This window comes from Nomascus leucogenys, chromosome 13, assembly GCF_006542625.1.
Source record: "Nomascus leucogenys isolate Asia chromosome 13, Asia_NLE_v1, whole genome shotgun sequence".
NCBI classification, from domain to species: domain Eukaryota; kingdom Metazoa; phylum Chordata; class Mammalia; order Primates; family Hylobatidae; genus Nomascus; species Nomascus leucogenys.
Window position 1 is genome coordinate 14,076,953 of NC_044393.1, and position 286,320 is coordinate 14,363,272.

General features: G+C 47.7%; 4 protein-coding genes, 1 long non-coding RNA gene, 4 other non-coding genes and 2 pseudogenes across 15 annotated transcripts; 2 read left to right on the forward strand and 9 right to left on the reverse strand.

The window, feature by feature from the left end:
• Positions 1-44,341: 44,341 nt before the first annotated feature.
• Positions 44,342-50,232, reverse strand: SNAI1 (snail family transcriptional repressor 1). The gene is made up of 3 exons (XM_003252924.4): positions 50,077-50,232; positions 48,864-49,391; positions 44,342-45,357 (listed from the first exon to the last, which is right to left on the reverse strand). Exons 1-3 carry the CDS (start codon positions 50,156-50,158, stop codon positions 45,173-45,175), a joined length of 795 nt encoding a protein of 264 aa, XP_003252972.1. The 5' UTR covers positions 50,159-50,232; the 3' UTR covers positions 44,342-45,172.
• A 10,791-nt stretch (positions 50,233-61,023) lies between these two features.
• Positions 61,024-61,130, reverse strand: LOC115838064. The gene has a single exon (XR_004033121.1). It is a non-coding gene; the product is annotated as a U6 spliceosomal RNA (small nuclear RNA).
• Positions 61,131-75,585: 14,455 nt separating this feature from the next.
• Positions 75,586-76,982, reverse strand: LOC100594275 (annotated as a pseudogene).
• A 4,257-nt stretch (positions 76,983-81,239) lies between these two features.
• RNF114 (ring finger protein 114) lies at positions 81,240-98,526 on the reverse strand. The gene is made up of 6 exons (XM_003252923.4): positions 98,328-98,526; positions 93,467-93,617; positions 89,733-89,839; positions 88,963-89,077; positions 85,774-85,881; positions 81,240-83,052 (listed from the first exon to the last, which is right to left on the reverse strand). The coding sequence occupies exons 1-6, from the start codon at positions 98,465-98,467 to the stop codon at positions 82,987-82,989; spliced, it is 687 nt and encodes a 228-aa protein (XP_003252971.1). The 5' UTR covers positions 98,468-98,526; the 3' UTR covers positions 81,240-82,986.
• LOC115838150 lies at positions 94,487-94,591 on the forward strand. Its single transcript, XR_004033191.1, has one exon. It is a non-coding gene; the product is annotated as a small nucleolar RNA U13 (small nucleolar RNA).
• A 7,873-nt stretch (positions 98,527-106,399) lies between the features above and the next one.
• Positions 106,400-118,139, reverse strand: LOC115837908. Its single transcript, XR_004032900.1, has 3 exons — positions 117,876-118,139; positions 112,859-113,070; positions 106,400-106,496 (listed from the first exon to the last, which is right to left on the reverse strand). It is a non-coding gene; the product is annotated as an uncharacterized LOC115837908 (long non-coding RNA).
• A 73-nt stretch (positions 118,140-118,212) lies between these two features.
• Positions 118,213-130,514, forward strand: SPATA2 (spermatogenesis associated 2). Of its 4 annotated transcripts, none has more exons than XM_030825241.1 (3): positions 118,213-118,581; positions 125,342-125,779; positions 127,089-130,514. In XM_030825241.1, exons 2-3 carry the CDS (start codon positions 125,444-125,446, stop codon positions 128,313-128,315), a joined length of 1,563 nt encoding a protein of 520 aa, XP_030681101.1. In that variant the 5' UTR covers positions 118,213-118,581; positions 125,342-125,443; the 3' UTR covers positions 128,316-130,514. The 4 variants fall into 4 exon arrangements, with proteins under 4 accessions (XP_030681101.1, XP_030681103.1, XP_030681102.1 ...); XM_030825243.1 differs by having other exon boundaries at positions 118,431-118,706; XM_030825242.1 differs by lacking the exon at positions 118,213-118,581 and adding an exon at positions 118,916-120,463.
• An 11,170-nt stretch (positions 130,515-141,684) lies between these two features.
• Positions 141,685-218,993, reverse strand: SLC9A8 (solute carrier family 9 member A8). 4 transcript variants are annotated; one of them, XM_003252921.2, is made up of 16 exons: positions 218,878-218,993; positions 216,633-216,814; positions 210,454-210,534; positions 194,027-194,085; positions 188,189-188,272; positions 183,656-183,757; positions 182,478-182,512; positions 177,744-177,887; positions 170,261-170,399; positions 168,485-168,590; positions 158,563-158,679; positions 155,643-155,725; positions 152,673-152,784; positions 149,669-149,889; positions 146,998-147,144; positions 141,685-146,084 (listed from the first exon to the last, which is right to left on the reverse strand). In XM_003252921.2, the coding sequence occupies exons 1-16, from the start codon at positions 218,901-218,903 to the stop codon at positions 145,977-145,979; spliced, it is 1,746 nt and encodes a 581-aa protein (XP_003252969.1). In that variant the 5' UTR covers positions 218,904-218,993; the 3' UTR covers positions 141,685-145,976. The 4 variants fall into 4 exon arrangements, with proteins under 4 accessions (XP_003252969.1, XP_004090129.1, XP_030681099.1 ...); XM_004090081.2 differs by having other exon boundaries at positions 182,478-182,559; positions 183,655-183,757; XM_030825239.1 differs by having other exon boundaries at positions 145,997-147,144.
• LOC100593241 lies at positions 202,117-204,242 on the reverse strand (annotated as a pseudogene).
• LOC115838110 lies at positions 205,240-205,301 on the reverse strand. Its single transcript, XR_004033156.1, has one exon. It is a non-coding gene; the product is annotated as a U7 small nuclear RNA (small nuclear RNA).
• Positions 218,994-236,226: 17,233 nt separating the features above from the next.
• LOC115838073 lies at positions 236,227-236,330 on the reverse strand. Its single transcript, XR_004033128.1, has one exon. It is a non-coding gene; the product is annotated as a U6 spliceosomal RNA (small nuclear RNA).
• Between the last annotated feature and the right edge of the window lie 49,990 nt (positions 236,331-286,320).

Here is a 286,320-nt window from a genome sequence, read left to right on the forward strand (position 1 = left end):
AGTACCTGCCTAGCATCTGCAGGCATTGGAATCATCTGACCCTTGCTTAAAGCAAGGAAAAGAAGAAGAAATGGAATTTTAGGCAGAGGTTAGAGTAGGAAGAATCTAGGCTCCCGAAAGCAATCGCTGGAGGTTCTGGAATCTGCAAGCCCTGGCTGGGAGGGAACATTCCCACTGACCATTCCAGTCTCTGCTGACCCCAGGGCCTTTCTGCAGCCACGGTCCTGGCTGTAAGTGCATGCACAGTCCTGGGTACCCTTCCAAGCGGATGTGTGGGCCCTGTGTGTGTATTTCTGGGCACAGAAGACTTTCAGGGGACTCGAATCTTGAATCTGCCATTTCCTGGCTGCGCGGTCCCAGGCAAGGACTTTACTCTCTCTGGGCCCGGTTTTGTTTGTTTGTTTGTTTGTTTGTTTGTTTTGAAACAGGATCTCCCTCTGTTGCCCAGATTGGAGTGCAGTGGCATGACCATAGCTCACTACAGCCTCAACCTCCCAGGCTCAAGTGATACTCCCACCTCGGCCTCCCGAATAGCTGAGACTACAGGCACACACCACTGTGCCCGGCTAATTTTTTTTTAAATTTTTCGTAGAAATGGGGTCTTGCTATGTTGCCCAGACTAGTTTTGAACTCCTGGGCTCAAGTGACCCTCTCGCCTTGGCCTCCCAAAGTGCTGGGATTATAGGCATGAGCCACTGCCCCAGGCCTCTTATCTGTAATATGAGCCTAGGCTGGCACCAGACAGGAGTAAGAGTAACTTTTACTATTTGATGTAAAGCCAAGCACTTGGCATGGGTTAACAGCTTCAGTGCTCACTAAGGAATGAGGAGACCAAGGTACAGAAAGAAAAGCGCACAGTACAGGACCCAACCACGAAGGCCAAAAGGCAGCCAGGCCTGGCTCCCAGGGCCATGTGCTGGCTCCCCACACAGAGAATGTCAGCCGTGTGTGCTCTCAGCACTCTCCTGATACTGAGGGTGAGAGGCACACATTACATTTGGGTGACAGAGTGAGACTCCATCTCAAAAAAAAAAAAAAAAAAAAAAAAGACTATCATCTTGCCAGTGAGGCTGCAGCTGCTCCTGACCCTGCTCCCCCGACTGTGAATGCAGCCTGCACCTCGCTCCCTGTGTGGCTCTCTGCTTTGACGCTGCTGCTGCTGTTCTCAGCTCTTACCACTACCTGATATTTATCAGTTGCTGGTCTCCCCATGAATGCCCCGGGGCAGAGGTCTCATTTCATCCAAAGTTGTAACTCCATGCAGTGAGCCGAGATCGTGCCACTGCACTCCAGCCTAGGGAATAGAGTGAGTGAGATTCTGTCACAAAATAAATAAATAAATAAACAAACAAAGTTGTGACTCAAACATCTAGAAGACTGCCTGGCACATAGGGGTGGTCAGTAAATATCTGCTGAATGAATAAACACAATAGAATAGAAAGGATTGGAAGGCTCTAGAACAGACCAGAACACACAATAGAACAGAAACAACACAATGGAATAGACAAGATACACCACAACAGCCCAGTATAACCCATCAAAGCCAAGCTGATGCTCAGGGCTTCAACAGAATTGGGCAGAACAGCCACGAACCCACTCCTAAAACCACGATCTGGACCTCAGCAGACACCATCGGGGCGGGTGGCCACGAACTGCATCTGGACAGGGGTCTTCCCACGCCCCTCTCCCCTGGCTATCCTGGGCTGAGAGCTTTTCCGCCTACTCTGTCCCTGTTCCTGCCCAGCCGGACAGGTCAGGGGTGGCTTCTGGTCTGGACACCAGGGCTCTGGCTCCTGTCTGGGGTGATTCCTGCTGAGTCACTGGCCACAGTTCTGGCCAGGCTCCCACGGGCCTGATTATGTTGGAGGTTGGGGGACCATGGCCAAGGGATGAGGCACTCAGCCTACGGGTGCGTGGGGTGAGGGTGGTGCTGGGCTGGCCACAGGTTGCTTCTCTCCGTCACTGGTGGCTTTTACTTCACCTTTCCCATGGCCAGATGATGACAGAGAACACTCTCTCCACCAGCCACCTCCCAGGCCTGATCAAAGGTCTGGCTAGGCTGATGGTTACGAAAGAGAGGGAGAAAGAGAAGAAGAGACTTAGGGGACCCCTCCCCCCAAGCAACCCTCCACGGGGAAGATTGCCCGTGGGAAGCTGTCCCTGCCCAGTGCAGACTGGAGTCTGGCTTGGGAGCCCTGGCCCACCTCTGGACAAGGTCTTGATCCAAGGCTGGCGCTTCATCTCAGGGCAGGGGCAAGGTGGGGGGACCCTGCCTGTCTGCCTGGAAGGTCAGTTCTCGCCCTAACCCTACCTGGAACCTGACCATGTCTCCACAGCCCCTCTGCTCAGGACCCTCCAGGGGCTCAAGGCAAAAGCCACATCCTCCCCATTGCCTGCCTCACCTGCCCGCCCCGTCCCCTTGCCGGCCTCACCTCCTCGCCTCGCCCACTCTGCTCCCGCCCAGCTGGCCTCCTGCCTGCTCCTTGACTCTGCCAGCCACACCCCTGCCTCAGGGCCTTCGCACTGGCTGTTCCCTTTGCCTGGAACTCTCTCTCTGCAGATACCCACATGGCTCCCTTCGATTCGTCCTGCAGATCTCCCTGGAATCACTTTCCGAGACACTGTACTCAACCCCCTCCAACAGGGACAGCCCCTGCGCTGTGTTCTGACTCCCCCAGCTGCGCCTGGCTCCTCCAGAGGCACCTGTTCCAGCACAGTGTGCAGTGTGCTCATTGTGCCATCTCCCTGGGTGGAGTGATGGCTCCATGAGGGCAGGCAGGTTGTCTACTCTGTTCGCTATTTAAAGCAGGGCCCAGCCCAAAGGAGGTGCACAATACCTTCTGGGCAAATAAATGAATGAATGGATGAACTAAAGGAATTGGGAGGGGGAGTAGGAAGAGCACACTTAAAGCTCAGGCAGGCGCCAGGCGTGGTGGCTCACGCCTGTAATCCCAGCACTTTGGGAGGCTGAGGCGGGTGGATCACGAGGTCAGGAGATGGAGACCATCCTGGCTAACACAGTGAAACCCCGTCTCTACTAAAAAAATACAAAAAATTAGCCAGACATGGTGGGGGGCGCCTATAGTACCAGCTACTTGGGAGGCTGAGGCAGGAGAATGGCGTGAACCCGGGAGGCGGAGCTTGTAGTGAGCCGAGATTGCGCCACTGCACTCTGGCCTGGGCGACAAAGCTAGACTCTGTCTCAAAAAAAAAAAGAAAGCTCAGGCAGGCCCCAGTGTGGTGGCTCACACCTGCAATCCCAGCACTTTGGGAGGCCAAGGCTGGTGGATCACTTGAGCTCAGGAGTTCGAGACCAGCCTGGGCAACACGGCAAAACCCCATCTCTACAGAAAAATACAAAAATTAGCAGGGCGTGATGGTGCACGCCTGCGGTCCCAGCTACTCGAGGGGCTGAGGTGGGAGGATCACTAGAGCCCGGGGAGGTCGAGGCTGCAGTGAGCCATGATGGCACCACTGCACTCCAGCCTGGAGAGCTTCACTGAGAGGTGACATTTAAGCTGAAGCCTGAGATTTGAGAAAGAACCTTGAAGTGTTCCAGGCAGAAAACATAGCCAGTGCAAAGGCCCTGAGGCGGCTAGAACCTGGTCAACACACTCAAGAAAGAGAAGGAAAGCTGTGAAGCTGAGTGCAGTGTGTGTGTGTGTGTGTGTGTGTGTGTGTGTGTGTGTCTTTGGTGGCGGGGGAGGAGTTTGCAGCCTGTAATCCAGGGAAGTGCAAGGACCCCACTCTGACACCCCAGAATCTCCTTGCCCTCTGACGAGTCCCTGGCAGGTGGCTTTCTGTCTGTCCCACCCAACAATGGTTACAACTGGTGTCTTACTCTCCACTCCCTCCCTCCCCCAAATTATTCCCTCCCCCTCCCTCCACCCCGCTCCCCCTTTTCCCGCCTGGCCTGGCAGAGCCGGGAAACAGTGACTCAGGAGTCTGGCCGACTCAGGCCTCCCTCCCCTTCGTGTCAGGCTGCTGGGCTGGAGCCAGCTTTGGTCTGACATCCAACCTCAGGCCTGACGTCCACCTGGGCTCCGGCCAGGGGTGCCCTCTCCTCGGCATGGCAGACACTCCACGTGGCTTCTTACTGGTGGTAGGAATAAGAGTAACAGCCCAGATCATGTAAATATAACCTTCCCCACTACGTGCCGTGGCTGTCCCCATTTTCCAGGGGAGGAAACTGAGGCTCGGTGAGGCTGTGACACTTGTTACACACCCTGGGGATGTGGTGCTGACAGTGGCGGTGCCCAGTTGGCAAGTGCAGGGCAGGGGGCTGGTTGGGGCTGAGGCTTCACCAGTGTAGACAGGCTGCAGACTTCCCCAGGTACCTCCCAGGCAGGAGGGACCCAGGGCTGCAGGCCTGGCCTTGGATCCTAACACTCCCGCAACACCAGAGCTGGGGTCTCCCTTTCTCACTAACCCCACCCCACATACACTCACCAAGAAAGAACCAGGCCAAGAGTCGGGGAAGGAAAATACCCAGCAAAGGAGACGGGGTACTTCCTGGGGGTCCTGGGCCCTCTCCCCACTTCCTCCATCAGTGACCCCCACCATCAGTCAGTGACCTCAGTTGAACATAGTTACTTCATTGTGCAGAACACTAAACCACATTTTTCCAGCCTTCCCTGAGAAAGACACACGTGGTTCAGAGTTTGGGCTCCAGTCAGATCCTGACTGTCTGGGTTCAAGCCCCAGCTCAGCCGCTTCTTAGCTGTTCAACTCTGGGCAACTGTCTCCGCCTCTCTGGGCCTCAGTTTCCCATCTGAACAATGGGACTTCTAACAGTACAGCCTCCCAGGGTTGTTTTGTGCCTTGGCACACAGAAAGTGCTCAAAGAATGTCCCCGTTGTTCTCCACAAGCCCTGAATCTGTGCAAAGCCTCCGCAGAGAGGCTCAGGGACCCCCACCCTGTGTCCATGTTGAAAACTCGCCTGTGGAATTCTCGGTCACCCCATTCCTTCTGACAGAGTTACAAATTCAGATTAGATTTTTATTCTCTGACATCCACTTAACAGGCCACAGTTATTATTGTTTCTGGCCTAAAATACAATGTGGTTCTGGTGAATTAATGGGTCCAGGCTACTCTCTCTCCTGAGGAGATAAGGTCTCAGCATTTCTGGAAAACTATGTGCTGTTTTCTGATCTGGAACATTCAGTTCTAGCAAGGACATGGGACTTTTGAAGTAGACACTACTTTTACTTCTGGGCCACCCAACATTTCCAACCCTGGGGAGAAGATTCTGGGGGTCCCTGACTCCCTTGTGCCCCAGAGCTGCACCCGAAACAAGAGCATGGGATTCTGGGGCTGGGGGGACCCTTGTGTAGAAAAGGATAATAACAACATTGATAACCATAGCAGCAGGCCAGCCTTATTGAATTTTTTTTTTTTTTGAGATGGAGTCTTGTTCTGCCTCTCAGGCTGGAGTGCAGCAGCTATGATCTTGGCTCACTGCAACCTCCGCCTCCAGGTTCAAGTGATTCTCCTGTCTCAGCCTCCCAAGTAGCTGGGATTACAGGTACCTGCCACCATGCCCAGCTAATTTTTGTATTTTTAGTAGACACAGAGTTTCATCATGTTGGCCAGGCTCGCCTTGAACTCCTCAAGTGATCCGTCCGCCTCGGCCTCCCAAAGTGCTGGGATTACAGGCATGAGCCACCACGCCTGGCCTTATTACTTTCTTATCCTCACCGTTTGAGGGAGTTTTTCTCCTTAGCACCATTCACTGGGGAAACGGAGGCACAGAGAGGTGAACCAGCTTGCCCACCCTCGCTCAGCCAGGATGGGACAGGAGGGGGTTGGAATCCAAGCAAGTTTGATAGAGAAACACTGACTTTTACCTCTTTCCTCACCTTTTCCACAGATGGCAACTCAAGAGGCTAAGCGTGGACCGAAGTCACCCTTGTTACTGCTCTCACAATCTCTCTTTTTTCTCACACTCTTCCTTCTCAACTTTAGGTTCAAGTTGGTTTGGAATCCAACAGGCCTGACATCATCATTTCTCACCAGTGTAACCTTGGCTCATGAATTCTGCTTTCTGAGCCTCAGTTTCCTCATCTGCAGAATGGGGGCAGCACAGAGCCTCCCTCATTGCCTTGTTGTGAGCATTCCCCAAGATCATGAGTGCTTTAAAAGTGCCTTGGTCAGCTGAGCGCAATGGTTCACACCTGTAATCCCAGCACTTTGAAGGCTGAGATGGGAGGAAGATCGCTTGAGCCCAGGAGTTCAAGACCAGCCTGAGCAACATCGTGAGCTCCCATCTCTATTTATATATTTAAAGTGCTTAGGAGGTAGTTCCTCAATAAATTAAACATAGAATTACCATATGACCCATTAATTCCACTCCTGGGTATATCTCCAAAGAACTGAAGATAGATATTCAAACAAAAACTTATACACAGGCCGGGCACGGTGGGTCACGCCTGTAATCCTGGCACTTTGGGAGGCCGAGGCGGGTGGATCACCTGAGGTCAGGTGTTTGAGACCAGCCTGGCCAACATGGTGAAACCCTGTTCCTACTAAAACTATGAAAATTAGCCAGCCATGGTGGTGCACACTTGTAATCCTAGCTACTTGGGAGGCTGAAGTGGGAGGATTGCTAGAACCTGGGAGGTGGAGGCTGCAGTGAAACCCTGTCTCTACTAAAAATTCAAAAATTGTTTTTTGTATTAAAATTAGCCAGGCATGGTGGCACACACCTGTAATCCCAGCTACTCCGGAGGGTGAGGCACAAGAATCACTTGAACTCAGGAGGCAGAGGTTGCAGTGAGCCAAGATCCCGCCACCGCACTCCAGCCTGGGCAACAGAGCAAGACTCCATCTCAAAAAAAAACAACAAAAGACTCGTACACAGATGTTCATTGCAGCACTATTCACAATAGCCAGAAAGTGGAGGCAACTGAAACTGAACTGGCCATCAACTGATGCAGAAATAAAATGTGTACCTACATGCTACATACCATATACGCACTACAACATGGGTGAACATGTGAAAGGCCACATAGTACATGATTCCATTAATATGGAAAGGCAAATTCACGCAGATGGAAACTAAGTGAGTGGTTTCTAGGGGCTGGGGTGTTGGAGGGATGGGAAGCGATGGCTCGTGAGTCCAGGGTTTCCTTTCGGGGTGGTGGAAATGTCCTGGATCTAGGCAGTGGTGGTGGTTGCACAATACTGCAGATGTACTAAATACCAGTGAATTGCACATGTTGAAAGGTTGCGTAGCAGTGCGTGCCATGCAGCAAGCATCCAGTGAAAGTTAGTCATGATTGTCATTGTGATTTTGGGGGAATCTTTTGGGGCTCAAGGCTTGGGTTCCAGAGTTGGCTTCTGAGGCTTAAGTTGAGTCAAAACTGCAATCCACAAAACAAGACACTGATTTTCCCTGCCATCCATCAACAGCACCCATGCTGGGATCCTTGTGGCCACATTTTCTGCACCACGAGGGAGTCAATAGGCATCTCATGATAACTCTACACAGCTGGCCTTGTAACTGTGGAGGAAGGAAGACAAGATATCCCCACACACCCAATAAACAGAGACTATGATGCCATGTACAGATAAGGGTAAGGGGTAAAGAAGGGCCTGGTTTAGCCAGGGTCATCAGGGAAGGCTCCTCAGAGGAGGTGACACAGTCTGAACAAAGCAAAGGAGGAGCCAAGTGGATCTCTAACTGCGACCTTAGAAGCTCCAGGTGATGCACCCCCGCCCTCCTCTCCCACCTCAGCCCCACCAAGCTCACTTTCTATGCATCCCCTGGAAAGGCGCCTTCTTTTTTTTTTTTTTTTTTGAGACAGAGTCTCGCTCTGTCGCCAGGTTGGAGTGCAATGGCACAATCTCAGCTCATTGCAACCTCTGCCTCCTGGGTTCATGCGATTCTCCTGCCTCAGCCTCCTGAGAGCTGGGATTACAGGCACCTGCCAGCATGCCCAGCTAATTTTTGTATTTTTAGTAGAGACGGGGTTTCACTGTGTTGGCCAGCCTGGTCTTGAACTCCTGACCTCGTAATCTGCCCACCCCAGCCTTCCAAAGTGCTGGGGTTACAAGCAACAGCCACCACGCCCAGCCAGGCTTCTTACCATCTGGGTCTCTGCTCAAATGTCACCTCCTCAGGGATGCCCTCCCAGACTGCCTGGTCTCAGTCACACTCCATCACCTTCCTCTGCCTTGTTTCCATCTTAGCACTTTTCCTACCCACAATTATCTTCCTTATGTATCTATGATCTGTCTCCCCCATCAGACCATCAGCTCTATGAGAGCAAGGCTTTCAGTCTGTCTCATTTTCTGGCATATCCCCATGCCTCATGCCTAGAACCCAACACATAACAGGTGCTCAAGAAATATCTGTAGAAGTAAAGCACAAATACATGAGTGAACAAATGTGTGAATAAGTGAATGAATGAATGCTTCTTTGTAGACAGGTGGAGGCTCAGGCCCTGAGAGGGGCCAAGACTTCCCCCAGCGACACACAGGTGGGGAGAGGGGTGACTCCAGGGGCCCTCTCTCTGCCCAGGCCCCACCTGGAGTATCAGCAAGGCCAATTATTGACCAGGGGCTGTGGGGCAGGCAGGAAGCTATGCGGCCAAAGTAGGTTTGGGGACCACTGCCCCATCTATCTCCTTCCCTCTGATGCCCCCTCTGCCCCACAGCTTAGGAGTTCTGCCCGCTCCACTCCCTAGCCTGCATCCTGGCTATACCAGCCTCCAGCTGTGGGTGACCCATAGGGACTTTCCCCAACAAGTGAGGGCTGGGGCAGGGGAAAGTGCCAGGTGGCTGCCAAGACAGCTCTCTGTTCCCGAAACTGCCATCCAGGAAGTGAGCAGGGGTGACAGAGTGTCCATGACACTGGGACTCTACCGAAGCCCCCGGCTGAGCCAGAATGCCCGTCCGCATGAGCCTGAGCAGGAGGACACGTGTCTCTGAGCCTCCATTTCCTCATGGGGAATAATTCTCGCCTCTCAGGGCTACGTGAGCAAGAAATGGGGTTGCACAGGCAAAACACCTCCCACGGGCTTGCCCAAGTGTTGCACAGGACACACTTTCACTAAGAGATAGAGTATGGGACATATCTCTACCAAAAAAGTGTTTGTTGTTTATCTGAAATTCAAATTTAACTAGGCATTCTGGGGTTTGTTGTTGTTGATCTTGTTGGGTTTTGTTTTGTTTTGACACTGAATCTTGCTCTGTTACCCAGGCTGGAGTACAATGGTGCAATCATGGCTCACTGCAGCCTCTATCTTCTAGGCTCAAGCGATCCTCCAACTTCAGCCTCCCGAGTAGCTGGAACTACACCAGCTACAAATCACCACGCCCGGTTAATTTTTGTATTTTTTTTTTTGTAGAGATGGAGTTCCGCCATGTTCCCCAGGCTGATAGGATGGACTTGAACTCCTGGGCTCTAGTGATCTGACCGCCTCAGCCTCTCAAAATGCTGACATAAGCGTGAGCCACTATGCTTCGCCAGATCTTCTTGTTTTTGTTTTTGCTAAATCTTTTTTTTTTTTTTTTGAGATGGAGTCTTGCTCTGTCGCCCAGGCTGGAGTGCTGTGACACCATCTCAGCTCAATGCAACCTCCACCTCCCAGGCTCGAGCAATTCTCTTGCCTCAGCCTCCCGAGTAGCTGGGATTACAGGCACGTGCCACCACGCCCGGCTAATTTTTGTATTTCTAATAGAGACGGGCTTCTGCCATGTTGGCAAGACTGATCTCGAATTCCTGACCTCAGGTGATCCATCTGCCTTAGCCTTCCAAAGTGCCGGGATTACAGACATGAGCCACGGCACCTGGCTAATTTTTGTATTTTTAGTAGAAATGGGGTTTCACCATGTTGGCCAGGCTGGTCTCAAACTCCTGACCTCAAATGATCTGCCCGCCTCGGCCTCCCAGAGTGTTGGGATTACAGGTGTGAGACACTGTGCCCAGCCTGTTTTTGCTAAATCTGACTATCCCAGTCTGGCAGGAAATAAATGTTTGATAATGTTCTCTAAATGAATGAATGAATGAAGCTAAAGTGTATTAGCTGAAAGAATACAAAAATGAATGAGTGACTGAAGAAATGGCAGTTATCTCCTTCCTTCCCTATTGTAAACTCTAATATGGTCTACTAGGTCCAAAATACTGGACACTGATACCATATAATTGAGATATGTAAGGTTTTTTACTTTGAGATAAGTAAAATTTGATAATTAGTTTTATTTTTAATAAATGAGAATTTTAGGGAAACTTACAATTTTTTTTTAATGAGGGAAAACTGGTTTCTCACCCAAACCACACAAGTCAAAGAATTCTTCACTATAAAATGAACTTTGTTTCATAAAATATGTATGAAAGCAAGTTACTAATATTCCAAACCATTTAAAAACTGCATACAAAGTTAATACATCAATATTTTCTACAAAACAAAAGAGCATTTAATTCCAAATGGCCTAACCACATCCTAGTTACAGAACTTCAGGGTCTACTCTAGGGGACATAAGTCTAAGTATTGTTGGAATTCAGAGATCCTGCAGACTTCAGGATGTATCAGTGACAAGTGAGAAGCTCATCCCATCCCAAATAGAGAGTATAAGTTCAAAATCATGATACATTAAACAAAACATTTTAGTGAATATATTAAAAAATTAAACCCACATATGCCAAAGAACGGAAGCGTAACAGATGAGAAAACTCAAAAATACTCTAACATATGTTTTGGTCCTCTGGCACTTTAATCAATTGAATCAACATAAATTTTAAGATTCCTAATATTTCTTTGTGAATCTGACACCAAAAGGCAGCTGGAGAAACAGCATCAAGTGACAATATGGAGAACATAAAAATGGACTCTCATGGGCCAGGTGCGGTGGCTCACACCTGTAATCTCGGCATTTTGGGAGGCCGAGGCAGGCGGATCACCTGAGCTCAGGAGTTTGAGACCAGCCTGGCCAACATGGTGAAAGCCCATCTCTACTAAAAATACAAAAATTAGCTGGCTGCGGTGGTGCACACCTGTAGTCCCGGCTGCTTGGGAGGCTGAGGCAGGAGAATTGCTTGAACTCATGAGGTGGAAGTTGCGGTGAGCCAAGATTGCGCCACCGTGCTCCAGCCTGGGCGACAGAGTGAGACTCTGTCTCACAAAAACAACAACAAAAAAAACAAAAATGAATGAGTGATTGAAAGCCCTTTTTTATAGGCATTATTACTATGGTTATTACTCTTTTCTCACTTATGGTTCAAAAGTTCCTGCTTTTGAGAACCATCTTTCTCCTTTCTTGGGCTCATGACTGCGGGCTGGGGGAAGCCAAGGCTTGCAGAGGGAAATGACTCACCCAAGGCCCTCCAGGCCTGTCTGCATCTGAGGCCGAGGCCTTTTCACACTTCCAGGCAGCTCCTGCCCTCCACACAATCATAACACCTGTCCCAGCCTCACACACAGGACCCCTTCAAATCTCACACAGCCCCATAGAGCTGGGGCAACTGTCAACCAAGAAACTGAGGCTCAGAGAAGTGATGCGACCCCTCCGAGCTCATGGTGGCATCTCTGGGATGCTGCTGTCATCCAGGGGCCCTAGAGCTGTGGCTGGCAGAACTCCAGGCTTGGCTATCAACTGGTGACTCCTGCAGCCCCACACCTACCTGCCCTGGCTGCCGCTGGACCAAGACCCAGTGAGCAATTACTCAGCCCAGGCTGAACTCCGTGGAGAAAAATCCTCCTTTGCAGCTTTGCTCCCTCGGGCTCCACAGCCGGAAACTACCTCCCCCAAGGCCAGTTCATCTCCTGGCAGCGCTGGCAGATGTAGAAACCCAGGCTTGTCTGTGAGCTGGCAGCAGATAGGAGGCTGGCAGAGCTTGTGCCAGGCACCCCGCCAACGCAGCCAGCGCTGTTTCATTCAGTCACTCAACAAACATTTATGGAGGGTCTGCTGGGCCAAACACTGGGTCCGTTCCTTGTTGGCTGTTGGAAGAAGTAGATCAGATGATGAGTGTTTAAAAAGAGCCTAGTACACAGCAAGCGCTCATGTAGCTATCCTTCTTCCCTGAGCACCTACTGTGTGCCTGGCACCATGTGTGGCCCTGTTTGGCCTGAGAGGGAGATAGGATCAGACAAGGAAATCAGAGTAAAGAAGAGCCTGGGAAACTGATCAAACCTGTTATGGCTCATGGAGCATATACTCCTGTGCTGGGCACAGCCCTGGCACTGTCTCACTTAAGTCATGACAGCCCTGAGCAGTGGGACTGCTACTATCCCTGCTACACAGAGTGGAAAGAGAAGGCCAGGACTCTGCCACAGGATTAGCACTGCTCTAAGATCTCCCAGCCAGGTGCAGTGGCTCACGCCTGTAATCCCAGCACTCTGGGAGGTCAAGGTGAGTGGATGGCTTGAGGTCAGGAGTTCAAGACCAGCCTAGACAACACATTTAGGAGAGAAAGAGCAATTGCAGAATACCTACTAATTGGGTCAACTCCCTTCAATGAGCAATCTCTCCATCCATCCATCCATCCATTCATTCAACAAATCTTTATTAAGACCCAGCACAAGGCAGGCACTGGAGATGCAGCAGTGAATAAAATAAGCAAAACTAAAGCTTCCTACAGTACCAGTAAGAGCACAGAGTCTGGAGCCAGATGCCTGGGTTTAAGTCCCAGCTCTGCCACCCACCAGCTGTGTGGTCTTGGGCAAGCAGCTTGACCACTCTGAAACTCAGTTTCTTTTTTTTTCTGAGACGAAGTTTTGCTCTTGTTGCCCAGGGTGGAGTGCAGTGGCACAACCTCGGCTCACTGCAACCTCCGCCTCCCGGGTTCAAGCAATTCTCCTGCCTCAGCCTCCCAAGTTCAAACAATTCTCCTGCCTCAGCCTCCCAAGTAGCTGGGATTACAGAGATCTGCCACCACGCCCAGCTAATTTTTTGTATTTTTAGTAGAGATGGGATTTTACCATGTTGGCCAGGCTGGCCTTTTTTTTTTTTTTTTTTTGAGATGGAGTCTCGCTCTGTCACCCAGGCTGGAGTGCAGTGGCACGATCTCGGCTCACTGCAAGCTCCGCCTCCCGGGTTCACGCCATTCTCCTGCCTCAGCTTCTCCGAGTAGCTGGGACTACAGGCGCCCACCACCAGGCTCGGCTAATTTTTTGTCTTTTTAGTAGAGACGGGGTTTCACCGTGGTCTCGATCTCCTGATCTCCTGACCTCATGATCCGCCCGCCTCAGCCTCCCAAAGTGCTGGGATTACAAGCGTGAGCCACCGCGCCCGGCCAGCCAGGCTGGTCTTGAACTCCTGACCTCAGGTGATCCACCTGCCTCAGCCTCCCAAAGTGCTGGGATTACAGGCGTGAGCCACCATGCCCGGCCTGAAACTCAGTTTTATCTTCTGAAAAATTAGCAATAATAATAATACCCACCTCATGGAGCTATGAAAATTCAATAGACTTTTCCAAGCAAAGGGCTGAGCACAGAGCCTGACAGACAGGAAAGCTCAACATATACTGGGTGTTTTTCTGTCTTTTTTTCCCCTTTTTGTAGAGAATGGGGTCTTGCTATGTTGCCCAGGCAAGTCTTGAATCCTGGGCTCAAGCAATCCTCCTGCCTCTGCCTCCCTAAGTGCTGGGATTATAGGCATGAGCCACCACACCCAGCCAGTATTTTTCTTTTTAATTGCCATGTCTCAGATAAGTAAAGCAAGCCTCAGAATTTATGGCACATGCCCAAGGTAAAAAGCTAGTTGAGTTGGAACTTGAATCTAAATGTCTAAACGATTGAGAGGACCCCTCTGTAGGGCTCCCATTCTCAGCCCATTCTAGCTCAGAGGGGCCCAGTTCCCCGGACCCCTCTACCTAAACATAACTTTTTTTTTGAGACAGAGTCTTGCTCTATGGCCCAGGCTGGAGTGCAGTGCCACAATCTTGGCTCACTGCAACCTCTGCTTCCTGGGCTTAAGTGATCTTCCTGCCTCAGCCTCCTGACTAGTTGGGACTACAGGCACATGCCACCATGCCCAGATAATTTTTGTATTTTTTATAGAGACGGGGTTTGTTTTTTTTTTTTTTTTTTTTTTTGAGACGGAGTCTCGCTCTGTCGCCCAGGCTGGAGTGCAGTGGCGCAATCTCGGCTCACTGCAAGCTCTGCTTGCCGGGTTCACGCCATTCTCCTGCCTCAGCCTCCCGAGTAGTTGGGACTACAGGCGCCCGCCACGACACCCGGCTAATTTTTTGTATTTTTAGTAGAGACAGGGTTTCACCATGTTAGCCAGGATGGTCTCGATCTCCTGACCTCGTGATCCGCCCGTCTTGGCCTCCCAAAGTGCTGGGATTACAGGCATGAGCCACCGCGCCCAGCCAGAGACAGGGTTTCGCCATGTTGCTTAGGGTGGTCTCAAATTCCTTGGCTCAAGCAATCTACCTGCCTCGACCTCCCAAAGTGCTGGGATTACAGACATGAACCATCATGGCTGGCCCCTAAGCACAACCTTTAACCTTGGTCTTCCAGGCCCTACAAGACCCTAGACACCCAGTGTCCCAAGAACCACCTGCATCTGAATGTCCACTGTGTGTTCATCTCCTCTGCCTTTGCCCCAGATGCACAAATATGCATCTGCTGGTGTGGGGCCCCAGGATCTGCATTTTATTTATTTTTTTGAGACGGAGTTTTGCTCTTGTTGCCCAGGCTGGAGTGCAATGGCATGATCTCGGCTCACTGCAACCTTTGCCTCCCGGATTCAAGCAATTCTCCTGCCTCAGCCTACCAAGTAGCTGGGATCACAGGCATGTGCCACCACACCCAGCTAATTTTTGGTATTTCTAGTAGAGATGGGGTTTCACCATGTTGGCCAGGCTAGTCTCAAACTCCTAACCTCAGGTGATGCATCCACCTCGGCCTCCCAAAGTGCTGGGGTTACAGACATGTGCCACTGCACCCTGCCAGGGATCTGCATTTTAATAGGTGTCACTGGTGATGGCTGTACTGGGGCCCAACATGGCCAACTAGGCTTGGAATTGGGCAGAGATGCAAGTCATCCAGGCAGAGGTGAGAGCAGGACCCAGGATGTGAGATGGGCTGGAGTAAGCTCTGGTTTATTTCAGACAGGAAGGAGAGTGAGGAAGGGGTTAGGAGGAAGGATGGAGGGAAGGAGTAGGAATGGAGGGAGGGAGGGAGGGAAGGAAGGAGGGAGAAGGGAAGGAAGAGATAGGAAGGAAGGGATGGATGGAGGAAGAGAGGAAGGAAAGGAGGCAGGGAGGGGGAGAAAGAAAGAGGAGAAAGAGGAAGAACGAAAGCAGGAAAGAATTTTCATTTGTCCCAAGCTTGCCCAAATTGAGTTTGCAGCCAGACCACAGGGCTTTCATTTTCTCCCGATTTTTCTGCCAGAGGCAGAAAACATTCTCCCTTGGGAAGCTCAGAAATAGCTGAGCTCAAAAACTAGGCTGGGTGAGGATTTCGGGCTACAGGGAGGGATTTATACCAAAGGCCTCTGTAGAGTCTGGAGGTTAAGGACACAGCCACTGGCGCCAGTCGGCCTGGGTTCAAATCCCAGTTCTGCCCCCTTCCTGGCTCTGTGACCTTGGATTTGGCCTCAGTTTCTCTCCCACAAAAGCAGGAATCAACAACAGTCCCAGGCATGTTTGCATCTGGGCATTCACATTTCATCCATGGGACTTGCCTCCTCTCCATCTTTGCAGCCTCCACTCAGCCAAGCCTCGACAAGGCAGGATGAACCCCCAAGTCCAGGCTTCCACCCAGCCCATTTAGCAACCCCAGTAGAAACAAAGTGCCTCTTTCCCCATGGGTCCAGCAAAAATCCCAGGCCTGTCTCTCATTCGCTGAGAGGATGCAGTGTCCTGATTGGTCAGTACTGAGTGCATGCCCCACCCAAAACCCTTGGACTGAGGCACAGAGAAGGGAGAGTCCATGCTGGGTGGGAACTTAAAACAGATGTCCCTACAAGGGCCCACAAGGGACAAGCATAGGAGAGAAGCCATCGGCTGGGCACAGTGGCTCAGGCCTGTAATCTCAGGACTTTGGGAGGTGGAGGTGGGTGGATCACTTGAGGTCAGGAGTTCCAGACCAGCCTGGACAACATGGCGAAACCCTGTCTCTACTAAAAATACAAAAATTAGCCAAGCATGGTGGCGGGGCGGCTGTAGTCCCAGCTACTTGGGAGGCTGAGGCAGGAGAATTGCTTGAACCAGGGAGGTGGAGGTTGCAGTGAGCTGAGATTGTGCCACTATACTCCACCTTGAGCGACAGAGCGAGACTCTGTCTCCAAAACATAAAATAAAATAAAAATACAAAAATTAGCTGGGCGTGGTGGCCCATGCCTGTAATCTCAGCTACTCAGGAGACTGAGGCAGGAGGATCCCTTGAACCCGGGAGGTGGGGGTTGCAGTGAGCTATGATCGCACCATTGCACTCCAGCCTGGGTGACAGTGTGAGACCCTGTCTCAATTAAAAAAAAAAAAAAGAGAGAGAGAGAGAGAAGCCAAACAGCACTGGTTGAGCACCTAGTATGTGCCAAGTGCTTTCACGTGATCCTGTTAAGCCTCCCGACAAACCTGCCTGATGATATTGCTTTGGGAAACAGGAAAGGGAGCCTTGGAGGAGGTGAACAGACCAGGCCAAGGCCACCCAGAGCAAGCTCTGCTTCTGAGCCCTTCCCTCCACCCCGGCCCTGCCTGATCTCGAGGGGGGAACTAACAGGGGCCGTTCTTAAGACACTTGCTGCACGAACAGTCACTGCCGTTTCCCCATGGCTGAGTCCCTGCTGAGCCTGTCCCTGGATACCCCTGAGGCTCTGAGTGCTCCAGGCACTTGCCCTGGGTCACACAGCAGGGAGAGGGAAGCCAGGGTCTGCACCCAGAGCTGCCTAAATCTAATTAGGGCCTGAAAGGCAGGGCTGGCTCCCACCGTCGGGGCCAGGGTTACAGTGGGAGGAGCCGGCCGCCTTTCCAGCGACCTCCTGGACCTTGTCTCAGCTGTAAGAGGGCCCCAGCCTCTGCTCTCATCTGGATGTGACAAGAAACAGCCCAGCAGCTCACCCTAGACAGGGCAGGGGCGGAGCTGGAGAGGGTGGGAAGGGAGGCGCCAGCCATGCTCCCTGAGGAGTGGTGAGGAGAGTAGGCGCCAGGGATGGAAGGCCTGGGTTTGAACCCAGCTCTGCCCCGTAAATCCTGTGTGAACCGGCGAGTACCTGACCTCTCTGGTCTCCTCTGCAAAGTACGTCCAGGCAACCTGCTGGGGGTGTGGGAAGCCCCCCAGGAGCTGGTGCTTGTAGCTAACATTTACGAAGCCCCAAGCCTGGCCAAAACCTGGGATTGGCCTAGGATGAGCAAGCACTTCCTTCATCACCACCTGCGGAGAGGGAGGTGCTTTTATTATTACCTCCACTTTACAAAGAAACTGAGACACAGAGGAGGTGACTTGCCAGACGATAGTTACACAGTCAGGAAGTGTCAGAGCAGGGACTGGAACCTAGGCAGACCTGGCTCCAGAGCCCACCTCTTTGCCACTCCCCAGCGCTGGAATGCAGTCAAGTTCCAGGTTAGCAGCTCCTTACCCTGTTGCTGTTGACATCTACCAGGGTTTCTGGAGTTAGGGTCCTACCCTGAGTCTGGAAACGGAGGCGGAGGGGGGGGGGGGCGGGGAGGGAGGGGACGAGGGGGCGCGGTGGAGGGTGGGGGCAACTTCCCTATATTCCCTCCCAAACAGCCACCCTGCTGAGGAAATGGGCCTGGAGGGGGTATGTGCGGCGCCCAAAGTTGCACAGCCATGGGGTCAGGTGTGGCTTATCAGGGCAGCGTCTTCCCCGCCGGCATCTCCTGGATCCCCCTCATTTATAGTCTTTCTCTCTACCCCCCGCTGTGGGGCGGGGGCTGCCTCCATGCCGGCTCCACGCTGACTCCACGCTGGCTACAGGACATTTGTTACTGTGTCAGTTCTAGCTCCCACCCCGGTTGGGGGGCCGGTAGGCAGGGGGCTTCCTGGCGGCCCTGCGAGGGAGGAATGCGCCCCCACCCCCAGGCCATATGGCCTCCTTCCTGGCCCATCTGCTTCCCATTGCCCTACGCGGCTGCTGCGGGGCTGCTGGAGCCCGCCCGCAGGGGTGTGAAGTTTATGTGGCTGGGCCTGGAGCCGGCGGTGACAGGGCCACACACGTTCACACAGACACACACTGGACACCCCCCACCAACCCTGCTGCATGTGTGCGCACACACACATATCAGTCCACCCCCCACGTCCCCAAATACTCCCACAGTCTCACATTCACTCCCATCAACTAACACCAGAGACTTTCAACTCACACACACACACCAGTGAACGCCATACCAAACCCTGACACACACATGTACACAACAACCTACTCTCAGAACGGACCCCTGCTCACAAACACACACAGACACACACAGATTCGTACATGCTGATTCACACCGCCCGATACCCTTCCCAGATGTGCCCCTACACTCACACCTGCGTACACACACACACACATCCACCCCAACACACAAAGACACACCAGCTTACCTAGATGACACAAACACAAAACGGTGACTTCCACACAGGCCCAGACCTCGGAGAGGCCATTGGATGGGGAAGGGGCCCCCTCTAAGGCACAGGATGGCCTCTCCCCCAACCCCTCTATCAAGAGCCCAGACCCCTGTGTCAACACAGGCCACATGCTGTCCCACCTCCTCCTTATTCACCCCTAGAGGCTGAAGAGGCCATTCCTCAGAGGAGGCCTGGAGACCAGCAGCCACTGGCCGAGGTCTCCAGGGAGTGTGGGCAGAGACTGATTCCAACCCAGGCCACCTGCACTGGGCACTCAGCATTCCAGCTCAAACCCCTGAGGGAGCCCCCATCTGATTCCCCTCCTTCTGGGCACCTGCACCATCCCCAGTGAGATCCTATCACTCACCACCACCTCCAGGGCCCTCGAAGATAATTCAGGGATCTGTGAACTTGGACTAGGGGAAAAAAAGGGATGTCCTGATTTTCACTAACTGCCAACTGGAATTTGGCATTTCCTTCCCTTACGAGCAGACATGGGAAACCACAGTGGCAGTAGCTGGACAGTGGCTTTGTCACTCAGAAATCCCTTGCCCATGCCTCTTTACAGTGTCACAGAAAGAGCATTCGTCCTCTTCCTGATTTCAAAATTACCATAGTTGGCTGGGTGCGGTGGCCCAAGCCTGGAATCCCAGCACTTTGGGAGGCCGAGGAGTTTGAGACCAGCCTGGGCAACATGGCGAAACCCTGTCTCTACCAAAAATATGAAAAATTATCTGGGTGTGGTGGTGTGGGCCTCTGGTCCCAGCTACTCAGGGAGCTGAGGTGGGAGGATTGCTTGGGCCTGGGTGGTGGAGGCTGCAGTGAGCCATAATCATGCCACTGCACTCCAGCCTGGGCAACAGATTAAGTGCTTGTTTCAAAAATAGCTAAATAAATAAATAAATAAATAAAACAAAAAAGCACAGCTGTCACCATATCAAACATTCAGCTATTAAATATTTTAATGACTTTAGTTTAATATGCTTTATTTTAATGCTATACAATTTCATTTATAAAGGTAAATCCAAGGCTGGGCGTGGTGGCTCATGCCTATAATCCCAGCACTTTGGGAGGCTGAGGCAGGCGGATCACGAGGTCAGGAGTTTGAGACTAGCCTGGCCAACATGGTGAAACTCCATCTCTACTAAAATTTAGCCAGGCATGGTGGCATGTGCCTGTAGTTCCAGCTACTCAGGAGGCTGAGGCAGCAGAATTGCTTGAACCCGGGAGGTGGAGGTTGTGGTGAGCTGAGATTGCACCACTGCACTCCAGCCTGGGCAACAGAGTGAGACTCTGTCTCAAAAAAAAAAAAAAAAAATATATATATATATATATATGTATATACACACACACATAAATCTAAATGTATAATAAAAAAGGGATCTATAGCACAGGAGCTGATCAGAGCCCTGAACTAGGCCCCGGTACTATATTCTTACACACTTCTACTATTATAGCTTTTTACACTGAGGACCCCAGTACAGTTGGAATAGCTTGCCCAATTCTAAATGGCTGAGCCAGGATTTGAACCTAGGCAGCTGGCTCACCCTTGAGCTCTAAGGTATTCTATCTGTGGGAACCCAGTACCCAAGCTCCGCCCCCAGGAAGAGGATCCTGGGGTCAGGGAGGCCCCATCACACACACCATCCATCCTGGGGACCTGGAAACCTCCTGTCCAGCCCAGGGCAGGTCCGCCTGGCTGCCCCAGCCAGAAGGGAGCCAGGGTGGCGTTTACAATGTGTGAGAATTCTCACCACGCGGCAGTGGCAGTCAGAGCAGGCTCCCAGCTCCCAGGCCGCGGCTCTGCTGGAGGTTCTGCAGTAAGCTGAAAATGAGCTTCCTCTGTGGGGCCTCAGGAGGCAGGAATAGCCTGTGGGTCCTGGAGCCTTATCATCCTTATCATCCCTTATCGTTGATTCACCTGACCTTCTGCTTATCTGTAACTCAGGAAACCTGTCCTCTGCTAGCCAGAAACCAAGTCACCAGAAAGAAAGCTGAGGCTTTCTTTGTCTTCCACGGCCTGGCTTCATCCATTCATTCATTCACTGCTTGAGCATTTCTTGAGCACCTATTGTGTGCTGGGTTAGGGGCAGAGGCTATAGCTGTGAACAAAGTCCCACCCTCACTGAGCTCACAGGCAGGTGGAGGAGACAGACAAGAAACAAGTGAACCAAAGGCATGCAAGATAATAAAAAGAAATAAGTATCTTTGCTGGGGGCAAAGAGAAGGGCCAAGGCAGCAGGGCTTAGACACATGGTCTGAGAAGCCTTCTTTAAAGAGGCGATCTTCAAGCCCCAGCCTAGCGGAAGTGAGGGAAACAGCTGCAGAGACAACAGGGGTAAGAAACAGTGTTCCAGGAAGAGGGAACGGCAAATGCAAAGATCAACACCTGGCTACCCTGAGCTTCACTTCTGCCTTCTCTGAGTCTGAAATTGGTCCTTTGGGCCAGGTGTGATGGCTCATGCCTATGATCCCAACAGTTTGGGATGCCAAGGTGGGAGGATCACCTGAGATCACGAGTTCGAGATCAGCCTGGCTGAACATGGTGAAACCCCCGTATCTACTAAAAATACAAAAATTAACCAGGCATGGTTGGGGGTCCTTGTAGTCCCAGCTACTTGGGAGGCTGAGGCAAGAGAATCACTTGAACCCAGGAGGCCGAGGCTGCAGTGAGCCGAGATTGTGCCACTGCACTCCAGCCTGGGCAACAGACCAAGACACCATCTAAAAAAATAAAATAAAAAAGAAAAGGAAAAAAAAGAAATTAGGGGTCTGCCCCTCCCCCAAGTCCCATATCCTGGAGGGTCACCTGCCTTCCCCTTCCTCCAGTCATCCTCTCATGCCTCCTCTCTCCTTCCAATCCAAGGCCCCAGGGTGTTAATTACATAGGCAACCTGTGCAGCTTTTCCCTTCCCTACCCTTCCCTTCCCTTCCCTTCCCTTCCCTCCCCTCCCCTCCCCCACTCCCTTCCTCGCTCCTCTCTCTCTCTCTTTTTTTTTTTTTTGTTTTGAGACAGAGCCTCGCTGTATCACCCAGGCTGGAGTGCAGTGGCACGATCTCGGCTCACTGCAACCTTTGCCTTCTGGGTTCAAGCAATTCTCCTGCCTCAGCCTCCCGAGTAGCTCGAACTACAGGTGCCTGCCACCACGCCCGGCTAATTTTTGTATTTTTAATAGAGACGGGGTTTCACCATATTGGCCAGGCTGGTCTCGAACTCCTGACCTGGTGATCTGCCCGCCTTGGCCTCCCAAAGTGCTAGGATTACAGGTGTAAGCCACTGTGCCCGGCTCTTTCTTTCTTTCTTTCTTTCTTGAGACAGAATCTCGCTCTGTCGCCCAGGCTGGAGTGCAGTGGCGTGATCTCGGCTTACTGCAACCTCTGCCTTCTGGGTTCAAGCGATTCTCCTGTCTCAGCCTCCTGAGTGACTGGGATTACAGGTGCACATCACCATGCCCGGATAATTTTTTGTATTTTTAGTACAGACAGGGTTTCGCCATGTTGGGCAGGCTGGTCTCAAACTCCTGACCTCAGGTGATCCACCCACCTCGGCCTCCCAAAGTGTTGGGATTACAGGCGTGAGCCACTGTACCCGGCCCTTTCTTTTTTGAAGCAGGGTCTCGCTCTGTCTCCCAGGCTGGAATACAGTGGCATGATCACAGCTCATTGCAGCCTCAACCTCCCAAACTTGAGCAGTCCTCCCACTTCAGTCTCCTGAGTAGGTGGGACTACAGATGCGTGCCACCATGCCCAGCTAATTTTTAAATGTCTTGTAGAGACAGGATCTCGCTATGTTGCCCAGGCTGGTCTTGAACTCCTGGGCTCAAGCAATCCTCCTGCATCGGCCTCCTAAAGTGCTGGGATTACAGGCACGAGCCACCAGGCCCGGCTTGACTTTTTGTTTCTATGTCCCTCTGCCAGGGGCATCTGTCTGTTGCCTTGCCTGGGATGGAAACCCAGGAGTCAAGAAGCTAGTGGCTCCTGCCCTCTGTTCTTCCTTGGGCTTCTGACACAGTGCCTGGCTCATCCGCACTTGACAGATGAGAAAACTGAGGTTCAGAGAGGTACCTCGGGGTGGCTCCAGCCCCACCATGGCAGCTCCGGGCTGGGCACCTGCAGGTCCTGGGCCCTTAACTTTGATCTTATTAATGGCCTCCACTTTCAGGGGCCGCTCCAATTTCTAGTGTGGTTCAGGTGTCTCCTTAGGCCGTGGGGCACGGCCCTGGCATCTGAGTGTGCCACCATCTCCTGAGTGTCTCAGCCTCAACTTGTGGTCCATGGGGTGGACCATCGTGTTAACAGCATCCGTAAGTGACTGGTGTCGCTGGTTGCTCCGGTGTCCTGGGCCCCAGGCCGCGATTTAGTCCTGCCGCCCCAAAAGGGAAGGGCCTATTCAGCGGAGGGGGTCAACGAGGCCAGGAGAGCTTGGCCCTGAAGGCGTCCTCCCAGGGCGGGGACGGTGAGGGCGCCTCCTGCTCCTCCACCTGCCGGCCGTGGCGCGCAGTGGTCCCGGGAGGGCCGGGGAACGCGCAGGGGTGGTCGTCGCCCCCAGCCCGGCTCACGTTTCCGGCCCAGGCCGCACAGCCCCCGCCGCCCCCTCGCCGCCGCCGCCGCTGCTGGCGGCCCCCTCATTAAGGCGCCTCGCCTTCCACCTCCGAATTTTCCACGCAGGGTTAGCCTGGCGACGCGCTGTCTGCGGGCCCCATAAAGGCGGCCGTGTGCTGCATTCGTCTCGCCGGGGGCCGCGGCCTGGAGGGGCGCCCAGGCTGCGAGGGGCCTCCGCCTGCGGCTGCAGAAAGGGCCCCCTCCTCGGCCCGGGAGGCGCAGCCTCCAGAACTCCAAGTTCAGAAACACCACAAAGACAAAGAGCAAACATCGCAGCCGGCCTGTGCTGGGCCCTGCTAAGGGTGTAGAGGGGCGTCAGAACCCATGGCACCCTCCTAGCTGACCTGGGTGGCAAAGGCTTCTCTGAGCCTTTGCAGGAGGGTAGAGGAGGCTCAGGGGTTGGAAGAAGTTGTCCAAGGTTGTGCAGGAGGAATGAGGCAACTACAATGAGTCGGGCTCCCAGCCCAGCTTCGTTGTGGAGCCTCTGCTTCGTGCCAGGCACTGCTCTAGGGCTTGGAGTATTGCAGTGAACAGACGCAAACCTCCCTGCCCTCCTGGGGCTGACATTCCATCGGGGGAACCAGACATTGGCAAAGAAACCGCTGAAATAAAGTGTCAGGTGCCAGTGAGTGCAGGGGCAGGTGGAATAACGCAGGGAAGGGGGTTGGGAAGTGACGGTGGTGGGCATGAAATGGCTCCTGGGATGGTCAGGGAAGGTCTTTTGTTTTTGTTTCTGTTATTTTTCGTTTTATTTTATTTTATTTTTGGAGCCAGAGTTTTGCTCTGCCCACCAGGCTGGAATGCAGTGGCACCATCTCAGCTCACTGCAACCTCCACCTCCCAGGCTCAAGCCATTCTCCTGTCTCAGCTTCCTGAGTAGCTGGGGACTGCAGGCATGCGCCACCTGGCTATTTTTTTTTTTTTTTTTTTTTTTTTTTTGAGATGGAGTCTCACTCTGTCGCCCAAGCTGGAGTGCAGTGGCACGATCTCGGCTCACTGCAACCTCCAATCCCCGAGGTCAAGTGATTCTCCTGCCTCAGCCTACCGAGTAGTTGGGATTACAGGTGCCTGCCACCGCGCCCAGCTAATTTTTGTATTTTGTATTTTTTAGTACAGACGGTGTTTCACCATCTTGGCCAGGTTGGTCTTAAACTCCTGACCTCGTGATCCACCCGCTTCAGCCTCCCAAAGTGCTGGGATTACAGGCATGAGCTACCGTGCTCAGCCTTTTTTTTTTTTTTTTAGATGGAGTCTTGCTTTGTCACCCAGGCTGGAGTGCAGTGGTGGGATCTCGGCTCACTGCAACCTCCGCCTCCTAGGTTCAAGCGATTCTCCTACCCCAGCCACTCGAGTAGCTGGGATTACAGGCACCTGCCACCATGCCCAGCTAATTTTTGTATTTTTAGTAGAGACGGGGTTTTTCTGTGTTGGCCAAGCTGGTCTCAAACTCCTGATCTCAAGTGATCCACCCACCTTGGCTTCCCAAAGTGCTGGGATTACAGGTGTGAGCCACCGCATCCGGCCTGTTTTTGTTTCTTTTAAATAAAGACGGGTTTCACTATGTTGCCAAGGCTGGTCTCGAACTCCTGACCTCAAGCGATTCTCCTGTCTTGGCCTCCCAAGGTGCTGGGATTACAGGCATTGGCCACCATGCCTGGCCAGAAGGTCTTTTTGAGGGATGGAGTCCTGTGGACATCTAGGCCCTGCCCGCCAGGCCCTGCTGTCCTGTTGCCACTGGTGACGCTGCTGGAAGTCCCCTCATTAAAGCATCTTCCTGGAAGAGTGTTCCAGGAAGCAGATATAGAATGCACAAAGGCCCTATGGAAAGACCATGCTTAGCTATCATTCCTTCATCATTTACTGTAGGTACCTCTCATGCTTTCTTTCTTTCTATTCCTTTCAACCACTCTGCCAGTCCAGGAATCTGTGGAATGTTCCTTTTCCAGCTGAGGGCACTGACACTCAAAGAGGTTAAGAGAGTGAACCAAGAGATTAAGAGACCCCCTAGCAGGTCAGTAGTTGAACTAGGGTCTCTCCCACTGGTACATGGATGTGACCGGGCAAGGTCAGGTCTGATTCACCTCTGATCCCCTATCTTTTAGCACAGGGACTGTCCGGGGCAGCAAAGGAGGGACAAAAGAGAGGAAGAGTTTGAGAACAATGCCCACCTCCACACCCACTGGTAGGATTCTTCCTGGTGGCTCATCTCTATGGGAAGATACATACAATAAAAATATCCTTTTCTTGGCTGGGCACGGTGGCTCACGCCTGTAATCCCGGTACTTTGGGAGGGTGAGATGGGAGGATCATTTGAGGTCAGGAGTTCAAGACCAGCCTGACTAACATGTTGAAACCTTGTCTTTACTAAAAATACAAAATTTAGCCAGGTGTGGTGGCACACGCCTGTAATCCCAGCTACTCAGGAGGCTGAGGCAGGAGAATCACTTGAACCTGGGGGAGGCAGAGGTTGCAGTAAGCTGAGATCGCGCCATTGCACTCCAGCCTGGGCAATGAGTGAGACTCTGTCTCAAAAACACAAAACAAAACAAAACAAAACAAAACCCTTTTCTGAGCCTTTACTCTGTACCAGGGACTTGCTGTGCATTCATGTAAGTCATGTATTCAAGCCTCATATCTACCACATTACAGATGGGGAAACCGGGACACGGGACAGTCTCTTGCCCAAAGTCATGCAGCCAGGGAGCGGCAGAGCTGGGATTTGAGCCCTAACACTTGCACTGTAAGCCGCATATAGACACCTACAGTGGTGAAAATGACAGTAATAAAACTGCCAGCCAGTGTTTCCAGCATATTCCATGCGGAAACTCACATAAGAGGTGAGGCTACTTTATTTATCCCCATTATGTGAATGAGCAAACTGAGGCTGTGTGAGGTGCAGTGAAGGGCAGAGATAGAATTTGTTCCTGGATTACACAATGTTTCTCTTTCCACACCCCCAACTCAACCTCCTGAGTGAGGGAGGTGGAGTTTGTAGCTGGAAATTGAAGATTGAAAGAAATACAGGCCGGGTGCGGTGGCTCACGCCTGTAATCCTAGCACTTTGGGAGGCCGAGGCGGGTGGATCACAAGGTCAGGAGATGGAGACCATCCTGGCTAACATGGTGAAATCCCGTCTCCACTAAAAATACAAAAAAAAAAAATTAGCCGGGCGTGGTGGCGGGCGCCTGTAGTCCCAGCTACTCGGGAGGCTGAGGCAGGAGAATGGCGTGAACCCGGGAGGTGGAGCTTGATGTGAGCCAAGATTGCACCACTGCACTCCAGCCTGGGCAACAGAGCAAGACCCTGTCTCTAAAAAAATCAAAAATCAAAATAAATAATAATAATTAAAAAGAAGCTAATTTGTGTGGGACTGAAATGTTTTGTTTCTTGATCTAGGTGCTGGTCACACAGATGGGTTCATGTTGAAAACAGGCATTGAGATGAACACTTCCGGTCTTTTTTGTTTTTTGGGATGGACACTTCTGATCTGTGCATCTTTTATATCATCATGCTTTCATTAAAGTTTTTTTTTTTAATCCAGACAGTTCAAGAAAGAAAAATATGTAACAAGTCAGTCTCCTTCCCACCCTGAAACAAACCCCAAGTTTCCTCCACGGAAGCCACCAGACACAGGTGCTAACACATCTGTATTTATGCTTAAAAATACTCTAAGCCAGGCACAGTGGCTAGGGCCTATAATCCCAGCTACTTGGGAGGCTGAGGCAGGAGGATCACTTGAGGCTAGGAGTTCAAGACCAACCTGGGCAACATACCAAGACCCCATTTCTAAAATACAATTTAAAAAAATTAGCCAGGGGTGGTGGCACATGCCTCTAGTCTCAGGAGGCTGAGGCAGGAAGATAGCTTAAGCCCAGAAGTTTGAGGCTGCAGTGAGCCATGATTGTGCCACTGTACTCCAGCCTGGATAACAGGGTAAGATCCCATTTCTAAAAAAAAAAAAAAATAGATAGATAGATTGATTGATAGATTGTGGAAGACCCTGTACTTAGAGGAATTCTTTCTTGTCCCTTAGGCCCCTATGTTTTTATTTTTCTAAAAAGCCTTTGCTGGACACGGTGGCTCACGCCTGTAATCCCAGCACTTTGGGAGGCTGAGGTGGGTGGATCACTTGAGGTAAAAGGAGTTCAAGACCAGCCCCCGTCTCTACCAAAAATACAAAAATTAGCCAGGTAGGGTGAGGCACACCTGTCATCCTAGCTACTTGGGAGGCTGAGTCAGGAGAATCGCCTGAACCCAGGAGGTGGAGGTTGCACTGAGCTGAGATTGCGTCACTGCACTCCAGCCTGGGCGACAGAGCAAAACTCTGTCTCAAAAAAAGAAAGAAATGCAGCTAGACGCAGTGGCTCACGCCTGTAATCCCACCACTTTGGGAGGCTGAGGTGGGTGGATCACCTGAGGTCGGGAGTTTGAGACCAGCCTGGCCAACATGGTGAAATCTTGTCTCTACTAAAATACAAAAATTAGCTGGTTAAGGTGGTGGGCACCTGTAATCTCAGCTACTCTGGATGCTGAGGCAGGAGAATCACTTGAACCCAGGAGGCAGAGGTTGCAGTGAGCTGTGATCGTGCCATTGCACTCCAGCCTGGGCTATAGAGCGAGACTCTGTCTCAAAAAAAAAAAGAAAGAAAGAAAGAAATGCATTTCTACATTTTCCTCCCTGTCTCTTCCCCTGGGCACCCAGTCTTGGTGCCACCATCCCCCGACCCTTTCATGAGGGCTGCAACCCTTCTCCAGGCTGGTCCTTACAGTCACTCACTCTCCAACCCCACCCAGCCCATCCACAAAGACAGCTCCCACCCCTTCTTCCTCTCGCTGACCTGCCAGGGAAAGCCATAAGCTGCAGGTGCCTCCTCCCTGGCCTCCCACTTCCTTCAGTCCCCACAGCCTATTTCCCACATGCAGCCAGAGGGAAGTCACTCCTCTGCATAAAATCCCCTGGTGGCTTCCCACAGCTTAGAATAAAACCCAAACGCCTGGCCCTTGGCTGTGGCCTATGAGGCCCGGGAGATGCCAGCCCCTGCCCGCCTTCCTGTTACCCCTCTCCCCCAGCCACACTGACCTCTTGCCATTTCTTGAACACCCCAAGTATTTCCCCACCCCAGGACCTTGGCACTTGTCATGCTCTCTGCCTGCAACTTCCTCCCCCTCTTCCAGTTATCTTTGCCTGGGTAACTCCTACTTCTTCCATCTCTGGGAAGGCTCCGCCTAATATCCCCAAGTCCCTGACTAAGCTGGTGCCCCCTATGGCTCTCCCATAGCCCCCTGCACTCTTCCTGGGCAACATCACTCCCTTCCCTGAGAAATGTGTTCGAATCCCTGCTCAGCCATTATCACCTGGAATGACCTTGGGCAAATCCCTCATTCCTCTGGGACTTGGGCCTCCTCATGTGTCTGAATGGAGGTGTGATAGTAACAGCGCTGTGCTTCTCTGGAGGGCTGCAGGGAGAACCTGTTCCTGGGCTCCAGAACCAGTTGCTTTGCCTCAGCCAGGACCCCGGACAGACTGTATCCTTCTCAAACAGCACAATTTTCTTGTTTTTAAGACAGAGTCTCGCTCTGTTGCCCAGGCTGGAGTACAGTGGCCTGATCTCGGCTCACTACAACCTCTGCCTCCCGGGTTCAAGCAATTCTCCTGCCTCAGCCTCCCGAGTAGCTGGGACTACAGGCGCACGCCACCACGCCTGGCTAATTTTTCTATTTTTAGTAGAGACGGGGTTTCACCATGTTGGCCAGGCTGGTCTTGATCTCCTGACCTCATGATCCACCCACCTTGGCCTCCCAAAATGCTGGCATTACAGGCGTGAGCCACCGCGCCTGGCCCAAGGCTGTGTCCTTCTCAAGCCAAGGTGAGTTGTCAGCATCCTGAGAACAGGGACTTGTCTGTTCCCTGTTGTGTCACTCCTGGCCTGGCGACCTTAGGACTGAGTGCACATGTGGTGAATGCAGGAAGGACTGAGCTATGATTGCAGGGGCTCAGAGCTGGATCCTCGAACCTTCTGCAGACTTGTCCCCTTCCCAGAGAAGACAGTCGGGATGAGAGCCAGGGCTCAGCTTCTCCTTCCCAAGGCAGTGGACTCTGCCAGCAGAAGTGACCCTGGACCTGCCACAGGACAGATCCCATTCAAATTTTGGTGCCTAAAGAGAGTTACTATGTGACCCACAAATGCCACTCCTTTATTTCCCAAGATAAAAAAAAAGTTATCAAATTTTGTACTTTATATATGGCACTTTACTATTTGTCAATTACATCTTGCGAAAACTGTTACGCACACACAGCTACTAAGATGGCTAAAATAAAAGATAAAAACAGGCCAGGTGTGGTGACTCATCCCTGTAATCCCAGCACTTTGGGAGGCTGAGGCGGGAGGCTCACTTGAGCCCAGGGGATTGAAACCAGCCTGGGCAGCATAGCAAGACCCTCATCTTTACAAAAAATTAAAAAATTACCCGGGCATGGTGGTGCACACCTGTGGTCCCAGCTACTCAGGAGGATGAGGTGGGAGGATCATTTGAGCCCGGGAGGTCGAGTCTGCAGTGAGCTATGATCATGCCACTGCACTTCAGCCTGGGTGACAGAGCGAGACCTTGTCCCCAAAAAACAAAAACAAAACATTAAAACTGGGCTGGGTGCAGTGTCTCATGCCTGTAATCCCAGCACTTTGGGAGGCTGAAGCGGGTGGATCGCCTGAGGTCAGGAGTTTGAGACTAGCTTGGCCAACATGGCGAAACCCCGTCTCTACTAAAAATACAGAAATTAGCCAGGAGTGGTGGCACGTGCCTGTAATCCCAGCCACTTGGGAGGCTGAGGTGGGAGAATCGCTTGAACCCAGGAGACAGACGTTGTAGTCAGCCGAGGTCGCACCATTGCACTCCAGCCTGAGTGACAAATCAGATTTCATCTCAAAAGAATAAATAAATAAATAAATAAAACTGATAATGACAAGTGCTGAGAAGGATGCAGAACAACTTCAGCTCTCTCATATGTTGCTTGTAGTCCACACACAAACCTGGACAGGAATGTTCACAGCTGCATTCTTCATAATAGCCCCAAAGTGTTTCCACTTATGAACCCAAATGTCCATCAGTTGATGAATGAACAAATAGAATGTGCTGTATTCATCCAGACACAAAAATAATGAAGTTCTGTTATGCACTGCAACATGGATGAACCTCAAAAACATTACGCTACATGAGAGAAGCCAGACACTAAAGACCACGTGATGACTTGTATGATCCATTACTATGATGCCATTTCTATGAAATGTCTAGGATAGGCAAAGCCATAGAAACAGAAAGCTGATTAGTTGTTGCCAGGAGCTGAGAGGAGGAGGAAATGGGGAGTGACTGCTCTTGGCTATGGGGTTTCCTCTTCAGGTGATGCAATGTTCTAGAATTAGATATGGATGATGGTTGCACAACCTTGTGAAGATACTAAAGCCTACTGAATATCCTTTAAGTGGATGTAGCCTTTAAGTGGATGAATTGTGTGGTATGTGAGTTATATCTCAACACAGCCATTTTTAAAAATCCTGGTGCGGGGCCGGGTGCAATGGCTCATGCTTATAATCCCAGCACTTTGGGAGGCCGAGGTCGGTGGATCATGAGGTCAGGCGATTGAGACCAGCCTGGCTAACGCAGTGAAATTCTGTCTCTACTAAAAATACAAAAAATAAAAATAAAAAAAATAACCAGTTGTAGTGGTATGTGCCTGTAGTCCCAGCTACTTGGGAGGCTGAGGCAGGACAATCACTTGAACCCGGGAGGTGGAGGTTGTAGTGAGCCGAGATTGCACCACTGCACTCCAGCCTGGGTGACAGAGTGAGACTCTATCTCAAAAAAAAAAAAAAAATCCGGGTGCCAGCTGGGCGCAGTGGCTCACGCCTGTAATCCCAGCACTTTGGGAGGCCGAGACGGGCAGGTCACCTGAGGTCGGGAGTTCAGACCAACCTGACGAACATTGAGAAACCCTGTCTCTTTTTATTATTATTGTTATTATTTTCGAGACAGAGTCTCTCTCTTGTTGCCCAGGCTAGAGTGCAGTGGCGTGATCTCAGCTCACCACAACCTCTGCCTCCTGGGTTCAAGCTATTCTCCTGCCTCAGCCTCCCAAGTAGCTGGGATTACAGGCATGCACCACCACGCCTGGCTAATTTTGTATTTTTAGTAGAGACAGGGTTTTCCATGTTGGTCAGGCTGGTCTTGAACTCCCGACCTCAGGTGATCCGCCTGTCTAAGCCTCCCAAAGTGCTGGGATTACAGGTGTGAGCCACTGCACCCGGCCTGAGAAACCCTGTCTCTACTAAAAATACAAAAATTAGCCAGGCATAGTGGCACATGCCTGTAATCCTAGCTACTTGAGAGGCTGAGGCAGGAGAATCGCTTGAACCCAGGGGGCGGAGGTTGTGGTGAGCCAAGATCGCGCCACTGTACTGCAGCCTGGGCGACAAGAGCAAAACTCCATCTCAAAAAAAAAAAAAGAAAGAAAGGAAAAAAAAAAAAAAAACCCTGGTGCCACCACTTATCTAATGGCTGTGCATTCTTGGACAAGTCCTTTGTCTTTTCTGAGCTCAGCCCCTGACTCTCTCGAAGGGGCTGTCACCCCACGCAGCTCATTCCCTGGAATGATTGAGTCATAGCAGTGAGTGCCTGCAAGGTGAAGATTTGTGGTCTTGGTGAAGATTAGTAGTCTGGGTGAATATTCGTGGTCTTGGTGAATATCGGTCTTGGTGAATATCGGCCTCCCAGGGTTGAAGAATGAGCTGTCCATAGATACCGAGGTGGAGGATGAATTCAGTTCACTGGCAGTGCTCAGGGTGGGCACCAAAGGGCACCCAAATGTCACTCCATGGCCCTCAAGATTGACAGAGTGGCCATGACTGCAGAGTGCCAGACCCCCTACGTCCCAGGACATTGCCAAGTGTTGCACGTGTTTCTTCTGTGTGCGTGTTGCTGTTTAAAAAGAAAAATACATACTCCTTACTATTACTATTTTTTGTAGAGGCGGGGTCCCGTTATGTTGCCCAGGCTGGCCTTGAACTCCTAGCCTTAAGGGATCCTCCTTGCCTCAGCCTCCCAAAGTGCTGGAATTAAAGGTGTGAGCCTGTAAAAACCCAAAACCCATGCCTGGTGCATGCTCATTACAGAAATTCGGAGACCTATAAAAAAGAAAACTTAACCCCAGCCACCCCACTATCCAGACAGAACCACTGTTGACCCCCAGGGTGGACAGGCGCTTCCCTCTGTGTGAAAGCAAGGATGGATAAAGCTAGAGGTAAAATTTTACAGAAATGGGGCCTTGGCCAAGCGCAGTGGCTCACGCCTGCAATCCCAGCACTTTAGGAAGCTGAGGTATGTGGATCGCCTGAGCTCAGGAGTTCAAGACCAGCTGAGCACCATAGTGAAACCTCATCTCTACCAAACATTAGCCAGGTGTAGTGGCATGCACCTGTGGTTCCAGCTACTCAGGAGGCTAAGGTGGGAGAATTGCTTGAACCCAGAAGGCGGAGGTTGCAGTGAGCCGAGATGGTGCCATTGCACTCCAGCCTGGGCGATGGAGGGAGACTCTCTCAGAAAAAGAAATGGGGCCATATCATTTTTTCAGGCTGCTTGGCAAACTGCTTTTTCTGCCTGTCAGCACCTTCTCAAGGCAACATGTGACAATGGAGTTTGTCCGTGGGACTATTGACTGCTTGCTTGTGAACTAAAAGATGCTCCCTGTGGGGAAGCTATCATAATACAAACGCAGAAGAGGTTAAAAATTATCTAACAGGAAATGCCCTCCTCCTCGGCATTGCCTCAGCCTCCTCTCCCAGAAAATCACAGTGACTGTGGGTACAAACCTTCCAGATCCTTCCTTTTTTCCTTTCTTTTTCTCCTTCCCTTTCTGTCAACAAATATTCACTGAGTACTGAGCGCTCATTCGTTCATTCATTTAATTGTTCAAGAAATATTTTGGGGCCGGGCGCTGTGGCTCATGCCTGTAATCCCAGCACTTTGGGAAGCCAAGGCAGGCGGATCATGAGGTCAGGAGTTCGAGGCCAGCCTGGCCAACATAGTGAAACCCCGTCTGTACTAAAAATACAAAAATTAGCTGGGCATGGTGGCGCGTGCCTGTAGTCCCAGCTACTGGGGAGGCTGAGGCAGGAGAATCGCTTGAATCTGGGAGGTGGAGGTTGTGGCGAGGTCAGATTGTACCATTGCACTCTAGCCTGGGCAACAGAGCAAGATTCCGTCTCAAAAAAAAAAAAATTAGTTGGGTGTGGTGGTGCATGCTTGTAATCCCAGCTACTCGGGAAGCTGAGGCAGGAGAATTGCCTGAACCTGGGAGGTGGAGATTGCAGTGAGCCAAGATTGCGCCATTGCACTCCAGCCTGGACGACAGAAGGAGACTCCATCTTGAGAAGAAAAAAAAGAAAAAGAAAAAGCATTTTGGGCTGCTAATCATGTGCCAGGCTTATTCTTTCTCTGTTCATATGAGATACATATAATGGGCCGGGCGTGGTGGCTCACACCTGTAATCCCAGCACTTTGGGAGGCTGAGGCAGGAGGACTGCTTGAGCTCTGGAGTTTGAGACCAGCCTGGGCAATGTGGCAAGACCCCGTCTCTACAAAAAAATCATCATAATAATAATACAAAAATTAGTCAGGCGTGGTGGCATGAACCTGTAGTCCCAGCTACTAAGGAGGCTGAGATGGGAGGGTCACTTGAGCCCGAGAGGTCAAGGTTGCAGTGAGCCGAGATCTCACCATTGCACTCCATCCTGCGTGACAGAGCAAGACCCTGTCTCAAAAAAAAAAAAAAATAGAGAAAAATATACATACCATGTATATTTTAGGGATTGTATAATCATGTATAATTGCAAAGTTTTCAGAACACACCAGGACTCCAGGTAACATATACAATCCACTTGTGCTGGGCATGTAGATCGTTGATGCTGTTTGCTCTACTGAAACGTGCTGGGTAAAATGTGTGTGTTAATGTGCTTTTTATTTTGCTATTGGGTCAAAGGTTGAGCACATTTTGGTGACCTGCAAAGTGAAGCTGGAGAAGGCAAGGACTCATCCAGGGTCACGAAGTGAGGCATTGGTGGCATTTGTACCTGCAAGCAGAAGATTGACAGCCTTGGGAAATCCCCCTGCCCAGCGCTGGGTCTTTCCCTGGGGTAAAGATGGGTTTCTCTGAGGGATCCCCGTCCTGAGGGCCCCCATGAGTGACACATGGGTTTCATTTCTCCTTGCTGCTACCTTTTCAGCCCCATTAAAGCTTTTATTTCAGGCCATAGCTCCAGCTAAATAGAATTGAGTTTGGTGCCCTGGGTCCCCTAGCCTGAGGACCTTTCAGGTTGTACCCAGAGAGGAAGTGTGCACGGCAAGTGTCCCGGCTCCTCCAGGTCCGGGCTGCCCAGCCCTGGCACTCAGGATTCCAGGGGATGACACAGGATGCCGGACCCTGGGATCTGCAGGCCAACTTAGGTCCCCAGCCTTTGGAGAGAGATGCAGAGTGCCTGAAACTGTAGGATTATCCTCTAGATGAACTTGGAAAGCTTCACTACTCTCCCTTTCTTCATATCCGTAAAATGGGCACAGTTACAGCCACTGTTTACTGAAGCTTACTCTTCCAGGCCCGAGGCCAAGCAATTTACAAGTTTTTTTTTTTCTTTTTTTTCTTTCTTTTTTTTTTTTTTTTTTTTTTGAGACGGAGTTTCTGTCTTGTTGCCCAGGCTGGATTGCAAATGGCACGATCTCAGCTCACCGCAACCTCCGCCTCCTGAGTTCAAGCGATTCTCCTGCCTCAGCCTCCCGAACAGCTGAGATTACAGGCATGTGCCACCACGCCCAGCTAATTTTGTAATTTTAGTAGAGACGGGGTTTCTCCATGTTGGTCAGGCTGATCTCCAACTCCTGACCTCAGGTAATCCGCCCACCTCGGCCTCCCAAAGTGCTGGGATTACAGGCGTGAGCCACCGTGCTGGCCAATTTATAAGGATTTACTCACTGAATCTGTACAACAACCCCAGGAAGGAGGGGCTGCTTGTCAGATAAGAAAACGGACACTCACAGAGGTTGAACAACTTGCTCTCGGTCACACAGCAGGTAGGCAATGGAGCAGAGACTGAACCCAGGAAGTTTGACTCTAGAGCCCCTAACCTCTATGGGACCTTCTCTTATACCCATATTGCCTCAGGCTGTTGTGATGATTAAATTAAATAATCTGTGCAAAACAGGTAGTGAACTGGAATGAAGTGTTTCTGTTACCATCATCGTCATTATTATTTGCCTAAGTGTTTGCTCTTTGCCTCCCTGGGTCCTTATTTCCCTCACTTGGTGAAAAATCCTGTCCCGGCATCATCCTTGTCTCCTCCCTCAGTCTGCTCATCCATGCGTCGCCAAACAGCACCCCTGCCTTATCTGCCACCATCATGGGGCCGTGGCCACCTCCTCAACTGCTCTTCCTGCTGCCAGACCTGCTCCCATCACAGTGGCCCCAGTGATCTTTCCAAAGAGTAAACCCACTCAGTCCCCTCCCTGCCAGCCCCTCCCATGGCTCCCCAGTGCCCTCAGGATAAATCTGTAGTTCCCCCATCCAAGGCCCGCATGGCCTGCCCCTGATGCAAGCCGACCTCTCCCTCTGCAGCTGTCACCCAACCCTGGGGTGTCTGCTCATGCAGTGACCTCTGCAATCAGGGCTTGGTGGAGCTTGACCTAGGGCTCTCTCTCTCTTCCTGGAGCCATAGAGGCAAAATCCTACTCACCTCCCAAGTCTGCTTCTAAGGGTCCCCTCCTCCAGGCCACCTTCCTGACCCTCCTGCAGGGTTTGGTGAGTGAATAATAAAAAGTTCCTGGATCTGCTTAAGGCTACAGTGTGCTGTGATTGCACCACTGCACTTCCACCTGGGCGACGGCGTGAGACCCACCCCCCTGCCCCCACCTCCAAATAGATAAATAGATAAGTGCAGCTGGATTCATTCCAGGCCCTGAGAAAGACTTGCCAAGCCTTTGGTTGTAGCCACTGGTACACCTGGGGTTGAATTGTAGACCCCAGAGATATGTTCAAGTCGATTCCTAGGACTTGGGAATGTGAGCTTATCTGGAAATAGGATCTTTGTGGATGCAATCAACTAAAGATTAGATCATCCTGGATTAGGGTGGCCCCTACATCCAGTGACTGGTGTCTTAAGAAAGAGAGAGACGGCTGACCAGGCACGGTGGCTCACGCCTGTAATCCCAGCACTTTGGGAGGCTGAGGTGGGCAGATCACCTGAGGTCAGGAGTTCAAGACCAGCCTGGCCAACATGGTGAAACCCTCTCTCTACTAAAAATACAAAAATTAGGCTGGGCGCGGTGACTCAGGCTTGTAATCCCAGCACTTTGGGAGGCCGAGGCGGGCGGATCACGAGGTCAGGAGATCGAGACCACAGTGAAACCCCGTCTCTACTAAAAATACAAAAAATTAGCCGGGTGTGGTGGCGGGCGCCCGAGAGGCTGAGGCAGGAGAATGGCGTGAACCCGGGAGGCGGAGCTTGCAGTGAGCCGAGATCGCGCCACTGCACTCCAGCCTGGGCGACAGAGTGAGACTCCGTCTCAAAAAAAAACAAAAAACAAAAAACAAAAAAATTAGCCGGGCGTGGTGGCGCACACCTGTAATCCCAGCTGCTCTGTAGGCTGAGGCAGGAGAATTGCTTGAAGGAGGAGGCAGAGGTTGCAGTGAGCAGCCTGGGCGAGAGAGTGAGACTCCATCTCAAAAAAAAAAAGAAAGAGAAACAGAAACACAGAGAAGAGGCAAGGAAGGAGTCTACCCTAGAGTCTGTGGAGGAAACACAGCCCTGTGGATGCCTTGATATCCTGCTTCTGGCCTCTGGGACCATGAAGGAATAAACTTCTGCTGTTCCCACCAAGTTCATGGGAATTTGGTGGGAGCAGCCCTAGGAAACTAATATATCGCCCAACTGTGGGTTTCACAGCAGAAGGAAGTCTAGCCAAACAAACTCAAAAACAAAAATTCAAAATGAGCCAGGCGCAGTGGCTCATGCCTGTAATCCCAGCACTTTGGAAGGCTGAGGTGGGCAGATCACTTGAGGCCAGGAGTTCGAGACCAGCCTGGCCAGCATGGTGAAACCCCGTCTCTACTAAAAATACAAAAAAAATTATCTGGGCTTGGTGACACACACCTGTAATCCCACCTACTTGGGAGGCTGAGACATGAGAATCATTTGGAGCCAGGAGGCAGAGGTTGCATTGAGCTGAGATCGAGCCACTGCACTCCAGCCTGGGTGACAGTGAGACTCTGCCTCAAAAAAAAAAAAAAAAAATTGCTGGGCGCAGTGGCTCACTCCTGTAATCCCAGCACTTTGGGAGGCTGAGGCAGGTGGATTACCTGAGGTCAGGAGTTCGAGGTCACCCTGGCCAACATGGTGAAACCCCATCTCTACTAAAATGACAACAATAACAACAACAAAAGGCATGGTGGCAGGCGCCTGTAATCCCAGCTACTTGGGAGGCTGAGGCAGAATTGCTTGAACCTGGTAGACGGAGGTTGCAGTGAGCTGAGATCACACTACTGCACTCCAGCCTAGGCAACAGAGGGAGACTTCATCTCAAAAAAAAAAAAAAAAAAGAATGGTGACCACACAGTGTTTCTGAGAGGCACACAACTCATTCTCATCCTTCAGCAATGTTTCCCTGAGCATGTGCCTCCCGCATGTGAAAGGGACTCCAGGGATCACTGCACAGTGAACGAAGCAGACAAAATTTCCACCTGCATGGAGCTGACATTCTGGTGGGGGAAGACAGTCAACAGAGAAACTCTGAACAGGGAAATGAGTGTTTTGTCAGATGGAGAAAATAACAACACGGAAAGAGGTTGGAATGAAAGGGGGAGGGATGGGAGGTGAGTGGCCATGTGGCTCTCTGGGGTATGTTCCTGGCAGAGGGAGTGGCAGTGCAAAGGCCCTGAGGGGGCAGGGAGCCTGGTGTGGCTGGAAGGAGTGAGGGGGGCGGGGAAAGGGATGAGGCAGAGGTGGTGGAGGCCCTTGTGGAACCAGGTAAGTGAGATGGAGCCATGTATGCATGGAAATATATTTGCTCTTTTTTTTTTTTTTTGCTGGGTGCAGTGGCTCACACCTACAATCCCAGCACTTTGTGAGGCTGAGGCAGGTGGATCACCTGAGGTCAGGAGTTCAAGACCAGCCTGGCCAACATGGTGAAACCCCATCTCTACTAAAAATACAAAAATTAGTGGGGCATGGTGGTGGGCACCTGTAATCCCAGCTACTTGGAAGCTGAGGCAGGAGAATCACTTGAACCCAGGAGGCAGAGGTTGCAGTGAGCTGAGATCACGTCACTGCACTCCAGCCTGGGCAACAGAGCGAGGCTCTGTCTCAAAAAAAAAAAAAAAAAAAAAAAGAGAGAGAGAAAGAAAAGAAATATAGTTGCTCATTTTTTTAACTGACAAAGATGTACACCAAGATCTCCATGGCGTCATGCTGGGGACAGTAAAGGCATAAGGATAGAGAGTGTTGATGACATGCCACTTGAGCTTCACATGTCACCTTCTCACTCTTTTAAAGGAGGGAATACATTCCTGTAACATTTATGAAACCAACAGTTTGGGCCAAGTGTAGTGGCTCATGACTGTAATCCCAGCACTTTGGGAAGCTGAGGTGGGAGGATAGCTTGAGGCCGGGAGTTCAAGACCAGCCTGGGCAACATGACGAAACTACATCTCTGCAAAAAACACAAAAATTAGGCGGGTATGATGGCATGTGTGTTTAGTCCCAGCTACTCAGGAGGCTGAGCTGGGAGGATCTCTTGAGCCCAGGAGGTTGAGCCTGCAGTGAGCAGAGATTGAGCCACTGCACTCTAGCCTGGGTGACAGAGTGACACTCTGTCTCAAAAAAAAAAAAAAAAGAAAAAGAAAGAAAAGAAAAAAGAAAAAAATAAACAATTTGAACGCAAAGAAGAACAAGGACAGTCCTGATATCTGTCTACCAGGAGACCCTCGTCTCAGCTCAGAGGATACCCATAAGTAGCCAATAGGTCAGTAATGCAGCCCAGATGTGCCCAGAGATGGCCTTGGCCCCAGACCTGCCTGCCTTGACACTTGCATGGAGACTGGCTTTATAGCCAGTTTATTTCCTGGACTCGTTTTAAAGAAAGTCCCCGGGGAATATCTAATGGCCTGGCCAGATCCTGCTGCTCCCAGCCCTATTTCTCCCAACCCCACAGCTCTAAGCCGCTGCCCCGACAGAGGGGAAGTCCTGCAGGAGAAAGCCAGCCAGTAAAGTAGAAGGAATGATGAGGTTAGAAAATCACCATTTGGTAACTACCATGGTAAAATGTAATTGATTTAGGCAAAAAGAACCTGAAAGGGATGAAACTTGTGGATGGAAGTTTGAGGCATCATAGGATCACATGGTCCTTTCCGTATCTTGTGAGGAGATACTAGGAGGCATCACATGGTCTCCAAGTATCTCTTCACAAGATACAGACTGAGTGCAAAGGGAAAAAGAGGAACTTCAGCAAGGAGGGACCTGGCGGGCCCCACCTTAACCAAGCAGTCAAAGTTGATGTCAGTCTGGGATGAGCTGACCTCATGTGCTTCATGACACCTTGCACCAAACAAGACACACGCTGCCTCTGTGGTTCTGCCCAAAGTGCATATCCCAAATGTAATTATGAGGAAGCATCAGGAAAAAAACTGGAGGGCATTCAACAAAACAGCTGGCTTGTACTCTTCAAAAAACGTCGATGTCGTGAAAGACAAAGAAAGGCTGAAGGGCTGCCTTGGGGAAAAAAAGAGATTAAGTGAGCGGTGGCTCACGCCTCTAATCCCAGCACTTTGGGAGGCCAAGGCGGGTGGATCACCCGAGGTTGGGAGTTCGAGACCAGCCTGACCAACATCGAGAAACCCTGTCTCTACTAAAAATACAAAATTAGCCGGGCATGGTGGCACATGCCTGTAATCTGAGCTACTCAGGAGTCTGAGGCAGGAGAATCGCTTGAACCCAGGAGGTGGACGGTGTGGTGAGCTGAGATCATGCCATTGCACTCCAGCCTGGGCAACAAGAGCGAAACTCAAAAAAAAAAAAAAAAAAAAAAAAAAAGTCAGTTACAAGTAGCTGGGCACGTCTGTAATCCCAGCACTTTGGGAGGCTGTGGCAGGCAGATTGCTTGAACCCACAAGAGTTCGAGACCAGTCTGGGCAACAGAGTGAGACCTTGTCTCTGTCAGAAAAAAAATTTTAAATAAATAAATAAAAGAGTCAGTACAAGTGAACGCAGCGTGTGATCCTTGCATTGCACCTTGGTCATTCCCCCGCAGCTACACCCCCCAAAATGCTGTGAAAGACATCATTGGGACACCTGCAGAAATGTGATCATGACTATGGATTACAGAGTAGCATTGCACCAATGTTAAATTTCCTAATTTTGATCATGAAACTATGGGAGAATGTCCTTATCCTTAGGACACATAGCTTAAATATTTAGCAGTAAATGGGCATTGTGTCTATAACTTACTCTCATATGGTTCAGGCCGGGCGCCGTGGCTCACACCTGCAATCCCAGCACTTTGGGAGGCTGAGGTGGGCAGATCACTTGAGACCATAAGTTCGAGACCAGCCTGGCCAATATGGTGAACCCCCTTCTCTACTAAAAATACAAAAATTAGCCGAGCATGGTGGCACATGCCTGTAATTCCAGCCACTGGGGAGGCTGAGGCACAAGAATCGCTTGAACCCAGGAGGCAGAGGTTGCAGTGAGCCGGGACGTGCCATTGCATTCCAGCCTGGGTGACACAGCGAGACTCCATCTGAAAAAAAAAAAAAACAAATTCAAATGGTTCAGAACTAAATAATGTGTGTGTGTGTGTCTAGGGAGAGAGGGAAGATGTATCCATGATAAAATGTTAATGTATTGAAGAATCTGAATGTGCGATTCCAGTTTACTGTTTCTAGCAATTTCTGTCAGGCTGCAATTATTTCAAAGTAAAACGTCTTAAAAATCTTTAAAAAATGGCTCCCTTCTTCCCTCCCTCCAGTCCTTATCCACCCCAATCCTACCCCCTGCAACCCACTAGGGAACCACTTTTGTTAATATATTGTCCTAACTTCCAGAGTCTCCGTATGCAAATAAAAACAAGAATGAATCACGTGTTGATGATTTTCATCCCTCTTCCTCCCACAGAAGGGAGCACATCTGCCGGTGATTTCTTTTTCACTTAGTGATTTAGGGTTTGCTCTGGATCAGAATATAGAGGCTTTTCCCATTCTTTTTTCAGCTTCATAGTATCTACCCCCACTAGATCCAACGTCCCCTTGGTGGTTCGCTCCACCAAGCCCAGTTTTGTTTTTTTTTTGAGACGGAGTCTCACTCTGTAGCCCAGGCTGGAGTACAGTGGCATGATCTCGGCTTACTGCAACCTCTGCCTCCCGAGTTCAAGTGATTCTCACGCTCAGCCTCTCAAGTAGTTGGGATTACAGGCGTATGACACCACACCCAGCTAATTTTTGTATTTTTAGTAGAGACAGGGTTTCACCATGTTGGCCAGGCTGGTCTCGAACTCCTGGCCTCAAGTGATCTGCCCCACCTTGGCCTCCCAAAGTGCTGGGATTACAGGCGTGAGCCACCTCGCCTGGCCAATTTTTAAATTTTTTTGTAGAGACAATGTCTCGCTGTGTTGTCCAGGCTGGCCTTGGACTCCTGGGCTCCAGCGATCCTCACACTTCAGCCTCCAAATAGCTAGGACTACACAGATGTGAACCGCCATGCCCAGCTTCCCCAGATAATAATTCTAAATAACTCTTACCCACTAGGGCTCAGGTGTGCTGGGCCATGGTCTGGGTGGCCACAACTGCCACAGGTTTCTTAAATACAGGCTTCATCTCCAAGGCCACCAACACCCTGAGCCAGGCCACCATCCTCCCTCCCTTCCCTCCCTCCCCCCTCCCCTCTGGCCCTTTTTTTGTTTTGTTTTTTTGAGACAAGGTCTCATTCCGTGACCCAGGCTGGAGTGCAGTGGCGAGATCTCAGCTCCCGACCTCAAGCGATTCTCCTGCCTCAGCTTCCCAAGTAGCTGGGACTACAGGCATATGCCCCACCACATCCGGCTAATTTTTTATTTTAGTAGAGACGGGGTTTTGCCATGTTAGCCAGGCTGGTCTTGAATTCCTAGCCTCAGGTGATCTGCCTGTCTCGGCCTCCCAAATTGCTGGGATTACAGGCATGAGCCATGGTGCCTGGTTCCCTCTGGCTTTCTCATGGTCTCCCTGCCTTTGTCTTTCTCCTCCTGGACCCCTGAGATCCATTCTCCCCAGCAGCCAGGGAGATCTTTGTAGGAAAGGTACAGCAGGCCTCAGCACTCTCCTGCTTTAGAGCTCCAGTGGCTGCCCTAGGGGCTTAGACAAAATTCCCACCTGCTTAGCACCACAAGCTCTGCAGAGCTGGGCCCACTCTCCTCTCCCACCCTGTCTTCCCAGTCCCTCCGCCATCCTGGTCTTTCTCATGGGGGCAGCACATTCCAGCAGGCTTGCTATTCCTTCCCCCAGATCCTTCCCTGCTGGCATCTTTCTCCTCCTTCAGGTCCGGGCTGGAATTCAGCTCTTCCAGGGCTCTCACCGCCTTGGCCTGGGGAGCCCCACCCCGTTGTTCTCTAGTGCCTGGCACTCTTTCATTCTGTCCTGGCACCATCGCTGTAGAAAAGCGGCTTGTTTATTTAATCACTTGTTTGTTTTCTCTCTCCCCGACCAGAACGTATGTCCCATGAGTGCAGGGATGGCCTGTCTTGTTCACGGCTGTAACCCCAGGGCCTGGAACAGGGCCTGGCACACATGGTGCCCTCGAAACCCCTGAATGAATGAATGCCTCTGTACGGTCTCCGAGAGGAAGGCACTACTGTCACCCTGTTTTATAGAGGCAGAAACTGGGGCCCCCAGAGGAAGAGAGCCTTGCTCCAAGTGCCCTGAGAGTCAGGGGCGTGAGCCCAGCCTACCTAACTCCCAGGATGACCCGAGGGGCCGGGCTTGGTGACCTCAGGCAAACCCACCTCTGTGCCTCATTTTCCGGAGGCCCGACCCCCAGGGATCATGTGAAGTCACGAAATCATTCATTCAGCACCTACTGTGGGTGGATGGAGATGACCTACAGGGACCCGCAGGGACCCAGGACACAGTAGGCCTCCAGCTCATGGATGCCCAACCCCCATCCCCCCAACTCCCTAACTTCCCTTCAGGGAGGCAGGCCACAATTTGGCGATTGTTAGAGAACGTTTTTTTTTTTCCTTTTGGGAGGAAAGCTGCAAGTCATTAAGGGCTGCTCCCGGCCTGCGGGTCACCATTTCCTGTTTAGAAGAAAGAATCATCTCTCCTTTGGAACATGAAGCTCCCCCACCCCCAGCCTGACTCTGGGGCTCCGAAGCTCTGGGACGCCTCAGCTCCTCGCAGGAAACTGGCACCTCCAGCACCTTTTGTGTTCAAAAAGGACACTCATTTTCTCCTGGCCCCAGGAGGCCCCCAGTGGTGAGGTCACCACCATCGGCCGGCAGGGAATGAATTACCCTAGCCCAAGACGCAAGCTGACCGTCCCGCTGTCCTCGGAGCAGGAAGCGGAGTGACCCCTACCCTTTGGCCTGGCTTCTCACCCTACTGGCTCCAGCCAGCCAATTTCCTCGCATCAAAGGCCATTTGGTACCCAGCAGCAAGATGGAGGTGTGGGACTGACAAGGAGGCCCGAGGGGGCCTAGAGCCCTTGGAAACAGGAAGGACATCCTCTGTCTCCTTGGTCGCATTCCACTCGCATCTGGGGGAAGCGGACAATCCCACCCCAAAAGACCTGCAGTCCTGGGGCAGAGCTTTGCAGCCTGCCTAGTTGATAAGACCCAGGAAGCCAGCTTTGCACCCCGTGGGCCAGATCAGCTTCAAAATTCAAGAATGAGAAAGTAAAGAGCCACAGTGTCTAAGTGAAGAGCTCGTATGGATGCCGCTGGCTCACTCAAACACCAGCAGACGGGACACCCAGGCCAAGGGGAAAAAACCCAGTCTCCTAAGGTCCCTGACAGTGACACCCAGGACTCCAAAGCCCTATGATGTTTCCAAGGACAAGATTTAAGGCTGTGTCAGAAATATCTAAGCTTCAGGAATTCCTGTCCCCTCCTCCCTTACCAAAAAGACCTTTCAAAATACCCACTCCTCTATGACACCAAAGACTTTTTAATATATAAATTAACTGCTTTATTGAATATCAATAAACTGTACATATAACTATACAAAACGTTTCCTTGATACAAAATGTTTGAAATATAAATACCAGTGTACCTTTAAAAATGTAAACATCTTCCTCCCAGGCCCACCTGTCGGGCCCCCAAAATAGTTCTGGGAGACACATCGGTCAGACCAGAGCACCCCACTTGGGCCCCCGACAAGTGACAGCCATTACTCACAGTCCCTTTTCAGACATTGTTAAATTACCCGGGAAACAGGTGCCACCCCGCCAAACGGGAGGCTGAAATAGCTGCCTGTGCTCGGGGCATCTCAGACTCTAGTCTACCACCGCCTCCGCAGGCCCAGGGGCTGCACCTGGGGGTGGATTATTGCATAGTTAGTCACACCTCGTGGAGAGTGGCCTGAGGGTTCCTTGTGGAGGGGTGTGTGTGAGGGGAGTGGGGTCCCCTGAGTGGGGTGGGAGCTTCCCAATGAGTCTGTCAGCCTTTGTCCTGTAGCTCAAAGCAGCTGTATCCAAACAGCTCTGGATACAAAAACCCACGCAGACAGGCCAGCTCAGGAATCCCCCGGCGCTGGGGGCCAGCTGCCCTCCCTCCACAGAAATGGCCTCGGGAAGGCCTCTTCCAGAGCCCAGGGAGAGGACACAGAACCAGAAAATGGTCTTCATCAAAGTCCTGTGGGGCTGATGCAGCCAGAAGTGGGGCACTCAGGAGGGAATTCCATGGCAGTGAGAAGGATGTGGGGTCCTTCCTGCTGGAGCTGGGGAAGGCTGTCAGGCAGGGGGCAGGTATGGAGAGGAAGAGGGAGCCTCAAGGGTCAGCGGGGACATCCTGAGCAGCCGGACTCTTGGTGCTTGTGGAGCAAGGACATTCGGGAGAAGGTCCGAGCACACGCCTGGCACTGGTACTTCTTGACATCCGAGTGGGTCTGGAGGTGGGCCCGCAGGTTGGAGCGGTCAGCGAAGGCACGGCTGCAGTGGGGACAGGAGAAGGGCTTCTCGCCTGGGAAGAGAACGCCAGAAAGGCAGAGTGAGCCGTGGGACAATGGCTGGCAGTGATGGGAATCCCTCCCCGCATACCCCAAACCCTGAAAGAATCCCACGATCCCAGGAAAGCCAGGCCTCAGTCAAACAGACAGCCAGGGTCCAAAGGCCGGGAACTGACAGAGCTCTGCTGCTTCCCACTGTGCAACTCCGGGCAAGTTGTCTGGCTTCTCTGAGCCTCCATTTTCCCACCTGTAAAATGGGGCTATTCACCCCCAACTCATAGAGGTTGGTAAGTGACAGAAGACAGGGTACAGTACTCATCCACATCCCGCAGGGACGTGCGAAGTGGTCAACAATGACTGAACACCTTTACTGACTCGTCCTACTGTCACTTGATCCTACTGTGGTCCTCATTTCAGAGACAGTGAAACTGAGGCCCAGAAGTAGCATGTTCAGGGTCCCCTGGCAGGACCCCAAAGCCTCTCATTTCACCCACTGTCCTTACTGCCTTCAGTCAAGGGAGGATGTAACTGGTGTCCTTACGATCAGTCCTGGAGTCATTCCTTGATTTACTTTGTTGGGGGCCAAAGCCAGAGTCAGCCTTAAGAGGCTTCCCCACCCCCACCTCCAAGCTGGTTAGGCCACTCCTGGGGCCCGGCCAGCAGCCTGCTTTCCTCACCACCCCACCTCCTGAGCTGTAATCCCAAATCTCCTTGTCTGTTCTCCAATCAGGCTGAGTCCCATAAGGGCAGGGGCCTCCTTTGAGTCCATTCTAAGCCCCAGCCCAGGGCCTGGGCTCCTTTCTATCACCCAAGAGGCCACAGAAACCTGTGCCCCTGACACACCATCTGCCTGGCCAAGGCTTTGTTGGGAAAAGCACACGGAACTGGGTGCCCAGTAAGTCCTCAACAAGCCCTTAGACAATAAATAAGTCTGTTTCAAAAATTAAAAAGGCCTCAGAGGAGTCTGCCCCCTCACTCATGCCTTGTAACAATCCCTGCTCCAACCAAAAAGCTATAGTTCCAAAAACACCAATAATGTTGATTTGTTTTTTTCTGGGGGATGCAGCATTTTCCAAATAAAAGGTCATAACAGTAACTCATTAAACAAAAATCTATTGAGGCTGGGTGTGGTGGCTCACGCTTGTAATCCCATCACTCTGGGAGGCCGAGTGAGGCAGGATTGCTTGAAGCCAGGAGTTTGAGACAAGCGTAGGTGATAAAGCAAGACCCTGTCTATAATTCTTTTTTAATCTATTGAGCTCCTACTGTGTGCTAGACACTATTCTATAATACTGAATAGTCTTTTTTAAAAACATGCAATTCTCCAATCCCCTCACGCCCAGTCTGATGTGCCCGCAAGGCCAGGGCCCGCCCATGAAATCCCAGCGCTGGATGGAATTTAAGAGCTGAGAGTGAATTCATTCCATCACCTCCTGGGTGCCTAGGGTGCCACACTGAGCTACCAGGGTAGGAGGGAGTCCAGAGGATGGCTCCAATGGGACCTATGAATTCAATAGGGACTTGTGGAGCGCCTGAAAGCTGGACTCAGTCTCATGGGGCAGAAATGGAAACTCGCCACTCCAAAGGGTGGGGGACATAGAGGATTGGGGGAGGGGTGCCTGAGCACTACTGCACTCTGCCATTACTCAGCAGCCTCCGCACACCACGCCTGAGGGGTTTGTTGACTGCATTCTAAGTCTTCATGTGAATGAGAAGGGTAAGTTCACCCTTGTGAACTAAGGGCTGACTCTGGAGATCTGGAAAAGGGGCTGGAGTCCATTTGTAAGACTGGAGTTATGACGGCACCTCCCTTCCCTTCCCAGGGCTGTTGGTGAAGTCCTGAGCACTACACCTCCTGCACAGTAGGTGCTCAAAGTGTGATGAGACCTGAACCCCAACAAAAGGGGAAGGAGACAGTCTAGGACATGATGGGCTGGGGGCAGGGGCTGTGTGCACACGCAGGAGGCACAGACCCCCACTCCTCGGATCCCTCGGCCCCCAGACGCCTTCATGGTACTCCTGGCAAGTGTGAAATCGGCACCAGGCCGGCGGGGACAAAGGGTGCCGAGGGGGGCACTGTACATGCGATACCCCCGGATTAAAGGGGCCTGCCACGCAGTGGGCCAGCAGCTGTGACTGGAACAGGTGCTGGGCACCGCTGCCCCATGCACCTGCTCCACCCCTCCCAGCCCCCACCCACTGAGCCCACCATTAAGGCACACAATGGGAGTCAATGAGGACCGCAGTGATACATTTCAAGGGGATTTCTGTGTCTCAGCCATGACTTGACATTAAAATAATGTCCGGATGGGAGGTGAGAGAGGCGGGCAGGACGGCAGCACCCTGAGGGGTTCAACTCTCCCAAAATAGAGCCCTGTGAGCTGGGCAGGAGGCCAGGCAGCTGGACCTTTACATGTTAAAATCAGGGCTACTGGTGCACGAAGGAAGAGAAATGGGTAGTCTCAGTCGAATAAGATGCCAATAAAGCCCGCGAAATGCCAGTCCTCCCGGACACCTCACTGGCCCTCACCGCTCAGAGGTCAGGCGCCGGGCCAGGAAATGGCAGAACCTGGCCAGCTTGAACCCCGTGGAATCTTCTCCCTCAACTGTCACTCTCCAAAGAGCAGCTCCAGGCACAGTGGCTGCCACCGTTCAAGTTCTAAAAAGCTCTATCTTTTCTCCATGTCCAGAAAGTTTTCTAGACATTTAGTAAATTTTCGAAAGACGTGATTTGTTTTCTGCCCCAAAGATGCCGTTTCCTGGTCTGTGTGCTAGGATTGAGTGGGGGTGGGGAAGCCGACCTGCGAACCATTCGGGTATAATACATTACTATAAAGTGATTAGCCACCTTTACAGCCACTCTCTAAAACATATGCTATCATAGTTCTCCCCTGCGGCTCAGAGAGGTTAAGTTGCTTGCCCAAAGTCACACAGCAGGGAAGCAGAGCAAATGTCAAGGAACCATTTTTGTGAGTTTAGCAGGTACCCGGCACTTTGCCAGGTGCTTCCCATATGCATTCCCGCATTTAGCCTGTACAGAAACCCCACAAGCTGTTCTCATGCCCATCTGAAAGAAAAAATGAGGCTCACAGAAGAGAAACATCAGCCTAAGCTTTGAGAAAGTTCTCAAAGAAGGATTCAGAGCCAGGTGGGGGGTCTGACAACATCCTGTCTGGCTAGGGAGGGGGCGGACCCGGGAGAGGGTGGGGCCGGGAGGGCCCCTTCACACCTGGCCCCCACAGCAAGGTGTTGGTTGCACCTTTCCCATATCCAGCTCCAATCCATTTGGCTGAGAAACAGGCTGCAGGGGACTGGGAAGGTGTCTGCTTTGCCCACCCGCTTAGCTGATGAAGAACGCTTCTGCCAAACGTTTCCAGAGAGCCAGGCCCCGGAACTTGAGCTAGAAGTTAGAAAACTCGGGGCCTCAGTGTCCACAACTTTGGGAACGAGAACAGCAAGCCCGGATTCACAAAAGCTGCCAGAGAGAGCAACGGTGGGGGGCGCCTGGAGAGGCACTTACCAGTGTGGGTCCGGACATGGCCTTGTAGCAACCAGGGCCTAGAGAAGGCCTTCCCGCAGGTTCCGCAGACGCAGGGCAGCGTGTGGCTTCGGATGTGCATCTTGAGGGCACCCAGGCTGAGGTATTCCTTGTTGCAGTATTTGCAGTTGAAGGCCTTTCGAGACTGGAGATCCTTGGCCTCAGAGAGCTGGGCCAGCTGCTTGGGCACTTGGCCCAAGCCTGGGAAGGCAGCATAGGCCTCGGCCTCCAAGGAAGAGGCTGAAGTAGAAGAGAAGGACGAAGGAGCCGGGGAGGGTGGGCTGGGGGGCTGGGAGCCTTTCCCACTGTCCTCATCTGACAGGGAGGTCAGCTCTGCCGCCCTGGGACTCTCCTGGGGCCGAAGGGAGGCCCAGGCAATTGGCTGGGCCTGGGGCGCCAGGACAGAGTCCCAGATGAGCATTGGCAGCGAGGCGGTGGGGTTGAGGATCTCCGGAGGTGGGATGGCTGCCAGCAGGTGGGCCTGGTCGTAGGGCTGCTGGAAGGTAAACTCTGAGGGAGAAAAAGCAGAGTCAGGCGTTAATTAAATCATTCACTCAATCAACAAACATGAGCCCACCGCTGGCCAGGGGCTGGGTGGAGCTGATTCTCAATACATAATTAGATCAAAAAAATTATCCACAGGACAGAGCAGGTTCCTGTCCTCCTCACCCAGGTCACCCAATCTGAGTCTCTCACACGTAGGACCCCCAGTTGAAGGGGGTCATTTCCAGATCTCTCTCTAAGTCCCAAATCCCCAGCCTGACGCCAGAACCCCATCACCCCAGTGCCGGAGCCACCACCCTGCCCCAATCCCCCTCCTCACACACATCTCGTCTCCCCACCCCTCCCCTCAACCCTCTGGACTCCGGACTCTCCCCAGCAGCGTCCAGAGGGCCCTCCTGACACAGGCCTCCTCTCCTTCCCCTCTCGCGGAGCTCCTCCGCCTCTCGCAGGCTACAAAGGCCCCCCAAGCGCAACACCCCTGCACTCTACCCGGCACTCCCCCAACCACCCAGACAGATCCCCAGGACTGGGGACCCACCTGCCCGGTCTCCCGAGCCCGAGCCCGCAATGCTCCACAAAACATCCTGTGACTCGATCCTGGCTCAGGCAGGCCGCCTCCCTCAGGTGCCCCCCACGCAGCCTTCGCCTGTCTCCCCCAAACCTCCTGGAGCCCAGCACCCCTCAAACGCACCTGGATTAGAGTCCTGCAGCTTGCTGTAGTTAGGCTTCCGATTGGGGTCGGAGGGCTTCCTGACGAGGAAAGAGCGCGGCATGGTGGCCGAGGCACTCGGGTCGCCGAGTAGCGCAGGAGTAGCGCAGAAAAACCACTCGCTAGGCCGTGCCGCGGCGCAATAAGTGCAGCAGCGCCGCCAACTCCCTTAAATACTCCAGGGGGTGGGAGGGGAGGGGCCTTATCTGCCACGCCCCTTTGTCACCTCCGCGCCAATCGGAGGCTCGTCTCCGCCGAAGGCCACTCCCCGAGCAGGTGCGCCGGGGGCTGGCCGGGCTCGCGCCGCGTGGCGCTGGGAGCCCGGGCGGGGACTCCTTCGAGGCGGGGTTCGCTGGCGCAGCGCGGGTCGTCCCCCGTGCTGGGGCTGTCCGGGGCGGGACGTCGAGCGGAGCGAGGTCCCTGCGAGGTGGGGACCCCGGCAGGACGCCGCGCGCCCACCCGCTCAGCGCCCCGTGGTCGGAGCGCTTCTGACGCCCCCTGGCGCTGCGCGCCGGCCGGGACACCTGACCTTCCGACGCCCGCCCTCGCCTCGGGCTTGGGAGGGGGCGGAAATTTCCTCCGCCCAGCTGGCGCCTGGAGAGCGTGGCTTTGACGAGGGAAATGCACATTGCTGGGGAGGAAGCGAGGAAACGGACACCGCACGTGGCTCTTGGCGGCGCGAAATGCCACGGCCTTTTTGCAAAGCAGCCTGGCCCAGCTAGCGAAGAGCGCCCGTTCCTTCCCTTATCCAGTGTTTACGGAGCACCCAGCACGTGTGGGGCACTGTACCTGGGGCCAGGGCACAGCCCCGGACAGGACACTCAGGGCCTCTCCCGAAGGGTAACTCCTGGTCCAGTGAGGGAGACAGACGAAGTAAACAGACAATTTCAATGCAAAGGGAAGTGTGCTTTGGTGGGGGAGAGACGGGACGCGGCGACCGTTAAGAGGCGGGTCACCTGACAGGGGGTCGGGGTGACTTCCCAGAGGAAGTGAAGAATTATCAAGGGAAAAGGCCCAAGGGAAGAAGTGGCAACTGCTTCAGAGTAAACTCCTAGAGAGCAGCTTCCAGGGATGGGGTGGGGTGGGCATGCCCGGAGGGGTCAGATGTGCTGGGCCCCAGGGCCTCGTAGGAGTTTGGACTTTGCCCCAAGGGCACTGGGGAGCCACCGAAGGATTTTCAACTGAGGAGGGACCTGGTTAGAGTTTCGTTGAAAAAGATCCCTGTAGACTGGCGGGAGAAGGAAGGGATGGGCCAGGCGTGTCTCCTCACCCCGTGAAGATCCTCGATCCTGTGTCTAAAGGCTCTAACACAGCTCCACAGGGGCCCTGACTGAATGAATGTGGGGTGGGCCCAAGTGAGGGGCAGCTGCACCCCCACCCCAGCTTCCCCGGGAGGCGTACCAGGCCCGGGGGGTGGCGCTGAAATAAACCTCACAGGTCTCACCGTTCTTGTTTCCACCTGTGAAGGAAGACGATAAAAACCTATAAGCACCCCACACCAACCCCACCAACAACCTGAAGGGCAGAACTATTGTCTGTTTAGTCACTTGGTGCCGGCTGTAACAGCCGTGAACAAAATCGTCCTCCCCTGGTTCTAGCTGGAGAGTGGGGAGTAGGATGGGAGACAGAGGCAGTAAGCAGCAGTCATTAGGCGGAATACTCCCCGTCCCGTGTCAATTTAGCTCCAATCAGGATCCTCTGCTTGAAGCCAGAGTGAGGCCAGATCACCCCTCCTCTGCTCAAACCCTCCTATGCGCCTGTCGCAGAGTAAAAGCCAAAGTCCTCTCCTCGGCCAACTCGGCCCCGCTGCCCTGACCCCGGCTGACCTTGGCTTGAGCCTCTCTCCCTCCCCCATGCACAAGGATCCCGCCCCCAGCCTTCCTTCTGTTCCTCCAACATCCCAGACCTTTCCCACCTTGGCACCTGTCGCTCTTCTTCCTCTCCCCTACGTCTTTTGCTCCTAGATCTTCACACTGGCTTCCTTTCATTCTTTATTTCAGCAACAACTTCACCAACTGCTCAGCCTCGTTTAGTAAAGAGAGAAATGGCAAATTCAAGCCACAGTGAGCTGCCATTTCACACCCATCAGAAGGACAAGGAAAAATTTGGTCACTATCAAGAGTTGATGAGGACGTGAGAGCTGGCGAGAGGGTCGGTGGGCATAGTCACTTTGGAAAAGTTTGGCATCAGCCAGCAACAGGTGACTCCTCTCCCTGTCTGTCCTCAAGCCAACTGCATCCTAGGGGCTGCAGTTGACAAGTCTGCCCTCAAACCAACTGCATCCCAGGGGTTCTCAGCTCTGGCAGCACATTAGATCCCCACAGGGAAGGATTAAAACACCTAAGCCTCGGCCTGCCCCACCCCCACCCACATCTTGATTTAATTAGTCTGGGTGGGGCCTCTGGCATCAGCATTTTAAAAAACTCCCCTGGGGATTATAATGAGCAGCCAAGCAAGGTGAAGAACTGTTGTCCAGCCCAAACCCCAAAAAAACAAAAAAGGATATTCATTGCACCCTCGTTCCTAATAGCAAAAAAAGCAAAAACAAAAACAAAACTGGATACAACACAAATGTTTATAAACAGTAAACTGGATTAATGAACCCTGGTGCAATCCTGTAATAGAATACTATACAGCAATAAAAATGAACTACAACTCCATGCAGCAACAGGGATAAATCTCAAAACACAACATCGAGCAGAGGTCACAAACAAATGCACAGTTATTTGGATTTATACGAGGTTCTGAAGCAGGCAAATGAAACGCTATATTATTTAGGAATGTATGTGGGGGTTGTAGAATTAGAAAAGCAAGGAAGTGTTTTTTTGTTTTGTTTTTGAGACAGGGTCTTGCTCTGTCACCCAGGCTGGAGTGCAGTGGCACGATCACGGCTCACTGCAGCCTGGAACTCCTGAGCTCAGCCTGCCAAAGTGCTGGGATTACAGGGGTGAGCCACTATGCTGGCTGCAAGGAGATGTTTGACACAAAATTCTGAAGAGTGGCTGGTGAGGAGGGGAGGCAAGAACAGGCTGCACATGAAGCTTCTAGAATTTTGGTAATGATCTGTTTCCTAGGCAGGGAGGGATCTTTATTGTTAGTCTTTCTACTGTACATAGACTATTTATTTTACCATATCTTCATGACACTGTAGTGTACAGAGACAATTTAAACACTTTTAGGTATGAATAATATATTTAACACAAAAAATGTAAGTCACTTCCTCAGGGGAGCCTTCCCTGATCACCCTAGCCAAAGTAGGACCCACCCTTGCCCCAGCACCCACCTTCTTTTTTCCTTTTTTCCCCCTTTTTTCACTGAGATGTGCTACCATGCCTGGCTAATTTATTTTTTGTAGAGATGGGGTCCCGCTATGTTGCCCAGGCTAGTCTCAAACTCTGCGGCTCAACTGATCCTCCCACCTTAGCCTCCCAACTTGGTGGGATTACAGGAGTGAGCCACCGCGCCCAGCCCACCTTTCTCTCTCATTGCCTTATTCTGTTTTCTTCAAAGCACGTAATGGGGGCTCAATCAAGTACTTGTAGGCAGCCACTGCCTGGGCCTCCCGCTTTCCACTTTCCTTCAGCGGTCGGGCACCTGCGCGGGGCATGGGGGTGGGAGGCAACGCAGAGGCGAGGGGCCTTGTTCAGATCGGATCGAATTGTCCCCGCTACCCCCTCCAGGCCCGCCCTGGCCCCACTCCCTCCTCCTGCAGGCGTCGGAGACCATGAGGTGAGAGGAGGCTTCGGGCCAGGCCTCTCGGCCGCAGACCAGCTCCCTTTGTAGGAGAAGGCGAGGTGACACTTTTGATACTGTGGGGTCAGGTCCTCCCGGAAATGGGCGACATCTGCGGCCTAGGTGGCCTCGGACCTGGCAGGGCCAGGCCTTCCCCAGCTCCCCGCACGAGGGGTCCCGCCCCAGGCCTGGGGCGCGGTCCTCTGGCGCCCTCTGCTGGCCAAGGCGCCTCCCTGCAATCGTCGCGGGGTGCATGGGGCACGCGCCTCTCAGGGAGGTGAAGGCTGGTATAACTGTCGGGAGGGCAATCTGGGAATACCTAGTGTGCCCACGAAAGGCTTCTGGAAAGAAGGTACATTTGAATAGACGCCTGCATTTTTCTGCAGGTGCCAATCTCCCACTAGAAGTAAAACCAGTAGCTAAATAATGTGATTTACAGTTACCCAACTAAAAGAAGAGTCTCCCTCCATTCCAGACCTCCTTTTCCCTCCCCAAAGCAACCTTTTTTTTTTAAACCAGTGTCTTGTATGACCTTCCAGGGATGGCCTATGTATATATTAATATGTGCATGGGCAGTGCGTGGTGGCTCACACCTGTAATCCCGGCGCTTTGGGAGGTCAAGGTGGGAGGATCACTTGAGCCCAGAAGTTTGAGACAAGCCCGGGCAATATAGCAAGACCCTGTCTCAAACAAAACAAAACAAAACAAAACAAAAAATAGGCAGGTTACGTGCCCGTCGTCCCAGCTACTCGGGAGGCTGAGGTGGGAGGATCACTTGAGCCTGGGAGGTAGAGGTGTCCATGAGCCAAGATCACACCACTGCACTCCAGCTTGGGCAACAGAGTGAGATCCTGTCTTTAAATATATATATATATTTAGGTTAGATTGCAATTTATTGGCCACTACAAATAATGTGGCAATTTCAATGAATGCCCTCTACACACATCTTTGCACTCCAGATCAAATGGTATGTTATATAAAATGTTGATACATTTGTCCAAATGTCATCCAAAAAGATTAAACTGAATTATACTCCCACTAGCAGGGAGTTGAGGGCCCCTTTTCAAAAGTTGCCCAACACAGAGTATTGTCTTTTTGTTTTTATTTTTTGAGACAGGTTCTTGCTATGTTGCCCAGGCTGGAGTGCAGTGGCATGATCATAACTCACTGCAGCCTCCATCTCCTGGGCTCAAGTGATTCTCCTACCTCAGCCTCCTGAGCAGCTAGGACTACAGGCCTACAGGCATGAGCCACCACACCTGACCCTGTCTATTTTTTATTTTTTGAGACAGTCTCACTCTGTCACCCAGGCTGGAGTACCATGGCACAATCCCTGCTCACTGCAACCGCCGCCTCCCAGGCTCAAGTGATCCTCCCACCTCAGCCTCCAGAGTAGCTGGGAATACAGGTGCGAGGCATCACATCCGACTAATTGTCTTTTTTTTTTTTTTTTTGTAGAGCTGAGGTTTTGCCATGTTGTCTAGGCTGGTCTCAAACTCCTTGGCTTAAGTGATTCACCTGCCTCAGCCTCCCAAAATACTGGGATTACAGTCATGAGCCACCTTGCTGGCCTTTAACTTTTTTATCTTTGCCTGTCTGATAAGGGAAAATGGGATCTCCTGTTGTCATTTGCATTTCACATGACTAGGGTGGAGCTTTTTTTTTTTTTTTTTTTTTTGCGACAGAGTTTCACTGTTGTTGCCCAGGCTGGAGTGCAATGGTGTGATCTCGGCTCACCACAACCTCCACCTCCCAGGTTCAAGCGATTCTCCTGCCTCACCCTCCCATGTAGCTGGGATTACAGGCATGTGCCACCACACCCGCCTAATTTTGTATTTTTAGTAGAGATGAGGTTTCTCCATGTTGGTCAGGCTGGTCTCGAACTCCCAACCTCAGGTGATCCACCCGCCTCGGCCTCCCAAAGTGCTGGGATTACAGGCATGAGCCACCATGCTCAGCTGTGAGCCACCGTGCCCGGCAAGGTGGAGCGTTTTTTACATACACCAAAGCCATTTCTGTTTCTCTGTGTTCTGTTCATGTCCTTTGGTCGCCAAATTGATGAACTTGATTTCTTTCCTTTTTTAAAATCCTGCATGTCCTTCCAGTGAATGAACTTCTTAATTTCTAAGAGCTCTTTGTTTATTAGGCTGTTGGCCGCTGTTGATTAGATCATTATCAATGAATGAATTGATTAGGAGTTGGAAAGTTAATCTTGACCAGGAGAAAGACATTGTCTACAGAAAGTTCAATAAATGAGGCAATGCTGTACTACCATCCTCATCCTGGATTTAACCTCTTCCAATGCCTCACACTTGCCTAAAAACAAACAGTGATTCAACCGTGGGCCTTATCCAATAAGCCCTCTGTGAAGTCACCGTTTCAGAATACAAATTGCTTCTAAGGGAAGTTTCTGGGTCAAGGTCTAAGTCTGTTGGGCATGACCCACAGGTGGAGGCTCCAAGATAAGCTATACAAACCTTTTAAAAATTTTATTTATTTTTTATAATTTTAAAAATTAGAGATGGGGGTCTCGCTATGTTGCCCGGGCTCGTCTCAAACTCCTGGGCTCAAGTGAAACTCCCACCTAATCCTCCCAAAGTACTAGTATTACAGCTAGCCTTTTCATTCCTATTTACTGAGCACCTGCTGGGCGCCAGGCTCGATGTAGGAGGCTCACCTCAGGGATGTCCCTATAGCATCCCAAAGTTGTATTCTAGGCTCCTGCACACAGGCCGAAGCCACGTGGGGACCAATGAATGCATTACCCATCTGCCCTGAAAAGAAAGAAAAAGCTCTGGATGTAATGAAATCATATCAAGATATTAAGTGCTAAAAAGCAAGGTGCAATCTGGGCTCAGTGGCTCACGCCTGTAATCCCAGCACTTTGAGAGGATGAGGCAAGTGGATCACCTGAGGTCAGGCATTCAAGACCAGCCTGGCCAACATGGCAAAACCCCGTCACTACTAAAAATAGAAAAAATTACCTGGGCACGGTGGTGTGTGCCTGTAATCCCAGCTACTTGGGAGGCTGAGGCAGAATGGCTTGAATCTGTGAGGTGGAGGTTGCAGAGATTGCGCCACTGCACTCCAGCCTGGGCAACAGAGCATAACTTTGTCTCAAAAAAAAAAAAAAAAAAAAAAAAAAAAAAAAAAAAAAAAAAAAAAAAAGCAAGGTGTGAAACACCATTATACAGATATTTCTTAGGACATATAAACAATCTCTGGAGAGAGGGTAATGTGCCTGTCTCTGAGGAGTAGCTGGTAGCTGTCAGCAGGGGTGGAAGGAAGATTCTTTAATAAATATCTTTGATTTTATTTTATTTTATCTTGATTTTATTTTTTATCATTTACAAGTATTATCGGCATTATTAGTATTATTTTTTTTTAGAGACTGGGTCTCGCTATGTTGCCCAGGCTGGTCTTGAACTCCTAGGCTCAAGCAATCCTCCCTCCTCGGCCTCCCAAAGTATTGGAATTTGGGTGTGAGCCATGAATCTGGACAACTGGATTAATTTTTAATAGGGTGGGGCTGGGCGCGGTGGCTCACGCTTGTAATCCCAGCACTCTGGGAGGCCGAGGCGGGCGGATCACGAGGTCAGGAGATGAGACCACGGTGAAACCCTGTCTCTACTAAAAATACAAAAAAAATTAGCCGGGCGTGGTGGCGGGCGCCTGTAGTCCCAGCTACTCGGAGAGGCTGAGGCAGGAGAATGGCGTGAACCCGGGAGGCGGAGCTTGCAGTGAGCTGAGATCGCGCCACTGCACTCCAGCCTGGGTGACAGAGCGAGACTGCGTCTCAAAAAAACAAAAAAAAAACAACAACAAAACAAAATTTTTAATAGGGTAGCAAAAGTCGTCCATGAGGCCGGGCGCGGTGGCTCACGCCTGTAATCCCAGCACTTTGGGAGGCCAAGGCAGGCAGATCATGAGGTCAGGAGATCAAGACCATCCTGGCTAACATGGTGAAACCCCGTCTCTACTAAAAATACAAAAAATTAGCCGGGTGTGGTGGCGGGCGCCTATAGTCCCAGCTACGCGGGAGGCTGAGGCAGGAGAATGGCGTGAACCCAACAGGCGGAGCTGGCAGTGAGCCAAGATCACGCCACTGCACTCCAGCCTGGGGGACAGAGCGAGACTCCATCTCAAAAAAAAAAAAAAAAAAAAAGTCATCCATGATAAGAGGAACTGTTGAGTGTAAAACAGGCCCATCAATGGAATCTTTTACAACTGTTAAAATGTTCATGCCCGGCCGGGCGTGGTGGCTCACGCCTGTAATCCCTGCACTTTGGGAGGCCGAGGTGGATGGATCACCTGAGGTCGGGAGTTCGAGACCAGCCTGACCAACATGGAGAAACCCTGTCTCTACTAGAAATACAAAATTAGCTGGGCATGGTGGCACATGCCTGTAATCCCAGCTACTTGGGAGGCTGAGGCAGGAGAATTGCTTGAACCCAGAAGGCGGAGGTTGCAGTGAGCTGAGATCGCGCCACTGCACTCCAGCCTGGGTGACAGAGGAAGACTCCATCTCAAAAAAAAAAAAAAAAAAAAGTTGCTGCCCTTCTGTGGGTACATAAACCCTCCCCGGTCCCAGCTCTCTTGTAGGAAAAGCCAGAGCCTTCACCATGGCCCACAACAAGGCCCTACAGGATTGGCCCCTTGAGCTCCCCACCCTAGCCCCCATACTCACTATCGCCCACAAGGCTCCAGCGGCAGGGGAAACCACATCAGCCATGCTTCTGCTTTGGGGACCTTGTACCTGGTGTTCCCTGTCTCCTCCCAGCTCTTCTCCCAGATAGCCACAGGGCTCACCCCCCATCGCAGCAAAGCCTCCCAGGCCACCATTTCATCCCCCTCTCCTCCCTTTCCCTCTAGCACGCTTACTCTCTTGCTGCTTAGTTTTTCTCCACTTCGCTCACAATCTGGCGTGGTGTATGTTTCACTGATTTTGTTGATTTTCCTTTAGACCGGAGGTTGCCAAACTACAGCCCTCAGGCCAAATCTGACCAAGGTTTGTTACTTATATGGTCCTTGAGCTAAGAGTAGCTTCTACAGATGAACACTACAACCGATTTAATGATAGATAACAGTTACTTGGAACCTCAATTAAGGCAATATGTGAACCTTCAAAATTCCATGCTTGCTGGACCTCATGGTTCATGCCTGCAATCCCAGCACTTTGGAAGGTGAGGCGGGCGGATTGTTTGAGCCCAGGAATTTGAGACCAGCCGGGTAAAATGGCAAAACCTCATCTCTACAAAAAATACAAAACTTAGCCGGGCATGGTGGCATGCACCTGTAGTCCCAGCTACTTGGGAGGCTGAGGTGGGAGGATCACTTGAGCCCAGGAGGTCAAGGGTGCCGTGAGCGGTGATTGTGCCATCGAACTCCAGCCTGGACAACAGAGATTCTGTCTTGAATTAATAATAATAATAATTCATGCTTACAAAAAAAAAAAAAAAAACTGGCCAGGCGCGGTGGCTCACGCTTGTAATCCCAGCACTTTGGGAGGCCAAGGCGGGTGGATCACGAGGTCAGGAGATCGAGACCACGGTGAAACCCCGTCTCTACTAAAAATACAAAAAAAATTAGCTGGGCGCGGTGGCGGGCGCCTGTAGTCCCAGCTACTCGGAGAGGCTGAGGCAGGAGAATGGCGTGAACCCGGGAGGCGGAGCTTGCAGTGAGCCGAGATTGCGCCACTGCACTCCAGCCTGGGTGACAGAGCAAGACTCCGTCTCAAAAAAACAAAACAAAACAAAAAAAAACTGGCTGGGCCCAGTGCCTCACACCTGTAATGCCAGCACTTTGGGAGGCCAAGGCAGGAGGATCAGTTGAGTCCAGGAGTTCCAGACCAGCCTGGACAACATATCAAGACCCTATCTCTATTATTTATATTTTAAAAACAAACAGGCTGGGCACGGTGGCTCACGCCTGTAATCCCAGCACTTTGGGAGGCCAAGAAGGGTGGATCGCTTGAGTTCAGAAGTTTGAGACCAGCCTGGCCAACATGGCAAAACCCCGCCTTTACCAAAAAATATATACAAAAATTAGCTGGGTGTAGTGGTGTGTACCTATAGTCCCAGCTACTCAGGAGGCTGAGGTGGGAGGATTGCTTGAACCTGGGAAATCGAGGGTGCAGTGAGCCAATATTGCACCACTGCACTCCAGCCTGGGTGACAGTGAGAGACCCTGCCTCAAAAAAAAATTAAATTAAAAAAAAGAAAAAATTGTACTCAAATATTAATATAATTTAAATATTGTCCATAAAAATTTTGTGGGAATTTGTTTTCTCTTGCTATATGAGTACTGACATAACATCCTTGCTATTTAAGTGTTTAAAACCTAAACATTCACTCTCTGCTCTAGACAGCTCCACACAGGGAGGAACTTTGTCTTGTCTGCTACTATGACCTGAGCACCAATAACAGGGTCTGGTTCAGTAATTATTAGCTGAATGAAATGAATGAACTCATATATATATGTGTGTGTGCATATATATACATCTATATACACGTATATATATGCTTTTTTTTTTTTGGAGACAGAGTCTTGCTCTGTTGCCCAGGCTGGAGTGCAGTGGGATGATCTCAGCTCACTGCAGCCTCTGCCTCCCAGGTTCAAGCAATTCTCGTGCCTCAGCCTCCCAAGTAGCTGGGATTACAGGCACGAGCCACCATACCGGGGTAATTTTTATATTTTTAGTAGAGATGAGGTTTCACCACATTGGCCAGGCTGGTCTCAAACTTCTGACCTCAGGTGATCCACCCGCCTCAGCCTCCCAAAGTGCTGGGATTACAGGCATGAGCCACCATGCCCAGCCTGAACTCATATTTTTAACTGAAAAAAAATCAGTTGTTAAAAAAAAAAAAAAAAGAAAAAAAATTCAAGTGGGCTGGGTGCAGTGGCTTACGGCTGTAATCCCAGCATTTTGAGAGGCCAAGGCAGGAGGATCAGTTGAGCCCAGGAGTTCAAGACCAGCCTGGGCAAGATAGCAAGACTCTGTGTCAACAACAACAAAATTAATAATTAGTTGGACATAGTGGCACACACCTATAGTCCCAGCTACTTGGGAGGCTGAGGTGGGAGGATCCCTTGAGCCCAGGAGTTGAAGAGTGCAGTTAACTATGATCATGCCAGTGCACTCCAGCCTGGGTGACACAGCAAGACTCCACAGCTTTTTCTTTCTCTTTCTTTTTAATTAAAAATATACACTGCTTTATGAATTTGTGTGTCATCCTTGCACAGGGGCCACGCTAATGTTCTGTGTATCATTCCAATTTTAGTGTATGTGCTGCTGAAGCAAGCACAGGACTTCATCTCTTAAAAAAAAATCAGATGGGCCGGGTGCGGTGGCTCACGCCTGTAATCCCAGCACTTTGGGAGGCTGAGGCAGGTGGATCACAAGGTCAAGTGATCAAGACCATCCTGGCTAACATGGTGAAACCCCATCTCTACTAAAAATACAAAAAAATTAGCCAGGCGTGGTGGCCAGCGCCTGTAGTCCTAGCTACTCGGGAGGCTGAGGCAGGAGACTGGCATGAACCCGGAGGCGGAGCTTGCAGTGAGCTGAGATCACGCCACTGCACTCCAGGCTGGGCAACAGAGCAAGACTCCGTCTCAAAAAAAAAAAAAAAATCAGATGAACAGCATATGTAATAGGCTGCCTTTTGTGCAGAAGTAAATAAGATAATATCTGTCTCTGAGAGATCCAAGAAGCTGGCTGCTTCAGAGGACAGGAGCAGGGCAGGGTAGAAAGATGTCTTCTTTTACTACAAGCCTTTTTTTTTTTTTTTTTTTTTTGAGATGGAGTCTGGCCCTGTTGCCCAGGCTGCAGTACAGTGGCTTGATCTCGGCTCACTGCAACTTCCACCTCCCCGGGTTCAAGTGATTCTCCTGCGTCAGTCTCCTGAGGAGCTGGGATTACAGACACATGCCACCGCACCCAACTAATTTTTGTATTTTTTCTAGAAATGGGTTTTTGCCGTGTTGGCCGGGGTGATCTCGAACTCCTGACCTCAGGTGATCCGCCTGCCTTGGCCTCCCAAAGTGCTGGGATTACAGGCATGAGCCACCGCACCTGGCCTCTAGGAGCCTTTTTGGTTTTTTGTTTGTTTGTTTTCGTTTTAAAAAATTCATCCTTTCCAGGGAAGCAGAAGGTAGACCATTCTGCTTCACTGCTGCTTGCACTCTGCTGGGTTTTGATCCTTCTTTGGGTCATAGTCTGGATCATTTTCCTTGTTTTTTGTTTTTGAGATGGAGTCTCTCTCCATCACCCAGGCTGGACTGCAGTGGTGCAGTCTTGGCTCACTGCAACCTCTGCCTCCTGGGTTCAAGCAATTCTCCTACCTCAGCCTCCCCGAGTAGCTGGGACTACAAGTGCGCACCACCACGCCCAGCTAATTTTTTTTTTTTTTTAAATTTTTAGTAGATACAAGGTTTCACCATATTGGCCAGGCTGGTCTTGAACTCTTGACCTCAGGTGATCCACCTGCCTCAGCCTCCCAAAGTGCTGGGATTACAAGCGTGAGCCACTGCGCCCGGCCTAGAAGCCTTTTTGAAGGAATATGAATGTTTTATTTCAGATATATGTGTCACCATTTCAAATAAACTTTTCATGAAAAAAACCCAGCCCCCAAAAATGAGGCAGATACTGACAGCCTCTGAGACTCTTCTTCCTCTGTCCAATAGAGTAATATGTCTGGTGACCAACCAGCCCAGTTTGCCTGGCACTGAGGGTGTTCTGGGGCAATCCTGAACAAAGTGGGATGAGGTGGTCACCTTGGAAAAAAGAAAGTTGTGGAAGCCTTCGAGGGTGGACATGTGGGTGCTGAGCTGGGCCCTGAAGCCAGGCCTCTCTGCACCTGCCCAAGTCCGATCACACATCTGCCAGAGCCCAGCTCTACACCTGGGAGATCGATGCCTCTGGAGCTCAAGGACTGAGATAGGCCATTGGGATGTCGCTATAGTGCAAAACGCACCTTCCCCAGTGAGTCTCCAGGCACTTGTAGGGGCTCAGGGGCTCATACACGCATACTTGCTCTCATACTTTTCTCTCAGACCGTCTCGGGCATTGGCCCCTTACCCATCAGACTGCACTGATAGAGCCCTGCTCTCTCCATCTTCCTCGCAGAAGGCTGAACCTGCCTCCAGGAAAGCCCCAGGGTCTCCTGGCTCCCCTACCTGCACCTACCTTGCATACTTGTAGAGCTTTGTGCATCTTTGACCCACAGCAGGTGAGAGATATTGGCAAGAAGGGGAAAATGAGAGCAAACTCTTTTTTCTGTTTTTTTTTTTTTTTTAGGGACTTGGCTGCCGCACAGACCGCAGTGACCTGGCTCTCGCGGCTGCTCGCAGTCTCCTTTTCTCCCCCAAGGATGCCTGGAACACTCTTCCCCAGATCTTCCCAGAGCTGGCCTCAGTTCAAGTATTACCTTAGTGATGCTAATGCCATTTCCCTTTCCCATCTCTGTTACATTGGCCTTGAGTGGTAGGCAAGATGATCAGCTCCATTTTACAAATGAGGAAACTGAGGCTTAGAGAGACGCTGTACTAACTAACATGTCCAAGGTGTAGTGAGTAAGCTGTGGCGTGTACCTGGCTGAATGGGCTAGGATACTGTGAAAAACCAGCTGCGCACAGACAAGGTTCCTGCACCTGCGTAGCTCACAGGCGAGGGGGGAAGGGGGGTAACAGCTGGTTCAGTGTTCTTGCAACTCCAAGGCACCTAAGGTGACTCAGAGGAGTGAGAACCAGGCTGACTCCAGGTTGAGGTCACAGGCATGAGCAGGTGAATGAGGGGGTTGGGGGTGGGGTGGGGTAAGAGGGCATTCCAGGTGACAGTGATAAAAAAGCCCAGGGGCAGATGAGTGTTCCAGGAAATGAAAGTGTTCAGGGAGGCCCCTTAGAGTTTCTGAGACTGCCAGTTTGTTGTTGTTGTTGTTGCTTTATTTTTTTGGTGAGACAGAGTCTCATTCTGTCGCCCAGACTGGAGTGCAATGATGTGATCTCGGCTCACTGCAACCTCTGCTGCCCAGGTTCAAGCGTTGCTCCTGCCTCAGCCTCCCGAGTAGCTGGGATTACAGGCGCCTGCCACTGCATCCGGTTAATTTTTGTATTTTTAGTAGAGACGGGGTTTCACCATCTTGGCCAGGCTGGTCTTGAACTCCTGACCTCGTGATCCACCCGCCTTGGCCTCCTAAAGTGCTGGGATGACAGGCGTGAGCCACCACACCCAGCTGAGACTGCTAGTATTATTTTTTTAAATCGGAAATGTTTAAATGGAGTTTAGAAAATTGTGGTCTCTTTGTCATACTTTTATTGAAAACATTAACACTTTTAACACATATATACAAATCACTACAGAGCACGGAGCCTGAGGTGGAGCCTAGCCCTTCAACCTCTGCTTATATGAGCCCGGATCAGTCCCTTCCCTTCAACTGTAACCACACCCAGGACAGGAGCTGAAACTGACGGCCACCTCGGCAGCCCAAATACACACACACCCTCACCAAGAGCAACCCCTCTCCTGACCTCACCTGGCTTTTCTCACTTATCTTGGAGATTAATAGTTTCCAGATAAAATATACATTTGAATTTTAGATAAACAACAAATAGGTTTTTAGTGTATAAGGAAGGCTGCATGAGACATATGCTTCATTTTAAATTCAAATTTAACTGGGCCTCCTGTGGTTTTATTTGCTATTATCTGCCAACCCTACTTGGAGACGGGCTTCTATCAGCATTTCCAGCACAATCTATAACCAGTCCCCTGTTGATGGGCAATTAGGTCGTTTCCCATTTTTTGCTTTCCAGGAACAATAGCCCCATGAAGATACTTGCACAAAGGACTCTTACCTCATCTACGATTGTATCTGCCGGGTGTGTTCCTAAAAGTCACTTAGTCACTTTCCTGACTGGATTCCTGTGGCCGTGGAGACCCCATGGATCAGAGGAATTCCTTCTCAGTCTCCATCGAAAGCAACTCCCTAGCCGGGCGCGATGGCTCACGCCTGTAATCCCAGCACTTTGGGAGGCCGAGGCGGGCGGATCACGAGGTCAGGAGATCGAGACCATCCTGGCTAACACAGTGAAACCCCGTCTCTATTAAAAATACAAAAAATTAGCCGGGCGAGGTGGCGGGCGCCTGTAGCCCCAGCTACTCAGGAGGCTGAGGCAGGAGAATGGCGTGAACCCCGGGGGGCGGAGCCTGCAGTGAGCCGAGATCGCGCCATTGCACTCCAGCCTGGGCGACAGCGAGACTCTGTCTCAAAAAAAAAGAAAGCAACTCCCTGTCACCCTCCCAATCTCGCAAAAAAAAAAAAAAAAGAAAAAAAGAAAGCAACTCCCTGTCACCCTCCCAATCTCGCTCTCTCTCAACCTTGCTCTTTCTCGTCTCTCTCCATCTCTTTTTTTTTTTTTTTTTTTTTTTTTTTTTTTTTTTTTTTTTTTTTTTGCGATAGCGTCTCAGTTGGCCAGGCTAGAGTGCAGTGGCGCAATTTCGGCTCACTGCAACCTCTGCCTCCCAGGCTCAAGCGATTCTTGTGCCTCAGCCTTCTGAGTAGCTGGGACTACAGTCGTGTGCCACCAAGCCTGGCTAATTTTTGTATTTTTAGTGGAGACAGCGTTTCGCTATGTTGGCCAGGCTGGTTTCAAACTCTAGAACTCAAGTGATCTGCCCACCTCGGCCTCCTAAAGTGCTGGGATTACAGGTGTGAGCCACCGCACCCAGCCTCTGTCTCTCTCCATCTGTTTCTTTCCCCCTCTCTGCTTCTATAGATCTCTCTCTCTAACTCTCAGTCTTTCTCTCGCAATCTCCCCAGACTGTCAGCCTCTGTCCCTTCTCAGAGACTTTCTCCTTTTGACCCAGCAGCTCTGCAACAAAATAATCTGACAAGTTGGGGAAGATGTATTTTTAAGGATGCTCACTCTAGTACTGTCTGTAGGAGTCAAGCTGGAAACAACCTAAACACCTATTGATAAAGTATGCTCCATCCCTACCAGGCAGCATCATGCGGCCATTTGAAATAACACCACATTAACATGGAAAGATATTGACAGATAGCAGAGTGAAAAACACAAGTTATAGATGGAAAGTAAAGCATTCGCGCATTTTCAGTTTCAATCAAAAATATGACCCGGGCCAGGCGAGGTGGCTCATGCCTGTAATCCTAGCACTTTGGGAGGCTGAGGCGGGTGGATTGCCTGAGCTCAGGCGTTGAGACCAGCCAGGGCAACACGGTAAAACCCTGTCTCTACTAAAATACAAAAAAAATCAGCCCGGCATGGCGGCATGTGCCTGTAATCCCAGCTACTCGGGAGGCTGAGACAGGAGAATCACTTGACCCTGGGAGGTGGAGGTTGCAGTGAGCCGAGATTGTGCCATTGCCCTCCAGCCTGGGCGACAGAGCAAGACTCTGTCTCCAAAAATATATATATATAAAATATATATTATATATAATATATATTTATAAATATATATTATATATAATATATATTTATAAATATATATAAATAAATATATAAATATTATATATATAAATATATAAATAAATAAAAATATATATATATAAATAAAATGACCCAAAGACATGTCAGAGTTTCACTGCTGATTGAAATAGTCATCCTGGTTGTCTAGTGGCTGGCGGGGGGAGGCAGGGAGGGAAGGGGGGGCCGGGGGGTAGGGGGAGGAGTGGCGTCCATTTTCTTCTTTATATTTTTCTTCCCGGTTATTTTTTTTTTTTAACAAGGGGCATTATAATTTTTAACACTGTGCATTTGTGCATATTTGCTTTATTATACCCTACCTGTGTTCATGTGTGTGTGTATATATATATTTTTATATGCACATGCACTATTATTTTCTAAACCATATCAGGGCAGATTAGAGATGTCATGCCCCTTTGCCCCTATACTCTTTACTGTATGTCTGCTAAAAACAAGGACATTCTATTATGTAACTCTGATACCATTATCAAAATCAGGAAATCTAACACGGATCAATTATTTATTCCTTATTCGTTAGGCCATATTCAGTTGGCCCAATAACATCCTTTATAGCAACCCCCACACCCTCAAAGATTCATTTCAGGATCATGCAGCATTGCAGTTAGTTGTCAGGCATCTTTAGTTTCTGATCTTGACATTTTGGAAGATTTGTGGACTGTCCCTCAATTGGATTTGCCTGGTGCTTCCTTATGATGACACTCAGCTTCTATGTTTTCCTGCCTGGAACCACAGAAGTGGTGCTGCCTCTTCAGTGCATCCCATTGAGTCATCTATGGTCTGTTCCATTATCTGTGATAGTAACTTTCATCGCTTAGTTAAGATGGGACTAGCTAGGTTTCGCCACTAGCAGTGATTCTACAAAGTCACTAATTTTCCCTTTCTAAATAACGTATGTGATCATCTGAGACCATGTAAACAGACTAGATGATTTTTTTTTTTTTTTTTTTTTTGAGACAGCATATCACTCTGTTGCCCAGCCTGTGCAGTGACGGGATCTCGGCTCACTGCAACCTCCACCTCCTGGGCTCATGAGATCCTCCCACCTCAGCCTCCTAGCTGGGATTACAAGTGTGCACCACCAAGCCTGGCTAATTTTTTACATTTTTTTGTAGAGAAGGGGTTTCACCATGTTGCCCAGGCTGGTCTCGAACTCCTGGACTTAGGCGATCTTCCCACCTAGGCATCCCAAAGTGCTGGGATTACAGGTGTAAGCCACTGCGCCCAGCCCTAGATGATTTTTATAATCAGAAAAGGTAATCATGACTTTAAATTCTTGTAACCTGTAAGGGCTGAGCTAGTCCACCTGATTCTAATCACCAGGAGTCTCCACCCCACCCCTGTCACAATATGTTTGCTGTAGCACTATCTGGTCTTTTTTTTTTTTTTTTTGAGACGAGTCTCGCTCGTCAGCCAGGCTGGAGTGCAGTGGCATGATCTTGGCTCACTGCACCCTCCACCTCCTGGGTTCAAGTGATTACTCCTGCCTCAGCCTCCCGAGTAGCTGGGACTACAGAAGCATGTCACCATGCCCAGCTGATTTTTGTATTTTTAATAGAGACGAGGTTTCACCATGTTGGCCAGGATGGCCTTGATCTCTTGACCTCGTGATCCAACTGCCTTAGCCTCTCAAAGTGCTGGGATTACAGGCAGGATCCACCGTGCCCTGCCTTTCCAGTTTTACATTACATAAGGACTTTTGATATCAGCCTACAGATAGATTTCACCTGAGGCTTTTTTAAAGATACAGATTCCCAGGCCCCACCAATTAGAATATCTAAGGCAGGAGCCTGAGAATAGATTTCTGTAGCAAGTGTCTTCCAGGTAATTCATCTCTTCAGGCCAAATTAGGGAATCACTTCACTTCATAGTAATGTTTAGTCATCAAACATTAACAGCTAGCCTGCTGGGGTGGGGTTGGGCCCCGGGAGGTCTCAGGAATGGAGGGGACAAACAATAGTGACATTGGTAGCTCGCATTGATTAAGCACTTACATTGTGCCATGCTCTGGATTATTTCACTAAATGCCCACAACTCTATGAGAAAGACACTTACTAGCCCCATTTACAGAGAAGCACAAACGGATTAGAATAACTTGTCCAAGGTCAAGCTAGTGAGTGATCAGGTGACCTCTAGATCAGCTAGTGAGTGTGGATGCTGGGAATAGGAGACTCCATACAGTCTGTGCGGGGGACTACACATCTAATCGCACCTCTGCACTGGAATATCAAGTCTCACTTCTTGTCCTGGGCAAATGACCTCAGCTTCTCTGGACTCCATTCCCTCATCTGTAAAGGTAATGCTATTTAGTATCCCTCCACCAACACTGGCTAAGATAATTCCATGAGATCCACTTTCCTGGAGAAACTGAATGCCTGGTTTTGATCACCTTTCAGGGCCTAAAGTGGGGAGGATTAAATCAAAATTACTGTCAGGGACCAGGAATGAAAATAATTACCATCATTGTTGCTATTCTTGTATTCATAGGGCCCAGCTGAGCCTTGCATAGGACATTCAGCAGAAGACACTGCAGAAAGCCAAGGAATAACGAGGAATAAAGCAAAAGGGACCACACTGAGGACCTGGGCAGGTCAGACCCCACCTGGCAGTAGCCATCTTGCCTGCCCACCTGTCTTGCCTCCTCTGCCTTCCAAGTTCCGGCTTCATGTGCTTCCGATTTGAGGCCCTGCCTCCCCATGGTGATGGACAACAGGAGGCCAGAGCCAGGGGGTGACACTGCCCCCTTCAGGCTCTCCTTACCACTGCACCAGACTCCTTCCAGGGTGGACAAGCTGCCATGGAAAGAAAGTAACCATTGGAAATTCTTTTTTAGTTCTGTTTCAATTCTAGGAACATTTATTGAGTCTACCTGGGGTCAGGCATGGAGGCCAATGGTGCATAAGACAGACACAGCCATTACCCTCAAGAGCTTAATTTCTTGTAATTGCACAAATAACTTAATGAGAAGGTGTGAGTTGCCTGGCACAAAGCAGATGTTCAGAACATTTATTCTGCAAACGTATGTTGAGTAGGGTTGCTAGAGTTAACCAATAAAAATACAGAATGCTCAGTTAACTGTGAATTTCAAACAAATAGCAAATAATTTTTAGTATGAATATTCCTGGCATTTACTTCCTGGCCTCCTTGTGCAAATTATTCACACTCATATGCAATATTTGGAAAATATTTATACTAAAAAAGTATTTGGCCAGGTGCGGTGGCTTGTGCCTATAATCCCAGCACTTTGGGAGGCCAAGGCAGATCCCTTGAGCCCAGGAGGTAGAGGCTGCAGTGAGCTGTGATGGTGCCACTGCACTCCAGCCTGGGCAATGAAGCAAGACCCTATCTGAAAAAAAAAAAAAAAAAAAAAAAAAAAGGCAAAGATGGGCGTGGGCACCAAATATTCCAGAGGAAAGGGAACGTGTGTACTTGAGGTGAGGAACATGACCCACTTGAGGTGCAGAAAGAAGACTTGTATGGGGCCGGGCGCGGTGGTTCACCCCTGTAATCCCAGCACTTTGGGAGGCCGACGCAGGCGGATCACCTGAGGTCGGGATGTCGAGACCAGCCTGACCAGCCTGAGAAACCCCATCTCTACTAAAACTACAAAATTAGCTGGGTGTGGTGGTGCATGCCTGTAGTCCCAGCTACTCGGGAGGTTCAGGGAGGAGAATCGCTTGAACCTGGGAGGCAGAGGTTGCGGTGAGCCAGGTTGGGTTGCGCCATTGCACTCCAGCCCAGGCAACAAGAGCGAAGCTCTGTCTCAAAAAAAAAAAAAAGAAGGCCTGTGTGGTTGGAGTAAAAAGAGTGCAGAAGTAGATGTGAAAATATCAACCTAAATAACAGAGAGAGGCTCTCTAAAAGACAAAGGGTCCTCAGCCTCCTGAGTCGTTGGGACCACAGGGGTGCATCACCATGCCTGGCTAATTTTTTATAGAGGTGGAGTCTTGCTATATTGCCCAGGCTGGTTTAGAACTCCTGGCCTCAAGCTATCCTCCTGCCTCCACCTCCCAAAGTGCTGGGATTACAGGTATGAGCCACTGCACCTGGCCATATACAGTATTTTAAGATAACAACCAGAATCATGACTGACACAGTCACACAAGAAACATCAGACTTTTATAAATTGAATATAATCTTTAGAATATTCACATTAATTGGCCGGGCGCGGTGGCTCATGCCTGTAATCCCAGCACTTTGGGAGGCCAAGGTGGGTGGATCACAAGGTCAGGAGTTCGAGACCAGCCTGGCCAACATAGGGAAACCCCCGTCTCTACTAAAAAATACAAAAAATAAGCCAGGCTGGTGGTGGGTGCCTATAATCCCAGGTACTCGGGAGGTTGAAGCAGGAGAATCGCTTGAACCCGGGAGGCGGAGTTTGCAGTAAGCTGAGACTCTGCCATTGCACTGCAGCCCAGGCAATAGTGTAAGACTCTGTCTCAAATTAAAAAAAAATTCACGGCCGGGCATGGTGGCTCACGCCTGTAATCTCAGCACTTTGGGAGGCCTAGGCGGGTGTATCATGAGGTCAGGAGATCAAGACCATCCTGGCTAACATGGTGAAACCCTGTCTCTACTAAACAAAATACAAAAAATTAGCCTGGCGTGGTGGCGGGTGCCTGTAGTCCCAGCTACTCGGGAGGCTGAGGCAGGAGAATGGTGTGAACCTGGGAGGCGGAGCTTGCAGTGAGCTGAGATCGTGCCACTGCACTCCAGCCTGGGCAACAGAGCGAGACTCCATCTCAAAAAAAAAAAAAAATTCACATTAATAAAATATCCATACAAATTTAACTTTAGACGAGATTAACATAACCAAAATTATGACAGATAACATTATCTATGAATTTATATAATTTTTGAAATATTTATATCAATAACATACCCATATAGGTAACTGAAAGATCTAGTAATAGAATCACTTATCACTTGACAATGCTTCCTGTACAACTTACCAGATAAACCTAATCATTTAATATCTCTACAAGCTGAGAAATACATCATTAGAGGCCCTCCATGGGCCCAACTGCAAAATCCCTAAGTTCATTCCAGTTCAAAAAGACTTAATTGGCTGGGTGTGGTGACTCAGGCCTGTTAATCTCAGCACTTTGGGAGGCTGAGATGTGAGGACTGCTTGAGGCCCAGAGTTCCAGACCAGCCTGGGTAATGTAGTGAGATTCCCATCTCTACAACAAAAAATAAATACAAATTTAAAAGAAAAAGAAAACCTGCCAGGCAAGGTAGCTCATGCCTGTAATCCAAGCACTTTGGGAGGCCGAGGGGGGGCGGATCAACTGAGGTCAGGAGTTCGAGACCAGCCTGACCAACATGGTGAAACCCTGTCTCTACTAAAAATACAAAAATTAGCCCGTCATAGTGGTGCACGCCTGTAATCCCAGCTACTCAGGAGGCTGAGGCAAGAGAATGGCTTGAACCAGGGAGGCAGAGGTTGCAGTGAGCCGAGATCACGCAACTGCACTCTAACCTGGGCGACAGAGCAAGACTCTGTCTCAACAACAACAACAATAACAAAAATTAGCTGGGCGTGGCAGTGTGCCTGTAGTCCAAGCTACTCAGGAGGCTGAGACAGGGAGAATTGCTTGAACCTGGGAGGTGGAGATTGCAGTGAGCCAAGATTGTGACACTGCACCCCAGCCTAGGTGACAGAGGGAGACTGTCTCAGAAAAAAAAAAAAAAAAAAAGAAGAAAAAAACCTGGGCCAGGGGTGGGGGCTCACACCTGTAATTCCAGCACTTTGGGAGGCTGAGGCAGGCGGATCACGAGGTCAAGAGATTGAGACCATCCTGGCTAACATGGTGAAACCCGGTCTCTACTAAAAAATAGAAAAAATTAGCTGGGCGTGGTGGCGGGCGCCTGTAGTCCCAGCTACTCGGGAGGCTGAGGCAGGAAAATGGCGTGAACCCGGGAGGTGGAGCTTGCAGTGAGCCGAGATTGCGCCACTGCACTCCAGCCTGGGTGACAGAGCGAGACTCCATCTCAAAAAAAAAAAAAAAAAAAAAAGAAAGAAAACCTGGTTGTTTTAACATAGGGGATATGAATTTTTTAGTTTTGTATCAGTGTATTTTTAATCCATCTTTAGAAAGATGTATAAATAATTCCCTTCTAATTATAGCCAACTTGATCACACACAAAATGCCTTTCATAAGTTCTCCCTTCATGAACATCATCATGACTTATTCGGACTATTGATGATGTGCTTTGACTCTGTGCCCTGTCTTATACTTCCTCTTCATTAAATACCAATCATTTTACTTTAGAACATAAATTTACCAAAGATTCTTTCCCATACAAAATTATTCTCTTTTCAACTTCCCTTATAAAAAATATATCTTCATATCCATAACTTTCTTCATATCTCTGTCTCTCAGTTATTGGTTTCTTACTATCTTGTTTCTATTTCCTTCATAAGTCCATATTTTCTTTTTTTTTTTCTCTTCTGTTTTTGAGACAGAGTCTCGCTCTGTCGCCCAGGCTGGAGTGCAGTAGTGCAATCTCGGCTCACTGCAAGCTCCTCCTCCTGGGTTCAAGCTATTCTCCTGCCTCAGCTTCCCATGTAGGTGGGACTACAGGCACGTGCCACCACGCCCAGCTAATTTTTGTATTTTTAGTAAAGATGGGGTTTCATCATGTTGGCCAGGCTGGTCTCAAGCTCCTGACCTCAGGTGATCTGCCCGCCTCAGCCTCCCAAAATGCTGGAATTACAGGCGTGAGCCACCGTGCCCAGCCAGCCCATATTTTCAAAAAACTTACATAACCTCCAAATTAAACAAAATTATTATTTTATTCTCAATAAAGAACACATTTTTTGGCTAGGTGCAGTGGCGCATGCCTGTAATCCCAGCACTTTGGGAGGCCGAGGCGGGCAGATCATGAGGTCAGGAGATTGAGACCATCTTGGCTAACACGGTGAAACCCCGTCTCTACTAAAAATATAAAAAATTAGCCAGGCATGGTGGCGGGCGCCTGTAGTCCCAGCTACTCGGGAGGCTGAGGCAAGAGAATGGCATGAGCCTGGGAGGCAGAGCTTGCAGTGAGCAGAGATCGCACCACTGCACTCCAGCCTGGGTGAAAGAGTAAGACTCTGTCACAAAAAAAAAAAAAAAAAAAAAAAAAGAACACATTTTTGGCCAGGCATGGTGGCTCACGCCTGTAATCCCAGCACTTTGGGAGGCCGAGGAGGGCAGATCACTTGAGATCAGGAGTTCAAGACCAGCTTGGGCAACATAGCGAGTCCCTGTCTCCACACACAGAAAAAAAAAATTAGGTGGGTGTGGTGGCACATGTCTATAGTCCCAGCTACTTGGGAGGCTGAGGCAGGAGGATCACTTGAGCCCAGGAGTTCAAGGCTACAGTGAGCTATGATTGTGCCATTATATTCCAGTCTAGGGGACAGAGTGAGACCCTGTCTCTAAAACAAAACAAAACAAAAAAGGCTCTACCAAAAAGAAGGAGGCTCAACCTGAGAGAAGACTCACCAGGGCAGAAAAGGTGAGCCATGGAAGCAGTGAGCTCAAAGGGCTCTAGTGAATACTGTACACCAGTTCCAAGAATCACCGATTTCTTCCAGTACTAATCTTTTTCAGATCCCATTTCTGACGCCATATATGTCAACCTAAATAACAGACAGAGGCTCTCTAGAAGAAAAAGATATTTAGTCGGGAATAGAGCATTACCATGGGAATATATGTGTCATAGCAAACTATTGCATATTCAGGGAGGTAAAGGAAGACAAAAGTTTTTGTTTTGTTTTTTGAAACAAGTTCCCCCTCTGTCGCCCAGGCTGCAGTGCAGTGGCACAATCATAGCTCAGTGAAGCCTTGAACTCCTGGGCTCAAGCGATCATCTCCCCTCAGCCTCCTGAGTAGCTGGGACTGCAGGCGCGTGCCACCACACCTGGATAGACAAAGGTTGGTTCTTTTTGATGATCAAGTATCAACCAAGCTATGGAATAGACAAAGGTGTTTAAAGGACAAAATGAGGGTTACACTTTTTAAAAATTTTATTTTATTTTTATCTTTGAGATAGGGTCCCGTTGTGTCATCCAGGCTGGGGTGCAGTTGTACAATCTTGGCTTATGGCAGCCTCGACCTCCTGGGCTCAAGCAATCCTCCTGCCTCAGCCTCCTGAATAGCTGGGACCAGAGGCGGGTGCCACCACACCCAGCTAATTTTTTTTTTTTTAAGAGGTGGGTCTCTGGCTTTGGCCCTGGACTCCTGGCCTCAAGCGATCCTTCTATCTCTGCCTCCCAAAGTGCTGGGATTACAGACATGAGCCACCGTGCCCAGCCTACATAATTAAAAATAATTTTTTTTCAAAGATGAGATCTCGCTATGTTGGCCAGGCTGGTATCTAACTCCTGGCCTCAAGCGATCCTCTTGCCTCAGGCCTCCCAAAATGTTGGGATTATAGGCAGGAGCCACTGCGCTGGGCACATAATTTTTTTGAAAATTTATCTTTGGCTACAAAGTTTTTTTTTTTTTTTTTTTTTGAGATGGAGTCTCGCTCTGTCGCCCAGGCTGGAGTGCAGTGGCGCAATCTCGGCTCACTGCAAGCTCCACCTCCCGGGTTCACGCCATTCTCCTGCCTCAGCCTCTCCGAGTAGCTGGGACTACAGGCGCCCGCCACCACGCCTGGCTAATTTTTTTTTTGTAGTTTTAGTAGAGACGGGGTTTCACCGTGGTCTCGATCTCCTGACCTCGTGATCCGCCCGCCTTGGCCTCCCAAAGTGCTGGGATTACAAGCGTGAGCCACCGCGCCCGGCGGCTACAAAGATCATTAACAAGGGTGAAGGCAGTGTGAGGTTGTATAGGCAGTTGCTGGGCAGATGTCCTTATAGAAGTATTTTTTGTATAAAATTGCATTCCGGGCCGGGTGCAGTGGCTCACGCCTGTAATCCCAGCACTTTAGGAGGCTGAGGCGGGAAGATCACCTGAAGTCAGGAGTTCAAGACCAGCCTGGCCAAATACTGAAACCCCGTCTCTACTAAAAATATAAAAATTAGCCGGGCATGATGGTGCATGTCTGTAATCTCAGCTACTAGGGAGGCTGAGGCAGGATAATCGCTTGAACCTGGGAGGCAGAGGTTGTAGTGAGCCAAGATCACGCCATTGTGCTCCAGCCTGGGCAAGAAATGTGAAACTCTGTCTGAAAAAAAAAAAAAAAAAAAAAAAAAAAGACGTAGGTGCCAGTGGGATGAAAAGAAAACAAAAATGTGTGTTTTGTGTTTTTACCTCTGAACTTTTTATCGGCCTCCTGTTTCCCAAAGGGTACCCTGCTTCTGCTGGCTTAATGTCTCAGAACTTTGGTGTCCTTGGTCTCAGACACCACTTTGCCATCCACTGTCTGGTGGGTGGTGGTCTTTTGGATGGTTTGCATGGAGTTGCGGCTGTCCAGGGCATCACCAAGATTGAAGTCCTCGCTGTCTTCCAGCAGGTGGCAGTAGGTGGTGATCTCAGCCTCCAGCTTGACCTTATGTTCAGCAGGCCCTCCTACTCCTGGGCCTGGCGCTGTCCCTCTGCCTGGGTCTGTGCCAGCTCTGACTCCAGGTGCAGCAGTAGCCCACTGAGCTGTTCCATCTGCAGAGCATAGCGGGCCTCCACCTCCCTCAGGCTGTTCTCCAAGCTGGCCTTCAGATTTCTCATGGAGTCCAGATCGATCTCCAAGGACTGGACTGTATGTCTCAGTTCTGTGAGAGTCATCTCAGCAGTTCCAGCCTCAGTGGACTGCGTGGTGACTACTTTGGTGTTCTCCTCAACCTACTGAGACCAGTACTTGTCCACCTCCTCTCGGTTCTTCTGAGCCAGCTGGTCATATTGGGCCCGATGTCTGTCATGATCTTGCTGAGGTCCTGAGATTTGGGAGCATCTACCTCCACGGTCAACCCAGGGCTGGCAATCTGGGCTTATAGGCCTTTTACTTCCTCTTTGTGGTTCTTCTTCATGAAGAGCAGCTCCTCCTTGAGAGCCTCGAGCTGTCTCCAGCTGCAGCCAAGGACATTGGTGTCATCAATGACCTTGCGGAGCCCATGGATGTCACTCTCCACAGACTGGCACATGGCCAGCTCTGTCTCCTACTTGACTGTAAAGTCATCAGCAGCAAGATGGGCATTGTCGATCTTCAGAACAATGCGGGCATTGTCCACAGTATTTGTGAAGATCTGAGCCCTTAGGTCCTCGATGGTTTTGAAGTAATGGCTCCAGTCTCTGACCTGGGGTCCCTTCTTCTCCAGGTGCTCCCGGATTTTGCTCTCCAGCTTCCAGTTCTTGGTCTCCAGGCTCCTCATTCTATCCAGGTAGGAGGCCAGACAGTCGTTCAGGCTTTGCATGGTCTCCTTCTCATTCTGGATGCCTCCCATTCTTGCCAGATCCCCAGCCATACCCCTGGCCAGGTCCCTGGACCCCATGCCGCCCCGGAAGCTGGTGGAGCGGGACTCGGAGATCCAGGAACCAGAGCCCCGGGCGCCTGCATAGACGCTAACCATGCTGCTGACCGGCCGGGCGCCATAGCTGGGCGCCTGGACAGAGCCCAGGGACCGGTAGTTAGTAGAGAAGGTGGAGCGAGTGGTGAAGCTCATGCTGTCCAGGAGGGAGAGTGAGAGGACAGGACTCAGGCTTTGCCAACAACATTATTTATTTGTTATTTGAGACGGTGTCTCACTCTGTCACCCAGGCTGGAGTGCAGTAGTGACACAACTGCGGCTCATTGCAACCTCTACCTCCAGAGTTCATATGATTCTCCTGCCTCAGCCTGCCGAGTAGCTGGAACTACAGGCACCCGCTACCATGCCCAGCTAATTTTTCTATTTTTAGTAGAGACAGGGTTTCATCATGTTGGCCAGTCTGGTCTCGAACTCCTTACCTCAAGTGATCTGCCTGCCTAGGCCTCCCAAAGTGCTGGGATTACAGGTGTGGGCCCCCACACCCAGCCCAAATGTGTTATTTAAGAGCTAAAATTAACTTGAGGCAACAGAGCAAGACTCCGTCTCAAAAAAATAAAAATAAATAAAATTAACTTGATTTGGTAATATGGGGCATGGAAGTGGACAAGGAGTTAAAGATGAGGTGTGGGTTAATTCTTGAGCAATTAGAAGGATGGTGGTTATGTCTGCCGGGAAAGAGAAGCCGAGCACACAGCGTGGGGTGGTAGGAAGGTGGTGGATGAGTTCAGTTTGAGCCATGCAGGACTTAGAATGCCTTTATTTATTTATTTATTTATTTAGAGACAGAGTTTCGCTCTTGTTGTCCAGGCTGGACTGCAATGGCGCAATCTTGGCTCACCGCAACCTCTGCCTCCCGGGTTCAAGTGATTCTCCTGCCTCAGCCTCCAGAGTCGCTGGGATTACAGGCATGTGCCACCACACCTGGCTAATTTTGTATTTTAGTAGAGATGGGGTTTCTCCATGTTGGTCAGGCTGGTCTTGAACTCCTGCCTCGGCCTCCCAAAGTGTTGGGATTACAGGCGTGAGCCACCACACCCAGCGTAGGATGCCTTTAAATCACACAGCTGAGCAGGTCTACGAGGAAGCTGGCCTAGAGCTCCAGAGAGCTGTCGGGCCTAGGATCATCATTCTGGGCGCACTGACACAAGGATGGTAATGAAGACCAAGGGCAGAGGGGTGAGCGGGTGAATCTGCCCAGGAAGGGAACACAGGGTGAGTGGGAGCAGTGCTTGAGGAATCCCACTAGCGAAGAGAAGGGAACCAGGAGGAGCAGGCTGCCGAGGAAACAGAATAGGAATACGGCAGAGAAGTGAGAAGAGAAACCAGGAGGGCCTCCCAGCTGAAAACCCGACAGAAGCAACTTCTGTGAAAAGAGGGAGGGATCAAGAGCACCTTCGAGAGGGAGCTGGACAAGGACTAATGTAGCTGCTGGGTTTAGTGACATGTCTTGTCTTTGATAACAAGATCAGTTTCAGTGCTGAAGGTGGGGTGCAAAGGGCAGGTTGTAGTAGTTTGAGGAGTAAGATTGGAAAATAAGAGAAATTGGGGTAGTGAATAAAGACAGCCAGCTCGAGATAATGAGGAGAACTATGGGTCACTAGGTAGGTGGTAGGAGAAACCCAGTCACGTTCAAATGCTGTGTGGGAAGGGCAGTAACAGTGGCAGGAGATTAAGTCACAGAGAGAGGGAGAAGTCCCCAGTGGAGAAAGGAGGAAAGGTCCAGGTGCTATTGCAAGCCCTTGGAATACTGGTTTCCAGTGTCTTTATGAAGTGGGAGGTGACTTCCTATTTATTAAACAGCTACCATTTATTAATCCCTTACCATGAATATTTACTAGCTTGCAATTATGTGGTTGATTAATGTGTGAATTCCCAGTGTCTAGCACAATGCTGACATACAATAAATGCTTAGCAAGTACCATACATTTTTTTTCTTTTTTGAGACGGAGTCTCACTCTGTCGCCCTGGCTGGAGTGCAATGGTGCGATCTCGGCTGACTGCAACCTCTGCCTCCCAGGGTCAAGAGATTCTCCTGCCTCAGCCTCCCGAGTAGCTGGGATTACAGGCGCCTGCCACACCTGGCTAATTTTTGTATTTTTAATAGAGATAGGTTTTTGCCATGTTGGCCAGGTTGGTCTCAAAATCCTGACCTCAGGTGATACGCCCACCTCAGCCTCCCAAACTACTGGGATTACAGGCATGAGCCACCGTGCCTGGCCCCATAAAAAAAAGTTTAAAAAATTATATTAGCCAAATTGAATATAAGTACTTTTATCACTGCAGATGTACTCAAAAATATATTTATTTTTGGCCAGGGGCAGTGGCCCACATCCATAATCCCAGCACTTTGGGAGGCAGAGGCGAGTCACTTGAGACCAGGAGTTTGAGACCAGTCTGGGCAACATAGTGACCCTGACAAAAAAATAAAAAAATTAGCTACGCAGAGTGGCACATACCTATAGTCCCAGGTACTTGAGAGGCCAAGGCGGGAGGATTGCTTGAGCCCAGGGGTTCAAGACCAGCCTAGGCAACATGGTAAAACCTCGTTTCTACCAAAAATACAAAAATTACCTGGGCGTGGTGGCTACGCCTGTAGTCCCAGCTACTCAGGAGGCTGAGGTGAGATGACTGCTTGAGCCCAGGAGGCAGAGGTTGCAGTAAGCCAAGATTGCGCCACTGCACTCCAGCCTGGGTGACGGAGTGAGACCCTGTCTCAAAAAAAAAAAGAAAACAAAAAACATACCTGACCAGGTCAGACTTCTTCAAAATCCCACCACCACCATCACCACACAGTTCCAAGCCCCCATCACCAGCTGCCTGGATTCCTGCAGCTGCCTCCCTGGTCTCTGCTTCGTGTTTCCCTACTACAGTCCCTTCTCCAAACACAGCCAGAAGCATCCTTTAGGAACCTAAGCTGGATCACCTCACTTAGAACCCAAGAATGCTCGTCGAGAAAAGCTCAAGGCCTGACCATATGTACACAGCCCCTCTGGTCTGCCTTCCACACTGCCCTGTGCTGCCTCATTCTCTCCCTCATTCACTCCACCATGGGCTTACCAGCCGCCTCCTTGCCACAGGGCCTCAAGTGTAACCCATGTGCTCCCACCTTAAGGCCTCTGAACTTGGTTCCCTCTGCAAGGAATCCTCGTCCCCAACATGGTCACTGGGCTTCTCCCCATTTCATTCAGGTCTCAGTTCAAGTGTCATTTTCTCGACCTGTTTTGGCATGACACGGGATTTCATTTCCAGAGGATGTCAGACCTCAAACAGGCACAAATTGCAATATTCTGAGGTAACTGGAGTCCAGGACTCAACTGATAGTTAGACAGAGGCGGCCTGCACGGATGTGAGGGAGGAAGAGGCCTCCCAGGTTTCTGGCTTGGGTAGTTACCACTGCAAGATGGAATAATACAAAAGAGGGCATGGGTGAAGACTGGAGATGCTGAGCTGTCTCGGCTGAATTAAATTTGAGGTTCCAGGGCTGGGTGCAGTGGCTCACACCTGTAAAACCAGCACTTTGGGAGGCCGAGGCAGTCAGATCACGTGAGGTCAGGAGACCAGCCTGACCAACATGATGAAACACCACCTCTACTAAAAATACAAAATTAGCCGGGTATGGTGGTGGGTGCCTGTAATCCCAGCTATTCGGGAGGCTGAGGCAGGAAAATCACTTGAACCTGGGAGGCAGAGGTTGCAGTGAGCCGAGATTGCGCCACTACACTCCAGCCTGGGCAAAAAGAGCGGAACCCTGACTCAAAAAAGCAAAACAAAACAAACAGGTTCCAGGCCAGGCTCAGTGGCTGACACCTGTAATCCCAGCACTTTGGAAGGCCAAGGTGGACCACCTGAGCTCAGGGGTTCAAGCCCAGCCTGGGCAACATAGTGAGACCCTCTTACTAAAAAAAGAGTTTCTATGGGATTGGAATGAAGCTCAAGCAGCCAAACACTACAGTGAGCACCCACGATGCAGCGCTGTGCAGGGAGAGCTCTGTATACTTTGCTCCTTGGATCCTAGCATCCTTAAGAGGCAGATAAAATTATCCCCACTTCATAGGAGACAGGTTCAGAAAACATTCGCTAGATGCCCCACAGCTAACAGCAGACTATGAACTTAAACACATCCAGGACCTGAAACTTGACCCTGCAGAGCCCCTTTACTACAAGCCCTCAGCACTGCTGCTGTTATCCGCGCGTAGCAGAAGCCGCATGTCTAAAGCCTTGCTATATGGAGCACTGTCACTTCTCACCTCTCAGAGCCTCCCAACTGTAACAAGTGTTCTTTTTCCAGAGGACAGGCACCATGAGGCCCAGCTGGTGGCGTCAGCTGAGATTCGACGCCAAAGAGGACTCAGCAACAAGCACGAACCTCCCTTCTAGAAAGGGTGACCATCTTCTGGAGGCTCCCGAGCCCATGCTGTGGCAAATGTGTTGAATGAAAACAAGAACCATCGCTTACCGGTTAGATTAAGTTACGAAATTTATTTATATTTCACCTTTTAAAAGCCAGAACATAACAAATCTCACTTTCTGGAAAGTCATCTTATTAGAAATACAAGAAGTGCACTTAATACAAGGAAGTAAGTTTCTCGGTGCCACCCGTGAGGTGGACATACACTCACATCAGTCCCTCAAATGAAGGTTTTGCCACATTTCCCTCCAGATTTCTGAGATGATCTAAATTCAGGAAGGTCTGAGTGAACTTTTTCCAGAAATTACAGTGAACAAGCTGACCTTAACTTTTGGGTCCTTCCGAGAAATACTAATGAAAGAACTATTTTTTTCCAGTGGGCCCTGTCTTTGCTGGCTTCTTGGCATCTGCAGCTCTTCACCGACAGGCGCGGAGCCCCACAGCAGCAGTGTAACGAGCGCAAGGTAGCACTTGCAGCCCCATCAGAGACATATGACATCAAAGAACCAACCTAAACCCATATGCCTTTTGGTCAATCAGAGGTTCTGCTCCTACAGATTAGGCTGACAGCTCTTGCACTTGTATTTATTAATATTTGTGAAATATGAACTCCAAGGTTCTTGAGCTGTTCCTAAAGCAAGTTTCCAGCAACAGCTTTTATTAACAACTGTTCATCACGCAATGTGCTGTGCCTTATGACCAATGTCTCGTCAGAACAGACCAGGGGGCGGTACTGGGTTTCCTATAGCTTCTCTCTGCATCTACAAAGCAGGTTTTCAAACACATTTTACATGTCGAAACCAGTGTCATAAGGAAAACATTTGTGATAGAAAAACAATGCTCAGTTTAATCTAAGTTACCAAGCAGAAGGTAAAAGAACTAGTATCCGCTGAGTCTCCAAACCTCTCTCTTCTAATTCATCTGAGGATTCTTTTTTGTGCTTCTAGAACAAGAATGTAGGCAGGCTCCCAAATGGTGAGGTAAACATGACCGCGTTGTTTGAAACTACTTCATTAATTTGTAAATCAGAACCAAAAAGCTCTGGCCCTCCCACTTCTCTTAGCTGACCCTCCTCCCCACTTACAGATAAACAGACTTTAACTTCCCTAACCCAGAAACACTTCCACCAAAAATACATGGTTATACCTTATCCTAAAAAGGCACCATGCAGGCATTTAAGACTGAACCAGTGAACTCTAAGGATATGTAGTAGTAGGAAAATATCACTAATCAAAACTCCCAGCATCAGATGGTGCAAAACCCCAAGAGGACTGGTGACATGTACCCCGGGATGGCAACCCCAGCTTCTGGCAACCCCAGAGCCCAGCGGGAGCTTCAGCTCTGTCAGGTGCACGGCTGCCAGAGTCTGCACACCTTGGGGACAAGGAAAGGAGACACTTGCTTCATTGTGCTATTCATGACCCAGAAAAGGTCCTGGCTGGCTTGAAGGACCCGAAAGACAAACACTGGATGGGAGGAATGAGTGTGAAACAAGAGGTGGAGAAGCTATATTCTCTTCCACAGGAGGCGGCAGAAGCTCCAGGAAGTAGCCGAGAACCAATACGAACTTGACCATGTGACAAACAAGGTTAACAGTAGGGGAAGATAGCTTTGGCAAGAGCCCAAAGGGAAGAGGAGGGCTGACCTGGGGACCCACTTCCCCTGTCAGAAGTGACCTTGTCCCAATGCCATGGCTCATTTTCAGGTCTGTTGAACAGGTAAGGTACAGGAGTCATACGTTTCACGTTTAATATGTAACGGAAGCTCTGGAACATGAGACAGCAAGCACAGACCCTGCTTACTGGTCGATGATGGAGCGCTGCAACACCTGATTCATCATGTCATCTTCATCAACATCATAATCCTAAGGGCAAAAACAGACACGCAGCCTCAGCAACTGTTTCCAGATGCAAAGACTGGCTTTCAGTAGAAGCAGGACAGCCTAGCAACTGGATCCGGAGCAGGCTGCCAGGGACCGGATCCCCGATGCAACTGTTTGTGATGCTAGGTATGTAACTTTGGAAAAATTAATCTGTCTCTGCTGCCTTATTCTTTTTTTTTTTTTTTTTTTGATGGAGTCTCGCTCTGTTGCCAGGCTGGAGTGCAGTGGCACAATCTCAGCTCACTGCAACCTCCGCCTCCCAGGTTCAAGCGATTCTCCTGCCTCAGCCTCCCGAGTACCTGGGACTACAGGTGTGCGCCACCATGCCCAGCTAATTTTTATATTTTTAGCAGAGACAGGGTTTCACCATGTTGGCCAGGATGGTCTCAATCTCTTGACCTCATGATCCACCCGCCTCAGCCTCCCAAAGTGCTGAGATTACAGGCATAAGCCACTGCACCCAGCCAGTGTGCTGCCTTATTCTTAAATGAAGATAAGTATGCCTCCCTTAAATGGAGATTGAGAAACCCAGGCAGCACATGAATGGAGCCTGGCACAGACCAAGGGCTCAGAACGTTTATAAGTTTGTCGGAACAGAGCACGCAGATGCACTGAGCTGAAGAGTTGTTTCTGAGAGGTGGAATCAGTGCCCAGTACAGAATCAGTTTTTTAGAGACATACAGTACAGCAGAAACTATAGCACAACTAGCCCTCTTTAATGAGTCATTTTTAGGACTCATTTTTAATGAGTCATTTTTGTTAATGTGACACAGATGAATTACATTCATCTATATTAACAATAAGGGCAGTTATTCTGAAGTCTGAGTTTCAGACACTGTCAGACTGAGAACAAATATTCTTTATGACAATTTACGAAAGAGCTTTCTTTCTTAAGATACTGAAATTCAGTCATTAAGACCGAACACCACTCTAAAATCCTAACTTGACATCTATATACGTAAGTAAGAGGTTTACTTGATATAGTTGGCCAAATTTACCTATTACTATAATGCCAAGACAACAGTGTGCCCCTTTGAAACCATCCAGCTCTAGGGAAAGAATATAAACCTGACAGCCGTATTTGGCTAGTGGATATATGCTATTTGACCTGAAGTATTTTTGAAGATAATTAAAACCTGTGAAACTTCCTGTGAAATTTTCCTGTCCTGCTTTGGGCATGGGGGGCGGAGAAGCTAGGCAATGCTGCGCCTGCATTTCCACAGGAAAACAAGGTGATGGCAGCATAACGAGTCAGGCACCACTTGGCTTGGAAATCTTCATCAGGAGGATCATTTCAATTATGGTCCCCATGGACGTGTGAGTTTGAGCTTCCCGAGTCCAAATTGTTGTGTGTTTTTGTTTTTTTTTTTTGAGACAGGGTCTCATTCTGTTGCCCACGCTGGAGTGCAGTGGTATGATCTCAGCTTGCTGCAACCTCCGCCTCCTGGGCTCAAGAGATCCTCCTGTCCCAGCTCCCTCAAGCTGGGACTACAGGCAGGAGCCACCACACCTGGTTAATTTTTGTATTTTTTGCAGAGACAAGATTTTCTCATGTTGTCCAGGCTGGTATCGAACTCCTGAGCTTAAGTGATCCACCTGCCTCAGCCTCCCAAAAATGCTAGGATTGTAGGTATGAACCACCGCACCTGTCCCCAAACCAAGTTCTATAACAGGCAGAAATTATATAAACCACAAAAAAAGTAGATAAAAATTTGGGGGCAGGGCTAGGAGATGGAAAGAGCAAGTATCACTGTCTGTGTCTCAAAGACCGACCAGATCATCTTCTTTTGTTTTGAGACAGTCTTGCTCTGCTGCCCAGGCTGGAGTGCAGTGGCACGATCTTGGCTCACTGCAACCTTGCCTCCCAGGTTCAAGCGATTCTCCTGCCTCAGCCTTCCAAGTAGCTAGGATTACAGGCACCCGCCACCACACCCGGCTAATTTTTTTGTATTTTTAGTAGAGACAGGATTTCACTATGTTGGCTAGGCTGGTCTGGAACCCCCGACCTCATGATCCGCCCACCTCGGCCTCCCAAAAGTGCTGGGATTACAGGCATGAGCCACTGCGCCCAGCCCAGATCATCATCTTAAATGTCACTCTGGGCCAGGCGTGGTGGCTCACGCCTGTAATCCCAACACTTTGGGAAGCCAAGCGGGGGGCGGGGGGGGTGGATCACGAGGTCAGGAGTTCGAGACCAGCCTGGCCAACATAGTGAAAGCCCGTCTCTACTAAAAGTACAAAAATCAACGGGGCATGGTGGCATGCGCCTGTAGTTCCAGCTACTCGGGAGGCTGAGGCAGGAGAATCGCTTGAACCTGGGAGGTGGAGGTTGCAGTGAGCTGAGATCACGCCACTGCATTCCAGCCTGGGCGACAGAGTGAGAATCCATCTCAAATAAGTAAATAAATGTCACTCTGGCCACCTGCCTGGCCCATGAATAGAAACTGTATAGTAGCTACAGTATACAGACTGGAAGCCCATCTAGCTCCCCAGCTACAGCTGCCTGCCCACCTCTTTCACTCAGTCTTCTTCTTTTCTCTCTTGTCAATCCCCTTTTATCACTGTATCCAGTATACAGACTGGAAGCCCATCACAACAGTGACAAAGTTCAACACCGGGGGTCCCCATTTCCCTTTCTGAGAAGAGTGAAGTAGCCGTGCCATTCCCCCAGTGGAGGGATCAGAGCCCAGGCTCCAGACTTACCACAAAAGTGTCGTAAGAAAACCGGTGCCGGCGCTGGATGTGCTCTCTGAAGTTGGCGCTGCGGTAGTTGGGGTCTCCCCAGGGCATCGAGGCACATATCGGACAAACCTTTCAACACAAAAGCAAGGTCTTAGGCACCCAATTTCCAAGCTTGCACCAGCCCTCTGTGGCCTGTGTCTGGCCTCCTTTCTTCCAGGACAGCTTTCCTGACATACTGTCCAGGGCCAGTAACTCCTTCCTGTACACATCAGCAGCCCAAAAAACACTGCAAATTTCCAGCTCAAGTCAAATGACATGTGGGACTGGGTAAAGTTCAAATCATGATACCACCCTTTCTCATTCCCTACTGTAGGCAGAGAAGTGAGTCATCCTGGTGGGGGGCCTAGACTGGCCTTCCAATCCAGCACACAAGACAATCCAAAAGCATGAGGAAAACTAAGAAAATAAGCTGATGAGCAATGTCCCAGGGAAGTAAAACACAGCCTTACATGCATCTTAACAAAGGAAATGCTCAGAAGAGGAGGATCAGGCCGAAAAGCCCTCACACAAAAGGTTGATCTGGGTTTTGAAGACTGGGAAGTATTTGGAAAGGCAAAGAGGACATGAAAGGGTGCTCCAGGCCGGGCACAGTGGCTCACACTTGTAATCCCAGCACTTTGGGAGGCCAAAGCGGTAGATCACCTGAGGTCAGGAGTTTGAGACCAGCTTGGCCAACGTGGTGAAACACCTGCTCTACTAAAAATACAAAAATTAGCTGGGCATGGTGGCACACGCCTGTAGTCCCAGCTACTTGAGAGGCTGAGGCATGAGAATCGCTTGAACCCTGGAAGTGGAGGTTGCAGTGAGCCAAGACTGTGCCACTGCACTCCAGCCTCCAGCCTGGGTGACAGAGTGAGACTCTGTCTTAAAAAAAAAAAAAAAAAAAAAAAAAGGTGCTCCAGAAGAGAGGCAGCAGTACGGAGAAAAGGCCAGAAGGCGGCAGTTACTGTCAACACATGTGAACAACCAGACCAGTGAGTGGCACAGACCACAGCGGGCTGGTGCAAGCTTGGAAATTGGGTGCCTAAGACCTTGCTTTTGTGTTGAAAGGTTTGTCCAATATGTGCCTTGATGCTCTGTGGAGACCCTCATGCCAGGCAGAGAGAGTGCCTAAGTGCCCCCACTTAAAGGTGGAACCCTACCCCACAGCAAGGAAGATAAAGTGATAAAGGGGATTGACAAGAGAGAAATCTGGGATGGTAGAAGACTGAGTGGAAAAGGTGGGCAGGCAGCTGTAGCTGGGGAGCTAGAACATAGGGTGGGACTAGAGACTGAAAAGGAAATGGCTTCCAAAGGGAAGGGAGAAACGCAGAGTTAAGAACTTGCAGAGGGAGAGGAAGACAGAACACAGGGCCAAAGGCTGAAGAGAAGGCCTCAACATAGACAACATAATCAGAGGGATTTCAGAAGCCAAAGGAGGGGAAAAAGACAGAAAATTAGGCTGCCATACCAGAAAAGTTCAGCAATAACATTATCCAACAAAATTATGAGTGCAAGTAACATTTAACCAAGTCAATCTGTACCTAAGACTTTAGCTTATAAACATACATAGATACAGGCAAAGATATGTTTCTCAAAATGGCCAGTTCCATCTTTTTTTTTTTTTTTTTGAGACGGAGTCTCGCTCTGTCGCCCAGGCTGGAGTGCAGTGACGCGATCTCGGCTCACTGCAAGCTCCGCCTCCTGGGTTCACGCCATTCTCCTGCCTCAGCCTCTCCAAGTAGCTGGGACTACAGGTGCCCGCCACCACGCCTGGCTAATTTTTTGTATTTTTAGTAGAGACAGGGTTTCACCGTGGTCTCGATCTCCTGACCTCGTGATCCGCCCGCCTCGGCCTCCCAAAGTGCTGGGATTACAAGCGTGAGCCACCGCGCCCGGCCTAGTTCCATCTTAAGATGAGCATTGACAGCTGCCCTAGTACTCTCACAAAAGCTCATTAAACTTCTAAAATCTCTGCACCACTGTTTACAGCAATGGAGCTGAAGGCTGCCCATACAACAGAGTATGTAGTTCAAGAGAAGCAGTATGAGATAAATGGAAAACTTAAAACTATAGAGGAAGTATACACCTAACCATAAAAAAGACCTGGTCTGTCAATCACATCAAGAGAGAAAGGTAACACATTGCTGAGATGGAACAAATACTTTTTTTTTTTTTTGGGAGTTTTGTTCTGCTGCCCAGGCTGGAGTGCAGTGGCATGATCTCAGTTCACTGCAACCTCCGCCTCCTGGGTTCAAGCAATTCTCATGCCTCAGCCTCCCAAGTAGCTGGGATTAAAGGCGCATGCCACCACGCCTGGCTAATTTTTGTATTTTTAGTAAAGATGGGGTTTCACCATGTTAGCCAGGCTGATCTTGAACTCCTAACCTCAAGTGATCCACCCACCTTGGCCTCCCAAAGTGCTGGGATTACAGGTGTGAGCCACCATGCCCAGCCTACATTTTTTTTTTTTAAAGGAGAATACACATGCCAGTAGGTGATATCTGAGTAAAATGTCCAAGGATTGATAAGCCTTTTCCTAATAATTTCACCTAAATCCTCTTTCCCCACAACTATGAAGAAGCTACTTCCAAAAATAAAATGGCAGCTTCATGGAGAAATTTGGTGGATACCAAGGGAACCAAGTTAATGTTACCAACAACAGACATCACATGACTTAATGTAGCACCCAGAGGACAGAGAATTCATGTACCATCCCTGCCTCTACTTTGGGGGGAGGGGGAAATTGCTATGAAAGACATTACAATTGTTAAAATTAAAACATGAATTTCACATTAGATATTAGATTGTATCAATGTTAAATTTCTTGAATATGATTAATTATACACACAAAAATGTAATTTTCCAAGAAAACATTCTTGTTCTTAAGACATACACACTCCTGTATCAGGAGTGCATACACCCTGCATCCTGTATCAGGGTGCAAAGTATTCAGGGGGCAAAAAAGGTCATGGTATCTGTAGCTTATTCCCAAGTCGTCAGCAGAAGATGTGTACCACAGAGCATCGTTAAGCAAACATGGTAAAATGTTAACTATCTGTCAATCTAGGTGAAGGGCACACAGGAGTTCATTCTACTAATCCTGTCATTTTTCTCCAAGCTTGATCCTTTCCCATAATAAAGTTAAAAAAAAAAAAAGGTTACTCTTACCACAGATTTGGTATCCGTGCTATGGAATAATTTGCAGTGTTCCACAAGTCCTTCCTGATCAAAGTTCTTCTCAGGACAGTAAGGACAAGGAAAGGTGTAACGGTTTGGAACATTCCTGGAAGGTGAAAGACAGGAAATAAGAAAACTTTTCTGTGAGTACCTTTCCATTAAACTTCAACCACAGTACACTCCAAAAAGGAGCAAAGCTCACCGAATGTGTAATGATAAGGATGCTGATGATCACTTCAGACTCAGGTCAAGTGTTGTGAAAATAATAGCTCAGCTGGCCGGGCGTGGTGGTTCATGCCTGTAATCCCAGCACTTTGGGAGGCCAAGACAGGCGGATCACCTGAGGTCAGGAGTTGAAGACGAGCCTGGCCAACATGGCAAAACCCTGTCTCTACTAAAAAATACAAAATTTAGCTGGGCATGGTGGCAGGTGCCTGTAATCCCAGCTACTTGGGAGGTTGAGGCAGGAGAATCGCTTGAACCCGGGAGGCAGAGGTTGCAGTGAGCTGAGATTGCGCCACTGCACTCCAGCCTGGGTGACAGAGCAAGACTCCGTCTCAAAAAAGAAAAAAAGAATAGCTCAGCTAACATCTGAAGTGAACACCAGAGTCCTCCCTTGCATACTCCTCCCAAAATACTTGTATCAGCTTTAGCCAGCATAACAATTCATACAAGTAAACCCCTGGGCATGCAAGGTGTCCAACCTCTTTGTATTAACAGCAAGAGATGACCTCCACCTAAGGGGAGACTGAGTCATTTACCTTGGCTGAAGAGATGCATCCTTAATGGTGGCCTTCACACCTTCCATGATGTAATTCTGGTATTTGGAACAAGTAGCCACGTGGGACCGGATCTTGGATAGGAAGAACTCAAATAGGAAGAATCAGAGCCCACAAGTTAGTGAGGACCTTGTAACAGCCCAAATATAGTCCCAAACAAGGGCATAAAGAAAACTAGACCTACACCACCCTGGCAAATAATCTCACCAGACTCCTGACTATGCTAATGGGGCTGAAACCCTGATTATTGCAGATTTCCCATTAATACCAAGGCTGCTATTTTATTCAACTAAATCAGGATATCCGCTTCTACTCTAAAATAACTCCTACAGGTTTGCTCCTACTCATGATAGGCTGTCTGCTCACAGACAAGCTCCAAATCTAGGATGTTTTCAAAAGTTTTCTATACTAGCATTTAAACTAGTCTCCTTACAGCAAGCCAAAAACCACATTCTGTTATGTGCAGCAGAGAAAAGTGATCCTTTACGTAAAACATATAAAAGCCACTAACCCTGGTTAAAGTATCTATCACCAGACTCTGAGAAATAATCTTTAAAATCTAAATTTTTTTTTTTTTTTTTTTTTTTTTTGAGACAGAGTCTCACTCACTCTGTCGCCCAGACTGAAGTGCAGTGGCACCATCTCGGCTCACTGCAACCTCTGCCTCCTGGGTTCAAGTGATTCTCCCACCTCAGCCTCCTGAGTAGATGGGATTACAGGCGTGTGCCACAGGTGTGTGCCCAGCTAATGTTCATATTTTTAGGAGAGATGGAGTTTCACCACGTTAGCCAGGCTGGTCTCGAACTCCTGACCTCAAGTGATCTGCCTGCCTCGGCCTGCTAAAGTGCTGGGTTTACAGGCGTGAGCTACCACGCCCGGCCCAACCTTTCATATAAAATCTAGGCTGTGCAATAGTAAAACAGAAAGAGAAGAAAACCCAGAGAATAGTGCTTCATTACAGGTTTTCTAAAAAGAAAGAAAGTTTTAAGAATTGAAGAAAAGAGGGAAGATAAAGGAAAGAAAAACATTTTTAGAGGCATGCCAACAATACAATCACTAATCTTAAAAATGAAGAAAAGCAAAAGCACACAGTAAAACAAACAAAAAGCCCATCATGGGCGGAGTGTGGTGGCTCACACCTGTAATCCTGAGGGAGGCTGAGGTGGGCCATCACTTCGCGCTCCCAAGTTCGAGATCAGCATGGACAACATGCAAAACTCGTCTCTACTAAAAATACAAAAAAATTAGGCAGGCGTGGTGACACATGCCTGTAGTCCCAGCTACTTGAGAGGCTGAGGTGGGAGGATGGTTTGAGCCTGGGAGGCAGAGGTTTCAGTGAGCTGAGACCACGCCATTGCGCTCCAGCCTGGGCAATAAAGCCAGACCCTGTCTCAGAAAAAAACAAAACAAAACCAAAAACCACATTATGCATGCATAAATGAAGATGAGGAGACCGGGTGCAGTGGCTCACGCCTGTAATCCCAGCATTTTGGGAGGCTGAGGCAGGCGGGCCACGAGGTCAGGAGATCGAGACCATCCTGGCTAACACAGTGAAACCCCGTCTCTACTAAAAATACAAATATATATAGCTGGGCGTGGTGGTGGGCGCCTGTAGTCCCAGCTACTCAGGAGGCTGAGGCAGGAGAATGGCATGAACCCAACAGGTGGAGCCTGCAGTGAGCTGAGATCACGCCACTGTACTCCAGCCTGGGCAACAGAGTCAGACTCTGTCTCAAAAAAAACAAAAAACAAACAAACAAACAAAAACTCCAAAAGAAGGCAGTAGGAAATCGTATTTCAGTATCTTGAGTTTCTAAAAGTAAACTTCGAAGGGGGAAAAATGCTCCAATATTTGAGCTCCAGCTTACCATGATTGTCTCACCTCTAGCTCAAGAACTTGACTTTAAGCTACAAACTGAGGAATCCTTAATTTTTTTTTTCTTTTTTTTTTTTGGTAGAAACTGAGTCCACTATATTCCCCAGGCTGCTCTCAAACTTCTGGGCTCAAGCAATCTTCCCACCTCAGCCTCCCAAGGAGCTGGGACTACATGCGTACACCACTACACACAGCTGGTTTTGTTTGTTGGTTTGTTTTAGTATATACAGAGTCCCACTATGTTGCCCAGGCTGATTTCGAACTCCTGGGGTCAGTGATCCTCTTGCCTTGGTCTCTCCAAATGACAAGATTACAGGCATGAGCCACCGTGCCCAGCCTCAAGAGTGACGCCCCCAATTAAGACACAGAAAACAGCCCTATTCAGCATTGAAATGGCCTTACTATGCATCCCTAATACTAAATCACGCCGAAAAGGAGTTGGTAAGGTATATTCATACTATGGGCATCCATACCAAAGTGTTAAAAATAATGAAACTGACATGCAAGGCTGTCCAATATGTAAGAGAAAAAAATCTGAAAGTGAAAAAAAAGTTGGGAATGAATGTACATTTAAAAAAGTGAAAAAAGTTGAAGAAATATATATATTACAGTGTGATCTCATTTTGCAAAAATCCTACAACTGGGTTGGTAAAAATTCTACAGTGTTTGTCAAAGGGCAGAAAATGTTATGCAGCTTTCGAAATTCAATCACTTTTTTTTTTTTCCTTGAGACAGGGTCCGGCTCTATCATCCAGGTTGGAGTGCAGTGGCACGAACTCAGCTCACTGCAACCTCTGCCTCCTGGGCTCAAGCCATCCTCTCACCTCAGCCTCCCGAACAGCTGAGACTACAGGCACACACCACCATGCCCTGCTAGTTTTTTGTATTTTCAGTACAGCCGAGGTTTCACCATGTTGTCCAGGCTGGTCTAGAACTCCTGGACTCAAGCAATCCACCCGCCTCGGCCTCCCAAAGTGTTGGGATTACAGGCATGAATCACCTTGCCAGGCCTTAAATCGAACCAATTTGGAAGTAATCTCTGGAATGAGGAACAAGCCTACATTATTTTATATTTTTGGATGGTCCACAATTTTAAAAATTTTAATGATTCTAAAATCAACAAGGCTGTGTATATCTCTTGGAAAATAAGACAACAGTATTTCTCCTTTCCAGTAGCAGTTATTAACAGGTATGAAAATAAATATACTTGACTCTGATTATACAAGAGCATGGATGCATTTCAAATGTTAGCTATTGTTATTACAATCCAATGATTTCATATTAACTGTTTTTTAAGAGACAGGGTCTTGCTGTCAGCCAGGCTGGAGCGCAGTGGCATGATCAGAGATCACTGTAATCCCAAACTTCTGGGCTCAAGTGATCCTCTGGCCTCTGCCTCCTGAGTAGCTGGGCCTACAGGTACATACCACCACACCTGGCTAATTTTATTTTTTGTAAAGATGAGGTCTCACTATGTTGTCCAGGCTGGTCTCTTAACTCCTAGCCTCAAGCTCTTGCCTCGGACTCCCAAAGAGCTGAGGTTACAGGAATGAGCCACCACGCCTGGCCAAAATTGATCTTTTATAGGAAAAAACTGGGATAACTGATTTCTATGGCTTTCAAACCTAAAATATATACTTAACCAACTCTTAAAAAAAGAGACAAAAACCAGTAAGGTTATGAAAACAAACCAGCCCAGCCATCACCACAGGTAATTGGCATGCACACGTGCTGTTAGTGACCTAGTCATGCTCTAACTTCAGCAATAACATGGCAGCTGTACGTTTTACCCCATCTTATCATGGAAAGACATGGACTCTTCCACATCACTTCCACATACATTCTTACGGCAGCCATGGCAAGAAGTCTCTGTGCTCTCGATCTGCCGCTCGAGCTCCACGGCTCGGACGCCAGGTGCCAGAGCGCTGCGACACACCCCACAGACAGGCTTCTTCGGCTTCAGACATTCCTGCAGGCATGCAGAGCAAAAGCTAGAACAAGACATACAGAGAACCTCTGTCACGCATCATGGAGACAAGACGACAAATATGGATCAACTTTTAAAAAGACATCAATGGATAATGGAGTAAAAAGCAACTTGCTGTCTCCTCCCAATTCCAATACTAAGTCCTTCCAGGCCAGAAAAAATGAGGGATAGGAGTGGACTACAAAGAACACACAACTACAGAAACAAATGCAAACTCCTGTGATAGACAGTGAAGGTGTTAAGGTTGAGGCTTCAAGCATTAGGCCCTGCCACTGAGGGATATCAGTGGGGTTTCTTGAATCTCCATTTTCTCCTTTGTGAAATGGAGAGAGTAGCACCTACCTCTAGGATTGCTGGGAGGATACAGTTTGTATAGCAGACCCCTGGCAGAGTGTCCAGCACGTACAAAACGCACCATAAACGGGAGCTGCTATCATTACAGGTGAAGGCAAAGCGCTACAGGAACATAAAGGGAAAAGCAACTAGTTGTGACCTGAGAAGACAAGGGCTGGTAAGACTGCAGTGAAGGCTGGGAGCAGTGGCTCACGCCTGTAATCCCAGCACTTTGGGAGGCCAAGGCCGGTGGATCACGAGGTCAGGAGTTTGAGACTAGCCTGGCCAACATGGTGAAACCCGTCTCTACTAAAAATACCAAAATTAGCCAGGCATGGTGGCAGATGCCTGTAATCCCAGCTACTCAGGAGGCTGAGGCAGGAGAATTGCTTGAACCTGGGAGGCAGAGGTGGCTGCACACTCCAGCCTGGACAACAGAGCGTGACTCTGTCTCAAGGGGGCGCGGGGAGGGGGGGTGTGTGGAGCGGGTGGAGACTGCAGAGACAGCATCTCTGATCAGCCTTAAAAGGGTTCAGCTGGATCCTTTTGTAGTTCATGAATGTGAGGACTGGGTGTTCATGCGCATGTGTGAGATGTGCCACCCTCGAACCTTGTTACAGATGTTGGCCCATCACCCATCAGGCATTTTAGAAAAAGAGGTCGGCCAGCAGAGGAAGGGAAGACTATTTTAGGCCTAATTTAGGCTTAAAATTCATATGTATCTGAGGAAATAAAAATCTAACAGACTTTTCCTTATAAGCAGTAGGGAGCCAGGAGTTTAAAGCAAGGTATTAACAAAACAAGGCCAAATCCAGGTTTCAGAAAAATATCTCTGTGCCATCATGGAAAACAAAGTTTTGTTATTGCTGTTTTTTGTTTTTTTTTTTTTCCCTGAGATAGAGTCGTGCTCTGTTGCCCAGGCTGAAGTGCAATGGTGTGATCTCGGCTCACTGCAAAATCTGCCTCCCTGGTTCAAGCGGTTCTCATGCTTCAGCCTCCCAAGTGGCTGGGGTTACAGGCGTGCACGACCACACCCAGCTAATTTTGTATTTTTAGTAGAGACAGGGTTTCACCACGTTAGCCAGGCTGGTCTCGAACTCCTGATCTCTGGTGATCCACCCGTCTTGGCCTCCCAAAGTGCTGGGATTACAGGTGTGAGCCACTGAGACCAGCCCTATAGTTTTTTTTTTAGGTGAGAAGGTGAGAAGAGACAAGGTAGAAACCAAACAGATGGCTAAAGGCAGAGGATTGTGAGGGTCTGACTGAAGCAGTAGGGGATGAATTCAGGAAACCATTCACGGAGAGGCAGAATCAGGAGGACTTGATAACTACTGACTTTGAAGAAAATAAGTCAAAGATGACCGAGTTCCTATCCTGAAGCCTAGGAAGATGGTAATGCTGAGATAAGGCATACAGAAAGAATGGAGAAGACACCCTGGGTTACTTACCCAACCTGATAGATTAAGACAGTATAACCAAATCTGCCAGAAAGAACTAAAGATATATAATGAAAGGCAATCTTCTAAACACTTGACCATTTTCTACTGCCTCTAAGAATCTCCTTCCTCCTTGTCATTGTTAGATGTTAATGCTGTTAGGCAAAATTCCAGACCAGGTACAGAGAAGGTGAGGGAGTCTATTCACTCACCACTGAGGGCAATGGAAACTTGACAAAGCCCTGTTCTCATGATGCTTACATTCTAGAGTGAAGGGAAACACAAATGTTAATTTCAGATAGTGACTAAAAATATGAAGGAAATATGGCAAACAGACCAGCTGGGGGGATCATAGAAAGCTACTTCTGAGGAGTTGGCATTTGAGCTGGGTAGGACCTGATTACGAGGACAGCCACACAGATCTGGGTGCAGAGCTCCACACCAAGATGATGCCACACACAAATGAGGACTGGAAAGGAAGGCAGGCAGACCTTGGGGGCCACGATGCGGTAGACCATGGTGAGAAGGGCAAGCGATGAGGCAGTGGAGACAGGCAGGGCCTGTGGCCATCACTTGTGTTGCCTGTTTACAAAGGCAGATGACAAGAGGAACCCAAGAGAGCACAGAGGGTCCAGTGAGTATAATGGAACCAAACCCAGCATGCAGATAAAAGCAGCTCGAAGTCTCTTCTCAAGCACACACACAGGTACAGCTCATCTATCAAATGTTCACGAGTCACTTTGTGCCTGAGACATGGCCAAACTACCAGACTGCTTTTGAACTGCTCAAATATCCTGGGCTGGCTTTTCAGTTTCTATTTCCTACTTATGGGCCCTTTTCTAGTTCAGCCTTCCGATGCTCCACTCCGTCACATGACTAGGAAGAAATTCCCTTCTCTTGGGCACCCAGCCAGCTGCCTTTCTCCAGCTGTATTCTACCAGATTGGAGAACGCAGTCATTCAGGGCTTGAAATAAAGTTTTATAAAAATCCAATGCCCCAGCCAGAGTTGCAGTGATGCTCAACTTTCCAAGCACAAAAGGTAAAAATCAACTAGGCACAGTAGAAAGCAGTCGGTTGGAGCTAAGGGGGATTCGGGCTGCCCTCAGAGGTGCTTCCATCTGTCTTCAATTTGCACTGAACTGCTGATCACGTGTGGCTAGGACAGCGAGGATAGAGAAGAGCCAAGGTTTGAAAATCAGTACTGTTCCTTGCCCTCTGACCTAGGAAAGGTTCACCTAGCTCAAGAAAATCTCAAATTTTGCTGCTCTTCATTTAGCAAACTGTGCTGGGTCTAGCCTTTTTACAAATGTTAATAGTAAATGAAATCCACTGAATTAATCCAAAATCAGGTAAATCTGATCCAAGGATAAGTGGATTCAATGAAAAAGCTAAAGACCACTTCAACTCTCGTGAAGCTTGCTTACACGACTTATTAGTTCATTCAACCATTACCTGATCACTCACCCCACGCACAGAGATGTGATCTCTGAAATACCCTCCCACTTGCAGAATGAATTTTTACAATAGTTTGACCAGTCATTGGTACTTATTTATAATCAATTCACTGGACTGTAAACTCTGAAGGCAGAGTCTACCCCAAGATCTGGCACATAGAGGCCATTCCAGTCAGTTGAGGGGCAAAAAAGATATGGCCACTCCGTCATGAGCTGTAAGTTTTGCTCTGTGCAAGCAAGCAGAAGGAAGTTAAGTCCCAGAAAGGAAGTGGGGGAAGTAATTTAGATGGGGATAGTATTTGGTGAGGTAACTTAACCTGGGACTTGAAGCCTGAAAAGGGCGGGGTGGGGGAAAGAGTTCCAGGCTAAGTGAATTGCAAAGATGAATAGCCTAAAGCTACATGATGAAGCAAAAAGCAGCCAGCTAGGTGCCAAGCACTGTTCTCTGGACTATTAAAATGGTCACCTGCAGTACATCTGGGAAGAGTTAGGCCACGGTTACCTTTCCCTAAGAGAGCCTCGGTGTATTCACCTGTAAAATGGCTGCCAACCCTCCCCCGCTGCAGGGTGGCTACAGAATAATGCCCATGGAGTGCAATGGCTACTGTGCCCGCTGACTAGTGAAGGGGTGCCAAGACCAATGCCAAGGTGATCCCACGATAAGCACTGAGAGAGGCCAGAGGAAAAGCCAATTCTGAGGCAAGAAGCAGGTGGCCACGCTGTCTACAATTCCTTCAACTCAGGTGTGTTTGTGCGTCTGATGCAACAAGGCTTAAATTCAAATCGACCAACCTCGAAAGCCCCAGCCACAGCCCAGGACCTGGACTGGACATTTATACACATATCTGCTTTAATCATTATAACCACTCTATTCACAGTATTCAGGTCATGAAGGCTTAATTGAAAACTGAAAGAAACAAACCTCCTACACAGGAAGTAGAATGCTAACAATCCCATCTGCCAACTCCCACCCCCTTTCACAGCTAAGGGCAAACTGGCCAGATCCCCATAAAGACTTCCCTTTTGTTGTTTTAGTCTAGTTCAGCTTTTCTCCCGACTTTAGTGCACATTAGAATAACTCGCCACAGCTACACACGATGCCAAATGTCCTATGCTTTAAGAGCGACGTGGACTAGAAAGGAAACGTCGGCTCTCCAAGGGCGGACTTCAGAGCCTGAAGTCCCCGCAGGGCACGAGTCCACTGTCACGTGCGGGAAGGAGACTGACAGGCCGCCTGGAACATCGCAGGGGCTCAACGGACAGCAGCTGCCCCGCTAACACGGGCGGAGGGACGGGATACTTAGGAGTGAGCGGGGCGGGACAGAAGAGCACCCCGGCAGCTTTCATGGCCCTTAGGAGCCCCGGGGGACACCCCCGGGAGGTCCCTCTGGGTGGGTCCTCTGGCTCCCGCCCTGAGACCCATCTCGCTCCTCGGCTCCATTCCCTTCCCAGTTAAGCGCCCCCCGACCAGACCCGGGCTCGCCGCTTACACGTGTCCGCAGGGCACCTGTACCGGCTTCTCGTACACCTCTAAGCACACGGGACACGTGAAGCGGCCTAGGGGGTCAGCCTCCGCCGCTGGCCCCGCCAGCTGCGCAGCACCCCCGCCGTCCTGCTGTTGCGCCGCCATCTTGCTGCCGCTCTGCGCCGCGCAACGGCGGCCGATGAGGAGGAGGCCGAGGGGGCGGGGCTCGCGGTCGGAGGGAGCCGGGCTCGCGGGGCAGTGAGCGGTTGGGGGCGGGGCTCGTGGGTGGGCCGCCCCTCGGGGCCCCTCTGACCCAAGCGAGCTAGAGACCGAGGGAAATCTGGAAAACGTGGAAGCCAAATCCAAAGGCTGCCAGAATTGGGACGGGATCTGCGGGTGGTCCGCTGTTTCCCAAATTTAAGTCGTTAGTTCGGCACCACTTGCACTATCACTATTTATCTTCGAATCAAGTTGCTTTTTCCTTAAATTTATTTATTTATTTATTTAATCGATTTTGGGACAAGGTCTTGCTTTGTCGCCCAGGCTGGTGTTCAGTGGCGCGATCATGGCACCCTGCAGCCTCGACCTCTGGGGTTCAAGCCATCCTCCCACCTCAGCCTCCTGCGTAGCTGGACCACAGGCAGTCACCCCCATGCCGGACTAATTTATTTATTTTTGTATTTTTTGTAGAGACGGGGAAAGGAGCGGGGGGAAGGAGCGGTGCGGAGAGCGGGCGGGTCTCACTATGTTGCCGAGGCTGGCCTCGAACTCTTGGACGCAAGCGATCCGCCCGCCTCGGCAACCCGAAGTGCTGGGATTACAGCGGTGAGCCACCGTGCCCAGCCATTTCTTAAATTTAAGCAAATTCTAATAACAGATCTAATTGCTGAGCTGCAAGAAGAAAATCAATATCATTTATTTATACAAAGGAGCTGGGCACGGTGGTTTTCGTCTGTAATCTCAGCACTTTGGGAGGCCGAGGTGGGCGGATCGCTTGAGCCTAGGAGTACTAGAGCAGCCTGGCCAACATGGTGAAACCCCGTCTCTACTAACAATACAAAAATTAGCCAGGCGTGGTTGCCCACGCCTGTAGCCTCAGCTACTCAGGACGCTGAGGCAGGAGAAGCCTTTGACCTGGGAGGCGGAGGTTGCCGTGGGCCAAGATGGCTCACTCACTCCAACAGTCACTAAACTCCAGCCTGGGCAACAAGAACGAAACTCCGTCTGAAAAAAAAAAAAAAAAAAACACAACCTGGCTAACACGGTGAAACCCCGTCTCTACTAAAAATACAAAAAATTAGCCGGGCGTGGTGGCGGGCGCCTGTAGTCCCAGCTACTCGGGAGGCTGAGGCAGGAGAATGGCGTGAACCTGGGAGGCGGAGCTTGCAGTGAGCCAAGATCGCGCCACTGCATTCCAGTCTGGGCGACAGAGCGAGACTCCGTCTCAAAAAAAAAAAAAAACACAAAAAACAACAAACAAAACAAAAAAACCCAACAACAAAGTACATTCATTTCATATTGTGCAATCATCACCATCAGCTATCTCTAGAATTCTGGTCTTCTTGCTAAACTGAAACTGAAATTCTGTCCCCATTAAACAATAACTTCCTGTTCCCTCCTCCCATCCCCATACCGCCAGGCCCTGGCAATTTTCTATCTATGATTTTGAAGCACTTATAGTTATAAAATTTCCCCTGAGCACTGCTTTCACTGTGTCCAGTAAATTTTGGCATGCTGTGTTTTTATTTTCATTTGTTTCTCAATATTTTCTCTATTTATTTAATTTATTTATTTATTTTGAGATGGAGTCTCACTCTGTCACCCAGGCTGGAGTGCATTGGTGTGATCTCTGCTCACTGCAGCCTCCCTCTCCTGGATTCAAGCAATTCCCTTGACTCAGCCTTCCAAGTAGCTGGGATTACAGGTGCCTGCCATTACGCCTGGCTAATTTTTGTATTTTTAGTAGAGACAGGGTTTCACAATGTTGGCCAGGCTGGTCTCAAACTCCTGACCTCAAGTGATCTGCCAACCTCGGCCTCCCAAAATGCTGGGATTGCAGGCATGAGCCACCCAGCCTGGCCTGTTTCTGAGTATTTTCTAATTTTCCTTGTGATTTCTTCTTTGATCCATTGGTTCTTTAAGAGTGTGTAAATTTCCACAAATTTGTGAATTTTCTAGTTTTCCTTTGATACTGATTTCTTTTTTTTTTTTTTAACCTCCCCATATTGATTTCTAGCCTTATCCAATTGTGCTTGGAGAAGATATTTGGTACGATCTCTTTTATTTCTTTCTTTCCTTCTTATCTCTCTCTCTCTCTTTCTTCTTTTCTTCTGTCTCTTTTTGTAGAGATAAAGTCTTGCTGTGTTGCCCAGGCTGGTCTCAAACTCCTGGGCATGAGCAATCCTCCTGCCTCAGCCTCCCAAAGTGCTGGGATTACAGGCCTGAGCCACCACGGCTGGCTGATGTCTACCTTTTAAAATCTCTTGAGGCTTAATTTGTGGCCTAACATATGGTCCATCCTGGAGGATATCCCATGTGTGCCTGAGAAGAATGTGGATGCTGTTGTTGCTGGGGAGTGTCTGTACATATGTTAGATCTGGTTGTCTTACGCTCAAGTCCTTTATTTCCTTACTTGTCTCCTGTTTGTTCTATTTATTCTTGGGAGTGGGGCATTGAAGTCTCTAACTATTATTGTGCAATTGTCTATTTCTTCCTTCAATTCTACCAATTTTTGCTTCATATGTTCTGATGGTCTGTTATTAGGTACATAAATGTTTATAATTGTTATATCTTCTTGCTGTATTGAACTTTTTATTAACATACAATGCCTCCTTTATCTCTTGTAATCTTTTGGACAAGTAATTTTTATTTTTTATTTTTTTGAGACAGGGTCTTGCTCTGTCATCCAGGCTGGAGGGCAGTGATGTGATCTCAGCTCACTGCAACCTCTGTCTCCTGGGTTCAGGTGATTCTCCTGTCTCAGCCTCCTGAGTAGCTGAGACTACCGGCGTGCACGACCATGCCTGGCTAATTTTTGTATTTTTAGTAGAGACAGGATTTCACCATATTTTTTAGGCTGGTCTCGAACTCCTGATCTCAGGCGATGCACCCGCCTTGGCCTCCCAAAGTGCTAGGATTACAGGTGTGTGTCACTGTGCCTGGCCTGGACAAGTAATTTTTCTGATATTAGTATTGCCAGCCCTCCTCTTCTTTGGTCACTATTTGCATGAAATATCTTTTTCCATCCTTTCTTTTTTTTTTTTTTGAGACAGAGTCTTGCTCTGTCGCCCAGGCTGGAGTGCAGTGGTGCAATCTCGGCTCACTGCAAGCTCCGCCTCCCGGGTTCACGCCATTCTCCTGCCTCAGCCTCTCAGAGTAGCTGGGACTACAGGCGCCCGCCACCACGCCCGGCTAATTTTTTGTATTTTTTAGTAGAGACGGGGTTTCATCGTGGTCTCGATCTCCTGACCTTGTGATCTGCCCACCTCAGCCTCCCAAAGTGCTGAGATTACAAGTGTGAGCCACCGCGCCTGGCCAAAGTGAGTTTCTTGTAGACAGCAATACAGTTGAATCATGTTCTTTAAAAAAAACAAAAAAAAAAAAGCTGGGTATGGTGGCTCATGCCTGTAATCTCAGCAGGAGGCTGAGGCGGGTGGATCACCTGAGGTCAGGAGTTCAAGACCAGCCTGACCAACATGGTGAAATCCTGTTTCTACTAAAAATACAAAAATTAACCGGGCCTGGTGGTGCATGCCTGTAGTCCCACCTACTCAGGAGGCTGAGGCAGGAGAATCGCTTGAACCTAGGAGGCAGAGGTTGCAGTGAATGGAGAACGAGCCACTGCACTCCAGCCTGGGCAACAAGAGTGAAACTCAGTCTCAAAAAAAAATTCGTTTAATTTAATTTTTTTTTTTTTTTTTTGAGACAGAGTCTCTGTCTGTTGCCCAGGCTGGAGTGCAGTGGCACAATCTCGGCTCACTGCAAGCTCCGCCTCCTGGGTTCACATCTTTCTCCTGCCTCAACCTCCTGAGTAGCTGGGACTACAGGCGCCCGCCACCACGCCCGGCTAATTTTTTTTGTATTTTTAGTAGAGACGGGGTTTCACCGTGTTAGCCAGGATGGTCTCAATCTCCTGACCTCATGATCCACCCACCTCGGCCTCCCAAAGTGCTAGGGATTACAGGCATGAGCCACCGCACCCAGCCTAAATTTTTCCTTCCCTTTTTCCTTCCTTCCTTTCTTCCTTCCTTCCTTCCTCCCTCCCTCCCTCCCTTCTTTCCTGCCTTCCTTCCCTCCTTCCCTCCCTCCCTTTCTTTCTTCTTTCTTTCCTTTTCTTTTTTTTTTTTTTTTTTTGAGACAGAGTCTCACTCTGTCACCCAGGATGGAGTGCAGTGGTGTGATCACAGCTCACTGCAGCCTTGACTTCCCAGGCTCAAGTGATCCTCCTGCCTCCGCCTCCTGAGTAGCTGAGACTACAGGCATGTGCCATCACACCTAGTGATTTTTTTCTATTTTTTGTAGTGATGGGGTCTCACTATGTTGCCTAGACTTTTTTTTCTTTTTTGAGACAGGGTCTGGCTCTGTTGCCCAAGCTGGAGGGCAATGGCACAATCTTGGCTCACTGCAACCTCCGCCTCATGGGCGCAAGCCATCCTCCCACCCCAGCCTCCCAAGTAGCTGGGACTATAGGCGCGCACACCACACCCAGCTAATTTTTAAATTTTTTGTAGAGACAGGGTTTCACCATGTTGCCCAGGCTGGTCTGGAACTCTGAAGCTCAAATGGTCCTCCTGTCTTGGTCTCCCAAAGTGCTGGGTTTACAGGTGTCAGGCATCATTATTAAAATTTGTTTGCTTAAATTTAAGAAAGGCTGGGCATGGTGGCTCACACCTGTAATCCCAGCACTTTGGGTTGCTGAGGCAGGTGGATCGCTTTTGTCCAGGGGTTTGAGACCATCTTGAGTAACACAGTGAGACACCCCACCACTCCCAACTCCCTCCCCCATCTCTACAAAAAATACAAAAATAAGTGGGAGGATCACTTGAGACCAGGAGTTCAAGATCAACCTGGGCAATGTACCAAGACCCCGCTGTCTACATACAAACAAACATAAAATTAGCTGAGTGCAGTGGCATGTGCCTGTAGTCTTAGCTACTCGGAGGAGGGTTGCTTGAGCCCAGGAGTTCAAACCATCAGTGAGCTGTAATCTTGCCACTGCACTCCAGTCTGGGCAAGAGCAAGACCCTGTCTCAAAAAAAAAAAAAAAAAAAAAAAAAATTAATGCTAGGTGCAGTGGCTCACACCTGTAATCCCAGCACTTTGGGAGGTCAACATGGGAGGATCACTTGAGGCCAGGAGTTCGAGACCAGCTTAGTCAACATAGCAAGACCCCCCCAATCTCTACTTAAAAAAAACTAGCTACGTGTGGTGGTCCACACTTGTGGTCCCAGCTACTCAGGAGGCTAAAGTGGGAGGATCACTTAAGCTCTAGAGGTCGAGGCTGCAGCGAGACATGATTGTGCCACTGCATTCTTCCAGCCTGACTGACAGAGATCCTTTCTCAAAAAAAAAAAAAAAAAAAAAGGCCAGGCACGGTGGCTCACACCTGTAATCCCACCACTTTGGAAGGCTGAGGTGGGTGGATCACGAGGGCAGGAGATCGAGACCATCCTGGCTAACACGGTGAAACCCCGTCTCTACTAAAAAATACAAAAAAATTAGCCGCGCGTGGTGGCGGGTGCCTGTAGTCCCAGCTACTCGGGAGGCTGAGGCAGGAGAATGGCGTGAACCCGGGAGGCGGAGCTTGCAGTGAGCTGAGACTGCGCCACTGCACTCCAGCCTGGGCGACAGAGCAAGACTTTGTCTCAAAACAAAACTAAACTAAGCTAAACTAAATAAAATTTAAAATTCTATTCCTCAGTCTTACTAGCCATATGTCTAGTGCTCAATAGCCACAAGTGACTCGTGGCTACATATTGAAAAGAGCAGACATAGAACATTTCCATCGTTGCAGGAAGATCTATTGGACAGCGCTGCTATAGATACCCTCATGCATGTGAGACAGCTACATGCACACGGATATCCAGGACAGCGTTGTCACAGTAGGAAGATACTGGAAGCAACCAAAATGATGATTGGGGGGTGATTAAATAAATGCAACAGATATAATTACTAGTATGTCAATTCCATGAGGTCAGGAGGTTTTGTCAATTTCATTTACTGCTGTATCTTCAGCTTCCAAAATAACGCCTGGTGCATGCTAGATAACTACATAAATATTTGTTAAATAAATATGAAGCTGATATTGAATCATCTCGTATATATATATAACTTTTTTGTAAGTTATATATATATAACTTTTATATATATATAACTTTTTTGTAAGATGGAGTCTCGCTGTGTCACCCAGACTGGAGTGCAGTGGCACGATCTCAGCTCACCGCAACCTCCGCCTCCTGGGTTCAAGAGATTCTCCTGCCTCAGCCTCTCGAGTAGCTGGAATTACAGGCATGCGCCACTGCACCTGGCTAACTTTTGTATTTTTAGTAGAGATGGGGTTTCACCATGTTGGCCAGGCTGGTCTTGAACTCCTGACCTCAAGTGATCTGCCCACCTTGGCCTCCCGAAGTGCTGGGATTACAGGTGTGAGCCACTGCACCTGGCCCAAGAAATATTTTTAATTAAAACAACATCAAGATGCCAAGTAATGCAACTAATATATGTATATGTTTGTATATGATAAATAGATGCCTTTGGAAAGTAGGGTGACCAAGTGTCCAAGTTTGCCTGAGAGTGAGGGGTTTCCCAGGATGTGGGACTTTCAGTGCCCAAACTGGGAAAGTCCCGGGCAAAACAGGATGAGTCAATTGCCCTACTGGAAATAATTTTTTTTTTTTTTTTGAGACGGAGTCTCACTCTCACCCAGGCTGGAGTGCAGTGGGACCATGTTGGCTCACTGCAACCTCCATCTCCTGGGTTCAAGCAATTCTCCTGCCTCAGCTTCCTGAGTAGCTGGGATTACAGGCGCCCACTACCACGCCCAGCTAATTTTTTTATATTTTTAGTAAAGACGGGATTTCACCATGTTGGCCAGGCTGGTCTCGAACTCCTGACCTCAGGTGATCCACCCAGCTCGGCCTCCCAAAGTGCTGGGATTACAGGCTTGAGCCACCGCGCCTGGCCTCCTGGGAAGATTTCTGAGAATCTGGTACCAATGGTTCCTATTAGAAAGGGAAAATGGCCTGGGCATGGTGGGTCACACCTGTAATCCCAGCACTTTGGGAGGCTAAGGCAGGTGGATCACTTGAGCCTGGTGGTTTGAGACCAGCCTGGGAAACATGGCAAGACCCTGTCTCTATTTTATATGAAAAGAAACGAAAAAAAAACAACAACAACAAAAGGGGAACTAAGGGACTGGGTCTTAGGTTCTCGGCCTGGAGAAAGACTTCTCCTTCTGTTTCCTCTTGTGTTGTCTAAATATTTATATCAAGTTCATGCACCACTTTTTAATTAAAAATTCGGGACCAGGCGAGGTGGCTCACATCTGTAATCCCAGCACTTTGAGAAGCTAAAGCAATTGCCTGGAGCCCAGGAGTTCGAGACCACCCTGGGCAACATAGCAAGATCCCATCCCTACAAAAAATACAAAAAATATCTGGGCATAGTGGCATGCACATGGGGGCTCAGCACTTTGGGAGGCTGAGGAGGACTGCTTGATCCCAGGACGTTGAGGCTGCAATGAGCCATGATTGTGCTATTGCACTTCAGCCTGGGTGACTTTTTTTCTCTTAAAAAAAGATAAAATAAACAAACAATTGATGCATTAAGAACAGTTAAGATAAATTGGAAATAACTCCAGCCCTCAAATCCTGTAACTCTCAGGCCTCAGAGTTCTCTCAGCCTCAGGCCAAATGTAAAATTTATCGCTATACTTGTCTAAGTTAGGCATAATTTACCCCATCATGTATTGCTACATTTTTAAACCTGTGGGCAGATAATTTCATCTTGATTTCATCTGGTTCTTCAAGATTGCCAAATTGCTGAGCGCCAGGAAGAATTCCTACTGACACCACCAGGGGGCGTGTGAGCATCTCACAGACTCCCCTGGCCCTGAGAGGAGAGCACCGGCTCCTTTATTCTTTCCAGTTCTCCAAGTATTTCCTGCCTCTGCCCATCATGGCTTACTGTACATTGCCTGAAAACAAAAATTAAAAAAAAAAAAGACAGAGTCTTAGCCTAAAAGGAGTCTTAACAGAGGAGACACTGGCATGTAAATATTCATTCAACCAATAACCCTATGTGCTAAGTATCCTGCTAAGTGTTGGAAATGTAACAGTGAATTATTCAGTCTCAAACAGGAAAGCCACGCGGGGATGATAACATAAAAATGCGGCCCCTGGCAGGGCGCAGCGGCTCACGCCTGTAATCCCAACACTTTGGGAGGCAGAGGCCGGCGTATCACTTGAGGTCAGGAGTTTGAGACCAGCCTGGCCAACATGGTGAAACCCCCGTCTCTACCAAACAAAATACAAAAATTAGCCAGGTGTGGTGGTGCATGCCTGTTAATCCCAGCTACTAAGGAGGCTAAGGCAGGAGAATCACTTGAACCCAGGAGGCAGAGGTTGCGGTGAGCCAAGACTGTGCCACTGCACTCCAGCCTGGGCGACAGTGAGAGCCTGTCTCAAAAAAAAAAAAAAAAACTGCCTCCAGAAAATTGCATTTCATCAGTTATCCCACCAGCTCATAGCATTTTATAGTTTCTATTATATCAAGGGTCAGCCATGTAATGAAGTAAAAACATAACGATCTCATAATATCTGACAAGAACTACAGCCAAATAATGAATACTAACAAGAAGACATTGAAATAGGGGATTTGAATCCACATTCATCTACAACAAACTGCACCTCATGTGTATATTGTGACTTGAGACATTGGCTAAGGATAGAATAAAGTCATCACAATTAACAAGACATTTCAAAACTAAGCATTCCCATAGAAGTAGAATTTCCGGGTCATTTGGTAAATGTGTGTTTAATTTTTTTTTGCTTTTTTTTGTTTGTTTGTTTTGTTTTGTTTGTTTTTGAGATGGACTCTTGCTGTTGCCCAGGCTGGAATGCAATGGCACGATCTCGGCTCACTGCAACTTCCACCTCCTGGGTTCAAGCGATTCTTCCACCCCAGCCTCCTGAGTAGCTGGGATTACAAACAGCTGCCATCATGCCCAGCTAATTTTTGTATTTTTGTAGAGATGGGGTTTCACCATGTTGGCCAGGCTGGTCTTGAACTCCTGATCTCAGGTGATCTGCCCGCCTTGGCCTTCCAAAGTGCTGGGATTACAGGCGTGAGCCACCACGCCCAGCCAATGTGTGTTTAATTTTATTAGAAACTGCCAAACCAAGCCATTTTCCAATTATTTCCCATGACCACTAACAAGGTATGAGTTGCTTCACATCCTCACCAACATTTGGTTGTCAGACGCTTTTATTTTAGCCATTCTAGTGAGTGTGTAGTGGTATTGTGCAATTTTAGATTTCATAATGATTAATGACATTGAGTAACTTTTCATTTGTTTATTGGCCATTTGTATGTTTTACCTCTGTGAAGTGTCTGTCCAGATCTTTTGTTATTTATTTATTTATTTATTTATTTATTTATTTATTTATTTAGTTTTGAGATGGAGTCTGGCTTTGTTGCCCAGGCTGGAGTGCAGTGGTACCATCTCGGCTCACTGCAACCTTTGCCTCCCGGGTTCAAGTAATTCTTCTCCCTCAGCCTCCCTAGTAGCTGGGATTTCAGGTGTGTGCCACCATGTCCAGCTAATTTTTTTGTATTTTTAGTAGAGACAGGGTTTCACCATGTTGGCCAGACTGGTCTCAAACTCCTTACATCAAATGATTCACCCAGATTGGCTTCCCAAAGTGCTGAGATTACAGGCATGAACCACTGTGCCCAGCAACACCATTTTTTTTTTTGAGACAGGGTCTTGCTCTGTTGCCCAGGCTGGAGTGCACAGAGTCCAATGGTGTGATCGTGGCTCACTGCAACCTCTGCCTCCTGGGTTCAAGCAATTCTCCTGCCTCAGCCTCTCAAGTACCTGAGATTTCAGGTGCGTGTCATGAGATCCAGCTATTTTTTTTTTGTATTTTTAGTAGAGACAGGGTTTCACCATGTTGGCCAGGCTGGTCTCGAACTCCTGATCTCAAGTGATCCACCCACCTCAGCCTCCCAAAGTGCTGGGATTACAGGCGTGAGCCACTGGCCTGCCCCCCCCCTACATTTTTTTATTGTGATAACATACATAACATAAAAATTGCCATTTTAACCACCATAAAGCATATACTTTAGTGGCATTAACTACATTCACAATGTTGTGCAAACATCGCCTCTGTTTCCAAAATTTTTTCAGCAACCTAAACAGAAACTCCACCTATAAGAAATAACTCCCCATTCCTCCCTCTCCAGCCACTGGTAACCTCTAATCCTTTTTCTGTCTCTATGAATTTGCCTATTACAGACAGCTCATCTAAGTGGAATCACACAATATTTGTCCTTTTGTGACTGGCTTCTTTCACTTAACATAATATTTTTAAGGCATTGGAATTTCCTCCCTTTTTAAGGCTGAATAATATTCCATTGTATGGATGTACCACCATTTTGTTTATCCATTCATCTGTCAGCAAACACTTGGGTCGTTTCTGCCTTTTGGCTAATGTGAATAATACTGCAATGAACATTGATGTACAAGTGTCTGTTTTGAGTCCTTATTTTCAATTCTTTCAGGCATATGCCTAGGAGCAGAATTGCTGAGTCATATGGTCATTCTGTATTTAACTTTTTGAGGAACTGCCAGACTGTTCTTTACAGCGGCTGCACTATTTTACATTCCCACCAGCAAGTACAAGTATTCCATTCTTTTTTTTTTTTTTTTTGAGACAGAGTCTCACTCTGTCGCTCAGGCTGGACTGCAGTGGCGCAATCTCAGCTCACTGCAAGCTTCGCCTCCCGGGTTCACGCCATTCTCCTGCCTGAGCCTCCCGAGTAGCTGGGACTACAGGCGCCCGTCACAACACCCGGCTAATTTTTTGTATTTTTAGTCGAGACGAGGCTTCACTGTGTTAGCCAGGATGATCTCGATCTCCTGACCTTGTGATCCGCCCGCCTCGGCCTCCCCAAGTGCTGGGATTACAGGCGTGAGCCACTGTGCCCGGCCTAAGTATTCCATTCTTTACATCATTGCCAACATTTGTTATTTTCCTTTTCAAAAACATTTTATTATAGCCACCCTAGAGGGTTTGAAGTGGAATCTCACTGTGGTTTTGATTTACATTTCCCTAATGATTAGTAATGACACACATCTTTTCACGTGCTTATTGGCCATCTGTGTATCTTCTTTGGAGAAACGTCTATTCCAGTCCTTTGCCCATTTTTTATTTTATTTATTTATTTATTTTGAGATAGAATCTCACTCTGTTGCCCAGACTGGAGTGCAGTGGTGAGATCTTGGCTCACTGCAACCTCCACCTCCTAGGTTCAAGTGATTCTCTCACCTCAGCCTCCCCAGTAGCTGGGATTACAGGGGCCTGCCACCACACCCAGCTAATTTTTGTATTTTTAAAAATTTTTTTATTATTTTTTTTGAGACGGAGTTTCGCTCTTGTCACCCAGGCTGGAGTGCAATGGTACAATCTCGGCTCACTGCAACCTCTGCCTCCTGGGTTCAAGCGATTCTCCTGCCTCAGCCTCCCAAGTAGCTGGGATTACAGGCACATGCCATCATGCCTGGCTAATTTTTGTATTTTTAGTAGAGACGGGGTTTCACTATGTTGACCAGACTGGTCTCGAACTCCCAAACTCAGGTGATCCACACAACTTGGCTTCCCAAAGTACTGGGATTACAGGCATGAGCCACTGCGCCTGGTGTATTTTTAGTAGAGATGGAGTTTCACCATGTTGGCCAAGCTGGTCTTGAACTCCCGACCTCAGGTGATCCTCCCCCCTCGGCCTCCCAAAGTGCTGGGATTACAGGTGTGAGCCACTGTGCCCAGCCAATGTTTGCATTTTTAGTAGAGATGGGATTTCACCATGTTGGCCAGGCTGGTCTTGAACTCTTGAGCTCAAATGATCTGCCCCCCTTGGCTTCCGAAAGTGCTGGGATTACAGGTGTGAGCCACCATGCCCAGCCACCTTTGCCCATTTTTAAATTGGGTTGTTTATTTGTTGTTGAGTTATAGAAATTCTTCATATATTCTGGATATTACACAATTCTACTCTTTCTTTAACTTATTATTTTTTTTTAGAGACAGGGTCTCACTATGTTGCTGAGGCTGGAGTGCAGTGGTGCCATCACAGTTCACTGTAACCTCAAACTCTTGGGCTCAAGAGATTCTCCCACCTCAGCCTCCCCAGTAGTTAGGACTATGGGCTCATGCCATGTGTCTACTTAATTTTTAAAATTTTTTGAGAGATGGGGCTTTACTATGTAGCCCTACTATTGGCCCCTAGCCAAAATCCTACTTTTTTGAGCAGCATAAATGCAAGGTGTCAAGGCCTGATCATAATGGCATAAGTCCCATTATGTTCCCCATTGGTCTGAGGCTGACTCTACACCCCAGCCTGGCAAGCCCTGTGACTGAGTCAGTCATATCTAGCTTGTGTTGAATGCTCACTTTGCACTTGGCATCATATATTATTAGCTCATTTAATCTCTCAATAATCCTCAGGGGTACTATTAATCCCATTTTACTGATAAGGAAATACAGGCAGTCCCAGAGAGGTTAGATAGCTTGTCCAAGGTCACACAGATGGAAAGCGGCAGGGCTAGGATCTGAACTTAAGCCTTTCAGCTCCAGAGCCTACTTCGACTTCTGGCCTAGGGATAATGTTGCTATGTAATAAGGACAACCTGTGTGTGGCTTTCCTTTGCTTGCTTCAAGGGAGAGGGAAGGACAAAGATGTTTGCTTCCAGCAAGCAGTCTTCTAAAACCCAATACCTTTTTTTTTTTTTTGCGATAGAGTCTCACTCTGTTGCCCAGGCTGGAGTGCAGTGGTGCAATCTCGGCTCACTACAACCTCCACCTTCTGGTTCAAGCAATTCTCCTGCCTCAGCCTCCCAAGTAGCTGGGATTACAGGCATGCGCCACCATGCCCGGCTAATTTTCGTATTTTTACTAGAGATGGTGTTTCACTATGTTGGCCAGGCTGGTCTGGAACTCCTGACCTCAAGTGATCCGCCTGCCTCGGCCTCCCAAAGTGCTGAGATTACACAAGTGAGCCACTGTGCCCAGCCCTGAAACCCAGTACTTTAAGAGACCGTTATAGTACACACTGGGGCTCCTAACTTTGGGGTTACTGTTTTCAGGAACAATTAAGAATCATAAGGAAGAAATGCTGAGTTGCCCACATCCAGTCCCATGAAGTGTGTCTCCTTGGAGCTGGGCTGGGCTGGGTGGATTCCACTAACAACAGCCCTCTGCCAGCTGCCTCACCTTTGGACTCGTGGGTTGCTCCTGCTGCAGACATGAAGACTTTAAAAGCGATTGGCAGTTGGGTTTATATTAGGGAAAAGGGGGAAGAAAGCCGTTCTTACTGATTGTGAAGAAGCTTGACAGCGCCAGCTTTCAGTTCAAGACGTGCCATCTTTAGAGTTACAAACCTCCCCCAAACCCTGCCTCCACCCGTGGGAGGCCAGAATGAATTCTGAGCTTTGGGAGCCAGACGGAATCTGTAGCACCCAGCAAATTCATGTGGGACAACAAGAATCCTAATCGTGGATAACATTTGCTGCAGGATCACTGCCTTCCAGGCACTGGGGGAACTTCTTTGCACGTGTTATCCCATTCAATATGCAGAATAACCTTATGAAGAAGATACTATGTTCAGCTCCATTTTACAGGTGGGGAAACTGAGGCTTAGAAAGATGAGGAGGCTGGGCGCAGTGGCTCACGCCTGTAATCCCAGCACTTTGGGAGGCCAAGGCGGGTGGATTGCTTGAACTCAGGAGTTTGAGACCAGCCTGGGCAACATGAATAAACCCTGTCTCTACAAAAAATACAAGGGCATGGTGGCGCACGCCTGTAGTCCCAGTTACTTGGGAGGCTGAGGTAGGAGAATGGCTTGAGCCTGGGAGGTGGAGGTTGCAGTGAGCCAAGATGGCACCACTGCACTCTAGCCTGGGCGACAGAGAGATACCTTGTCTCAAAAAATAAATAAATAAATAAAGATGATGTCCCAGGCAGTCTGACTCCAGGTCATAACCCTGAAGATAAGCTGTCTGACAACACAATTAAATTATGCTCTTAGATCAGAGTGAGGATCCTGAAAAGAAAACAGTATGGGAAGTAAGAGCTAGTAGTTAGCAAAACTGTATCATTTCATTCAATCAAGAGAAATGTTATAAATGTAATAAGCAGCCACTATGGATAAAGTGCTTCTCTAGGCTTTAAAACATATAAAAGGATTGATTCATGATAGCTAATGCTAATTGAGTAATTAACATGTGATCATGTCACAAGGACTATCTCATTTAACCTGTATTTTGGTAGGTACTATCGTTACCTGTAGCACCAACCAGCTCGACTGCCTGTCGTTCCTCACCCATCCTTAGTGCAGGGTGCAGACCTGGCACTCAGGGCCAAACACAGCCTCAGACACGCTCCTGTGATAACCATGGTATTGACTGGTCCAATTGCAGTGGTGCTTACAACTAATTCATCACAACCAGTTATAGATTTGTTTTTTCTCCATTCCCATTGCTTCACTTGACTAGCCTAAAAAATAAAAAATAAAACATGGTAGTTGTTTTTTTTTTTTTTTTTGAGACAGAGTCTCGCTCTGTCACCCAGGCTGGAGTGCAATGGTGCAATCTCAGCTCCCTGCAACCTCCACCTTCTGGGTTCAAGTAATTCTCCTGCCTCAGCCTCCCAAGTAGCTGGGATTACAGGCACCCACCATCATCCCAGCTAATTTTGTTTTGTATTTTTGTAGAGATGGGGTTTCACCATGTTGGCCAGGCTTCTGACCTCAGGTGATCTACCTGCCTCGGCCTCCCAAAGTGCTGGGATTACAGGCATGAGCCACCATGCCTGGCTGAAGCATGATATTTTATGTTTAGCATTAGTATGGGCTCATAACTTCTCTCCCCACAATTAAGTTATTATAATCTGTTATTATTATTTTGATACTCACATTGCCCCATATCTGGCCAATAAGGACCCTCCATCTTGGCTTTTGTGTGCTTTCAACACGTCCCATCATTCTTTGGGCACTTTCTACTTTCTAGCTCAATAATATGTTCCAACCTCATGTTGTAATTTCCCTGACCTACCCTTGGGAATCAGCCATTTCTCCAGGAAGCCCTGGTTCCATGGACTAAGGTCTGGTTAGTCTTAGTCTAGGTGTTTGTTGCTACAGGGGTGCCATTTCTTCTAGGCCCTCTCAACAGATAGAAACAGGAGATATATTTACAAATAGTGTTTATAATTAAGAAATTTTATTTAAAAATCTGGATTCCAGGCTGGACGCAGTGGCTGGTGCCTGTAATCCCAGCACTTTGGTGGGTCGAAGTGGGAGGATCACCTGAGGCTAGGAGTTTGAGACCACCCTGGGCAACACAGCGAGATCCTGTGTCTTCAAAAAATAATTAACTGGGCATGATGGCATGAGCCTGTAGTCCCGGCTCTGTGGGAGGCTGGGGTGGGAGGATCCCTTGAACCCAGAAGTTTGAGGTTGCAGTGAGCCATGATCATGCCACTGTGCTCCAGTCTGGATGATAGATCAAGACCTTATCTCTAAATAAATAAATAAACAAACAAACAATCTGGATCTCTAACTCCTCTCCAAAAATCAGAGTATCTGGTCATGCCTGGTGAGCCGGGAGCTTGGCCACAAGTCAGCTGAAGCATGGAAGGGATTCAACAATATTTGTTTTCTCACTGAAGTGCTTATTGGATGCCTACTGTGAGCCGGGAACTATGTTAGATTACATTACTAATTTCTGGTCCTACGCAGTGTGAGGCTATAGTACTCTAGTACCTCGTATTTGCCCACATTATGTGCTTGCAGGTAGCTGAGTTTGTGTTTTTGTTTTTGCTTTTTTGAGACAGGGTCTCCCTCTGTGTCCCAGGCTAGAGCGCAGTAGTGTGATCTTGGCTCACTGCCACCTCCGCCTCCCAGATTCAAGCGATTCTCCAGCCTCAGCCTCCTGAGTAGCTGGGACCACAGGCGGGCACTACTACAGGCTGGCTAATTTTTGTGGTTTTAGTACAGATGGGGTTTCACTGTATTGGTCAGGCTGGTCTCAAACTCTGGGCCTCAGGAGATCTGCCTGCCTCGGCCTCCCAAAGTGCAGGGATTACAGGCTTGTGCCACTGAGCCCAGCCACAGGTAGCCGAGTTTTTGATCTCAGGTCCTTGCCTTTGATTGCTCCCTTTACTCCAGCTGGAAGGAAGGCTGGACATCCTCGCATGTCCGGGTCACTCAAAAGCCCAGCTCAAATGCTACTTCCTCCTAGTGGCTATCCTTAATTTACCCTGTCATAGGTCACTTCTCCATGCTCTAAGCTCTATACCCCTCTCATATCATTTACCATCTTCTATCCTGAATTCTAGGGTTTTATTCATCCTCCTCCTGTGTTATGAATATTCTCTTTCTGTTAAGGAGACTGGATGCTCTGTGAGGGCAGGAACTGTGTCTGTCTCACTCACAGTTATGCCCTTTAAACCTAACATCAGGCTGGGCATGGTGACTCATGCCTGTAATCCCAGCACCTTGGGAAGCCAAGGTGGGAGGATCACTTGAGCCCAGGAGTTTGAGAGCAGCCTTGGAAAAATTGTGAGACCCTCCCTCTACAAAACAGTTAACAAAATTAGCCAGATGTGGTGGTGTGCAACTGTAGTCCCCGCCACTCAGGAGGCTAAGGTGGGAGGATCGCTTGAGCCTAGGAGGTTGAGGCTGCAGTGAGCTATGATCATGCCACTACACTCCAGACAGGGTGACAGAGTGAGACACTGTCTCAATTAAAAAAAAAAAATTCTGACATCAAACTTGGCACACAGTAGGTATTCAGTGAAAATTCTGGTCAGAAACAAATTATGTTGAACAACCTATTGCGTGCTAGGTAGTGCGTATATGTCAGGTTGTAGTAATATAATTGTGAACAAAACAGACCTAGTTTTGTCCTCATGGAGTTCACTGACTTCTGGGGGAGAAAGATATTAATACAGATCACATAAATGTGTGTTTGTGGAATGAAAGACAGATATCTGTATCTGTGTTCCTGTCCCCAGTTGACTTTGTTTTTTTTTGTTTTTTTTTGAGACGGAGTCTCACTCTATAGCCCAGGCTGGAGTGCAGTGGTGCCATCTCAGTTCACTGCAACCTCTGCCTCCCAGGTTCATGTCATTCTCCTGCCTCAGCCTTCCGAGTAGCTGGGACTACAGGTGCCCGCTACCGCACCTGCTACCACACCTGGCTAATTTTTGTATTTTTAGTAGAGACAGGGTTTCACCGTGTTAGCCAGGATGGTCTCGATCTCCTGACCTCGTGATTCGCCCACCTCGGCCTCCCAAAGTGCTGGGATTACAGGCGTGAGCCACCGCACCCAGCCGTGCATCACCCTTTTTAAGCAATCCACAGTATTTGTTAGTATGGATATATCATTACCCCAGTGATGGAGATTTAAATATTTCCTATTATTGCTTTTGCATTAGAAACGATGCAACAGGTCTCTTTGGGCACATGTGTGTTTCTCTAGTAGATTTTGAGAAATCCAATTGCTGGGTCATGGGGTAGCTTTTCTCTGTTGCTTTTTGTTCTATACTCCTCTGTATTGTTGGAATCATGTATTACTTTGGTGATGGAAAAAAAAACTACAAAATAGAAAGAGGTAGGTAGATTGTTCGTGTTGTTGGCTCTTTGGAAGTATAAGTGCCTAATCATTGTCACGTGACTCTTATATAATCTGCTAATCATTATATAATAAAGTCGGGAAAGGACGCTTCTGTCATTTCTACATCACCAAGTAGAGAAATCACAAGCCTTCAACTGTGTTTAAAAGATGAGAAACATGGCCGGACACAGTGGCTCACGCCTGTAATCCCAGCACTGTGGGAGGCCAAGGTGGGCGGATCACGAGGTCAAGAGATGGAGACAATCCTGACTACTTTGGTGAAACCCCGTCTCTACTAAAAATACAAAAATTAGCTGGGCGTGGTGGCGCGTGCCGGTAGTCCCAGCTACTCGGGAGGCTGAAGCAGGAGAATCGCTTGAACCCAGGAGGTGGAGGTTGCAGTGACCCGAGATTGCGCCATTGCACTCCAGCCTGGTGACAGAGCAAGATTCCGTCTCAAAAAAAAAAAAAAAGGGCTGGGCGCGGTGGCTCATGCCTGTAATCCCAGCACTTTGGGAGGCCAAGGCGGGTGGATCACGAGCTCAGGAGATCGAGACCATCCTGGCTAACACGGTGAAACCCCGTCTTTACTAAAAATACAAAAAATTAGCCAGGCGTTGTGGCAGGCCCCTGTAGTCCCAGCTACTTCGGAGGCTGAGGCAGGAGAATGGCGTGAACCCCGGGGGGCGGAGCCTGCAGTAGGCCGAGATCGCGCCACTGCACTCCAGCCTGGGTGACAGAGAGAGACTCCGTCTGAAAAAAAAAAAAAAAAAAAAAAAAAAAAAAAAAAAAGATGAGAAATGTGACTCTCTTCGGAGACTTTGGGTCTTTTCTGATAGTAGATGTCACCAAGTTTCGATGACTAGGGTTTCCTATTGGTAAAGCCCTTCTTCAAAATCTTTGTTTCTCTTTTGCCTGTCACAGACCCACAGAGCTGGAAGGGACTTTTTTAAGCAGCCCCACGTGAAAATGCAATATTGTAAGAGTTACCAAACCAGAGTGCTGAGTTGCTGTAAAAGGCAGACTTAAGGTGGGACAGTTTGTCTCTGATGGAATTCCTGTGAACATCATCACACTGCAGATAATTAAGAGAGGAGCTTAAACATGAGCTGATAAAGAACACAGGGACCTTGAACGGTGCTCAGGCAACGACAGGTAAACACAGTAATGCTACTGTTTGGACAGCAGATTGCTGGTTCTCCAAATGTTTCCCAGTATTGTGGCACTGACTCATCACACAAGCCCCGCCGGTTTTAGCTGGGGTCACCAAGACTCAGAGTGAGAATCCTACAATCAATGAACATCTATTGTGTGCCTCATCAGACATGTGTAGAGCTCGGGGGTAAATAGATGAATAAGAAGCTCAGGGTCTGGTGGGGATGTCAGATTATATATACATATATAATTTATCCGAAAGTGCTGGGATTATAGGCATGAGCTGCCGTGCCCGGCTTTTTTTTTTTTTTTAAGAGACGCCTCGTTATGTTGCCCAGGTTGGTCTCGAACACCTAGGATCAAGCGATCCTCTCGCCTCAGCCTCCCGAGTAGCTGGGACTACAGTCGCAGGCCACCACGCCTGGCTTTATTATTTAATTTTACAGGTTAGAAAGCCGAGGCTCAGAGAGGTTAGGTAACTTGTCCAAGGTCACACAGCTAGTAAGTGGCAAAGCTAAAAATAGGACCCACGCTCTTAACCGCCGCCCACGGCCCGTAACACCCGCAGCCCTAGCAAGGATGGATTCCAATCACGCGTGATTTCAACATCTCACTTTCTCTCTTTGAGCCTCAGTATTTCTGTCCGTAAAATGGGGGCGAGGGATCCGACCGTCATCCCCTGCTTGCTTGTGCGGAGTCATGAGTACAGCTCGTGGATCATGAAAAGTGGCAGGTCCGGGAAATGGAAGCCGAGTTCACGCAGTCAGCACTCATAGCTCCCAGCTCCCGGCTCCGGAGCGGTTTCCATGACAACCCGGCCAGCCACCATCCCTAGGCCGAGTGGCTTGCGTCACGTCCGGCCTGTTTACTTCCGGGTCCCAGCCGCAGACGCAGCGATGGCTCGTTAGGCTCCAAAGTGCGGTTCCGCCGCTTTCGTCCTCGCTCTTCGGCCTTCCGCTTTGTCCTCCGCCTCTGGCTTGTAGTCTCCGTCGGCCGTGGGCATCGACCGCTTCCCGGAGCCAGCGCGCAGCCGTGGTCCACTCTCTCTTCGGGCCCGCCTCCTGTCGACGTCACTTCCGGGCCGAGTGTTTCCGGGTCGCTGCTGGCCCCCCGGTACTGGTCTCAGTACCCCTGCAGCCCGCCGGAGCAGCGAGAGCCCGGCGGGGCCCGGCTCCAGAGGCAGCCGCGCCTCCCGCTTGCTTCCCTCGGCCAGGCCGTCCTCGGCGGCAGTGTCAGGGTGAGTGACGGGCGGCCGCGGGCGGAAACTGCCTCCGGGGCTTCCCCAGGCGGAGGGGGCGCCAGACAGCCGCAGGGCTCGGCTGGCCCGGGAGCGGGGTCCCCTCACGGCAGGCAGGACTACAGGTGGGCCCGCTGTTTCGGCGCTCCCGGGACCCCCAGCCTATCCTCAGGATCCCCATTCTCCCGGGAGCTACCTCGCAAGCTCCTGGGACCCGCCGAGGGTGGCTCAGCGCCGCTCAAGAGGAACACCCCCTCTTCGGCGACTGGCCAAACAGGAGGACACCCCGATTTCGCCACGAGGCAGCTACTGCGCAGGGGTTCCCGGTTCAGGCTCTGGCGGCACACCTGGGTTTGTACTCACTGTGTGACCTTGGATAAGTCACTTCATCTTAAGAGCCTCAGTTGCCTATTTAAGTGTGATTGAACCAGGTTGCTAGGGCTGGAGTGGAGATGGAATGAGATCATGCAGGGCCTCTGGCATACAGCAGGCGTCCAATAAATGATAGTTCCTGTTACTTCATTCAATTCACGAACCTGTGGGGAGGGCCAGAATTTGAGACTGGGCTGTTTTTCACAACTGACGTGGCCCCCCGAGGCTGTTGGAATGACCGAGCTGGGACTTAGCAGCCGCCAGCTTCTGTCCCCTGTAGGGAGGGAAACAGCTTCCTTCAGAGCTTCTCCGAGAGAGGCAGCTGCCACTAGGGAAGCTTCTTTCAGCACCGCTGAGGTTATTTTCAGAGGTTTGGAAGGACTGTGTGAATTTCTTTGGAATCTAGTAGGAGTGTGGGGACCTTCTGGTGTTTCACAGCCAGTGGAAGGTGCCTTGGATGTTTCTCGGAGCCTCTTGCTTGGAACGAGTGCATTGGTGTGGGTGGGGAGGTGGAGGGGGTTGAACTGACTTCCCCGTCTCCTGTTTGGAGGCTGATGGAGCTAGACCAGGGATGTGTAAACCTGTGGACAGGGGCAGTGCACAGACCAAAATAGCTCTGCCTGTGCAGAGAGGGGGCGCCTTCAAATGCTGCTTGGGGAACATTTCTGCTTGAATGGGCCAGCTGAGGTAAAGCCAAGCTAATGCTTTGCTACTCGGAATCACTTCACTTCCATGCAGTGGGACTCTAAACAGATACAGCTTTCCTCTTAGATGTTCAAAAAATAACTAAAGAAGCCACTGCATCCCTGACTGTGCAGTATCTGTCTTTCTATTGACTTGCTTTTCAAGAGGGTACCTAGATTGTGGGTGCTGACTGGAGCCATTGACTCTGGGCACCTGCCTGTCTCTGTGTTCAGGATATTCACAGTGCTGTTTTTTTGTTTTTTGGGGTTTGTTTTTTTTTTTTTTTTCCACCAGACTGGCACGGCTTGGCGTTCCAATCCTTGGGTTGCTTGGAGAAATTAACAGCTTCTGTCGCTGGGCTGTCTCGGTCTCCTGTAACCACGATGTTTTTGCAGAGAGCGTATTTTGTTGTTCTTGCAGAGTGCTGGGAATGAATTGCTGGCTCTGTGCTCAGAAAAAACACCAGCTATGACCAGCTACAAGGCATCTTGTATTCTCAGAAAATGTTTTCAGTAGGGATGATGTCAGCTGCTTCATCACTGGCCGATGTCTCTGGCCAGCCTCTTTCCTTGGCCCTTGAGCTTACATCATATAGAGATTAGCTCTCCTAGCCCCATTCGGTGTGGGAAGATGGGAATTTTGCTACTACAGGAATTTTTGTAACTCAACTCTGCTGGCGCCGCCATAAGGCATTCTAACTTAGCCAAACACTTTCGAGTAGAGCTGTCCAGCAGATGCAGCAGGATGGCTTTGCAAGAGTTGGAGTTTTGGCGTTAGACCTAGGTTCAGAGCTCAGATCCACTTCTTCCTAGCCTTGTGACTTAGGGTAAGTGAGTTGGCCTCTGCAAGCCTCAGTTTCCTCTTTAACCTTGGATCTATCCTGTGGATTTCTGTGGTTTTCACAGAGCAGTTAGCAGAGGGCTGCCACACAGTAATCCCTTGGTAAGTGGTACTGATGTAACAATAAATGAGTGAGATAAATTGGAGAAAGCCCAGGCATCAGGGCCTGCCAACAAGAGTTCAGATTCCAGCTCTGACCCTTTCAAACTCTGTTGGGCAGGTTGTTTTAATGGGGGAGCCTGTTTTCTTTATAGAGTTGTGAGGATTAAATGGGATGATTTAGGTAAAGTGGGAAGCCCAGTGCTTAGCACATAGTAGAACCTCAGTAATTGTTAGTCTCTTTCTTTCCTTTCGTTATTGACTGATTGAGACAGGATCTTGCTCTGTCACCCAGGCCTGAGTGCAGTGGTGCCATCATAGCTCACTGCAGCCTCAAACTCCTGGGCTCAGTGGATCCCCCTACCTCAGACTCCCAAGTAGCTAAGACTACAGGTGCGTGTCACCACACCCACCTAATTTTTTTTTTTTTTTTTGTAGAGACGTAGTCTAACTATGTTGTCCAGGCTTGTCTTGCCCTTAATTATCTTTTAGCGTTTACTTTCTTCTGCCTTTTCCCTCAACTACTCAGGTTGGTTTGAGATTTGTTTTAGATCTTCCTGTCCTTGTTGTGAGGATTTTGAACATCAGCTGGGCTGTTTGGATCCCTTTCCTTATTGTTTTTCAGCAACAAACAAGGGTGTGGACTGTGGTGCGATTATAGAGCAGCAGACGCTGAGCCAAGCTTGAGACTGGCTGACTTTGTAAAAAATCAGTCTCTTTGAGTTCAAGGCTGACTTCCTTGGAGAAAAATTACAGCAGTATTCGGAAGCTTAATGTCTCTTTGTTTGAATGGTTCTCAGACTACCAAAAAACAGACCCCGGGGCCAGAGGCATGATGGCAGCTTCTCTTAGATAAGTCAAGAATGGTAAATGCATGTGTGACTATCCTCTCCAGTGCTGCAATACGTTTATTTATGTAGAGATGGAGTTTTTGCTCTGTTGCCCAGGCTGGAGTGCAATGGCACGATCTCAGCTCACTGCAACCTCTCCGTCCTGGGTTGACGCCATTCTCCTGCCTCAGCCTCCTGAGTAGCTGGGATTACAGGTGTTCTCCCAGCTAATTTTTGTACTTCTAGTAGAGATGGGGTTTCGCTATGTTGGCCAGGCTAGTCTCAAACTCCCAATCTCAGGCGATCCACCCACCTTGGCCTCCCAGAGTTGTAGGATTACAGGCGTAAGCCACCGCGCCTGGCCTACATTTTTATTTTTTAAGAGAATATACATTTTAAATTGTTTATTTTTTATGGACAGAACAGTATGAACATAGAGCACATACCTACTTTGATACTAGGTGGTATGCTCTTCCAGCTAGATTTGCAGGCAGGATGTATCTCCTTTATTGCTGTCCTCTACCTGCCCCACCCATCCAGCTCAGGCAGAGGGTGGGGGCTGCAGAAATGGTTGCTGGACATGGGAACCGTGGGGTGGTGAGAGGAATACAGGTTCCAAGTCAGAAGGCCAGGCTTGGATTATCGGGTCCATCATCTGCTAACCTTGAGCTACTTGTCGTACCTCATGCCATCTTTCTGAGTCTGTTTCTTTGCTCTCCAGCTGATCTCCCAGGATTCTTGGGAGGTACCAATGAGAAACTAAAGTGGTGGCATCGTGAATGCTGACATCCTTTGCAGCATCCATTTCTCTTTTCTTCTTTTTCTTTCTTTTTTTTAGAGATGGAGTCTCGCTCTGTCACCCAGGCTGGAGTGCAATGGGGCGATCTCGGCTCACTGCAACCTCCGCCTCCTGGGTTCTAGCAGTTCTCTTGCCTCAGCCTCCCAAGTAGCTGTGATTACAGGTGCACGCTGCCACACCCGGCTAATTTTTTTTTTTTAATTTCAGTAGAGACGGGGTTTCACCGTGTTGCCCAGGCTGGTCTCAAACTCCTGAACTCAGGCAATCCACCTGCCTCGGCCTCCCAAAGTGCTAAGATTACAGGCGTGAGCCACCGTGCCCGGCTGCAGCATCCATTTCGCCTACTTTATCAAGCACAGGCAGGCTCTGTGTTAGGCATTGTGGTGAACAACACAGACATGGTCCTTGCCTTTATGGAGCTTACCAGGAGCTTACCAGCTTACCAGGGAGGGTGGGGGGTGGACAAAGAGAGGAAGCTAGTAAATGAATAAAGCTGATAGTTTCAGATTGTGGTTATCGTAGGAGAATGTGACAATGTGGAACTGGGAAGGTGAGATAGGGTGGTACCTCTAGAGGCTGATGTTTGAGCTGAGGCCTGAATGATGAGAATCTTCATGAGGCAGAATTTTATCCTAAGTGCATTTTGTTTTCTTTTGCAAAGACAGGGTATTGCTATGTTGCCCAGGCTGGTCTCGAACTCCTGGCCTTGAGCAATCCTCCTGCCTTGGCCTTCCAAAGTTCAGGGATTATAGGCGTGAGCCCCCGCACCTGGCCCCTAAGTGGATGTGTTTGCCTCCTGTACTCCTCAGCCTTATTTGTCGCTGTAGCACTGGGCTCCCTCAGCAGTGCAATGTGTTGGAGACAGTGGCCTGTGTCCCTAGTTTTGCTACACATCCCACCTCTCACCCCACCGTTAATACTCCCAGGAGTCTCCTCCTGGGGACAAAATCCATGGAGGAGCCAGACTCCTGGCTCATTGAGATGAGGATGATTTTGTTGACCTCCTGATAGTTGTTGGGCTCATAGGACCTTCCTGGCTGAACACAGGTCTGCTAAAGGAGTCCCCCACATGCCAGGCCCAGTCCTGCTGCAGCTTCTCTCAGCCCCCCTTGCCATCTCCCACACGTAGCAGACATTTATGAAGCACACAGGTCACCTTACTGAGCATGATGGTCACGGTCCTGCACCCACAGAGCTTCTGGGCAGGAGCAGCAGGACCAGAGCATGTGAAAATGCACATCTACCACCCAATCAGAGATATTTGCCCCACTCAGAGAAGGCCTGGCCGCTTAGGGGTACAGCACCTTCAGACAACAGCAACGGCCATCGAGGACTTCCCGGAGCCAGCTCTCTGAGCAGCTTCATATCCCATCATGCATAATCCTCTCGCCAGCTCTGGACAGAGGCGCTATTATTAACCCCGTTTTATAGGAGAAAACCGACACCCAGGGAGGTGGAGCAATTTGCCCAAGTAACCTGGAGAAGCAGCCCTGGCCTCGCTCGCACGTGCCTGGCCGTGGACCCCGTGTCCGTGACCCTGCGCGTGTTGTCTCCCCTGGCCCTGGCAGTGTCCCTCCATTAATCTGGATTCGCTCCCAGCATTGTGGTGACAAGAATATTGCTGGATCTGTGCCTGTTCTACTAACAAGTGGCTAAGCAGATGACAAGATTGTATAAAGCCTGTGTCCCAGCTCAGAACATTCTCTCCTCTCCCAACAGGGGGCTGCAAAGCGCTCTTGTGATAAAGGGGCTGCAGGCTGTCAAAGGCCGGTAACAGCACTCCAGGGGCCAGCAGCCACTGTGGCCTCTTTTGAAAATTGTAAACAAGACTGTATCCCTCTCCCCTTGCTGTAAACTCTTCAGTGGCTTCACGCGGCTGTTTGTACAAAATACCGAATTCTGAATGTGCTGTTGCGGCCTTGGGGCTGAGGGTCCTGCTGATGCTGGCAGCTGCCTCTCCTCAAGCCCCTGCCCTCGCGGCCTCGGCCTCACTGGCTGCAGTTCTGTTCCTGTGCCAGGCTTCCTGCCTCAGGAAAGCAGGGTGTCCTGGGTAAGGGCATGGACTTTGGAGCCAGATTGCCTGGGTTCTGAGCTCAGCTTCTCTGCCTCCTAAGAGTTCTATAACCTTGGACAGTTTCTTTTTCTTAAAATTTTTTTTTGTATTTTTGTAGAGATGTGGTTTCACTGTGTTTCCCAGGCTGATCTCGAGCTCCTGGACTCAAGCCATCCTCCCCCCTCAGCCTCCCAAAGTTCAGGAATTACAGGTGTGAGCCACTGTGCCCAGCCTACCTTGAGCAGTTTCTAATGTCTGTGTCTCAGTTTGTACATGGGTCCACTAGGGCTGCCTGTAGCACCTCTCTCCTAGGATTGTTTAAGAAGAAAAAGTGAGGCTGGGTGTGGGGGCTCACACCTGTAATCCTGGCACTTTGGGAGGCCAAGGCTGGTGGATCACTTGAGGTAAGGAGTTCAAGACCAGCCTGGCCAACATGGTGAAACCCCATCTTGACTAAAAATACAAAAATTAACCAGGCGGGGTGGCAGGTGCCTGTAATCCCAGCTACTTGGGAGGCTGAGGCAGGAGAATCGCTTGAACCCGGGAGGCGGAGGTTGCAGTGAGCCGAGATCATGCCACTGCACTCCAGCCTGGGCAACAGAGCAAGGCTCCATCTCAAAAAAAAAAAAAAAAAAAAAAAAAAAGTAAGTGAGTTAGTGTGTGTGAAGCTCGTCACGTGTCTGGAGCCTCTGGTACTATTAGTTCAGGGCCTTCCTCTACTGCAACTCCTTCCTTGGCCTCTTGGCCTGGCAAACTCCTCATCCTTCAGGTCTGTTGCTGTCTCAAGAGGGCTTTCCTAAACTCCCCCTTCCCCAACAAAACCAGGACAGAAGCCCCTGCTGTACTCACCCAAACTTCTCTTTCAGGAATATTAATCGTATTTTTCATTTGTGAGCACAACAAAGTCAAGGTCCATCTCTCTCTGGCCTCTGTTGTAACCCTGCTTGTAGTACGTGCTCCGTAATGTGCTGCTGGGGTCCAGTGTAGCCCAGGCCAGTTCTGCTGTTCATTTTGCCTCAGCGGCCTGAAGCCGAAGCGCGACCATATCGAGGAATGACATGCTTCTTGTTCCCCTCCTTCCAGAGCACTCCGCTGGTCCAGGCGGCAACATGTCCATGCTTTTAGCGATGTCCCTGCCTCTAATCCAGAAGCCATGGAGGAGATAAGGTAGCCCCCCTCGATCGGATGGGGAAGCCCAGTTCAATGGATACTAAATTCAAGGATGACTTATTTCGGAAGTACGTGCAGTTCCATGAGAGCAAAGTGGATACCACCACCAGCAGGCAGCGGCCTGGCAGCGATGAGTGCCTGCGGGTGGCAGCCTCAACCCTGCTCAGCCTGCACAAGGTGGATCCCTTTTATCGATTCCGGCTGATCCAGTTCTATGAGGTGGTGGAGAGCTCCTTGCGCTCGCTCAGCTCCTCCAGCCTGCGGGCTCTGCACGGCGCCTTCAGCATGCTGGAGACGGTGGGCATCAACCTCTTCCTCTACCCGTGGAAGAAGGAATTCAGAAGCATCAAGGTGAGGTCCTGGAGCAGCCTCCATACAGGCCCTCCTTCTCTCTTCCTGTCCCTGGCAGTCCCTCCTGAGAGGCTATGCCAGTCTGATCCCATCCGTCCTCTGCTCTCAGATCCTCCCGGGCTCCGAACCTTCCCCTGTCTCCAGCATCACCTCTGAACCGTTTCTGGCCCAGCTGCCACACCTTAAGCAGCGACGCTGGGAAGGCAGGGGCAGCCAGGTTATGCAGGGTCTCGTGGCCCAGGGCAAGGGTTGGATTTATTCTGAGTAGGCGGGGAAGGAGGCAGTGTGGGATCTGGCTTGCATCCGAAGAGGGTCATTCTGGCTGTGGTATGGGAAGTAGGCTGTAGAGGGGTGGGGGTAGGTGGGAGGGATGGAGAGAGCAGTTAGGAAGCTTCTCAGCGGTCCCAGCAAGCTGAGGGGTATTCTGGACTAAGTGGGAACAGTAGGGGAGGAGGGGGAATTGAGAGAGGGATCCTGAATCAGACCACGTGGGGGATGGCACAGGAGAGCTGTCATCTAGCCAGGCTTCTTCATTCTGCCATGGGAGGAGTGGTAATCAAGAGAGGGGATGGCACAGGAGAGCTGTCACCTGGCCAGGCCCTTCAGTCTGCCGTGTTACTCAGCGCCTCGTGGAAATGCCAGAGAGGAATGTTCTGATTGTCACCGCATTCTGCCTGTAATCTGGCCCCTTTATTCAGCCATGTTTGCCCAGGCTCCCTCTTCATATGGAGTAGAGTCTTCGTGCCCCACTAGGAAGTAAGAGGTTTTGCTCCCTGTTTTTAAGAAAGGAGCTGCTGCCGGGTGTGGTGGCTCACTCCTGTAATCCCAGCACGTTGGGAGGCCGAGGCGGGTGGATCACGAGGTCAGGAGTTTGAGACCAGCTTGACCAGCACGGTGAAACCCCGTCTCTGCTAAAAATACAAAAATTAGCTGGGCGTGGTGGCGGGCGCCTGTAATCCCAGCGACTCAGGAGGCTGAGGCAGGAGAATCACTTGAACCTGGGAGGCGGAGGTTGCGGTGAGCCAAGATCGCGGCATTGCACTCCAGCTTGGGCGACAGAGCGAGACTCTATCTCAAAAAAAAAAAAAGGAGCTGCTGGATCATTTCCTTGCACAACTCCTGAGTGCTTAGCAAGCCCCAGCCCCTGCCTCCTCTGCCTCCCACAGGGTGAGACTGTCGAGATCCTTCCCTGCCCGGCCCTCTCCCCGCCGCCCCACCTCAGACCTGGACATCCTTTGCTTTGACATAGTCTCTGTCTTGTGTCTCTGAGAGAAAATCCCACCTTTCTTTTCTACTCCCTCCCTTCTAGACCTACACGGGCCCTTTTGTTTATTATGTCAAGTCGACATTACTGGAAGAGGACATCCGAGCCATCCTGAGCTGCATGGGCTACGCACCTGAGCTAGGCACTGCGTACAGGCTCAGAGAGCTCGTGGAGACCCTCCAGGTGAAGATGGTCTCCTTTGAGCTCTTTCTGGCCAAAGTCGAGTGTGAGCAGATGCTAGAAATCCACTCACAAGTGAAGGACAAGGGCTACTCCGAGCTGGACATTGTGAGCGAGCGCAAGAGCAGTGCAGAGGACGTGCGCGGCTGCTCGGACGCCCTGCGGCGGCGGGCGGAGGGCCGGGAGCACCTGACGCCCTCCATGTCACGAGTGGCACTCCAGAAGTCGGCCAGCGAGCGGGCGGCCAAGGACTACTACAAGCCCCGTGTGACCAAACCCTCGAGGTCAGTGGATGCCTATGACAGCTACTGGGAGAGCCGGAAGCCACCCCTGAAGGCCTCATTGAGTCTTCGGAAGGAGCCTGTGGCAGCGGATGTGGGGGACGACCTCAAGGATGAGATCATCCGCCCATCCCCTTCGCTGCTGACCATGGGCAGCTCCCCCCACGGCAGCCCGGATGCGCTTCCACCCGCCTCCCCCAGCAACGGCCCGGGCCTGCTGCGCGGTACCTACTTCTCCACTCAGGATGACGTGGATCTGTACACAGACTCCGAACCCAGGGCCACCTACCGTCGGCAGGATGCTCTGCGGCCGGATGTGTGGCTGCTCAGAAACGATGCCCACCCCCTCTACCACAAGCGCTCGCCCCCTGCCAAAGAGTCCGCCCTCTCCAAGTGCCAAAGCTGTGGGCTGTCCTGCAGCTCCTCCCTCTGCCAGCGCTGTGACAGCCTGCTCACCTGTCCTCCAGCTTCCAAGCCCAGCGCCTTCCCCAGCAAGGCCTCCACTCATGATAGCCTGGCCCACGGGGCATCTCTGCGGGAGAAGTACCCAGGCCAGACTCAGGGCCTCGACCGCCTCCCGCACCTTCACTCCAAATCCAAGCCCTCCACCACGCCTACTTCCCGCTGTGGCTTCTGCAACCGCCCAGGCGCCACCAACACCTGCACCCAGTGTTCAAAAGTCTCATGTGACGCCTGCCTCAGTGCTTACCATTATGATCCCTGCTACAAAAAGAGTGAGCTGCACAAGTTCATGCCCAACAACCAGCTGAACTACAAGTCCACCCAGCTGTCCCATCTCGTGTACAGATAGACTGGCCTCGCCCCTTCCAGCTCCAAGGGCTACATCAACCGACCTTTCGGGTTTCACGGTGAAGAAGTACTAATGCATTGATCTCAGAGGCAGAGGCCTGCACTTGACCATGTAGGTGGCAGAGATCGTGGGCTGGCTGTGTCCACGTGCGAGTTCACTTAGCGACTCAGATGTTTCAACCAATGGCTGCTTTGTTGTCTGACAAGGGAGAAGGTGGCACTTCCGTTCAGATTCATTTTGCTAATCTCTCCACTCCCTGTTCAGTTGGTTCTTATTTTGGGGTTTGGTTTTGTTTTGTTGTTTTGTTTTTTCCTTTAAAGAGGATTTCTGTCTCTGGGACCCTCGCCGCACCTACCCCTCCCATTGCAAAGCCAACTTGGACTGGGAAGGGCCCTTCAGGTCACCAAACATCCACCTGGAGCGGCGAGCTAGAGGCCTGTTGGCTTGTGAAATGAGCCCTCCTGCCACACGGGGCCTCTCCCAAAGGCTCATCCCTTGGCCGCCCCCTTCCTAAACACAAGGATCCCCAGCTGGACTCCCCACCCCCTGGCTTTCCCACCTCTCCAGGTGTCAAAGGTGAACCGAGTCCAGTATTAGCTGAATGTGATTTCGTACACCACAGCTCAGTCAGCCCATGGCCTTCGTGAACTTTGCTCCAACACATTGATGTGTGGGCTTCCCACAGCAGGACTGACTTCCCCCTTTCTGTTGTTTGCACATGCCCCTCTTACTGTACTGTCAATAGATATTTTTGAGATTTATTTTTAAATAAATATTCAACTTGCTGTGTGTTTCAACGTGGTTAAAAAAAATGAATTATGTAGCTATTTATTAAATGCCCTGGGTTCTTTAGTCTTCCATGGGAGGGCCTCGCGCCCATTCGTGTTGTATCCTCCACTCACTACGGCCCAAGGGGAGAGGAGAGTTTGGGGCAGGGAAGAACAGACATGAAGCCTCCTTTTCTTGAGCTGGTGGAGAGCCACTGTCTTCCCTGCAGTAACTATCTATACACCTACCTCCAGTGTGCACTTAGGGGGTGAGCGCGGGCGTCGAGGTCTGTGTGCCTGCAGACTGCTAACCTAGTGACAATTCAGGGACCTCGCCTGTCGGACCTATAGCTTGCTGAGCAGGAACTTTGCACTTCACACTTCTTGAGTCTCGTTTCAGAAGGAAAATCATTTGGGATTCCTACTGCCCCTCCATCTCAATCCTCTTCTCTTCACCAGTTTCCAGGACTCATCCGCAACATTTGCAATCTTTTTGCACTAAAAGTGGGCAGGAGTCGGCATGTGCCCATCAGACAGACGGCTCCTCAGATGCTCAGCTAAGCCTAAGCGCTTCCAAGCCTGAAGTCCCCTTCAGCTCCTCATGTGAATTACCAACCCCTGGATTTTCCTTGTGGGGGTAGAAGAGCAGGAGTGGGGCAAGAGTTGGAAAATAAAGCCGCTTCCTTGTGAACTAACAATATATTTTAGCCATAACTGTTTGTGATGTACACAATGTTAAGGGATTTATATGCAGTGGGTTTTTCTGGGAGAAAGTTATTCAGCTCTTGAGCAAGTTTAAGTCTGGCTGAATCCTGAGGCCACTGTGAATTTGCTGATGTTCTTCCAACTCAGTTGAGTGATTTTAAGGTTTTCCAAATCTTCTATGGCTCTCTTTTTAATATATATATATATATATATATATATCTGGTAGATCACATGTAGATGTACAGTGTGTATATTAAGCTGAATTTCAACCAACTTTATTACTAAGACCAGCTTAGCGGGGCGTTCGTCTTTGATGTTCTTCCTTTTCACATTTCAGAATCGGCAATGCCTGGCCCACTCCTGAGAGCTCTAGTTTTCTAGTTTTCCATTTCCAGATTGTGCCAGCATTACAGTAACTAACTCTTTTTAACCAACCGTGATGCCACGTAACTTACCCTATGGACAAAAGCAGGAATGACCAATACATCCTAAGAGGGAAAGTCCAGTGTACTTGTCATGACGGACGCACTGTGGTCACAGACTAGAATACGAAATACTACAGCCCTGCTCCCTGGTGTGCATCTTACTGGATGAGGTTGCTGTGATTGAGATAGTTAAATACATGCTAATTTAAAAATGCAGATGTTTTGCATTTGATTTCTACCAAGAGTTGAAATGTTGAGAGATGATTAAAAATAATAATAATAAAGTGTCTTCCATTGTTAAATGAAGTGTTTGGGGTTTTATGTCCCCTGGCCCCGCTTCTTTGAAGTTTGGTTACTTGGGAGTTTATTTTTCCTCAAGCTGTATTTAGTTTTTTAATGACAAGACTTAAATTTTCTCTTCCACGAAACTGGCAAATAGCATTTGAGTGCTATAACTGCGAGCCTAGCACTTTTTATTTTTTTAATTTTTTGTAAAAAAAATTTTTTTTTTTTTTTGAGACGGAGTCTCGCTCTGTCGCCCAGGCTGGAGCACAGTGGCGCTATGTCAGCTCACTGCAAGCTCTGCCTCTCGGGTTCACGCTGTTCTCCTGCCTCAGCCTCCCAAGTAGCTGGGACTACTGCGCCTGGCTAAGTTTTCGTTATTTTTAGTAGAGACGGGGTTTCACCATGTTAGCCAGGATGGTCTCGATCTCCTGACCTTGTGATCTACCCACCTCGGCCTCCCAAAGTGCTGGAATTATAGGTGTGATCCACTGTGCCCGGCTGTGTTTTTTTTTTTTTCAATTTAAGACAGGGGCTCTGTTACTTCCCAGTCTGGAGTACAGTTGTGCGATCATGGCTAGCTGTAGCCTTGGACTTTCGTGATCCTCCCACCTCAGCCTCCTAAGTAGCTACAGGTGGGCACCACTATGTCTGGCTTATTTTAATCTTTTGTAGAGGTGGGGTCTCACTATATTGCCCAGGCTGGTCTCAATCTCCTAGGCTCAAGTGATCCTCCCGCCAGGCATTTGTATCCTGAGACTATGTGCATGATCTTGTTTGCTAGCTTCAGTCATCCTATTAAATAGGCACTATTACGATCTCCATCTTACATATGGGGAAATGGCGGTACATAGAGTTCAGATGTTTCCCAAGGAGGGGTGTGCATCATCCAGGAGAAATGCTTGATAGTAGAGACAAGGAGGCATTAATAACATTGGAAGATGTTTTTTAAAAGTTAATTCCATTTGAATTTTTTTCCATCCATTTAACTGTCTCGAGGAGGGAGTCAGTTCGATGCTACCTTGTCTTTAACAGAGAAACCTGGCGTCAGACACAGCCTGTGGCAGGCTCTTAGCCAGGTTTTGTTACCTTCCTTCTAGGGCAGGCCATATTACTTTTCCATCATAACAGTGATAGGTTTGCTTTAAAAATCAATTTAAGGGCCGGGTGCGATGGCTCACGCCTGTAATCCCAGCACTTTGGGAGGCTGAGGCGGGAGGATCACCTGAGGTTAGGAGGTTGACTAGCCTGGCCGACATGGTGAAACCCCGTCTCTACTAAAAATACAAAAATTAGCTGGGCATAGTGGCGGGTGCCTGTAATCCCAGCTACTCAGGAAGCTGAGGCAGGAGAATCGCCTGAACCCGTGAGACGGAGGTTATAATGAGCCAAGATTGTGCCATTGCACTCCAGCCTGGGTGACAAGAGTGAAACTCCATCTCGGAAAAAAAACAACAAAAAACAAGGTGTTTTTTTCTTAAGTGAGGATTGACTTAAAAGCAAAATACATGGCAGAAATCTTAAGGCAGCAGCAGCAGCAGGCCTGTGCCCACCCACTGACCACACTGCTGTGTGGGCTCCCAGCAGGCAGCTCAGCTGTCAGGGCAGACACTGAACAGGTTTCTCCATTTCATTTGCTGGCTGAACAAATACCCAGGCCTTGGGCCAAAGCCAGGCTCAGGTGCTGGATTGCTTTGAGCTATAGCATAGGAAACGGCATTGCCACCCTGGCTGTCGGGGGTAGCAGTTTCCTGGAGACGCACACCTACCCTGGGAGAGCTAAGGAAGCCAGGCGCTCGCTCAGCATCCAAAAGGGAGCAGAGACGTCAGAGCAGATTGCTTCATGTACATTACATGTACATGTAAATGACAAACATATTTAAACCTCATTGGGCCCACCAGCTGGACAGCATTAGCTCTGCTGGCCAATCTTTGGCACCTAGGATGCTAGATTACCAATCTCAGGGATGACAGCTGTGGCAGACACCAAATCGTACCCCAGTCTCCATCCCCTTCCCCCTTGGTAGTAGAAGCCCTGGTTTTCAAATCTGTGGCCACCTACAATAAAGATTCCCTTCCCTAGCCTTTCCTGCAGCCACGTGTGGTCAGATGACTGTCTGGTCCCTGGATGGAGAGGTGCTTTGTGTGGTGTCTGGGCATGGCCTTCAAGGAAGGGTGCTTGCCCTTCCCACCCGGCCCTTCTTCCTGGCTGTAATGGCTGTGATGGCTGGAGTTGGAGCTGCTCTATGAAGCTGAGGGGGCCAAGCGAGGAAAGGGTGGGCAGCAGCTACAGCAGCTGGTCCTGATGCTCTGGAAGCTGCCCCCATGGCCTGCCCGTGCTGCCTGCCTCTGGGTCTGTTATATGAAAAATAAACTGTTACCTCACTTAAGCCACTTTCCCCCCAATTTGTCTATTTTTTTTTTTTTTTTTTTTTTGAGATGGAGTCTCACTCTGTCACCCATGCTGGAGTGCAGTGGCGCAATCTCGGCTCACTGCAAGCTCTGCCTCCCAGGTTCACACCATTCTCCTGCCTCAGCCTCCTGAGTAGCTGGGACTACAGGCGCCCGCCACCACGCCTGGCTAATTTTTTGTATTTTTAGTAGAGACGGGGTTTCACCGTGTTAGCCAGGATGGTCTCGATCTCCTGACCTCGTGATCTACCCACCTCGGCCTCCCAAAGTGCTGGGATTACAGGTGTGAGCCACCGCGCCCGGCCTGATTTGTCTATTTTTAAAACCTTTTTGTTTACAAAAGACGTGAAGCCTAATCTGGGCAACATAGTGAGACCCCATTAAAAAAATTAGCTGGGATGGTGGCACATGCCTTTGGTCCCCAGCTACTTGGGAGGCTAAGGTGGGAGGATCACTTGAGCCCAGATGTTCCAGGCTTCACTGAGCTGTGATGGCACCACTGCAGTCCAGCCTGGGCAGCAGAGTGAGACTCTGTCTCAAAAAAATAAAAAATAAAAAAATAAAAAAAGCAAAAAGTGATACTAGTATAATGAATCCCAGCTTCAGCAACTGAACAGTTAGTTACCAACTTGTGGCCAATCTGGTTTTGTCTCTACCCTGGCCATCCACTTTCCTGCTCCCAAACTCTTCTGAAGCAAATTCTAGACATCTGTCTCATTTGTGAATTTTTTCAGTGTTTATCTAAAAGACGAGGGCTTTTAAAACATGATACCTGCTACGGACTGCATATGTCCCCCCCAAGAAAAAACAAACGTTGAAACCTAGTCCCCCCAGTGTGCTGGTATTAGGAGGGCACTTTAGGAGGTGATTAGGTCATGTGGGTGGGGCCTTCATGAATGAGATGGGTGCCCTTACAAGGGGCTGAAGAGAATGGAGTTCTCCCAGCACAGGAAGACCCAGTGAGCTGACTGTCTGTGAACCAGGAATTGGGCCCTTGCCAGACACTGAATCTACCAGTGCCTTAATCTTGGACTTCTTAGCCTCCAGAACTAAGAGAAATAAATTTTTGTTGCATAAAAGCTACCCAGTCTGTGGTATTTTGCAGCCTGAACAGGCTGAGACAGTATTACCATCACATTAACTTTTTTCTTGCGACGTGTTTGTTGAGGAAACTGGATTGTTTGTCCTTTAGAGTTTGCCAGAGCCTAAATGTTTATTTCAGCCTGCTTGTTGTTTTAGCACTGGGAGTAGTTGTTCTCTCTGTTTATCTCCAATTTCCTACTGTTTATTTGCACATATTGTGCAAAAGTAGAAAAATAAATACTTCTTATTGGTATGATTCAAGGCTGCAGCTTCATAAACGAGGGATGAGTGGAAATCACTTAAGGCAGGGATGAGCTTAAGGGATGAGAGTAGGTCCAGGTTTTCAGACATGCGAATCTCCACTGGTAACACATTTCAGGTCCTATGTGAGGAGGAGGAGGCGGTTCAAGTGGAACTGCAGGACTATACGGCGTTCTATTTTTAATGTTTTGAGGAGTCTCCATACTGTTTCCATAGCAGCTGTACCCATTTTATCATTTTTATTTATATTTTAATTAATTTTCTTATTGTACCCCTGAACTTAATATATTTTATTTTTTTGAGATAGAGTCTGACTCCGATTACCCAGGCTAAAATACAGTTGGCATGATCTTAGCTCACTGCAGCCTCGACCTCCCAGGCTCAGGTGATCCTCCCAACCTCAGTCTCCGGAGTAGCTGGGATGACAGAGGCACGCCACCACGCCCGGCTAATTTTTTTGTATTTTTAGTAGAGACGGGGTTTCATCATATTGCACAGGCTGGTCTCAAACTCCTGGACTCAAGCGATCCACCTGCCTCGGCCTCCCAAAGTGCTGGGATTACAAGCATGAGCCACCACGCCTGGCCAGCGGTACCATTTTATATTCCCACCCACAGTACAAGAATCCCCATTTCTCCACGTCTTTGCTAACACTTGTTATTTTCTGGGGTTGGTTTGTTTTTATAGCAGCCTTCCTAATGGAATGAGATGATATCTTATTGTTTTGATTCATATTTCTCTAATGATTAGTGATGTTGAGCATCTTTTCATATGCTTTTTGGCATATATATCTTCTTTGGAGAAATGTCTATTCAAGTCTTTTGCTCACTTTTAATTTTTGTTATTTTAAAAACAGAGACGGGATCTCTCTATGTTGCCCAGGCTTGTCTCGAACTCCTGGGCTCAAATTAGCTCCTGTCTTGGTCTCCTAAAGTGCTGGGACTACAGGCATGAGCCACTGTGCCCAGCCCTTTGCCCACTTTTTAATTGGGTAAATTTTTTGTTTTTTATTTGCAGTTCTTTATATAGTCTGGATATTGATCCCTTATCAGATACATGATTTGCAAATATTTTCTCCCATTCCATAGGTTATCTTTTTCATACTGTTATTTCTTTTGATGTGCAAAAGTTTAAAAGTTTGATGTAGTCGGCTGGGCGTGATGGCTCACACCTGTAATCTTAGCACTTTGGGAGGCTGAGGCGGGCAGATCACCTGAGGTCAGGAGTTTGAGGCCAGCCTGGCCAACATGGTGAAACCCCATCTCTACTAAAAATACAAAAATTAGCCGGGTGTGGTGGTGCATGCCTGTAATCCCAGCTACTCAGGAGGCTGAGGCAAGAGAATTGCTTGAACCCAGAAGGCAAAGACTGCAGTGAGCCAAGATTGCGCCAGTGCATTCCAGCCTGAATAACAAAGCGAGACTCTGTCTCAAAAAAAAAAAAAAAAAAAAGTTTGATGTAATCCCATTTGTCTATTTTTGCTTTTACTGCCTATGCTTTTGGTATAATATCTAAGAAATCATTGCCAAATTCAATGTCATGAAGTTTCCCCTTAAGTTGTCTTTATAGTTTTGGGTCATACATTTAGGTTTTTTATCTATGTTGAGGTGATTTTTGTATACAGAATAAGGTAGGGGTCTAACTTCATTCTTTTCCTTATGAATGTCCAGTTTTCCCAACACTATCTAGTGAAGAGACAGTCCTTTCCCCATTGAGTGGTTTTGGTACTCTTGTTGAACATCATTTGACCATATATGTGAGGGTTTATTTTTGGGCTCTCTATTCCATTCCATTGGTCTATGAGTGTATACCTGTTTTCATGCCAGTACCATACTAGTTTGATTACTGTAGCTCTGTAATATACTTTGAAATCATGAAGTGTAATGCCTCCACCTTTGTTCTTTTTTAAGATTGTTTTGGCTATTCAGGGTCCCTTGAGATCCCATATGAATTTTAGGATGGTTTTTTCTATTTCTGTAAAAAATGCCATTTATAGGGATTGCATTGAATCTGTAGATCCAGTTTGGGCAGTATAGATTTTTTTGTTGTTGTTTTTTTGAGACAGGTTCTCACTCTATCACCCAGGCTGGAGTGCAGTGGTGCAGTCATGGCTCATTGCAGCCTTGAACTCTTGGCTCAAGAGATCCTCCCACCTCAACCTCCCAAGTAACTGGCACCACAGGCATGTGCCACGCATGGCTAATTCTTAAATTTTTTTTGTAGAAACAGGGTTTCACTGTGTTGCCCAGGCTGGTCTTGAATTCTGGCCTCAAGTGATTTGGGAGGCCTTGGCCTCCCAAAGTGCTGGGATTACAGGCGTGAGACACCATGCCTGGCCCTATTTGTGTCTTTTAAAATTTCTTTCAGCAAGTTTTATAGTGTTCAGTGTACAAGTCTTTCTTGCTGCTTGGTTAAATTTATTCCTATTTAATTCTTTTTGATGCTATTATAAATGGGATTTTTTCTTAATTTCCTTTTCTGATTGTCCACTGTTTATAGAAATGCAGCTGACTTGTGTGTATTGACTTTGTATCCTGCAACTTTGCTGAATTTATTTATTAGTTTGAACAGTTTTTTTCTTGTGGAATCTTCAGGGTTGTCCACATATAAGATCATGTCATCCATGAGATAATTTTAACTTCTTCCTTACCAACCGGGGTATCTTTTCTTTGGTTTTCTTGCTTAATTGCTCTGGCTAGAACTTCCAGTACTACGTTGAATTGAAGTGGTGAATGCAGACATCCTTGCCTTGTTCCTGATCTTAGAGGATAAGCTTCCAGTCATTCACCATTAAGTATACTGTCAGCTGTTATCCTAGATGGCCTGTATTGTGTTGTGGTAGTTTCCCTCTATTCCTAGCTGGTTGAGTGTTTTGATCGTGAAAGGGTGTTGAATGTGTGCATGTATTGCATGGTAGTTGGCTGTTGGGGTTTGCTTGGATTTGGGTCTGATCTCTGTGGTAAGAATACTTGATGCGTATTCTCTCATCAGGAGGCATATTATGTCGAGTTCTCTCCCTTTGGGGAATTAGCAGCTATTAAGGCTGTTACTTCCCACTTAGATCCATTATTTCACTGGAAGTTACAAAATAGAGATATTCCAACTCAATGATTTCTTCTTTGTTTCGCAGCTGGAATACTTCTATAAAAGGAAACCTCCCTGTGATGGTGGTTATGCGAATCTACACGATATAAAATTGCATAGAACTAAACACACACACACGAGTGCCTGTAAAACTAATGAAGTTGGAACAATATCTGTGGACTGTGGCAATGCCAGTTTCTTGGTTGTGAAACTATTCTGTAGTTGTGCAAGATGTTACCACTGGGGATAACGGGGGGAAGAGTACATCGGACCTTTCTGTACTATTTTTTTTTCAACTTCTTGAAAATCTATGATTTTTTTTTTTCTTGAGACGGGGTCTCATTCTATCACCCAGGCTACAGTGCAGTGGCACGATCACAGCTCACTTTAGCCTTGACCTCCTGGGTTCAGGTGGTCCTCCTGCCTCAGCCTTCTGAGTAACTGGGACCACAGGTGTACACCAACATGCTGGCTAGTTTTTTTTAATTATATATAGAGAGACAGGGTCTCCCTATGTTGCCCAGGCTGGTCTCAAACTCCTGGGCTCAAGCAGTCTTCCCACCTTGGCCTCCCAAAGTGTTGGGATTGCAGGTGTGAGCCACCACACCTGGCCTCATTCTTCTGTTTTTTTCCCCAACCTTTAAAAAATGTTAAAACCATTTTTAGCTCTTAGGTAGTACAGACACAGGAGGCAGGCTGGATTTGGGCCACAGGCAGTAATTTGCCAATCTTTGCCCCAGGGCTAGGAGAGGAATCGTGGGTGGAAGGGCCGCAGGCCTCTCCATGGTGACTGCATCAGTTTGAACCCTCACCTGTTTCCCTAGGGGCCTTCAAGTCACTCCATCTAATGCACTGCCCCTCTAGTTCTGGTCAAAGAACATGTGTGTTCCTTATTATTGAATTAATAAATATTCTTTATGAGAGAAATAGAAAATATATGCAAACAGCAAGATTTTAAAAGTTACCTATAGTCGGCCAGATGCGGTGGCTCATGCTTATAATCCCAGCACTTTGGGAGGCCGAGGTAGGTGGATCACTTGAGGTCAGGAGTTTAAGACCAGCCTGAACAACATGGTGAAACTCCATCTCTACTGAAAATACAAAATTAGCCAGGCGTGGTGGCAGGGGCCTGTAGTCCCAGCTACTTGGGAGGCTGAGGCAGGAGAATCTCTTGAACCCGGGAGGTGGAGGTTGCAGTGAGCCAAGATCGTGCCACTGCACTCTAGCCTGGGCAACAAGAGCGAAACTCCATCTCAAAAACAAAAAAGTTACCTATAATCCTTCCACTTGGAGAGAACCAAAGTTAAGTTAAAACTCTATGTCTATCCTTTAAGATTTTTTTCCTATATGCACATACTGCTAATTTAATTTATAGAGGCACCATCTATTGACATGGTTCTGAAATCTCCTTTTCTCAGTTCATGAAGTTGTAACAGCATTATTTTGGTTGTAACAAAATACCCAACCAGAAATGGCAGATACAGAACATGTATTGCCCCACGTAATGAGATCCAGAGGGAGGTCAGTTCTAGGACTGGTTAATTCACTGCTCCAGCAGTGTCATTAACAACACACAAGCCTTCTGTCTTTCTGCTCTGCCATCCTCAGCATGGTGGCAAGGTGTTCCCTCCTGGTCTCCAAATGGCTGCAGCAGGTGCAGGCATTACATCCTCAAGTAATGGGAGGCAAAGGTCAGACAATGGGAAGTGAACATGTCCCTTCCTTGAGTGTCTTTTTGAGAGTAAGGAAAGTTTTAGAAATTCCTCAAAAGATTGCTTCAGGCCAGGTGCGGTGGCTCACACCTGTAATCCCAGCACTTTGGGAGGCCGAGGTGGGCGGATCACCTGGGGTCAGGAGTTTGAGACCAGCCTGGCCAATAGGGCAAAACCCCATCACTACTAAAAATACAAAAAGCAGCTGGTCGTGGTGACAGGCGCCTGTAATCCCAGCTACTGAGGAGGCTGAGACAGGAGAATCGCTTGAACCCACGAGGCGAAGATTGCAGTGGCCACGAGCTGAGATTGTGCCACTGCACTCCGGCCTGGGCGACAGAGCGAGACTTCGTTTTTTTTTTTTTTTTTTTTTTTTTTTGATCGCTTCATTCTCCTGCCAAATAAGGTCATAGACCCATTCCTCAGCCAATCTCAGACAAGTAGAGGGAATGACCAGGAACAACCTGAACTGAGAACTGGCTGTTTCCCCTTGAAGCATACAGTCACCCATTACACGAACCACATGGGTTCTCTTAGCAAAGACAACAGGGCCCAGGGAAGAAGTGGTGGTTGAAAGGAACCACCAGGTCTTCCATATTAGGGATGAATGGGTGCGTGCTGGAGTACCAGTATGTGTATTTTTATAAAAGGATGTACTAAAATTTCTACTTTCATTTTTAGTCATTTTGAAATCTCAAACAGCATTTAAGGAGAGGGTGAAATGTTTCTCTCTCTCTAAAGGTGGTAAAATGCTGGTCTGATAACATTCTAAACGTTTTTCCACATCCTTAGAATCTTGAATTGTTGGTAAATATTCTATCATCATTTATTTCACCAATCCCCCATTCATGGACAAAGAAGTTGTTTTCCATTTTTCCTTATTCAGATATTGCCGGGATGACCATTCTTGGAGTGCAATTTTCATGCACTTTCCTTTTGCCCCATGAGTGGAACTGCTGGGCCCTTTTCAGGCTTTGGAGAGCTGTCACCACAGTGTCCTCTGGAGAGTGTGAGCCAGCTGCCCTCCCACCAGCAGATAGGAGCGTATGGCTCATCTTCGCCACAAAATGAACCAACTACATTTTTGTGCCCTTTTTTTTTCTGCAAGCAAAGACTTATTTTCTTCCCCATTTACATCAGGGTGTTAGCTGGCAGCTACCTGTATGCGCAGTGGTTCCTTCTGTCCCCAGCACCAGGCTGGTCCTAACTGATGCTAAGATCCCCCAGGTCTGCCAGGCGGCCTCCCCAGGCAGGGGGAGTGTGGCTGATGCCTGCCTGCTCTCCTGCAGGTCCATAAATATTCACAGAGGACCCTCATTTACGGGGCACTTACTGTCACCTAGGGCCTTGAGATGACTGTACTGGCCCCTGGCCCCTGACCCCCACTGCCCTTCATGTCTCACATCTTCTGTGGCTAGAGCCAGAGGGCTGTGTTGTCCCTTGCTTGGGGTAGGGGGTTGCCTCCAAGAGGCAGTGGGGCCCCACTCCAGGCCAGCTTCATTCCCCTAGTGCCCTGTGGAATAATAAGCGGGGGTTACAGGACCCTCAACTTTGTGCGTGACCTTCCAACCCCCTGCTAGCTTTCTAGCCTCTAAGGAAAATATTTCTTGCCTCGATTGCTCCCCTCTACCCTGAGAGCTTTTTCTAGGGAGTTGAGAAGGTTGAAATACAAATGAAACATACCCTGTTCCCTCTGTGGGAACGAGGTGCCCACTCAGGACCACCCCCCACCTTTGCTGCCAGCACTCCATTCCGTCCCAGCTGACACTCTGCTCAGCACAGCGCAGCTCCACTTCCCAGCCACCCTCGCAGGCAGGGCTGGCCTGGAAAATTCTGCTGTTAGCCAGAGTCCTTATCACTCTCGTGGTGCCTCCCTGACACTGAGGCCAAGTGTCAGCTACCACTTGTCATCATACTTGCAGTTTTTATTATGGTGGAGAAATAGTTCTCTGAATCTGGGTTTCCACCAAAAGCCATGGGAGCCCACTGTGGCCTCAGGAGTCTCCCCTGGGGTGGGCTGAAGCACAGGGTGGGAAGGAACCAGGAAACTCAGCTCTTGCCCCCTGGCCGGGGCCAGGACAGCTTCTCCTGACTGGTTTCATTTTACATCACATGCGCTTTTGGTTCGTGCCTGTTACCTTCAGCAGCTTGGATGCCTTTGGAAGTACGTGGGGGTATAGACAAACTCATGACCCTTCTTGCCCCACATGCCACCACCTCCGATCAGAGGCTATGGATGCCCCCACTCCTGCGGCAGGGCAGGTTCAGTGACAGAAGTTCCCCATTTCACCATCAGGCAAAGGCCTGTGGGGGACTGATCTATAAGCCCTGAGCAGGAGGTCAGGCAGCCCTGCAGCCTGGGCGAACAGCCAGCGAGCCCAGGGAGGAAGGGCTCCCAGCATCGTGAGGAGAAGCTGAGCCTGGCTGGGGGCTGAGCCTCACATGCTCCTCACTGAGGGCCAAACGTGGGAACCAGACGCAGGCCAGCCGGACCCAGCCCTGCTTCTAAGCCCTGTACTTCCTGGTGACATGGCTGCCACTGGCCCAGGGGCTGGGTAGCGGTGTGCCACAGAGCCCAGTCTAGGAGGTGTGACCTGTGCATCTGCAAAGCCACCTGAACGTGAACACAGACACTGGCTCCGATTCAGCAGCATACACTTTATTTCCAAATAGGCATCCAGTGACACGACTGTTCACACATCTATTCCTGACTCCCTTAAAGAGTCCAACGAGATGACGCAGGGCCTCCCACATGGCAGCCACAGGTCCCCCATCTCTGACCCGCCTTCCCCTCCCAGCCCAAAGCCCCATCAAGAAGAGCAGCACATCACTGCTCAGGAAACAGGGGCCTAACGGGCCTCTTGCAGCTCACTTGGGAGGGAAAAATGAGTAAGCCTGGCCTTCATAATGCTTCTTAAAACAAAAACCCAGCACTCTTCATTTTTACAAAGGAAATGATGAAAAGGAATGTAAGATGCACATCCATCTTGAGGACAATTCAAGCTTCGTCATCTTGAGGACAATTCAAGACTTGCAGATCCCTACTTGGAGAAACCGTCAAAGCCTTTGGTATAAGCCAGGCCATGCCCACCATCCAGGTGGAAGTAGGGAGGCCTCCCCATCCCAGCCTGAGGCTCTGGCTCCGCAGGGCTGGCAGGTGACTTTTGACCACGGATGCGCATCTTCCCCCAGTCACAGGCCCACTGCTCACCAGGACTTTGCACTCACCCCAAAGCCAGTGAAGCCCCCACAGAGCAGCCAGGGAGACCAACTCCAAGGCACCAGAGGCCACAGCAAGAAAATGGCTCGGGAGAGGGGATGGGATGGGGCAGGGGGTGTGTGTTAGTTTTCCTCCTTCTGTTACATGCCAGATAACAGTGAAGCCCCTCAATGTCTAACTGTTGGAGAACTGTTTGGGAAATGGCAGAAGCCTAAATGGAAGGGAGCTGGCTCTTTATTCTCTTGAGGCCTTTATCTTGACTGTGAGATGGAGCCCGTGAGACGGAGGGTGTTAGATAGAGGACCCGGGGCTCTGGAGACGCCTTCCCGAGGACTCTGCTTCATGACTCCGCATCAGGAAGCTCAGGGTTTCCTACCCGCCCCCAGCAAGGGCAGCAAACACTGGCACTCACTCGGCAGGGAATGCGGGGGGCGGAGGGGGGCCTTTTCTCTTCTGCATGTGAAATCCTTGTCAGTGGCAGCAAACGGCCACTGAGCTTCTCCCCACACAGGAATCAGGCAGCAGTTCCAGCCCTGAGCCACCCCAGGCCACACCCACACCCCAGCCTGCCCCATCCGCAGCAGAAGTGGCCTGGCCTCAGCCACCCTGTTGAGGACTCTCCAAGCATGTGCGCCCTGCGGGAACATGGACCCGGGACTTCATGAGGCCAAGCCTTGCCGATAGCACCTTTGCCAAGGGTTTTAAGAAGGGTCCCCAGTCACCCATCTTTCAGCATTCCAGAGCATACAAAGGAATCCTGTGGGCTAACCTGGGCGACTCTGGTGCTCAGGCCTGCCCCTTGGCCTCATGCCAGCCAGCCTGGCTGGCCCAGCCCAGCCCACCCACCCACTGTGAAGAGGGGTGGCTGGCTTAGGGTAGGGGCCGAGAGGGCTTCAGTTCTGCCTCTGGACAGAGTGTCTGACCTCCAGATGATGGAACTGAGCCACCCTTAGCCTGGCCCTGGCCCATCCACCTGCAAACTTATCTCGGGGACCTAGAAGCCAGCCCCTTTCCCTGCAAGACCTCACACAAGCCACAGGGGGTGGTTGTTCCGAGGGGTCATAAGAACTACAGGCTGCAGAAAGCATGGGATTTATTCCAAGAACTTGTTCCACACGGCAGCGCCTGTGGTGGAGGGGCTCCTGGCTAAAGGGCTGGCTTCCTCCATCGCTCCCTGGCTCCAGCCTTCACTCATGCTGAAGTATTCCTCCTACACGCCACAGTTCTCCTGTACCATGGCCTAGACCCAGAAGAAAATAAATACACATGCAGGAAGATACAGTTAAGCTGCGTATTTTTGTATCTTCTACGCATTCACTGCCCCAAATAGAATTATTGGGTGTGCTAAAGGTAGACAGCAGCAATTTGTTATTCTCAGGCAAAAAAATTGACCCAGAAAAACAGACTTCTATGGCCTTTTGTTACCAAGGCGAGCCAAGATTGCCAAGGAACACGGGGTGCCCTCATCTCTTGGGGGCACTCTCCCAGGCTGCTGACCTCACCTGGCCGACGGGGCAGAAGAGGCTCACAGGAGATCGAGGCAGGTGCTGGTACCTCCTGGGGAAGGTGCCCCAACAAATCCTGGGGCCCCTCCACCAAGCCCCACATGCTCTTCCGCCACAGCATCGTTTTCAAGTCTCAGCTGAAAGTGTGAGGCCAGGTGTGATGTGGCTGGGGCTATCAGACCTGGTGACGAGGGGGCAGACGGAAATGGGATCTCACTCTTTTCATTGCTTTATCTGTGAATTTAAGATTAGGAAAGAAAGAAATCCTGGCAAACAACTGAGTTTGCAAAGCAACTTACATCTGGGAGATGGGACCCTAAACTTCAGAGGAGAGTGAGTTCTGGCAGGGGCAGGAGAACAATCTGGTCTCAGATCCCTGCCCCCACTCGCCCAGGGGCAGGCAAAGGTCCCCACCCTCTGACTTCCTCTCTTCTCCACTAAAAGGAAATGGTGGAGACCAAAATTAAGCAAGGCAATGGCTCAAATTATGGGGTTGAGGAATTAAAAAAGATCATATTTTAGCTCTATCAAGTACAAATTTACTTTTCATGCAAAAAGTAAACAGCGTGCTTCCTGCCCGGCTGGCCTGCTCTGACTTCAGGGTCAAGGCGAGGTGGTAGGATAAGGCCTGGCCTCTCATTCCTGGCACAGAGGAACCTGGAAGGTCCTGAGGTCAGTCCCTCCTGACATCTGGAGCCACACCGCCTGAGGTGGAAGAGATGGAGATGCACTTGCTCCAGCCCAGGGTCCATGCGGGCCCACTGTGTCCCCAGAGAAGCAGGAATGCACATGATCAGCCCAGGGTCCATGCTGGCCCATGCAGGCCACTGTGTCCCTAGAGAAGCAGGAATGCACATGATGAATTAAACCACCCCAGGGTGCCAGGTTCCAAGGCTCCCTGGGACCCAGAACCACATCCGGAAGTTGGCAATGGCCCTTTGATGAGCTGAGCAGTTTGAGGCTTGTCAAAGGGGAGATGAGGAGAGGATGGGAGTCAGTGACTCCATTCCATCTGGACATGACTGGCAGCTCCTCGCCCTGAGATGGCTGAGGGGGCCAGGCCCCTGGGGCAGGGCTGGGGTGTGTGTGCGTGGAGCGTCCGCTCCAGGGTGCTGGGGCCCCAGGTCAGAGTGGGAGGTGGGAGCACTGGGTGCTGCTGCTCTGGACCCTGCCCCAGTGCTTTGGGGACCCTAGCATGGGTGATGAATGGGATCCAACGTGGTAGGGAACTGGGAGAGGGGAAAGAGGATGGAACCCTGATTAGCAGCAAAGATGGCAGCAGTGAGCCGACACCGCAGGGCCTCGGCACAGTGGCCTCCGATTAGACAAAAGAACCGAGTACGGGAATGGTGGGGAGGGAGATCAGATGGCAGGAGGCGATTAGAGGCTCTCAGCACTTTGCTGTAAAATGCAAATCAAGACAGCCGTTGTGGGCCGGCAGGAACCCTGTGCCTCTAGCTTTTCCCTCTAGAGGGCGCTCTGACCTCACAAGATAAAAGCCTAGCATTGCAGCTTGCAGGAGGCTCTAAAGAAGATACCAGAAGGTACCAGTGTAAACATTCAGAACATGCCCAGAGAAGGGCAGCAGCCACCTGCTACCCAGGGAGACAGGCTGCGAAGTGCCAATCAGGTAAAGGAAAAAAGGTCACTCCGTTTCTGAGGGAACACAGGAAGTATCACAAAGGGCAGCGGGAGGTTTTCAAGATTTCTGGGCCCTGCCACTTAGGTCAGAATTGTGGCTGCGGAGGCATCTTGATGACTCAAAGGCAGGCGGCTGACCCCTGGCTCTGCCAGTCCGGCGGGGGCAGCATGAAGGCAGTGGCTGGGGAATGGCACAACTGTAGATGGTGTTCCTCTAGGCAGGGGGCGGCAGAGCTCCTCCGGGTGGGGGCGGGGTAGACACCCCAGCTTCACAGATGACTGCCACCTGGCCCCATGCTCCCTCCCCTCTGTAGGCTGAGGAGTCACACTGAGCGGAGGCTGGCTCAGGGAGGAGTGGGGAGATGACAGTTTCCCAAGAAGTCGCCTGGCTCCAGAGGCCTGGCAAGTTCTGGACTCAGGTGACTGCAGCCAGTACCTCGCCCCACCCTCTTATGTCTTGAAGGGGCTGCTGGATGCACACACCTCTGCGAGGCCCCTGCTGGGTGTCTGTGGGCAGCAAACGCCCATCCTGGGCTTGCCTGCCTGAAGCCTTGGCACCTGGCGTCAGAGCAGCTCCTGCTCGTCGTCCTCGGAGCCAGAGGGACCCTGGCGTACCTCCTCGTACCACTTGTTGGTGAGAGTTTTCATCTGGATGCGCCCGTGGTGCAGGTCCTGGGTGGAGAGACAACCAAGCCGTCAGGGCGTCAGGGGCAGGGCCAAGGAAGGGAGGGGAGGCTGCTGGGTGCTTTGTGTGGGGTGTCTAGGGAAGAAGTGGGAGGCAGGGTGATGGCCACAGGCAACTTCAGTTTCAATTGAACAAACTGAGCTGGGATTGTGGAGGTCACAGGAGGTGTCCTTCAGAAAGGAGGAGGTAGCATGGCTTGAGGTTGAAAATGTGGTCTCTGGAGTCAGACACACTTAGCTCTGCTCCCAATTATGCCCGTATTGGCTGTGACCTTGCGGGGTTACTGCACCCCCTTGGGCCTCCATCTCCTCAGCTGTCAGGGAGACAGCTGCATCCACTGCACGGGATGCTGGAGAAGGAAGCGGTCATGGTCACGGTCACTGGAGCTGCCTGGCTCCTGGAAGAGAGCACACACCAGCAGCTATCAGGGCTGCCGGAGGGTGGAAAATGGGCCTGCTCAGAAACAAAGCGGGCAGCAGCGGGAAGAGTCCCACCCCCACCCAAGGCCTCCAACTAGAGAGGCCAGCAGTGCCCTGAGGGACAGAACCAGAGCCCAGAGCTGGGGGCAGACTTGGGCCACAGCCTGAGGCCCTGGTATGTCTGAAATTCCTCAGCTCCGATTCAGTAGCTGATCGATACCCCGAGTCTATCATCCAGGAAAACCAAACTGTGTTAACAAGTCTATTATTAACCTCACACTAAATGTGGCAGCGAAGGAAAAACAGCAGATGCCGAGTTCCACAAGCACGTCCAGCCTCCAGATCGGGAGGCGGTGGCCTGGCGGGCCCACGTGAGCCTTCCTGCCTCCCCACTCTTCCTCCACCCTACCCTGGGCCACCGCAGGTCCTGAAGGAGGCAGGCAAGGGACCCCCAGAAAGTGTGGCCTGGCCGGTATCCCACCTCCTGTGTCAGCCTCCGAGTGAAGAAGGGGTTCAGGTACTTGGCGTCCAGCCACATGAAGCCTTTAAGGTCCTGCCGCCTGATGTAGTGGGCCTCGTACTCCTCCTCCGTGAGCTCCGACAGGTGCTCCGACTCCACAGTGTTGCCCTGAGCAGGGAGGAAAGGCGGCCCAACGGCCACCAGCTGGCACCATCGGGGGGCACCTCCTAGAAGCCCCCACACCACCCAGGCCGCCAGTGTCCCCAACCCTAACTCCACTTGACCATCAGTGCAGGGTGATGGTGGGCAGCAGACGGCCTCCTAGGAGCCCGCGGGGAGAAGGCAGGAAGGTCCGTCAGGGCACAATGGATGCCCAGGACCCCACCTAGGACAGCTAAAACAGAAGGACTGGGCCGGGCTGGGGCTTGGTCTTTAAGCTTTTCGAGCTTTTTGGGTGATTCTATCATGCAACCAGGACCGGAACTGCTGTTCTGGGCTTTTCATTAGCAGCAAATCGCACAGGGAGGCTTTTTGTCTCTTTGCCTGTGGCTCTCTTAGCTAGGACTCCACCGTGGACAGGCTTTTGCCAATCAAGTCAGGAGAGGAGAGGGGAGAGGGACACATCCTGTAGGAATTGGGGAGGGACGAGAAAAGGACCCCATGTGGGGGGAGGGACGGAAGTGAAGAGGCGGGACTCGGGTCACAGGTAGGAGCAAAGCAGAGGCTCTGAGTGCAGTACCCACTCTGCTGGAGGAGCCTCGGTGGGGCCACAGTGAAGTGTGCTCTGCAGCTTCACTGCAGGTGGCGGGGAGGGGGAGGGGGGACAGGTGCAGGGAGGGGAGAGGATGGCGGGGGAGGGGAGGGCATTTAGATGCTGTGAAGCAGTGGTTGTCAAACACTGGTCTGTATTAGAATCTACCTGGGGGGCCTGTGAAACCACAAAATACTGAGCCCACCGAAGCCACCTGCAGAGGTGCTAATTCAGTAGGTCTGAATGGGCTTGGGAGTCTGCAGATTTAACAGGTTTCCAGTGATGCTGCTAGTCTGGGGACCCCATTTTGAGGACTGCTGATCAGTGTGGTGGTAAAGAGGGCAGGCTCGGGAGTCTGTGCCCACAGCTGTCTGATTCTCTTGGTGCCTCAGCATTCTTATCTGCAAAATGGGCATAATGAAAGCACCAGTTTCTGGCAGGCTATTGGGACAATCTGAGATAATCCAAGGAAAACGCAAGCACACTGACTGCCACAGAAAACATTCCAGAAACTCAGCGGTTCATCCTCAAAGGAGCTGTCCTGTTTCTGCTAGTGCTGTGCTTCGCCAAGTGTGTTCACAGGATCAGCTGCAGCAGCACCACCTGGCAACTTGTTAGAAATGCAAATTCTTAGCCTGGGCCACATGGTGAGACCCCATCTCTACTAAAAATAAGAAAAAATTAGCTGGGTGGGGTCACGCCTGTCTGGAGTCCCAACTACTCCAGAGGCTGAGGTGGGAGGATCGCTTGAGCCCAAGAGGTCTGGGCTGCAGTGGGCCACGATCACGCCACTGCACTTCAGCCTGCGCAACAGAGTGAGACCCTGTCTCAAAAATAAGAAGCAACACAAATTCTTTCGGACCCCATGCCAGACCTATGAGATGCTGGTGTGAGACCCAGCAGCCTGTGTGTAGCAAGCCCCCCCACCGATTCTGATATCCAGAAAGGCCTAAGCTAGAGCTTTTGTGAAAAACAAAAAAGTTGGTAGATAGGGGGTGGGGGCAAAGGGCCTTTTAGAGTGATGGAAGTTCTGCAGAGCCAGGCCTTACGGCCATCTGGAAGTTTCCTCCCAGCAGCACTGCACTGGGTGAGGGGCCCAGCATGGAGACTGGAGGCCATGGTCTTGCCAGCCCTGACTCCAGTGTTAGCCATGTGAGGACTCCTAGGCCTCTGATGACTGATTAAAGTTACTGAGGCCTAGAATATGGGAACTAGAAAGAGATGCACGTCCAGAAATGCATGGTGATCGGCAGAGGATGCTCTGGGCTGGAGCCTACAGCAGCCTCTGCTTTGGTCAGAGGGCCTAGCTTCGCACAGAGGTCCTGAGGGTGAAGACAGGGCAGGAAGGCAGCCTGGTGGCAGGGGCGGTGGCTTGTAGGAAGAAGAGGTGGGCAGGCTGCAGAACCTCAGCTCTCTCTACAGCTGGGGCCTGGGTACCTCCAGCCCCACACCATATCTGCCCCTCTCACGGCCCTCACAGCCACCGCAAGCCGTCCTCCCCTCCTCAGGCCCCCAACAGGTGGTTTTTAGTAAAACCATACTGGGGAATGACAGGATTTTGAAACCCTCAAACCTGGGCCCTGACAGGTGTCTCAGCTGCTGGCAGGGCAGAGGCACTGCTGGGAGAGTGGCACAGGTCCAGACTCCTGTGGTGCCCCATGGAGCTTCAGAGAGGGAGCAGATGGGGTCGCCCACAGCCTCCCTGGCTGCGGCAGGTCACAAAGCCGCCAGACACCCCTACCCCAAGAGCCATGCTTCAGAACTCAAGTTCTGTCACCTCCTTCTCAGGAGGGATGACCAGTGTGTGTGCGTGTGTGACGTGTGTGGAGGTGCTGGGCGTCCTCAAAGCAAGGCTCATGTCCCCATTTCCTGACAGTGGGGACCACTAGCTGTGCAGCAGGCCAGCCCCCTGCCCCACCCCCGCAGGCACGTGGTACTGACCATCTTCTCCGTCTTGCTGAGGTTGACGTCCTTCTTGTTCCTGCGGCGCGCTCTGGCATCCTCAATGTCCATGAGGCGAATGAGGGGCATGGTGCTGCCGCCCAGCAGCAGGATGGTGAAGAGCACGATGACGATGGTGGTGGTGCCGATAAGCTGCCGCTTCTCCATGGGCTCCAGGTCCAGGTGCAGGCTCAGGGCGTAGGGGATGGCTCCCCGCAGGCCTGGGTGACAGCAAACAGCGTGAGAGAACACAGTGAAGAGGCAGCAGCTTCATGGGCTGGCTTCCCTGGAAATCCAGCCAGCCCAGCACTGCGACCAGCTGACTATTCTAATGGCCCTGCTGAAGAGTGTGTGCTCACCCTGTGAGGCTTTGGGGTGTAAAGAGCAGGTGGCAGAGATGTGGGGACCACAGACTCACCTCCATGCCCACGTGGGCAGATCAAATGAGGTGGCCTGCCCCAGCTACAGAGCCCCAGGTGCGGGTGTGGGAGGACTTAGCAAGCCTGATGCTTGTGTCTTGGAAACTGCAGGACAGCTGCTGTGGGCTGAGCCCTCCCTGTGTGTGCGCCAGGCCTGTGCAGGTGCTCAGCGTGCAGAGCATCACTGGATCTTCACAGGAATCCTCACCGAGCAGTGCTACTCTTGTCCACAACACACAGATGAGGGATAGAGGCCAAAAGCAGCATGGCCCGCCCAGGGCCACTCAACTAATACCCACAACAGCACAGGATGCAATGTGTCCAGTACCCCTCCTATCTCGAGATGCTGCCCCTGTGGAGGCCCCTGGTGGCACTGACGGGGCTGTGGGCTGCTTAGGTGGTAATGACAGGCTGGCTGGTCCTCTGTGAGGCTACTAGGGCACAACTGAGGGGCATGGACTGAGCTAGGAAACAGCACGTTCCTCTGTTAGAAGCTTCCTGGCTTCTTTGGCGCCGTACGGCGGGGACAGGCAGTCCTAGCCCCACCCTTGGGGAGCTCCTAGAGCAGCTGGGAGGAGACACAGCAAATGAGGCTGTGAAATGGTACCTGGAAGAGATGGCAGGGGGGGGGGGAGGGGGGGCAGGGTGCAGACAGCACCAAGACCTGCCCCAGACAGGAAGGTGGGGAGGCTCACATCACCCTGGGGTAGGACAGCCAGACTGCTGCAGGCCAGACCCAGATGGGGAGACGGCAGGGCAAGAGCAAAGGGCACATAATACAGAGACATGGTGAGGACAAGGGACTCTCAGCCTCTCTAAACCTGTCACGGGCCAGAGGATTCAGTGACATGAGACATGTAATGTGCTTTAACAGGGTGTGTACCCAGCAAGTGCTTAGTATCAGCTAGCCAGGCCATGGGGCAATTCAAAGTAGGATTTCTTGGGCAAGGGGGATGCAAAGGCATAGGGATGGCAACATCTCCACGGCATCCAAACAGGCAGCTGGAAACAGGAGTACGGATCCCAGAGGGAGGTCTGGGTTTGCGGGAGCAGCTTTGGGACTAGGTGGAAGTGAAGGCCAGTGGACAGGTGAGCGCACTCAGTGAAGTGCAGCATGAACAGAAGCAAGGCTGGGGCCAAGTCCTGAAGAAGCCACTATTTGAGGGGTCAGTGAAGGGGGACGAGCCCAAGGAGACGTCAAAGAAGAGAAAGGAGGAGCATGGCCCGGAGGCCGGGGAAGAGGGTGAAGTGGTCCTCGTCAGAAGGCAGGGGCAGTGGGAAGGAGGTGGGCTAGGACGGGGGCAGACGCCTCCCCTCCAGGTCTGGCTGCAGGAGGTCACTGATGACCTGCCAAGGCCCATTCCAGCCCCATGGACAGGCGGTGAAGAAGTGCAGCGAGCACGGTTCACTCGCAGGGGTCTGGCCATGGTGAAAGAGGCGCGGACGCAGCTGCGGGGGACGTGAGGAGGAACTCTGGCTGAAGATGCTGGTGTTTTGTGGGAAGGAGAAGCTCTGATTGCTTAAATGATGATGGGAGGGGCCGGTAGCAGAGGCTTGTTCAGTGCCCCTCGTTGAGGACCCAGGAAAGCCTGGATGGAAACCCACGGAGCAAGAGCCCGGAGAGCCTGGGAGAGAACAGGAGCCGACAGCCCCCGCCATTTCAAATACACTCCAACCTTGCCCGTAACGCTCTCTTATCCTCATGCCCCCCTTCCCAAATAGCTCACATCACTTTAGAAACCGCTGACACATTTCTGCCACCACTTTACAAAGTAGTTTGCCTCATTGGCAAAAGAGATTAGGAAAAAAATGAGTTTTTCTCACCATATATAAATGTATACATATATATACACATATGTACATATATATGCAGCATATACATTTTTAAACATGGCCTTTTGAAAGAAATCTGAGACAAACTTGCAGATATGCCTTTGGATAGAGAACATTATAAAGTGTGTTGCTATAACCCAACCCACACGGAAAATACTTTAATTATAATATTTAAGCAAGAAAGCATAAAGAACAGTATGCATTGCTCAAAAATAAATTTAAGGATGCCTATGGATCCAGTTCTTTAGAAGCAAAGATTTATGAAATCATTTCCATCCTTTAAAAAGTGATTAAATAGCAACTGAAACATTCAAATTAAACTACCAGAACTTTGTGACTAAAAGGAAAAATATCCAAAACTAACATAAAGTATGAAACAGTTTCAACTTTCACCTTTTCTACCTTGAGTCCATTATTACTTCAGCCTAGAAAACCCACAGGGAGGCGCTGAACCACGCCCAGCTGCATCCCGGACTGCACTGTACTGTCCAGGAGAATGGCAGAAATCCCGGCTCTGCCTCCAGTGGTCACGTGACCCTGGACATGTCCTTTGCCCTCTTCCAACCAAGCCTCGCCCACTTCATAGCACCATGGTGAGGGGCACCATCTTGGTTGCAGTGGGTACCATTAAACGGGAGTATTGATTACTTGTGGCTTTGCCAAGGGCGCTAGCAGAGAACCACAGCTCTCCCTCTATGGGGCGTGCTTTTAACAGGTATTTCCCCACCCTATTTGTCCAAGATTTGACTTACCACTAAACCACATGATGAACATCATCTTTGGTGTGATTTTATGATCCCGGAAGAAATTCAGGAGGTAGGAAAGAGGGAAAATGTTTACCGCTCTGCCAAATAGTACAAGCACCTGTTGATAGCAACAAACTAAGTCTTAGGTGTAAACATCTGGCTCTTCAAGCTGAAGCTTCCTGAATGAAGCTAATGCAGACTGTGTAACACATCCACTACAAATGCAGTATTCCCCTCAGCCATAAAAGACATGAGCAACACCGTGCTCATCAGAGACCCAGCATGGGCGTGCTGCCACAGCCACGGGATTCTATGCATCTAGGAAAGGATGAAGCTTTGTACGTTACCTTTCTCAGTAGCCAGAAAAGAGAGGACTGACGAGGTATCAGGAAGGGCTTTAGTAATGGCAGCAGAACAAAACTGAATGCCAAGAGGCTGTACAGAAGTATTCACAGATTAGTTTAAGGGCAACCTGACTCCAAAGGCGCCCTGCCTTGGGACAGGCCTGCATTGATCATACCAGCCCTAGGGGGACAGACAAGGTGTTTCTGCCTCTCCCTCAGGGAAAGGAGGGCAGCTATGAAGGACCTACCCATGCATGGAAACACTGCTCTCTGAGCAAGAGGAACGCAGAGGTAGGGTCTACCAGGAGGCCACATGCCCCGGCTTAGCCTGCCAGCTGCTTGCTGTGGATTTTGGTTCCTCTCCGTCTCCAAAGGCATGTTAGTCTTGGCAAAGTACAGCTTTATGTAAAGTTTACATCTTTTTTTTTTTTTTTTTTTTTTTTGAGACAAAGTCTTGCTCTGTCTCCCATGCTGGAGTGCAGTGGCGGGATTGTGGCTCAATGCAACCTCAACCTCCTGGGCTCAAGTGATCCTCCCACCTTAACCTCCCAAGTAGCTAGAACTACAGGCATGCACCACCATGCCTGGCTAATTTTTTAAATTTTTTAGTTAAAGATGAGGTCTTGCTATGTTGCCCAGGCTGGTCTCAAACTCCTGGTCTCAAGCAATCCTTCTGCCTTTGCCTCCCAAGGTGCTAGGATTACAGGTGTGAGCCACTGCACCCAGCCTAAAGTTTAAATCTTATCTAAGTGGATTCTTAGGACATTTATTACTTTACTTTCATTTTCTTCATCTTGGTTCTCACCATAACTACTTGAAAAGGATGATATAGACATATACAGTACATTCTTTAGGCTTTACATTTATTCTTTTAACAAGCATGAATTTGAGAGTATTTTTTTTTCTTTTTTTGAGATGGAGTGCTGTGGTGCGATCTTGGCTCACTGCAACCTCTGCCCCCCAGGTTCAAGCAATTGTCCTGCCTCAGCCTCCCTAGTAGCTGGGATTACAGGCGTGTGCTACCATGCCCGGCTAATTTTTGTATTTTTAGTAGAGACGGGGTTTCGCCAAGTTGGCCAGGCTGGTCTCAAACTGCTGACCTCAAGTGATCCACCCGCCTCAGCCTCCCAAAGTGCTGGGATTATAGGCGTGAGCCACCGTGCCTGACCAAGAGTAAATGTTTCCCATCATCAAACATTTCTATGCCAGACAACATGCTAATCATTTTACATGCATTATCTTGCTAAATTCAAATCCTTGCAAAGGTCTTACAAAGTAGGTATTGTTGTCTCCAGTTTATAGACAAGGAAACTGAGGTATAGAGAGATGAAGTAATTGGTCCAAGTTGACAAGCCAAGAAGTAATGGATCCAAGCCTCAAATCTGGTTCAGACCCCAAAGCCCATGCTCTTGACCACTAAGCTGAGTTTACAGGGCAGGAACTGTAACCCATCTGAATAGGCCATCTCCACTAGCTGCAGGACCAGCCTGGGCCTAACTGCTTAGAGAAAACTGAGTTGTCACCCCAGGGAATCCTCTCATTTTCCTCCCAACCTGTGGCTGAAATAGTCACCTCCCTGTTTCGCCCACTGAAATCCAATCTTCCATGCCTACACTTGTGTTTCAGGTTTGATCAAATGTGTCCCTTTCTACCCAGTGGCCACACTAAAGGCTATTATACTTTTTTTTTTGAGACGGAGTTTCGCTCTTTTTGCCCAGGCTGGGGTGCAAATGGCGTGATCTCGGCTCACTGCACTGCAACCTCCACCTCTCGGGTTCAAGTGATTCTCCTGCCTCAGCCTCCCGAGTAGCTGGAATTACAGGTGCGTACCACCACGCCTGGCTAATTTTGTATTTTTAGTAGAGACGGGGTTTCACCACGTTGGCTGGGCTGGTCTCAAACTCCTGACCTCATGATCTGCCAGCCTCGGCCTCCCAAAGTGCTGAGATTACAGGCATGAGCCACTGCGCCCGGCCTAGGCTATTAAATTTTCTGAAAAGGGCTTTTGCTGCTTTTCTCTTGCCCTGAAACCTGAGTTTGGAGGACAAATAACAGTGACCAAGAGCAATGAGCTCTTGCTGACTAAGAGGTGGAAGTACCCAGGTTGCAGGAAGAATATCTTATAAACAGACAAATAGACAAATTTGAAGAAAACTGCAGTAAGAAGTACATAATAAATTATCCAGAAAAAGTAGAAAAGAGAAAGAAATCCCAGGTCTATAACCACTGTGAACATGTGGCTATATTTTCTTTACATATTTTCTTTTTTCTGTGTATAATATTTTTATGTGGTTATGATCAATTACATATTCAATTTTGAAATCTGCTTTTACCTCCTCACACAAAAATCTATAAACCTGTACTTTTATTTAAAGACCATAATATTCAAGGCCATTAAAAATCTTAAAAAACAAGCAAAAGTCCTTTCTGGGGATATTTATTCACTTAATTCTACCCCTGCCCCCTTACTGTATGTTTGTGATTTTGTTTTTTAACAAAAGAAACTTTAAACAAAAGAGTGTCTATGTAGCTGTTGACTCTGAACAGTTAACAGTTACATAAATGAATCCAGAACATGTGTTTATTGGTCTACAAATAAGTAATTAAATAAAAAAACAAGGAAAATACTTACTATGCACCAGATGACAAAGGAAATTTCAAACTTGTGAGGAAAACTAAAAATGGACAGGCCAAGAAATGCAAACACACATGTTTCTGAAACAAACCAAACAATGGATTATTCAGCCTCAATTATTTCATTCCAATATGGTACTAAATTGTTAAGCAAGCAAACATTCACAGTCAGAATCCAATACAACACTTTCCTTATTTTCTTGAAAATCCTGCAGCCAATATTTGGTCAAACTTGTGCTTAAATTCTCTCATTCTTTTCTATTACATAAGCTACACGTCCCTGGTATTCAGAAATCTCTTAATGTAATAAGTCAACTGTCAAATACTTCTGCAAATAAACACGATCCCACCCAGGGAAAATGATAAACACATGAATCTGTCAATCTGCTGAACACTGTCATTAGCAAGGGTCCCCACCGTTGCAAAGTGGCAAAAATTCAGAGCAAATGACTGCAGACGCCACATGACAAATGTGAAGGGGCCTCTGGTTAACTTCCACATGATTAGCTTAATATATTTAACATTGCCACAAGGTTCAGAACACCGCTCACACCCAGCAGGATTTGCAGAGTAAGACTCATTGCTAACTCTTGGCTCCACTCTGCAAGCCAAAAAGAGCCCAATATTTACTCTCTGTCACACAAACTTGTACATTTTAAGAAAAAGCACCTTATAAATTTCCACACTAGGCTTTCTGCTTAAACTGTGATGTCCCTCAGAATAGCATAATGACTAAAGAGATTAAAACTGTGTATTATTATTTTTTTTAGAGACAGAGTCTCACTGTGTCTCCCAGGCTGAAGTGCAGTGGCATGATCTTGGCTCACTGCAACATCTGCTTCCTGGGTTCAAGTGATTCTCCTGCCTCAGCTTCCCAAGCAGCTGGGATTACAGGCACTTGCCACCACACCCAGCTATTTTTTTTTTTTTTTTTTTTTTAGTAGAGACGGAGTTTCACTGTGTTGGCCAGGCTGGTCTTGAACTCCTGACATTGTGATCCGCACACCTTGGCCTCCCAAAGTGCTGGGATTACAAGTGTAAGCCACCACGCCTGGCCTAAAACTGTATTTTAAAATAGTTGATCATAAACAGCAAGGCTGTTTTACATTCTAACAATGTTTTTTCTTTGAATGATACCCAAGTTTAAAACAAGTCCACAAGCTGGAGAGTTTACCCACCCTCCTCTCTTTGAAATTTTTTTCTTATCTAATATTTGTGTGATCTTTCCAAATGAGCACATTTAGAAGACATTCAGATCTAGTGGATGCTTTTCCCTGGCAGCATCAACTCCAGGATCTGGATACAGCACGGTATCCATTTGCTCTGAATTTCTGCCACTTTGCCACACTTGGGACCCTTACTAATGAAAGTGTTCAGCAAACAGGCAGAATTGTGTTTATCATCTTCCCTGGGCGGGATACTGTTTATTTGCAGAGAAATTTGACGGTTTTTCTGTCACATTGGACAAATTGTCAAAATTCGACAATTTTTCTAATGACCAATCCTCTATGGATGGATATTTAGACTGTTTCTATTTCTGAGAGGTTCAACAAACACCCCAGTACAGGCTAAATTCCACATGGTTGAACTGTTGGGCCAAAGAGCACGTGCCTTTTAAATTCAGACAGATGAGGAAAATGACTCTCCAGAAAATATTCCAGTAGGCCTGTTTTCCACACACCAAGGCCAGAAGTGGGTATTATCAAACTTAACATTTGCTAGGCCGGGCGCAGTGGCTCACGCTTGTAATCCCAGCACTTTGGGAGGCCGAGGCGGGCGGATCACGAGGTCAGGAAATCGAGACCACGGTGAAACCTCGTCTCTACTAAAAATACAAAAAATTAACCAGGCGTGGTGGCGGGCGCCTGTAGTCCCAGCTACTCGGAGAGGCTGAGGCAGGAGAATGGCGTGAACCCGGGAGGCGGAGCTTGCAGTGAGCCGAGATCGTGCCACTGCACTCCAGCCTGGGTGACAGAGCGAGACTCCGTCTCAAAAAAAAAAAAAAGAGACAAGTCCCCCAAAATGCCAGGGGTGATTTTGATGACAGCTAGGGCAGAGCCACTTGGGGGCCAGCTTAAAGGGATATGGTGAGAGTTGTTCCCCGACTCCAACCACTTCCAAGTATAAAGTTGGTGGGGAGATACGTGGGTATGTCTGAGCATGGGGGAACAAGAACTCGAACAAACTGCTTAAAGACAAAGCCATTGTGGTTTATCCCAGCCCAATAAGTGACACCTCTACTGCAAACTGTCCCCGAGTGATGTCCCTCAGGCTGCTCTTGTGAACAAAGGATTCTGTGGACAAGTTTGGAAAATTCTATAACTATATCCCCCGTTAAGGATTTGACAATGCATATTTGCTGAAAAGTCTGGCAATTCATAAATGTTACATTTTATTTAACCAGGATTTCCTAAACTCTTGTTTGACTACAAAAGCTTTATCTTTTTCTATTTTTTTTTTTTTTTTTAAGATCATAGCCCACTGCAGCCTTGAACTCCTGGGCTCAAGTAATCCTCTCAGCCTCCCAAGCAGTTGGGATTACAGGTGTGAGCCCCATGCCTTGCTTGACTATGAAGCCATTTTCATCAAACCATCATTAATATTATTTCTGAGGAATACATTTTTGGAAATCTCACATTAATACATTAAAAATGCATGTATCAAATGTTCATAATTGGTTCTCACTATTTTTGGTCTTTAAATTGTAGGTGCCAGATGTTCATTTATTAGGTGTTTGGTTTACTTTACAAAATTTCAAAGCCAGAGGAACAAACAAAATATAAGGGAGTGAGGGATCTGGCTCTGAGGAGCTGCTGCCCTGCTGCCAGGGAAAGTCTCAACTGACTTCTAGAACAGGATGAAGAAGAAAGATCAGCTCTGGGTGGGCCTGCGCACGGCCACACAGAAGCAGAACTCACCACACAAGAAGGCCACGGTGCGGAGGGTCTGCTGCATGAGGATCTGGGTGACTGGGGAGAGGTTATGGTGCGTATAGTGGGACATCACGATGCCTGAGAACAGGATGGCCATGATGCCTAGAGAGGGAGAGAACAGAACAGAAAGCACTGCCGTGTGATCCCCAACTCAGATCTCACAATGCCTGCAAGGCCCTGGGGCCTAGAGCATTAGAGGGTTTAAGAAAAAGGAAAATAAATGAATACCTGAAGCCTCCCAGAGGCTTCAGAAAAAATACCACAGGTCCCTTCGCTCTGGCAGCCTCATTATTAGCTGGGTGACCTGGAGCCACATTAAGTCCCCTGTCAGAGCTTCAGTTTCCGCTTCTGTACAGTGGGACTAATAGTACCCACTCACAGAACTGTTAGGAGGGTGAGTGAAAATAAGCCACGTAAAGTCCCCTTCACAGTACCAGAGCTAAAAACGTGTGGACCATCACTGACATCCAGGGATAGGGTTGGCAGATGTGGAACCTGTGGCTATTGAGGGCCCACTGCACTGCCCCCCCCCCCTTTTTTTGGGACAGAGTTTTGCCCTTGTCACCCAGGCTGGCGTGCAATAGTGCAATCTTGGCTCACTGCAACCTCTGCCTCCCAGGTTTATGTGATTCTCCTGCCTCAGCCTCCTGAGTAGCTGGGCTACAGGAACGCACCACCACACCTGGCTAATTTTTTGTATTTTTAGTAGAGAAGAGGTTTCACCATGTTGGCCAGGCTGGTCTCAAACTCCTGACCTCGGGTGATCTGCCCACCTTGGCCTCCCAAAGTGCTGGGATTGCAGGTGTGAGCCACTGCGCCTGGCAAACTGCACCGTTTTGTATAAGGAACTTGAGCACCTACAAATTTTCTATACGTGGAGAGTCCTAGAGCTGATCCTCCACAGATGCTGAGAGATGACTGGATAAGGGGGGGCAAGCAAACCACTCTGGGGGACAGAAAGGAGCCTAAGAATCTGTGTATGGAGAATGTGTGGATTCTTTTTTTTTTTTTTTTTTTTTGAGACGGAGTTTCATTCTTGTTGCCCAGGCTGGAGTGCAATAGCGTGAAATCGACTCACTGCAACCTCCCCCCTCCTGGGTTCAAGCGATTCTCCCGCCTCAGCCTCCCAAGTAGCTGCGATTACGTGTCCACCACCACGCCCAGCTCATTTTTGTATTTTTAGTAGAGATGAGGTTTCTCCATGTTGCTCAGGCTGGTCTCGAACTCCTGACTTCAGGTGATCTACCTGCCTTAGCCTCCCAACGTGCTGGGCTTACAGGCATGAGCCAACACGCCCGGCCTCTTTTTTTTTTTTTGGAGACAGGGTTTCATGTTGTCGCCCAGGCTTGAGTGCAATGGCGTGATATCAGCTCACTGCAACTTCTGCCTCCTGGGCTCAAGCAATCCTCCCCCCTCAGCCTCCCAAGTAGCTGGGACCACAGGCACCATGCCTGGCTAATTTTTGTATTTTTGTAGAGACGGGGTTTCACTATATTGCCCAGGCTGGTCTCAAACTCCTGAGCTCAAGCAATCCAACCTGCCTCAGCCTCCCAAAGTGCTGGGATTTTAAGTGTGAGCCACTGCACCTGGCCAAATGTGTGGATTTTGATGGACTTTTAAAATATTTTCCTTAACTTTGAATTTTCCCATAATCATGAACTACTGTTATTTAAAAAGGTAAATGCATCTTTTCTTCAGAGCCCTGCACGAGGGTGTCTACAACATTCTGTGCTTACACAGGATTTGAGCCTCGACATTTGTCCGCTGCCCTCAGCCACTCCTGAGGCACTCACAGGTCTTTTCTCAGCATCTCCCTGTGTAGGCAGCAGGAAAGGGGTCTCTATTTCATGTAAGGAAGCTGAGATTGTTTTAAAAAGTCATCAAATAAGCTGCCAAGATATACTAATTGCAAATCAAACTTTACAAGCAAAGTTTTAATTCACTTCTGCCATTTTGTGGAATCGGCTTATCTGGCAAACTTTCCGTGTATAAATGGGTGAAAATCGGCTGGGCACGGTGGTTCACGCCTGTAATCCCGGCACTTTGGGAGGCCGAGGCAGGTGGATCACTAAGTCAGGAGTTCAAGACCAGCCTGGTCAAGATGGTGAAACCCCGTCTCTACTAAAAATACAAAAAATTAGCCAGGCGTGGTGGCATGTGCCTGTAATCCCAGCTACTCTGGAGGCTGAGGGAGAGAACTGCTTAAACATGGAGGGGTGGAGGATGCAGTGAGCCGAGATCATGGCACTGCACTCCAGGCTGGGTGACAGAGCAAGACTCTGTCTCAAAAAAAAAAGCAAACTGTAAAAAAGGGTGAAAATCACTGTATTACAGACTTGTCAACTGCTAAGTTTACTGTAACACGATACCCTACAAAATATAGGAAACCTACTTTTTTGTATTGCCCCAGCAGGTGTGGGCTGGCTGAGTGACAGCAGGAGCTGGACATTTGATCTCCTTACCCTCTTAGGAAACAGCAAATGCCTTTGCTCTTCATTTTCCCCTACGGGGAGATTCCAGCCATGCTTCCTGTAAGACACACCTGACATGGTGGGCGAAGGAAAATGAGAGGGTAGGAGACTACTTTACCTGCTTCTTTAGGGCTCTTTGGAGCGCAAGAGTGTTTTTGTTGTTGTTTTTCTTTTGAGATGGAGTTTCACTCGTTGCCCAGGCTGGAGTGCAATGGTGCCATCTCGGCTCAATGCAATCTCCGCCTCGCGGGTTCAAGTGATTCTCCTGTCTCAACCTCCCAAGTAGCTGGGATTAGAGGCGCAGTCTTGGCTCAGCCTGTCTACAAAGGCTGACAGTAGCCCTGTGGGACTGAGGATCTAACATGGACCAGTTTTCCTTCTGGTTTTCCTTACAGGAAATCTCCATCTTTAAGGATGGCAACAAATCCAAACATTTTGGATTTTTCTATATGGATAAGTAAGCCCTGTCTGGGGGCTGAGACTGGACCACAGCTGCCACCTGTGCACTTGACCCACTGTTGGCACTGGGCCGTCTGGACAATCCCAGAGGGCTTTACCCTGGGCTAGTGTGGGGTCAGGGCACCTTGAGTTCTAGGCGAAAGGAAAGAGTGGTCAGCAGCAGGCACAAAAGCCAGAGGGATGGCTCAAGTATCTGCCTCATATGCCCTCCAGAAGCAAAGGGGACTCTCCACCACCCACATCACCCTCGTCTGCAGCCAGTGGAGCAGGCTATAGAAACACAAAAGCGGGGGTTGGTGCAAACCAGGCTAATTTTTTAAAGTGAAGTAAAAGGCATGGTATTTTAAAAAATACGCTTAAGGAAGAATTTCCTTTAAGAAGACAAAATCGTTTAAGAAAGCAGGTAATACAGCAAAAGCGTTCAGCCTCCTGAAGGAAGAATGGCAGAAAAGAAGAAAGGGAGAGAGGAAATCCACTTCTGTTTATGGTTACATCCACTGTTTTAGATGTAATAAAGGAAGACAGTATGGGATTCAAGTCCAAAAGGCAGTGAAAAGGTATCATGGTACAATTTACACTACCGTGCCTTACTGTATGTAAAATATGACATACTTCTTGAGGGCTGAGTGAAATCATGAGTATGCTGTGTTATTCAATAATAAACATATTTTGCCATAAAACATTCAGACTCACTGAGGTACAGAGTAAAAGAGAATCTCTATTCACACTGCCTGCTCAGAGGTAACTACTCTTAACTACTATTAACACTTCAATATGTAGACTGCCAGTTCTTCTACCATGTGATTATCAAGTTTATCTTTAAAGTAATAGGCTGGGCACGGTGACTCACACTTGTAATCCCAGGACTTTGGGAGGCCAAGGTGGGTGGATTGCTTGAGCCCAGGAGTTTGAGACCAGCCTGAGCAACAGGGTGAGACTGTCTCTACAAAAAATACAAAACTAGTTGGGTGTGGTGGCACATGCCTATAGTCCCAGCTACTCAGGAGGCTGAGGTGGAAGGATCACCTAAACCTGGGGAGGTCAAGGCTGCAGTGAGACGTGATTGTGCCACTGCACTCCAGCCTGGGCAACAGAGCATGATCCTGTCTCAAAAAATAATATTAAAATAAAATAAAACTAAAGTAATAAACAGGATCCTATCACATATATGGTGCCTATTACCAGCAGAGTGATTTTTTTTCAAGGGCTTCCAACTCTCTTGTCGTGGTGCATATACTAGAAACCCAGCTCCTTCTCAGGCCTATAGAACCTGTGAGGCAGCATCCTGGCCACACTGGTCTTCCTTCTCTTCCTGGAGCACGCCACACTCCCGCATATCTGTCTTCAGACCCCTGGCTCCTGCAGTTCCTGCTGCCAAAACCCTCCTTCCCTAGAGCGTCCCTGGACTGGGTCCTCTCACCACACAGGTCTGGGCTCCAGTGCCACCTCCAGGGGAGACCTCCCTGACTGCTTGAGCTCCCAATCCATTCTCTACCACATGCCACTCTCTGTCACACGGCCTTAATTTCTCTTCTTGTCATTTATTGCCAGCTGGAATTGTTGGATGGGTTTGCTTAAATTCTGGCTTTCTTCTGCAGGAAAAGGAAACTGATCTTGTGTTGTTTATAAATGTAGCCCCAACAGCAAGGATAGTTCTCAGCATAGGGTGGACATTTAATAAATATTTCTTGAATGGGCGAGAGATTGATTTTTCAACTTACTTTTAAAGAATTTAACAATATGTCAAATTCTTTCCATGGCAGTACAGACAGGTCAAGTTCATTTTTTAAGTGGCTGCACAGGATTCCGTAGTGCAAATGGACTGGAATTTGATCTTTTCCATTACTGATGAACATATAGTTCCTTCCAGTTTTTCTCTCCCAAGCAGTGCTGCAATGGAATTCCTTAGATATCTGTGCAGAAGAGCACTGCACCACACATTCTATCTTTGGCCAACTTCATGCCAATATCTTTTTTTTTTTTTGAGACGGAGTCTTGCTCTGTCGCCAGGCTGGAGTGCAGTGGCAGGATCTCGGCTCGCTGGAACCTCTGCTTCCCGGGTTCAAGCGATTCTCCTGCCTCAGCCTCCCGAGTAGCTGGGACTACCAGCACGTGCCACCACGCCCAGCTAATTTTTGTATTTTTAGTAGAGACGGGGTTTCACCATGTTAGCCAGAATGGTTTTGATCTCTTGACCTCGTGATCCGCCTGCCTTGGCCTCCTGAAGTGCTGGGATTATAGGTGTGAGCCACTACGCGTGGCCCATGCCAACATCTTAAGAAAGTGTTATGTTGGCCGGGCGCAGTGGCTCACGCCTGTAATCCCAGCACTTTGGGAGGCCAAGGTGGACAGATCACAAGGTCAGGAGTTCAAGATCAGCCTGGCCAAGATGGTGAAAACCCGTCTCTACTAAAAATACAAAAAAAAAATTAGCCGGGCGTGGTGGTGGGCGCCTGTAATCCCAGCTACTCGGAAGGCTGAGGCAGAGAATTGCTTGAACCTGGGAGGCGGAGGTTGCAGTGAGCCGAGATGGCGCCACTGCACTCCAGACTGGGCTACAGAGCAAAACTCTGTCTCAAAAAAAAAAAGAAAGTGTTATGTCATGATTAATCTTGCAAACTCATCCTTCAAGCCCAAAGTCCCCTCCCCTGTGACTCACCTTGACAGAGTGTCATTCTCTCCCATCCCCTCCAAGCCCAGTGTTTGCTAACCGCTCTGCCTAAGTGGGGTCTATTCATCTTTGAATCTTTAGTGTCAGAGGCCAAAGTGGCCCTCAAAACTGGCTTGACTAACAATAAAATAGTTAACATGGATACAGTTGGAACGAATATTCTGAGAATAGCTAACGCTTGCTGAGTAATAATTAGGGAGACTATTTGATTTGCTGTGGATACCAGGACATTTTTTAGAATAAAAGGGGATATTATTAATTCATCATGTTGAGACAGAGGGCAAACCAGGACTTCTGGCCACCTCAGCAGTGGCACAGATGCCCCGTCAGGGCTCTCACTTGCATCGCTCCCCTCGTCCTCAGCAAAGGCGTCAGGCTGGCCCTTTTGTCTATTTTATAATGAGGAAGTAGAGCATGGGGTGAAGTCTGTAATCTGAGGTTACACAGCCAATGAGAGGTGGAACTGGGATTCAAATCCAAGTCTGTCTGTTATCCAGCCCCAGTCCTTAGCAACTGTGTTTCCTACATGTGGATTTAGGTAAATAATTGCCACTTCCTAGGAAGATAATGTCCTGCTCCATGGTCTTGGGAACCACTTGAGATCAGTCCTTTGTGATAGTCAGGAAAAGGGGAGCACACAAAGGAAGGTGAAGACAGCAGAAACCACCCTTTCCATCTGTGCTTTCACAGTGCAATGTGGGGTGTCCACACACCACACAGGGCCACTCTGCCCCTCTCTGAAAACCCTGCATGACAAATACCCAAAAGGCAAAGTGCAGACAGAGCAGGTTCCCTCACCCAGAGGCAGATCTGGTGTCCCTGGCTTGCACTGCTGTTGTGTAGAGCAAGGTCCCTAAGGAAATGAAACCCCTCTCAACAGGAAACTGCCACTCTGAAAAGAAGGTAAGAAAAACACTCCCTTATTTTAATCACAGATTCCAAACAGATGCATGAAACACATCTTTACCAACAGGTACTCAATGATCTTCTTAAGGGGGCAGAGGAACAATTTAGAAAAACACATGTAAAAATAGCTAGGCTAGAGCCGAATAACTCACAGGTAATGTTTTTGTAAGTGCCAACTTTCAGTAAAGAAAAGGAACCTCATGGCAGACACCAGGATGGAATTACCCTGGTGAACTGGTTTGCGATGAAAAACAAAACCCTGAAAATGGCGAGTCCACTCTGCTTCCTCCTTGTGCTGCTCACGCAGCATCGACGTGTGACTCCAGATAGCGACTGGGTAGAAAAATTCTGTCAACTGAGTCACTAAAAACCACTGGGCCTTCTGCTTTGTGTCTGAAGAAATTACTGCTACACAGAACACTGTCCTGCTCTACATAACTAGAAAATCTGATACAAGATATGAAACAAAACTATTTTCTGACATGGGACAAAAGATAGGGTAGGACTGTGATTCCTGCTGGAAGGGAGACAAACAAGGTGGCCACGCTTTCCCTAGGCCCCCTGCTGAGCTGACTGCCTGAGGCTGAGGCTTTAGAGGGCTGTCCTGTTGAGTCGGGGACGCTGCACAGAAAGAGAGCTCTTGGACATCTACTGTAAAGTCCCCTTGAGTCTTTGACTGATACTGATCAGTAAATATGTGGGATGAAATAAGAAGCTGGGGAAAGAACCATTAAAAAGAAGTAGGCTGAACAATTCCAGAAGCTGACATGGGGCTGGGAATAGTTTGTGTTCCCACCAGCCAGAGTGGAGTGAGTTCACAGTACCTGAGACACCTTAGTTAGGGCCCTGCTACTCTGCACCAGCCCTAACAAAGTTTAAATGTAAGCCTCAAAAAGGATTAAACTGATGCCAAGAGACTTAGACACATGCCAGAAGAAAAGTCCAGAAATAACACAAAAAAACAAAAAAAAATTTTTTTTAAAAGAAAAGCCCAGAACTCCATAAAGGAATACAATAAAATCTTGTACTCAACAACATAAAGTTCACAATGACTGACATCCAATCAAAACTTAATAACAAGCAAAGAGCAAGAAAATGTGACATATAAGCACAAGAAAAATCAACAACAAAACACACCTAGAGTTGACAGAGATGATGGAATTAGCAAACAAGGACATTAAAACAGCTATTAGAAATATGTTTCATATGCTCCAGAATACAGAAGAAAACATGAACATGATGAAGAGAGAAATGGAAGAAAATAACCCAAAGGGATCTGCTGTAGATGAATTATAAAATAGGTAAATGAGAAATACGCTGGGTAGGATTAGCAGGAGATTCCACATGGCAGAAGATCAATGACTTTGAAGACACGGCAACAGGAAATAACCAAAATAAAGCACACAGGGAAAAAAAGACAGAAAAAAAAGGCAAAGCATATTGTGGGCCAATAGCATGCTACCTCTCATAACTGGAGTAAACTGAAGTCTCGAGGGGAAGAGGAAGGAGGAACAAAAAAATATTTATAAAGAAATGGGCAAAAGTTTACCAAATTTGATGAAAGCTATAAACTCATATAAACTATAAACCCAAGAAGCTCAATGAACCCAAGGTGAATATAAAAAGAACCACACCAAGGCACATCTAAATCCAGTTTCTACACACCTAGCAGGACAGCTAAACATTTTAAATTAAAGTAAGTGTGGTGGCAATATGAAGCAACTGGCACTCTCTCATACATTCTGATGGGAATGTAAAATGATACAGTCACTTTGAAAAACACTAGGCAGTTTCTAAAAAAGTAAAAACATACTTACCATATGACCTAGCAGCCTTAATCCTAGGTATTTATCCAAGATAAATGAAAACACATGCACACTGTTCTTAGCCCAAATCTGGAAAACCCCAAATGTCTTTCAAATGGTGAACAGACAAACTGTGGTGCAATAAGAATGATAAACTACTGCCACATGCAAAAACATGGATGTCTCTCAAAAACATGATAACTGAAAGAGAGGAGACACAAAAGACTATGTATCACATGATTTCATTTAAATGACATTCGGGAAAAGGAAAAACTACAATGACAGTGCAGACCAGTGGGTGCCAGGGCTCAGGACAGGCAGGTGGACTGACTGCAGAAGGGCACAGGGGAGCCACACTGGGCAATAAGAATATGCCACACCTCAACTGTGGGGGTAGTTATGACTGTCCACATTTGCAAAAATTCATGGAACTATATACTTAGAATCCATGTATTGTGTGTAAATTATACCTCAACAAAGTTAATAAAAAAGAAAATCTCTGCCATCCTGTGGCACAGATCAAAACATCCCTGCAATAGTGCCTCCTTTCCAGAACAAGGCCTCTGAAGGGCCTTCACTCAAAGGATGAGATCAGACTTCCAGGGCAGAGCCCTTCTCACCTGGCTGCCCCCTCACACAGGAATGGGGTGAGTCACGTTCCATTTTCAGGTCAACATCCTTACAACGTAACAAGCTGTGGACGCAAGCTTGACTGCCACTTGTAGGCATAAAGCCCAACTAAGCCAAGCCTGATTGGGCTGCTGATTGATTACCAGGTGACGGCTCCAAGACCATTACGCTGTGAGTGGCCACCCCTCCTCCAGCTGGTGAGCATCATCTTCTAGGGCCGCATCAGAGTCATCTCTGCTGCTGGGAGCTGTGTGCCCTCCTCCAATGGGGTGCAGGGAAAAGGCTCTGGGCCTCCACTGTCAATCTCACTGCCACCACTGCCTGTGCAGTGCAGCTTTGGGCTAATGACAACCTCTTAGTACCTACTCCACAGGGCTGGTAGCAGCATAAAAAAACTGAATACTGGTAAAGTGTGTCCAATAAACGCCCAACATTACGCCACTGCCACACTTTGCTTGTCCCTCTATGTAGCACTGAGTACATGGTTTTATGATGATCTGTTTTGGCACGAGTTGTATTAGAGGAGGGTTCTAAGCACTAGTTCTTGACTCAAAGACAACTAGCTTGAATCGTTGTTCCACCAATCCCAGCTGTGACCTTGAGTAATTTACTTAATCTCACTCAACCTCAGTTTTCTCATCAGTAAAATAGGGACCTTCACAGTACCTCCCTCCCACAGGCTACCCTCCTCTGAGGGAGCCTCATAGGACTGATGGGCTAAATGAGAGAAGGCGGGTTAAGAGAAAATGTGACCGTGACACCAATGTGACTGTTTGAGCCCCTGGATCCAGGCAGGCCTAAATCCAGATGTGTTTCTAGGGAGCCAATAGATTCCCTTTATTACTTAAGCTCTTCTGAGTTGTGACTGTCTCTTGTGACTAAAAGTGACCCAACTGACAAAGCCTCTTTCACTAGGCAGGACAAGATGCCATCACCACAGCACTTTCAGGCTCTCTGTCACTTACCTGAGAGTGAGATTCCTTCTGCAAGCCCATAAGGCAGATAAGCAAAAATGATCATCATGCCAAACTCCAAGGAAGGTGTTTTCCTCAAGTCAATATGCTTCAGCACGTAAATGACAACTGTCAAGGAAGGAGAATCGAAGGACAGTTGATGGGAGATGTGGAGAAGTCACAAAACTGCTGCTTTCCAAATATATGAAGTAAACAACAGATATAGAGGATTTTGGAATGCCCCAAGGTTACAAATGAAAATCTGTCATTATGGATTTTTTCCTTTGTAGGGAGACTGTTGCTATTAAGAAAGAGAATCTGACAAAACACTAAGAAATATAAATTCCGGAGATAAATGGTGGTGGAAGATGAAAATCAACGTAAGTCAACTCATTTAAAAACACTGACTTAGAGGGCTGGGGATATGCCAGGCCATGGCGCGAAGCTGGGGCTGCACACACACCAAGGACAGCTCACTTGGCCAGGTTCCTCCTGGGGCCGCATCACCCCCACTCCTCCAACAACATCAGATGAGATCACTAATGCTACCCATCTTGCTTTCCCCATCAGTTTTGAGTCAAAGACAACTAGTGTGAATCGCTGTTCAAACTGGGGTTCGAGGCCCTGTTGAAGCACAGTCTTTCCTATTCCTGGAGATTTCCAAACTCATGCCACTGTGAAAGGAGAGAGCCTTCTATATATTGAAATATCATTCACAATGCCTATACTGGAGCTCACGGTACCCATTTGCTCCACTTCATTTTGATAGATACTTTTTTTTTTTTAAAGAAAAAGATAAATACAGAGGAAAATACTGAACTGGAAAAAATTTTCTTTTCCATTCTGTTTATTGATACAATATGAGAAGCTGTCAGCCCACTCAATAGAGCCTTTAGACTTCTGGACAAAGGAGTTGATGGGAAAATTCAACAGGATGGCAGAAAAACATGCCTGTAACCAGGCAAAAGAGTCTCTTCCGGCCATCTGTGAAACAAACTGCTCGTGGAGGTGGGCCAGGTGGCCATCTCCCTGAGACGTAGGCTTAGGCGCGCACTGAGTGGTCTACTGCCTGTTACTATTTTAAACATAATGAAATTTCTACAGCAATAAAGGTGTCCTTGGCCTTAACAAGCCTCTTTCCATCTCCAGCTGGAAAAGCTTATTGGTTGCTAAACAACAAAATCAATGCAAATAACTCAGTGGAACATACTTTGAAAGCCCCTTTTGCAATCCTTCTGGATAAACACTTTCAGTGGGATAAAAATTTTCTCTATTTGACATTTTATTTTTATTTATGTATTTTTTAGAGATGAGGTCTCACTATATTCCGTGGCTCAGGCTGGTCTTGAACTCCTGGGCGAAAGCAATCCTCCGCCTTAGCCTCTCAAAGTGCTGGGATTACAGGCGTGAGCCACTGCACCTGGTCTATTTGACATTTTCAAAGAAAATTAATTTCATTTTCCAAATGTGAGAAGTAAGATGGCAGAAAACAAAAATCATCTGAGTGTGGTTATCATACTCTGGGAACTGAGAGGTCCCCAAAATCATATCTGATATCCAACAGTGTACATGTTTTTTAAACTTTGAAAAGTGACATCCTAAATTTCACGTTAAATTAAAAAATCCTTGAGTTAGAGTGTTTCTCAAACAAAAACTAAGCAAAAAATCCTCCTTTAAGCAAAACCTTCATCTAAAATTGGCCCCCTTAAAAAAGAGGAGAAACTGGCTAGAGACAGAAGTCATCAAGAATAATTTTAACCCTGCATGTTCATCACATTAAAAGGATATTAATGCAGAAATTAAGCCAGTGAGAGTGCCGAGTGCTGCAGAGCCAAAGAACATTTTGAGGAAGTAGTCAAGGGCTTGTAAAAATGTTTGCCACCCACTGACATCTGACATATTTTTTCTTGTTAAACCTTCAGCTGTGCTAGGAAATGAAAGAAAACAGAAATTAAAATGTTATATACACAAAGTTCTTAGAAATTAACTTAAAACTTATTTCTTGCTTATTCTCTCATTCATTCATTCATACCATCATTCATTCAGTCAGCCAAACGTTTATTGTTCACCTACTTTGTCCCAGGTACTGTTATTTTCTGGGGTTCAGAGATGACAGCAAAGTTGCTGCCCTTAAGGAGCTCCTCCCCTCAGGCTAATGACGGAGAAAAACAAGATGAACACTAATGACAATCTGCGGGAAGGGTAGAGGGCTGCAGAAACGCAGGGTGGGTAGGTAACTAACTCAGACTGGCCGGGCTCAAGGAAAGTGCTTGAGAAAATGTGGGCTGATGCCGGGCGTGGTGGCTCACACCTGTAGTCCCAGCACTTTGGGAGGCCGAGGTGAGCGGATCACTTGAGGGCAGGAGTTCAGACTAGCCTGGCTAACATGGTGAAACCCCGTCTCTACTAAAAATACAAAAACTATCCGGGTGCAGTGGCACACGCCTGTAATCCCAGATACTCGGGAGGCTGAGGCAGGAGAATCGCTTGAACCCAGGAGGCAGAGGTTGCAGTGAGCCAAGATCACACCACTACACTCCAGCATGGACAACAGAGCAAGACTCTGTCTCAAAAAACTAAAAAATAAAAAAGGCAGGGGGCTGGGTTTAGATTTGGGATAAAGACGACTTGCCCAGGTGAAGAAATGCGGGAAGGCACCCAGTGAGGGAACAGCATCTGCAAAGGAAGAGAGCCCATGCATACGCAACCCATTGTAGGAACTTTCAAGTACTGAGATTAGTGCAGCTAAAACGCTGCGGAGCAGGTGGGGGTGGGACAGTGGCAGGAGGCAAGGTGAGAGTAGTGGCAGGAGGACAGGGAAGAGCCCGGGAAAGGCGCTGGTATTTCAGCTTGAAGGCCTGGGGAGTCAATAGGAAGGATTTCAGTACAGAAATCCTGTGGTAAAACCTGAAATTGAGGCTATGGCAAGAAGTCAGATTAGAATGGAGCTACCCAAAGAAGAAATGTCTGAGGTTTCAGGCTGAGAGGGAGGATTTAGGAGACATTAAGGAGGAAGAAATGAAAGAACTTTCCTTTTACTGTAACAGAACGAAGTAAAATGTCAGATGTTATTAAATTCAATTGTTGGTTTTGTCCTCAAAGGTGAAACCATTACACCATGAACATCTAGTTATTTTCATTAAATATCCTCCTCCTGTCTCTCAAATCCATCCCCTTCTCTCCCTCCCCTACTGCCCTTTACTCCCAGGGATGCCTCACTGATCTCCTTCTAGACATCCTTGTCTTCCTAAGGCCAACCCCATTCTCCACTCAGTGGCCTACATGATCCCCCTTTTTTTTGTTTTTGAGACAGGGTCTCACTGTCACCCAGGCAGAAGTGCAGTGGCGTGATCTCAGCTCACTGCAACCTCTGCTTCCCAAGGCTCATGTGATCCTCCCACCTCAGCCCCAGAGTAGCTGAGACCACAAACACACATCACCACACCCAGCTAGTTTTTGTATTTTCTGTAGAGATGGGATTTCACCATGTTGCCCAGGCTGGTCTCGAACTCCTGGGCTCAAGTGATTCACCTGCCTGGACATCCCAAAGTGCTAGAAATACAGGCCCTAACTGATCCTTTTCAAAGGCACACCTGATCAGGTTACCAGCCTGTTCAGAACTCACAGTTTCCTGACGTCATCAGGAAGCCCAGTCTTAGTTTGACCTGGCTCCTGCCTGCCATACCTCTCTGGCCTTACCTCCTCCTCCCCAAATCTAGACATCTGGGCCACACTGTCACTGGCACCTCCCAGGTGGTCACCATTCACCTTTCCCTGCCCCAGCTAACTCCCTTATTCATCCCTCAGAACCCAGGGTCAGTGCTACTCCCTCAGGGACACCTGCCCTGATCCCTTCACGCAGGCCTGCCCATTTAAAGGTTGTCACAGTGCCTGACTTCTCCTTCACAGAATGGGAAACTATAGTGCCTCATTCCATGAGGATGAAGCCTGTGTCCATCTTGTTCGCTGCCTTATGTCCGAGGCTTAAAGCAGAGCCTCGCACACAAAAGACAGTCAATACCTTTTTGTTGACTCAGTAAATGAAACAAAGAATAGTCAACAGTAATATTCAGCTTCATCAATCACCATGTCATGAATCGGTATCGTTTTATTATTATTATTATTTTTGAGATGGAGTCTCGCTCTGTTGCTCAGGCTGGAGTGCAGTGGTGCGATCTGGGCTCACTGCAACCTCTGTCTCCAGGGTTCAAGCGATTCTCCCAGCCTCCCAAGTAGCTGGGATTACAGATGCGCACCACCGTGCCCAGCTAATTTTTTTTTTGTATTTTTAGTAGAGACGGGTTTTCACCATGTTGGCCAGGCTGGTATGGAACTCCTACCCTCAAGTGATCCGCCTGCCTTGGCCTCCCAAAGTGCTGGGATTACAGATGTGAGCCACCATGCTAGGCCCCAGGATTGGTATCATTTTAAAGCAGAATAAGATGAAAAGGGTAACTTGGTCAAATAACCTCAGAACGCCTTTCGAGGAAATTCACAGCCCAAAATAACATAATAAAGGTCTGAGAAGTCTTGCAAAAAAGAAATCTAACTTTCTTCACGTGAAAACTTTGCAGACTCATCTGAACACACAATCTCCCCAATCCCCCTTCTTTCTAGCAGATCACAGGTTAACATCCCACCTTCAGGAATGTGGCAGCCAACAAGGGCTCATATTGGAAAAGTGCTTTTGAAGGCCATGATCACCCACAGTTCCCAAAAATGGATCTGCAGGCCACACACATACAGCGCCCAGCCTCAGCCCACATCACTACCATGGCAGGTACCCAGGCTAGTTTCACTGCTTTCTTTTTATACAGAGTAGCCTGAGGCCCAAAAAGAGTGAGTCACTGGGTAAGGTCACACAAAGGGTTAACAGCAGATCCAGGGCTGGGGCAATGGTTTCTGAACTCCAGGTAATGAAAGTAGAATTTGGACTCCTTCTGGCCTGGTAATTTTCTACATTTTGTTTCTTAAGGTCATGTTTCTCATACCTTAAAGAATAAAAGAGAGTATTGCTTCAGGGTCCATTTCACGAGCTTAAGCTGTAGCTGGAGAAAACAAAAGGTTTCCTCTACAGCAGTGACTTTAAGAATACACTATCATAGCAAAAAATCAAAGCTGAAAATGAATTCAAGTTACTGAAGAAACAGAAGACATTTGCTTTCTGGCATTCATGAAGGTAACAACATCAAAAAGGGGGTAATTTATTTACATATTCAGTTGCAAAGATAAATGTGTCAGCTCACTTTGGAGATGATCGTTTATGAACCTCTTCAAACCCAGATATGATTCTGATAACCAAGGAAAGGTGATAACAGCTCCCAGGAGCATATTTGTCTTTTGTACTAAAAAAAAAAAAAGGGTGGGGGGAAGCGGGGATAAGTCTGACATGCCCCTTTTCTTTATCTTCTGTCTGAAAATGAGCCTCCCAGGCCTGGCTCACAAGACATTCCTTCTGAGAAGCCTTCCTCATATCCTTCATGGTCTGGTCATTGAGCCCCCTCATGCTTAAGGCACCATGTTCACTTCTCTATGGGCATATTTTGCCAATCATGGACCCAGTTTGTCAAATCCACCTGGCTCTCAGCAGTGTCTGGCACACAGAGGTCCCTCACCAAATGCTGATGGCAGATGACCAGCCATGGCTGGAGAGTTCGTGAGGCTGATTCTCAAGCCAGCTTGGGTCTCAGCAGTGGCAGTGCTGCTGGTGGAGGAAGAGGCTGAAACTACACATGCATGCTCCACAGATCCAACTGTGGTCTCAGCAGTAGCAGTGCTGCTGGTGGAGGAGGAACCTGGAGACTATACATGCATGCTCCACAGATCCAACCATGGGAACTGTTACCACAGGTGATCTTGGGTTTCTTTTCTTTGTTTTTTTTTTTTTTTTTTGAGACAGAGTCTTGCTCTGTTACTCTGGCTGGAGTGCAGTGGTGCGATCTCGGCTCACTACAACCTCCACCTCCCAGGTTCAAGTGATTCTCCTGCCTCAGCCTCCCAAATAGATGGGATTACAGGGACCTACCACCATGCCCGGCTAATTTTTGTATTTTTAGTAGATACAGGGTCTCACCATGTTGGCAAGGCTGGTCTCAAACTCCTGACCTCAGGTGATCCACCAGCCTTGGCCTTCCAAAGTGCTGGGACTACAGGCGTGAGCCACCACGCTCGGCCCCATCTTGGGTTTCCAAAGCACTTTTCCAGTAAGAACCTCTGGCTACCGACAATGACTCCATCATTTCCCATCTTAAATAGAAAAAGTCTCCTATCTTTGGCTTTTATAATAGAGAGAACTGGAAAAGCTCAGAAAAGATCCTACCTCTGAAAAATTATTTTTCTTTAAAAAAATCAGAGACAAAGCAATTGAGTTTAGCTCCCAATGCATAAAAATAACTCATGATGTCACCTCCAAGTTAGGCAAAATTCCTTGTCACAAATGTTCAATATGTGTAGCCAGGATACGAGATAAAAGTAAAAACCAGAACGCTAGGCAGCTTTCAGAGTAGATCTTAAATAAGAAAAAATAATGCCATCGGATTTTTTAAAGGTGTTGCAGCATGATGTTTGATAATATCCTAATAAAGCTACAGAAATTTCTGCCAAGAGAAACATGAAAAAGCCAATAGTAGGAAATTGGTTAAGTAGATCATAGTAAACCCAGAAAAAGGAATACTCCATAACCAGTAAAATGATGTTCCAGAAGACTGTTTTATCAACTGTGTTCAATGGAAAATAGAACACAATATTTGGGGTATAAGCCTATTTAAATAAAATGTATATATATTTACACCAAATTATCAACCATAATTATCTCTAGGGAGTAGCAATGTGTGTGATATTTCTCTCTTTTTTGCTTGTGTATTTCCTAAATTTTATAAGAATATATGTACTACATTTAGAATAACAAAAATACTTTTAAGTTTGGTTGTTTTTTTAAGGCCTGTTGAGCACCTCTTGCCATCAGGCAGTATTTGGTAAGCACCTCCTGCAAAGGAAGGGCAAAAACAGGGCAAAAACTGGGCAAATGTGGTGACAACAATAACTAGGGGCAGGGAAAGAAAAGGAAAGGATGTCACATTACCTGATGCTGGATGCTCTTCTCGTAGTATCTTTTTTGTTTGTTTGTTTTTTTGACACAGAGTCTCACTCTGATGCCTAGGCTGGAATGCAGTGGTGTGAGTTTGGCTCACTTCAACCTCCGCCTCCCAGGTTCAAGCGATTCTCCTGCCTCAGCCTCTTGAGTAGCTGGGATTACAGGCGTGTGCCACCACACCTGGCTAATTTTTGTATTTTTAGTAGATATGGGGTTTCACCATGTTGGCCAGGCTGGTCTTGAACTCCTGGCCTCAAGTGATCCATCCGCCTCAGCCTCCCAAAGTGATGGGCTTACAGGCGTGAGCCACCGCACCCAGCCCTGTGGTACCTTATTTAACTATTCAGTCCTCAAATCTAGTCCTAGGCTGAGGCATTTTATTCTAACATAAGAATTCTGAATATAGTCTATAAAAAAAATTCTAAGAAAATGCCAGCTACCACAGAGTGGTTATGCTTTAGCAAAGGCAGTAAGTCAGTATTCAGGTAAATGGAAATTCTATTATCTAACAGAACACAGACTGGCCTCTAACACTCTCTTAGCTCATTTTTGATACATTATCCAGGGCTCTTTTCTCCACTTGCTTTGGAGTTTTTTGTGGGGAGGTGGGAGAATGGGGTCTTGCTATGTTGTCCAGACTGGTCTCAAACATCCATGTTTTGGCAAAATTCTTTGGGTTTCTTGCCTGCCTGTTAATGACCACCATAAAATGCAGAGTTCAAGGAAATATCCCTGCATCAGAAAAATATATTCGAGATTGTCTTAAATGCATTTCCTTTTCCCAATGATTTTGTTTTGTTTTGTTTTTGAGACAGGGTCTCGCTCTGTTGCCCAGGTTGGAGTGCAATGGCTCTATCATAGCTCACTGCATCCCTAAGCTAGGAATACAGGCACGTGATATGACACTCAGCTAAATTTTTTATTTTTATTTTTTATTTTTTGAGATGAAGTCTCGCTCTGTCACCAGGCTGGAATCCAGTGGTGTGATCTCCGCTTGCTGCAACCTCCACCTCCTGGGTTCAAGTGATTCTCCTGCCTCAGCCTCTGGAGTAGCTGGGATTACACGCACCCGCCACCATGCCCAGCTAATTTTTGTATTTTTAGTAGAGACAGGGTTTCACCATGTTGGCCAGGCTGGTCTTGAACTCCTGACCTCAGGTGATCTACCCGCCTCGGCCTTCCAAAGTGCTGGGATTACAGGACTGAGCCACTGCGCCTGGCCCCCAATGACTTCTTGACATTTTATTATTCATCTTTAACTTCTCAGATCCCATCAATTAGGGCAGTTATACCAACAAATATTTGAAAACAAATTGTAGTTTCCAAAGTAGCGTTTACACAATAGCATCTTAAGGCAGGGTGCCTATCAGCATTCCTATCTTATTTTAAAGCTGTGAAAAGGAAGGTGACATGCATCAGCTAGTGGGGCCTCTGTCTATTGCTTTTGTCTCCAATAATGTTGCCCAAACACTGACCCCTCAACAGCCCGCTTCATCATATCGGGGGAACTTATTAAAAACCCATGGTCTTGGGACTCACCCCAGACCAAATGAATCAGCAGCTCTGAGGGTGGGACCTAGGAATGTCACGCTTAATAAGCACCCTCAGTGATGCTGACAAGCTGGGCTCAGAAACCACTAAAAGGTAGGTCAAAAAAGGTGGGCAAAGCAGGAGCAATGGCTTACACCTGTAATCCTAGCACTTTGGGAGGCTGAGGTGGGCAAATTGCTTGAGCCCAGGGGTTCAAGACTAGCCTGGGCAACATGGCGAAAGCCCGTCTCTACAAAAACTTTTTAAAAAATTAGCTGGGCGTGATGGCACGTGCCTGTAAGTCCCAGCTACTTGAGAGGCTGAGGTGGGAGGATCACTTGAACCCAGGAGGTTGAGGCTGCGGTGAGCTGTGATGGAGCCACTGCACTCCAGCTTGGGTGATGGAGCGAGACCCTGTCTCAAAAAAAAAGGTGGACTCTCCTCTTTTAACCACCCCTGGAACCTGACCATATTCTTGCAGCACATCAAGGCTTGTCAGGACAGAAATACAGAGAAAGACAGTGGGTGAACTGATCACCTAGAGGACAAGCAACTGTACACACGCTGTGTGGAAATATCTGCCCCTTTGTTACAAGGACCTTTAGTTCTGTCACATGAAAAAAGTCTGTTCTCTGCCCCCGTACTTACTTGGTCAGAACAATGGAGACTGCATCGTTGAGAATACTTTCTCCAAAGACCAGCATGTTGAGCACGGGGTCCACATGAAGTGCATTGAAAATAGCAATAGTGGCCACTGGATCGACAGCAGATATTAGGGAGCCAAATGCAAAACTGTAAGAGACAGACGGAAGGGGAGATTCTGTAACGTGTGTCACTTGGTCCACATATTAAAGCATTAAAGTCAAAGGCCACATTTAACAGAAAGCAATACTACACACTAGAGCTGAAGTAACTAAAGAAGGTAGCGTATTTTTTCCCCACTTATCTGCTGTTGACATTGTGGGTGCAGTGTGAAAGGTCCACTCTAAATTGAGTTAGGAATGGCCTGGTTTTCTACTGTCAGCATGGAGACTTGACTTTGACCAATGATGGAAGGGAGACTTTTGCCCAGTTATATTTATTATACACCGCCCAGTTCCAGGGGTCAGAGCAGCTGGAGCCAAACAGCCCATAAGCTCCTGCATCTGACCTCTGCTCTGCCCCTTGCCCACCAGCCCCTTGGAGTGCTGTCTGTGACCAACCCCAGCCTGCACTGAAGATTTGCAAGATCTAAGAAAGCGTCAAAAACCAGCAGCAACCCCAGTGTGCTTTGGGGTGAGTGGCGTGGACAGCCGAAACACTGAGGCCATCTCCCAACTGGGCCAGTGACCTCACTGACAGTCCCCGTGAAGATCTTACACCCCCAGCAGATATGTGCTAATTGTCTAACATGTTTCAGGCATGGCTTGAAACATACCACAGCCGGCACTGTTGTAAGCACTTCACATACGGTGACTCAACAATCCAGACAGTGACTGTATGAGACTACTACTACTGCCTTGATGACAGAGGAGAAAACCGAGGGACAATGGGATGATGAAGTAACTTGTCCAAGGTCACTCAGCTAACAAGTAGCAGAGCCAGGCTATCTGCCCAGAATTGGTGCTCCTACCCCCAACAGTAGATACAGCAATACCCAGAGATGAAGGCAAATTCAGACAACAGCATGTGTGACCCAGGAAATCAATTGAGGTGACGTGGGAAGGTGGGGTGTGGGTGTGGGTGTGGGAGCCACTTAGATGGGGCGGTCTGGAGAAGCCTCTCTGAAGGGATGACACATGTAAGCAAGAACCTACATGTTAAGCAGCAGCTGGCCAGGCCAAGAGCTGCAGGCAGAGGTGACAGCAAGCGACTCCTGCAGTGGGAGCAAGCCTGCTGCCTGAGGAACAGAAGGAAGGTTATGTGGTGGTGGGGGTGGGGTGAGTGACAGGAGCCATAAGAAGCTGGCGAGGGAGGCAGGACCAGCTCCCTCAAGGGGCCTCGTGGGCCACATGAGCCTGGACAATTCACTCTCCCTGCCCTTTGGTGATTTTCCCACAAGCCTCTGTGCCATGCCTGGTGCAACTTTCTTTCCAGGGCAGCAGAATGGTGGGTCTGCCCCCTTCCACAACACCAGCCAAAACATGGAGCCCCAGTGGCCAGCCTGTGTCAGTCATTAGCCAGAGACAACTGCCCTGAGCTTCCCACCCTCACCAAGCCTGGGTCTAAGGGGAAAAGGATGCTTGGCTGAGCAGCCTTCGATGGGTGATCTTTTGGCTGCAGGGTCAGGGAGAGGAGAGCTGACTGAGGAAATGCCTGGCTGCCTTATCAGGTACAGGTCTCTTCAGACGTCAGTCATTTGGCCTCTGGTTTCCATGGTAGCTGCCTATGAATGTGATTCATGCGCATTAACTCAGAGTGCCTCCGGATCCCAGGCTGAGGATTCAGTTCCCAGACTTCGCCTGTCCTCACAGAGGTCATCACAGGCCTGTGAGCTCCAAGGGAGTGGATGCTGAATTTTCGTCATGGGTGAATTCCCAGGGTCTGTACTGGGCATGGCCCAGAGACACTTGAAGAAGGCAAGCAGGCAGGCAGGTGGGAAGAAGAAAGGGAAGGAGGAAAGGGAAGGTAACTCCACTAAACAACTGCCCATCTGGGAGATCCTGTTTTGTTGGTAGCTGGTCCCCAGGCCCTTGCACCACAACTCCCAGACAGAGCTTCTGGTCGTTCTTTTATTCTCACTCTCATCAACCACAGCCACATCACCAGAGGCCGTGAAGGAAGGAGGATGATGTCTAAAAAGTGTATCCTGAGCCGGGCACAGTGGCTCACGCCTGTAATCCCAACACTTTAGGAGGCTGAGGTGGGAGGATGGCTTGAGCTCAGGAGTTCAGGACCAGCCTGGGCAATATAGAGAGAACTCTATCTCCACACACACAAAAATTAGCTGGAAGTGGTGCCGCATACCTGTAGTCCAAGCTACTTGGGAGGCTGAGGCAGGAGGATAGCTTGAGCTCAGGAGTTTGAGGCTACAGAGAGCTGTGATCATGCCACTATACTCCAGCCTCAGTGAAGCGCAGGCCCACCACAGGCTCCCAAGTTCCCTGTCCTGTGCCTCTCCTACCCCTGCAGGATATACTTTTTATATTTTAAAAATTTGTTTATGGGTATTCACTGCACAATGCTTCACCTTTTCTGTATATTTAAATTATTTCATAATAAAAGGTTGGGGCAACGTCCATCTTACATAAGTTGATTGATGTCTCATGTGTCCCTAAAATGTATAAAACCAAACTGTGCTCTGACCCTCTTGGGTACATGTCGTCAGGACCTCCTGAGGCTGTCACGGGTATGCATCCTCAACGTGGCAAAATAAACTTTCTAAATTAACTGAAAAAAAACAAAACAAACAAAAGGCTGTGGGAAATGCTTTGTATAAATCATGTTACACATTTAGTTTGCTTGGGAATCTAAATTGAGGCAGAGTATTTCTGACAGTGAAGATGAAAAGTCTGAAATACAAACTGCTGATTCATTGAGAGGTCTGTGTGGAAAGATGGTTATTTCACCTGGCTGTCAGCTGTTCCACTTCACATCTTTAGGACCTCGCCTTTTAAACACCAGAAGTTCAACTTAAAAATGTATTTTCTTTATCCCATAACCCCAAAAGATAGCAACATTAACAAAATAAAAAGAAATGAACTAAGGCAGCGAAATAATTCAGGATCTCTAAGAGTGAAATCTCTCTCCAGGAAGATGTCACTAGAACAAAACAAAACGTGTGCAACGAAGTTATTTTTACGTTTTCTACAGTGCAGAGGTTGCAAAAAGTCTGTAGCTCTCATGTTTGGTCTGCATGGTGTTTGTGGAAAATTGAGCAAGTTGTCAACATTGAAAAACTGGAAAATTCCCTATAAAAATCTAGAAACCTAGCCTCTTTTTGAAAAAAAATTATTTAAAATAGCCACCAATTCTGGGCCCAGATTTCCACATGGTAATCATGAGTTGGTGCTGAGAAGTGGCTGTCCGTTCATACAGGGTGTGTTCTCCCACTGGCCGCTGCCCCACCTCTAGACTCACAGCTGGCCAGCTTTCCTCTGTTAAGTGCTCTGCCAGGCCCTGTGGCTGTGTGGGTTTGCGACCCCAGAGCAGTCCCCATCCGTGGGATCATCACTTTCTAACAGCAAAGGAAGCTTCTGCACACGGAGAGGAAAACACTCTAAGTCAGTGTGTCTACAGGGTAATTCTTTTCCTGTCCTCCACCTGAACATCCCAACCACTGATTCAATTCAACTTCACAGGAAGTTATCCAGCATTGTCTGTATCTCTAACCAGCTGCCCCCAAAACAAGTGTAAGGTTTGAATACTGTGATACCTTCCTTTACTGGGCATTTCTTTTTATTTGCAAAATACCTACCAAACACAGGACATCAGTTCTGCTTTATTTCCGGCTCCCATGGAATAGGACTACTTGTTTATGTATCAAAACTGTCTTACAACAAAAGCTCCAAAATTGTCCTGGGCTGGGGTGGGTGGTGAGTGGAGGTAGAAATAGAATTGGATTTGTTATCAGAGACACAGTTCCCATGAAAAGCGTTCCCAGATTCTAGTCCCAAGTTGCTAAACTGCTGCTAAATCCTGAAAGCTCTGACTGGCCCCATGGCAAGGATCTGGGGATGAACATGTGGCCCTGCTGCCCAGCTCCCCAGCCATGCCACAAGACCAAACGCAGACACACTGAGCAAGGCTGTCTGCTCTCAGAGGGGGGAACCCAGACTATGCTCTGCATGGGCACTTTTTCAGCACTAGATCTGGTACCTTCTGAAAGACAACTGCCTCAACCTAGTGAGGTTGCTTCTCACTATGCAATTCTGGGAATTCCTGGACGGGGCTCATGGGAAGTGCTCACGGGAGTGGCTTCAGATGGAGGGGCTCTCTACAATATCCACAATAGAGGTCTTGGCCCTGCTTCCCCCACAGCAGGCTTGGTGGGAATCCCAGAGGAAAGTTTCTCCATCACTCCCCCTCTCCATCTCTAATCTGTCAAGAAGACAACTTTTTGTTACGGCGACTGAAAAGTCTTGGAAATAATAAGACAATGGTACAGTGTATGTGTGCACATGGGCAGGGCAGTTTGCTGAGCAGAGTTACTCCCTCCCAAGCTTAAACTAAATCATTCCAATCAGCAATGCCCAACTAGGGATCTTCAAAAGTGTTTAGGATAGTTTTGATTCATTTCAGAGATACAAATTAACTCAGAGTAAAATTCTATGGCAGAAATCCTTACCAAAAATAAATACACAGAGAGAGAATAGAACAGTACCACACCCAGGAAGCAATGTGGAGAAACATTTCCCCTGTCTGAAAAGCAGTCGCATGGGTGTTACAGTATGAAGGATTTACCTGTCTGTCATGTTGAGTTTAGAGATTACATCAGCCTGTAAAATAAAACACACAAACACACAGACACACAAAAAAAAAACCCTGGAGAACAGCCAAGAAGATTTAAATGTCCATTAGTGCTTTATTAAAACTAATAAGGACATTAATCTTCAGTTCCCAAACCACTTGAAAAATAAAGAAGGCTCCTAAGTTTTAGTTGAAACATGCATTCCATCAGCATGCAACGAGAGTATGGAAAAGAATGCTACATTCTTCAAGCCCAATTAACTGTAGTTTCCTTAAGTTTATTCTTCCTTGATACTAGAAGCTGAGCAATGAAGAAAGCTGCATGACAGACAGATTTATTCTGGTGCCATCAAAGCTGCAATATAGGTGAAAATCTGATGAAATGGGCTTTGGCTATCGAGAGAAGAAAGCAGCTAACGTGTTAAAGAAATCTGCCCATCATCCAGATACCTGACCCTCAACTTAATTTTCAGAACTGGGACAGGCAAACTTTCTGCAACTGACAATAAAGGAAAAGAATGTGACATGCATGGACATGCATAATACAAAACTACAGATACTACCTTCCTAGGGATGTTTGGTCTAAATTAATTTGAATTAATTTGAAGTCTAAAGTAGAGACCACCCAACTGATGCCACTGGGAAGTGGTTTAGCAATTGCAGAAAATCCAGAGTATATAATTCTACAGGTAGACAGCTTAGAATTGAGTGAACAGATTCAGAATCACCTTTGATTTTATTATTTCTCCAATGCCAGCAGAAAAGCACATCTTTGGTTTTTTAAATGCAAATTTTTATCAAAAAACAGCATTCAACCCCAATTCAGTCTACCTGACAACACAACTGTTTGAAGTTCTTGATGGCATATATTTGGTTTCATTTTTAGGTATTCTAATTTAAGACAGTATTGGTTTGCAAATAAAATCAAATACTTTGGGGGGATTATGGAAAAGATTTACTCAATTCCGATACCAAAAGTCTTGGAGGACACTTTGAAACAATTTAGCATGCCTCTACTGTGCCTCATGTGAAGCTAGGATTTCCTTCCAGAAGGAATTTACCCTAAGGGTGAAACCCAGGTCCCACAAAGTGGCTCCACTTCACCTTCCCACCTCCCTGCACTAGCTCTAAGAATGTAAGACTTTCAAAGTGTTTCAAAGATATTTTCTTACCTGACCCAGAAAATAAATTCCTCCACCTACTACAAAAGCGGAGATTGCCGTCCCAAAAACAGCAAACAGGGTGATGGAACCAATATTTTGAAAGAAGTTACCCTGTTTGAAAGAGCAGAAGTCAGGGAAATGATTAGAAAAGCCACTCCTGTCAGTGAAGGCATGGCCCACACACCTGGCCCTCCGTGCAGACTTGATTCTCTGTAAAAGGCACCACTGCCTGTCGTGTGTGGCAAGCTGGGAGCCTGGGAGTCTTCCTGCACCCCCACACTTACTGCAGTGTCCCGTCACTCAAATCATCTTTCATCTGGAACACTGCATAGCTTCGCACAAGTCTCCTCAACCCCTCCGGGCCCCTTTCCCTCCACTCTCCAGTCTTTCCAGAATGATCTTCCCAAAAGACAAATCTGATTGTGCTGCCTTCACCTGGACCCCTACTTCCATTTAAAATGCAGCTAGCCCCCACCCTGAATGACTCGACTCCTGGGGAGGCCCCTGGGCTCATCTGGCACGATGCTCGTCTTTGTTCTCTGGGTTCCAGTCCCACTGGTGGCTTCGAGCAGGTTGTACTCCCTCTTTGCCTGTTAAGCTTTCATCATCCCGAGATCTGAGGACATTTCAACTCTTCCCAGATCCTAGTTTATGCTCTCAGTGCACCGTCACCCTCTCTTGTAGCGGTTGATAAGACTGCAATTTTGCACTTATTTATGTAACTGATGTCTTACTTTCCCATGAGGCTGCAGGCTCATTCTGGGCAATGACCACATCTGCTTTCACACAACACAGTCCCTGACATAATGCCCGTCAGTTGGAGGATGCTCAACAGACAGGCACTGAAGGAATTAACTGTGTTTCACGTCCAAAGACACTATTAGGATACCAAGATACACTATCAGATACTCCTTTTTCCTGGCCAGGTCTTTTAAACAATTTTACTTCACTCTATTAGTATCATCATTAACTATGTCAGATAAAATGTTTCTATCTATACTTCACAGCATTTGAGATAAAATATTCAAGTCCAAGCAGCATGGTAGCATCTTTCAAATTTCCATAAAATTAAGGAAATTAAGTTATTTATTATAATCCTATGAACTCCACTTAGGAGCTACCAAGAGGCTTTGATCACCCCCGATTGTGGGTGTGAACAAGAATCTTGTTTTTAGCTCAGAAATCGCCAAACCAGGGACATCAGGACCTGCTATTTTAAAGCCCACTTGTGAAAAGGTGTCCTCAGCTGAACACTGACTGCCCCACTAAGCCTACCTCCTAGAAGCAGCAATTTTGACTTGGCTGCCTATAATCTGACATTCAATTCCTTTGTTTGGCATATCCATCTTTACTGCACAAAGAATTTTAAAACACAATGATTTGGTTTTTCAAAACAAAGGGCTTTCAATCTATGAGTTGCTCTTCGCAAATCGCTGTTTTCTTTTGTTATTTCAAAACAGATTAGGTTGGGCCCGGTGGCTCAAGCCTGTAATCCCAGCACTTTGGGAGGCCAAGGCGGGTGGATCACCTAAGGTCAGGAGTTCGAGACCAACCTGACCAACATGGAGAAACCCCATCTCTACTAAAAATACAAAATTAGCCGGTGTGGTTATGGGCGCCTGTAATCCCAGCTACTCGGGAGGCTGAGGCAGGAGAATCGCTTGAACCCAGGAGGCCAAGGTTGCAGTGTGTCGAGATCGCATCATTGCACTCCAGCCTGGGCAACAAGAGCGAGAGAAACTCCGTCTCAAAAAAACAAACAAACAAAAAAAACAAAAAACAGATTAATCAGTTTTGACCTGTTTGCAGAGATCTAATGTGGATATAATTTATATACTAATCTGGATCCTGAACATTTACCCAAATTAAAGTTACCATACTACAAGAACTTTCCTCTGTTACATAAAGCAAATGTATCTGTTTCTCTCTGACACAATTAACATCCTATGATTTGTGTAATATTTGCAATTCAAAGAACCAGTTGCTGCCTAGCTAATGCATATCAACTGATAATAATCTTACTGAAATCTGTATTCTAAGTCCAAATTTACATTAGCAAATATCACAGTATTAAAATAAAATATTCAAACTTTACATCCTATCATCTTTGGGGGAGGGTAGAAAGTGGACAGAAGTTTCAGAATTAGCATTTCATAATCCTATCAGTCCCTTTCATATAAATTGTCACATTTTCTGCTGGAAAGTCATCCTCAACAAAATGTTTTTCTAAAAAACTATTACTTTCCTCAAATTTTGAACAAGTTTCTCTCCCTTCCCTCTAAAAAAAAACAGAAAATAAAAACTTTACATGCTCTAATACTCAAAATGTCATGTTTTTAAGTCAAAATCAAGTCAATTTCCTCAGCATGTTTTGAAATATTTTCATATCTGCTTACAGTTAAGATTTGTTTACAAAGTGAAAGAAGGAAAGACATGGTGACCTTCAACTTATGTTTCCTTGTTAAAAATTATCTGATGTCAATAACAGTTTGTAAGACTTGGGAATATTTTTTACATTAAACTTCCTTTTCACTTTTTCTTTGGATAGATGCACAATAAAATAGTAACTTTAAAAAAACATCCGGGTTGAACATCTTAATATGCTTTTGTTTTAGTACAGGAAAATTAAAGACTTAATTTCTATGTTTTTACCAAAAATTTCTGGACACAACTAACTCATTTTTAAAAAATATTTATTTATTTTATACCATGTCAACAACAAATTAAGTTTATTTTTATTTATTTATTTTTGAGACAAAGTCTCCCTCTATCACCCAGGCTGGAATGCAGTGGTGTGATCTCAGCTCACTGCAAGCTCCACCTCCCGAGTTCAAGCTATTCTCATGATTCTCATGCTTCAGCCTCCAGAGTAGCTGGGATTACAGGCACGCACCACCACGACCGGCTAATTTTTGTATTTTTAGTAGAGATGGGGTTTCGCCATGTTGGCCAGACTGGTCTTGAACTCCTGGCCTCAAGTGATCCACCCACCTCGGCCTCTCAAAGTGCTGGCATTATAGGCATGAGCCACTGGGCCCGAACATATTAAGTTTAATAAATTATTATTACTACTACTGGTGGTAATATTGTTATTAATAATAAATAACATTTTTATCATTAATAACAAGCAGCAGCACTCCATTTATTTAGTGTGGTGGGTGGTGCTTTGCCTACGTTCTTTCATCTAGTGTGACTCTCAAAGCACCCTGGGAGGTAGGGTTTTGGGGTTTTTGGTTTCTACTTTACCAAAAAGAAACCTGTAGGGGGCAGCACATGATTAGATCTGTGTTGTATCTCTGGCTTTCCTCTCTCCAAGGGCTGGCCTAAACTTTCCAATCTTCACAGTTTTTTTAAAAATCACATTCACAAAATAGCTGCTGTATTATTAATACTAGTATTTTAAATTGAATCACTTAATTTTAAAACTTAAATACATTTATGTTTAAAGAAAACTCACAGACAAGGAAAAAACCATGCATGCACACAAGCAGGCTTAAAAGTGAGAAGCTCCTGCTCAGGCAGAAAGACCCACACTAGGGGACGAGTGTGGTGGCTCACACCTGTGATCCCAGTACTTTGGGAGGCCAAGGTGGGCGGATCACCTGAGGTCAGGAGTTTAAGACCAGCCTGGCCAACATGGTAAAACCCCGTCTCTACTAAAACAACAAAAATTAGCCGGGCATGGTGGTGGCATGTGCCTGTAATCCCAGCTACTCAGGAGGCTGAGGCAGAAGAATCACTTGAACCCACAAGGTGGAGGTTGCAGTGAGCCGAGATCATGCCACCGCACTCCAGCCTGGGTGACAGAGTGAGACTCCATCTCAAAAAAAAAAAAAAAACCACCTCACACTGGGAGTTGCAAGGCAATGGCCATCAAGGCCAAGCCAAAGCAGAGAAGTGGGTAGGGGCCAGTGCCACTGCTCGCCAAGGCAGGGAGGCAAGAATGGGCAGGCAACTGTGGGTCCAGGCAGGGAAGGATGGCGCTCCAGCCTGGAAAGGAGAAGCTGCACCAGGGAGTGGGTGAGGAGCGATAGAGGTTGAGGGATGAAGGAGAATATCAAGCTGGTGTCTGAGGCCAGGGGAGGGCACTGAGAGGGAGACATGGAAGGATGGATGGGCCTGAGAAGGTTAGAAGGCCCCATTGGGGGAGCTGAAAGAAACAAACGTCCTGAGGCACATGTCCCCGTCATCCCAGGACACAGTCTATCCTCTTTACATCTATCAGTCTGTGTCTAGGAAGACGAGTCAATGCATCATCTGTGAGCCACTTAACATCACTACAGCCATCTTCCTGGGCAAAGCACCCATTTATGGCAAACACTGGCTCAGTGAGCCACACTGCCTGAAACCATTAAAGCGGCCAATCGATCATGTCTGCTCCTCTCCAGAAGTCAGGCACTGCAGTCCAGCTTCCACTGAGCACAACCAGGAAGGAGCAGAGCTGCTGCTGCTGCTAAATTAACACCCAAGCTTTTAGGGAACTTGCCTTACAAACATGAGAAACTGTCCAGACCAAAGCACCAATGTGTGCCTGAGTCTCACCTTGTGTAATGAATATCCAGACTCAAAGATAATAGGGGGAAGCAGGAGGAGGAAAAACATGTTTGGACGAAACATTTCTTCTTCCTGTAAATAGAAAATGGGTATCGTAAGAGGCATGGAATTTGTGTAATTAAGAAATAAATTAATCAATAAAGAGCCAAAATAATTATTCTCTCAGGGCCTGGCCTAGAGGAAACATATAATGTTTAAATAACTACCTGATAATAAAATCAAGCAGAATGAGAGATTCCCCCACCAAAAAAAAAAATGAAACTGCATTTTATTATTTTTATCATTATTATTATTATTACTATTTTGAGACAGACTCTTGCTCTGTTGCCCAGGCTGAAGTGCAGTGGTGCACTCACAGCTCCCTGCAGCCTCAACCTCCCGGGCTCAACTGATCCTCTCACTTCAGCCTCCTGAGTAGCTGGGACTACATGTACGTGCTACCATGCCGGGCTAATTTTTTTTTTTTTTTTTTTTTAAGATACAGGGTCCCGCTGTGTTGCCCAGGCTGTTCTCAAACTCCTAGCCTCAAGCAATCCTCCCACCTCAGCTTCCCAAAATGCTGGGATTACAGGCATGAGCCACCACGCCTGGCCAAGACAAGAATTTTAAAGGTGATCAGTGTAAAGAAACAGCACAACAAACTAGTTCCAAACACACATACACAGTAGTGTTTTTTATTCCTTAGTACAGAAACAAAATTAATCTGAATAAAGAAAATTTCAATTCTGGTTGCAGACTTTCAAAAACAACTCCACAAATTGGAATCCTCCAGGAAAAAGGTAACCGCAAGCCCTAAAACAATCCACTCAGAGGAACAGTAAATCTTATATATGGTTAAAATAGCTCTGCCTTCTTTCTGCTTATCACAGACAACTCTGCCATTTTCCAAAGTCTGATGTGATAAAACAGTCCACACTGGATGCTCTTTCGACTTGAGACTTGGCTACAAAGACAGCCCCTTACCGTGTGTCTTGCTACAAAAGAATACCTGAGGCTGGGTAATTTACAAAGGAAAAACATTTATTTGGCTCATGATTCTGCTGTCTGGAAAAGTTCAAGACTGGGTATCTGAGAAGAACCTTAGGCTGCTTCCACTCATGGGGGAAGAGAAGGGGAGCCAGAGTATGCAGAGATCCATGGCAAGAGAGGAAGAAAGGAGGGGCGGGGATGGGATCAGGCTGTTTTTAACAACCAGCTGTATAGGGAACAAACAGAGCAACAACTCATTCACCTCCCTCCCCCAGCAAGGGCATCAGTCTAGCCATGAGGGTCCACCCCCATGACCCAAACACTTCCAACATGGGAATCAAATTTCAACATGAGGTTTGGGGAGACAAATGCCCAAACCATAGCACCATGCTTCCAGATTTGATTATTAAGTGCCACTATGAAAGGTGTTTCTAGAATATAACCATCTTTGGAGGGATGAAACAATAACAATTTCATTTTCTATATTATTAACATATCTCTCTAGTTGTTGGTAGAATTTTGGGGAAATATATATTGGTCCTCAAGCCCAAAATGGTTATGTGTAATACACAGTCTATTTAAAAATGCAAAATTAGGCCCTTTTTCATATGAATATTTTCCCATGTCACAATTTTGACAGTCTGATTTCTTGTCAAAATCCCTATTCCAAAGAATGCCTAAGTGTATTCTTACAAATGTACAGCTGTTACCATAAAGACTAAAAGAAATTCAAAAAAGGCTCAAAATAGAAGCAAATGATGACTTCTGAAATGCCTTATTAAGTCTTAAAACAGCAGCATGTACAACAAGCTCATGATTCAGACTGGGACTGTGTGAAAAAAAATGAGCCGAGCTCTTGTGTTTTATGAGGCAACCTGTTCTCAGGATCTGTGCTGCAGGACCACTATATACAGCCTTTTGGAGGTACAAAAACTATACCCCCACCCCAGGAAAAAGGAGAATCTACCTATAGTGGGGTTATATAGTGTCCCCCAACCCCAACCACAATTCATGTCCACCAGGAACCTCAGAGTGTGACCTTATTTGGAAATAGGGTCTCTGCAGATCTAATGAAGGTAAGGATCTAGATGACCTTACACTGGATAAGGGAAGGCCAAAGGCAGCAAACATCGACTTGTAAGAGACAGAACAAGGCACACAGAGACGTGGAGAAGAAGCCCATGTGAGCACAGAGACAAAGACAGGAGTGAAGTGGCCATAAGCCAAGGAAAACCGGGGCCACCAGAAGCTGGAAGATGCAATGAAGAATTCTTTTCTAGAGTCTTTGGGAGGGACCTGGTCCTGTTGATACCTTGACTTCTCACTTCTGGCCTCCAGAATTGTGAGAAAACAAATCTCTGTTGTTTTAGGCCACTTAGTTTGTGGTAATTTGTTACTACAGCCCTTATGAACACACTGCCTTTCAGGGAAATAAGTGTTATAGTTCCTTTTGGCAATGGCTCCCCCGAAATGCTCTGAGGTGATTTTAGGTGGCACTTGAGCAGTGTGTATCAAATACCACTGACCTCATGGATTGAGAGAGTCAGCCCCTTTTGATTATTTCGTCAGGCCCAAATAAATCCAAGACACCTTAGGATGGCAATACCGCCTCTAAGAGCTCTCTCCAACGTGCTGATCTCCCTCGACAGAGAGCAGACTTGACCTCTGATGCTTCAACAGGCATCTGTACTACTTCATTTTTATCATGTTTACAAAACGGTATTAGTTTCTGAATTGAAATAGTACTGTAGGCCGGGCAAGGTGGCTCACGCCTGTAATCCCAGCACTTTGGGAGGCCGAGATGGGTGGATCACGAGGTCAGGAGATCAAGACCATCCTGGCTAACACAGTGAAACCCTGTCTCTACTAAAAAATACAAAAATTAGCTGGGCACGGTGGCGGGCGCCTGTAGTCCCAGCCGCTCGGGAGGCTGAGGCAGGAGAATGGCGTGAACCCAGGAGGCGGAGCTTGCAGTGAGCCGAGATTGTGCCACTGCACTTCAGCCTGGGCGATAGAGCGAGACTCTGTCTCAAAAAAAAAAAGAAAAGAAAAGAAATAGTACTGTAATGTTGCCTTGAAAACAAACATGGCCAGGCGCAGTGGCTCATGCCTGTAATCCCAGCACTTTGGGAGGCCAAGGTGGATGGATCATGAGGTCAGGAGTTCGAGATCAGCCTGGCCAACTTGGTGAAACCCCGTCTCTACTAAAAATACAAAAATTAGCCGGGCGTGGTGGCAAGCACCTGTAATTCTAGCTACTCAGGAGGCTGAGGCAGGAGAATTGCTTGAACCTGGGAGGTGGAGGTTGCAGTGAGCTGAGACCATGCCATTGCACTCCAGCCTGGGTAACACAGTGAGACTCTGTCTGCTCCCCACCGCCCCCCAGCAAAAAGAAAAAAAAAAATAAGAAAATAAATATATAGGCCACGTGGCTCAGTCCTATAACCTAACACTTTGGAAGGCCAAGGTGGGAGGATCACTTGAGCTCAGGAGCTCGAGAACAGCCTGGGTAGCATAGAGACATCATGTCTCTACAAAAATTTTTTTTTAAAAATTAGCCACACCCAGGTGCAGTGGCTCACACCTGTACTCCCAGCACTTTGGGAGGACAAGGTAGGTGGATTACTTGAGGTCAGGAGTTCGAGACCAGCCTGGCTAACATGGTGAGACCCTGTCTCTACTAAAAATACAAAAATTAGCTGGGCATGGTGGCACACGCCTGTTCTCCTGCCCAGCTACTCAGGAGGCTGAGACAGGAGAATCACTTGAACCCAGGAGGCAGAGGTTGCAGTGAGCCGAGATCGTGCCACTGCACTCTAGCCCGGACAACCAAGCGAGACTCTGTCTCAAAAAAAAAGAAAATAAGAAATAAATAAATTATATATATACATATATATACATATATATATATAATTAAAAAGCAAGTTGATAGAAAAATATTAAGCACATGATAATACAGGTAGAAGGCAGACCCAGCAGGTCAGTTTAGAATCAGAACTTCAGGGAAAGAAACCACCAGCTCCTCTTGTTTTTCTGACTTCCCACTGCTCCCTGCACATCTGGTTTCCAGGCAGGTATCCTGCTTCTCACTCTGACTCTCCACAAATGCAGGCTCCTCCAGAAAGCCTGCCCCAACTTCTTTTTTTTAGAGACAGGGTCTTGCTCTGTTGCCCAGCCTGGACTGCAGCGGTGCAATTGTAACTCACTGCAGCCTCAAACTCCTGGACTCAAGCGATCCTCCTGCCTCAGCCTCCCAAGTAGCTGGGCTACAGGTGCGTGCCACCATGTCCAGCTAATTTTTCGTATTTTTAGAAGAGATGAGGTTTCACCATGTTGGCCAGGCTGGTCTCAAACTCCTGACCTCAGATGATCCACACGACTCGGCCTCTCAAAGTTCTGGAATTACAGGCATGAGCCACCGCACCCACCCAAAATCTAACAATTTTTAATTGTTTTAAAGTCAATTCAAATTTTGACCTTTTTTTTTTTTTTTGTATTTTTGTAGAGACAGAGTTTCACCATGTTGCCCAGGCTGGTCTCGAGCTCCTAAGCTCAGGTGATCCACCCACCTTGGCCTCCCAAAATGCTGGGATTATAGGCATGAGCCACCAACGCCCAGCCTTGATCAAATGATTTTTAAATCAGATCAAACAAAATGGGTTAGTGGGCAAAATCTACACATCAGGCTATATCCAGCCTAGGAGTAGAAAAAGGCTCTTCAGTCATGACCCACTCTTGGGTGGTTAAATGTAACCAAGTAGCAGGAAGGCAGAGATCCTACATGCAATGCGCTCCAGTGGGGCCTCCCCAGCAGAGGTGTGTCTTATCACCCTCCAGAGCTCAATATACATTTTGAAAATTTATTTAATATATAAAATATTTCATTACTACTATTTATAACAGCTTCAAATTGTGTTTTACATTAGTCTATAAGGTTTGTCTTGCTAATTTTACACTCTACAGTTTCATAGGTCAATTAATCCTAGCACCTAGGAGCTTCATCAAAGTAGGAAGGGCTTAAATGTGATCAATTTTAGCCATATAATTCTTTATTATTTTGAAATGAATCTTATTTCCCTCCACAAAATCAATTTTGTAGCATACTTGTTAATCTCGCCCTACTCAACATGGATGCTCAAGTTTATGTTGAAATTCCAGTTTCAATGAGTACTTGCACCCCAGGATGATGTTCATACTCTAATAACCTCTTTAACACAAGGGTACAAATATCAGCAAACTGAGGATGGGGTGGTATGGTGGAGAAAACACTGCATATTCAGGCCAGAGGGTTTGGACACAAGACTCCACTCGGCCACTTTCTTTCTAGCTCTGTGACATTGAATACATCCCAATCTCCCTGAGTGTCACTTTTTTCATCTGTAAAAACGAGGTGATGATATTACAATACCCAGACAATCCACCTCACATGACTGTCATGAGGATAATATGAGCTACAATATATAAAGTACTGTGTCTCACAGTACTGGACAAGTATGTTTTATTATCCTCAGTTGTCAGAATGGAATTGGGAGCAAGAAACAGTATTTAATGTTTAATGCTAATTAGAGAATTTTCCTGCCTAAAAAAGTAGGTTAGTCTAGGATTACAAAAATGCAAGTATAATAACAAAAAAAAAATGACACTGGCACCCATGTTCACTTGAAACAGCATGAGACTTATGCTTCTGCAAAAACTCAGATGTAAAGGCATCAACCTGTATCTAATAAAAAAATTAAAAATTAATGGGATATATAATATAATAATATAAATAACTCCACTGATAGCCAAGTAATTACAAAAAAGCCAGTATAATGATCAATGTTACTAAAATTAAGAACAACCAAAGGGCAAACCTACCTTCCAATTTGCCAGTTTTTTAAACTCTATAATTTTTATAACTGCTCCCATGAGAATACCTACAAGAGAAAATGTAAACTTTAACATAAATTTAAGATATGAGAAAGATTACTCAAATTTAAGACATGACACAGCCTCAGGAGGTCCTGACAACATGTGCCCAAGGTGGCTGGGGCACAGCTTCGTTTTGTACATTTTAGGGAGACATGAGACATCTATCACATGAATCTGCCGCTCACATCTCAGGCAAACACACTAAAATGAAATACAAAAGTCAGGCTGTGGGGGAGGAAAAGTATTTTAAAGCAAGACCCAAGGACACTCTGCCTGGTGAAGATTTACCGCCTGTCATTTTTACTATATCCACCCATTTTCAATGCGAAATGGCAGAGTTTACAAGCTAAGTTTGCTGTGTACTGTTTATTTCCAACATTTTCAAAAAAGAATCCATGATCACTTTCTCAGACTCAAATAGCAGTTCCATGTTGAATATTTAGTTAGAAAAACACAAATGCTGAAAATAACCTAAAGTAAAAGTTCTGTGAAATTCCTGGAAGAAAACAGACCATCTAAAAGTTCAGGCATGTTTCCATAAAGCTGACAGGCTCATCACTCTCATAAAGCGGCTACCAAAAATAATTCTCAAAGAAGCAGCATAGGCACAATTTATGATTGCTCTGCTACTCCCTAGATAAATGACTCTTAACCCTCTGTTGGTTCACCAGAATCACCATGGGAACTTTTATAAAATAAAGACGCCCAAGTAGAACTCCAGACCTACTATCACAATCTCGGCTAGGAGGTGACACAAAGCAAGCCTGCAGGCCATTCCATGGATGCTTCAAAATGAAGACTTCACTTTCCCATGGAGGAAGGAGCTTTCGCCATCAACAAGAGGATGGAAGCACAGCTTACTAGGTGGGCAGGAGACAATACCAGAACACAGAAGTTGAGCAGGAAAAGGACATGCACTAACACTACCTCAGGGTGGGTAGTCTCAGGTGAAGAGGGGAGACAAGCTCATTTTCACTTTATAAACCTCCATGCTATTTGAATTGTTATATAGTATTAAAAAATAATAAAATTATTTTGAAAAAGAGAAAGGACCCAAGACAAAATAAAGCTGAGCTATAAAAGGAGTTAGTGAATACACATTCCCTTGCCTGGGGACACGGAGCATGGATTCTAACCCATCTCCTGCTACAGTTCCCCAACAGCTCCCATGTTCTTATTTTTTCAGGTTGTAATTACATTTTAAGGAGCTTTTACATGTTTTATTGGCCAAATAGTATGTGGATACTATGTAAAATGTCATAAATGAGACAAAAGCCCCTTTAGATCATACCCCACTTCCACCCCCATCTTCATTCTCTCTCTTCCTGGCCCAAGGTAACAAACTATCTTGGAAAGTTTGGGAAATATTATATCAGGCCCTTCTCTATCCTCTTACATATATATATTTAACTGAACAGTACCAGGGTGTGAGTGTTTGTGTGTGTGTGTGTAAGTGTATGCAAGGCACACCTGACTGTATTTATTTATATAAAATTTATATAAATTTTATAATGTAGTATAATGTATCATCCTACTACTTGCTATTTTGCTCAACATTAAGTCTTAGAGATCGAGTCAGGGATTATTATGTATAGATTTGCTTCATTCCTTTTAATAGCTGGGCAGCATAGTATAAAAATGCCACACAGAACCAACCAGGTGTGGTGGCTCACGCCTGTAATCCCAGCATGTTAGGAGGCTGAGGCATGAGAATCGCTTGAACCCAGGAGGCAGAGGTTGCAGTGAGCTGAGATCATGCCACTGCACTCCAGCCTGGTGGACAGAGTGAGACTCCATCTCAAAATATAAAATAAAATAAAATAAAATAAAATAAAATAAAAATAAAAATAATAAAAAAATAAATTGAATAGATATTTTGGAAAAGAAGATATACAAATGGCTGAGAAACACATGAAAAGATGTTCAACATCATAAATCATTAGGGAAATGCAAATAAAAACTACAATGAGATACCACTCCACACCCACTAGGATGGTTATGTAAACCAGAGTATCTGAGACAAGTCTCATTCAAGTTAGGAAGTTTATTTTGCCAACGTTAAGGATGCCCACCCATGACACAGCCTCAGGAGGTCCTGACGACATGTGCCCAAGGTGGTCGGGGCACAGCTTCATTTTACACATTTTAGGGAGACATGAGACATCTATCAACAATGTAAGATGTACATTGGCTTGGTATGGAAAGGTGGGACAACTAGAAGCAGGGAGGGGGCTTCCAGGTCACAGATAAGTAAGAGACAAGCAGTTTCATTTTTTTGAGTTTCTGATTAGCCTTTCCAAAGGAAGCAATCAGATATGCATTTATCTCAATGAACAGAGGGGTGACTTTGAGTTCTGTCCTTTGTCCGCAAGGAATTTTCTTGTGTACAAATTGAGGGGGAGGTATGCAACTTTTTTATCTTAGTCGCTATCTTTTTAGGAATAGAATGGGAGGGAGGTTTGTCCTAAGCAGCTCCCAGACTGACTTTTCCCTTTAGCTTAGTGATTTTAGGGTCCCAAGATTTGTCTTCCTTTCACAGTTATAATTTTAAAAATAAGAAATAAGTGTTGGCAAGGATATAGAGAAATTGGAACACGCATACATTGCTGATGGGAATGTAAAATGGGGCAACCACCATGGAAAACAGTTTGGCAATTCCTCAGAAAGTTACCTTATGACCCAGCAATTCTACTCAAAGAAACTGAAAACATGTTCATGTAAAAACCTGTACACAGATGTTCCTAACAGCAGTATTTCAAACAGTCAAAGGGTGGAAAGAGGCCGGGCGTGGTGGCTCACGCCTGTAATCCCAGCACTTTGGGAGGCCCAAGTGGGTGGATTGCTTGAGGTCAGTTCAAGACCAGCCTGAACAACATGGTGAAACCCCGTCTCTACTAAAAATACAAAAATTAGCTGCGCATGGTGGTATGCACCTGCAGTCCCAGCTACTTGGGAGAGGCAGGAGAATCACTGGAACCTGGGAGGCGGTGGTTGCAGTAGGCCGAGATTGCGCCACTGTACTCCAGCCTGGGTGACAAAGTGAGACTCCGTTTCAAAAAAAAAAAGTGGGAAGAACCCAAATGTCCATCAACTAATACGTGAATAAACAAAATGTGGTATATCCATACAATGTAATATTATTCAGCAATGAAAAGGAATGAAGTACTGGTACCTGCCAGAACATGGAAGAATCTTGAAAATACACCAAGTGAAAGAAGCCAGACACAAAAGACCATACATTTTACCATTCCATATATATGAAATGTCCACAATAGGCAAATCTACAGGGATAGTAATGGTTGCCCAGGGATAGGGAGGAGAGCTAAAGGGCATGGGGTTTCTTTTTGAGGTGATAAAAATGTCCTAAAATTGACTGTGGTGATGGCTGCACAACTCCTGAACATACTAAAAACTGTTGCACACTTAAAGGCTGGGCGTGTTGGCTCATGCCTGTAATCCCAGCACTTTGGGAGGCCAAGGTCAGGAGTTCAAGACCAGCCTGGTCAACATAGTGAAACCCCGTCTCTACTAAAAATACAAAAAAATTAGTTGGGCGTGGTGGCGGGCACCTGTAATTACAGCTACTGGGGAGGCTGAGGCAGGAAAATCGCTTGAACCCAGGAGGCGGAGGTTGCCGTAAGCTGAGATTGTAGCACTGCACTCCAGCCTGGGTGATAGAGCAAGACTCCATCTCAAAAAAAAAAAAAAAAAAAAAAAAAAAAAAGGTGAATTGTGTGGTATGCAAAGTACATCTCAATAAAGCTGTTGCCAAATAAAAAGTACCACAGATTGTATGATTCTATTTCTTTAAATGAAATGTCCAGGACAGGCAAATTCACAGACAGAAAGTAGATTGGTGGTTTCCAGGGGATGGGAGAAGGGAGAAATGGGGAAATGGGGAGTGACTGCTAACAGGTATGAGTTTCTTTTTGGGGTAATGAAAATGTTCTGGAATTAGGTGGAGGTGATGGTAGTACAACTCTGTGAATACACTAAAAAACTGAATTGTGCACTTTAGGATGGTGAAATTTATGATATGTGAATTATATTGTACCTTTTTTTTAAAATCACAATCTTTTTAACCATTCCCCCACTGATGGTTACCTCCAACTGTCTGCTATTAACAATGGTGCCGCATTGAACATGCTCGTACACGCCACTCTGTGTTAAGAGTATCTCCCTGTGGAAGACATTCACAAAAAAAAAAAAAAAAAAAAAAAAAAAACAAGACTATCTCCCTAGGGCAGATCCAGAGACTACAAATGGCAGGTTTACAAAGCATGAGCATTTTTAACTCTGAAAATGTTGCCAAATTACCCTCCAAAGTGGTTGTACCAACTTACACTTCTACATGAAAGCATCCCACATCCTCAGTCGCGCTGGATAAGCATCAGATGTTAACATTTCTGCCAACATAGTGGGCAAGAAATTGTACTTTAATGTTTCAATTTGTATTTGTTTCAATTTGCATTCCGCAATTATCCTGATTACTAGGGAAGTTAAACCTCTTTCCATGGTTTCAGGCTTCATTTTTAAAGCTTAGTGTTTTTCTGCTTTACTAAAACCTCAACTTTCTTTTTCCTTCTAAATGTATACCAAACCTTAATGCCATGATTACCTCGTTTATAATCACACATGAAGCAGTTACATTTGAAAATCAGTAATTTTTCTATTGCCCAAGCCTGTGTCTTATTTTTATGATGTACTAGGAAGCTTTGTAAAATACAATGTGATATTATTGTTATTATTACTTAAATAATCCTTTGTGCAGCATTAAATTGGCAAACTACTACTTTACCTCTTGAGATTGAGGCTCAAAGTTAGGTCAAATCAATCTACCCAACAGAAAAAATGAATGTATATCACACAACTGGCCACCAGATATTATATATAGTATATATATAGTGTGTGTATATATATATATATATATACTGTATATATATAGTGTGTATATAGATATACTGTGTATATGTAGTATATATATATAGTGCATATACATAGTGTGCATATACAGTGTGTATATATATATATAGTGTGTGTGTGTGTTTGTGTGTGTATATATATATAGAGAGAGAGAGACAGACAAGCTAATATTACAAGCATGCACCACCACACCCGGCTAATTTTTGTATTTTTAGCAGAGACGGGGTTTCACCATGTTGGCCAAGCTGGTCTTGAACTCCCAACCTCAGGTGATCCGCCTGTCTCAGCCTCCCAAAGTGCTGGGATTACAGGCGTGAGCCACTGCACCCAGCTTATATTTAAAAATATTCACAAAAAATAGAAATTGTAAAAGAGTGAGGTTAAAAATAAATAGAAACACAAGTTCTAACATTTTCCTTTGCTCCTAGTTGATCTTTGGGCATACACCTAATTAAGGACACCCCTCAATTCATTCAGAGGATCAGGAGCAATTAATGATTATTTGTTGAGCTTCTTCTTTCAGGATTTGTCACTTTCAATTACTTCTAATCCTCAAAAGAATACTGCAGGAAAGCTCAGAGAGTTTAAGAAGCTTTTCTGAGAGCTTAGGGCCAGCAAGGATGCTGGCCCACTGGCTCGGGTGCATCCTACCATTTCATCATGCTAAAGACACAGGAGACTGCACTACTGCAGGCTGCCTACACTACTACAGTGAACTGCCAATGCTCGCTCACTCACTCCTAGAGTGCACTGCAGGGCTACCATTATGACTGTAAAATATAAGTATTCCTGGTCAGTAAGGTTACATGAAAAATGTTTCAAATGTATTAATTTTTGTGTTACCAAGAAATGTTTTATTTTTCTTGCAGTAGTTTTGTTAATTGTGCAAAATTATGTTTTGTTTTTGCCATTTAGACATTATCACACAATCCTATTCTGAAAGACAAGTGTTCATTAAAAACAAAACAAAAATAAAAATTCACAATTTTAATTACCTAGATTTGTCATTTAAAGGTTTAAAGGGAAAAAAAAGGGAAGTGCTGTCTTACAAGCTTTTTCACAAGTGTCACATTTTCTGCTTAAAAGGGAAGGACTGGCTAGGCATGGTGGCTCACACCTGTAATCCCAGCACTTTGGGAGGCCAAGGCGGGTGGATCACGAGGTCAGGAGTTTGAGACCAGCCTGGCCAACACAGTGAAGCACTGTCTCTGCTAAAAATACAAAAATTAGCCGGGTGTGGTGACACGTGCCTGTAGTCCCAGATACTTGGGAGGCTGAGATGGGAGAATCGCTTGGACCCGGGAGGGGAAAGTTGCAGTGAGCTGAGACCACTGTCACTGCACTCCAGCCTGGGTGATAAAGTGAGACTCTGTCTCCAAAAAAAAAAAGGGAAGGATTTCAAAACAAAGGTGAAACAGCTTAACAAATATTTATAAAAAGGAACTTTACAGAATTGTCAACAATATTAAGACAACACTGACTAACCGGTTACATTACCACATCTTCCTCCACCCCCACCCCCAGAATGTGTCCTGCCAGGACTAGAACAGGCTTTGTGTTCAAACAGAAATGTTTCAAAATCCCAGTGAAATGAACTGTGCTAAAAACCTGACAGGCATCTTCCCTGCCCTCCCACCTCATCTTCTGCAATCCTCTAACCCAGGTTCTAATCTGTGAAAGGGCCAAAGCTGTGAGTGGGGAGAGGGGAAGGACCCTGCCCCAGTGTGGCTGCCTTATAATATACATTCCACCGTAAGTGCTGGCCTTCTGCAAATCATGATTTTGGAAAATCCAACCCATGCAGAGGGATAAGAAATTGACATCCCTTGGGTGACTTCCTGTTCTTATGCAACATCCCAAGCGCCCTCTGGTCCCCTATCCAAAGAGAAATGTTAGGGCCTCGAAGATGTCCCAGACCCACCTCAGAGGGTCAGTCAGTTCAGGTAGGTCAGGCCCAGTTCTTTTCACCCCCGACAGACCCCAGGCCCGGAAGCACCGAAGACCATGATGCTGGCTGGAGTGAAGACACTCATTTCCATATCAAGAGCTGAGCCTAAGAAATGCTTATCATTGGTCAGGCTGGGTCTGGGCCAAAGAAGGGACAGACAGACAGAAAGAAATACTGTCTCCATGAGAGGAAGGCGGGGAGAAGGGAGGACAGAGAGCAGTGGGCATGCAGGGGGCTTGGCAGGGCAGGTTGGAGAATGTGGGACTGCGGGGAGGAGACCAAGGTCAGAGCAGCTCTTCAGAGGCAGGTGAAGAGTCTGTGGCCTAACAGAAACAGGAAGGAGTGTCCCCCAACCCCCATTCCTCTTGGCTCCTCACTAATGACCCTGAGGACCCCCTCCCAAGGACTGGAATGCAAATCCAAATACTAGAACAGCCCAGGGCGGGGCAAGCGCCTGCTGTGGTGTCTGGGGCGTCACTTCGAGGCAGTGAAGGCCAGATGCTCACCATACTCCCTGGAAAGCCAGGGCCTCATCTTCGCAGGACTCTGGGAGTCTCTCTTCAGTTCACAAAGGCGTCTAAGGAGTGCTGGGTGCACACTGGACGCTTAGACATGAACATCTTTCTCTTTCTCAGCTCATCACCTGAGTTTGGGGGCCCCACGGGACCCTCTGTCTGGAGTCTGGTCTGGCTCATCTGGGCCCAAGGCCGCTCCCTGCAGAGAATTCAGTGGGGGACGTGGACATGACTATAGCCTCTCCGCTCTGGGGGTACCTGTGGGAAGGCTTCCAACTCTCATTGCTGATTCTAGTTCCTTGACTGGAAGGGGTTTGAGATAAGACAAGCTTGGAAGAAGAAAAAAAGCCAGGCAGCTGTTTCTGGGCAGCTTCTATCCTGGGGCGAGAGCCAGTGTGTGGGTGGGTGGGTGGGTGTGTGTGTGTGTGTGTGTGTGTGTGTGTGTGAACACACAGCCACCTCCCCATCTGGGGGCCAGTGCCCAGCTCAAGAGGTTTCCCATGAGCCAATCCTGCTGACACTCGTCCCCACCATACCAGCCTCAAAGGAAGGGTGTTGCTGTGTGCTGTGCTGATGGCAAGTCTCAGTCTGTGTAAAAGGAAATGGAGACAGGCGGGCTGGTCCAGAGCAAAGTCCCAGGCCCCTGACCCCATGTGAGGAAGATGGGGTTAGCGAAGAGATTAGAGGGCTGGGGGCGGGGGGTCCGACGGCTTAGTGTATGTAGGCTCGGGACGCGGTGGACATATTGTCGGTCTGGTCCAGTGCCTTGGCTCTTTTGTAGACCTCGTTGGCTGCAGCTGCCATGGGAGTCAGATGGTTGACCACATTGCCCAGTGCAATGGCTAAGCAGAGATCCTGCTGCATGTATTTCAGGTAGAAATCAGGCTTAAAGTTTCCTTGTAGAGTATTTTGGCGCTTCTGGTCTAGGAAGATGCTGGCCAACTGTCCCTGATTGAGGATGTCCAAGAGTGTCTGCTGCGACTTATCTGTCACCTAGGCCAGGGTCAGCACCTCGGTGATCGTGGCCATGAAGCTCCCTTGGACTATATTCACGATCAGCATCATCTTGGCTGCGTTGCCAACTTCACCTAGGAAGGAGGTCTTCCCCATTGCCTGGAAGCAGCTGCTGCAGTCCTCGTATAGGCCCCTGTCTCCAGCTGCTAAGATCACCAACATCCCGTGATTAGAAAGCTGTTGATTCCCTGAGAGGGGGGCTTCTGGAAAGCGATCCCCCGACCTGGACGCAATCACCCGGGCCAGCTCAGTGACTATGTCAGCGTCCACTGTTGACAGGTCCACGTAGCACTTCCCAGGGCGGATCCCTTGCAGCATACCAATGGGGACCAGCACCAGGTCCTTGGCCACCTTGGGATCCAAAACATGGGCAAAAGTGATGTCACAGGTTGAGAGGACTTCAGCAGGGGTTCTTCCCAGGCAGGCCCCCTCCTAGATGAACAAATCACGTTTCTTGGCAGTGCGGTTCCAGACAGTCACTGTGTGACCCATTTTTAGCAAGTTAGAGACGATTCCACTTCTCATGAGACCAAGGCCCCCAAATCCTATCTTTTTGTCTGTGATGCTGCCATTCACAGCCATGCTGTCAGCTGACCGGATGGAGGTGGAACCAGTTTCCTCTTCACATATTTTCAACTTCTTTGTGATTGCCTGCTAACAGACAGAGATGGCTTCTGTTTGGCTTAGCAGGAAATGATGGAAATGAGGATCTGCATCTTTAACAGGCTCGCTTCTGGTCGGCTGCCATTTAAATGTGGCCACTGGTCCGGCCATCATCCACTTCAAGGTACTGGACTCTGGGATGGTGACATTCTTCTCATCCTTTGGGGGCTGACCCCACTTCTGGGGACTGCTCTTGGATTCTTTTCAGAGGGGATTTGGAGCCTCTCTCTGAAGAGCCCGAAGACACCCTCTTCTTTCCTTCTCCCATGATCTTCTTCACTTTCCCTTCAGACAGGCTGTTTGCACTTCTCATCACCTGAGTTTGGCCTACTTCTCTCCTCACTGGAATTAAGCCAATTCTTGTCATCAGCAGAATTGTGGGATGACGTCTGATCTTTCCCTTTGGGCTCTCCTGAGAAACTCTTTGGCGGCATCCACCACTTGCTGGAATAGTTTACCCTTGTTAATCTTTATCATTCCCTCTTTATGAGCATGATATGGCTTCAGCTGTTTCACTTTAATCCAGGCATGATCTTATGTTCCAAAAAAATTTCACAAAGAAACATTTTCTTTCCATGAGGTTCTTTTTTTTTTTTTTTTTTTTTTTTTTGAGATGGAGTCTCGCTCTGTTGCCCAGGCTGGAGCACAGTGGTGCGATCTCGGCTCACTGCAAGCTCCACCTCCCGGGTTCATGCTATTCTCCCGCCTCAGCCTCCCGAGGAGCTGGGACTAGACGCCCGCCACCACGCCTGGCTAATTTTTTTTTATTTTTATTTTTAGTATAGACAGGGTTTCACCATGTTAGCCAGGATGGTCTAAATCTCCTGACCGCGTGATCCGCCCACCTTGGCCTCCCAAAGTGCTGTGATTATAGGCGTGAGCCACCGTGCCCGTCTCCATGAGGTTTCTTCAAGTCCTTCGGTGGATTAACGATCTTTCCTGGTGAAGGAGGATACCAGCCGAGTTCCCCCCACATCAAGTTGCTGAGCAGCGAACTCACAGCCCCCATCTTACTACCCAACCATCCCCGACGCATGGGCCACTGAAAACATCCTCAAATGTATTAATAATCAGGTTACAAAGTGTAGAATCCCAGCACAAGTTCGCTCTCTCTCTCAAAAAAAACCCAAAAAATATATATATACACATACACACACACCTATGTATTTGCACTGTGTTAAAAAGAAATACATGCATACACACACACACACACATCCATACTGTGCCATGCACTGTGCTAATGTGTAAAATATATTAATACATCATTATTATTAATATTATTATTATTATTATTTATTTGAGACAGAGTCTCACTCTGTCACCCAGGCTGGAGTGCAGTGGCACAATCTTGGCTCACTGCAACCTCCGTCTACCGGAATCAAGTGATTCTCCTGCCTCAGCCTCCTGAGTAGCTGGGATTACAGGTACATGCCACCATGCTTGGGTAATTTTTTAATTTTTAATAGAGATGGGTTTTGCCATGTTGTCCAGGCTGGTCTCTAACTCCTGACGTCAAGGTGATCTGCCTGCCTCGGCCTCCCAAAGTGCTGGGATTACAGGCATGAGCCACTGTGCCAGGCACCCCCCCCCCCTTTTTTTTAAATTAAAAACAATTTTTTGGCCAGGCACGGTGGCTCATGCCTGTAATTCCAACACTTTGGGAGGCCAAGGCGGTGATCACCTGAGGTCGGGAGTTCAAGACCAGCCTGACCAACATGAAGAAACCCCGTCTCTACTAAAAAATATATATATAAAATTAGGCGGGCTGCATTGGCTCACGCGTGTAATCCCAGCATTCTGGGAGGCCGAGGCAGGCGGATTACCTGATGTCAGGAGTTCGAGACCAGCCTGGCTAACATGGTGAAACCCTGTTTCTACTAAAAATACAAAAAATTAGCTGGGCATGGTGGAAGGCACCTGTAATCCCAGCTACTCGGGAGGCTGAGGCAGGAGAATCACTTGAAACCGGGAGACGGAGGTTGCAGTGAGCTGAGATCGTGCCATTGCACTCCAGCCTGGGCGGCAAAAGTGAAACTCTGTCTCAAAAAAACAAACAAACAAACAAACAAAAAAACAATTTTTTTTGGTGGGGGTATGGGGGCTTTCCAACAAAAACTGGAAAGCCTGCTAGACAAATTCTAAAAGAGCTGTAACTGGCCAAAAGTGCGATCCTTAAAAAACAAAAAAATTAAAATCTTTTAGTAGAAAACAAGAAGGAATAGAATTAAATAGCACAAATATGGTTTAAAAAGTTATGACAGGGGAGCACCTTTGTATATTCTATTTACCCAATGATTCAATCAAATCTAGTTTGTAAGTTAGATCACAGTTTTTCTAATGATCAGCAATATTAAGGCTAAACTTTGGCAACTGAAAGTCAAACTTCCAGCCCTCCACTTATAACCCTAATCTGGCCTTTTCTCACTCTAAAATAAAGCATGATTTTTGGGGTTAGGGGGAAACTCCTGTCTTTGGTATTATTCAACAGAGGATGCTGGCCATACGCTTACAAGTATTTCATTTTCTTTTTCTTTTCCTTTTTTTTTTTTCGAGATGGAGTCTATCTGTTGCCCAGGCTGGAATGCAGTGGCGCGATCTCAGCTCACTGCAACCTCTGCCTCCCAGGTTCAAGCGATTCTCCTGCCCCTGAATAGCTGGGACTATAGGAGTGCACCACCATGCCTGACTAATTTTTGTTATTTTTAGTAGAGACAGGGTTTCGCCATGTTGGCCAGGTTGTTCTCGAACTCTTGACCTCAGGTGATCTGCCCGCCTCAGCCTCCCAAAGTGCTGGGATTACAGGCATGAGCCACTGCACCCAGCCTCATTTTCATTCCTTACAAATTTTAGCCTAAAATATATACATGAATCAGCATTACACAGCCAGCAAAAAATAAATATGGGCCGAGCACAGTGGCTCATGCCTATAATCCCAGCACCTTGGGAAGCTGAGGCAGGCAGATCACTTGAGGTCAGGAGTTCGAGACCAGCCTGGCCAACATGGTGAAACTCTGTCTCCACTAAAAATACAAAAATTAGCTGGGCATGGTGGCGTGTGCCTGTAATCCCAGCTACTCGGGAGGCTGAGGCAGGAGAATCGCTTGAACCCAGGAGGCAGAGGTTGCAGTGCGCCGAGATCATGCCATTGCACTCCAGCCTGGGTGACAGAACGAGACTGTCTGAAAAAAAAAAAGATAAATAAATAAATATGTGAACTCAACTAATACATGGAAAGAACAGAAAAAATGATATAAACTCAAATTAAACTATGTAAAGTCATCTAATACATACGGACATGTCTACACACGGACTGGAAAAGAATGAAACAAGATAAAAATAATTGTCAATAAACAGGATTTTTCTTTTTTCTATATATAGTAGTTGTTTAACTGTGCAAAAGAAATTAGTTTCTAAAAGGCCCAAACTACAGAATTCCATAAAGTATAGAAAGTATCCTGAAAGCTTTGAACAGGGGCCAAGGAACTCTTTAGAACTTCAGGTTGATACTATATTTTTATAAAGAATGAAAAGTGGCCAGATAGACACTCATTTAAAAATACAGTAAAGTAGAAGGGGGGAACATGTGCTTTTGGAGTGCAGATGGTCCTTTTCTATACTGACAATTTCTTAGGAACGCTGAACACCTAACTATAAAGCAAAAGACCAATAATGTCTCGAAATGACTGCAAGCTACAAAGCAACTTCTGGCAGGAGAGGAAAATTATCCCTGAAAGAATGAAAACCCTACTTTCTCTGGCAACTTCATCTAGATTCTTTCTTGGCACAAAAGTTGGAAATTCTTGAAATAGTAGATATCTCAATATTTTATTACACTTTGCTCCAGCTGGGGAAAAAAGTTTTCCTTCAATTTCTTTAGCTTTATGAAATACAGAATTACTTTGATAGCTATGTCGGCATTTGCAAATTCTAACCAAATGTCCTTTAATACAATTTTTAAAAAGTACTTTCTGGACCTCAGCACTCTCCCTGCAAGTGCTCTTGGGTTTCCAGTCACCTGAGTTAGCAAGTAAGCATTGAAAGCAAGACTGCCTTTCTATCACTTCTCCCAAGACCTGGCTATTCAGGCTACAATTATTTCTGCAACATCAGTGAAGAAATGAACCTTGTAGATGGAGAGCTCTGGCTGACTCCCAACACCATTCCACCCCACTCCCAATTGAGGTCACCAGGTGGTCAGAGTTCATCCTGCAACTTTTGGTGCCAGAAAGAAGAGGAGGTCCTCTCTCCCACTGCAGTTACTGTTTTAATGGCTTACCACACCAAGAGCCTGTCTGAGAGCAGATCAGAATACCACAGCGAGAGAGCTTGCCTGACAGCAAAGCCGGGGAAAAGGGATTCACTTCTGAGGCATGGAGAAGAACTGGGTCCAGGAGACCTGATTCAGCTAAGTCTCAAGCTAATACTACCTGTAGTTTTGCCAGTTACATGAGTCAAGAGGTAAGCGCCCTTACCCCCACCAATTTTTTTGTTTGTTTATCTGTTTTGAGATAGAGTCTTGCTCTGTCACCCAGGCTGGAGTGCCCTGGCGTGACCAGGGCTCACTGCAACTTCCACCTCCCGGACTCAAGTGGTTCTATTGCTTCAGCCTCCAGAGTAGCTGGGATTACAAGCACCTGCCACCATGCCCAGCTAATTTTTCTATTTTTAGTAGAGACAAGGGTTTCACCATGTTGGCCAGGCTGGTCTCGAACTCCTGGCCTCAGGCGATCCATCCACCTCAGCCTCCCAAAGTGCTGGGATTACAGGCGTAAGCCACCACGCCTGGCCAATTTCTTTTCTTTTGAATTGGGTTTTGTCCCTTGAATGGAAAGAGTTCTATGTTAGTTAAGATGCTTTTAGTTGCAAGTAAAAGAACCTAGACTAAAAATGGCTTAAACAATAGATGTTGGTTTTGGTTTTTTTCTTTATTCCAAGTCAACAACAGCTGATAGATGTTTATTATCTCATATAAAAGGTAGCACTAAGATAGGAAGTTTCAGGGCTATCAACTCAACAAAGCAACCATACTATCAATAATCTGGGATTCCTATCTGTCCCCTTGGCAATCCTTAGCATTCTGGCTTTTGTCTTTGAGCCACAGTAGTTGCAAGATGGCTACCAGTCCACTAGGCATCACACCCTCATTCAGCAGCATCAAAGAAATGAAGGGGAAATTTCTCATTACTATCTGAGAGGAAAACATTTTCCAGGACCCACTACCTCATCACACTTCCCCTTGGTGTCACTGGCCAGAACTGGGTTTCACACTGCCTTGCCGCCTCCGCCCCTCTCAACTAATCATTGGCAAAGAAGAATGAGATTAACATGATGGCAAAGACCAATCTTGACTTGGAGGGGCCCATCTTCCTTGAGCACACTGTGGCAAGATACCTGATCAAAACTGGGGTTCTATTTTCAAGGAAGAAGGGGGAAATGGCTCTTTGGTAAGCCACCAACAATGTCTGCTCTAAGTCCTAATAGAAGCACTGGTGTTCAGCAAGCTGCAGTTATCCAAACATACAAGAAACATGAGGAGCTTGAAATTCCAAACCAAATTATAAGAATTATCATTTTAGGCCGAGCGCGGTGGCTCATGCCTGTAATCCCAGCACTTTGGGAGGCCGAGGCGGGCAGATCACGAGGTCAGGAGATCGAGACCATCCTGGCTAACACAGTGAAACCCCATCTCTACTAAAAATACAAAAAATTAGCCAGGCGAGGTGGCGGGTGCCTGTAGTCCCAGCTACTTGGGAGGCTGAGGCAGGAGAATGGTGTGAACCCTGGGGGGCGGAGCCTGCAGTGAGCTGAGATCGCGCCACTGCACTCCAGCCTGGGCGACAGCGAGACTCTGTCTCAAAAAAAAAAAGAATTATCATTTTAATTTTCATGTGTATAATATCTAAATACACACCAACTATAATTTTGATAGCAAATTTATTTAAGAAGCTATAAAACTGACCACACAACTGTAAATTCCTTGGAGCAGTTCTTAAAGCCTTTACCGAATGTCCCAGAATTATGGGTATTAGTCACATAGGTTCATTTCAATATGCCTAATAGCAGAAAGGAATGTTAATGAGCAAGGCTCCTATTCTTAGAGCTCTACGACTACCTTACTAGCTAAGGTTGCTAGAATCTACCAAGATATATTGCTAAAAAACATGCTAAAAACAGAACAAGAACTTTTTGAGTAAAACTGGTTTCGAAACCTGTACTGAAGGTCAACACTATCCAGTGGTGCCCATTCCTTAAAATATTGTATCACCTGGAGGTCGTAAGGCATAAATGAGATAGATGACAATGTGAAGCCTCTCAAGCCAGGATCTGGCACTTAGTACTGAAGTCCAGGGAAAATACAGGAGAGTCTGAACCAAGGTGGTAGGACTGCTGGGGTGATGGGAGGAGGGGGAGGCTAGTGAACAGAGTCTGAACAGTCATTTCCAAAGCTAACCTAAACAATAACTATCTTGTGAAAGAATTACTACTCCACTAAAGATCTACCAGGCAATGAAAGTTAATTTCTAAACATCAGCAGCGATCAGGAAAAATTAAACACCATCAGTAGGCAAGTGGAAACTAGTAAAAGTGACTGCAATATAATAAACTGATAAAAAGCTTTGGCTGACCTTAGTAAGACTTTATTTACTGTGCCTTACATGTCTCCACCCACATTTTAGCCTTGAACTTACACTTACTGAAATTCCCCACTTCTTCCTTCACTAACCACTTCAATGAACTTGTGTGTGCATTCACACCTGTTATTACACAGGTTCATTCACTGCAACTAGATCTCAACAGTTAACTGGCACAGGAAACAAAACAGAAATGTAAGTGGGGTAGAGCGGAATGCTCTCTGAAGACTTTAGACCTGACTCTGGCATTAAGCGAGCCATTTCTTCCTCCTAAACTGTAAAGTCAGAGTCCTTTCTGTCTATAAAATTGAGTGACTCTATGAAGTGTCATTACTTACCTTAGTTGAGTTGGATGTTAGCCTAGGCTAGCAGTAGAGGTCAATGTTCTCCAAGGGTAGTTCTATCAGAAGTAAAAGGCTAAGAAAGGGCCTTTGAGCTGTACAGAGCTGTATGGCCTTTGGGCTTCTACATGACCTTCAGGAGGTCACTACCCTTCTTGAGCCCCAGCGTCCTCACCTGTAAAATGGGATCATAACACCCTTAGGGCAGGTTGCAGTGAGGATTAAATGAGATCAGGGATGTGATGCATCTCTTGTGGTTCTTGGCACTAAAGAGGCACTCAAAAAAATGGTAGTTATTGTTACTGCTTTTATTATGGAATCACCAATACACACTTACCTAAAGAAACAACAGCAACACTCTCTGGCAAGAAATGTAATCTGTATCGGATCAGTAAATGCACCAATATGATGCAGATAGCTGTGGAAAAAAAAATAATACATTGTTTTAAAAAAAACACCCAATTCTGAATGATAAACACCAAGTTCAAGTCAGTGGTTATTTCTGGGGGGTCCTCACAGAAATGGACAATTGGAATAACACAGTGAACTTCAGCTGTGTTTTTCATGTCTCATTTCTTAAACTGGAGGTACATTTACCATGTTTATTATATTTTCTCTATACTTCCTTGTCTGCCTGAACTAGTTTGTTTCCCAGTAGTTATTGGAAGAGGAACAGAAATCTAATTTTTTTGAGACAGAGTCTCACTGTGTCACCCAGGCTAGAGTGCAGTGGTATGATCTAGGGTCACTACAGTCTCAACTTCCCAGGCTCAGGTGATTCTCCCATCTCAGCCTCCCAAGTAGCTGGGACTAGAGGTGCATGACACCACACCCAGCTAATTTTTTTGTATTTTTAGTAGAGACGGGGTTTCACCACGATGCACAGGCTGGTCAACTCTTGGGCTTAAGCAATCCACTCACCTTGGCCTCCCAAAGTGCTGGGATTACAGGCGTGAGCCACAGTGCCCAGCCAGAAATCTATTTTTTAATATAAGCTGTTAAACCTTATACAATTATTTAAAATTATTCAAATTTTTCTGATTCTGAGAAATGGTCTTCAACTTTTTGGAAGTGATTATCAACTGGAACACTATATGGTGAAGAGGAAGTCAAGGAAATCAATCACTTTTACATAAATGTAACTGCAACAGATTGCATTGACACCAATTATTTTGCCATCATGTGACTGGCTCTTAACATAGAGGGAAGTGAGGGTTTTACCAACAGGAAAAAGTAAATACTTTGGTTTGGTGACAAGAACATCAGAGATCTGAATATGGAACACTCCTGCTCCCCAGCTGGGTACAGCTGTGTCCTGCCATTCCCATCAGCTGAGGGCTTCCCATGAGCCATGAACTAGGCTGAACACCCCAAATATTCTCTCATTTAATCCTCCAACTTCCCTCGGAATTAGCTGTCATTACCACTATCTTCTCTGATTACAGATCAGAAAACTGAGGCTTCAAGACATCACAGCCCCTGTCACACCACTGGTAGGTGCTGCAGTATTGAGTCAGATTCCAAATCTGTGCTCTTAACCACAGTGTACCCCACCACCTCCCTCCTGGCTGGATGCCTTCATTCCTCAACTTCCAAAACAGAATAATGTCTAACTTTCCTCACAGAGGTGTTGTCATGAAAGAAAATAAGAAGGTGTAAAATAAAACGATTTGAAAGGGATATTTCTGCTCCCCCCCACCCCTGGCAAAAAATTAGGGTACTTCACAAAAATTATTCCTCAATGTAATTTCCTAATCCAAATGTTAGCGTGCATGTCTCTTTCTTTTATTGGGCACCTAGATGGCATACCAGCTCATCAACCACAGTATTAATAGGACTAAAATTAATTTTGTTATTTTTTTCAAGGAAATGTTTAAACAATCCACATGCCTGTTAACTGGTCACCCTCAGAGGCTGCATTGACAAATTCGGTTTCTTTAATCCCACCAAAAAACACTAGGTGGCCAGAGTGCTGTAAATGTAGACATTTTGTCCTCTTTTCATTCTGTGCTTTAAACTATCAATCTGTGGTGTTATTTTTATATAAATATTTATCCTAGTTAGAAATCCTACATTAAATACGAAGGGCAAGAAAAAAGTTCCAGTGCATAAACATAACATGTGACTAATGAACATGCCCAATGTCTAGACAAAACAAAAAACAGCAAATAAGCACATAAGTGGACAGAAAATAGACCAAGAGAGTTGAACCAGTTTCTGCTCCTCCTTCGTACAAGCTAGATTTTTAAAAATTTAAGTTATTCTCATAAATAGATCAAACAACTCTTTGCAGCTTTAAGAGCAAAAGGGGAAACTGTCTATTAACAGAAAGAGTTAATATAAGGCTCATCAATGCCAAGTAATAGCCTTCAGCCATTAAAAAGAATAAAGTCAGAAAAGACAATCCATAGAAGGGGAGAAAATATTTGCAAATCATATATCTGATAAAGGAGTACTATCCACAATATATAAAGAACTCTTAAACTCAACAGCCAAGAGACAAACACCACAGCTTTTAAACGGGCATAGGACATGAATAGACAAAAGAGGCTCAACATCAATAGTCACAAGCGAAACTAAAATCAAAATACAATGATTCACTGGAAGGACATGTAAGATTTAAAAAAAAAATACACTGAGGGCCCGGCATGGTGGCTCACACCTGTAATCCCAGCACTTTGGGAGGCTGAGGCAAGCAGATCAAGTGAGGTTGGAGTTCAAGACCAGCCTGGCCAACATGGTGAAATGCCGTCTCTACTAAAAATACAAAAATTAGCAGGGTGTGGTGGTGCGCACCTGAATCCCAGCTATATGGGAGGCTGAGACAGGAGAATCACTTGAATCCAGGAGGTAGAGGTTGCAGTGAGCCAAGATCATGCCACTGCACTCTACCCTGGGAGACAGGGCAAGATTCCATCTCAAAAAAAAAAAAAAACAAAAAAAAAATACAATTTCATATCCACTAGGATAGCTATAATTTTTTTTTTTTTCCCCGAGACAGTCTCGCTCTGTCACCCAGGCTGGAGTGCAGTCGTGCGATCTCAACTCACTGAAACCTCCACCTCCCAGGTTCAAATGATTCTAGTGCCTCAGCCTCTCGAATAGCTGGGATTATAGGTGTATGCCACCACACCCAGGCCCAGCTAATTTTTTTGTATTTTTAGTAGAGACAGGGTTTTGCCATATTGCCAGGCTGGTCTCGAACTCCTGGCCTCAAGTGATCTGCCTGCCTCAGCCTCCCAAAGTGCTGAGATTGCAGGTATGAGCCACCACGCCCAGTCTATCATTTTTTTAAAACCAGAAAACAAGTGATGGCAAGAACATGGAGAAACTGGAACCTCTGTAAAATGGTGCAGCCCCTTGGAAAACATTAGTCAGTTTCTGAGAAAGTTAAACATAGAGTAACCATTTGACTCGGCAATTCCACTTCCTGGTATATATCCAAAAGAAATAAAAACATTTATCCACATAAAGGCCTGTACACAAATGTTCACAGCAGCAGTATTCACAATAGCCAAAAGGTAGAAACAATCCAAATGTTCACTGATGAATGAATAAACATCATGTGGCATATCCATACAGTGGAATATTACTCAGCCATAAAAAGGAATGCAATTCTAACATATACTATAACACGAATCTTGAGAACATTATGCTAATAGAAACCAGACACAAAAGGCCACATATTATATGGTTTCATTTATATGAAATATTCTAAATAGGCAAATTCCTAGAGACAGAAAGCAGAATAGTGGTTGCCAAGGACTAGAAGAGGGAGGGATGGGGAATGACTGCTTTTAATGGTTTTCTTTTGGGGTGATGAAAATGTTCTGAAACTAGATAGTAGTGATGGCTGCACAACATTGTGAATGTACTAGATGCTGCTGAACTACATTTTAAAGCGCTTAAAACTGTAAATGTATGTTTTTACTACAAAAAAAAAAAAAAGAATGAGATAGACAGAAAAAACACCAACACAATGATCTCCAAGACATTCTGTGAGATGAAAAGGCAAGTTACGGGACCCCACTTATCTCAAAACAAATTCGCAACTCCAAACATGTATTTTTTGTGTTTGTGCACGTACTTACGAATATACATCTGTATACGCAAAAACAAGCACGTTTTCAAGTATACTCGGAAAAAAACTGAGCAAGAAAGGGCAAACACTTCTGTGTGGTATGGAGGGTGTGCTTCCAATTTTTTAGGCCTGGAGTAATGACTATGGAAAATATATAAAACACATATCGATTATAATAACTCCATTAAGTTTCAAGGCCCATAAAATGTATGTGTCAAATGTTAATTGTTAATCTAGTGCAAGTAAATAACAATGATTCCCCATTTTTTCTTGTGGAGTCAGAGATCAACAAGGGTTAAATAAAAGTCAACTGATTTCAAGCTTCTAGAAGTCAAAAGTAACTATAGAGTTTTATCATCCCTTCTCAACAAAGAGGAACACACTGTAATCCTGTCATGTGCTTACAGGACACAAAAGTTACCATTTCATTTGAATTAACTAAAAGAGTAACCAAAAGTGGCAAATGAATTCCAGGTCAGGAGTTCTGAGGTCTAGAATAAACTATGGGCTAATTTCCCTTAATTCACTTGAGTTCATTTATTCATGAATTAGCAAGTTACCTAATAACAGTAATTTTTAAAACATTATCAGATTTACATTGTTTTAACTGGGTGTGGTGGCTCACGCCTATAATCCCAGCACTTTGGGAGGCTGAGGCAGGAGGATCACAAGGTCAGGAGATCGAGACCATCCTGGCCAACACAGTGAAAAGCCATCTCTACTAAAAATACAAAAAATTAGCTGAACGTGGTGGCAGGCACCTGTAGTCCCAGCTACTCGGGAGGCTGAGGCAGGAGAATGGCGTGAACCTGGGAGGCAGAGCTTGCAGTGAGCCGAGATAACACCACTGCACTCTAGCCTGGGCAACAGAGCAAGCCTCTGTCTAAAAAAAAAAAAAAAAAAAAAAGAATTTGAACTTGGGTCAAACTCAAAGCTATTTATTCCTTAGCTAATCAAAAGTGGTTGTGTAGTTTCAACTGGATTCCTTTTTTTTTTTTTTAGAAATGGAGTTATAGGCACACTGGGAGGCATTTAACTTTTTGTCTTTTATCTAAACCTCTCGACTGCCATCTGGTAACCTAGTTATCAGTCTCTAGTCTCCTATCAGCCTGGTATGACAATCACTTGACTTCTCTATGCTGAAATTTCCTCACACACTAAAAGAGAAGGTTGAACAAAATTAGTTTTTTTTTTTTTTTAAGGCAGTGTCTCTCTGTCACCCAGGCTAGAGTATAGTGGCACGATCTTGGCTCACTGCAGCCTCCGCTTTCCAGGTTCAAGCAATTCTCCTGCCTCAGCCTCCTGAGTAGCTGGGATTACAGGCATATATCACCACACCCGGCTAATTTTTGTAATTTCAGTAGAGACAGGGTTTCACCATGTTGGCCAGGCTGGTCTGGAACTCCTGACCTCAAATAATCCATCTGCCTCGGCCTCCCAAAGTGTTGGTATTACCAGCATGAGCCACCACACCCGGCCCAAAATGAGGTTTTCAGAGAGTGAATGCATTTAAACAAAAATAGTACATAACTAAATTAACAATACAGGTGGTGCACAGATACGGCAAAAGTCATGACCATGGTTAATCAGAATGACAGAGGTTAAGGAAAACAGGGTGCTGGGGCAAGGGTTTCTGCTCTTTCAATCAGCAGCAAAACCATTAAATAAAATTCACATGGAAGTCTAATAAATATGAACACAAAATACTGCTCTGATTGAAGCTAGGAGCAGGGGGTCAGATATTCTCCCATCTGACTCCTCCCACCTCCTGCCACCCCATCCCCTGCTCCTTCATCCCCTGCACAGGCGCATACTCCTTTGAGTAGAACTTGAAATCCATTAAACTAGATGTTCAAGACTCTTTTTTTTTTTTTTTTTTGAGACAGTCTCGCTCTGTCATCCAGGCTGGAGTGCAGTGGTGTGATCTCGGCTCACTGCAACCTCTGCCTCCCAGGTTCAAGTGATTCTCGTGCCTCAGCCTCCTGAGTAGCTGTGATTACAGGCATACGTCACTATGCCTAGCTAATTTTTGTATTTTTAGTAAAGACAGGGTTTCACCATGTTGGCCAGGCTGGTCTTGAACTCCTAACCTCAAGTGATCCACCCAAGTCTCCCAAAGTGCTGAGATGTCAGGCGTGAGCCACCGCGCCAGGCCTCAAGATTCTTTCTAGGCCAAAATAATTTTAATCCTTCTTTCAAAGGCTAAGATATTACATTAAGAGCTCTTCAGAACTTGCTAAGCACCATGATTTTATAAAGAAGAGAGTTCCCTGTTATGATGTTATAAACTGATCATGTTCCCTCAGTGTTTGATATGAAAACCAAATGGGAGGAAGACTTGACACAGTCAAGAGGAGTGACAGGGTTAAACACACAGACCGAGCACACAGACACTGGGGATGGCAGATGATGGGAATGACTGTGTCCATATTCACCTAGGACAAGGAGGCTGAAGAAAATGGTCATGCCGCTGGACTGCTCCTCTTGCTGGGCCTGCTCCCCTGTCTGCACAGGGAGGATGGGCTTGCCAGGGGTCGGGAGCACCAGTTTCGTCGTGACAACCAGGGTGGTGTGGAGGGTAACATTGAAACCCTCGTGAGTTGTATTGGGGAACCTCCTGGAGGACACAAAAAGCATAATTAGATAATGGAAAAGGGTCCCAAAACATCAATTCACACACCTCACACCAGAAAGAGAAGCTGTCCAAGAACTTTATGGGATTCAGAAGTCTTGTAACTAACAGGCAGGCCTTCGAGAGAAACTTATTAAGAAAATCCCTGCCTGCACAGAACAAGGGTACCAGTGGCCTCCAGTGCTTCTGAATACAGCCACTTAGAGGACAGGAACGATAGGGAATCAGAGCCAGTATAGAAATGAAATGCTGCCTGCTCTTTGGCAAATACTGGGGGATTTAAAGGGAGGCAAACTGGAGTCTCATCACTTTCCAAGGTCCAACACTGTTTACTTAGCACCTTTGTTTCTCCAATTTACATTATTTTCCTTGCATTATTTCTGCAAGTTGAAGAAGCCACCTGAATTTGCCCAGTTGCTGATCTGGGCATGCCCTAACGTACTTGACAAAATCCTTCTCAGATTTCAAACGGCTCAAATATCACCTCCTATTACCCCACCTTACCTCACCCGACTTTACCTACTCCACTGCATATGTTCCCACAGCTCTTTCACACTGTGCTGGGATTGTGAACTAGTACAATATTGCTATAATAACTGTAATTGTGACTATAAAAGTTAATATTTTCTGAGCACTGCTTTATTCCAGGAACTAGGTAACACACTACCTCTCATTTAATAGGTATAACATGTCTGACTGGGTATGATTACTTTCCGTTTTTTACTCATGCATAGCTAAGGCTCAGGGAGGTTGCAAAACTTCACCAATATCTGTTAGTGGCAGAATCAAGCTGAAAACCCAAACTTGAAATCGCTGGGCTATACTGCCTCTTTTATTTTGTGCTGCTGAGGCCCTGTTTAGTGTTTGGGATGGAGCAGCTGCTCAATAAATAACTGATTACATGAAATGACCCCCATATGGCCAAGAAATATATTTAAAAAGTTATCAGCTGAAGGACTCCAGTATCAATGAAGGGGTTCCTTATTCATCTTCACATACTCATTCCACAAACAGTGAAAGGGCATCCACAATCTGCAACAGACTCTGCCCTGCAGGTATGGAGATGACTTCTGGACTTGCCCAAAAGTACCTGGAGGACACAGCCCGTCCTTCCCTATCTTCCCTTGTCCAGCTAACCCCCTTCCTCTCTACACACCAGCCATGCTGCCTGTCACTCAAAAGCACTAAACTCTTTGAGCCAGGCCTTTTGAACCTGACATTATTTCTCCTATCCCTCCTTCTGGTCATTCAAGTTTCTGCTGAATGTCAGTTTTTCCTGAGTGGACTCCCCAACCCTAACTCTATTCTGCTTCCTTCAGGACACTTAACCCACTCATGCCAGAGATTGCAATTTTTAGAATTGCAGACATGTGAGAAAAATCAGACCTTGGCGATGACCTTGAGCAGTAGGATATAAATAACTCCCACATGCTTAGCGTTCCAATAATGGAACACCAGGCACAAACAGGGTTAATTAATCACGATCTGAAACCATCTTGACTAATTATGGTCTTCTTTTCCCACTAGAATGGAAGCTCCCAGAGAGCGGCTCCTGGTCGGCCTCCTTTCTTACCACCTGCCCAGGACCTGGAATTGAGTAGATGGCTAACAGTTAATGACTGAATGAAACTTAGTGAAGGAGAAAGACATGAAAACTGATCGTTACAGAGGAGGCGACCGGCTAAGTAGGAGCTGGGTGTGGAGAACCCGGACGACTTCCTGGAGGAGGCGGAAGAGGGCTCAGTAACCATGAGATTACCGAAAACTGGGAAAGTAAATATGGGTTGTATTTTCCGCAAGACGGCTCTCGGGGCCGGCGCTGGGCAGCTGATTCCCAGCTCGAGGGACCGACCTCCAGGGGAACGCAAAGCCCACCTGGGCCCAGGCCCGCCCATCCCGCCCTCCTCGTAGGCACCGGCTTGGTCAGTCCTGGCCAACCAGCAAAAGAAGCTCCGCCTTCCGGGGCCGGAGGGTGGCCTGCGGCGCTCGCTGTCACCCGCCGGGGCCCAGCCCCGCCGCCTCCGCCGCCCGGGAAAAAGCCCACTCACTCCTCTTCCGCCATCTTCTCCCCCATCCCGCGGAGCTTCCAGGACCACCGAGTTCGGAGCCGCGGGGCTAGCAGGACCCGCTTTTTGCTTCCGGCTTCCGCTGGAGGCGCGGGCGGGCGAGCGGGAGGCGGGGCCTCGGCCGCTCGTGGGCGGCTCTCTGTCCCTCCGTCTCAGTGGCCCGAGGGTGGGAGAAAGCGCGAGGGAGGATTGCCTCTTAGTCTCTCCTGGGGCTTTCGGGACGCTTGTCCGGCCTGGGCCACATGACCACCTGGGGCCGAGAGATTCCGGCTTTTCCCCATCACAGGGCGGGGACGTTTTGGGGAAACTCCTGTGAGGTCACTGTGACTCACCCTGAGGGCAAGCAAGCACCCTCCACCCAGTGGCCTCGACTTCGCTGTGCTAAAAGAGTTTGAAAAAGGATGCCCAGCCTGTAGCCTAAGCCGAGAGACCCCAGGGGGACACTTCCCCAACCCGAGCCTTAGTTTCCTTCGGCTGTGGAGAGGAATAACCGCCTGGACTTGGCAGGACTGTGCAGCATTCCATCTGTAAACATATATTCAGTTCAGACTATATGCCTAGCGTTAAAATGGATGCTGATCATCTAGGGGTGGACCATTCATTAAGCAGTTCATTGATTTAGCACATGCTTAGTAGATGCTTCTATGTGCCTAGCAGTGGCCGGTGGGGTGGGGATGCAGGGAGGAACAAGGTGAGGTGGGAGGTGGGAGTCCCCCCATCGGGGGGACTGGGGCTAAGGACTTTGAACTTTCTTGGCCGCTTCTGTTGCTACCTCCCTCCCTGACCCAAGGCACTCTATCTCATCTGGATAATTGCAACGGCTCCATTCAGGGTCTCTGACTCACCCCTGTTCCTTATGGACTTCCACACAGCAGCTGGAGTGATCCCTTCACTCATCACTCCTCTGCTTAGACCTTCCAATGGCTTCCAATCTCCAGAGGAAAAAAACCTTGGGAATGTACAGGACTCAACCCTGCCTCCTTTTCCCCTCTGAAGTGTGTGGGAGGGGGACATGGGGCTCTCTATCTCCCCTCCCACACACTTTGACTTTCCACTATTGTCACAGACTCACCAGGAATACTTCCACCGTTGCACTTGCTGAGCCTTTATCTAGAATGCTCTTCTTCTGGGTAGCTCTTTGGCTCCCACCTCTTCTACGTTTGGCCTTTTATTTAACCTTTATCTTGTGTGTTAGACCTCCTTGACCACCCTACTTAAAATCCAAGGCCCCCCACCTTCCCTAAACTATTTTTCCACATGACACCTAACCTACCATATGTTTTACTCATACATTTGTTTATTAACCATCTCCCTCCATGAGAACGGAAGCTTCATGAATGCAGAAATTTTTGTCTGTTTTGTTTTCCATTTTATCTGCAATGCCTATAACAGTACCTGGCACATAGTAGACACTCAATAATAAATAATCATTGAGTAAATAAATCAGTTAATTCTAGCACACGTAGAAGGGTTTTGAACTGAGAAGTAACATGAGCTTTGCTGCCTGTTGGGAGTTGACTGGCGGTTGGCAAGAGAGAGAGGATGGAAGCCCCAAGGCCGGCAAGGAGGCTTTTGCAATAATCTAGGTGACAGCTGATGGCAGTCTGGATGAAAGTAATACCGTGGAGGTGGCAGGAATGGTTGGACTCCTGGATGCATACTGAAGACAAGTTTTGTTGACGGACTATGGCATATAAAAGAGGAGTTAAGCATGGTGTCAGGGTTTTGGCCCCGAGGAACTGGGTAGAGAAGAAATCTGCCTCTAACCTTGGGTTCTCCATCCTGTGCGGTCTCTTAAGACTGCTAAAGCTAACTGAGAAAATGTCATCAGGATCCACCAACGTTTACTGAGTAATAATAAACTTGCTTCCTTCCTGCGGGTGCGGTGTTGGGCTATTGTTTCCTTAATTCTTTACATAGCTTTGAGGTAGATACCATCATTATCCACAGACACAGAGAAATCAAAGCACTTGCCTGCGGTCCCACAGCTAGCAAATGACAAGGCTGGGATTCAGGCACAGAGTCAGTGTTTTTAAACCAGTAGCCCTGCTACTCTCCACTGCCTCAATTTCTCTGGCTCTTAAATGGGACTAATAACCTACTCTCCTCCATTAGCACAGAGCCTGGCAGGAATGACCTAGTCTACAAAGGATTGAGAGTGGGGTTCTCTCTGGCCACACTTGTCAACTGAGGGCTTGAGGCTACCATTTTCTACCAGCACCAATAAACCCCACATGGCTGGAATTCACCAAGCTGGAAACCCCACCTAGCTGGAATTCACTACTCTTCTCTCTCCGTTGTCTCGCCTACTGCCCTTGCCACAGATTCTGCTGTCAAGGCCAGATGAGGGCTTTGTGATGGTCATGGAGCTCCTGACCTTGGCCTCCTCTGGGCCTACCACTAACCATGAGACCACAAATTCTGGTGCCAGACAGTGCTGCTTCCCAACCCCTCCTTAGGACCTACAGTCTCCGTGACCCTGAGAGGCTACAGCACCCTCAGAGCCTCAGGGCTCCCTCAATTTTTTTTCTTTTTTTCTTTAACAATGCTTCTCTTTAGAAGACTGTTAAAAGATTAGAGAGAAAACTGCCTTTGCTCTCTGTTGTCTCTGCCTAGACAGCTCTGCCCGCTACCTCCAGTCTTCTTGTTATTCAGGTCTCAGCTTAAAAGTCCCCTCCTCAGGGAAGCCCTCCCTGACCAGTCTCTGTAAAGAGTCAGACAGTAAATATTGAAGGCTTCGTGGGCCTTACTATCTCTGTAGCAACAAATCAACTCTGTACTTTGCATGCAGCATAAATAATATAAATAGGCATAGCTGTGTTCCAACAAAACTTTATGGATACTAAAATTTGAATTTCGCATTACTTTCACGTGTCATGAAATACCATTCTTCTTTGGATTTTTTTTTTTTTTTCGAGATGGAGTCTCTGTCGCCCAGGCTGGAGTGCAATGGCGTGATCTCGGCTAAGTACAACCTCCGCCTTCCAGGTTCAAGCAATTCTCCTGCCTCAGCCTCCCAAGTAACTGAGACTACAGGCATGCGCCACCACGCCCAGCTAATTTTTGTATTTTTAGTAGAGATAGGGTTTCACCATGTTGGCCAGGATGGTCTCGATCTCTTGACCTCGTGATCCGCCTGCCTTGGCCTCCCAAAGTGTTGGGATTACAGGCATGAGCCACCAGGCCTGGCCTGTTGTTGTTTTTTGAGACAGAGTCTCACTCTGTCACTCAGGCTGGAGTGCAGTGGCATGATCTCGGCTCACTGCAAACTCTGCCTCCTGGGTTCAAGCGATTCCTGCTTCATCCTCCCAAGTAGCTGGAATTACAGGCGTGTGCCACCATGCCCGGCTAATTTTTGTATTGTTAGTAGAGACGGGGTTTTGCCATATTGGCCAGGCTGGTCTCAAACTCCTGACCTCAAGTGATCCACCTGCCTCAGCCTCCCAAAGTGCTGGGATAACAAGCATGAGCCACTGTGCCTGGCCAAGAATTTGATCTTTAATGCTTTTATTAAACAGGGAATCAAATTGGTTACCATGTGTATCAGTCAGGGTTCAATCACAGAAGCAGAACCAAAAGGGGATATATTTTAAGAGCTTTATGACAAGGAATTGGCTTAAAACAACACAAATGTATTATCTTATAGTTCTGTAGGTTAGAAGATAAAAATTTTCACTGGGCTAAAATCAAGGTGTTGGCAGGGTCACATTCATTCTGGAGGCCCTAGGGGAGAATAAACTTTCTTGCCTTTTCCAGCTCCTAGAGGCTGCTTGCATCCCATGGCTCATGGCCCACTCCCTGTCTTTAAAGCTAAGGACTGCCTCACCCCATGCTCTCCTTCTGATTCTGACTGTCTTGTCTTCCTCTTCCTCTTCCTCTTCCCCTTCCCCCCCACCCCCCCTTTTTTTTTTTGAGACTGAATCTCGCTCTGTTGCCCATGCTCGAATGCAGTGGCATGATCTCGGCTCACTACAACCTCCGCCTCCGGGGTTCAAGTGATTCCTGTCTCAGCCTCTCAAGTAGATGGTGTTACAGGTGCCCGCCACCACACCAGCAAATTTTTGTAGTTTTAGTAGAGATGGGGTTTCACCATGTTGGCCAGGCTGGTCTTGAACTCCTGACCTCAGGTGATCCACCCACCTTGGCTTCCCAAAGTGCTTGGATTACAGGCATGAGCCACTGTGCCCAGCCCCTCTTTCCCTTATTAGGACCCTTCTGACTACATTGGACCCACCTACATAATCAGAATAATCTGCCCATCTCAAAGTCAGCGGATTAGCACCCTATTTCCATCTGCAACCTTAATTCGTCCTTGCCCTGTAACATATTCACAGGGACCAGCAATTATCACGTGGCCATCTTTGGAGGGCCATTATCCTACCCACCACACCATAGGAAAAATAAGATCTGTTGGACTCCTCTTCATGTATTTTTTTTTTTTTTTTTTGAGACGGAATTTCACTCTTGTTGCCCAGGCTGGAGTGCAATGGCACAATCTCGGCTCACTGCAACCTCCACCTCCTGGGTTCAAGCGATCCTCCTGCCTCAGCCTCCCGCGTAGCTGGGATTACAGGCATGTGCCACCACACCCGGCTAATTTTGTATTTTTAGTAGAGATGGGGTTTCTCCATGTTGGTCAGGCTGGTCTCGAACTCCTGACCTCAGGTGATCTGCTCGCCTTGGCCTCCCATAGTGCTGGGACTACAGGCGTGAGCTACCGTGCCTGGCCCTCTTCATGTATTTTTGCTATTTATTATCATTTCATATTGATTTATACGTGGGAAAGAGTGGGGCATAATTTCTTTAATACCTTTGGATGTTAACATTTTAATCTGGCCCTGGCCACTTAGCACGTAACAGGCACTAGAATTACTAAGCAAAAATAGAAAATCTGGGCTTGTAGAATTCAGTGGAGTCAGGTGTAATTCTCTGAGAGAGTTTGTGAAAAAATCCAGATTCCAGGCCATGCATAGTGACTCACAGCTGTAATCCCAGCACTTTGGGAGGCCGAGGTGGGTGGATCACCTGAGGTCAGGAGTTCAAAACCTCCTTCACCCTCACCTGCCTTGTGTCCTCCCCACTGTCCCCACCCTAAGACCTGGTGACCGATAGAAACACTTGCTTCCTTGGCTTACTTTTTTTCTCTCTCCCTTAAAAAAAAAAAATCATAGTTTTGGCCGGGCGTGGTGGCACACACCTGTAATCTCAACTACTTGGGAGGCTGAGGCAGAAGAATCACTTGAACCTGGGAAGTGGAGGTTGCATTGAGCCTAGATCGCACCACTGCACTCCAGCCTGGGCGACAGAGGGAGACTCCGTCTCAAAAAAAAAAAAAAAAGAAAAATGAAAAGTTGTAGAAAAGGAGAAAAGTAAAGGTCATCATAGTTTACCACGGAGCTCAGCTGTGAATGGCATTTACATAGTCACAATAATGTAGACTGTAAATATCAATCTCACAAGAATAACCATATAACTATATTGAGAGAACAAAGGATGGGAAGGGTCTCTGCATGTGCTGGGCAGGTGAGGGGAGAGAAAGAGGGCAGAACCCTTATTGCCCAGAGTGGGAAAGCAGATTTTACTGGAAATAGAAAAATTAAGAAGTGGCGATAGAAGCATGTTATTCCAAAACAGGGAGTTAAATACCCAAAAAATCAGCTCAAAGTGATTGTCTTTGGGGAGGCAGAAATGAGAGGAGAGAGTGAAGTGGGGATTCCTATTTTTAGAAAATTTGACTCTTCAACTTATGTGCATGTAAGACCTCAATGCAAATAAAATTTAAGCCAAAAAATAAAAAAGGACAGGAGTAACATACTGAAATGTCGTTTCGGTAATGGTTATTTCTCAATTGTGGGTCATGGGTATTGTTTTTCCTTTTCTTTATTTGTATTTTTAATAATTTTTTTCTGCAAATGACATATCATTTGAAATGTAAGTAAATCCCTTTGACACTGTGCTTGTGACCTGCAACATTCAGTAACTGCCAGTCATCTTTCATAAACTAGAAACAGGCCAGATTGTCATATTCATTTAAATACAGAAAGTCAAGGCCGTGGGTATTTTGATCTTTCTGTCTTGATACTGCCTCACCTCCCTGTTCTGAGTCACCAGCCCTGTGGATTCTTCCTCCTCCACCCTCACCCCCTTTGTGTCCTCCATACTGTCCCCACCCTAAGACCTGATGACCGATAGAAACACTTGCATCCTTGGCTTACCTTTTTTCTTTCCCCCTTTAAAAAATATCATAGTTTTGGCTGGGTGCAGTGGCTCACGCCTGTCATTCCAGCACTTTGGGAGGCCGAGGCAGGAGGATCACTTGCACCCAGGAGTCTGAGGCCAGCCTGGGCAACATAGTGAGACCCTGTCTCTATTTTTATTTTGTATTTATTTATTTATTTTTGAGACAGAGTCTTGTTCTATTGCCAGGCTGGAGTACAGTGGTATGATCTCAGTTCACTGCAACCTCTGCCTCCCGGATTCAAGCAATTCTCCTGCCTCAGCCTCAGAGTAGCTAGGACTACAGGTGCTAAAATATGATTTTAAAAAAAAATAAAAATAGGCCAGGTGTGGTGGCTCACGCCTGTAATCCCAGCACTTTGGGAGGCTGAAGCAGGTGGATCATGAGGTCAAGAGATTGAGAACATCCTGGCCAACATAGTGAAACCTCGTCTCTACTAAAAATACAACAATTAGCCGGGCGTGGTGGTGCGCACCTGCAGTCCCAGCTACTTGGGAGGCTGAGGCAGGAGAATTGCTTGAATCTGGGGGGCAGAGGTTGCAGTGAGCCGAGATCATGCCACTGCACTACAGCCTGGCAATAGAGCAAGACTCTGTCTCAAAAATAAATAAATAAATACAAAATAAAAATAGAGACAGGGTCTCACTATGTTGCCCAGGCTGGCCTCAGACTCCTGGGTGCAAGTGATCCTCCTGCCTCGGCCTCCCAAAGTGCTGGAATGACAGGCGTGAGCCACTGCACCCAGCCAAAACTATGATATTTTTTAAAGGGGGAAAGAAAAAAGGTAAGCCAAGGATGCAAGTGTTTCTATCGGTCATCAGGTCTTAGGGTGGGGACAGTGTGGAGGACACAAAGGGGATGAGGGTGGAGGAGGAAGAATCCACAGGGTTGGTGACTCAGAACAGGGAGGTGAGGCAGCATCAAGACAGAAAGATCAAAATACCCACGGCCTTGACTTTCTGTATTTAAATGAATATGACAATCTGGCCTGTTTCTAGTTTATGAAAGATGACTGGCAGTTACTGAATGTTGCAGGTCACAAGCACAGTGTCAAAGGGATTTATTTACATTTTCGGCTTCTACTCCTACCCGCCTACCACAGTCATGCATCACCTAAGGACAGGAATCCATTGTGAGAAATGTGTGGTCAGGCGATCTTGACGTGAGAACATCCTAGAGCAGACTTCTTCAAACCCAGATGGTGTCGCCTATGACACACCCAGGCTTTTATGATATGGCCTATTGCTCACAGGCTACACACCCATACAGCATGTTACTGTACTGGGTACTGCAGGCAATGGTAACACAATGGCAAGTTTTTGTGTGTCTAAACATACCTAAACACAAAAAAGGCACAGTAAAAGTACCGTATTATAAGCTCATGGGACCACCATTGTATTTGTGGTCTATCTTTGACCAAAATGTCTGTATGTCTGTAGCTGTATTTACCTTACAATGACAGTGCAAGCAGTCTTTTTTTTTTTTTTTTGAGAGACAGGTTCTCATTCTGTCCCCAGGCTACAGTGCAGTTGTGGGATCACAGCTCCCTGCAGCCTCAACCTCTTGGGCTCAGGCCATCCTCCTACCTCAGCCTCCCAAGTAACTGGGATTACAGGCACATGCCACCGTTCCTGGCTAATTTTTTGTTTTATTTTATTTTTTGTAGAAACAGGGTCTTGCTATGTTGCCTAGGCTGATCTTGAACTCCTGGGCTCAAGTGATTGTCCCACCTCAGCCTCCCAAAGTGCTAGGATTATAGACATGAGCCACAGTGCCTGGCCCAGGCAGTCTTTTTGAAGTATGTATCAGATCATGTTACTCTTCTGCTCAAAATCATCCCATGGCTCCCCATTTTACTGCAAACAAAACCCAAACTCCTCGATCGAGACCATGGTGAAACCCTGTCTCTACTAAAAATACAAAAAAAAAATTAGCCGGGTGTGGTGGCGGGCGCCTGTAGTCCCAGCTACTTGGAGAGGTTGAGGCAGGAGAATGGCGTGAACCCAGGAGGTGGAGCTTGCAGTGAGCCGAGATTGCGCCACTGCACTCCAGCCTGGGCGACAGAGCAAGACTCCGTCTCAAAAAAAAAAAACAAAAAAAAAAACAAAAACCCAAACTCCTCTTGGCAGTCTGCAAGGCCCTGTTTGGTCAGCTCCCTTTCCCTGAAGGGGTCTCTTGTCCCTTTTCCCCTGCATCCCAACTCACTTACCTGCTCCTTGAACATGCTACGCTCGTCCCTACCTCAGGACCTTTGCACTTGCTGTTCCTTTGTCTATCACCTTCTAGATGTACATAGAGCTGCCTCCTAGTCATAGTTCAGATCCCATACAATGGAAGCACTCTGACTGAGGCCGTCTCCCACCTGCCCCAGCCAGCCACTGCGTCTTCCAGCATTTCACTCTCTTGTCCTCGTGATACCTATTATGTGAAGTTATTCTGTTTTGTCCTTTTTAAAAAGACATATTTGAAATTATTATTGAAATATGGCCCGGGCACAGTGGCTCATGCCTGTGATCCCAACACTTTGGGAGGCCAAAGCAGGTGGATCATTTGAGATCAGGAGTTCGAGACCAACCTGGCCAACATGGCAAAACCCCATTTCGACTACAAATACAAAAATTAGCCAGGCGTATTGGTGCACACCTGTAATCCCAGCTGCTTGGGAGGCTGAGGCACGAGAATCACTTGAACTTGGGAGGTAGAGATTGCAATGAGCCGAGATCGTACCACCGCATTCCAGTCTGGGTGACAGAGTAAGACTCTGTCTCAAAAAATAAATTAATTAATTAAATTAAATAAATATTGAAATATAATTCATATAACAAAAACTTCATTTTAACATGTGCAATTCAGTGGGTTTTAGTGTATTCACTATGTTATGCAACCACCACAACTATCTGATTCCCAAACATTTCTGGCACCCCAACAAGCACCTCTGCACCTATCAGCAGTCACTCCCTGCTGCCCCATCCCCTGGCAATCATTACTTTATTTTCTGTCTCTATGGATTTACCGATTCTGAAAATTTCATGTAAGTGGAATAAAATATGTGGCATTTTATGACTGGCTTCTTTCACTTAGCACAATGTTGTTTCTTTTTCAAATTTACTTCCTTGTGATCTGTCATCCCCATTAGGCTCACAGGGGGTCTAGTACCTAGACTAGCACCTGACATAAATCATTAAGTATGGATTAAGCACCTACTATGTGCTATGTCCACAGTAGCACAGAAAACTCCAAGGAAACTGTCTTTTTTATTTTACGTTTTTCAGAATTTTCAATTATTTCTTCTTCTAATTTTTATTTATTTTATTTTATTTTATTTTATTTTATTTATTTTTGAGACAGGGTCTCACTCTGTTACCCAGGCTGGAGTACAGTGGCACAATCACTGCTCGCTTTGGCCTCAACCTCCTGGGCTCAGGTGATCCTCCCATCTCAGCCTCCCAAGTAGCTGAGACTACAGGCGCAACCACTGTGCCTGGCTAATTTTTGTATTTTTTTGTAGAGGTGGGTTTTCGCCATGTTGTTCAGGCTGGTCTTGAACTCTTTGGCTCAAGAGATCTGCCAGCCTCAGTCTCCCAAAGTGCTGAGACTATAGGAGTGAGCCACTGTCTCTGGCCCTTTATTTATTTTTTATTTTTTTATTTTTGCAAACTTTTTTTTTTTTTTGAGATGGAGTTTCACTCTTGTTGCCCAGGCTGGAGTGCAATGGCGCGATCTCGGCTCACTGCAATCTCTGCCTCCTGGGTTCTCCTTGCCTCAGCCTCCCAAGTGGCTGGCATTACAGGCGCCTACCACCATGCCCAGCTAATTTTTTGTATTTTTAGTAGAGATGGGGTTTCACCACGTTGGCCAGGCTGGTCACGAACTCCTAATCTCAGGTGATCCACCCACCTTGGCCTCCCAAAGTTCTGGGATTACAGGCGTGAGCCACCGCACCCGGCCCAGGCATTTTCAATGAAGGGGAAACTTTCTCCATAACCTCTATTTTCCCCTCAGTAATCCTTAAGTCTTCCCAGTACACCCTCAAGACAGGTGATGGGCTAAGGGTTCACAGTCTGGTTTGGGGAAGTCTCCCCTTTTCTAACTCAGCAGACATTCAGCTGTCTCTAGAGAGAGTCAGAGTACCTCAGCACGGAGCCCTTAACCAAAACGGAAACAAAATAAAAGTCCCATTACATACCTGTTTCTAAGGGGTTTTCCCGTCTCTTTGCTTCTTATTCAAGACAAATCTGTGGGACAGTTAAAATATATGCCATAAATAAAAAGATATAGGTCAGGCATGGTGGCTCATGCCTGTAATCCCAGCACTTTGGGAGGCCAAGATAGGCGGATCACGAGGTCGGGAGATGGAGACCATCCTGCTAACATGGTGAAACCCCGTCTCTACTACAAAAAAATATATATATATATTAGCCGGGCATAGTGGAGGGCGCCTGTAGTTCAAGCAATTCTCCTGCCTCAGCCTCCCAAGTAGCTGGAATTACAGGCACCCACCACCATGCCCAGCTAACTTTTTGTATTTTTAGTAGAGACGGGGTTTCACCATGTTGGCCAGGATGGTCTCGAATTCCTGACCTTGTGATCCACCCACCTTGGCCTCCCAAAGTGCTGGGATTACAGGCGTAAGCCACCGTGCCCGGCCTATTCAGAAGTTCTTGAAGCCATGTCTGGCACATAAGTACTTCATGGATGTTTCTTAAATAAAATAACCTCCCCCAGTCAATATATATGTGCATAATGGGGTGATTGCTTCAAAGTAGGGCTGAGCCCTTCATTGCTTCTCCTGGGTTAGAAATACCAGTTGTTAGCCTGGGCAACACAGTGAGACCCCGTGTCTACAGAAAAGAAAAATAAATAGTCAGGCACGGTGGTGTGCACTTTTAGTCCCAACTACTCAGAAGGCTGAAGTGGGAGAATAGATTGAGGCGGGAGAATAGATTGAGCCTGGGAGGTCAAAGCTGCAGTGAGCTGTGATCACACCACTGCACTCCAGCCTGGGTGACAGAGCGAGACCCTGTCTCAAAAAAAAAAAAAAAAAAAAGAAGTACAAGTTGTGGTGATATCTAACCGCGTATTTTCTTGTCTAATTTAAAGCCCAAAAGGGAAGTTTCTCTCTATTTCCTAGTAGGGGGAAACTAGAAAAAACCCAATTATCTAGTAATAGAAGAATAAGTGCAGGCACTAAAAAGGGTGACTCGTATCTGCTGTGAGTATTAACGTGGGAGGGGTCTCTGCTCTGCCTTAGCAATGTAGTGTAGTGGTTAAGGTCATGGGCCTTGAAGCCAGATTACTTGTTTCTGAATTCCAGCTTGGCCACCTTGTGTGATCTTGGGTAAATCACTTAACCTCTCTCTGCCTCAGTTTCCCCATCTATAAAATTGAGTTAATAATAGTGCTTATCACACAGGACTACTGTAAATATAAAATGGATTAATACACAGAGAGCAACTAGCATATGCATTGTACATACTCAATACATCTTAGGATTACGGTTGAATAAAAAGATAGCACAGGTTCACTTTAGAATTAAGTACATGTGTATGCATTAAAAAAACTATGGGCTAATTTACAAAATGCTCCAAAATTATGACTGTTTTTATTCTATTCCTCACACTTTTCTGTATTCTCTGAAAATGCTTTTTCATAGTGATGAGCCAATACTTTTTTTTTTTTTTTTTTTTTGAGATGGAGTCTCACTCTTGTTGCCCAGGCTGGAATACTACTTTTATAATCAAGAAAAAAATTTAAGTAATTCCCTTTGAGGGTCGGGAGCTTAATAAACAACTTTGCCCTCCAGTGTTGAGACCCTCAGTGAGTTATTTGCCCAACCTCATCTTCATGTGTTTGAAGATTGTTTTTGCCTTGGAAATGTATGAACAGGAAACTGAGTCTGCTCCCTGTAAATCAGGATGGGCCTGTTAAAGGCTTTATTGGAGAGAGGAGGGGCGGTCCTCCTTCTTCCCCACCTCCTCTGTATTTTGGGGGAGGAAGGAATGACTCACCCTTCTTTCGGTTTGTCCATTTTTTTCACTCCCAGTTTTTTTCACCCCCAATTTTTCAACGAAGTGTGGGAAACAAACGTGGCCCATCCGATCAATAGATTTCCATGCATTCGTCTCAAAGGTCAAAGCAGATCCATGTCTACTTCCCTACAAGTTAAAACAAACACACAAACTTCAGAGTGATACTTACTGAACAAATGTGTATTGGATACTTGGCCAGTCTGTGAAAGGCACTGGTGACACAGCAATGGCAAACAGAGAAAAATGTCTGCTCTGAATAAGTTAATTTAGGGAGTGAAAAACGCTAGCATGCAAGAAAGCATGATGGAGATGGAACCACTTCAGATGGGGTGGTCACTGGGGAGTGAGCGTTTGAACTGAAAATGTAGAGTGTGCTTCCATTTTTGTAAAAATATTCTTCTGTGTTTGTATATGACTATTTATTATAAGCACAGAGAAGAAGTCTGGAGGGATACTCACTAGACTCTATTTCTGTTCTTATTTTTATTTTTTTTTTACTTCTAGAGATGAGGTTTTGCCCACTCACCCAGGTTAGAGTGCAGTGGCTCACTGCAACCTCAAACTCCTGGGCTCAAGCGATCCTTCTACCTCAGCCTCCCCAGTAGCTGAACTACAGGTTCACCACCATTCGCAGCTAATTTTTTATTTTTGTTTTTGCAGAGATGGGGTCTCATTGTGTTGTTCAGGCTGTTGTCATTGCTCTTGAACTCCTGGGCTCAAGCAAACCTCCCACCTAGGCCTCCCAAAGTACTGGGATTATAGGGCACAAATAGGCCCAGCCTATTTATGCTTTTAACTCCTGATACTTCTGGAGTTCCATTATATGCATTGGCCTAGGCAAAACTCTTGGAATACCAAGCTGATTTAGGTAGGCATAATTCTGCCCTCAGAGGACTATCTCCTTTTCTAATTCCCCATCCTGGCTGGTCTGGACTAGACTCCACACACATCACTGCAAGTGACAGAACCCCCGCCTCAAACTGGCTTATTCCACAAAGAAAAAAGGGAATTTATTGGCTCACATAACGAAAAGTCCCGTGGTAAATCCCATTCAGGCATGGCTGGATCCAGGAGCTCAACAGAGTCAACAGTCCTCTGCCTCTCTCCATCTCTCATCTCTGCTTCCTCTCTTGTTGGCTCCACTTCAAGCCAGCTCTCCCCAAGATGGTTTCCAGCAGCTCCTAGCTGCCACTTTTCCAGCCAGCAATTCTACAGGATAGACAGACTCTCTTTCCCTGGCTCCCTGAACCAATCATATTGACCTGAGGGATTCAGGAATTCAAGTGAGGAGAATGTGCCCACTTCTGGAATAGAAGGGAGAGTCTCCCTCACCTGAATCACATCTATTGAGGGTGGGAAAAGGCCACCCAAATTCCTAATGGGAAGGCCAAAGAAATGCATTATCAGCACATACGGAGCATTAACTATTGCCACACAGTAATGACAAGAGATAGGAGTACTTATCATTCCCATTTTACAGAGTGGAACTGAAGCTCAGCAACTTGCATAAGGCCATACAGCTAAGAAGTGGAGAAACTGGGATTTGATCAAAGCCTGCTTGATGTCAAAGCCCCAAAGGATGATGGTGATGTTGATAATAATCAGAATACTGTTGAAGGCTGGGTGAGGTGGCTCATGTCTGTAATCCCAGCATTTTGGGAGGCCCAGGCAGGAGGATCGCTTCAGTCTAGGAGTTCAAGATCAGCCTGGCAAACATAGGGAGACTTCCTCTCTACAAAAACTAAACAAAATTAGTCTGGTGTGGTGGCACCTGCTACTCGGGAGGCTGAGGCAGGAGGATCACATCAGCCTGGGAAGTTGAGGCTGTAGTGAGCCAAGATCGCACTGCTGTACTCAGCCTGGAAGACAGAGCAAGACTCTGTCTCAAAAAAGAAAATAATAATAATATGGTTGAGTATCCCTAATATGAAAATCTGAAATCTGAAATCTGAAATGCACCAAAATCCCAAACTTTTTGAGCACTGATGTGATGCTCAACAGAAATGCTCACTGGAGCATTTTGGGTTTCAGATTTTCAGATTAGGAGTGCTCAACTGGTAAATATAATGCAAATATTCCAAAATCCAAAACAATCTGAATTCTGACACACTTCTGGTCCCAAGCATTTCAGATGAGGGATACTCAGCCTGTAATAGTAATAAGAGCTATTATTAGCTGAGCGCCTACTGTATGCTAAGCTTTGCAAGCATGATGTCATTTTCTTCTCCCAGTAACCATTCAAGGCAGATAGAGAGGACAATGTTGTTGACTGACTCCTGGACATCCATCCCAGCCCAGCCACAGGCACTGGAACCAATGAGTCTAAGCCAATCGTGAGACTTGCATCTTTTTGCCAGAGTTCGGTTCCGGAATGGGCCTCTGACCTACCTCAGGCTAATGAGAAGTGGAGAGAAGTTTGCCAGACGCTTCTGGAAAAGTTCTTCCTCACTCTTGCAGGAAGATGGCCTGGAAGTGAATCTATTTTCCTACTGGACATGAAAGAGGATGCCCGTCACCCTGATAGCTCCTGGCAGTCATCCTGTGATCACGAGGAGGGCCAGCCTGAGGATGAAACCAACGCTGTGGACGGAGACATGGAAAAAGCCTGGCTCCAGGATGAGATCACTAGGCTGCTGGATCTCCTGCTCCCCAGTCCTAGAAATGTCCTATGTGGGGAGCCAGGGGAGCCTGTTCCAGTAAAGCACGCTTGAGTTTTATTACCCGCTTCTTTCTAGCGAAGGGCATTCTAAAGAACTCAGTAGATATTTTTATTATCCTTATTTTACAGAGAGAGTGAGGCTCAGAGATTGAGTTGCCTGAGATCACACAGTGAGCTGGCCTTTGATCCAGAGTTTATCTGACTCCAAACTCACCACACAGTACGGTTCCCACACAGCAATAGTCTTCCTTCCACCAAATGTCTTTCAGCCCCGTCATACTGAATCCCTGTGAAGTAGGTCTTTTATTATCCCTTTTGTTTCTGAGATGGAGTCTCCCTCTGTCATCCAGGCTGGAGTGCAGTGGCACAATCTCAGCTCACTGCAACCTCCACCTCCCAGGTTCAAGTGATTCTCCTGCCTCAGCCTCCCAAGTAGCTGGGATTACAGGTGCACGCCACCACACCCAACTAATTTTTGTATTTTTAGTAGAGATAGGGCCAGGCTTTAGTAGAGATAGACGTTGGCCAGGCTGGTCTTGAAGTCCTGACCTCAAGTGATCCTCCCTCCTCGGCCTCCCAAAGTGTTGGGATTACAGGTGTGAGCTACCGCACCCAGCATTATTCCCATTTTGCAATGAGAAACATCTGTAGGGAAGGGGAGGCTGATTATCAGAGAGGATTGTGGACCTACGCTTTGCTTTCAGGCTTCTGATTCAGAGCCAAGAGGGACGATCGTCAGATGGAAAGACGTGGGGAAGTGGGCAGTAAGGAAATCCCGGAGGATGCGGAATGCTATGATCTCATCCTGACCCAGGAGGCTTGAGAAACAGAGCCCCAGACACTCATTCGTATTCTCTCAGGATTGGTTCTTAATTAATTTTAAATTTGAGGTCTTGGCTGGGTGTGGTGGCTCACACCTGTAATCCCAGAACTTTTCGAGGCCAAGGTGGGCAGATCACCTGAGGTCAGGAGTTTGAGACCAGCCTGGCCAACAGGGAGAAACCCCGTTTCTACTAAAAACACAAAAATTAGCCAGGCATGGTGGCGGGCACCTGTAATCCCAGCTACTCAGGAGGCTGAGGCAGGAGAATTGCTTGAACCTGGGAGGCAGAGGTTGCAGTAAACCAAGATCGTGCCACTGCACTCCAGCCCAGGCAACAGAGCAAGACTCCATCTCAAAACAACAACAACAACAATTGAGGTCTTTTTTGCTTTTTTTGTTTGTTTTGTTTTGTTTTTGTTTTGAGACGGAATCTCGCTCTGTTGCCCAGGGTGGAGTGCAGTGGCGCGATCTCGGCTCAGTGCAAGCTCCACCTCCCGGGTTCATACCATTCTCCTGCCTCAGCCTCCCGAGTATCTGGGACTACAGGTGCCCCCGCCACCACACCTGGCTAATTTTTTAATATTTTTAGTAGAGACGGGGTTTCACTGTGTTAGCAGGTTGGTCTCGATCTCCTGACCTCGTGATCTGCCCACCCCAGCCTCCCAAAGTGCTGGGATTACAGGCGTGAGCCACCGCACCCGGCCTGCTTTTTGTTTTTTTTAAGAGTTAGTCTTGCTCTGTTATCCTGGCCGGAGTGCAGTGGTGTGATCATAGCTCACTTCAGCCTCCAACTCTTAGCCTCAAGACATCCTCCCACCTCTGCTTCCTCAGTACCTGGGACTACAGGTGCATGCCACCACTCCTGGCTAATTTTAAAATTGTTTATAGAGATGGGGTCTCACTATGTTGCCCAGGCTGGTCTTGAACTCCTGAGCTCAAGAGATCCTATTGCCTCAGTCTCCCAAAGTGCTGGGATTACAGGCATGAACCTCAATGCCCAGCCTGAATTTGAGTTTTAAAAAATTCACACAGGGAATACATCACCATTGTAGAAAAAATTTAGAAATATAGGCACATAATAAGATAACATAATTCAAAATCTCACCAATAAGCCAGCTGTACAATTTTTGACAATTATGCTCAATCTCTTCATGCCTCTGTTACTTCTAAACAGAGTGATCAGGAAAGTCTCTCTGAGGAGGTGGCATTTGAGTTGAGGCCTGAGGGATGAGCTGGAGCCACCACGGGAAGAGTGTCCCAGGCAGAGGAAACAGCACATGCAAAAGTCCTGAGGTAGAAATGAACTTGGCCACTGAAGGGACAGGAGGACAGCCAGTGGGGTTCATGAGAAACAAGAAACAAGGAGAGTCGAAGGAGATGAGGTCAGATCATGAACTAGATTAGGGTCAGATCACAGAAGAGGAAATGAGCTCGAGGCAAGAGGGCCACTGTGCGTGCCCAGCACAGCACAGATGTGGGCCAGTGACTTAAGCAGAAGCTTTATTCATCAGCATTGGCCTCCCGGGAGGAAGAGAGGGTGAGAGACGTGAGAGACACCACCAGTCAGTCTGGCACTTTTTTTTTGTATATCGAACACCTCACGAATTTATATGTCATTCTTGCACAGGGGCCATGCTAATCTCTGTATTGTTCCAATTTTAGTATATGCGCTGCCAAAGCGAGCACTTTTTTTTTTTTTTTTTTCAAAGACAAGTTCTCACCCTGTCACTCAGGCTGGAGTGCTGTGGTACAATCATAGCTCACAGCAGCCTCGGCCTCTTGGGCTCAAGCCATCCTCCCATCTCAGAGGCCTCCTGAGTAGCTGGGACTACAAGCATGTGCCACCACACCCAGCTAGTTTTTAATTTTTATTTTGTAGAGATGGGGTCTTACTACACTGACCAGTCTGGTTTTGAACTCCTGGGCTCAAGCAATCTGCCTGCTTCAGCCTTCCAAAATGCTGAGATTACAGGCATGAGCCACCATGCCTGGCTGAGTCTGGTACATTTTTACCAAGTGCCCTCACTGTACCAGGCCCTGCCCCAAGTCCTGGCCTCCAGGCATACTTGCAGAAAAGGTCAGAAACTCAGGGACAGCCAAGGCTAGAAAGGCATTTTTCTGAAGAGGATGCTTGATTGGCCAAAAAATGGATGGAAAGATCCTCAAGGTCCCTTCTAAGCAGACGATGCAAGTTAGAGCACTTAGAGACATTTCACAGCCGTGAACTGGCAGCAACTTGAAAACCAGAAAATTCCAAGGCCTACAAGAGCGATGAACAGCCCAGTCTCTGGAACCAGCTTCTCTGGGTTCATGCCATGCTCTACTATTCCTAGCTGAGTGACCTTGGGCTAGTTATTTGACCTCTCTGTGTCTTCATTCTCCATCTATCTAGTGGAGATGATGAAAGTACCCCACCTCAAAGTTTTTTGAGAGGTTAGATGAGTTATTTCATGTTAGATGTTTAGAAGGGTGCCTGGCACATAGTAAGTGTCATGTGGGGTGGAGGTATTATTTTCATCGGTAAGGAAGTGCAGAAACAAGAACTCTTCATGCACTGCTGCTTGGCGATTGAAACGTATGAACCCTGAGACCAGTGATCCCACTTCCTGGTATTCACCCTAGAGAAGCTCCAACATATTTAAAGTTGGGTGTGGCAGCTTTGCCTATAATGGGTCCACAGTGCAATGGACTAAATAGGCATCCATGGATAGTGGGCAAGGAGACCATGGCATGTTCCTGTAAAGGAATACTAGTGAGCAATTAAAATCAATGAATGGCATGGCTCACGCCTGTAATCCCAACACTTTGGGAGGCCAAGGCAGGTGGATCACCTGAGAGGTCAGGAGTTTGAGACTAGCCTGGCCAACATGGTGAAACCCCGTCTCTATTAAAAATACAAAATTAGCCAGGTGTGGTGCCACGTGCCTATAGTCCCACCTACTCAGGAGGCTGAGGCAGAATCGCTTGAACCCAGGAGGCAGAGGTTGCAGTGAGCCGAGTTCACACCACTGCCCTCCAGCCTGGGTGACAGAGCGAGACTCTGTCTCAAAAAAAAAAAAAATGAATGAATGGCTGGGCACAGTGGCTCACGCCTGTCATCCCAACATTTTGGGAAGCCAAGGTAGGAGGCTCACTTGAGCCCAGGATTTCAAGACCAGACTGGCCAACATAGTGACACCCCATCTCTAAAAAAAGAAAATAAAATGAATGAACTAGATCCAAACAGATTTTAAACATACAATAACGTTGAGTGAGAAAAGGAACTTGCAGAAGTTAACATTTAGTATGATACCGTTTGTGTAAATATTAAATCCACAAAACAATGTCATATATGTAGTAATAACAGGGGTGATAATGAAATATTTAAGAACTGGCATGACCTAGGCACTGACCAGTCAGAACAGAGGCTGGCCATGTGGGTCCCAATGGGTGGTCCACACTTCCATCACTCCTAGGATTAAGATGTGGCTTCTCCATGCCCACCAGCACTTCCACCTTCGCCACACCTGTTCTGTTCATTGTATGCCTTATTAGCATTAGCTGTGTGACCTCAGACAAACTGATTCATCTCTCTGGGCTTCCGCTTTTTCATCTATAAAATGGGAATAATAGTAGCAAAAGCTAATACATACACAGCATTTCCCATGTGCCAAGCACTCATTGTAATCCTCATACTAACTCTTTGTGGCAGGTTCTATGATTACTCCCATTGTGCATATGAGGAAACTGAGGCACAGAATGGCTGAGTAATTTGCTCATGGTCTGGAGAACCTTACTTACAGGGTTGTTGCAAATACATACTGAATGATACATGTTAGCAGCTTAGAAAAATCTGGCACTGAATAAGTGGTCAATATCAGCAGGCAGGGCACGGTGGCTCACACCTGTAATCCCAGCACTTTGGGAGGCCAAGGTGGGGGGATTATCTGAGGTCAGGAGTTCAAAGCCAGATTGGCCAACATGGTGAAACCCCATCTCTACTAAAAATATAAAAAATTAGCTGGGCATGGTTGCAGGCTCCTGTAATCCTAGCTACTTGGGAAGCTGAGGCAGGAGAATCGCTTGAACCTGGGAGGCAGAGGTTGTAGTGAGCCGAGATCACACCATTGCACTCTAGCCTGAGCGAAACTCTGTCTCAAAATAATAAATAAATAAATATTAGCAGTTGCTATTATGTCACTGCCTTACCCATAAGCCTTCAGTGGTCACCACTGGCCTTAGGAGACAGTTTGAATTCCACATCGTGGACCACAAGGTCATGGTCTATTCCCTTACCGCCCCTCTTCCTTCCCTCTGTTCCCCTTGTTCTCTGTTCTCCAGTCAGAGAGAAGTGGCCTTCTCTCACTTCCTCCTGCACCCCTCACCTTCCCTGCCACTGAACCTTTGCATATGAGATTTTCCCCTGTCTGAAGTGCTGTTCCCTCCTGCCCTTCTTTTGCCTGGGTAGCCTCTAAACACCTTCACACATCATGTACAATGGCACCTCTTTCAGGAGGTCCTGTTAGAGTAGGTTGAGTTTTCTTGGTCTATGTGTTTGTAACTGTCTATAATTTCCCTTTTGGAATGCTCTCCCTCCTGGAATTGCTTGGTGTTGATATTCCCCTCTCAACGGTGAGCTCCTGGAAAGCAGGGGACTCTTCTGATTTTATCATTAATTTTTTTTATTTTAATTTTTCTTTTTTAGAGCAGGGTCTTACTCTGTCGCTCAGGCTGGAGTACAGTGGTGCGATCGTAGCTCACCGTAGCCTGGGCTTAAGCAATCCTCCCTCCTCAGCCTGGGACTACAGGCATGCACCACCACTTAATTTTTTTCTTTTTGGTAGAGATGGGGTGGTCTCCCTCTGTTACCTAGGCTGGTCTCAAACTCCTGGCCTCAAGGGATCCTCCCACATTGGTCTCCCAAAATGCTGAGATTACAGGCATGAGCCACTGTGCCCAGCCCTGACTTTATCATTGTTGTGAGCCTACAGCAGACACTACAGATTGGCTCACTCACCTATCCCAGTCCCCTTTAGTGTGACCTCCTATACTGTAAAGGCCAGACAGAGAAAAACTACATTTCTAAGATTTCTTTGCAGCAAGAGTGCCTTATGTGATCTGGGTTCCCCTAGTAAGCCTTGGAGACAGAAGCAAGCAGGATGCCAAGTGGTGGAGTCTTCTGGCAAGCACAGTGGGAGAGGTATCTGGTCCTTCTGGGGAAGCATAGGGCAGTTCTAGCAGCCTGTCTCTAGCTACCTGGGTCCTGAGTTGGGGGAGAGGGTGGCAGCAGCAGCAGTGATATTTTGATTAGAACAGTTCAGCAGTGAAGGTGAGTGTTGCTCCTGGCATTGATGCTCCTGGCTGTACCGTTTGTGGCTATTTAACATCTAGGTTACTTCCTACCTTTCATAAATCCCTTTGTGGGCCAGGCATGGTGGCTTATGCCTGTAATTCCAGCACTTTGGAAGGCCGAGGCAGGTGGATCACTTGAGGCCAGAAGTTTGAGACCAGCCTGGCTAACATGGTGAAACCCCATCTCTATTAAAAATACAAAAAATTAGCCAGGCGTGGTGGTGCATACCTGTAATCCCAGCTACTCGGGAGGCTGAGGCAGGAGAATCGCTTGAGCCCTGGAGCCGGAGGTTGCAGTGAGCTGAGGTTGTGCCACTGCAGTCCGGCCTGGGCGACAAGACTCCCTCTCAGAAAAAAAAAAAAAAAAAAAAATCCCTTTCTGCTTAAGCTGGCTCTAGTTGACTCTACAATTTAGAATTCCTTGCCCAAGCACTCCATAAATATTTGTTGAATGAATGAATGATGACCTCTTGGGAATCTATCTCTTTCCCACTGATTATATCCCCAAGATGGAACATCTCAGTCTGAGTCTACATCAGAAGCCCCGGATGGGTAGGTTTCTTTCAAAGGTCAGGGACAGGAAAATGATGTTGAATGTCCTTATCACTAGCCGGACAGAACACTGAGGCCTTGCAGATGAAAGAATCCGAGGAAGGAACTGGGGTTATCTCCTAAGGCAGGTGGGGGGGCTGGCTAGGAGCCTTTGAATGAAGAGGCTTGGGAAAGGTTAGTGTGTGAGAATGAGGTGGAGAGGAGGCAGCCAGGGTGGATCACTCAGCTGTCCCAGGGCCTCTCAGGGGGCTTTCTCTTACTGGGTCCCTTTCTGCTATGCACACTGATAAGTCAACTCACAGTGCATATACTTCCTTTGAGCTGAAAAGCAAGCTGGAAAAATACAGTTATGAGGCAAATGTTTTAAAGGAACGCTTGAACCATGTGTCTGCCAGAGCAGCTTTAGCTGTGCGTGACAGAAAACCAATCTTAGGAAATGTTTAGGTTGGTTTCCTGCAGAAGCAGATCTGAGACAAGGATTTGTGTGCAGATATTAAATCGTTTACTTGAGAAATGATCCCAGGAAGCTCTGGTCGGGGAGGAAGTAGGACAGGGAAGGGAAAGAAGCCAATTGAAGGTAAGTTACTGAGCAGGTTATCACTCTGGGCAGCTGGGGCTCAATCCTGCTGGGGAACTCTGGACACAGCGTGCAATACACCTCAGAATTATCCAGGTGAAGGGCAAGGGAGTGGGGACATTTATCCACCAGCCCCTGTCACTCATTGGTTAAGGGCTGCTTGTAGGGGAGGGTGAAGCCCCCAGCATTCTCAGACTGTGTATGCAGAGCGTGTATGAGAGCAAAGCCCTCAGGCTGCAAGCATAGGTGTGGAAATTGGAAGCCATCCACTCACTGTGGGGCAAAAGGATGAATCCCAAGGGGATATGGACACAGAAGCCACGTCATCTGCTACAGTGACTTAAGTCCAAAGAGGAACCATATTGAAGATGGGCGCAGTGGCTCATGCCTGTAATCCCAGCACTTTGGGAGGACAAGACAGGTGGATCACTTGAGGTCAGGAGTTCAAGGCCAGCCCGGCCAACATGACGAAATCCTGTTCCTACTAAAAATTCAAAAAAATTAGCTGGGCGTGGTGATACGTGCCTGTAGTCCCAGCTACTCAGGAGGCTGAAGCAGGAGAATTCCTTGAACCCGGGAGGTGGAGGTTGCAGTGAGCTAAGATGGTGCCACTGCACTCTAGCCTGGGTGACAGCAAGACTCCATTTCAAAAACAAAAAACAAAAAAACAACAAAGAGGAACCATATTGACTCATGGAGAATAACATGTTCAGGAATATGCAGCTGCCTTCAGGTACAGCTGGATTCAGGGGCTCATAAGTTATCAGGGCTCAGTCTTTCACTCTCACAATGGTGGCTACCTTTGAGCTTCAGACCCTCTTCACACTGTCCTAGCACAGCAGAAGCAAAACAATCCCAGCAAAAACCTGAGGGATAACTCACTGGTCCACTTGGGGCAGGTGCCCATTTCTGAGCCAATCCCTATGGGCAGAGAAATGAGGGGTGCTGATTGGCCAGCATGGAGCATTTGGCCTTCCTAGAACCAAGGATAAAGTTAGTGCTGCATGCGTTTCACATGGACAGGGAGTAAAGAAGGGGGCTCCCAGAGAAATTAGGGTGCTGTTATGATAGGGGAATTCATAGTGAGTAGACACAACCAAAAGGATAGATGTAATCTAAATCCCCACTCTGCAGACAAGGAACGACTACCTTAAAAATACACAATAAAATATTTTTTATTATCTATCCCCAGGTAGGGGAAGGGCCTTGTCCCAACTCATTCAGTTAGCAGAACCCAGCTTCCTGTCTTCACCTGGTGTCTTTTCTCCTGGAGCAGGTGGTCTCCCAATAAACAGGGTTTGTTTACCCAACACAAACCCATTAGTGTCCTTCCTGTCCTAGCTTCTTCTCCCAATCCACACTCAAGGTGACTCTAATACATATATTCCTGTTTTTTTGTTTTTAAGAGACAGGGTTATGCTCTATTGCCCAGGCTGGAGTGCAGTGATGTGAAGAAGCTGGGACTACAGGCATATACCACCACACCCGGCTGATTTTTTTTTTTTTAACTTTCTGTAGAGATAGGGGTCTTACTATATTGCCCAGGTTGGTCTCAAACTCTTGGCTTCAATCAATCCTCCCGCCTTGGCCTCCCAAAGTGCTGGGATTACTGGCATGAACCACCCACTGTGTCTGTCTACTTCCTGCTTTTGTTAAATTAAAAAAAAAAGAACATATATATATATATATATAGAGAGAGAGAGAGAGAGAGATGAGACAGATATAGCTATAGATAGATAGATAGATAGATGTATATACGTATGTTGAGATGGGGTCTTGCTCTGTCATCCAGGCTGCAGCACAATGGTGCAATCAAGGCTCACTGCAGCCTCAACCTCTCAGCCTTAAGTAATCCTCCCACCTCAGCCTCCTGAGTAGCTGGGGCTACAGGCACATGCCACCATGCCCAGCTAAGTTTTTTAAAAAATTGTTTTGTAAATGCAGGGGTCTCACTGTGTGGCCCAGGCTGGTCTCGAACTCCTGGCTTCAAGTGATCCTCTCACCTCAGCCACACCTGGCTTAAATAAATATTTAAATCCCTATTTCCAGGACAAAGAAACTGAGAGGTTAAACAAATAATGTAATGCTGGGGTTGACATGAGCCATGTGGGCATGTCGGGGAACAGTTCTTCACTGGCTATAAGTCAGTCATGTGGCTACCCCTAGTTGCAAGGAAGGCTGAGATAGGTAGTAAAGCCATGGGAAGCCATGTGCCAAGCTAAAAATCAGGTATATTCTTATTAGGAGAGAGAAGGCAAGAACACACATTAAGGGATCATTTGCAATCTTTGACCAAAGCATCTGACTCTGAGACGCTCCATGAAAGGTAACTGCTATTGTTGTTCTCTTTTTTGAAAAACTCAGAAGGTATATTCGTTTTTGTTTGTTTGTTTTTGTTGAGACAGAATATTTGTTTTTGTTGAGACAGAATCTTGCTCTGTTGCCCAGGCTGGAGTACAGTGGTGCAATCTCAGCTCACTGCAACCTCTGCCTCCGGGGTTTAAGCAATTCTCCTGCTTCAGCCTCCCAAGTAACCGGGATTACAGGCATGTGCCACCACACCCGGCTAATTTTTGTAGTTTTAACAGAAACGGGGTTTCACCATATTGGCCAGGCTAGTCTTGAACTCCTGACCTCAAGTGATCCACCCACCTTGGCCTCCCAAAGTGCTGGGATTATAGTCATGAGCCACCCTGCAGGGCCTCAGAAGGTATATTTGAAAGATGCGCATAAATGCTGGGTACTGATACCGTTCTGCACTGGACTTTGGAATCAATAAAATAGAGTTTAAATTTTTATTTCATGCCTTCCTGGGCTGTATGACGTTAGGAAAGCTCCTTCACCTCTCTGAACCCTGCTTTCATCATTTGCTAAGCAAGGATAATGGTATATTACTCACCAAGGCCTGGGAAAATCAAATAAGACAATGGACATAAAGCTGAAGCATAGTATTCAGTCCAAAGAGGGTGTTCAATACATGGTCATTTTATTGATAAGGAGTGTATGCTGGGTTAGAACATGAGCTTGGAGATCAGAGAGAGACCTGGCTTTAAATACAGAACTTCACTTCCTGGCTGAGCAAATTATTTAACCTCTCTGTGCCTCAGCCTCCCAATCTTTGAAATAGAAGCAGTAACAGTTCCAGCCCACTGGGTGGTTGAAGCGTGAAAGAATGGATGGCACTTTTATTTTATTTTCTTTTATTTTTTTGAGAGATGGAGTCTCCCTCTGTCATCCAGGCTGGAGTGCAGTGGCATGATCTCTGCTCACTGCAACCTCCGCCTCCCAGGTTCAAGCGATTCTCCTGCCTCAGTCTCCCGAGTAGCTGGGATTACAAGTGCCCACCACCATGCCCGGCTAATTTTTGTATTTTTAGTACAGATGGGGTTTCACCATGTTTGCCAGGCTAGTCTCAAAATCCTGACCTCAAGTGATCCACCCGCCTCGGCCTCCAAAAGTGTTGGGATTACGGGCATGAGCTACCGTGCCCGGCCAGATGGCACATTTAAACCAGTCAAGCAAGTATTCTTTTGCTTTATTTTGTGTTATTATTAGGTTCCTTTTTCTCTTTGCGGGCATGGAGGAAGAGACAGGGTCAAAAGGCTGTTGCTACAAACATACAAAGTTTGTAGTAAGTAAGTCTTACACAAAAGAATACGTGTTATGTGCTGCCATTTCATCAAGTTCAAAAAACGGCAAAAATCGTCACTGCTGTTGGAATCAGGGTAACGGTTATTGCTGAGGATGGGAAAGACTTGAAGGGAGCTTCTCCGGGGCGGGGAATGTTCTGTTCCTTGTGCTGGGGGCTGGTTATCCAGCTGTGATGCCTTTGTGAAAATGTATCGAGCCATCACTCCCTTGTGCACTTTCCTTATTTGTGCACTTTTCTGTATGTCTGTTACACTTCAATAAAAAAGTTTCCCCCCAAAAGTCTCTGTGGTCTGTTGGAAGCCGGCAATGGCCGAGGGGCTGAGGGGCACAGGTGGGGACCCTTCCTTGCTAGCCACCGCAGTTTCTGTTTCAGCTTGAGGTACAGCAATCAACTTCCTCTTCAGATGCATGACTTGCTCCTGACCCCTAGAGCCTCTGGCCACAAGGCTCCTCTTGCCCCTGTAATGTGGCCTGATTCCATTCCTTCATCCAGGTCCCGTCTGGTGCCAGCCAGCCTGACTGTCCATATTATCAGACGCCAGGACTGTGGGACAGACTTGTTTAGAAGGATATTTCGATCAGTAGCCTTGGGCGGCAGCTTCAGATCAACCTCATATTGAACTTACAAGGAGGGTTGGTGCTGTCTGTTCTTTCTTTCTTTCTTTCTTTCTTTCTTTCTTTCTTTCTTTCTTTCTTTCTTTCTTTTTTTTTTTTGAGACGGAGTTTCACTCTTGTTGCCCAGGCTGGAGTGCAGTGGCACGATCTCTGCTCGCTGCAACCTCCGCCTCCCAGGTTCAAGCGATTCTCCTGTCTCAGCTTCCCAAGCTGGGATTACAGGCATGCGCCACCACGCCTGGCTAATTTACTATTTTCAGTAGAGACAGGGTTTCTCCATGTTAGTCAGGCTGGTCTTGAACTCCCAACCTCAGGTGATCCGCCCACCTCAGCCTCCCAAAGTGCTGGGATTGCAGGCGTGAGCCACCGCGCCTTGCCTGTTCTTTTATTCATTAATTCAAACGACAAGTTGTAGGCACCTAACATGTACATGGTTCATGGTTTGTACAAAGATCATTCATGCATGCATGGATTCATTCATTCATTCATTCATTCATTCACGTACCTGCTAGGCACTGTACTAGGTGCTGGGAATGCATATGTGTAGAAAACAGACAAGGTCCCTGCACTCCTGGAGCTGATTTATTAGTAGAGGGAAACAGAAAATAAATAAATAAGTTGCCCAGCATGATGGTTCACTTATAATCTCAGCACTTTGGGAGGCTGAGGCGGGTGGATCGCTGGAACCCAGGAGTTTGAGATGAGCCTGGTCAACATGGCAAAACCCCTTCTGTACAAAAAATACAAAAATTAGCCAGGTGTGATGATGTGCACTTGTGGTACCAGCTACTTGGGAGGCTAAGGTGAGAGGATTGCTTGAGTCCAGGAGACAGAGGTTACAATGAACCATGATTACACTACTGCACTCCAGCCTGGGCAACAGAGTGAGACCCTGTCTCAAAAAAATAAAAATAAACAAGTAAATGCACAGTATGTTAGATGGTATGAGTGCTATGGAGAAAATTTAAGCAGAGAGAGGGACGGTGAGTGCAAGATATGTTTGGGGGCAGGTTGCAATTTTTAATAGAGTGTTCAGAAAATGACTTCCTGAGAAGGTGGCATTTAAGCAAAGACTTGAAGAAGCCAAGGGAGTTGGCCATTTGAATGTATGAGGGAGGGCTGGGTGTGGTGGCTCATGCCTGTAATCCTAGCCGTTTGGGAGGCTGAGGTGGAAGGAATGCTTGAGGCCAGGAGTTTGAGATGAGCCTGGGCAACATAGTGAGACTCCCATCTCTACAAAACAATAAATAAGTTAGCCAAGCTCGTGGCACACACCTGTAATGTTAGCTACTCAGGAGGCTGAGGTGACAGAACCAGAACCTGTCTAAAAAAAAAAAAGGTATGTGAGGAAAGCCTGAGAAGGAGCAACCATCATTAAAACAATATTGACAGGCCAGGTGTGGCGGCTCACGCCTGTAATGCCAACACTTTGGAGGCTGAGATGGGCAGATCACTTGAGGTCAGGAGTTCAAAACCAGCCTGGCCAACATGGCAAAATCCCATTCTACTAAAAATACAAAAGTTAGCGGCCGGGTGTGGTGGCTCACACCTGTAATCCCAGCACTTTGGGAGGCTGAGGCAGGTGGATCACCTGAGATCAGGAGTTCAAGACCAGCCTGGCCAACATGGTGAAACCCTATCTCTAGTAATAATACAAAAATTAGCTGGGCGTGGTGGCACATACCTGTAATCCTAGCTACTCGGGAGGCTAAGGCAGGAGAATCACTTGAACTCAGAAGGCGGAGGTTGCAGTGAGCTGAGATGATGCCACTGCACTCCAGCCTGGGAGACTGAGCAAAACTCGGTCTCCAGAAAAATTAGCTGGTCATGGTGACGGGCATCTGTAATCCCAGCTACTTGGGAGGCTGAGACATGTGAATTGCTTGAACCCTCAGGGCAGAGGTTGCAGTGAGCTGAGATCTCACCACTGCACTCCAGCCTGGGCGATAGAGCAAGGCTCCGTTTCAAAAAAAAAAGATAGTATGACTTTCTCCATTTGGATGCTTGCCCTTCCATCCCAGCCGCCATAGTTGGAAAGAAGCTCAGGATACGTAGAGAGGCTGTGTGTGGGGCCTCAGCTAAGCCCCAGCCAGCAGCCTGCATTAGCTGCCAGACGGAGTGAGACTTCAGGTAACTCTAGCTTCTAGCCTTTGAGTTTTCCAGCTGAGGCCTCAGTGCTGGGATTACAGGAGTGAGCCTTAGAGCAGATAGAATTTTTCCCCACCATGCCCTTCCTGAATTCCTATCCTACAGGAATTTGGGGTAATCTGTTAAACAAACCCCAAATGAGGAACATTCTATGAAATAACTGGCCTGTATTTTTCAAAAAATGTCAAGGTCATAAAAGACAAAGAAAAGCAGAGGCATCATTTCAGATGAGAGACAATTAGGCTGGGCGCGGCGACTCACGCCTATAATCCCAGCACTTTGGGAGGCTGAGGTGGGTGGATCACTTGAGGTCAGGAGTTTGTGACCAGCCTGATCAACAAGGTGAAATCCCGTCTCTACTAAAAATACAAAAATTAGCAGGGCGTGGTGGCAGGTGCTTGTAGTCCTAGCTACTTGGGAGGCTGAGACAGGAGAATTGCTTGAACCCAGGAGGTGGAGGTTGCAGTGAGCCAGGATTGTGCCACTGCACTCTAGCCTGGGCGATGGAGCAAGACTCCGTCTCAAAAAAAAAAAAAAAAAAAAAGAAAGAAAGACAAAAAGACAAAACATGGTCCTGAACTGGATCCTGCACTAGGCAGGAAAATGCTGTAAGGGATATTTTTTTTTTTTTTTTTTTTTTTACCACAACTGACAAAATTGGTGTATGGATGGTAATCAAGGTAAATTTTTTGGTAACACTGCTGTGATTACAGCAAATAATATCTATTTTATTTTATTTTATTTTATTTTATTTTATTTTATTTTATTTTTGAGACAGTCTCACTCTGTTGCCCAGGCTGGAGTGCAGTGGTGCGATCTCAGCTCACTGCAACTTCTACCTCCTGGGTTCAAACGGTTCTCCTGCCTCAGCCTCCCAAGTAGCTGGGGTTACAGGTATGCGCCTAGCTAGTTTTGTATTTTTAGTAGAGACAGGGTTTCGCCATGTTGGTCAGGCTGGTCTCGAACTCCTGACCTCAGGTGATCCACCCAACTCAGCCTCCCAAAGTGCTGGGGTCACAGGAGTGAGCCACTGTGCCCGGCCTATAGCAAATAATATCTTGTTCTTAGGAAATACATGCTGAAATATTATGAGGTAAATGGGGCATCAAGGTAAATTTCCTGAATTTGGTAACAGTGCTGTGGTTACAGCAAATAATATCCTGTTCTTAGTAAACATATGCTGAAATATTAAGAGGTAAATGAGGCGTGATGTATGAAAACTATAATAGTTCAGAAAAATAAATAATAATAATAAACAGTCACATGGAGAAAGAAAGGATAATAAAACAAACATGGCAAAATAGTAAAGACAGGTGATTCTGGTTAAAGGGTGTATGGAATTATTCTTGTTATAGTCCTATAAATTCAAAACCGTTTTGAAACCTGTAATCCTGATGATATCTCTGAAAGGGAAGTGGGTGGGTAAAGGAACAGGGAGGAAGGGAGACCCATTTTTCACTCTTTACTTTCACTCTGTACCTTTTTTTTTTTTTTTTTTTGAGACGGAGTCTTACTCTGTGGCCCAGGCTGGAGTGCAGTGGTGCAATCTCGGCTCACTGCAAGCTCCGCCTCCCGGGTTCACGCCATTCTCCTGCCTCAGCCTCTCTGAGTAGCTGGGACTACAGGCGCCCGCCACCACGCCCGGCTAATTTTTTTTTTTTTGTATTTTTAGTAGAGACGGAGTTTCACCGTGGTCTCGATCTCCTGACCTCGTGATCCGCCCACCTTGGCCTCCCAAAGTGCTGGGATTACAAGCGTGAGCCACCGCCCCCGGCCCACTCTGTACTTTTTGAAGGTATTCATGTAGTCAAATAAACAAGTAAAAGAAAGGGAAAATAAAAGTTCATTTATTAGACACAGATTCTAGGCACTGTGCTGAGCTAGTCAATACTTGAGGTGATTCTCATTTATTCCCCTCTACTCTGCACATTGCATGGAGGAAGAAACTGAGGCTTAGAGAAGGAAAGTGATTTGTCCAAGGCAGAACCCAGAGCCAGAAATTAACCCAGGTCCGTCCACTCAGTTGGGCAGGTTCTTTGCCTTTAAGGAGAGATTCCTTGAAACCCTCTTCACTGTTTAAAGAAAAAATAACAGGCCGGGTGCGGTGGCTCACGCCTGTAATCCCAGCACTTTGGGAGGCCGAGGAGGGCAGATCATGAGGTCAGGAGATCGAGACCATCCTGGCTAACACGGTGAAACCCCGTCTCTACTAAAAATAGAAAAAATTAGGTGAGCATGGTGGCAGGCGCCTGTAGTCCCAGCTACTCGGGAGGCTGAGGCAGGAGAATGGTGTGAACCCGGGAGGCGGAGCTTGTAGTGAGCCGAGATCGCGCCACTGCACTCCAGCCTGGGCGACAGAGCGAGACTCTGTCTCAAAAAAAAAAAAAAGAAAGAAAAGAAAGAAAAAAAATTGAAAAACCAAGCACCTGGCTCTTAGCTTTGTGGCTGTGGATTGTCCATTGTAAAGAATAATCTGGGGGGGCCGGGCGCGGTGGCTCACACCTGTAATCCCAGCACTTTGGGAGGCCGTGGCAGGTGGATCACGAGGTCAGGAGATCGCGACCATCCTGGCCAACATGGTGAAACCCTGTCTCTAACTAAAATACAAAAATTAGCCAGGTGTGGTGGCTTGCGCCTGTAATCCCAGCTACCCAGGAGCCTGAGGCAGGAGAATCGCTTGAACCTGGGAGGCGGAGGTTGCAGTGAACCGAGATTGCGCCACTGCACTCTAGCCTGAGTGACACAGTGAGACTATATCTCAAAAAAAAATAATAAATAATAATAATAATCTGGGGAGGTTGGGCACAGTGCCTCACACCTGTAATACCAGCACTTTGGGAGGCTGAGGCGAGCAGATTACCTGAGGTCAGGGGTTTGAGACCAGCCTGCCCAACATGGTGAAACACCGTCTCTACCAAAAAATACAAAAATTAGCCAGGTGTGGCGGCATGCGCCTGTAATCTCAGCTACTCCAGAGGCCGAGGTGGGAGAATCGCTTGAACCGGGGAGGCGGATGTTGCAGTGAGCTGAGATGATGCCACTGCACTCCAACCTGGGTGACAGAGTCAGACCCTGTCTTAAAAAAAAAAAGGATAATCTGGGGTGTAACTAGAGAATTAGTTAGCCATCCAACAGACATTTATTTATAATCTATATTGGTTCCAAAGGCAAATTTACTATAGTTTCCCGGTAGTGGGTGGTGGTGGGAGTTCTAGAGTGTTTTGGGGTGAGGGAGGGGCAGCCTTTGTGTTTATATCTCTGGTAAATTACCTAAAGAGATCTCAGATGAAAGGATTCTGATTCTTCAAGTATCCAATAAATTGAAGTAAATGATTATTTTCTTTGTCAATAAATACTTTCTTATCTATTTCACATTTATAGTTTTGTATTCTTTTTCTAAAATTTCATGAACTTCAGGACCTATAACCCTGGATGCAACCCTGCTGGGCCAGGCCTTCTATCAGGTGCCAAGAGTCAAAAATGAGCTGGAAGTCTGATGGGTTTGAATGATTACCACAGTGACGTGTGGCCTGATGGGGGAAGTAGAGGCAACATTGGTGGCCCCAATCCTGTCATTCAGGGAGTTTCAGTGCTGTCTTTTCCCCTTTCCTCACAGCTGCCTTCAAACTCCTATTTGACCAGCAAATAATATTTTTATTACCTGCTTCTCTGCTGTCCCAAAAATGATGTAGCTGGCATTGGCTTTATAGTACATGCATGATAATATCAGCCAATATAATGAGCATTAGGTATCATTCTAAGCCCTTTACTCAGAGTCTCATTTTAGCCTCAGAACAACCCTACTACAAGGGAGGTACAGTTATCCCATTTTACAGACAAAGACATTGAAACACAGGGAGGTTAAGAACTTTGGCCAGGTGCTGTGGCTCACGCCTGTAATCTCAGCACTTTGGGAGGCCAAAGCAGGCAGATCACATGAGGTCAGGAGTTTGAGACCAGCCTGGCCAATATGGTGAAACCCCGTCTCTACTAAAAATACAAAAATTAGCCAGGTGTGGTGGCAGGCACCTGTAATCCAGCTACTTGAGAGGTTGAGGCAGGAGAATCGTTTGAACCCAGGAGGCAGAGGTCGCAGTGAGCCAAGATCACACAACTGCACTCCAGCCTGGGTGACAGAATGAGACTCCATCTCAGAAAAAAAAAAAAAAAGAACTTTGCCAAGGTCACATAGCTGGCATGTGGAAAAAGCAAGGGTCAAACCTAGGCAGCAGGGTCCACAGTGTCCGAATACTGTGGGTGTCTGTGACTTGAGCCTGCCCAGAATCCTAATTTTCCCTTGGGGAACTACCCCACCCCTATAATCTATATGGTTTGGGTGAAGCTGACCACAAACCTGGCTCTAGAATGGGTCATATCACCCAGTCTTAGCCCACCAGAGCAGAAAATTATCCTGGCTATTGCGATTAATTCAAAAGTGACCCCAGTCAGATCAGTGTGAACCTTCCATCAGATCTTTACTAAACACTATAAGGAAAAAGATACTTCCCCGGGGTAGTAAGAGCTCAGCAGTCTAGAGCTGCCAAGGCCATTTTTGTCACCTACTTGAAAAGGAATGCAGCACAGGGCAAATCTGAACTGGAGAAATAGAGCAAGACAAAGTCCCACTGACATTACTTAAGCTCCTGGATCCAGCCATGCCTGAAATACTCCTGGATTTTTCAACTGTATAAGCTAATATATTCTGCTCCCCTCTTTGCTCTTTTTGGTTCAGGCTAGTTGAGCACATAATAAGTGCAGATGTTCAAACATAGATCGTGGTTTAGGTCATGATTGCAGCCTACCCCATTATTATTATTATTATTATTATTATTATTATTATTAAGATGGAGTCTTGCCCTGTCACCCAGGCTGGAGTGCAGTGGCGTGATCTTGGCTCACTGTGGCCTCTACCTCCCAGGTTCAAGAGATTCTTCTGCCTCAGCCTCCCAAGTAGCTGGGATCACAGGCATGCACCACCACACCGGGCTAATTTTTGTATTTTTAGTGGAGACCGGGTTTTGCCATGCTGGCCAGGCTGGTCTCGAACTCCTGACCTCAAGTCATCCACCTGCCTTGGCCTCCCAAAGTGCTGGGATTACAGGCATGAGCCATTGTGCTGGGGCTTATTATTATTATTATTATTATTATTTTGAGACAAAGTTTTCCTCTTGTTTTCCAGGCTGGAGTACAGTGGTGCTGTCTCGGCTCGCTGCAACCGAGGGTTCAAGCAATTCTCATGCCTCAGCCTCCCAAGTAGCTGGGATTACAGGTGTGTGCCACCACATCCGGCTAATTTTGCACTTTTAGTACAGATGGGGTTTCTCCATGTTGGTCAGGCTGGTCTCAAACTCCTGACCTCAGGTGATCCACCCACCTCGGCCTCCCAAAGTGCTGGGATTACAGGCGTGAGCCAGTGCGCCCGGCCCCTATTATTATTACTTTTTAAAACATTTTCCTGTAACGGCTTTACTGAGATATAATTCAGATACCACATAATTTACCTATTTAAAGTGTATGATTTCATGGGTTTTCATTTTCATACATTTGGAATTGAGCAACCAAGTCCCCAATCAATTTTAGAGCATTTTCACCACTCCCAAAAGAAACCCCATACACATTAGCTGTCAATCTCCATTTTCTCCCAAATCCCCCTGACCTGGCAACCACTAATCTACTTTCTGCCTCTACAGATTTGCCTATACTGGACATTTCACATAAATGAAATCATGTAACATATGCTCCTTTATGCTGTTCATTTGTTTTTTGTGTTTTGCTTGTTTTTTTGTTTGTTTTACGGAGATGGAGTCTCGCTCTGTCGCCCAGGCTGGAGTGCAGTGGCTTGATCTCGGCTCACTGCAACCTCCGCCTCCCAGGTTCGAGCAATTCTCCTGCCTCAGCCTCCTGAGTAGTTGGGACTACAGGTGTGTGCTGCCACGCCCAGCTACTGTTTTGTATTTTAGTAGAGATGGGGTTTCACTGTGTTGCCCATGCTGGTCTTGAACTCTTGCCCCCCTCTGCCTCCCAAAGTGCTAGGATTATAGGCATGAGCCACCGCACCTGGCCAGTTCTTTTGTTTAACATGTTTTTCCAGTTAATCTGTATTGTAGTAAGTGTCAGCCTCTATTTCTTTTTATTGCTCAATAAGACTCCATTGTATGGATACATACATTTATTTACTCATTTATAGGACGGGCATGGTGGCTCACACCTGTAATCCCAGCACTTTGGGAAGCTGAGGCAGGCGGATCACCTGGGGTCAAGAGTTCAAGACCGGTCTGGTCAACGTGGTGAAACCCCGTCTCTACTAAAAATAGAAAAATTAGCTGGGTGTGGTGGCAGGCACCTATAATACCAGCTACTTGGAAAGCTGAGACAGGGGAATTGATTGAAACCAGGAGGTGGAGGCTGCAGTGAGCCGAGATTGCACCACTGCACTCCAGCCTGAGTGACAGAGGGAGACTAAAATATTTATATCCACCTATCAGTTGTTGGACATTTGGATTGGTTTCACTTTGAGCTATAACGAATAGTACCACAGTGAACTTTCATGTACAAATTCTGTGAGGACGTATGTTTTCAATTCTTGGGCATATACCTAGGGGGAAAATTGCTGGATGATATGGTAACCCTATGTTTACACTTTTTTTTCTTTTTTCAGTAAAGACGGGGTCTCACTATCGAGGTTGCCCAGGCTGGTCTCAAACTCCCAAGTTCAAGTGATCCTCCCGTCTCAGTTTCCCAAAGTGCTGGGATTGCAGGCACTTGGATCACTGCACCCAGCTTGTTTAGCCTTTTGAGGAACTACTACACTGTTTTAAAGTGGCTGCCCCACTTTACATTCCTATCAGCAGTGTAGGAGCACTCCCTTACTTTTGCTGTGTCTGGCAAGTTGCTTCAACTTTCTGGGCCTCTGTTTTCCCATATCGTAAATGGGGATGCTCTATTGTAAAGATTAAACAAAGACCGTGACTGGGCACAGTGGCTCACGCCTGTACTCCTAGCATTTTGGGAGGCCGAGGTGAGAGGATCTCTTGAGCCCAGGAGTTAGAGACCAGCTTAGACAACATAGCAGGACCTCATTTCTACAAATAATTTTTTAAAATTAGCCAGGCGGCCGGGTGCAGTGGCTCACACCTGTAATCCCAGCACTTTGGGAGGCCAAAGTGTGTGGATCACCTGAAGTCAGGAGTTTGAGACCAGCCTGGCCAACACGGCGAAACCCCGTCTCTCCTAAAAATACTTAAAAATACAAAAATTAGTCAGGTGTGGTGGCACATGCCTGTAATCCCAGCTACTTGGGAGGCTGAGGCAAGACAATCACTTGAACCCAGCAGACGATCTCATGCAGTGAGCTGAGATCGCACCACTGCACTGCAGCCTGGGCAACTTAGTAAGACTCCGTCTCGGGAAAAAAAAAATACAGAAATTAGCTAGGTGTGGTGGTGCATACCTGTAGTCCTAGCTAATTGGGAGGCTAAGGTGGGAGGATCACCTGACCCCAGGGAGGTCAAGGCTGCAGTGAACTGTGTTCCAGCCTCTGCACTCCAGTCGGGGTGGCTGCTTGAGACCCTGTTTCAAAAAAAAAAAAAGTGATCGGGTATACGAGATTTGAGGCGAGTGACTTACATTCTAGGCTTCAGTTCTCTTCTGTGAAGTGGGGATAGCAAAAGCATTTTCCTCATAAGTTTCCTCTGAGCATGAAACAAGACCCGGCTGCTAGAGATAGGGCAATCTCAGATAAATGGCGACTTTAGACCTAGTCATAAAGTGCCTCCAGTTGAACAAAGCTTGCCTGCCTATCTGTGGGCGATGCACCCAGTGGTATAATATTTATTAATGCTCCCTTGATTTTCAATGTAAGATTTTTTCGCCTTGTAAAACCCTGGAAGCGGCCGGGTGTGGTGGCTCACGTCTATAGTCCCAGCACTTTGGGAGGCCAAGGAGGGCGGATCAAAATATCAGGAGTTCGAGACCAGCCTGGCCAACATGGCAAAACCTCGTCTGTACTAAAACTACAAAAATTAGCCAGGCATGGGTGGCAAGTGCCTGTAATCCCAGCTACTCAGGAGGCTGAGGCAGGAGAATTGCTTGAACTTGGGAGGTGGAGGCAGTGAGCCGAGATCACGCCACTGCACTCCAGCCTGGGTGACAAGAGTAAGATCTCGTCTCAAAAAAGAAAGGAAGAAAAAAAATCTCTGGAAGATTTGTGGTCCAATTCATGAGGATCAGCTGATATTCTGGAACGATGGTGTGGACTGGGGGGATGACATGATCTGCTGATTAATGACACATTGGCTGAGATACAGAAACTGTGCCCAGCTTGAAGTGAGAGAATGTGAAACCCCCATGACCGAGTCATGGTCCTAGGAGTGGGATGAGGGTGGGGAGGTGGGCGGGAAGAGTGGAATGGGGGTGGTTAATTAGCAATTCCTTTAAGTGGGCTCCCTGCCTTTCTGTCTTTTTGTCTGACCTCATCTCTTTCTATTCCACTTCCTACAGTATGGTCTCAAACACTTGCATTTTCAGAAAAAAGCATGATCTCCTGACCTTTGTACATGCTGTTCCCTTTGCCCAGAGCACCATTTCTGGTAATTTCCTCCCTGTCACCTGGCAACATTCATCCTTGAGTTTTCAGCTTAGAGGTCAACTTCTCCAGGTAGCTGTCCGAATTGCGGATCTTCTGTCTTGCCAGTGGGGCATGTATGTCCTCTGGATCAGAAAGCAGCATCTCTCTCTCTCTAATTTTTGAGACAGGCTGTGGCTGAGGCTGGAGTGCAGTAGCATGATCTCGGCTCACTGCAACCTCCACCTCCTGGGTTCAAGCGATTCTCCTGCCTCAGCCTCCTGAGTAGCTGGGATTACAAGTGTGTGCCACCACGCCTGGCCTGTTATTTTAAAATAATTAAGTCTGTCTCCATCCTGGGATTGCTAAATAAATAAATTAATTAATTAATTAAAAGCAAAGCTTAAAAAAATGAAAGCAGCACATACTTGTGTAATAATGAATGTAAACAACCCAAAAATGTGTAGGTTAGAAGTGAGAGTTATTTTGCCCCGCCTAATAAATATTAGCTGAATCCATGAATAAATGTCATGTCTATAAATAGATGATGAATGAATGATTGAATAAGAAAACAGTTCTGTCCAGAGAGATCTCGGTTCAAGGTGACCCCCCCAACCTCCCACCCACAAGCAGGCCAGCTGGTTTCTCTGAAAGTCTTGGCCCTGGGCCAGCGTTTTATTTCTTTCTGGGATGGGCCCCTATCTAGGAGTTTTTTTTTCCTTGGAACCTTGGAGAATGACTCATGAGGACTTTCAATGAGCAGCAAGTGCCCTGGGGACATAGGGTCACATCCTGTTACTCAAGTAGGCAGGTCCTGGGTAGATCCCAGGGAGGTGGGTTGGTGGGGGATAAAGAGCTCCTGTATGGCCAGCAGCTGGCTGCAGTTCCCCAGGAAACAGCTTCCAGCAGACACTCAATCTCCAGTTGTAACAGGTGGTGTGGAGTCCGCTATCTCAGAGAGCGGGCTCAAGGCCTAGTCCTGCCAATGAGCTTACTGTAGAAACTTTTCTATCAAATGAGGTGAGGTCCATGGAAAACCTAAAGGTTGCCTGTTGAATACTCATCCTGTTCCTTCTTTTTTACTTACAGAACCCCAATTGGGGGTGGGGGGCATTGGATGACAATGTGTCTAAGGGGAGGCTGGGCCTCTCTCCGGCCCCAGTATTTGTGTGTCCAAATGCATACACAAGTGTGTGTGTGTGTGTGTGTGTGTGTGTGTGTAGCTGCAAGCACACAGGAAAATGTGTACATCTTGTTTATCTTGTTTATCCACGAATCCCAGCTCCAAGACATCTTCCTGGAGGGATGGCTGAGGCACATGATGACAGTCTACATTCTTCTCATTTTTTCTAGTTTATTTTTGTTTGTTTCTTTTTTTCCTTTTCTTGTTTTCTTTTGTTTGGTTTTTTGTGTGTGTATGTTTCTGTTTCTTATTTTTTGTTATTGTAAATTTTATTTATTTTCCTTCTCACTTTTTTATTTTGGAGACAGAGTCTTGCCCTGTCACCCAAGCTGGAGTGCAGTGGTCCAATCTCAGCTCATTGTAACCTCTACCTCCCAGGTTCAAGTGATTCTCCTGCCTCAGCCTCCCGAGTAGCTGGGATTTATAGGCATGTGCCACCGCACCCAGCTAATTTTTGTATTTTTAGTAGAGATGGGGTTTCCCCATGTTTGCCAGGCTGGTCTCAAACTCCTGACCTTGGGCAATCCGCCTGCCTCAGCCTCCTAAAGTGCTGGGATTACAGGCCTAAGCCACTGTGCCCGGCCTCATTTTTTTTTTTCTTTTTTTTGAGATGGTCTCCCTCTGTCATCTAGGTTGGAATGCACTGGTGCAGTAATGGCTCACTGCAGCCATGACCTCCCAAGCTCAAGCAATCCTCCCACCTCAGCCTCCCACATAGCTGGGACTACAGGTGAGTGCCACCATACCCGACTAATTTTTGTATTTTTTGTAGAGATGGAGTTTTGCCATGTTGCCCAGGCTGGTCTCCAACTCCTGGGCTCAAGTGATCCTCCGACCTCGGCCTCCCAAACTGCTGGGATTACAGGCTTGAGCCACTGCACCCGGCCTATTCTCACTTTCTATATGACTTTGGGTAAGTCACAATCTCTTTGTGCTTCAGTTTCTTCTCTGAAATGGGAATGGCAAGCTGGACACCCTAAGCGTGTCTGTAGTCCCAGCTTCTGAGACTGAGGCCAGGAGTTCAAGGCTGCAGTGTGCCATGATCACTCCTACGAATAGCCAGTGCACCCCAACTCGAAAAAAATTTAAAAGACCAGGCACAGTGGCTCACATCTATAATCCCAGTACTTTGAGATGCCAACGTGAGAGGATCACTTGAGCCCAGGAGTTGGAGACCAATCTGGGCAACACAATGAGACTCTGTCTCATTTATAACAACAACAAAAAGTAAAAAATAAATAGTGGGGATTCATGTGAGAAAACCTATAAAAACAGAGGATATTGGCTGTTAAATATTGATGCTTGCAGGTTGTCAAGAAAGGAATCTTGTAGGGAATATAGAACTCTTGGCCCCTTTCCTAAAGGTTCTGATGCAATGGGTCTGGGATGGGGCCAGGCCTCTGTTACCAAGGGCGCCAGTGACATTTATCAGCTAGCGAATTTGAAAATCACTGTCTTAGGCCGGGCGCGGTGGCTCATGCCTGTAATCCCAGCACTTTGGGAGGCTGAGGCAGGTGGATCACCTGAGGTCAGGAGTTCCAGATCAGCCTGGTCAACATAGTGACACCCCGTCTCTATTAAAAATACAAAAAATTAGCTGGGTGTGGTGGCAGGCACCTATAATCCCAGCTACTCGGGAGGCTGAGGCAGGAGAATTGCTTGAACCCGGGAGGCTGAGGTTGCAGTGAGCCGAGATCATGCCACTGCAATCCAGCCTAGGCAACAAGAGCGAAACTCCGTCTCAAAAAAAAAAAAAAGGAAAAGAAAATCACTGGCTTGGGAGAAATTCCAATTCCTGACTTTGCCCCTTATACCTGAATAAGTCATCACACTTCTATAATCCTGATTTCCTCACCTCTAAAATAATAATAATATGGCTGGACACAGTGGCTCACGCCTGTAATCCTAACACTTTGGAAGGCCGAGGCAGGTGGATCACTTGAGGTCAGAATTTCAAGACCAGCCTGGGCAACATGGTGAAACCCTGTCTCTACTAAAAATACAAAAAAATTAGCCAAGCGTGGTGGCGGGCGTCTGTAATTCCAGCTACTCGGGAGGATGAGGCAGGAGAATTGCTTGAACCCAGGAGGCAGAAGTTGCAGTGAGCCAAGATAGTGCCACTGCACTCCAGCCTGGGTACCAGAGCAAGACTCTGTCTCAAAAAATAAAAAAAATAAAAAAAAATAATAATATTACTGGCTGGGCCCGGTGGCTCGCGCCTGTAATCCCAGCACTTTGGGAGGCCGAGGCGGGTGGATCATGAGGTCAGGGGATCGAGACCATCCTGACTAACTCAGTGAAACCCCGTCTCTACTAAAAATACAAAAAATTAGCCGGGCGAGGTGGCAGGCGCCTGTAGTCCCAGCTACTTGGGAGGCTGAGGTAGGAGAATGGCCTGAACCCAGGAGGCGGAGCTTGCAGTGAGCCGAGATCGCGCCACTGCACTCCAGCCTGGGCGACAGAGCCAGACTGCAACTCAAAAAAAAAAAAAAAAAAATATTACTAACCTCAGTGGTTCCTAGTAGGAGTTGACAATGGTTCTCAACCGAGGGTGCTTTTTTTCTCCAGAGGATATTTGACAATGTCTGGAGAAAGTTTTGGTTACAACCAGGTGTGGTGTTGCCCCTGGCATCTGTGAATGGAGGCCAGGGATGTTGCTAAACATCAGATAACACACAGGACAGCCCCTGAAGCAAAAAATGAGCCAGCCCAAAATGTCAGTAGCGCCAAGGTTGGGAAACTCTGGGTTAAACTTACTAATGCACCATGTGCTCTCAGGAGGGTAGAGGCCAAGAAGCATTTTTTGTTGACTTAGCACAAAGTTGCCCACAACATAAAGGCCTTTCCCAGTCCAGGAAAATGGAGTAAAGTGCTGGGTGTGAAGAAGGTCAGAGCCAGAGAGAGACCCATTGTTCTGCATGAGAGGGGGTGGGGAGAGTGGCAGTGGTGCCAGAAATCTCTGAGTGTGACCAACTGAGAGAAGCCAGCTGGATGGCAGGGTTGCCAGGGCCTTTGTTCCATGCTGCATTTGAGTAGTGAGCTTGAGGTTTTTCCATAGAAGGTGGGTACTCATTGAAAGGGACTTCGTTTTCTGAAGTTGCTTGTTGCTCCCCCTGCCCTTTTTTTTGTTGTTGAGATGGAGTCTCACTTTGTTGCCCAGGCTGGAGTGCAGTGGCACGATCTCTGCTCACTGCAACCTCCGCCTCCCTGGTTCACGCCATTCTCCTGCCTCAGCCTCCCAAGTAGTTGGAACTACAGGCGCCCGCCACCACGCCCAGCTAATTTTTTGTATTTTTAGTAGAGACGGGGTTTCACTGTGTTAGCCATGATAGTCTCGATCTCCTGACCTCCTGATCCACCCGCCTCGGCCTCCCAAAGTGCTGGGATTACAGGCATGAGCCACTGCGCCCAGCCCCACTGTTTATATTAAGAGAATATTGACTGTCTAGATCAGTGGTTCAGGAGTGATTTTTGTCTCCCAGGGGACATTTAGCAAGGTCTGGAGGCACTGACATAACTGGGGAGGAGGGTTTTCTGGGCATCTGGTGGGTGGAGGTCAGGCCTGCCCCTAAACCTCCCACAGTGAACAGGACAGCCCCCACCCCCACCCCCACTCAAGAATTATTTGGCCCAAAATCTAAATAGTGCTGATGTTGTGAAACTCCAAATCACATGGCAAAATCCTGTCTCTACTAAAAATACAAAAATTAGCCAGGCCGGATGGCGCATGCCTGTAGTCCCAGCTACTCAGGAAGCTGAGGCACAAGAATTGCTTGAACCTGGGAGGTGGAGGTTTCATTGAGCAGAGATCGCACCACTGCACTCCAGCCTGGGCAACAGAGCTAGACTCTTGTCTTCAAAAAAAAAAAAAAGAAAGAAAGAAAGAAAAGAAAAGAAAAAGAAAAAAATAATAAATTCCAAGTTATATAAAAATGTCATTATTGGGGTCCAAACCACCCCTACCGCTTAGGAGGTGGCAGGGGAACAGGTTTGAGGAGGGAAATACTCCTGAATTCTTTCTGTTTGGACAGGTCAAGTCGTACCGAGATCATTTGAGAGCCAGAAGGGGGCCCTAGAAGTATTTTGCAGTGTTTCTTGAGGCCCCATTCTGTGCCACACTCCCTGCCCTCTGAATGCAGGCATCTTGGAGAGAGGTCATCACCTCAGAGCTGGAGAAATGTCAAGCTAGTTGAATAACAGGCACCAAAGGTTTTGAGGGGTGCAGAGCAAAGAGCCTTGGGCTGAGAGTTTGAGTCCTGTTTTGAGACCAGCAAGCGCCTCCTCTCTCCAGCTTCTCCATTTCCACCTCTGCAAACTCGACTCCAAGGACACAAGATGGCTGGAAACCAGATGGTGGAGGTAAGGGAGATGCTGAGAGCTGGACAGAGGCTCTGGCACCACTGAAGTTCCCAGAAGTCAGGGCAGAGTTGGGGTCCAAGGAGGTCCAACCATGAAGACAGAGTGTAAGTGGATGTAGGGCATAGCAGAGGACCTGGCCACCTTTTAGTTGAAGAGGAAGTGATGAAGAGAAAGAGAAGGTTGTTAGGAGGAGGAGGTGACAGAGAAGATAACATCTCTCCAACTGGAGTTAAGGTCTCAAGCCACATAGGGTATGGCTGCAGATCCTGGAGGTTGGTTTTACCACTGAAAATCCCATGTCTCCAGAGTATCTTTAGTCCCAGGCAAACCAGGATGGTTGATCTTCCTGCCCAAACTGCCCACTCCCAGTCCCCTTCCCCTTGCCTTCTTCTATTAGAGAGACCAGGAAGCTAAATACTTGGTTCTCCAGTGGAGGCAGTGAGACATGGTTCAGGATAATGAGATGTAGGCTGAAGTCCACTGGGAAGGCGTTCCTTCTGAAATATATATATATATGCTTTTATTTTTCCATGATTACAAACACAATTGAATATCAAATGCACAAAGTAAGAATTATACGAGGAAAAAAATCAGATACGTTCATATTTTTATCACCTTTTCAAGGCTATTTCCATCCAGAATAACCTTGGTTTGCCAGGGCCAATAGAAAGAAGTCACAAAATCGCCTTTAGTCAAATTTGTGTGTTTGCTTTCTTCTATAATTCCAATACCTCCACATCAACGACTTGAGATAGCTGCCAAGGTGTTATATAATCAGTGCCAGTGTCTTCATTCATTCTACAACGAAGGCTGTCACTTCACACTTGGAAGGTTGCACAGCGGCCAGGCAGAGGCGCTCCTCACTTCCCAGACGATGGGCGGTGGGGCAGAGGCGCTCCTCACTTCCCAGTGAGTGGAGCCTAATGGAGCCCTCATGAGAATGGATTAATGCCAATTGTGAAAGGGCTTGAGGCTGCGAGTTCAATCTCTTGCTCACCCTCACCTTCTCTTACCTTTCACCTTCTACCATGAATGATGCAGCACAAAAGCCCTTGCCAGATGCCAGCACTATGCCCTTGGACTCCCCAGTCTCCATAACCATGAGCCAAATAAACTTCTATTGTTTTAAATTGCCCAGTCTGTGGTATTCTGTTATAGCAGCACAAAATAGGCTAAAACAATGCTCTACACTGGCTGCCAGAGTTCCCTGATGGGATTGTGCTCCAGTTGTCCACCGTGGTAACCTGCTTGATAATACTTCCTGTTTCAGCAGGCTTCTCTTCTCTGTCTCATTCCCTCAATCCCCTAATGGTGCTTTCTGGGATCATCTCCCTAATAATCCACTTGCACCTCAAATCCTCATCTCAGAGTCTGCTTCTGAGGGAGCCCAAACAAAGGCATGAAAACTTTCCCGTTCCCCATTCTCAGTCTATATGGTTAAAGTGGGCCAAAACCCCATTCCAGGATGGGTCAGACTCAGGTCTGACCAATGACACCACCATACCTCTTTTAGGTACAGTGATGGTTCAGGGATGACCATCTCAACTCAAACCAGGCCAATAACAGTTTCATCCAGGATTTATGTTGAAATGATTGAGAAAGAGAAACATTTCTGCTGTGGTTTCGAAACTGTCAGGATGTTGGCTTGTGAGCCCACAATCCTCTGAGAATGAAGCCACACCAGAGACAGAGCAGTGAGATGAAAAAGAGAAACCACAACCCAATGGCTTTAGGTGCATCTCCAGTTCCACTGCGGTGTATAAATAATTTTTTCATTTATTAGGCTGGGGCATGAGAACTCTCCTGTTCCCCACAGGCATTACTACTCCCTATTGTTTCACATGTTTACTTTCCCTTCCTGGCCCCTGAAGCCACTGGGGTTTGCAGTCTCTGTATTTGGCTGCAAACCAGTTTTTGCATAAGTGTTCTTCCTGAACATTGTTCAACCTGAATGCTTTAGCAACACGATGGGGCAAGGACAGTTACCGAAAGTTCAACGTGGTGGAATAACCTGATTGGGAATTCAACTGTCTTTCATTTTCTCAATTCCAGGGTCATTGGGAAAGAATGAAAGGCATTTCCCTACTCTTTGCCAAGAAGGTAGCTGGGGCTTTGTGATGGAAAGGACTGGGTGTCTTTTGTCTCCCATGCAGAATTCAGAGACCGTCCTTCCCCAAAGTCTGGGTCAGACAGTCTCAGACTACAAAGGCAGGACTACCTACATTAGGGGTCCTGGAGGAGCTTGTTCCAAAGGTGGAGGTTCAGGTCCCAGGACAGGTGTCTCAGTCACCTGGGAATTTGTCTTTCAAACATGTTTTCAATTTGTCTTTCAAACATGTTTCTCCAAACACTGAGAAACTTGGGATTCTTTTATTTGTATTTATACTTCTTTTTTCTTTTTCAGATAGAGATGGGGTCCCACTGTGTTGCTGGTCTCAAACTCCTGAACTCAAACAATCCTCCCACCTTGGCCTCTCAAAGTGCTGGGATTACAGGCATGAGCCACTGTGCCCGGCCTAGGATTCTTTTATTTGTAAATGACAGAAGCCCCATTTAAAACTGATTTTTACACAAAAAGCAATTTATTGGCTTAAGTAACTGAAAAGGACTGAAGTAAGTAACTGAAAAGTACTGGCTTCAGACCTGGCTGGATTCAGGAACTCAAATGAGGTTACCAGACATAGTCTCTCGCCATCTCTTGGCTTTGCTCTTCAGTGAGTTGGCTCCAGTCTTAGTCTGTACTTGACAGCAAGCTGGCAACCAGTAGTTCCAGGCCTGCATCCTGCCAGGTATGAGTGTGGTGGGAAAGGAGGTCACTTCCTGGAAATGCTGCTGAAGTTGCAGCATTCACTCTGATTGGATGAACTCAAGTTGTGGCTCATCTCTGAACCAATCATTGTCACTCAAAGAAGGCAATGCTTTGATTGTCCAGGCCTGGTCACATGCTTATTGGTGGAACCAAGGGGTAGAAACAGCCTCACCTGAACTGCAGGGAGTGGAAGCGAGGGAGGGGAGGTTTCCCAAAGAAATTTGTGTCCAGTATAGTCTAGTCTAGGCCATAAATCTTCCCCTCATGTTTAGGTGCTCTGGGCATCTCAGCACCCTGGGGAAGTCCAAGTTGCTTTTTGGTCCAGATCACAAAAAGAGATCCATGATGCCTACTCAGGAAATTATCAAAGCCATATGGCAGCGTGTGGTGGCTCATGCCTGTAATCCCAGCACTTTGGAGGCCAAGGATGGAGGATCACTTGAGCCCAGGAATTTGTGACCAGTCTGAGCAACATGTCGAAACCCCATCTTTACAGAAAATACCAGTATTAGCCAGGCATGGTGGCACCTGTAGTCCCAGCTACTTGGCAGGCTAAGGTGGGAGGATCGATTGAGCCTGGGAGGTCGAGGCTGCACTGAGCTGTGATCATGCCACTGCACTCTAGCCTGGGTGATGGAATGAGACCCTGTCTCAGAAAATAAATAAATAAACAGTAGGTTAGTACAAAAGTAACTGTGTTTTTTGCCATTTTTAAAAGAAGTGGTAAAAACCACAACTACTTTTGCACCAACCTAAAAGCCCTAAAAGAGATTCTGTTGATTACTTCATTCCCCTTCTTCCCTGCCAACAGAACCTAATTTTGTTGGAATGAAACACAACATGTCAGGCGCAGGAAATTAATTCTGATTGGTCTGAGCCAGCCATGGAAATCCTGTTGACAGTCTTGGGGTAAGCATTGGAAGCAGTCCTGGCAGTTGAGGCATTGGTGGAGGTCTGCTGAGGGTTTCTGGGAAGGATGTTCCTTTCTGTTAAAAGAGAGAAACTTTCCCGCCTCCCAACTTCTTTTCTCTCTCACACATATTCTTCCAGCCTTTGGACATTGCTGTGCTAGAATGTGACATTTGAAGTTGCAGCAGCCATTTTGAGACCACGAGGAATCCTTGAGAAGCTTAAAGGCATTTGAACCAGAGCAACTCCGTCTTGAGTAGGGGCTGCATGAAATAAGGCTGAGACCTACTGGGCTACGTTCTCAGGCAATTAGGCATTATAAGTCATAGGATGAGACAGGAGGTCAGCACAAGATACAGGTCATAAAGACCTTGCTGATAAACAGGTTGCAGTAAAGAAGCCTGCCAAAACCCACCAAAACCAAGATGGCGATGAGAGTGACCTCTGGTCATCCTCACTGCTATACTCCCACCAGTGCCCTGACAGTTTACAAAAGCCATGACAACCTCAGGAAGTTACCCTATATGGTCTAAAAGGAGAGGCATGAATAATCCACCTCTTGTTTAGCATATGATCAGGAAATAACCATAAAAATGGGCAATCAGCCACTCTCAGGACTGCTCTGCCTATGGAGTAGCCATTCTTTATTCCTTTATTTTCCTAAGAAACTTGCTTTCACTTTAGTATGTGGCCTCGCCCTGAATTTTTTCTTGCGCGAGATCCAAGAACCCTCTCTTGGGGTCTGGATTGGAACCCCTGTCCAGTAACAAGCTAATCCAATACCCCAGAACTGAGACGCTGAAATAGCCAACCCTGAAACAGCCCACCTATTGGTTACCTGAGATAATACTAAGTGCTCTAGTCACTTAAGGCCCTCTTGACCCAGTCTCGTTACATGCAACTCAAAGTACCCTAATGAATCCACCTGTAGGTAAAGAGGGCCGAACAAAAAAAGGCTGTGACTTCTTGGAGATTATTCTGGTTCAAAAGCTGGTTGAGCCTCTCCCACTTGGCTCCCTCAATGTTCTATTAAGAAGCTCTTGCTACTTCCTGCTGACCAGGTCATTTAAAAGAAGAAGAAGAAAGAGCTGTTGCACAAGATAAGCATTCATCATTCATTAGCACACTCCCACTATGGGCTGGGTGCTGTAAACTTCTTTGTCAGTCTGAAAGTTGCCTGAAGCCTCATGCAAGCATTTACAACACAGAGGGTGAGAGTGAGCTGGCTGTGGAGTCTAGCCTCTAACTTTTTTTTTTTAATTTTCATTTGTTAGTAATTACCGGGTTTTTTTTGTTTTGTTTTGTTTTGTTTTGTTTTGTTTTTTGAGTTGGAGTCTCCCTCTATTGCCCAGGCTGGAGTGCAGTGGCATGATCTTGGCTCACTGCTTCCACCTCCTGGGTTCAAGCAATGCTTATGCCTCAGCCTCCTGAGTAGCTGGGATTACAGGCACCTGCCACCATACCCAGCTAATTTTTGTATTTTTTAGTAGAGATGGGGTTTCGCCATGTTGGCCAGGCTGGTCTCGAACTCCTGGGCTCAGGCGATCTGCCCGCCTCGGCCTCCCAAAGGGCTAAGATTACAGGTGTGAGCCACCATGCCCGGCCCCAATTTTGTTAATTGAATCTATAATGTCATAAGGGATTTTTTTCTCCTTCAGTACAGAATCCAGTTTAGTGTCAAGTATTGCATTTAGTTGTCATGTCTCTTTAGTGTCCTTTGATCTGGAACATTTCACAGCGTTTGTCTTTTATGACATTTTTGAAGAATGCTCTTCCTCCACTCAATGTCTTTTTTTTTTTTTTTAAAGAATAATGCTCCTTTTGAGTCTGTCTGATGTTTTCTTGTGATCAGATTCAGATTATGCATATTCTGGTTCATCATTCATTAGGACACTCCCACTATGGACTGGGTGCTGTAAACTTCCTTGTTAGTCTAAAAGTTGCCTGAAGCCTCATGCAAGCATTTACAACACACAGAGGGTGAGAGTGGGCTGGCTATGGAGTCTAGCCTCTAACATTTTTATTTGTTTTAATTTTCATTGTTAATAATTTCTTTTTCTTTCTTTTTTTTTTTTTTTTTTTTAGATGGAGTCCCCTCTGTCACCCAGGCTAGAGTGCAGCCTGATTCTACAACTTAGCCATGTGATCCTGAGCAAATTACATTCCCGTTTGAGTTTCAGTTTTCCTTCTGCAACAACAAAAAAAGGGTTGGATTAAGTAATGATTAAAACCCCTTTCTGCCAGGCGCGGTGGCTCACGCCTGTAATCCCAGCATTTTGGGAGGCTGAGGCGGGCAGATCACAAGGTCAGGAGTTCGAGACCATCCTGGCTAATATGGTGAAACCCCATCTCTACTAAAAACACACAAAAAATTAGCCGGGCATAGGTGGTGCACGCCTATAGTCCCAGCTACTCGGGAGGCTGAGGCAGGAGAATGGCGTAAAACCCGGGAGGCGGAGCTTGCAGTGAGCAGAGATTGCGCCACTGCACTCCAGCCTGGGAGACAGAGCAAGACTCCGTCTCAAAAAAAAAAAAACAAAAAAAAAACCCTTCCTAGATTTCTACTGTCATTTTTTATTTTTCACCAATCCTCTAGATTCTTTTTTTATTTTCTTCTAAAAGGAAAAAAAGGCCGCCAGACACGGTGGATCACACCTCTAATCCCAGCACTTTGGGAGGCCGAGGCGAGCGGATCACCTGAGGTTGGGAGTTCGAGACCAGCCTGACCAACATGGAGAAACCCCGTCTTGACTAAAAATACAAAATTAGCTGGGTATGGTGGCACATGCCTGTAATCCCAGCTACTCGGGAGGCTGAGGCAGGAGAATCACTTGAACCCAGGAGGTGGAGCCTGTAGTGAGTCAGACTGCACCACTGCACTCCAGCCTGGGCGACAGAGCAAGACTCCATTTCAAAGAAAAAAAAAAGAAAAAGACAAAGAAAAACGCCTAGACCTGGAATTTGCAGGGGAAAGAGCAAGACTCTGCCTCAAAAAAGGACTTAGAGGATCAGAGAAGAGTCACCAGTCAGACTGAGAAACCAAGCATATCCAACTGCTGGAGTAAAACTGCAAAAGGGAGGTGGTGGAGAGGTCTCTGGGAAGCAGTTCTTTGTGAGTCTACAGTCAAGAACCTGGTCATGGGCCTAAGCCAACTTTTGGAAAGCAGGCCAACAGTTAGAAAAAAGAGCTAGAGGCCAGGTGCAGTGGCTCACGCCTGTAATCCCAGCACTTTGGGAGGCTGAGGCGGGTGGGTCACCTGAGGTCAAGAGTTTGAGACCAGCCTGGCCAACAGGTTGAAACCCCGTCTCTACTAAAAATACAAAAATCAGCCGGCATGGTGGTGTGCGCCTGTAGTCCCAGCTACTTGGGAGGCTGAGGCAAGAGAATTGCTTGAACCTGGCAGGCAGAGGTTGCAGTGAGCCGAGATAGTGCCACTGCGCTCCAGCCTGAGTGACAGAGCGAAACTACATCTCAAAAAAAAAAAAAAAAAAAAAAGCTAGAGGTAGTATAGGAGAGAGCAGAGAGCAGTCCTAAAAACAGACAACCATAATCCAGTTTGATAGGTGTTTCAACACAAGGTGCAATGGAAGCCCTAAGGGGTTACAGAATCCAGTCTAGAAATCAAGGAAGATGGTTGGGTGCGGTGGCTCATGCCTGTAATCCCAGCACTATGGGAGGCCAAGGCGGGCAGATCACTTGAGCTCAGGAGTTTGAGACCAGCCTGGACAACATGGTGAAACCCCGTCTCAACTAAAAATACAAAAATTATCTGGGCATGTTTGTGGGCACCTGTAATCTCAGCTACTCAAGAGACTGAATCATTCGAACCCAGGAGACGGAGGTTGCAGTGAGCCAAGATCGCGCCACTACACTCCAGCCTGGGTGATAGAGCGAGACTCCATCTCAAAAAAAAAAAGAAAAAGAAAAGAAAAGAAATCAAGGAAGGCCTCTTGGAGGAGAAAACATTTGAGCTGAGACCGGACGAAGGAGGAGACAGCCACATGAAATGGGGGAGGAGGGAGAGAAATTAGCATATGCAAATATCTGGAGGTAATATAGGATATTGTCAGAGGTGTTAGAACCAGAGCGACTCCATCTGGAATAGGGGCTGGGTAAAATGTGGACGAGACCCACTGGGTCTAGTAATATTATTACTAGAAAGGGCTCCTGATCCAGACCACAAGAAAGAATTCGGGATGAGTTCACAGAGTAAAGCAATAGCAAGTTTATTAAGAAAGTAAAGGAATAAAGGCCAGGCGCGGTGGCTCACGCCTGTAATCCCAGCACTTTGGGAGGTTGAGGCAGGGGGATCACCTGAGGTTAGGAGCTCAAGACCAGCCTGGCTTACTGCAACCTCTGCCTCCTGGGTTCAAGCAATTCTCCTGCCTCAGCCTCCCAAGTAGCTAGGATTACAGGCGCCTGCCAACATGCCTGGCTAATTTTTGTATTTTTGGTAGAGATGGGGTTTCACCATGTTGGCCAGGCTGGTCTCAAACTCCTGACTTCAAGTGATCTGCCCACCTCGGCCTCCCAAAGTGCTGGGATTACAGGCGTGAGCCACCTTGCCCACCCTATGATGATCTGTATTTTAATGTGAATGTGAATTTCCTCCAAAGGGAGGAAAGTATGAAGAGGCGAAGAGGCATATCCGACCTTCCTTCCCATCATGGCCTGAACTAGTTTTTCAGGTTTTCTTTGGGATCGCCTTGGTGAAGATGGGGATTCATTCAGTCAGTTGAGGGGCTTAGAATTTCATTTTTGGTTTACATTATCATAGGTGTTGGCAAGTTGGAAATGAGATAATTTTTTTGTTTTTTGTTTTTTTTAGATGCAGTCTCACTCTGTCGCCCAGGCTAGAGTACAGTGGTGTGATCTCAGGTCACTGCAACCTCTGCCTCCCGGGTTCAAGTGATTCTCCTGCCTCAGCCTCCCCAGTAGCTGGAATTACAGGCATGCACCTCCACACTCAGTAATTTTTATAATTTTAGTACAGATGGGATTTCACCATTTTGGCCAGGCTGGTCTTGAACTCCTGATCTCAGGTGACCTGCCCACCAAAGTTCTGGGATTACAGGATTTTGTAATCCTATGAGTCCTTAAAAATCCTTTTGTAATCCACAGTGTGAGCCACTGTGCCCGGGGCTGAGAGGACTTTTTGAATATTTCCCTTCCAGGGAAATAGTCCAAATACCTCAACGGGAACTCTGAGTGCTGTACCTTCAGGGGTTTGAAGGTAATCTGGAGAACAGAACATGGGGAATGTGATTGCATGCATTACCATATTTTCAGCTGCCAGTCACAGCATGCCTGACTCATGGTGGCTTGAGCAAAGAAGAAATGCAATCATTTTTTTTTATAGCAAAACATGTGGAGGTCAGCAGCTCCAGAGTCATTGCAGTGGCTCGGGGGTGTTTTCCAGGACTCAGGCTCTTCTCATCTTTCTGCTCTGTCATCTTCAGCAGTTGGCTTTTGTCCTCAAACTCATTGCCCAAAACAGCTGCTGCAGTGCCTCATATCATTTGATCACAGGACACTGATCAAAATGGGAGGGAAGGGGCAGGGCAGAAGGCTTTAACTATGTGAAGGTCTATGTTATTAATAAAGTGAAGCCCCAGATTTCCCCTGACCTCTCATTGGCTAAAAGGCGGACCAGGCACCCATCCTGGACCAATCCCTGTAGAACAGAATGGACTTACTGAGTCTACTTAAGACAGATCATGATTTATCTGCTGGGGCTGGGGAGCAACCCACTCTCCAAAGATGAAGGGATTTCGATCTAGTAGCCGAGCCCAAAATCAAGATTATTTGGGCAGGCATATGTGGAGGTGGGGTGAGAATGGTTGCGGGGTAGTAAAGGCAGCATGTCAGTTCCAGGCCTCTGGGAAGCAGATGGTAAAACGGAGCTAGGAGGACAAGAGGGAGAAGTGTCATGCCTGTGAAAGACAAAAGTGGGTGAAAGCAGCGCTGAGCAGGGGAGCCTCAGACGGCAATGCAGGGCTGACAAAGGCTTTGTCAACTCAGTTTGGGAGCTCCAGAACAAAGACTGTTTGTTGGGGGAGTCCCATGTTGGGCAGAACTGGTCAGGTCCTAGTCCCTCCATGCAGGTTCTTGGCTGGAGCCTGCTCAGGAAGAGCTAGCCTTGGCTTGAAAGTTAAGGCAGATCTCAAATGTGCTGAGGCTGAAGGCTGTTGGCTAACTGCATTCTTTGCAGGGGATCGGCAAGTTCTTTCTTGAAGCTGTACCCCTCCAGGGCCACCACAAGGTATCCAGTGTGTGGCCTAGTTGTGCCCAAGGAAGTCAACTTTGAGGTGACAAATCCATTTCTGCCCAAACCAGCATCAGACCTGATAGATTGAGAAGAGCGACTAAGAGAAATTGAGATATTAGGCTCAATTCAGAAATTGTCTCATCTTTTGAAAAACATTTTCCGCCACATATAATTTTTTTTTTTAAGACAGAGTCTCACTCCATCACAGGAGTACAGTGGCATGATGTCGGCTCACTGCCACCTCTGCCTCCTGGGTTCAAGTGATTCTCCTGCCATAGCCTCCCGAGTCACTGGGATTACAGGCGCGCATCACCACGCCTGGCTAATTTTTTGTATTTTTAGTAGAGATGGGGTTTCACCATGTTGGCCAGGCTGGTCTTGAACTCCTGACTTCAAGTGATCCACCCGCCTCAGCCTCCCAAAGTGCTGGGATTACAGGCATGAGCCACCGTGCCTGGCCAGGAATTTTTTTTTTTAAGTAGTTTTCTTTACTGCAGGACTATCCAGAACCTTTAATCTGCCAACATGCTCTGTAAATCTCCAGTAGGCTGCTATAGAATGCAGCCTTCCCCAGACTCACAGACCATGGATGTCAAGGTCATTTTTTTTCCCCAGGAGATCTTCCTGTGCTATCACTTTGAGAACCTGGGAGGCCTACTGGGTGGAACAGCCTGGAAGAACTAAGGACTCCGGGCAGAACAGGAGCAAGAAGGAGCCTAGCCAAGTGGACACCGGAGTCCTGTCACCAACTAACTGTATGCGTCCTTGAAAAAAATCTCTCCTCCTCTCAGAAACTTAGCCTTTTGACTCATAAAACACATGACAAAACCATCTTTGAAGTCCCTTAGCTCACCAGCAGCATTTTCTCTTCTGTCTTTTGAAGAAGAAGCAGGTGGATGCATTTGAAGAAGACATTCACAAGAACTCCAAGGGGGTACAGCTGGTGCCAGGTTCCCCTTCCTGGAAATCATCTGAAATATCAGGCTGGGCTGGGAATTGCTCAGCAGTGGGAAGCAGGCAGGAAGAACTCCAAATGTCCCTCAAGCTCCAGGACGCTGAGTGCCAGATCACTTTCCAACCCTTTAGTATCTGAACTTGCCAATGACATTTCTTTCTTTGTTGTTCCAGTGGCCTCTCCGAGACCACTTCAGCAAGAGCCAGGTTTGCCAGATTAAATGTATTTCTTTCACGTGCTTAAAAGAAATGTAAAACCTGGCTAGGCACGGTGGCTCACGCCTGTAATCCCAGCACTTTGGAAGGCCAAGGCGGATGGATCACCCGAGCTTAGGAGTTCGAGACCAGCCTGGCAACATGGTGAAATCACATCTCTACTAAAAATACAAAAAATTAGACAGTAGTGGTGGTGCGTGCCTGTAATCTCAGCTATTTGGAAGGCTGAGGCACAAGAATCGCTTGAACCTGGGACAAGAAGATTGCAGTGAGCCGAGACTGTGCCACTGTACTCCAGCCTGGGCAACAGAGCAAGACTCTGTCCCAAAGAAAAAAAAAAGTCCCCAAGTGTTCCACATACTTTGAAGTGTTACTATCTACTTTTTGAAATGGTGAAAGTTGGCCCCAGAGAAACAAAATTCAAACACACACAAAAAAATCTGAATTAAATAGGTCTCCCTCCCATTCCCCTCTGGTACCTCTCCCCTCCCCAGAGGCATTCAGCATTACCAGTCTTGTATATCTCCTTCGAGGTTAACTTTAGATGTATGGAAGCATATATTGTTGTATCTGTTGGGATGCTTTTGGCTGCAAATACAAAACAATACCCAACCCGCAAATGTATAATTTACCTATGAGGAGTCTGGATGTAGAACAGTTTCAAAGTTGGTTCATTTAGGGAAGCAATGCTTTCACCAAGGATCCAGATTCTTTCTCTCTTCCTTCTCTGGCATCCTTAGTACTATAACTTTGTGTCTTTTTTTTTTCTTTTTGAGATGGAGTCTTGCTGTACTGTCCAGGCTGAAGTGCAGTGGCACGATCTCGTCTCACTGCCAGCTCTGCCTCCCGGGTTCACGCCATTCTCCTGCCTCAGCCTTCCGAGTAGCTGGGACTACAGGCACCCGCCACCACGCCCAGATAATTTTTTTGTATTTTTAGTAGAGACAGGGTTTCACCATGTTAGCCAGGATGGTCTCGATCTCCTGACCTCATGATCTGCCCGCCTCAGCCTCCCAAAGTGCTGGGATTACAGGCGTGAACCACTGTGCTCGGCCACTTTTGTGTCTTTTTTTTTATTTTTATTTTTTAATTTGAGACAGGGCTTCTCTGTCACCCAGGATGGAGTGCAGTGGTGCAATCATGGCTCACTGTAGTTTTGACCTCCTGGGCTCAAGTGATCCTCCCACCTCAGCCTCCCTAATTGCTGGGACTACAGGAACACACCACCACCACTCCAGGCTAACTAAAACAATTTTTTTTGAAGAGATAGGGTTTCGGCCGGGCGCAGTGGCTCATGCCTGTAATCCTAGCACTTTGGGAGGCCGAGGTGGGCGGATCACAAGGTCAGGAGATCAAGGCCATCCTGGCCAACATGGTGAAACCCCGTCTCTACTAAAAATACAAAAATTAGGCCGGCACGGTGGCTCACGCTTGTAATCCCAGCACTTTGGGAGGCCGAGGTGGGCGGATCACGAGGTCAGGAAATCGAGACCACGGTGAAACCCTGTCTCTACTAAAAATACAAAAAAAATTAGCCGGGCGTGGTGGCGGGCGCCTGTAGTCCCAGCTACTCGGAGAGGCTGAGGCAGGAGAATGAATGGCGTGAACCCGGGAGGCGGAGCTCGCAGTGAGCCGAGATTGCGCCACTGCACTCCAGCCTGGGTGACAGAGCGAGACTCCGTCTCAAAAAAAAAAAAAAAAAAAAAAAATTAGCCGGGCATGGTGGTGCACGCCTGTAATCCCAGCTACCAGGAGGCTGAGGCAGGAGAATCACTTGAACCCAGGAGGCAGAGGCTGCAGTGAGCTGAGATCGTGCCACCGCACTCCAGCCTGGGTGACAGAGTGAGACTCTGTCTCAAAAAAAAAAAAAAAAAGAGATAAGGTTTCACTATGTTGCCCAGACTGGTCTGGAACTCCTAGGCTCAATCAATCTTCCTGCCTTGGCCTCCCAAAGTGCTGAAATTACAGGTATGAGCCACCGTGCCAGACTTTTGTGTCTTGATACTTGGTGAGTCAGTAGCATGGGCAGAAGGAGTATCCTGGAAGCCATTTCTCTGCCAGGACAACAAGCAATACTTTCCTTATTCACTGAAAAGATTGTGAGCTACAAGATTACATCCCGCTAAAGCTGGGTGCCGTGGTGCACACCTGTAGTCCCAGCTACTCAGGAGCCTGAGGTGGGAGGATCACTTGAGCCCAGGAGCCCAAGTCTAGCGTGGGCAACATAGTGAGACCCCCACCTCCATTAAAAAAAAAAAAAAAAAGATTACATACACTAAACCCAAATTTAATGGATTCCCTAACTCATCTTCCCCTTAGCTGATCCCTGCCCATAGCTCCCCCAATGCCACCTGATGCACATTCCCAGGCAGGGAACGTTGGGGAGTTGGAGAGACCGTGTCTAAACAGTTGCAGCTAAAATACTTACCTTTGCACATGTTGCAGAAACACATGACTGTGTGAACACATTGCTAGATTTGGAAGGGGCTGTGCAATTGAAGAGCCCTGAACTCAGCTTTGCTTCATTCACTTAATGGTGGATCTATCTCTAGATTTTCAGAAAAGCTGGACAGGACTACGTGATGAATCAGATGTAAAAAGTGAGTGAAAGGCCAGGCGCGGTGGCTTGTGCCTGTAATCCTAGAACTTTGGTAGGCCAAGGCAAGTGGATCACTTCAGGTGAGGAGTTTGAGACCAGCCTGGCCAACATAGTGAAACCCTGTCTCTACTCAAAATACCAAAAAAAAAAAAAAAAAAAAAAAAGCTGGGCATGGTGGCACTTGTAATCAGCTACTCCAGTGGCTGATGCACAAGAATCTCCTTGAACCCAGGAGGTGGAGGTTTCAGTGAGCTGAGGTGGTGCCACTGCACTCCAGCCCCCCCTGCAAAAAAAGTGAGTGAAAGAGAGAAAAATCCAAAATAATTTCAATGTATTTTTGGCTTGAGTAACCAGGTATTTAGTAAGGGAGAAACAGGTTTGGAGGGTGAGGAATCAAAAAGTTTAATTTTATTAGACAGGCGTGGTGGTGTGCACCTGTAGTCCCAGGAGGCTGAGGTGGGAGGATTGCTTGAGCCTGGGAAGTTGATGCTGCAGTAAGCCAAGATTGCACCATTGCATTCCAGGGCAGCAGAGTGAGGCTCTGTCTCAGAATAATAATAATAACAATAAAAGTTTAATCTTAACCATGTTAAATTTGAGATTCTTACTAGATATTAGTGAGCAGTTGGACACAGAAATCAGGCATTTATTATCTCCACAGTTCTTAATAAGTAAATCTTGCATCTGTAGGTTTTTTTGTACTTAGTCAAAGCATCCCAATAGTTACAATATTTGCATATATGTGTGTATTATATTATACACACACATATGTACTTCTATTCATCCGCCTATCTCTCTACAATTTACCCAGAAGATGATGCATGAAACTAGTCATAGTGCATGCCTCTGGGGAGGGGGGACTGTGGGCTACAGGATGGAGGTGGGAGGGAGACAGGAAGCATACTTTTACTCTGCTTGAATAAAGAACTGGAGACTAGGAGGAAACTTACCTAAGGTCACAGAGCTGGTGGGTAGCAGGGCTGCCATTTGGACTGAGGTTGGCCTGGCCCCAAGTCCAATCTCTTTCTGTTCTGACAGGTTCTGTCTCCTAAATGTGTAGCTCCAGGATCAATGCTGTCTTTCTTGCTGCCTCTCCCTGGTCTGGCTCCTCTGTGTGTCTCACTGTGGCATCTCCTGTGGCTGAGCATTAATAACTGGCTAAAAGGATTCCTGCCTGTGGCCAGGAAAGGCTAGGTGCACTCTTCTTCCCCTCCATTATGGAAATCATCTATGTAGCCTGTGGCTACAGCTGCAAGTGAAAATAGTCTGGGAAGCTTCCCAGACAACACACCTGCCCCAAATGGACCAATTTCTCCTGGCTTCCTTTACTTAAGGATTAGAGATGTTTAGAATTCTGGTCACAGGCCTGGGTTATAACTGCCGCTTTTCACTGCTAATGGTGCAGTGTGTCCTTGGGAAAGTTACTTACCTTCTCTGTGCCTCGATTGCCTCATCTGCAAAATGATATTAATAGCAGTAGCTATCTCACAGGACTGTGGTAAGGGTCAGTGAGCCAGCGGGTGTAAACTGTGTCTCTCTGGCATACCATCAGTCAACAGGCATTGCTCCTGCCCCACACATGCCCTTCCCCCACAGTGCCTTAGCACATGCAGTTCCTTCTACCTGGAACGCCTTTCCCTTCCCCTCTTATTAGTCTAATCATCTAATTAATGACCACTCACCCTTCAGATCCTCCAACATTTTACTGTAACGTCCACAAAGACAGGACTGCTTGTGTCCCAACACCCAGCACACATGGTATTTGGCATATAGTTGGCATTCATTAATTGTTTATCCACTGAGTGAGTGAATGACTAAGTGAATTAATAAGGTGAAACATCAGTTAATGCTCACTCATTCAATAAATGTTCTGTAAATGAGGATAATAAATACCCACCTGACTGTATCATTAGGCTTAAAAATGCTGTGTATTTAGGTCAGGCACAGTGGCTCACGCCTGTAATCCCAGCACTTCGGGAGGCTGAGACAGGTGGATCACTTTGAGGCCAGAAGTTTGAGACCAGCCTGACCAACATGGTGAAATCCCCGTCTCTAGTAAAAATACAAAAAATTAGCTGGGCGCGGTGGCACAAGCTTGTAATCCCAACTACTCCAGAGGCTGAGACATGAAAATCGCTTGAACCCAGGAGGCAGAGGTTGCAATGAGCCAAGATGGTGCCACTACACTCCAGCCTGAGGGACAGAGTGAGGCTGTCTCAAAAACAAACAAACAAAAAAGCAAAAATGCTGTTCATTTAAGTGTCTAGAGTGATACCTGGTCAGTAGCACTGAATAAGGTTTATTATTAGTGCTATTTTATATTATTATCATTTAAAAAAATTTTTGTCCTTTTTGTGGAGACAAGGGGTGTAGGGAAGGGGTTACCCAGGTTGCACAGGCTGGTCTCAAACTCCTGGGCTCAAGTGATCCCCCTGCCTCTGCCTCCCTGAGTGCTGGGATTACAGGTGTCAGGCACCACACACAGCTATGATCATTATTATTATTTCGTACAGGTGTTCTTGCATCTTACTGGTAGGCTTAGGCGTTCTTGGCCCTGCTGTCATGGACAGGCCCCTTCAGAGCTTCACCTTGGCAGCTGGATGCACTTCTCTGTCCAAGTAGCCTCAGCCTCCAGACGCAGGAATGTTCCTGTCTTGGGGAAACAAATTCTTAGCTTCAGGCCTGACTTCTGCCTGGCCTCGGCTTCAGTTTCTTCGTAGATAATTTCATTCAGCTGCAGAGCATCATGGACAGATCGTGTGGTTTCTGCCCAGTTCGTGGTGACCAACCTCTCTTTGAAACAGGTGCAACTACCCCAGGAAACCATGCGTACAAGCTACTCAACGCTGCCCTCCAGCCAGAATTGACTGGACAAAGATGGGCACCTGACTGGTTGAGGTGATCAGATTCTCTGTCTTGAGAATTTGGTGAGTCTTGTGGGCTGTTGCTTAAAGGAAGGGGTTGTGCTCTCAGGTGCTATGGGGCGGTCGGGTTTGCTCATGGGCAAACAGGGAAGAAGACAGAGAGAGGGAAAAGAGAGAAGCAGAGATGAGGAAACCTGTGGGCAGACTCATAGAGAGACCAGGATTTGGCTGCCACAATTCCTGGTGGCTTTTCGGGTGCTCATTTAAGAAATGTGTGAGGCCACTGCACTTCCTGCCCTTGTGTTTCATGTGGTAACAGCGGTTCTCACAGAAAGTACAGCCAGGTGACATAGTAGACACCTGTTGTCTTTCCCTTTCTGGACTTGATGCCCCTTCTGGAAACAGCACCTGCATTCTCCGGGGAGCTACGGGTCTCCTCCTTTCTGTCTGTGGGGGCCAGCTCTGCCTAGCTCTAGGCCGGCCCAGTCACAGCGATTGGTTTAGAAACGGGCACGAGACCAGGCTAGACGCAGTGAGACTTCCTTCCGGGACTTTTTGTTCTCATCAGTGAAAAGACAGAATTGCCTGGCTCTGCGGTTGCTGAGAGGCCATCTTGACCCAGGAGTGGGAGCACAGCAAAGGCTGGAGCGCAGCACTAGAAATGGAGTGAGTGTCCCTGGAGCCACATGTTAGCCTTTGGGTCCAGCTGTGCTGGAAGCTGGCACTTGTCCTGATGTTTTCAATCAAGAGAGCAAAAATAAAAGTTGATTCTCCTCATGCTTCAACCAAATTTAGTTGGGTTTCTGTAACAGCAGAAACACTCCTTACTGATACTTCTTATGGTGAATTTCCCCCCTTTTTTTCTTTTTTCCTTTTTTTTTTTTTTTTTCTTTTTTTGAGACAGGGTCTCATTCTGTTACCCAGGCTGGAGAACGGAGAACAGTGGCACAATCATGGTTCACTGCAGCCTCAAACTCCCTGGGCTCAGGTGATCCTCCCGCTTCAGCCTCCCAGTAGCTAGGACTACAGGCACTAATTTTTTGTATTTTTTGTAGAGACAGGGTTTCGCCATGTTGCCCAGACTGGTCTCAAACTCCTGGGCTCAAGCAACCTGCCCGCCTTGGCCTCCCGAAGTGCTAGGATTACAGGCTGAACCACTGAGCCCAGCCTCCCCCTTTTATTATAGTTGGAGCAGTTTTAGTGGGTTATTTTCCACCAGATCCATAGATCTTGGACTGGGATATTGAGCCTCCATCCTAATGCCCACACTTCTGTTTCATTCCCAGTGATTTTGTAGGTTCCCAGATTTTGGCCTTAGTTCTTTTTCCTTTTGCTTTTGAGAAACTGCCTGGGATAAAGAGAAGTGGGAACTTCCATTCATCAAGTGATTACAATTTCAATAATTGTAACTTCCATGAGGAAGGCATTCTAATCAGCCCCATCTTGGGATCCGGTGGTTTAGAGTCAGAAGTGAGATGAGGACCAATGAAGGCAGGACTTTACAAATGAGGAAATGGAGGCTCAAACTGGTGAAGTGACCTGCCAAAGATTACCCAGCCAGTAAATACTGAGCTGGGATTTGAACTCTGCTCTACAGGACTTCAAAGCCTGGCTTTTAGCCACTACCTGTCCTGCCCAGCAACAAGAGCAATCCAATGCACAACCACCTGCCTAAGTAACAGCATTGGAGGCCTCAGGTTTGTGCTTTTCCCCCTGCAAATTCCAGGTCTAGGTGTTTAAGAAACAAGCAGACAAGAATAGCTGAGGATGTGTTTCACAGCACTGAGCATGAAAAACTAGGGCCGGGCACATTGGCTCACGCCTGTAATCCCAGCAGTTTGGGAGGCCGAGGCAGGTGGATCACGAGGTCAGGAGATTGAGACCATCCTAGCTAACATGGTGAAACCCCGTCTCTACTAAAAATAAAAATAAAAAATTAGCCGGGCGTGGTGGCGGGCGCCTGTAGTCCCAGCTACTCGGGAGGCTGAGGCAGGAGAATGACGTGAACCCGGGAGGAGGAGCTTGCAGTGAGCTGAGATCGCCACTGCACTCCAGCCTGGGTGACAGAGGGAGACTCTGTCTCAAAAAAAAAAGAAAGAAAAACTAGAGACAATCTAAATGTCCCTGAATGGAACATTAGATAAAATATGATGGCCGGAGGCCAGGCGCAGTGGCTCACACCTGTAATCCCAACACTCTGGGAGGCTGAGGTGAGCAGATCACTTGACACCAGGAGTTCGAAACCCGCCTGGCTAACATAGCAAGACCCTGTCGCTACTAAAAATATAAAAATTAGCTAGGCATGGCGGTGCACACTTGCAATCCCAGCTACTGGGGAGGCTGAGGAAGAAGAATCACTTGAACCCGGGAAGCAGAGGTTACAGCGAACCAAGAATATGCCACTGCACTCCAGCCTAGGCAACAGAGCGAGACTCTATCTCAAATAAACAAATAAATAAAAACAAGTAAATAAATACAAATTTTAAAAAGAATATTTTGTGACACATGAAAATTATGTAAAGTTCAAGTTTCAGTATCCAGAAATAAAGTTTTATTGGCATGTGGGCATACTCATTTGGTTTTTTGTTATTGTTGTTTTTGTGTGCTGTACAACCGCAGAGTTGAATAGTTGTGGCAGAGACTGTACTGCCGACAAAGCCTAAAATCTATATTATATGGCTCTTTACCTAAAAGGTTTGTTAAGCCCTGGCTTATTTGATTCTTATAACATTTTTATCCCCTTTCTACGAGTCCTATTTTTATCTACTGTCACATATTTATTCCTTTTCTACCAATGAGAAGACTGAGAGAGAGGTCTCAGAGAGGTTGTGCCATGCCTAGGGTCACACAGCAGAAAAAAGCTAGGATTAGAGCCTAGGATCCTGGCTTCTGAGTTCAGGGCTTAACCCCAGGTTAGAGCCCTTCTAGCTCACAGCCTCTGTGCCAGGGACTCGCCCTGGGAATCCCCCGGCCTTCAACTCGCAGCCCTGTGCTGGTGGAGGCCCATCCAGGGTGAGGAATGCAATGTCTCCTCAGATAGCCTCACAGGGCACCTTGCCAGACCCTTTTTTCCTCTGGAGCCTGTCCTGGCTCACACAGCCCGCTCTGTGAGGCTGTGGGCAGGAGGCCTCTCTGGCCAGCAGTGTTCGGTTACTGCAGTGACATTCAATTGTTCCTAAGCGAGGAGGCCTGTTTTTGGCAGCTCCTAGACCTGGATTCCAGGAAGCTCTGCCTGACTCCCTTTCTGTTTGTTTCCCATCAGCGAATCTGCCTGTATCACTTTCCACCAGGTTACGTAAGTCAGCCTGTTGCTCTCACTCTGTCTGTCTTGCTGTTACCTCCTTATCACTCTGAGCACATCACCAGCCAGGGAGGAAGACTCAGGACTTACTAATAGGGGGATGGGACAAGACACAGGGCATGTCTGTAGTTTAGTGCTTCCAAGATGGACCGAAACTTCAGCTCTGCCCAGTTCCAAGGCTCCAGGGATGCATGTCTTACCCTAGACCCAGGGGCCCAAGGCCTCAAACCTGGAAAGAGATCCCTGGGGTGGCAGTGCAGCTCTGTGGGTGAAGGACTTATGCCTGTGTGGACACTAGCATAGTCCCTCTGCAGACTAGCTTGGTAAGAGCTAGGAAAACAGAAAATGGATATTCAGACTCAAGAAGTGGATGTTTGGGTTCACATCTCAGCTCTGTCATTTACTGGTTACGTAATTTTGGGCAAATTTCTAAAACTGAGGCTCAGATTCTGCATCTGTACTATGGAAATAATAATAAAACCTCTCTTATTCAACATAATAAATTTTTTTTAAGAGACAAGGTCTTGCCGGGCACGGAGGCTCATGGCTAAATACAAAAATTAGCTGGGCATGATGGTGTGCGCCTGTGGTCCCAGCTACTTGGAAGGCTGAGGTGGGAGGATCCCTCGAGCCCAGGAGGCAGAGGTTGCAGTGAGCCAAGATCAACCCACTGCACTCCAGTTTGGGTGACAGAGTGAGACCCTGTCTCAAAAAAGAAAAAAAAAGAGAGAGACAAGTTCTTGTTCTTATGCCTAGGCTAGAGTATGGTGGCATGATCATAGCTTATAGCTCACTGCAGCCTCCAAGTTCTGGGCTCAAGAAATCTTCCCACCTCAGCCTCCCTAGTAGCTGGGACTACAGGCATGAGCCACTGTGCCCAGCTCGTAAAAATAATTACATCATTTAATACAAGTAAAGGGCTTAGAGCAATGCTTCGGCTCAGGCAATAAGGGCTCAGTAAGTAGAAGCAATTATTATTATTACTAAAATAAGAACTATTGTTATTGGGCCAGGAGTGGTGGCTCATGCCTGTAATCCCAGCACTTTGGGAGGCCAAGGCAGGCAGATCACTTGAGGTCAGGAATTCGAGACCAGCCTGTTCACAAACCTGGTGAAAGCCCGTCACTACTAAAAATACAAATATTAGCCGAGTGTGGTGGCGCATGCTTGTAATCTCAACTACTTGGGAGCCTGAGGCAGGATAATCGCTTGAACCCAGGAAAAGGAGGTTGCAGTGGGCAGAGATTGCGCCACTAAACTCCCATCTGGGCAACAGAGCAAGATGCTGAAAAAAGATTAAAAAAGTCGGGCGCGGTGGCTCATGCCTGTAATCCCAGCACTTTGGGAGGCTGAGGCAGGTGGATTACCTAAGGTCAAGAGTTTGAAACCAGCTTGGTCAACATGGCGAAACCCCGTCTCTACTAAAAATACAAAAAATTAGCTGGGTATGGTGGCAGGTACCTGAAATCCCAGCTACTTGGGAGGCTGAGGCAGGAGAATTGCTTGAACTTGGGAAGTGGAGGTTGCAGAGAGCCGAGATCGCGCCATTGCACTCCAGTCTGGGTGTCAGAATAAGACTCTGTTAAAAAAAAAAAAGAAAAAGAGAGAGAGAGAAAAAGAAAGAAAGAAAGAACTATTGTTATTTATATTCATCAGAGAGAAAAGGTCATGCATGTGCCCAAGAAGGTATGAAGAGTAACATTTGTTGCAGGCCTATTTTCAACAGAGAGAGACAAATTGAAAACCATCTAAATGACCCTTGAGGCCAGGTGTTCACGACGAGCTTGAGCAACATAGTGAGACTCCATCTCTACAAAAAATTTAAAAATCAACCAGCACAGTGTTATGTACCTGTAGTCCTAGTTATTCAGGAGGCTGAGGTGGGAGGATCCCTTGAGCCCAGGAATTCAAGATTACAGTGAGCTATTTTCAAGCCACTGTACTCCAGCCTGTGACAGAGTAAGACCCTATGTCTCTTGTTTTTGTTTTTTGTTTTTGAGATGGAGTTTCGCTCTTGTTGCCCAAGCTGGAGTGCAATGGCGTGATCTCGGCTCACTGCAACCTCCGCCTCCAGGGTTCAAGCGATTCTCCTGCCTCAGCCTCCCAAGTAGCTGGGATTACAGGCGTGTGCCACCACGCCCAGCTAATTTTTTGTATTTTTAGTAGAAACAGGGTTTCACCATGTTAGCTAGGCTGGTCTCAAACTCCTGACCTCAGGTGATCTGCTCACCTTGGCCTCCGAAAGTCCTGGGATTACAGGCGTGAGCCACCACGCCCAGCCTTTTTTTTTTTCTTTTTTTGACACGGAGTCTCATTCTGTTGCCTAGGCTAGAGTGCAATGGCACGATCTCAGCTCACTGCAACCTCTGCCTCCCAGATTCAAGCGATTCTCCTGCCTCAGCCTCCCGAGTAGCTGAGATTACAGGCGCCACCACACCTGGCTAATTTTTGTATTTTTAGTAGAGACGGGGTTTTGCCATGTTGGCCAGGCTGGTCTCAAACTCCTGACCTCAAGTGATCTGCCCGCCTTGGCCTCCCAAAGTGCTGGGTCTACAGGCGTGAGCTACCACGCCCGGCCACAAGACCCTATCTCTAAAAAAAAAAAAAAAAAAAAAAAAAAAAAAAAAAAAAAAATAATAATAATAATAATAATAATAATAATATTGGCCAGGTGTGGTGGCTCACATCTGCAATCCCACCACTTTGGGAGGCCAAGGCAAGAGAATTACTTGAGGCCAAGAGTTTGGGACCAGCCTGGGCAAAAATAGCAAGAACCCCCCCACACAACAAATCTCTATTTTTTAAAAAAAGAGAAAAGTAAGTAAATAAGTAAATATCTCCTGATAGAGAATGGCCAAACAAATTATGGCACATCTATGCTATGCACTTCTGTGCAGCAAGAAAAAAGAATGAGGCAGATCTATATGGCCTGATATGAAAAGCCTTCCAAAATGTAGTGTTGCTCAACGCAAAAAAGTAAGTAGCAGAAGGCTACACGGAGCATGAAAATGTATGTAAAACAAAAACGCAAAATAGCCCCTGATGACATATACATATGCAAATGCCCAGAAAAAAATGTCTAGAACAGTTGATATGCTTGTCACCAGCCACGTGTGGCTGTTTACATTTAAATGCAAATTAATTACAACTAAATAAAATGTAAAGTTCAGTTCCTCAATGGCATCAGGCCCATTTACAGTGCAGCTAGTGGCCGGTGGATTAGACAGTGCAGATATAGGATCTACGCATCGCTGCAGAGCCTTCTATTGAATGGTACTAGTCTAGAAGAATAGCAAAGACACATTGATAACAGCAATTATGTTGGCATAGGGGAGGAACAAGGATTGCAGGGCTTTATTTATTTATTTATTTTTGTGATAGAGACAGGGTCTCGCTATGTTACCCAGGCTGTTCTCAACCTCTTCAGCTCAAGCAGTCCTCCCACCTCAGCCTCCCAAAGTTCTGGGATTACGGGCATGAGCCACCACACCTGGCTGCATTATTTATTCTTTTAAACACATATTTATTGAGCATTTACTCTGTGCCAAGCACTGTCCTTAGCACTGAGACCACACTCTGCATATATCCCTGCCTTCTGGGAGTTCCCATTCCAGTGGCTGATATGTCAAGTGGAAACAGTGCTTTGGCAAAAAAACAGAGCAGCGGATATGGATAGAGTATGTTGGCAGATGGCACAGGGCGATCATTAAAGACAATTTTTTTCACTTACTTGCATTTTTTTTTTTTTTTTTGAGAGGGAGTCTTGCTCTGTCACCCAGACTGGAGTGCAGTGGCATGATCTCGGCTCACTGCAAGCTCTGCCTCCTGGGTTCATGCCATTCTCCCTCAACCTCCTGAGTAGCTGAGACTACAGGTGCCCGCCACTACGCCTGGCTAATTTTTTTGTATTTTTAGTAGAGATGGGGTTTCACCATGTTAGCCAGGATGGTCTCAATCTGCTGACCTTGTGATCTGCCCACCTCGGCCTCCCAAAGTGCTGGGATTACAGGTGTGAGCCACCACGCCCGGCCAACTTACTTGCATTTTTTTAAAGACAAGACCTCCTTTTTTTTTTTTTTTAGACGGAGTCTTGCTCTGTTGCCCAGGCTGGAATGCAGTGGCGCGATCTTGGCTCACTTCAGCCTCTGCCTCCCAGGTTCAAGTGATAGTTCTGCCTCAGCCGCCTGAGTAGCTGGGACTACAGGTGCAGGCCACCACACCCGGCTAATTTTTTTTTGTATTTTTAGTAGAGATGAGGTTTCACCATATTGGCCAGGCTGGTCTCGAACTCCTGATCTCGTGATCTGCCCACCTTGGCCTCCCAAAGTGCTGGGATTACAGGCATGAGCCACTGCGCCTGGCCCTTCTTACCTTAGATACTTTTACTCCTTATGTATTTTTAAAACTATATAAAAGGAGTGCCAGGTTAGGTGGCTCATGCCTGTAATCCCAGCACTTTGGGAGGCTGAGGCAGAAGGATCACTTGAGATCAGGAGTTTGAGACCAGCCTGGCCAACATGGCAAAACTCTGTCTCTACTAAAAATACAAAAATTAGCCAGGTGTGGTGGCACATGCCTGTATTCCCAGCTACTTGGGAGGCCGAGGCAGGAGGATCATTTGAACCCGGGAGGCAAAGGTTGCAGTGAGCTGAGATGGAGCCACCTCACTCCAGCCTGGGCGACAGAGTAAAACTGTCTTTAAAAAAAGAAAAAAGAGAAAAAAAAAAGTATGTAAAAGGAAACAAACATACCCCAGGACTGGAGAGAGGAAACCTG

Coding starts and splice junctions, on each gene's coding strand:
- RNF114 (XM_003252923.4), bottom strand. CDS start 98,467: ATGGCGGCGCAACAGCAGGACGGCGGGGGTGCTGCGCAGCTGGCGGGG. Junction 89,840..93,466: donor GCCATGGCTGCCGTAAGAAT/GTATGTGGAAGT, acceptor TTCCTATTTGAG/TTCTTCCTATCCAAGATCCG. Junction 89,078..89,732: donor GATGCATCTCTTCAGCCAAG/GTAAATGACTCA, acceptor TTCACCTTCCAG/GAATGTTCCAAACCGTTACA.
- SLC9A8 (XM_030825239.1), bottom strand. CDS start 218,903: ATGGGGGAGAAGATGGCGGAAGAGGA. Junction 210,535..216,632: donor CTTCAGCCTCCTTGTCCTAG/GTGAATATGGAC, acceptor TTTTTTCCACAG/CTATCTGCATCATATTGGTG. Junction 168,591..170,260: donor CTGGCTTAATTTCTGCATTA/ATATCCTTTTAA, acceptor GTTGTCATTTAC/GTGCTGAAGCATATTGACTT.
- SNAI1 (XM_003252924.4), bottom strand. CDS start 50,158: ATGCCGCGCTCTTTCCTCGTCAGGAAGCCCTCCGACCCCAATCGGAAG. Junction 49,392..50,076: donor GCTGCAGGACTCTAATCCAG/GTGCGTTTGAGG, acceptor TTTCTCCCTCAG/AGTTTACCTTCCAGCAGCCC. Junction 45,358..48,863: donor CCATGTCCGGACCCACACTG/GTAAGTGCCTCT, acceptor TTCTCTTCCCAG/GCGAGAAGCCCTTCTCCTGT.
- SPATA2 (XM_030825241.1), top strand. CDS start 125,444: ATGGGGAAGCCCAGTTCAATGGATACTAAATTCAAGGATGACTTATTT. Junction 125,780..127,088: donor AGGAATTCAGAAGCATCAAG/GTGAGGTCCTGG, acceptor CCTCCCTTCTAG/ACCTACACGGGCCCTTTTGT.